General features: G+C 49.4%; 18 protein-coding genes across 22 annotated transcripts; 8 read left to right on the forward strand and 10 right to left on the reverse strand.

Annotated features, from left to right (window-relative positions):
- Positions 1–2,222: 2,222 nt before the first annotated feature.
- LOC128727408 (S-adenosylmethionine synthase) lies at positions 2,223–11,274 on the reverse strand. 3 transcript variants are annotated; one of them, XM_053821317.1, is made up of 6 exons: positions 11,199–11,274; positions 10,319–10,649; positions 8,739–8,816; positions 8,550–8,672; positions 6,998–7,110; positions 2,223–5,761 (listed from the first exon to the last, which is right to left on the reverse strand). In XM_053821317.1, the coding sequence occupies exons 2-6, from the start codon at positions 10,431–10,433 to the stop codon at positions 4,976–4,978; spliced, it is 1,215 nt and encodes a 404-aa protein (XP_053677292.1). In that variant the 5' UTR covers positions 10,434–10,649; positions 11,199–11,274; the 3' UTR covers positions 2,223–4,975. The 3 variants fall into 3 exon arrangements, with proteins under 3 accessions (XP_053677292.1, XP_053677293.1, XP_053677294.1); XM_053821318.1 differs by lacking the exon at positions 6,998–7,110 and adding an exon at positions 8,176–8,288; XM_053821319.1 differs by lacking the exon at positions 11,199–11,274 and having other exon boundaries at positions 10,319–10,754.
- Positions 11,275–12,191: 917 nt separating this feature from the next.
- Positions 12,192–15,482, forward strand: LOC128722937 (sodium/hydrogen exchanger 8). The gene is made up of 2 exons (XM_053816630.1): positions 12,192–14,273; positions 14,343–15,482. The coding sequence occupies exons 1-2, from the start codon at positions 12,381–12,383 to the stop codon at positions 14,523–14,525; spliced, it is 2,076 nt and encodes a 691-aa protein (XP_053672605.1). The 5' UTR covers positions 12,192–12,380; the 3' UTR covers positions 14,526–15,482.
- A 915-nt stretch (positions 15,483–16,397) lies between these two features.
- Positions 16,398–18,347, forward strand: LOC128725681 (transmembrane protein 115). Its single transcript, XM_053819443.1, has 4 exons — positions 16,398–16,877; positions 16,950–17,025; positions 17,087–17,443; positions 17,507–18,347. Exons 1-4 carry the CDS (start codon positions 16,442–16,444, stop codon positions 17,961–17,963), a joined length of 1,326 nt encoding a protein of 441 aa, XP_053675418.1. The 5' UTR covers positions 16,398–16,441; the 3' UTR covers positions 17,964–18,347.
- A 478-nt stretch (positions 18,348–18,825) lies between these two features.
- Positions 18,826–20,200, forward strand: LOC128725682 (chromobox protein homolog 3-like). Of its 2 annotated transcripts, none has more exons than XM_053819444.1 (2): positions 18,826–18,947; positions 19,023–20,200. In XM_053819444.1, exon 2 carries the CDS (start codon positions 19,027–19,029, stop codon positions 19,636–19,638), a length of 612 nt encoding a protein of 203 aa, XP_053675419.1. In that variant the 5' UTR covers positions 18,826–18,947; positions 19,023–19,026; the 3' UTR covers positions 19,639–20,200. The 2 variants fall into 2 exon arrangements, with proteins under 2 accessions (XP_053675419.1, XP_053675420.1); XM_053819445.1 differs by having other exon boundaries at positions 18,849–18,947; positions 19,026–20,200.
- A 12-nt stretch (positions 20,201–20,212) lies between these two features.
- LOC128725680 (excitatory amino acid transporter 3) lies at positions 20,213–37,868 on the reverse strand. The gene is made up of 10 exons (XM_053819442.1): positions 37,786–37,868; positions 23,711–23,986; positions 23,341–23,595; positions 23,230–23,272; positions 23,117–23,156; positions 22,179–22,493; positions 21,819–22,113; positions 21,603–21,737; positions 21,429–21,531; positions 20,213–21,354 (listed from the first exon to the last, which is right to left on the reverse strand). Exons 2-10 carry the CDS (start codon positions 23,908–23,910, stop codon positions 21,298–21,300), a joined length of 1,443 nt encoding a protein of 480 aa, XP_053675417.1. The 5' UTR covers positions 23,911–23,986; positions 37,786–37,868; the 3' UTR covers positions 20,213–21,297.
- Positions 37,869–42,686: 4,818 nt separating this feature from the next.
- On the reverse strand, positions 42,687–43,088 carry LOC128723636 (cyclin-dependent kinases regulatory subunit). The gene is made up of 2 exons (XM_053817397.1): positions 42,985–43,088; positions 42,687–42,855 (listed from the first exon to the last, which is right to left on the reverse strand). Exons 1-2 carry the CDS (start codon positions 43,041–43,043, stop codon positions 42,687–42,689), a joined length of 228 nt encoding a protein of 75 aa, XP_053673372.1. The 5' UTR covers positions 43,044–43,088.
- A 584-nt stretch (positions 43,089–43,672) lies between these two features.
- LOC128726161 (eukaryotic translation elongation factor 2) lies at positions 43,673–49,972 on the forward strand. Of its 2 annotated transcripts, none has more exons than XM_053819952.1 (10): positions 43,673–43,745; positions 45,005–45,219; positions 45,298–47,132; positions 47,226–47,532; positions 47,812–48,690; positions 48,757–48,806; positions 49,027–49,068; positions 49,273–49,335; positions 49,540–49,590; positions 49,788–49,972. In XM_053819952.1, the coding sequence occupies exons 1-5, from the start codon at positions 43,743–43,745 to the stop codon at positions 47,984–47,986; spliced, it is 2,535 nt and encodes an 844-aa protein (XP_053675927.1). In that variant the 5' UTR covers positions 43,673–43,742; the 3' UTR covers positions 47,987–48,690; positions 48,757–48,806; positions 49,027–49,068; positions 49,273–49,335; positions 49,540–49,590; positions 49,788–49,972. The 2 variants fall into 2 exon arrangements, with proteins under 2 accessions (XP_053675927.1, XP_053675928.1); XM_053819953.1 differs by lacking the exon at positions 43,673–43,745 and adding an exon at positions 44,198–44,385.
- Positions 49,973–50,104: 132 nt separating this feature from the next.
- Positions 50,105–51,736, reverse strand: LOC128725366 (stomatin-like protein 2, mitochondrial). Its single transcript, XM_053819107.1, has 3 exons — positions 51,605–51,736; positions 51,437–51,541; positions 50,105–51,364 (listed from the first exon to the last, which is right to left on the reverse strand). The coding sequence occupies exons 1-3, from the start codon at positions 51,677–51,679 to the stop codon at positions 50,378–50,380; spliced, it is 1,167 nt and encodes a 388-aa protein (XP_053675082.1). The 5' UTR covers positions 51,680–51,736; the 3' UTR covers positions 50,105–50,377.
- A 336-nt stretch (positions 51,737–52,072) lies between these two features.
- LOC128723288 (pre-rRNA-processing protein TSR1 homolog) lies at positions 52,073–54,834 on the forward strand. The gene is made up of 4 exons (XM_053817011.1): positions 52,073–52,237; positions 52,307–52,577; positions 52,646–53,385; positions 53,469–54,834. Exons 1-4 carry the CDS (start codon positions 52,132–52,134, stop codon positions 54,794–54,796), a joined length of 2,445 nt encoding a protein of 814 aa, XP_053672986.1. The 5' UTR covers positions 52,073–52,131; the 3' UTR covers positions 54,797–54,834.
- Positions 54,835–55,193: 359 nt separating this feature from the next.
- LOC128726095 (probable serine hydrolase) lies at positions 55,194–56,454 on the reverse strand. The gene is made up of 2 exons (XM_053819884.1): positions 56,404–56,454; positions 55,194–56,322 (listed from the first exon to the last, which is right to left on the reverse strand). Exons 1-2 carry the CDS (start codon positions 56,452–56,454, stop codon positions 55,402–55,404), a joined length of 972 nt encoding a protein of 323 aa, XP_053675859.1. The 3' UTR covers positions 55,194–55,401.
- Positions 56,455–57,014: 560 nt separating this feature from the next.
- LOC128726098 (probable serine hydrolase) lies at positions 57,015–58,175 on the reverse strand. Its single transcript, XM_053819886.1, has 2 exons — positions 58,086–58,175; positions 57,015–58,015 (listed from the first exon to the last, which is right to left on the reverse strand). The coding sequence occupies exons 1-2, from the start codon at positions 58,143–58,145 to the stop codon at positions 57,095–57,097; spliced, it is 981 nt and encodes a 326-aa protein (XP_053675861.1). The 5' UTR covers positions 58,146–58,175; the 3' UTR covers positions 57,015–57,094.
- Positions 58,176–58,579: 404 nt separating this feature from the next.
- LOC128725274 (probable serine hydrolase) lies at positions 58,580–59,779 on the reverse strand. Its single transcript, XM_053819004.1, has 2 exons — positions 59,624–59,779; positions 58,580–59,563 (listed from the first exon to the last, which is right to left on the reverse strand). Exons 1-2 carry the CDS (start codon positions 59,750–59,752, stop codon positions 58,643–58,645), a joined length of 1,050 nt encoding a protein of 349 aa, XP_053674979.1. The 5' UTR covers positions 59,753–59,779; the 3' UTR covers positions 58,580–58,642.
- Positions 59,780–60,229: 450 nt separating this feature from the next.
- Positions 60,230–61,448, reverse strand: LOC128723629 (probable serine hydrolase). Its single transcript, XM_053817388.1, has 2 exons — positions 61,260–61,448; positions 60,230–61,143 (listed from the first exon to the last, which is right to left on the reverse strand). Exons 1-2 carry the CDS (start codon positions 61,413–61,415, stop codon positions 60,235–60,237), a joined length of 1,065 nt encoding a protein of 354 aa, XP_053673363.1. The 5' UTR covers positions 61,416–61,448; the 3' UTR covers positions 60,230–60,234.
- A 1,157-nt stretch (positions 61,449–62,605) lies between these two features.
- LOC128723238 (kynurenine formamidase) lies at positions 62,606–64,312 on the forward strand. Its single transcript, XM_053816955.1, has 3 exons — positions 62,606–62,969; positions 63,049–63,364; positions 63,440–64,312. Exons 1-3 carry the CDS (start codon positions 62,606–62,608, stop codon positions 63,915–63,917), a joined length of 1,158 nt encoding a protein of 385 aa, XP_053672930.1. The 3' UTR covers positions 63,918–64,312.
- Positions 64,313–64,745: 433 nt separating this feature from the next.
- Positions 64,746–66,757, reverse strand: LOC128726659 (daxx-like protein). The gene is made up of 3 exons (XM_053820479.1): positions 66,707–66,757; positions 65,158–66,500; positions 64,746–65,094 (listed from the first exon to the last, which is right to left on the reverse strand). Exons 1-3 carry the CDS (start codon positions 66,755–66,757, stop codon positions 64,746–64,748), a joined length of 1,743 nt encoding a protein of 580 aa, XP_053676454.1.
- Positions 66,758–67,525: 768 nt separating this feature from the next.
- Positions 67,526–68,306, reverse strand: LOC128723089 (40S ribosomal protein S21). Its single transcript, XM_053816797.1, has 4 exons — positions 68,258–68,306; positions 68,118–68,176; positions 67,679–67,870; positions 67,526–67,598 (listed from the first exon to the last, which is right to left on the reverse strand). The coding sequence occupies exons 2-4, from the start codon at positions 68,165–68,167 to the stop codon at positions 67,589–67,591; spliced, it is 252 nt and encodes an 83-aa protein (XP_053672772.1). The 5' UTR covers positions 68,168–68,176; positions 68,258–68,306; the 3' UTR covers positions 67,526–67,588.
- A 27,458-nt stretch (positions 68,307–95,764) lies between these two features.
- On the forward strand, positions 95,765–217,603 carry LOC128727735 (ankyrin repeat domain-containing protein 29). The gene is made up of 6 exons (XM_053821672.1): positions 95,765–95,821; positions 209,174–209,272; positions 210,660–210,758; positions 211,471–211,569; positions 216,979–217,176; positions 217,241–217,603. The coding sequence occupies exons 1-6, from the start codon at positions 95,765–95,767 to the stop codon at positions 217,601–217,603; spliced, it is 915 nt and encodes a 304-aa protein (XP_053677647.1).
- Positions 217,604–237,680: 20,077 nt separating this feature from the next.
- Positions 237,681–239,135, forward strand: LOC128727741 (uncharacterized). Its single transcript, XM_053821679.1, has one exon. It carries the CDS (start codon positions 237,681–237,683, stop codon positions 239,133–239,135), a length of 1,455 nt encoding a protein of 484 aa, XP_053677654.1.
- The last annotated feature ends 42,474 nt before the right edge of the window (positions 239,136–281,609 follow it).

Consider the following 281,609-nt stretch of genomic DNA (forward strand, 5'->3'; position numbering starts at 1 on the left):
CACCCCGAGAAGGAGGAGATTCGTTTATCTGCACTTTCAACACCGCTCGCTAGCTCGATCGTGGCCGCCTGCGCCTTTAGTCGTTTGTCCAGTCATTGGAGGATGCTCGTAATTAGCGCACCGGCAGGGCAAGGGAAGCAAAGCTAAAGCCTCATTAGTTCACGCAACTCATCGCCATGCTCGCCATGCTAATCATGCTCGGACGCTCGGATTCTACGAAAAGCACGGCCTAGGCTTCGAACTCCTTTCATTATCTTTGCACCGGCTTATCCGTTAGTTTTCCGGTAACGGTAGGCATGAACAAAAAAAACGCCATCAATTTCCTATCGCCACCTCACCGTGGAAAGTGGCAGCTTAGTGGTCGGGATCGCACCGACGTTTATTTACCCACGGAAACGTGAGAGTGAAAACGGCCAATCGTAGCCAGTGGAGTACCATGCAATTCCGCTTTTCCGGAGCCAGAGCCGGACTTTAGATCTGCCGGAGTGGAGTGAAGCAGCTTCTCATTTCGGTGGGTTGTGTTGGATAATTCGGTATTGAGATGGAAAATTCTCGGAAAACCATTAAAACTGATTGGGAGGAAAGAAGTTATCGGCATTGGACGAGAAACTATCCGCACATCGAAAAACTTTGCATAAACGAATTGCACCATGAACAAGGACGATAAAACATTTTCACCTTGAATAAGTCCATACATTCCTCTCTCACTGCCAACGAGCTTTCACTGGGAATAATTTACAACGTGCCGAAATGATCAGAGAAACTCCGTGCTGCATTATTGATAATATCTTATTCGCTACATTCGGATTCTAATAAGCCAATTTATAAAACGAAATAAAGGCTTTCTCTTTAGCCATAATGCTAACAGCTTAACGGGCAACGGTCAGCGAGTGCGTGTGTGTAGGCATCGATGATTAGTTTTCATTTTTAATTTGACCAGGTTTTAAGGTTTGCAAAAAATGCCCACTGTTAAACATTTTACGGCATACGAAAGAAATGAATTTAAATATTTAATTGCCATAGAAGGTAGACGATGGAATCCTCGAGGATCGTACCTTGTTTTTTAAATATCTGTATAGTTGCGTGTTTATTCCTTGGATTTTTATGTTTCCAAAATGATTGCAACCGCATAACCGAAACCTTTTCATGCAATTATTGTAAACTAACCCGGTTCAGCGGCGATTGTTTCGACGGATAACACTCTCCAATCTCAATGATTCGCCAGTTGAATCAGCAAATCGATCGCTACAAACAACCCAACCCCAGTAATGGCACCTATTTTGTAACAGATGCTTCAAATTACTCACCAACCAGCGCTACCCCCAGGCAGAACCCGCCGTAACAGAACCTTCGCAAAGCCATGATGCGATGATTACGATAAAGAGCGCTCTGGGGCACTGAACTTCTCAACTGGAGGGGGGGGGGGGGAGGGGCGAGCACCGAATCACGAAGACGATGGTAATGATTAACGCAAAATTTCAGTCTAGCACCTCTAACGCGGACGTATTCAGTCGTTTCTCATGGGACCACCGTAGGGTCTGGCTTGGGCACATGAGATGCACATGCTAATCAAATCCAGCGACTGATCTTATCGTCATGCAACATAATACCGGGGCGACCCTTCTATTGTTGCGGTAAACAGATTCACACGTTGTTCTCGCACGTTGGTTAATCTGGGCATCTAAGCTGGTGTTGTGGTTGCTTGCTTCTTTTTTTAAGTACCGCAAAGTAGACAGGGGATTAAGCGAGTTGAACTCTGCTGCTCTCGTTGGGAAGAATGGTAGGATTTATGCTGGAGATGCGCGCGTCTGCTATGTTATATTGCACACCCTGCAATCATAACAAAATGCTTCTCCATGCATCCAACCAACACTGCATTTTTGCGGACTGGCAGTGAAGACAGCATCGTAGCGGTCGAACGCGTGTAACATGCACCTCAGCTACCCTTCAAGGGCAAGGTGGCCAAACAGGAAAATGCTGCATTTGAACTTGAACTTGGTTATCAATCACTAGTGTAACTCTTGCGTGGAGAGCAACGACGATCGACCAAAGAAGGCATACGTATGTGCGTGATGTGCACTTGGCCACGTATTTCCCCGTTAGCAAAATCTGGAATTTTCTGCATTTCCTGATGTGTGCTACAGGTGTTTACGGAACCGTGCTTTCGAATGCCATCCCTTGATTATTCTTTCAATTCATGCACCGAAACCACTTGAAATAGACAGAATAAGTATATTTGAGTCATCTTTCGTAAACCAGTTTCCTCGGCTCACCGAACAAGTTAAGGAGAAATCGTAAAACTCTTATGTTGTTTTATGCTGCATCTTATTTGTTTTACACTTTTTTTGTTGGACACCGCATACTCTCACGGAGCGTGCCTCGGTACTATTTTTCTTGCATTTTGGCGTGTTGCTTTAAAGAGCTTCATTTTCAAACTGGCACCACTTAAGGTGCAAAATATAGGAGTGTATTACACTGAGACGCATCTTCAAGCTACTTGCTTCAACTGGGTCGTGTTTTCAATTGAAATGGCTCTTAAATTTTGTACCTAAGATCGTTTTGTTTCATTTAATGAAGGTATGGCATTTCTTCAGAGATATCAATCATTATTCACTATAATGCAGCGTATTCCTCTCTACCGGAACAGCTGCTTCATTATGAATCCGTCCGACTGCTCTCCATTCCACTCAAGCATTTATGTTCTATATTATAATGTGTTGAGTTTTGCACACAGCATCTACAAATAGCATATAACTGTGACCATTTGGCAGCTTTTGCCAACATACTCATTTGATGTTCCGCGTTTTTCTTCGCCTCGTGATCAATTTTTCAGTTAAACATACGTCAACAAAAGCTATACAATCATTACTTGTAAGTTTCTTGCTACCTGAACTGTGATGTTACAATGTTTTTATTCTATTTTATACCCATTTTTTCTTCTTTTTTTTCTGTACCGAGATGCACCCTTCAACTATTCAGCAGACCGGAGTATTTTCGAAAATTCTCTTTTCCACAAATAAAATCCTTTTCGTAAACACAACACAAAACGTGTGCTAGACGATGAGAAAGATAAAACTATATTAAAAAATGGACCATTTCATAGTTTCTATTTCCTATACGCGGTTGTTCGTAGTTTGGCAATGCTACACGTTGGTGCATACAGGCCTATTAAAACCATGGATCATAATTGCTTTACAGTTGCCTACATTCCTCCTATTACTACTCTTAGGTTATCGTGGATGTGTAATTTAGTTCTCAGTGCTATCAATACCAGCTCTAAATAAAGCAGCAAGCAATCTGATGATTGCATGATATTTCGTACTTTTAGAATTTAAATTTATGGATTTTAAATCCTAAAACCACAAAACAACGCCAAGGTGTTGCACTTTTCCATCTTGCATAAAAAAATGCGGCAGTTACTAGAGTGAAAATATTTGTGCAAAATGTACTGAGCGTATAGTGTATACAATTTGTAATTGTAAGCGGCGGTTCGTAAGACCATATAAATATCAGTGATCTCCGTGATATACACCTGTAGTTTAAGTCATAAGAAAAATTTTGAAAACAAAGCTTTAGATTTCCTAACCAGCGTTTATAATAGATCTGGGTGTACAAAATTATACTGAGCCAGTACCATTCCCGAAACAAGCACCTTTTTGATTCTAATCTTTTAGCATTTCATATCGACACCTATCGATAACCATTTCACTCTTAAATGCTCACAAATATAACCATTGAAAAGAAGCTGAAAGGCTGAAAGGACATCGAACGATCTTTACTTAAAAGTAAAGAATTGGATGCATCTGCCATTTCTACTATATCTCGAACCTAACTATTAAGCAATCACTCAGGTCATGAGGACCCCGTTGGTATCATAGTCCATACTTTATACAGTTTTCAAATGTGCTTTTTGCTCCATGGGTAACACCATTTCATTATATCCTCTAAGTCCTTCGATTACACTCTATTATTCGGCAAAGGTAATAAAATGTCGGTAACCATGGGGCACTTTCTCTCTCTCTCTAGGAGAGCTGCAATCTTTCTCACGCCGCACAACAAGTTTTGCAGCAGGCAGCAACCACCAGGGAAGATAACCTGGCGGTGCACTGTGATCTGAAACGGTTTCCTACTGTGGCCAACTGAACAGTCTAGCTCCGCTCGAGCACTGCGGGGTAAGTCCAATATTTTTATACAATTTTATCATTTGCTTACATTTTAATGTAATGTGTATTCTCCTTGCTTACACAATAAACTGCCTTCGTCAATCCATGATGCGCTTCTTTTGCAATAAACTTTTGTGTTCTCATCTAGCCTGAATCGTAGTGTGCGATCGCATCTTCGGCTTATACGTACGCTTCGGAACCGTACCAACAACCGTGTCATTTTTTATCAAGGGATCTTATATTAACCCACTCACGAAGGACATAATTGTCGAAAATAGTTCCCAATTTACTGAAATACGTAAGCGGGTGACAGCTAAAGACGGGCTTTAATTAGGGGCTGCAGCATTGTCTTATGCAAACAAAATTATGTTAATCAATCCATGTGTTTCTAATGGTGGTCTTCAAACGACGATTTCTTTTCAGATTCTGTATACTTGTGTAGCAAAACAAAAATAGTTCCATAATACAACTTCCAAAAAGGAGGAATTCCTTACCATTAGCGGAGAATGACTAATTTTGTAAGAAAAAAAGTAACACACTTAGTTGCACAGGAGCTGCAATCATTTCGCCAAAATAAACCGTATGAAACTTTAAATGAATGTCTATCTAACACCAAATGTGGTGCACATCATGTGAAAAATATATGATTGCAACGAAGAAAACTCTTAAATATCTAATTTAGGTTTTTTGGAAGCACTCGCCTCTTGCTCTGCGGAAGCTACCTCAGACTTCGTCGACATGCTCATACAGCATCTCGGGCGGTATGCGGCATCATCGACGGCAGTCGGCGGCTCAACCGCACTCTTACTGCATCATTCGAGAACGAGTTCCTTCGGTTCCTCCCACGGGAATCCCTGTCGTCCAAAGTGGCCGTAAGTGCTAGTGCGCTGGTAGAATGGCGTACGAAGCTTAAGATCTTTAACAATTTTTCCTGGGCGCAAATCGAAGTTATTAGAGACGATCTTTAGAAGCTCCTTCTGGCTATACTTCGACGTGCCATAATCGAATACTGTGATGGAGAGCGGCTCTGCTAAACCGATGGCGTAGGCGACCTGTACCAGGCATCGCCGACAGATTCCTGCCTTGACGAGCGATTTAGCGACCCAACGGGCGGCGTATGCAGCTGAACGATCGACTTTCGTAAAGTCTTTACCGGAGAAAGCGCCACCACCGTGAGCACCCCAGCCGCCGTATGTATCGACGATAATCTTACGTCCAGTCAGGCCAGCATCCCCCTGCGGTCCACCGATGATGAACAATCCGCAAGGGTTGATGTGCACGATCGTATTCGCATCGAAGTACTTGGCTGGAATCACCTCTTTGATAACCTTGCCCATGATTTCCTTACGCAACTCCTCCAGACCAATTTTATCCGAATGTTGCAGCGAAACGACGACTGTGTGCACGCGCTGCGGAATGCATGCTCCAGACTCGAAGGTGTACTCAGCCGTGACCTGGGTTTTAGAATCGGGACGTGCCCACCAGAAGTCTCCACTGCGACGCAGTTCCGCGATCTTTTCATTCAATCTATGGGCCAACACTACCGTCAGCGGCATACATTCCTCCGTTTCATCCGTAGCATAGCCAAACATAAGCCCCTAGACAATCACAGAAAGATAGAGAGAGAAATAAATATATTATTTCTTCAGTATGAGAGTATATCTCGCACGTCAGTAGAACTATTGACATTAACTTTCTGATCTTTTGTTATAATCTACAGCTCATATTCAAGCTATGAATCTGGATGTTTCTGTAAAACAAATTTATGACATCACACGAATCTAAAATAATTATTTATAGAACTACAGGTTATTGGCACTGACGTCAAGATTAAGAAATCTCAAACATTAACGTACGCAAGAAACAATCTTCTGCAATGATCAGTGTATATCAAAAAGCATGTTTGCGTCTTCAGACGTTAAAGAACCTCCCGGAAATATGTCAATAGTTCAAACATTCGTGCGCAATAGACTGCTTATCGCTGGTTAAAGACCCAAGCCCTCACTTTTTATTTACTGCGTTACTTATTCAATGTTACATCAATGGATCGAATAAGAGAGGGTCATCATGAATGGGGCAGGAGTGTTTTGACAGGCGAGCAAAAAGTTAAAGGGCGTTCTATTGGCTGACCTTCTTAAACCTCGAATCACATCACCATTCGCAGGCAAACATTTTGGCCAAAATAACTTATTTGATAACGTCGTCTCCGCAAGCCTTACACATTATGCCTCCAAATCAGACTCCCTCCCTTTTCCGAATCATCCGATTGTTACACATACAAAACAAGCTAATACAAATAAGTAAATATTAGTAAAATATGAAAAGAAAGTTAGTAAAAAATATTGTTATACCAAAGTACCTCTGAACAAATAATACAATGTCTAAATAGCGAAATACTGATCATTTAGTTAGATTTTCACCCAATAAAATAATGCGTTAACAGCCTAAAAAGCAAAGGATTAATTGATTAATAACAAACAAAAACAAATCAAAGCACATCAACGAATTAAATTTTTTTGACAATTTGCAACGAATTATTTTTGCAATAATTTGAATGATAAATTAAACCAGTATCAATAAGAAACGTTTCGTTCTGAAATATGCAAATTTTACAACCCAAACCAAGTATGTTCAGATCAAGTTTTAAGAAACAAATACAGAATATATTATATGCGTGCGTATTATCAATATAATTTTACTAGCTAGTGAGATAGATAAATCAGGAATAGCAGATAAATTCAAAATGATACTCTACTAAATGGACACAGCTTAAACACATCGATGTGTGTCCCAGAAAAGCTGAGATTCCTGGGATGCACACTTTATAATCTAACCTGGTCACCTGCACCGACTTCTTCCTCGGGCCTGTTAACATGCACACCGGCGGCAATGTTGGGTGATTGTTGGTCCAGTGCGAGCAACACGTTGCATGTTTTATAGTCGAAACCTTTAGATGAATGGACGATTCATCGGTAACATCCCAACAGTTGAAGACGAGGCGATCGAACAGAATCGTGGTTTATTTCGGAATATTTTATTAATATTGAGAATAGCCCCGATGAAACCCATCATGCGTATGCGTAGTATAATTTTGATCGCGCATAAACACGAGACGAAAAATCGATACATGCAAAGAAAGATAACATCGTGAGAAAATATTAATTTAAATTTCATTTTCTACTATCAGCAAGTATGTCTGATCAAATGTACATGTATATTATGTTGATATAAGACTGGTATGTCAAACTCATTTCACTGACGAGATAAATTATACTTATTCAAAGACATCGCTGAAAAAGAAATTACACGCAAAGAAAAGGGAGGGATCATCCAAATGAGAAAAAACTTTTCAACACCGCCTTAGCATATGAAAAATCTAAGGAGAAATGTCTAGAATTTTTTATGTGGTCATTGACGTCAAAATCATTATGATTCATCCATAACTAGCATAGTGTACCGTGACGTTTTTGTTCTCAGTGGCCTTGACCCCAAAGTACAGCATGTTCATCCACGTGTTCAGCGCCAGGCAACAGACACTAGGAAGAGGTGACGACCAACAAATCCGTGTAGCAGACTTCTTTAATCATTCAATGTTATCAGCGAGCTCCTTCTTATCAGATTGAACTGATTATGCAGTAGTTTCGTCTCTGGTGCTGATCAGAGTTGGGATGAAGCTAACGTGTTTTGGTATAAATGTAACTTGAGATTGTTAAGTTTCTGGCTAACGATTTCCTGTATATTCGTAATTGCTCTTCGCGATACAGAAACGAACACAATGGAAAATTTGCGGAACGAAACTGTAGAATCTTAATGATAAGATGAGTGTGAAAAATGAATAAAGACAATTTCATGCTTGGCTATATATCAATGGTTCGTGTACCGTTGAACATCGACATATTCCTTTGCGCTATTTTAAATGCAAAACGGCACAACACCCAGATTCAAACCCCAGATCACGAAAAGCTTTAAAACTTTGACCAAAGGCATAGCACGCCTTGCAGACATCTCGTACCTGATCGCCAGCACCGACGCTGTCTTCATCACGGTCTACGTGTACTCCTTGGGCAATGTTCTCCGACTGCTGTTCGATCGCTACCAGCAAATTCAGCGTACGATAATCGAATCCTACGTATATGATATGGTTATAATTATCAAGATATATTCAACGTCGAATCCTCTTCAATGTACCAAGGATCACAGAGGATTCATCTTGGTAAATTATCATAAATGTCCAAATCCAAATACAATTTGTGCAATGGACAAAAACAGATAGGAGAATCCTTTCTTTGCTCATTTAATCTTCACAAGGACAAGATAACAGTGTAGCAGGACGTGTGGGAATGTTTGGTACAAAATTCATTAACTTATCTACAAATGAAAAATTACCTTTTGATGAATCATCATAGCCAATATGCTTGACAGTTTCGCGTACAACGCGCTGATAGTCGATGACTGCCTTGGAAGTGATTTCACCACAAAGTAGAATCATGCCAGTTTTAGAAATTGTTTCTATAACAGAAAGAATTTTGATGATACCTCTAAAAAACCGATAAACGAATTTACAGCAATACTCACCACATGCCACCTTGGCATTGGGATCCTGTTCCAGATGTGCATCAAGAATAGCATCGCTAATTTGATCGCACATTTTGTCTGAAATCATATTTGACAAATAAATACATCAAAAATAATTTACATCGTTGTAAGTTCATTGGAATAAACGAAAATAAAATCTGAAGCGTAATTACGTAGTAGCGAATTATTTCATATTAACAACACGTTATCTCGCTCGCTCCACGTTCGTTCTCTTCTTCTGTACGTTTGTTTTGGGTTCAAAAATATGCACGAAGAGTACAAAAGAATCAAAAGCCATAATTAAGTAACGGACTACATGATATCACCATTAAATGAGACATCAGTAATATTAGCGTCTAAAATGAAGAAAAACGTATAAAAAATATATAAACAATTCGAAACACACCATCACGCATACATCGCACCATGGGTCATGTTCTTGTGAGCAAGCAACAACATTCAAGTGGGGGATTGGTCCACCAACCCTTCATGTTTCCAAGCTTTCACCCGACTCTCCATCACAGCAAGTGGAGTCAATGTGTACGTGACGCCAAGTCCCTGAGGCTGTTAGTGGCGAGGTGCTGATAAAACGCTAACCATACCTACGGTCGAAAAAGTGAACCGGTCCGCACGCGGGACCGTTTACAGCCGGCGCAAACCTTGTGCCGGATGGCTCTAGTGTGAGTTTGTAGACAGACCGCACTGCGTATATTCCAGCACACCGAATCGCGCGATGCCGTGCGTAATTTGATCGCCACTCCACGTGTTTTGCAGATCGGCGTTCGAGTCCGGAAACAGAACGGCTTTATTCGAAGTGAATAAGAGGCAAGCGCGTTTGTTGGACGTAATTTATCGTCGAATGATGCAACGCATGGGTAATCCCATCTTAATATGCTCGATTTTATCGGGCAGCTCTGGCGAAACAGTACGAGAAAAATCAATAATGCATGTAAAACGACCAACATCCAAACCACCCTTGGTAACCAACATTTAGCCAAGCCTCATACGATGTTTTCGCAGAACGCCTTGTTATCAGGACTCATCATTCTCGATGCAATTTCAAACAACAATCCCCATCCATCGTAGTTCGGTCGTAAGAAATGCCTCTCCTATTGAAAAATTGCGTAACAAAAAAAGATCATAACACATTGCGTAGCATGAAAACGTGCCCCAAACAAAAATCTCCACCAATGGATCTGATATACTATCATCCGTAATTTATGTCTTTGGGAATTGTTTAGATATGTTTACGCTGCAGAGGGTAGGCACAATGCTAACACCTCGTTCGTCGTCTCACGCAATTTCGGCCTAACACGACAGGCAAAAGGGCCTCGTGCGCGATGCGGTCGAACCCTCTAACGCAATCCTAACCTAAAAATAAGAACCCATCTTCGCAGCGGCGGCGCATTCGCAGACGACACATGCACCCCAGCATGCTCGCCTGCTTGGATCCCCATGCATCGCAGGCCGCTGTAGTGCGGTCACAGAAATACCCTGCATCGTTGTCGGAGGCAGTCAGCATCGTGTTTTCGGCAGCTTGCTAAACATCGTTTTAATAAACTCCATAGTCTGCGACTTACCCGGATGTCCCTCACCGACCGATTCCGATGTAAAGAGGAATGAGCATCCATCCTCCATTTCGTAGCCGCTGTGTCCGTTTGAGGAGCTTGAAGCGAATCCGTTCGTCTGAGGCATTTTGTGTTGCGGGGTTTTCCTGCTTTAGTCACAATCTATTGCACTGTAGAACACTTTTCGATCACTTTTTACCAGGCACACGTTCTTCACTGCTCACAAACACGTTGTGGTGCACTTTTCTTGAATTTTCACCTTAACGCTGGCTGCTGCTGCTGCAATACTAATCGAGAGTCTGCTGCTCTCGGGAAGTTCCGTAGGGTTCGGAAAAATCAAAAACTTTAAATGGCAGAAGGCGATATTAAAGGTCTTGAAAGGCTATTTTTAGTCGTTTTAGGAAGCAAATACTCCTAATCTTGAGCAGCCCGCGTAAAACCCGTCTTTGCTTCGCGAACTTTTGTGGAAAAGAGAAAGAACACAAACGTGCTTCTAACCAAATGCTCGAACCGCCTGTCAAAATTGACTTGCGGTGCTGTCAAATGCCACGAATAAGGTACCAGTACACCACCCCTAGAATTCAAATGCATTTGGTCGCAATTTCGCAACATTGCAATGCTTGTACAAAAATGGTTTCGTGACAGACTATAATTGTATTTTAAATTATTTGAAACATACTACTATGCAGCGTGCCCTCGTAAGACTATTGTACTTAGGAGGATCATTGATCATAACTAGGCAATCCACTACGATCGTTTGATGGCAATATAGTAAAGGTCCCTTCTCAAAATCGTAGGCACATTTAAGCAGCAACACTTTGCGAAAATTCTCTTTGATAAGGTAAAAGACATAACAATATCCTTGGTATAATACACTTCACAAGAAACCAACCGTCTGCGCCAAGATGCCGCGTTCGCGAATGAATAGGAACTTCGCACTAGAGATGCACTACTCTCGACGGTTTTACCGCTTCAACTGATTGTCCCGGTAGCAGTTGCTAGCATATTTTATAATGCTTTTTTGAAATCCTCCCAGTCATCGGCGTTGCGATGTTGATAAGGATTTTCCGAGTTCAGAGGGAAAGATTCAAAATATGTGCTCTTTCTTCCCCGTCACGATCCACCAAGCCTCTAACGTATGATGTTGTTATTCTCACTGGAAAAATGCTGCTGCGAGTTGACTTGTTATTTTTGCCCATTTGAATCGTTTCAAAAACACGATTGACCTCAGCGCCGGCCGCTCGAGGAAGTCCTATTAACTACAATACCTTTCGAGTCGACCGATGGTTGATAAGCAGTGTTTCGTTTTTGAAATAACTTGCAGCAACCACTTCCAAGCGATGATCCGTTCTTCGAACACGCGACCACGAGCGTGCCATTCATGTGCTAATGCAAATCTTTTCAAAGAACCAGAAAACGCCACGTTGTGAACATAAATACATTTGAAACAAGAATAGAATACTATTTTGTACACAACATATACCAAATGTGTTTATTTAAAAATCAAAGAAAACTTTTGTTATATTTACGAATGTTATAAGTCGAATATTTGATCAAATAAAAACTACTACAATAACGTGTTCTAAACGGCCGTCTCATGCTTATTGTTTCTCACAATATTTATTAATTCATTGCATTAAACATTATTATTACACAATTTTCAGAATAATTTTAAACAATATTGAGAAATAAATGAAAAATATAATAAACAATAATGGATGTATTTTTTATATTAAACAGTTTATCTAAATAATTCAAAGCATGCTACACCCTGTGTATTACATGGCAATGTTTATCATTGTGATTTGACATTCGGATACATTCTCGTTCATTCGTTCCCCACCAACCGCTTAGACACTCTCTCCTTCTTTACCAATCACAATATCGTGCCATTCCGTTGTGCTGCCAAGTCAATCGGTGGGTCAATCGAATCAATGCTGAAAACATTCAGTTATCGATGAAATGGATCGGCTCCTGCTAACACGATACCAATCGCGAGTGAATACGTAGTTGCAGCAAACTGCGACAAGAGTCGAACATTTATTACACGCGAACTGATCCGTATAGTTGTGCTATGACTCAAACCCTCAAGGACACCATGAAGTCGGCAGCAATTTACTTTCTCGTAATTTGTGCGTTCCTGTTCACCTCGTTCTATACTGTGACCTCTGACGTGGCCGTATCTCGACCATCCGCGGTTTTACCAGGAACAGAAAACACCGTAGTGCCCGGGAACCATGTCAACACATCCTCCACCGTTCCAGCCGGTGATACAGCGTCCGCACCGTCTGCTGCACCGATTCCAGTTCTGACGACAGACGTGAAGAACGGCACCGTGATCAACAGCGCATCCACGTTGCTGGCCACTGCAACGGCAGCAACCGTCACGGGCATCAACGGCAATAGTAGCGCCAACCACACAACAGCCGCCTCGGTTACCATGTCACCGGAGAAGAGCGCTGTGGAGCAGGAGCATTACAGCTCGATGTCAATATTTTTCGTGCTTTGCGTAATTGCCCTAGGTATATTACTAATCCACATGATGCTGCAAACAGGATTCCAGTATCTACCGGAGAGTATTGTCGTCGTGTTCTTGGGTGCCCTGATTGGGCTGATTTTGAACGTTTCCTCCGTCAAGCACATCGCCAACTGGGAACGCGAAGAAGTGTTCTCTCCTACAGCGTTTTTCCTCGTGCTGCTTCCACCGATCATTTTCGAGTCCGGCTACAACTTGCACAAGGGAAACTTCTTCCAGAACATCGGCTCGATACTGGTGTTTGCCATTATCGGCACGACCATTTCGGCATTGGTAATCGGTTCTGGGGTTTATCTCCTTGGACTAGCGGAAGTCGCTTACCGGTTAAACTTTGTTGAGTCTTTCGCGTTCGGATCGCTTATTTCAGCCGTCGATCCCGTGGCTACAGTTGCGATATTTCACGCTCTGAACGTAGATCCCGTGTTAAACATGCTGGTGTTTGGCGAATCCATCCTAAACGATGCTATTTCAATTGTCCTCACAACTACGGTGATGCCGATGGTATCCGATTCAGGCACGAACGCCGGAACCGGTGAATCAATCTTCTCCGCGCTCAACACCTTCTGCATGATGTTTTTCGCATCGGCCGGCATTGGCGTCGTGTTTGCGCTCATGAGTGCGCTACTGTTGAAACACATCGACCTGAGGAAACATCCGTCGCTCGAGTTTGGCCTGATGCTGGTATTCACCTACGCCCCGTATGTGCTAGCCGAGGGGATTCATCTATCGGGCATTATGGCGATCCTGTTTTGCGGAATCGTAATGTCACACTACACGCATTTCAACCTCTCTACGGTCACGCAAATTACGATGCAGCAGACGATGCGAACGTTGGCCTTCATTGCAGAAACGTGCGTTTTCGCCTACCTTGGGCTTGCTATCTTTTCTTTCAAGCATCGCTGCGAGCTGTCGTTTGTAATTTGGGCGATTGTGCTGTGTCTGATTGGACGGGCTTGCAACATATTCCCCCTGGCCTGGCTCGTAAACAGATTCCGCGAGCATAAGATCACCAACCGCATGGCTTTCATAATGTGGTTCTCGGGGCTACGCGGGGCCATCTCGTACGCGCTTTCGCTGCACATGCAGTTTTCTACAGAAGAATCACGGCATGTCGTCATCACAACCACGCTCATTATCGTACTGTTCACGACGCTTTTCTTCGGCGGTTCAACGATGCCACTGATGAAATACCTCCAGGGAGGTAAGAAGGTAAAGCGAACGTCTCGCACAGGCCGTGTAGGACGCAAACGGAAGGAGAAGGCGCTCTCGCTGAGTAAAACTCGCGAATGGGGCCAGGCTATTGATTCCGAGCACCTTTCCGAGCTGACTGAGGAGGAAGAAGTCAGCTTTACGCAATCAAGGATCGGAGGGTTCACTCGGTGGGATCGTAAATTCTTCACGCCTTTCTTTACGCGGCGCTTCACCCATCAGGTACGTTCGCTACGAGAAATGAAATGTAGCTAATGGGCACTGATTTGGGGTTTGTTGCTTGATTTTTAGGAGCTGCATGATTGCAAGAGCCAGATGGCGGATTTGACCAACAAATGGTACCAAGCGATTCGGATATCTCCCGATGATCCGGACGAAGAGGACGAAGACGATGCGGATGCAGATGCTGTTTCTGAGCGATCGACTACAAACATAGTGTTTCCCGGTCCCAGTAGTCGAAGTGCGAAATCCTGATCCAACGATGTCCCTGGGCAAGCAATTCGCTCCCTACCGATCGCCACATCACCAACGTCGTCAGTAACGGATCCTGCTACCGACAACAATGGAACTGATTGCCTCCCGGGTAATGATGGATTGTATGATACATCTCCGCTTCATACGGTTGATTTTCTGTAGGTTGTTGTCTTGGTGCTGAACTCGTGAGTGCTGTGAAACATTATACGGTTATACCATACGTAAAAATTACAGAAAATATTAGCTAGATACAAGTAAGAAACATTGAAAAAGGAGATGCGATCCCTTTCAAATTTTAATACATGCATACACAAATTACAGGTATGTAAATTTTATGTAATGGTGATAATTCGCTAGTCATATGTAGGGGCACCAAAATGTTATTATTTAAGAAAAAAAAATCATTTGCTGGTTTACAGGACCAAATTTTACAATGCATTCGATATATGCTTCAACTAATGTCGAATTTTAGCGCACATAGCTTGGGTTGTAACAGGTATATATTGCAGCAAAGATTTGTTAATATTACTCGAATTTCTTATTGACCACGCTGAAGGCATGCGTCGTTCATTTAAACATAAAATAATCATCAAAGAATCTTTCACACTCTATCTCTAATTATTTTGAGGGCTTTTACAAAGCAGCGTACTGGTCAAACGTTTCCTCTTCTGAAAATCTGAAGCCATGTTAAAGATTTTAGTCCAATTTTGTCTTCGCCTCTATGGTATCGTTACAATAAACTTAGCTGTTTCGCAACTGAGGCAGTAACAACCGTGTTATGAGGTATTTCTCTCCAGCGTGTAATTATTCGAGCGGCGCTTTGCAAGCATTAATTGTACCTTGCTATTAAGATAAGATAAGGCTACAGGCCACGTCGTGCACCATAACACAACACCGCCCAATAGCTGCAACCGTAGGTAATTCCATGTTTACCCCCAAAGCATGTTATGAATTTTGAACTCGCAATGCATTCGTATTTAGCTACTTTATTGCAAAAGTATAGTTTTTGAAGTATTTTCTTTCAATTTATGTGTAATCATTCGTTTTAATTGTGTTTATACTTACAGAATTAAATATTATTCTAAATTAATATTGTCTGATTCAAATAACATAAAACGAATAAAAAAAAAGGAAATTGAAACAGTATCAAAAACAAGTTAAACAGTATCAAGAAAGTAAACTAAATTGCCCGTTAACAAATTGTAAGTGGTTGTAAAATTATAAATAAAGATCCTTAATTAACTTGCACCAGTGGTTCTACATGAGTGCCTGGGGTTCTCTGAGTTTAGCTCATTTCTAGCGTAGAAAATTAAATATGGTTATAAAAAAAATTTAATTTTGCTTGCCGACTCTCACTCTATAGTATTCTGCCTCAATTTAAAATTTATATTAAAGTTTTTGCAGAATTTCAAGCGAAAGTTACTTGAAATTGTTTCATGGGCAATATTTTTGCAATTACGTGCTATAATATCCATAACGAATCTGACATTCAACAATTCAACTTGACGCTGCAAACCTTAAATATGGAACTAGAACTCATAAACGAACACTCACACCACCGATACTCTATCTATTTTGACAATGTAGCAAAACAACAAAACGATCAAAAACTTACTTGTACGTACTACGAATTTATCAAACAATTTTGACTGAACAATAATATAACGTATTCATTAATGCATACTGTTTTCAGTTTTGTGTGTTCTACGCATCGTTTGTATGACAACCATTTCGATACATCGGATTTTTTCAGCCCGCTGTTACTACTGTTGCCGTTGCCTCCGTCGCTGCTGACACGGCATAAATGTAAGGATCCCGCGGGCGCATTCTGTGGTGCAAAGGAAGTAAAGCCTGCGTAAGCACCAAGGCAGAAGGATTGCGTAAAAGAGCGCATTAGTAACCGCCATAGCCTGACCATGGCTAGCAATAACGCGGTTTACATCCGGCAGCAGATGTCCGCTCTGCTGGGCAGCACATCAACGTCGATCAAGTTCATCTGCATAGCGACCTTGATCGGGTACATGATTTCATTCTCTGAGCGAATATCCGTGCTGCTGTGTGTTACCCCTGGTTACCTTATGCCACCAACGTTCTGGTTGTGGACAATTTTCACCTACTTCTTTATCGAGCAGCACTTCTGGGAGGTACTGGTTGATTTAGTAACGGTTGGTCTATGTGGCAAGTTAATCGAACCGTCCTGGGGCCAGATGGAAATGTTACACTACTTCGCCATCACCAATACTGGGGTGGCTATTCTGACAAGTTTCTACTACCTTTTCTATTCAATGATAACCAAAGATGCTGAAATTTTATTCAACGTGCGGATTTATGGGCTAGCTGGAATGAATGCAGGTATGACTACAGCGACTTCGGGTATGATCTCGTGCTGTTAACTCATTTGATCTTCTACGTTTACTATTGTAGCAATAAGCGTAGCCGTTACACAGATAATGCCAGATCATTTGATAGCCAGGACACCAATCGGTAAATTCTCCAACAGGTATGTACGGGAAATCTTACGTTATACTCTGGTATGATATTAACTGGACAAATCTTTGCAGGAATGTACCACTAACGGTTGTAATTGCGTCAATTATACTATGGGCTTGTGGACTACTCGACGGAACCTACCCGGCAATGTTTGCTTCTGGATTGTACGTTTCCTGGGTGTATCTTCGATTCTACCAGCGACACTCGAATGGCACTCGTGGTGACAGCGCGGAAAATTTTCGTTTTGCAAGCTTCTTCCCGAACGTGCTGCAACCGTTTATTGCGATCATCGCAAATCCTGTGTACCTGGGCTGTTTGCGAATAGGATTAGTGAAACGGCTAAGCCCACCGCAGTCCCATTCGTCATCGCTACAATCAGTTAGCGTACAATTACCTGGAGTAGATCCACACGACATGGAACGACGGAGGTAATGCGATGTGTGCGAAATCAACCGTGGGAATCATTCTAATGATAGTTGATTTTTTTACAGACAAATCGCACTTAAGGCACTTAGCGAAAGGCTGTCTAAAACGACCGATTCTAGTCGTCAGAATACTGTTCCCAAATCATTCCCCCAAACTACTGGAAAACATCTTCATCACGGTCATGGCCACAGTCACGGCCACGGACATCATCATCATCATCACCACCAACAGCACGGGGGATTACCGTTTCAAGGTACATTTCCCATGACAATGGACCGCCCTGCAATTCCCTTGCCTCCGCCTCCGTCGATGGTTGCACCGAGCGTTGTAACGGCGTTGCCAGCAAATCCTTTGCCGAATACTACTAGTCCGTCGTCATCAGTTATAGTGGATGGAACCTCTGTATCGACTACTACGACACTACCTTCATCCTCCTCCCTTTCATCGAACCTGATCAACTTTGACCAAATTGCCAGTGGTAGCAGTAGCGTCCCCGGTGGACCAGCTTCGCCCGCCGTTTAAGCAGAGTCAACTCTCCTACGGTCTCTAGAACGATAACAAGCCTTTGGCATAGCTTTAAGCGTTGTTTTGTTTCTTGTATTGTTTAATTTTTTCGCGCACTGTCTTCGTATTATGGTTTAAAAATCTTTTTGCCCAGTGGAACAGCTGTTCAGAGGTGGTCAGAGACCTATCTTTTTCATGTGAATAGGTTTGGTCTGTTGACTCGAAACTTCGTAGATTTAATTTGGTACAATTTTGGTTGGAATTGATTGATATCAGACGCGAAATTATTTAAAAATTCAAGGCAACGATACACAGTCAAGAATAAGCATGCGCGTTTCCTTTTCACTTGTTTCTACAGTTTTCATGCTTGGTTAAGATTATTCGAAAATAATATGGACAAGATCAGCGACAAAGGTAGAAGCGTTAATAGATGATATTACTACATTTTTCGGTTAATTACTGATTTCTGTGAACATATTTGGAACAGAAAAACGAAATAAAAACATAAATTAATCTAACGGTTATTTCGTTACTCCGTTACTACAATTGAATCTTGAATCTCCATAAGTGTTGCCAGTTGAGAGTGTTCTAACCAATGCAATAAACAAATTTGGGTGGAAAGAGGACATATCTGTCAGTCTTGTCAAGCTTGCAGCATTGTAATAGCTAAAACAGTTAAAATTTTGTGTAAATGTGCTTAAACCTCTAACTTACTCTTACAATAACTACTAGCCAGCATAATCGCTCTCACAGGAAGTACAAGCTGTACTACTAAGTGCAAAATTCCTACTTCATTAACAAAGATTAGCGCGCTAAAACCGGGAAACTAGACAGATTCGGCTGTCATTGCACATTAGCAAAATAGAACAACAAGAAGAAGAAACAGCGCGTCGCTGTGAAGTCGTGAAGCTAAAAAATTTGCCGCTTAAAGATATTGTTGTTCTCTTAACTATTGACTTGTTTTACCACTCGATTGCTCAACGTTATATACGGCATTGACAGGTAATATATCCTAATTCTCTAGAATCTATTACATCAAATAAATTGCTCATGGTCATATCAATGGGATATACGCAGAAGAATGGGACGCACGAAGTCTACAAATGACAACGGTAGCAGTGGTAATCATAGTGATACGGACGAAGAATTTGTTGTAGAGGAGGTCGTGGATCGACGCGAGAGAAAAGGGAGGGTGGAGTATTTGTTAAAGTGGAAGGGCTATGATTCCAGCAGCAATTCATGGGAACCACGCGAGAATCTCGACTGTCCGGAACTGATCAAAGCATTCGAGCAAGCTCGTACTGAGGGCAAGAAGGAGTCTGGAAAAAAACGCACTTCCAAGAAAAAGAAGGCCAGTGGAGACTCGGATGACAACGATGGGTCCGATGACGAAGGACGCGATGATAATTTGTCAGTAAAATCAAGCAAATCTAAAACAAACGACGAGGTGTCCGATGTAAAGATGTCGGATATTGACGCGGCAGATGACCAAAATGGATTCGAGAAAGGTTATATTCCAGAAAAGATACTCGGAGCCACAGAAGCGGACAATGAACTTCTTTTCCTGATCCAGTGGAAGGACAAGGACAAGGCACAGCTGGTGAAATCAAAAGTTGCCAGAGTGCACTGTCCTCAGCTCGTGATAGACTTTTACGAGGAACGTCTAATTTGGCAAGCAGCAGAACAGAGCTGAATAATTCACTAAGCGTGGCTTAATGAGCCTATATCTATATACATGTTTTTTCTTCAATTTATCATGATTGATTACTATGTTTAATACTTCTTTTTTTACGTATAATAGATAAAACATTTTCCCACGCAATTGTATTGTAAAACTCAATAAATGTAGCAATTGCCTTGATGCTGTCGGCGTTAATTTGTTCACAAGCGGAAGATGATTTCCAAGAACAGTAAAGCTATATTACACAACATTTATTTGTCTGTTTCATTTTAGACTTCGATCAGTAGTGGTTACATTAAAATTCAACCGATACATGCTCGCTTAATGCTAAACATTCAATTACGTGAGGGAAAAGAATTAACTAGGTATTACCGTTTAATGAAAGGTCCTTTTGAGTTTATTTTGTTAGACACAGGTAACTTCGCATATAGTAACAAATTGTTATTGTGGCAATCGAATGGATTTTATCAATTGATTATGTGTCAGTGAAAAAAAAACAGAAGATGGAATACATGCGATCCTAGACAGTAAAATCGTAACGAACCATTTTTGTAACGGAAAAGAAATAAAAATATGATACAAAAGGTAAACCATTAAAATATATTTGTAAGTATTTTTAAATATACAAAAACTTTTGCTCACGCGGTGTCCACCCCAAAGAGCCTTCCAAATACATTAAATTCGTACCTCCTACAGTGCTATTACTACGGATTTGATGCGCAGATGTAACCGAGAGCAAAGAAAATAATTTGTTTCAAGATAAAGTCATCATAACAACAAGTTTGATAAACTCACACAAAAAACGGGAAAATGAAGTTGGGAACCTCTTCATTAAGCACGGAACAATTCCATCATTGTTGTGCATCGAAATGGTAACGCTGCTTAATTCATTAAAGCAGGATTGACATCAAGATCGTCTAATGGGTTGTACACATCTGTATGATATGATAAATATAACATCTAGGCTGGGATGAGTCGAGAAATTTCTACACTCCTGCAACTGTATTGTTGGATCGTATCGACTCGTAACCCCGCCAAAATATCTTTCCGTATATCTGTATCCTGGCCTATGAGACCTGGTCTTTTGTCTATAATGCGTGTATGTTGGATCACGTTAGATCATCCTCATACGCACCTGTTCTGTACGCTTACATAGATACTGGTTTTGTAGCTTACTCTAACGACGAATTATGGATAAACTATCAAGAAATAATTTTCGTTCGAACGATGTGCATTTTTTCACAACATGTGTATACAACTGTTGGCTATTGTCTAGTTCAATCGTGTGATGGCAGGCTGGGACGATTCGATTCCGTTACTGGCTATGCTGAACTGGTGAGCAGGCAGTGTTCACTCGGTTTCACAAAAAAAAGACGCATGATGTTGAGCATTCCAGCCAGCCTAGCATTGAATTTATCCAGAAAGATTTTCATGGTTGTGCAAATAACCACTTCCCGGATGGAATTTAACGAAATTGCTTTTGTCCGTCGTCCGAAAACAATAAGCCGTCCATTTAGGCGACCATTACGCACAAGACTGACACACAATCGTCCACGTGCGTCGACAGCGACTTCCGGATCAACAATGAAGCACGTGTTAAAATCGATGGGTGAAGTGAAAAGGTTGATGGTATGTCGACGGTCCAAGGACGATCCATTCAAGGGAACACCTTTATTCTTTTTGATCTGGCCGTAGCTCCACTAGCTCGTGTGGTTCTGCCAGTTCCAGCTGCAAGAGAGAGTGGACATTGATTAGTATTAACTACGTGGTCATCTGGCTAATCGATTATGTTCGCATCATACATGGCCATTGGCGTCGCCGGACAAATCCTTCTTCGATAGGGAGTTCACTAGAATCGTTCCCAGTGCGTCGCACATCACGTTGATTGTCGTGCGGAATCGATCGCTAATAGGATATGCAAAAACATGCCACATTATTGGATCGTCAAAATGTCTTTGCTTGTTCTGAATACTCACAGCAACCAATCGACAGCAATAATGATGGTCACGTCCTCGGCAGGCAACCCTACGGTGTCCAGCACCATGACCATCGTAATAAGTCCAGCTTGCGGGATTCCAGCCGCACCGATGGAGGCAGCTGTTGCAGTCACACTGTGGAAAGATTCAAATCAAACAATACGGTTCAAAATTCAACTGGTACTAACAACGACGAATGTATAATTTGTATCATACCTCACAGCAACAATATGACCAAAGGTAAGATGAATATTACGAAGCTGAGCAATGAAGAGGGCAGCAACAGCCTCGTAAAGTGCAGTACCGTCCATGTTGATTGTAGCACCAACGGGAATAACGAACCGGGTCACACGTGGATCAATACCCATGTTGTCCAGGCAGCGAATAGTGATTGGCATCGTAGCCGAGCTGGATCCAGTGCCGAATGCAGTTGCCAATACCTGGCTCATTTTACCAATGTACGGGAACGCAATTTTTCGCGTGGTCAGGAAGAATATTACTGAAATTGTGCCTAAACAATCGCGCGAACAGATTAGCTTGCTATCTGATACTTTGGGTTCGGCGTGTCCATCTTACCGAAGCCATGCAGAACCAGTCCCAGCATCACAGTCATAAAGTACCAGCCCAACTGTCCCAGAACTTCGACAAACGAAGCCATCTCGAGCAGTTTGGCCGCAACCAGAAAGAGTACACCGATCGGAGAGATCCAGATAACCCACGACGTGATGATCATCATGGCTTCGCTGAGCGTTTCAAACAGCCCCAACAAGGGCTTACCCTTCTCGCGCATCTTGCCTATGCACGTCCCGAGGACGACACTGAACATGACCAAGCCTAGTACGTTGGTCCCTTCAGTAAACTCGGATGTAATTTTGTACTGCGTCAAGGGTACTGTTTTGGGAGAAAAAGTCAGCAAACATAAACGGATACCATCAGTGCCTATTCCAACCGTATTTTAATTACAGACTCCAAATGCACCAAATTCTAGTCGCATCTACATTGAAGTTGTTAATGAAGCGTTAATTCTGGTTTTGAGTTTCTTTCAAAGGTCACTATCAATTGATATTAATGGGGCCTCCCGACTGTTCCTCACGACCACACCGGCCGTAGCATCGGTGGTCCACGTTCGTGGCATGTTGTCACGCGTATATTGCCCTAAAATTGATATGACGGTACAAGTGAGCGCTTCCGCAATTTACTCACTCCCGCAGAGGTGGTGTGTAGTGATTAGAAACCCTACCCGGCTTCCATGTCGGCTTTTCGCCGCTTCGTGAGAGTTTCCTGCTGGCCGGTTCTTTTTTTTATTTTTGTCGAAGTTGATCCACCCCATCGTTGTTATTTATTCTATCCAGGGAGCGTGGAAATTGCGGCTCGCATGCGTTTCCGGTGCGAAGTCCCCGCGCTCTCCGATTGCACTTCAATTAGTATTTGAAGGGATAGCAACTACAATGCTGGATGCGGTAGGATCACCCTTCCGCTGAAATTCGATTCGCAGAAACCCAATCCATACTTACCGCCGGTAGCATTTGCTGGAGGGACAAGGATGGTTCGGAACTGTAAGAAAGAACATGAGATCGCGTTAATTACGGTAACTCCGATGATTACATTGTACTGACTGATCACTTACTTGGAACATCGTGGCTTGGATGATGTTTGGTGGGAAGAGATTTCTGTAAAGAGATGTCGAATAAAGAATACATTTGGATTCCTAACCCGCTTTCGTCTTTGAAATACGCACCTCACTAGATCCAGCAGTGTGTCAGCAGTGAGTACTTGTCGTGTGGTAGCTTTACCAACGGTGGTTACTTCACGGCCCGCTCCAGGTCGAATAGTAGTGACCAAAATAATACCAAGCACGACAGCACAAACTGTCGTAGTGAAGTAGTAGATGATCGCACGGAAGGCGATCTTTTTCGACATGCTCAAATCCAGTGAACCAATCGCACTGGTGATTGACGAAACGAGCAGCGGAACGATTAGACATTTGAGCATTCTGACGAAAAGTGGGAAAAAGACGCACGTTGGTTAATGCTTTTCTTTGCGGTCTAGAACTGGAAGCATCCTAACCGTCAACGCGTGGTTGATGGTGGATAAGATTAGAACCCTACCGTAAGAACAGATCGCCCGGATACTGGATATACATCACCTCACGCTGTGTCCAGGGTTCTTCCGAATTTTTCAGCAGGAGTCCGAGCGCAGTACCACCAAACACGCCTACCACGGTCAGGAAGGTGAGCAGATTCGATTTCACGAACCGCTTCCATCGTGACGTTGGCCGTGCACCTGCAGTCGCGTACGAGTTCGACATGGTACGTATTTGGTAACTGGCTACGGGACTCCTAGCGAGGTGCTCCTGAGGTGCTCAGTCCTTGCCGGAAGTGAATCTGCAAAGGTACGAACCAAAACGAGACAAATGCAACACAAGCATTCAAGGATATTTTCAGTTTAGGAGCTCCATTCCAAGGCGTTGCCATTTTCTGCTCGAAGCAGGGTATATCAGGTTGCATCTCTACACGTAAACATTTATGTTAACAAGCACAAAGATGTAAATCTGCCAACACCTTATTCCAAGATTTGCTCATGCCACCCTGATTTCGTTAAGGTTGCTCTTTAGAGTGCGAAATGCGCATGGAAGGGTGTCATTATGCTTCCTCTTCCGTGGACAAACAAAACCTTGAGGCTTTTTGTGGCTGAGTGTAGCAAAATAAAGATAAGTCTTGTGACCAGCCAAGATTAATTGCATCATCGCGTTGACGACCACCGGCTGGGAGAGAAAGATAAAACGACAACAATCGCGTCTATTATCGCGTGGCTCGGCAGATAGAAAAGTCCACTCTGAAAAACCTTTATAAATTATGGCAGCAAATGCTGGCACTAATGCTTAGGTGGCGCTTGGGGGATCCTATTAATAAAACAGACATCACTATTATGTCTTCTCGCAACGGCTTCCAGCCAAGATGATGTCGATTGTGGAGCTAATGCTTAGCGATGTACATAGAAGCGAGATCGGATGGAATGAGGCTTTTAAATTACATCGTTCAGTTTCGTTGATTTTCACCAGACGCATAAACAGTTTATCATTCCCATAAGCTACACCGTTATTCCATTGTAATCCGAACATTGGTTTCCTGAGGCTTGAAAAGCAAAGGGAAAAGCAACAAGAAAGTGAGGCTACAATAGTTGTCAGCAAGATAACAAGACGAGGAAAACAAAAAGCATACTTTTAAAGGAAATATCAATCGATTTTAAATGTTCAATTAGCCAAGTAAGCCTTTTCAACGGATTGAGAAAATCACGACACATACGTACTGATACCCGGTATTGTTAGAAGAACACTTAAAAGATAATACGTTTCGTTCGATACGACAGCAAACACGCGGCTCATTTCGCTCGAGATGAACCTGTTCGTTATCAACGTCCTAATTGGTGTCGCGAGGCGTGATTTCCCACTAAGTAGTACAAATTAATGGCTTCAGTGCATGAGATTTCTTCCTTTCGGGCAGGGAAATGAAAAATAAATCACTTACGAGTGATTACATCCATTGATAAGCCGTAAATCGAAAAAAACAAAATCAAACACGCTGGCCATGACCGACCGAAGACTATCACTCGCCGTTGGTATGAACTTGACCATCGCGAACTATGCACCCTCTCCGATAGACACCCCATAACCGGCCATACATCACTCAGACGGTGACCGTCGGATGTGTTAAGTGTTGTCAGTGAGTTGATTCTATCAATTATCAACATGTCGGTCCGTTCGCGGCTAAATGGCAATTTATAACCGTCTGCGAAAGTCGGTGAGAAATGTAAAAACACTGCAACAACGATGGCCCGATAGTGGCCCCAGCATGCACATCAAACCGAACAGATGTAAAAGCCGGCGCGAAATGATCTCATCTCGTACCAAGAAAGTCGACGTTTATCATCGCCGGATCGATTGCGCCTGGAAAATATGACCATTTGCCGTGACCTAGGACTCTTGGCGAGCCGCTCGTGTCGTGTTTGTTTGGTGAGCTTGTTTGTTGCAACCGCTGTTCATTTGAGCATGTGTTCGGATGCATTTCCACCCGGCTCGCACGTAGATTGATGACGCTGAAGCAAAGAAGCCATTGTTATAATGCGCACTTGACATCATTACTAAATCCAGCAGCCCAGCAGCTGCAGGCTCCGGTGAGCAGCAGTTACCATTAGGGCTTGTTACGGTTTCAAGCGATGCTTTCTGTTCTAACGCTGCAAAACAACGCACTTATAACTGGTCGCATTTTGTGTTCGTTCCCATCGTTCTCTCGCGGCACAGATCGATTGAGGATCAGCTGAAATAAACCCCTAAAGCACGTGAGTGCGATGATTCAAACAAACAAACAAAAAACGTTAAACATATAACAACGCGAACTTGTATCGCTTTTCGTACCAGTTCAGTTTCCCCATATTAGATCCTCTAGCCTTGGGTGGCATTATTTTGTTGCAGTTTCCATATGGAAAAAGTACGCGCTAAAACATGTTGAGTCAACATGTGCTCGTCCTTTCCGTTTGCTCTTTTTTTTTTATCCCGCCATGCCACGTTGAAAACGGCAAAATCTGTAACACGATACCGTGAACACGGAAAGCCACTGTTGGCGGAAGCGAGTCGGGTCGAAATCAAAGGTTTTGTCACAGGGTTTCGGGGAACAGTACGCGAGCGTCCTGTGGAACGCGTCATAATGATACGTACGTCCTTCATGCATGCATCGAACCGCACTCGGGAAAGTGTGTCCTGTGTGAGGGGATTGCGTCAGGACGTAGCGGCTGCTCTCGACCTGCTTATTTGGGCGCAACGTGCAGCTAATCCTCTTGTATCGGAGCTCACCGAGCGGAAAGCACTGAATCGTTTCACCATACTCGGTGTGGGTGGCATCGGAGCCCGTTGGTGGTCGCAAACACCAAACCACGCTTGGTCCTGTGACGAGACGATAAAGGACGAGCTCGCAAACGTCCCGACCAAAGGGGGCGGTTCGCTAGGTCTTTGTCCTTTTGTTCCCGCAGTGGGCCGATGCAGGGAGTTGGGAGCAAAATGTTGCCCACTCACAAACGGAAGTTGATCATCAGTAGCCAAGCGCGTACGGGTGCGGCCTTTTCCACTAAATAACCGTTTTTGCTTCGATTCTGGCGACCGCTCCGGTTGGTCCGAGCCGCTGAAGTCGGTAACCGTTGATTGCGTTGATCCCGATGCCACCACGTTGCCATGGCGACCCATCACCAACGGCCCTTCGGAAGGTTCACAGATTACCAAAAGAAATCATAACTCCCGCCGAGCAGCGAGCAACGAGCGGTGAAAATAAAATTAATCCCAATCCGAGGGTGTCCTGGGCCCGCGCGGGCTGGACAACGGCGGGCTCTGGAGGTGGATTCTTTTCGTCGTGAAATTATGAGCTTTCGGCGGGTCCGTCCCGGTACCGAGATTCGAAGAAAAACCCAACCCCTCATATGGCGCAGCCCGCTTGACTGATGGTTTGATGAACGCGATGCGAAGCAATGAGTAAAACAAGGACTCGAGCCAGTGTTGGTAAAAGTGGCCAGGGGGGAGGGGGGGGGGCTGGGTTGAAGTGAGGATAGCGCGCAGTCAATCTTTTTGGGAGAAAATTAGATTTACCGTCGTCGTCCTCGTCCTCGTTCTCGTCACTGCCACCACCAGGACGCGTCCTGTCGCACAATCCTTGGGAATTTCTTCCTGCTCCGGTTCCGAATTACGGTACGCACAGTCAACTTCCTATGCACACAGAGCGCGTCACAAGGCGCATAGAGCTTCCCCGTTCTACGTGCGACAGATTTGGAGTGCCCCTTTTGTGTGCGTGTATATGCCCATTTTCCTTCTTGTTCGACGTCGTTTACCGAAGAATCAGATTTTGCGCGGTAAATAAACTCCCGAAGGTGTGGTGGCAAAGGGAAGCAAGTGGTGGGGGGGGGGGTGGGGGTACGGATTCCAAAAGGAAAATATAAAGCGGCAAGTGTGGGGGCCGGCCCCCGTTTCCCTTTCATTTCCACTGCGCCCTCACCATAACCGGAGGGAAGTGACGAGAATGAATAGCTGACGGAGGGTTGAATTTTGACGGAAATGCGATTTATCCTTCATTGAATTGAAATAGCTTCCAGTGCTGGCGCGCCAAACGCAGAAACGGCAGCGGCACGTTTCGTTCGCCCTTTACGGGGAGCGATTGCGGCCACCGGGGCGGGCAAATAGCGCGCCCATCATTCGGTCGAGAAATGATAAATCCTTGAAATATGCCGAGCACACCCGTACTCCGCCCCTTTCACCCCCGCCCTGTGGTGAAGCCCAGTGAAGTTCAACCCAAGAAGGGCCGGGCCGCTCAACCCTTAGCGGAACCATCGTCATTTCGAGAGAAAGCGATCAACGAAGCAAAAAAGGGGATCAAAATTAGAAATGGGCGACACGCATTTTGTGCGGCATTTTTCACGGCCGGTTAGCGTAGGTAAGAAAGAGAGCAGACAGGGAGGGGAAAAAATTGCTTACAAAACAAGACATAATTCAAGACAAGTGGAACCGAAAGGTATGTTCGTCCTTTCCGCGGCAAACAATACGCTTTGAAGTGGTAAAATTTGAGCGACCTTTTTCTAGGGTTCTGCTCCCACGCAAATCATCCAGGATTGTCGAGCCGCACCATGGGGAGCGAAAAGATTGCGCTCGTGTGATGAAAAGTGAATTATTTGCCCGCTTTTTGATGTGCGAATGAACACGCGAACATCTAATTTCCCAAGCCGAGCGCTCTCGTGCCATGAAGTCAGCTTATGTTTGACCTACCCAAACGTCCGGGCTATTAACGCCTTCCAGCCGCATTAACGTGGCGCTAATGGAAACCACCAACTTCAAGATGCTCTTCAACGCATACCATACTTATGTCAACAAGGTGCGGCCGGTATCAATTATTTTCCTCAACAAGCGTGGAAGAATTCATTGCAGTTTCGTAGCTGCCAGGTGCAAGTGAGATCTCAAGATGGATGCTGCATGGGTGAACACGCTTCCTCTTATTCTAGCCAACAGTTTTTTCCCTCTAGCCGACTAACGAAGCAAGTAGGTTTGGCAAGCTCCGACTCTACACCGGCTCTACCAATTAAAACACCACATGGACCTTCTTTTGGCGCACGTCTAAGCGGGTCGGACTTTTCAACGAAGTGTCGTCATTTTGCGGAGCAGCTCATTCAACAGGTGGTAATCGCGCATAAACGTTTTGCTTCACCGGGGGTTTTCCCTGGGTGCACGAAACATTAGCAACTGTTGCTTGAGTGCTTATAGCGAGGTGTGCATATTAATTGTATTGAAATAGGATACATTTTGTTTTACTTGGAAACTCAAATCGTTACCCAGAGGCTGTAGCTTTCAGTCCAGCAAATAGGCATTGATAAGCGGAAAAACATTCTGAAATATTATACATTCAATAGACAAAAAAAACACGATAACAATACGGGCATTCTTCAACCTTGATTTAGGTCACATGGCGTAGTCATAGCGATGCTCGGTAGCAGAAAATGCTGCGCTTACTTCGATCCGAAGAGACTACCACCGGAAGGCAATCGCTTTTCTTCGCTCGGCTTCGATTATTGTTGATTTATTTTATTTCTAATTTGCTTTTCCGCCAGAGATGTAGTGTTTGGGGCGCATAACAACGTAATAGGAAATCGGTTTCGCAAAACCGTGCAAATGGCACCGTCGCCGGTGCAGGGAAAACGGTCGAGAATGTGCGCAATGGTATTCGGTGATAAGTAATTTGAAATTTCCAGCCACCGACAGCATTCAATTACCGCTTGATGCGATAAGATTCTCGTGTCCGGTTCATGAATGGCTCTTAAAATACCTGCTCGCTATTCTTCGTCTATTCTATATACTCTATATTCTTCGTTTCATTTATGTCGTATTGTTGTGGAGTAATAGCAAGACAAACGGAAAACTCACATAAAGCGAGAGCAAAGTTTTTAATTGATTTTTATTTGCATTCAGATTTTCGTCTTATCCCAATGTGCCGTGTGAGCTGAGCAGCAATGGCCCAATTGGCTCATTTGTTTGCTATTACCATCAAATTAAACCAAAAAGCAGTTGATGGAACTTCCGAGCAGCAAATTAAAACTCCTGCTTTAAAAATTGTTTCCCTCTATAGCTATAACATTTGAGTTTGCATGCTGTTTGTACTGTTTTCACTGAGAATTTTTCAAATACCTCTTCCCCGACGTAGAAGAATTAAAATATGTTTTCCATCATTATTTATAGAACAAATCCGTATGTTTTCCGCACAGAGACAGACCCCATGATTTGCGCGTACTGCCGATGCCAGTGAAAAGAGCTAAAAGCCCGGAAAAATCGGAAAAGAAAAATAAATTTTCCGCCATTGTGGAGGAAGACAAATCAAATTAAACCCGTCTTACTGAACTATCATTGCTCGGATCCACATTGACTGAAAAGAAAATTTTGCTCGAGACAGTAGAGAATGAACTTGCGTCGGTAAAAATAGCACAACTAGGCAGCTAGCTAGCAGGCCATGCTTTGCGGCTGGAACCTTCGGTGAAAAAGAAATGAAGCACACCGTGCGGTATTGTTTTCCCCACCCGCTCCTGTATGATCCTGGGGTTGTTATCATCGAGCGGTTATAATCATTTGTCAACGGATAGGTAACGAAGACAACGATGGTAAGCCTTCCGAAGGACGCATTATGAACAATTTATACACGGCTCGCGTGGAGCATCGCTGGTGGAAGGGTGAACCAAGAGCCGGGGGAGACACCGAACGCGATTCGTTGATTCATTTAATTTCCTTCCTTCGGACGCACCGGCTTGGACCACGGTAAAGGCCGTTGGCCGTTTCCCAAAAGCGCGCGACGAGGAACAGGAATGTCTTTGCGAAGGAAAGATGCGCTGATTTTGATGGGCCATTCGCCAATTGATGAGCAACAAAGTGCACGGGATGGAACCATCTGACGGATTACGACTGGTCCGCAAATACGCCGAGAAGCGAGCGAGAAAGAGTGTTCACGGTTGACCTCATTGTGCGCGATGAATTGGAGTTTATTCATCTCCATCCACTGGGTTGATTAAAATTTGATGCAAAAAGACGGTGAGTGCGTAATTACGTGCAATGCGAGGACAATTAATGCCCCCGGGGGGAGGACCTTGGACGGTGTGTTTATGGCCTCGATCGGCTGTCTTAAAGGCACGGAGGAAAAGGCAAGAAAGCGCACGATTACCAGCCGGAAGCAACAGGTGGACGCGCCAAAACGGGATATGGTGTGAAGCTGCCCTTTTAGAGATACGATAATGAATTAATTTAAAGTACCTTCGAATGTGCATGCAAATTTAAGCAATTCGTCAGACTGGTGGGAATGCGCCACCAAAATGGGAATGATACCTTAGAAATTCCAATCGCACGAGTTGGAATAAGAGATTACGGAAAATGTGAAAATTTGCCACACTATAATACCCAGGTATTGTGCGAATGAATCTCTCTAACGAAAATAAGCTAACGATGAAGCATTTTCAAACCCAGGGAATTACATTTTCCACGAACGAACGGGTGAAAATGGAAACTTTATCCGCCGAGGCATTAACATTGGCAAACAAATTCTTTTCATTCAGTAATTCACCTTCACAGTGAGTGGAGTGAAGGAGTACGAGAGCCCGGTAGCTTCTCATCGCAGCTTGCCAAAAATGTCCGACACCGATTTAATGGATCGCAAATAAAGTCGACGACAGCTGTGTTTAGAGTTTAGAACACGATTGTGTCACATCTAATTTCATGAGGTTTGTATGAGCTCACATTTCCACTTATCTTCGGGTGGCATATAAATAGAAAAAAAACGCCGCTTTGCAGATTTTTTTCTGAAAACCACGGTTTCCAAAAAACACATCCGTTCGCAAAAAAAAATCCTTTCGCCCCATTTGGTGAATGTTGGAAACTCTCTTGCACGTCGGAAGCATCGCATCTCTTGCCTAAAAATATCTCCCGGGTGAAGCATGACCGATGTCACCAATTTCGCACCTCCAAATCGTATGATCGACATTTTTCTGCACCCAAGATCACACGACATGACGGCGTGCGTGTGTGTATGTGCGTGTGTGTGATGCAATCTACAGCCAATCTACAAGCAGTACATTGCATAAAAAAATGCAACCGACAACGATGACGGCATCTCATATGATGGTGTCATGTTGCTCTGCTGCCGGGTGATTGATTCACTGTAACCTTTTTCATTGGCCCTGTTAGAAGCATCTCCACCCTCGTATCACTCAACCCTCGCTCGTCTTCGAGCCTCAAAACCGATGTGCGCCCCTTCCGTTCGCTATGTTGCTTCTACGAATGAATAATTGAGCGTTTAGATTTAACGCGTCTCAATAAAGCGGGAAGAGTTTTCCGCTGGGCCAATTTTATGGCCAATAAAACCACCGTTTATTTGGCAGGTCTGTCAAAAATTGTTGCTCTAACTTATGGCTTATGTGGGTGGGAATGCCCGGTGGGAAAAACATACACTACACACATTACTGGGCAAATTTGGCAATGATCCTGTTCCTGGATCGGTACAACCGAGCCGTTCAATTTTCCGCCCCATGCAGTAACTCTTTCGCGAGCGGTAGATTTTTAGCTTGGCCGGAACTTGCGAAGGTCCCATCCTCGAGGATGAACACCTATGTTCTTTGGCCTTTGCCACCGGTAGTGCTGCGGGACCATTTTGGCAAAACACAAGAGCGTGTCGGTGTTTATGACGTTCAGAAATATTACGCTACTCGTCGTTTTGTTCCATGAAATTGCATTCGCTATTTATAGCCGGTTGAATGCGCCTCGTGCAGCAAGCATAACGTTTCTTCTTCGCCCGGGTTCATCTCATGTGGTTAAATGAATTAATTTTCCTCTGATCGTTGCAACTCGGGCGGTTGCACAGATGCTCGGGGATATAAATAAAATCCCATTTCCAATCGATGTTTCGGGGCCAGTTTGAGGGCCAAAAACCGCATTCTAATCGAGGTAACGCTCCTGTGCTTCTGCTCGTCCTGTTTCGTCCAGGTCAAAGCTACGTGAAGGACCCACAAGAGATCCCGCTCCACTCGAGAAACGCAGCTTTCTGAACAAGCATCACATGCCGATGCATTTTATGCCGCTTAATGTGTGCACATTCATTAACACCATTTCACGAGTGCCGATTTGCATGTCCCCTTGTCCCCACGTGCCCACTCCCCCCCGTTGCAATAAAGTGACCGCTTGATTTGCCTGCAAACCGCACAACCGAGTGCTTTGTGAACATCGATAGACCGATCTTGGAGAGGAGACTCAAGGCTCCCAAACCTGGCAAACGTCGAAGATGGGCTGCTCAGCCACAACCAGATGCAGGATGTGGCCAATTCATCGACATGCGAGAGACGTGACGTGTGCATTCGTGGGAGGGTCCACTCGAGAAGACGCGTGCGATGATATTGCACATGGCACGTGATGACGTGTTTGGCATAATTATCGGTTCGTCCGAAAGCAGAGTGAGTAAGGGAAGATTGTGTGACAACGGAGTGAAACTCTGCTTCATTTTGTTTTTATTTTTTGCGAATCAATTTGCATCGAACTTCTCGCTCTCTACGGGCTAGCGCTTCGGGTATTCTACAAGGAAAGCTCTTGGTGCATTTTTCCTTCCCGTGGCACGTAAACACGTTGGCACGGTGGCCCGGTACGGGTGGAGGGCTAAGAGTTCCTAATCGAGAATTGATTACGAAGTAAACATTGCAAACGCCAAAGATGGGCGCCCACTTGTTGCTAGGCCGGTATCGAGAGTGTCTCGTTCGTCGTCCGTATTCGCTTGTGTCTTCAAGTGCCAGGTTACGCGCAGAAACCTGACTGGTTGGTGTAAAGTTTTCCCATCACCGAGTGTACAGATCAAACATTTTTTTCAAATAAACTGCACATTTAGTAGATAAAGAAGAAGGGAGGACTGTGTCGATGGTTAACATTTAGCACCAACAACATATAAAAATTGTTTTTTTTTACAAAATACACATTCACAGTTCCGTCTAGACGTAAGCTAAATGCGGAACTCACTGTGTTTCTAAAAACCCAGCCTAAACAAAGCCCAATTCAACAAGCGGAACGGCAACGGCGTACATCTAGATTATTGACGCACCGTGTCGAATTTGACCTATCCTTGGGGAGTGTGCTTCAATCCTAGAAACGCTCATTGAGGAAAGTGAATAAGAAAAAAATACCCGATGACTACGAAATTGATAAGGATGGCTCCTACAAATATGTAGGTCAACGTGAACGAGTAGCGAGCATATGGCAGGCGGGTTTGAATCCCAAGTTAGGTGTTGTAATGGATGGTCGGAGCGAATTTGCATTCCCATGAGAGGGTTTTGCAGCAGCGTTTCGGGGAATTGACCCAGGTCCATTGCATCCCGGATGATGGAATAACAATGTGGTGGAGCAAAACAAACGAAAAAATCACGCAAAAACCCATTATATTTCCATTTCCAGGAGAGAGTTTTCCTTTGCTTCACCGTTGTTTTGCAAAAGTTATATTTGCCTCGCTCATTTCCCTACATACAAAAGGATGGCAAAACAACGCGTGACGATTCGGTAATTTGTTTTGCCGTTGAGCCGTTTTTCAGCTAGCTGTTTTTGATCTACATTTTGACTGGCATGATTCATGCGTGTGTTTTGAAATGAGTAATATATTCAACTTTTTCTGATTACCAAATGGTTCAAAACTGTAGTATGAATCCATTTAGCACCGCAACTAATTGCAGACGATATTATAGTAATAAAATTGTCTTTTCTAAAGCTACAAAAGACAAAAAACTCATCTTGCTCGCGAATGTCCTCACACATGTTCATATTTTAAGAAATAATTCATTTTTCTTGCTCACGTACACCAAACGATGGGAACTGGGGTTATATTTAAGTTAACAACACACACGGGTGCGATGTTTAGATACTTCTACCACCGTTAGAAACAGTATGCTTATGCTCTCTATTGATGGTACACCTCACATTAAAACACCCCTTCGTAAGCTATTCCCGTTAGCACATTAAACGCTGACACTGGGAGAACAGTGGGTGGTACATTTGCATACCCATTCCCCGCCATTCGCCCACCCACTCTCCGTCCTTCCTTGCGGCGGTTAATGTGGATGATGCTTTTGTATATTTTAAACAACGATGGCGTCGTTATAGCCGCCTGTACAAAAGGCGCAGTAATGTAATACGGAAACACGATCGGATGCATCGGAAAATTTCCAACTGTCGTCGCGTGTGTCACATACTTTCGCCCCTCTCAAATGACCTCACATTGGGCTTCATAAATGGAAGCTGCATTCAATCAGTGCACACGTGTCTGTGTGTGGGAGTATGTGCACATGATGCAGTAAATTTGCAACTCGATGCGGAAGCCATGATTAATCGCCAATATGACGAGCTTCCCACAAATCGACAGTACCGGGCTTACCAAGAAATCCCACGTTCAGATTATGGAAATTATGGTAGAGACTGACGTAGGCTTGTGCCAGAAGCAAAAACCTGATCCCGGGCCAGTCTGTGACCGGAAACACGTGCAGGGTGCGTTTGATCAGCCGTTCAACCTGACCTTCCTCCGTGGACCCTGAAGTGGCGGCCAAGACGCCAGATTGCCATCAGTTCCAGCGTTGGTTGCTGGAGTTGATCTTGAATTTAGCGTAAAAACAACACCACACTTTCCGGGCTAAGGGTGATCGCCTCGAGGGGTTCATATGCGTTATTTAGGTCACACTGTGTCTCTTTTTCTTTCGCAAACTCTCGCTGTGCAAACTCTACCGTAGCGCGGATTCAACTCCACGCTTAACGAAGAGATCCTCCCCAATGGGTGCCAATGTACATTTCCTGCCCCTAGGAGCGCGAGAAACATTGGGCATGATTTATATCCCCGGCTTTGCGCCGACCGTAGAATCATCCGTAACCTCAGCGCCCGTCTAGCAGAAGACAATTTTCGGCGAAACACTCTATTTTTGTCTCTCAAGTCAAGCACGAAAAACCGCGTGCCCCCGCATGTTGACCTAAAACTCCGGCCGGCGATCGAGACGCGAAATTTCTCCCGAAAACGTCACCGTGAACCGTGGCGCGATCGTTAGAACGAATTTTATGACCTCTCAAGCGAGAGATTCGTCCCACCGTCACCAGCAGCCAGCAGCGTGAAGCTGATTACAGCTGGGAAACACGATCACACAACCCCCACAATGGGGTGCGCGATCCGGCTATTTAAATTTTTGCTTCCCCGCTTCATTCGTCGTCCGTTGCGTAACTTGATCGCGTTTCACACACACTCACAAAAATCGGGGATAAGTTTTTTTTGTCCAGCACAAGCAACGTGCCTGAGCGGCGTCAACACCAGGTTGACGGTGAAAAACGCCACCCAAGTACCCAAGAGGGACAAACAATAAGTAGCAATATTTACCCCATGTACCGCATCCGCCAGCGTGACATTGTTGCAGTCGTGTAGATCGGACGTTTCTCGTGTCCGTACCATAGCACGCGTCTCACACCGGAACGTGCGGAAATCGTGACATACCGGAATGGTGTTGCTAGGGGTTTCTGGCATACGAAACGATACGCCCCATTAAAAGGGCACCCGTGCCTTGCGATGAGTTAATGAATTAAATGTGCACCACGAAGGGGATGCAAATTCTCTGGCCAGTTGAAAGACCGGTTCCGTGCACGTGGAGTACACGCATGCGTAAATAACGCGCTTTGAAAGGTGTTCCACGGAAGGGGTCAACAAGGATCGATCGGATCCTCATTAGGTGGCTCATCAATCTGGATCTCAACTGACCCTAATCATTGTACAAACCAAGTACTGCCGTTTATCGACTGCTTTAGGCGGTCGATCAGTCACCGTTGGTAACAGGCTTATCACAGATCGCATCAAGTGCATATCTTTTCAATAACTGCAAAGCCCCGGCAGCCTAGCTTGCATTCAGTGCGATAATAATGAGAACCGTGTAGAATTCCATTATCACCACATGCTGCACCCTTTTGATAACGAGCCAACTGGCGGGAAAACACGCTGCCACCGATTCGATAAACAAAACTCGCACCATACCACCAATACGGCTAAAAACGGCTTGCGAGTCGCGACCAAACACGAGGTCGCGATCTCGTTTTCGTCATCGCCGTCAAACCGACATTCCAGAATTTTCCAATCGCGTAGCGTGGGCACGAATTGTGTACAGCACCGCGACACGAGTTGATGCAGTTTTTTTCTTCCTTCTATTCAGAGGTGGAGTTTGGTTTTATTTTTTCAAGCAATCGAAACACCATCTTCTCGGACGCGCAAACATTCGATTCTAATAAAAACCCATCAAGTGAGGAGCGAGCACGCATTCCGTATTCCTGTCTGGTACACCGCTTTTGTCCAAGCAAACATCGAAACCACCCATCCATCTGATCGTGGCGAGATGGGGTGGGGCTTTTTGGGGCGCTTGAACTCCTGCCCGACGACCATTCGAGGGGGGTTTAATTTATTCCGCTCATATGCACGGTATCGAACTATTGGGCTTTAGGCGACAGCTGAAAGCATGCTAATTTAACCGCGCGCCGGTCCAATGTGCTTCGGCGTTTTGTTGTGTTATTTTTTGTGGGTCCCCAATACTAAAACGTTCTTTTTTTTTGCGACACACATCTTCAATGTTTCGAGAAGAGAAGCAACGTCGGTTTTGGTCGTGCGAAAGTTTATGATCGTTTGTCGACCAGGCCAGGATATGTCATTTTTTTAATTCAATTGTTAATGGCCTCACTCTCCGGGGCCCGCGGTAGGACCGAGAAGCGACACATTTTGTTCTCCCAAGCCACCGTCGTGGTGTGCCGTCGTGACGCGGCGCATTTCAAACCTTCTGGTGGTGCTATTTTTAAGTAAACAATTCGGCACCCGCGGGAACTGGCGGCATCCGAGCGCGGAGATGACATCTCAAAGCGGAACATCGGCACCCGGTTTGTGTCCGTCACTGTTTGTGGTACATCGTCGTTTTTGTGCACGTTGCTACAGTTTTAATACCGGCCCGATTTCGATCGTGTGTAGTGTTCCTTCGACATGGAGCCAATACTACGCGCTGCATTGCACTTACGGACACTAAGAGTCACTGGCACGGACACTAAAGCACGCACTCTTGCCCACGAAAACAAAACACAAACGCCACCTACCACCGAGAGATCACTCGATCGAGCAGCAGTTGCAGTAGCAGCAACAGCAGCAGCAGCAGCAGCAGCAGTATTAGTAGTATGCGACAGCCGGGAACAGTGTGCACTAGCAGAGCTCGTGTGTCGGAGTGATAAGAACGCTAAGGATCGTTGATACGACCAATTCAAACCTTCGCTTTTCACGCGCGCGATTCGCGGTCTGGCCGGAGAAAGCACGTTGCTACGAGCGCCGATCGCCGACGGTCGTCCGCGGAGAGAGATGAAGCCGAACTGTGATGGGGACCGGATTTCTGCTGCCAACGACGGTGACGGATTCGAACGCGAGAACCGTCATGCTCAGCGGATGCGACCTCCCGGGTGTTGCGTTTTGCTCTTCGTCAGTTACGCCGCGCCCGCCAGCTGCAGGCCACCGGGGCCACCCTCCTCCGCGCCCTTTGGTTGTAACGCGCGCGAGCAGTTCCAACAACGGCGAGAGAGATAGAGAGAGAGAGTGAACATGACCGCGACACTCTCTGGGTGAGAGAACCACGCCGGAACACGGTCTATCGAGGGAGCGATAGAGAGAGCAGGTATGCTAAACCCACCGTGAACTGTTTCGCGCAGGGAAAATCAAGACACTTGTTACTTCATCCCGTAAAGTTAGTAGAAATCGTCCTCGGAGAGTCCTTAACATTCGGAGCTTCGTTCGGGGATAATCCAGTCCGCGGAAGTTTTTGCAAGACTCCAATCCTAACCGTCCCCTCGTATGCATCGCGAAGAGAAATCATCTCATCCTTTCGTCCGTGGGCTGTCTTCTTCTTCTTCAATATCTTCAATCTCCTTCCCGACCAGCTGACACGGGCCTCGCGGCCATCTGGATCCCTGTCACACTCCTGAAGATTATGCTAAAAAGTTCCCCCGGGATGCGAGGATAACGGGAGACTTAGAGCTTCTCGTTCGTCCTCGGGGATTGTTGTCCTTCTTCCTGGTTTCAAGACGTGCTGCCAGGAGCGGGACATTCGCACGGCGAGACGGACCACGCAACGCGGGCCGTGATAGGAGCAGGAAAGAAAGAAAGGAAGACAACACAAATCAAATCTTTCGCAGCTGGTTGGTAAGGTTAGGATTCACGTGTCAGCGATACACTTTCACTGTGCGAATAACTGGTTTGGTGTGAAACCGAACGTTTGTTTGCAGTGAAAGTGAATCCTCGTTGTGGGAAACGTACGCACGAAGGATACTTGCATTTTGCGCATTTTTTAAAATGACTTGCATCGAGCGGAACTGATGATCCCTTTACCGGCCTTTTTCCTTTTCTGGCATTGCAATTCATTCCTATTTTCGGCGTATATTTTTCAATTACGTCGCATGCTATACGGCCATACCATTGCTTGAGGACACCATTCGCCCGTAAACATGCAAACCCCTGACGTATGGGATTGCCTTCCACCCCAAGGAACTTGTGTTCCTTTTTCTCCCCACTGCATGACGGTTTTATGAATGATTCGTTTTTTTGTCACCGCTGAGAACAGGAAGGGCTGGAACGGCTAGCTCATATTGCACATTGCGGCACACTGGGACGCAGCATTCATCCCGCATGGCATTCCAGCAGACGACCGAACCATAATCAGCTGCACGGATGCAAAGGCTGTGCGAGAAAGAGCATCCTAAACGGCATGTAGCGCAATCGGAAACGAAAACTGCCACTAGCAACGGAATCGAGCGGAACAAGGAACGGTTGCAGATCGTCCGGAAAAGGGTCGATTTTTGCGAATTTGTACGCGATTATGTTTAGCTTCCTTTTGGTCTGTTCGCACGCCTGCCCATGCTTTGTAGCTGGCGAACACAGCTGCAGCTACCGAGGGTCCATTTTTCAGTGTTAATCCGACGACTTCTGCCAGGATTCTGCTTCCGTTTTCCATCCTCTGTTCCGTACGCGTTATGAACATCACAACCCAATGGCAGCAGAGACTCGTGGAAGCCCTTTTTCGGCTCAATGTCGAGCACCTAACCCATTTGTCATCGATCTAGATGATTTCAAATATTTTTTTTCCTCTTCTCAAGGATCGGTTTCCTTGAACGTGCTGATCGATCCTTACTCGTTTCCCCTTTTGCGGTGATGGAAGAGAGGATGTGGCCTGCCGGTTGGGTACCGTTTCGGACCAGCTTTTCTCCAAATATGATCCCTGAATTGGATCTATCCGGTACGAGTGCGCGTTTTGATGGGTCTCAATTGGACCCATCGCTTCATTGAATTGAAACTTAGAACAAAGTGTTGCGCGTAAAACGACTCAATCAGATGATATTTCATCCGACCTGTCCGTTCCCAACCGCGGGGGCCATCATCGCGTGTACATCACTGGGGTTCTGGGTGTGCTATGCGCCTGTATTGCACACACCGTCATCGCTGATGGCCTGATATGGCAGCATGTTTTTTGGATTCGACCCTTGTTGTGTGATGGTCATAAATCTACCAACGGCAGCGTACCATTTACAAATGATGTCAAATCATAATGAAATAATGGCTTAATGCGAGCAACCAGGAATGCATGATATCCCATCGGTCAGTGTGAAGCTTATCGCTAATCTCTTTAGAATCACTAATGGATCCATGTGAAAGAACATCCTAGGTAGATCAATGCAAAACGACAGTAGTTTTCCAATGTTGCACTTTCAATGCCCAGAGCAAGTAATGTACGGTGCGAAAAACAAATAAAGAACGGCACCAAACGGTTAACAATTACTTCGAGAGTTGATTTCCGCTGATTATGTTTCTCTGGCGTGCAGTTGTGAGAACTGCTGCACGTTGATCTCATGTGAGATTTTTCACGTTAGTGCATTGGGGAGAAACATGAGTTCACCGCCCAGCACTGACAGGCTGTGCCAGAGTTTGTCTCTAATTGGATCCGACACTTGAAATCATACTCACTTCCGAAAAGGCTTATGTAGGGCCATTCGGCTGAACTATGTTCGCACGGTGAACAATGATGGTAGCTTTTGGTGAGCTTTCTTATATAATGGACTTTTAAAAGTTTTAAAAAAAATAGTAGATTTTTAAAAGCTTGGTAAAGATGGCAACTTTCTAGTTTTTTTAACTGCAGCTAGATTGTCTCTCGTTACATAACCATATTAGATCGAACTAACAATTTGAGTCATTTTTAATCAATAAAATTACGACCAGATCTTATTTTTCTCATCCATATTGTGGTTGCTGGGTGGCCAATGTGGGTGAGGCCCACCAGAGCAGCGGTCTATCAATACAACACGAGTAGACTATTGTTTGATATCGATAATTCGGCGCACCTCGCACATGTTTTCGATACTATGTACTGCTGCGTGTGCTTGATCATATTCCAGCTGAGATTATGAGCGCCACGGCGTTATTTCATCCACGCACTAGTTTCACATTCGCATCCGTCCATTTAAATCAATTTAGGTTCCATTGAAAGCTCGCAATTCGATCACAATGTGATGAATGAGGTCGATAGAATGAGAGTTGGTCTGCGCATGAGTCTATTCAAGGATTGGTGCTGGTGTTCTCTCGCGTCGTACGTTTTAGGCGCGTATGTTTTGATTCATGCGTAGGGGGATTTTTGTTTAAGCTATTTCCACAATTTTTGCATGTCAATTATCATGCCGAAAGCCAGGCATCGTCTCATGGTAAAAGGTTAGAGCAAGCCTATTCCGCTCAATGGGTACTTTGGCAACCCATTTTCAACCTTTAAAACGATTAAAACCATTCCCCCCAATTATTGCTTATTGAACCGAAGGTTATCCCAGCTGGACTGTGTCGAGCCAGCGCATAACACACCAGAAATAGCCCACAAGACATGCGGTTCTCCGTTAGTACGATAGATCAACAATAGTTTCGAAACTAATTCAAACAATTAACATACGGTACATTCAATGGATTCACTACCGCAGAACCGCCACAGCTTGGCGTCCAAATTGGTGGAATGTGACACCCATTTCCCGGCAATTAGACGATCGTACCATTCATTTAGAAGATGAATATCAATTTCGCCATTTGTCAACTAATTGTACCGAAGCATAAACTTCGTGTTTGCTACGGATGGGAGCAGAGGATAAGAACTGTACTTAAGACCTATTCTTCCATTCCAGAAAATTGAGAAGTATTCTAGCTAAACACTTGCGGTTAGATTATCTCTGCAACAACTAATAGACCAAACATATTCAATCCATTCTGCAAAATCTCGCTCTTTCTTTCCTGAATGATACCTACAATCAGATGCTTTTTTTTTTGTTTTTAGCCATAAATATATTTGTACACTTTACCTTAAATGTAATTTCGTGATTTCATAGAAAAAGGCACACACTTCGCTATTTTTTGTAGACAAAAAACACATTCGTCAGGGGAAATCTGTACATTTAAGAACAAATAAAAAAAATGAAAGGTACATCCAGTTTGCGAGATTTGTTAGCCTTTTTCATCTATCGCGGTTCTTTTTCTTGTGAAGTAAGATCACTCACAACTTTCCCTAACGCACTGCTTGCTTCCTGCTGGAGAGTTGGCAGGGTGTACTGAATTATACGAGACTAATAATTATGGGAAAAGAACATTAGTTTATATACCGGAAAACGCAAAAGCAACCACCCATCAAAAGCCAAAAATACACGATAAAAACTTTCATCGCTCGGTGATTCCCTTGATGATGAGTACGGATTCCTGATCAACAATCATGCTGACGGTTAGCGTTCCGCGTAGCGATATGGCAGAGCAGGAGAAGTAAGGACGGACCACGACGAAAACAATGACAATGTTGTACGGAAGGACGCTTCGTTGAAAATTTCCAGAATCTTCACGACGCGCAAGGACCTTCTCAGGGCGCTAGGAGAAAGAACTCACACACTCGCACGCACTCACATTCACAAATACACATCGATCTGATTATTTTGCGATTGTTTTACTTGGTAATGGGCCGTCGAAACAGGAGAATGTGGGGTTCAGGTTGGTGGATCATGTAGTGAACCCACCCACGGGACTGTTGGACACCGATCGCTCTCCATTCGTTTTCCGTCATCAGGTGTGTTTTAGGTACCAATTTCGCTACATCCTTTGGCAACACTACGTGTCTGGAAGGGAATTGAGCAAGAAGCAACAGCGATTATTAGCGACACAAAGCAATATCTCAAGGACGCCCGGTGACGCCGGTACAGTAAAGAAGCACCGTAGTTCAAGGGCTCATGTACAACAATGCTTACCTGTACTCATATTCATCGTCATAATATTTATCCGAGTAGTATATATCTTTCACACTCATTTTGGCTTTCGATAGACACTTTTTCAAACCAAATCAAACACAATAGCTTCACAAAAGCGCAAAGTATCCTTTGATGGAATTCTCAAAGCAGGAACAAAGGTCCTGTCGCTTTATTTGGCGGTTGAATGCGCGTTTTTTTGAATGGGACCCGTCAACCGTTCACAGCATTTAACCATCCGTCATTTGCTGTCAAAGCATGCCAAGATTACCATACGATTTTGAATTTTATCAGCGAATTAATCTAACAATATCAAAAGCGAGTTTATAAATAGTAAATCGTAGGAATATGATTCAAGATATAAATAAAATTTAACAAGTAATAAATATTCTTTTTTACATGCATAACAGCATTGGTGAGTATATGGACTAATTTAAATGACTTGTTTACGAAAGTTCTCAATTTCACCATTAAAAGTGTGATTGATGAAAGGCCTACATTTAAATCCTTAGTACAAATGATCATAATATAAGACGATTTATTCCATTTCAATTTATAGTTAAATATGATATGGTGTTAACGAGTTGCTGTCAAAAAGGCTGTCTGACTAACAGCCTCCTAGCGTGGAATGTCAACGGATCTCGCAGGAAACTGACGTCCGTCCGGAAATTGACAACGTCGATCTCTTTCACTTCTGTGCACGCAATCGGCGTGTTGTTGATTTTCGTGTCGTGTAAAGATCCCGGAGAAAATCCTGCAAGATGGTAAGTTATCGGTTCCAATTACTTTCTTAAAGCATCCTAATGCGTAGTGGATCATCAATTGCATTGAATTTAATGAATAAGCAGCGCGTGTAGATGAAAAATCTAGGATCAAACTTTGCTCGGTCAATTTTGGCTGGTGGCATGCACGGGCTCGATGACATCGTCGTTTTAAGATGTCGGAAGACCAAGTGTTCGAGCGAGACAACAGTCTGTTGTACAAGCGACAATCAGATGAGCGTGAGGTGTCATCTCTTTCTTTTTCCGGCTCAACGTTGATTTCAATTCGAGTTGGTTTTTTATGTTCGGCTCATAGTCAGGGATAATTTCGAGTACCTAGCTCTGCTTGGCTGGGGCTCTCGTTCGTATGTTGGAAGTGCATTGGTGAAGGGTCGATTCGCATACCCACATTGTGTGTGCAGCAACGAAGAAAGTGCTGACAGAGTGTGCTTGTTGGCAACATCTTACAACGGAAGACATTGTGAATAACACGTTTTGCACATTGTTTCCGTCGTCGGTTTTTGTTACTAGGAGAGAAAGCATCGTTGAAAACTCGCTTGTTGCGCCGCGTGCATTGCCGACGGCGCGTAGCCAAGTTTTTCTGCATCTATATTGTTGATCGGACGAAACTCGCTTCAAAATGGTAGGTTTTGGTAAAAAGCTCAAATTTGCATTAGTATTACACTCCTTTCGCCCACCATAATGAAAGAGAGCACAGAGGTGCAATTGCTGCGATTGCTCATGGTTCTGGTACATGTGGTGTGAGAGAATACAACGTTTGGCGATAATATTGGCGGAGACCGAAACGAATAGACCTCATCGGTAGCGTTACAGCTGATTGTGAAATAGTTCTCGCTTCGATCAAAGATGGATTCGTCCTCCATCATCGCGTGAGATAACAACGTGTACCGTGTCTCTACGTGTGGGATTAGCAATGGCGGACTGAGAGAGCGTAGCGCGTGACGTGTACAAACCAGTACACTTGCGCTTACCGTGCATGCATCTGATGCACTCTCGTCCCAGGGGAGAAATGCGTCACAGACACGAGGAATCGGACCGCTTACTGCCATCAAAGCATGAATGGGTTACGACGGCTGACTGGTATGGGATCGATATCGATATTCCTTGTTTACGAGTGTATGCAATCCTGCACTGTCTTGTTTTTCATAGCGTATTTTTTTTTGCATGCTGCAGCTAACTTTAAGTTATGCTTCGATATATTGTCTTACGATTTTCGACATTCTTTTCTTCTTATTCTTTAGGTTAACTTTACCGTCGACGAAATCCGTGGCATGATGGACAAGAAGCGGAACATCCGCAACATGTCCGTCATTGCCCACGTCGATCACGGAAAATCCACCCTGACCGACTCGCTGGTGTCGAAGGCCGGTATCATCGCCGGTGCTAAGGCGGGAGAGACCCGCTTCACCGACACCCGTAAGGATGAGCAGGAGCGTTGCATTACCATCAAGTCGACGTAAGTTAACATTCGCTACAACTGCCTTGGAAATCGTAATGAATGTCAACTAATCGTGCTTCTTCCTACATTCTCTAGTGCGATCTCCATGTTCTTCGAGCTGGAAGACAAGGATCTGGTGTTCATCACGAACCCGGATCAGCGCGACAAGGACTGCAAGGGTTTCTTGATCAATTTGATCGATTCACCCGGACACGTCGATTTCTCGTCGGAAGTGACGGCTGCGCTGCGTGTGACGGACGGTGCTTTGGTGGTGGTAGATTGCGTGTCCGGTGTGTGCGTCCAGACGGAGACGGTGCTGCGTCAGGCTATCGCCGAGCGTATCAAGCCGGTCTTGTTCATGAACAAGATGGACCGTGCTCTGCTGGAGCTGCAGCTGGATCCTGAGGACTTGTACCAGACCTTCCAGCGTATCGTGGAAAACGTGAACGTCATCATTGCCACTTACAACGACGACGGTGGCCCAATGGGTGAGGTGCGCGTCGACCCGTCGCGTGGATCGGTCGGTTTCGGTTCCGGTCTGCACGGTTGGGCGTTCACGCTCAAGCAGTTCGCCGAAATGTACTCGGCCATGTTCAAGATTGACGTTGTGAAGCTAATGAACCGTCTGTGGGGAGAGAACTTCTTCAACTCGAAGACCAAGAAGTGGGCCAAGACGAAGGACGACGACAACAAGCGGTCTTTCGTCATGTACATTTTGGATCCCATCTACAAGGTGTTCGATGCGATCATGAACTACAAGGCCGACGAAATCCCGAAGCTGCTTGAGAAGATCAAGGTAACCCTGAAGCACGAGGACAAGGACAAGGATGGCAAGGGTCTGCTGAAGGTGGTGATGCGCACGTGGCTGCCGGCCGGAGAGGCGCTGCTTCAGATGATTGCCATTCATCTGCCGTCGCCAGTCGTCGCCCAGAAGTACCGTATGGAGATGTTGTACGAGGGACCGCACGATGATGAAGCCGCTGTGGCCGTAAAGAACTGCGATCCCGAGGGACCGCTGATGATGTACGTGTCGAAGATGGTCCCGACTTCGGACAAGGGTCGTTTCTACGCTTTCGGTCGTGTGTTCGCCGGTAAGGTAGCAACTGGCCAGAAGTGCCGCATCATGGGTCCGAACTTCACCCCCGGTAAGAAGGAGGATCTGTACGAGAAGGCCATCCAGCGTACGATTTTGATGATGGGCCGTTACGTCGAGGCCATCGAGGATGTACCTTGCGGTAACATTTGCGGTCTGGTTGGTGTCGATCAGTTCCTGGTTAAGACCGGTACGATCTCCACGTTCAAGGATGCGCACAACATGAAGGTGATGAAGTTCTCCGTATCGCCGGTTGTGCGCGTTGCCGTTGAACCGAAGAATCCGGCTGATCTGCCCAAGCTGGTGGAAGGTCTGAAGCGTCTGGCTAAGTCCGATCCCATGGTGCAGTGTATCATCGAGGAATCGGGTGAGCACATCATCGCTGGTGCTGGTGAGTTGCATCTGGAGATCTGTCTTAAGGATCTGGAAGAGGATCACGCCTGTATTCCTCTGAAGAAGTCCGATCCCGTCGTCTCCTACCGTGAAACGGTTTCGGAAGAGTCCGACCAGATGTGTCTGTCCAAGTCGCCGAACAAGCACAACCGTCTGTTCATGAAGGCTGTGCCGATGCCGGATGGTCTGCCCGATGACATCGACAAGGGTGATGTGAATGCTCGTGATGAGTTCAAGCAGCGCGCACGTTACTTGGCTGAAAAGTACGACTACGACGTGACAGAAGCCCGTAAGATTTGGTGCTTCGGTCCGGACGGTACTGGCCCGAACATCGTGGTTGACTGCACCAAGGGTGTGCAGTACCTGAACGAAATCAAGGACTCCGTCGTAGCCGGCTTCCAGTGGGCGTCGAAGGAGGGTGTCCTTGCTGAGGAGAACATGCGAGGTAAGAATTTGTTCAAAGAATAGAGAGCCTCAATAATCGGATTAATTTGGGAGTAATTTTATCTAAATAAAATTCATTATTTTTTTCGTACAGGTGTTCGGTTCAACATCTACGATGTGACGCTGCACGCTGACGCCATCCATCGCGGTGGTGGCCAGATCATTCCTACTGCACGTCGTGTGCTGTACGCGTCGTACATCACGGCCTCGCCGCGCATCATGGAGCCGGTCTATCTGTGCGAGATCCAGTGTCCCGAGAACGCTGTCGGAGGTATCTACGGTGTGCTGAACAGACGTCGTGGCCACGTGTTTGAGGAGTCGCAGGTCACCGGTACTCCTATGTTCGTTGTCAAGGCTTACCTGCCTGTCAATGAGTCGTTCGGCTTCACCGCTGATCTGAGGTAAGTCGATCGAAGATTGTGTTTTCATTATTACTTGCAAGATTCACTTTTCCACTTGATTTGGTTACGCTGACATTTCTCCCCAATGAGTAGCCTACGGTGGAACTTGCTAAAGCAATGAACACCCTTTTGTGTTAGTTGCCATTAAACATTGTTGTCTCCAAAAAGTGGAACTGCAATACCTGTCGTGCAATACAAAGCATACGTCCTTTTGCTTTCCACCACATGCTTTCCTTGCGATCATGTGTCGTTTCATGAAAACATTTCTTTTTCAACTAGATCCAACACTGGAGGACAGGCCTTCCCTCAGTGTGTGTTTGACCACTGGCAGATCCTGCCGGGAGACCCATGCGAAACCAGCAGCAAACCCTTCCAGATTATTCAGGACATCCGCAAGCGTAAGGGTCTGAAGGAAGGCCTGCCAGATCTGTCGCAGTATTTGGACAAATTGTAAATGCTTGCGCAGCAATAGCGGCAAGCAGCCACCAACCTTTATGATATACCAAGTACATTTATAAAGAAAACAGCAGCGACAGTGAAGTCAACCGCAGCAGAAGCAGCAACAAAACAACATTAACGTACATGCAAATTCAAATCAGACACTAACGCAAGCATAGCGGCATGATGATTTAATTTTTAAACCGAGCAGAACTAGCACTGAAACTGACATCTCGCGAAAACAGTGTGCTGATTAAATTGATGACGATTATGTGAAAAAAGTATCATGCTTCTCGATTGAAGATGGTTAAGATGGAAAAGAAACATCAAATAGAGGATTTGACGCCGCTGTGTTACAAACAGTGGAATAACGTCGCGTAAAACAATTGCTTGCTTTTACCTAATTTATATGATTACCTGGAAAAACGGGCAAACACAACGACCAGTTGACAAATTCACTATTTTGTTTGTGTTCCAGTAATGCTCATTTCATATTTTCGTTTTCTATCAATAATGAACAAAAGATAAAAAAAACAAGTTGTGTTGTTTTTCCACTCTTCGTTGTGGGACTGGGATCGAGAGAGTCCGCTTTCTAGAGGAATAGGGATGAGATGGGAGGGGGTATTTGTGCATCTTTTTCAGATCTCTGCATTTCATCATCAATAGAACAGCGTTAAAGTGTATGAAGGCTGTAACTTTTGGAGAGCAACATTATTTAAGGTAAGTTGTAACTTTTTCATTATCTTAGCGAAATATTAAATCACTGATCAAATGTGTTTTTCTCAGGTGACGTGCCAAACAATGAAGAGACAACAGTGGATTAAGCTAACTAAACGGTACGTATTATAGTATAATATATAGCGATACATTTACGACAAAAGTGACACATCATTCGATAGAAAAATAATGTGATGATAGAATATACGATGATTCGATGATTGATATAATATTCAAGCTCAACAGGACTGATAACATTATGTGCCACAACGATGCTAAAACGTAGTCTATGTTAGAAGAAATATGTAAATTAAACATGTATTGTTGTTTTGATTTCAGAATCTACCTCGGAGCTGGAATATTTCAATTAGGAATTTATTGGTAAGTATCTAAACATCAATATATGATTGGAGCATTATTGAAAAATTGGTTTTATTTGATGTGATGAAATTATATCACGGACCTGTACGTATTATTTCAGTGAACGATTTGTGAAATCTGATCAAATTGAACCAAATATTTCAAACATGCAAATGCAATTGAAAATCTTACTATATCTAACTTTTTGCTTCTTTATAATATTAGGTTTAACTGGGTTTGGCATCTATCTTTGGCATTATTGAGTAGGAAAATCCACATCAACACGTGGTAAGTTTTAATAAATTGCTAAACCTTGGCACACAAGTAACCCTATGGAATCATATGACGATAAAATCTAGAATGATAAAATGATTGGAAAAAAATTGCTCAACAGGACTGATGATGATATTTCATCACATGAGTAGTTGACAATATTCTGGTAAAAACCCCGTGTATTAATTATTATTTTTTCTTTTGTATTTTGTGCATTAGGGACCTTGTGGGGCTCACAACGGAAAGATATCTATTTTCTTGTAGATAAAGGTGAGTTGTTTTCTCTTTATGATGTATTATTCTTATGATGATATGTCACGGACCTGTTCGCATCATATCAGTGAACGATACGTGAATACTGAATCTATAGTACAACCTTTTACAAATGTATTAATTACGTTTGTAATGGGCACATTGGAGTTAGGCTCGCAACAAAAGACTAATGAGAATCCTTTTTAAATTTTCAGGCGGAATGTCGACCGATGGTCCATGGTGTCCATTGTCCAATGGTTCATGGTGTCCATTAATTTCCAACGATACGATTTGAATATTCACTTCGCAAGTTCTACTTACATATAATTTTTATTTCAGTGCATCTTTTTACTTACAATTTCTTACCGATTTATTTGTTGAAAAAAAATTCATCCCACGGAAGGAGTTTTAAATAAATACAAAAATATAAACTCTGACATTTGTCTTTGCATATACTACTACTTACGGGAACATACGTCCGAAACTTTGGGTGAGGTTCTCAAATTAAAGACCTTGCTTTAGTAGTGGATTGTACTCGCGCTAGCGTACGAGAACTTTATTTACAGTTACAATAACCGACTCATGGATTGTAGCATGCATTTCGAAGGCATGTTGTCTTCTTTTACACGTTTCCTCTTTCGGACATTTGACCTAAGCGCGGTACTAAACTGACGGCATTACAAAGTTGCAGAGGATTGCATCAAAGGATACAATTGCATTCTTTTTCCTGCTAAGTAAATGAGCGTGCCTCTTTCTCTAGCAACATGAATTTACGCGTCTGCAGGTTTAGGAAGTGTTACTTTTATTAAGCCGATGATCCCGAACGTGGAGAGCTCCCCGTGTTATCTCCTAGACTGTCCAGTGGTGGCAGTGTATCGAGCTTTAAAATGGTATCGGTTGTATCCCCTCTCTGCCTGTCGTCCACATTTGCATGCTCCGAAGAGCTTCGAGCAAGTGATGATGAATTCGAGAGATTGGTGTAGATTTGCATTGCTTGAGCTACCATGGAGGTCACATCGGAAGCGGTCGACGGCACGATTAGGGTGTTGTTCTGTTTGGCCAGCTTTTCAAACGCCACCACGTACTTCTCCGCCACGCTCAAGGAAGCCGCACTACGTCCATGCTCGTTAGAAAGCGATTCCGCCACTATTTTGAGACTTTTTGCACGGGCGGTCGCCAATGCCATAATTGCAGCGGCCTCACCATTAGCTCTATTGATTTCTTCCTGTTTTTGTGCCTCTGAGGCGAGAATCCGTGACTGTCGCTTGCCCTCAGCTACATTAATTTCTGCCGCTCTGGTACCTTCGGACTCAAGAATTGCGGCACGTTTCCTTCGTTCCGCCTCTACCTGCATCTGCATGGCCTCATGTACTCGTGTCGGCAGCTTAATGTCGCGGATTTCGTACCGAAGACAGGAGATACCCCAAGCTTCGCTGGCCTTATTGATCGATTCTACGATACTAATGTTGAGCGATTCTCGCTCCCTGAATACCTTATCGAGTGACATCTTACCCAACTCGGATCGCATAGTTGTTTGCGCGAGCTGTGTAATGGCAAACTCCGGATCTTCTACACCGTACGAGGCTAGGTAGGGATCGAGAATGCGCAGATATAACACGCCATCGATACTGAGCGTTACGTTATCGGAGGTGATAGCCGATTGCTTGGGAACGTCTATTGCTATTTCCTTCAGACTTTGTACATATTTGACACGATCTACGATGGGCAGAAGCACATTCAGTCCTGGCTCGAGCATGCGGTGGAATTTTCCCATCCTCTCAACGATCCATGCCTGTAAGAACGTAAAAGCAGGCTATCAGTAGGCGATTCAACCAAAGCACATCGTGCACGTGGGTGTCTTTACCTCTTGTTGGGGCACAAACATTATCACCGTGTTGATCGGTGTAGATCGGTAACGAACTTGTGTTGTTTGCAGTGCTGCTAAACTGGGCGAGGATTGCAACAGACCCTGAGAAAGTTACATGAGAATGTGAATACATATTGCATTACCCCGCACGAATGCAGATCTCACCCCACTGCTGTTTAACGTGGCTGCCGCAATCCCGCGCAAGGGCAATCGAGTAATAAACGTGCTGGAACGTATCATGATGGGCCGTATTTTTCCGATGCTTTCGGCTTACGGAATCAAGCAATCGAGGTTTTCCGAATTGATTATAATCATCGGCAATACTTGTGACATTTGAAGGAGTATGTCAACCGGGTGTTCAACGTCAACGGGTGAAGTGTATTTTTTTTAAAGATTTTTTTTTGTCTAAAAATGCACCAAAATAATGATTATAATTGTAATAAAATATCAAAGGCTAAGGGATTTTAACGTATCATGGGGGTATTCTAGTTATTCACTCGACGGTTTGACGGAATTAAACGATCCTTGAGTTGTCTGACGGCAGCTGTCAGCAAGCATTGCAAGAACACCTAACCTTACTCTCTTTGTTATTGTTGGTTTGTGCGGAAAACATGTGCCACGAAGTGTAGTGTCGGAATTTTCCAGTTATTCCGAAGAAAAGTGCGTATTTTCCATTTAACTAACTGTTAACGATGGCCATCGATACCATTCATCGGCCTGGTGCGTTGAAGCAGACTAACAAATTGCATAAGCATGGAAAACATGCTTCGAAACGGGAATTGGAGCGTGTGGCGAAAGGTTCGTATTCTGATGTACGGTCGTCCCACGTGCGGTATCCATTTAATGGTTCAAATTGTATATTTGCAGGAAAAGTGAGCTTGAAATCGCTCACACGTCGACCTAATCGTCAACAATCGCGAGATGAACGACGCCAACAGGCAGTTCAACTTCGCAAAAACAAACGGCAGGAAGCAATTGCATTGAAGCGAGCCATCGGCGGTGCATTGACAGCTCCATTTCTAACCTGCGTGCTGTCTCTGAATGAGATGATCGATCCTAATTCAGCCCTCGCACTCATCGAGGGTAGCGATCCAGAGGCAAGTGTTATGAAGGTTTCAGATCGCGTCCACTACATGAAGTAAGTCATTAAGTGATGATTTGAGTCCTAGCTCGGTGATAACTTCACGTTTGTTCTCATTTCACTAGTTTACCCCGATTCCGTCAACGGTTCTCATTTGTCGTTCCGGAAACCGGTCATGGACGTGAGTTGAATGCCCTGGATGCACTCAAAGTGTGCGATTCTGTAGTACTGCTGCTGACCGCCGTCTCCGGTGATTCGGACGAAGTGATAGATAAGGCAGGTGCTAAGCTGTTGAACATGGCCCTAACCCAAGGCCTACCGACGCCTATGGTCTGCCTAATGGATCTGGCTTCAATAGGTCCTAAGAAAAGAAATCAAATGAGAGCTAACGTACAGAAAGTCGTCTCGAGTGTACTACCAGATGAGAAATTGATGTTACTCGATACAGTGAGCGATGGTTTGAATCTTCTTCGTCGAATCGGAGGTCAAAAACGACGGATTCTCCATAATAGAGCCAATCGACCACATCTGTTGGGGGAAAAAGTTGAATTCTTACCAAACGCTACTGAAGCTATGGGTACACTGAAAGTTACAGGGTTTCTACGTGGTGTACCATTGTCCGTTAATCAATTGGTGCATATTCCTGGCCTGGGTGACTTCCAATTAGAGTCTGTCGCTTCGCCAGCTGACCCGTATCGAATTCGCAAGCTAGAAGATGGCGAAATGTCCAATAGCGATGAACAAAGGGCTCCATTGGTGGCTGACCCGAAACGCCAGACTAACTTGCAGCGGGAGAATATTCCTGATGAGATGGATGCCGAACAGACATGGCCAACGGAAGAGGAAATTGCAGCTTCGCGGTCGGGTGAGTGGTTTGTTTCCAAACATGCTTCAAATATCTGTCTTCGGTTCATCAATTAAAACTAGTGCTCTTATATATTTTCGCAGATAATAAAAAGAAGGTCGTGAAACGTGTACCTAAGGGAATGAGCGATTACCAAGCTACTTGGATTCCTGACATCGAGGAAGTTGACGAAGATGATGATGATGAAGATGATGAGGATGAAGACGAGGATGAACAGTACATGTCCTGTGAGTCGGACTCCGAAAGTAAGGCTGGCGAACGCGCTGGTGATAATGATCAAGAGTCTGACGAAATAAGCTTGTCAGAAGACGGCCCGATCAGTGCCGATCGTTACGACAAGGAAATGGATATGGAAGAGGAGCGAAGCACACTTGCCAAGATTCAGGCAGCGAAGGTAGACGAATATTTTCCCGATGAAATCGACACACCCGCCGATGTCACAGCACAGGAGCGTTTCCACAAATATCGTGGACTGGAATCGTTCCGTACGTCCCCGTGGGATGTAAAGGAAAATCTTCCCTTCGATTATGCCCGAGTGTATCAGTTCCAGAATTTCGATCACACAAAACGCCGCATTATTCGCGAGGCGCAGCAAAAGGAAGGAGACGACGTAGTTATGCCTGGTTGGTACATAAGATTGCATGTTAAGAATGTGTCGCAAGATCTGTGGAACGCCTACACATCCAGTGGAAACGGCGATCAAGTGATCGTATATGGTCTGCTTCCTCACGAACACCAGATGTCAGTAATGAACGTATGCCTGAAGCGTACCTCAAACTCGTCAGTTCCTATTAAATCGAAGGAACGGGTGATCGTTCAGTGCGGTTACCGGCGATTCATCGTTAACCCGATCTATAGCCAGCACACGAACGGGGACAAGCACAAATACGAACGGTTCTTCCGACCGGGCATGACAGTGGTCGCTACTTTCTTTGCTCCGATTCAATTTCCGCAGGCCCCTGTAATATGCTTCCATGAGAATCCTGACACTTCTCTCTCGATGGTTGCTTCTGGTAGCCTGATAACCTGCAACCCAGACCGTGTCGTATTGAAGCGAGTTGTGCTTAGTGGACACCCGTTCAAGATCAATCGCAAATCGGCTACAATTCGGTACATGTTCTTCAATCCGGATGATATTGCGTATTTCAAGCCATGCAAGCTCCGCACTAAGCTGGGACGTGTTGGTCACATCAAGGAATCATTGGGTACACATGGCCATATGAAATGTATTTTCGACAGCCAGCTCAAATCGCACGATACGGCACTGCTATACCTGTACAAGCGCGTCTATCCGAAGTGGACGTACGAGGATTGCATCGTAACCTGTCCGGAGACGGGTGAAGAATCGAGTGCTGCGAAGGGTGAACGCTCAGTAACCTTCAGCGCCAAGGTGGAAATGATGCAGGAGTAAACTGTACCCTATGCAGTTTGAAAAATAAGGTAATGTTATTATATTATTTGAAAATACATAGCATTTGTTCTAATATCGCGTTCCACGTTCACGATTGTTTAACGTGATTTTTTTAATGATTCGTAACATTCGAAAATATTCTAATATTCTCAAAAGAAAATCATTGACCGAAAAATATCTGTTTTCAATTAAATAACAAAAAAATTATCTTGAAATAACCAAAGTTAAACTGGGATTAGTTGTGAAAAACGGTACTTTTATGTCGTATGTTTGTAGTATGTTTCGTAAGTGCAATTGAGAAGGTTGTAGTTTCTGTTTAACTAACCTCTGTTATTATTGTCCATGCGATGTCCATACAATTTATATCGTATATTTTATTTCACTTTTTTCCTTTTTTCAAACGAGCTACCCTCGCACCAAATAAAACAATTTTACAATAAATCTTTACCTTCGCCAATGAAACAATCCGGTGACCTTGCCGGTATGTGTACTATAAATGGTGGATTTGTCCATTTCGTTAGCCTGGTATAATTTAACGAGACCATTTATTTATTGGCTATATGGTGCTTAGGATTGCAATGTGTTAGGGCACACATTCTGGCCGGTCACAATTTGCTAGCTAAGTATTTTTCCTTGGTCCAATGTTTGGTCAAAAAGCTTTGCACTAACGGAGCTACACGTTCCGGGTCAGAAAGATGCACGTGATGTTTTCCTTCCACGTTGGCATGAACGAATTGTTCGTTATGAGTCGTAAGCATATCGATCGTGTCCTGATGATACTGTGGATCCTCGAACAGTGGCGTTTCGGTGGTTTTGAGGTACAAAAATGGCACCCTGATTCGTCGTGCCATTTCCAGATTCAAATCGTGCGACCACACGAGCCCATGATTATGCCGGACACGGGGATCCGTTCGACGGCGAAACAATCCTTTCTGTTCGCTAGACGGTTCTATGGCGCGGTACAACAAAAAGTGGCAAGCTTCCCGGCTGATCGACTCATGAAATCCAGCGTGCATGTGCTGGACGTAGTCGTCGTACTTGAACAACTTTCCCTCGGATGGTGTCTCCAAGTCCGAGGTAAAGTCAAGAGTTTTCGGAAGAGAATCCGCTAGCAGGAACAGAACCATATCCGGATCGAGGATGAATGGTTTTAGTAGATCGAACGAAATTAGCAGGTCCACTCGATCAGGAAAAACACCAGCGAAAACGTAGCTCATGATTGCTCCGATCGAGTGACTCATTAGAGAAATGCGCGACCAGCCGTAGTACTGCATCAGGTGTAATAGCAACCGCAGAGTGTCGAGCGCATTATATGCCACACCCGCCGGTAGATGAGCCGACCGTCCATGTCCCGGTATGTCGATTGCGAGGAAACTCATTTCGCGTGGAAGCAGTGGAATTAGGCGATCGAATGATCCCGCGTTGTCCAGCCACCCGTGCAAACACACGATCGGTCGAATATTTCGTGGACCCCACCATTTGCAGGCCAGCTCCCCAAAAGGCAGGTGAATGCGCTCTTCAAGTACCTTAAATGATGGGAGACACAGTGACTATGCCTAAATGTTTCCTTCTGGGTATGTATGTTTCAAACTACGCAGCATACTTACATTGTGCTCTTCGTCATTCCGTTGAACCATCTGCCGTTTAAGCTCTGCCATGGTTTGTGCGGGAATGCTGCTTACACGATAAACTGCTCATGACACAGTACGGTGTCGCTTCACCGAATGGTTGACCGAGCACCGAGTTCGTCTAACGGAATGTGCGTCGAAATTCGTTGTCAAACAGGCTTTTGTGGCCCATTCAAGGCTTCACGCAGTAGGAAGGAGTACGGTATAGATCGACCGTCTTTGCAGTGACTAAGATACACGCTAGGTTTAAACGAGTAAGATCTATCATGTGGCAAAAATCCCCTCCTTACTTTTTGTTTGCGGAGTATTGGTTTTTTCGTTTTCGATCCGTTTCAAGGCATCTTATATAAGGCGTGTCGATCATCACGCAAATGTTTTCTTAGATACGTTTGATTTTCGACTCGAGCGAGCCATCCGTGCGTTTAGGGTTTCGGCATTTCGCAATTGGGAAATTTTAATCAAATTAAGTTCAAAAAAGGGACTAAATGGGCAAGAATTTACAAATTTATTACCATTTATTTAAACCATTCTATGATTCAAATGGGTTTTCGACTCCGTTTATTACGTGAAATAAAAATTGTAACCCTATGCATTATAAAAAATCACATTGCACCAGAAAGGAAGGAACGTGGGGACATAAGATGGCGTGGATGGCGGTTGGGATTTTTCGTTACAAACTACTGCTAACGTCTTCATCTTTCTGCCAGTGTTTAGTCAAAAAGTCTCTCACAAACGGAGCCACCCGTTCCGGATTGGACAAGTGTACGTGGTGTGTGCCTTCGACATACTGCAGCTCAAAGTGGGGATTATTTCGTTGTAAAATTTCGATCACTTCATCGTAGTTTTGCTTCCGCTCCCAGAAGGGCGATTCGGTAGCCTTTATGAACAGGAAAGGCATTGTCAAATTTTGCGCCAATCGTTTGTTCACTTCCTGTGACCACAGGAATCCCGCCCCATACTTAAGGCGGCTGTCCCGGGCAAAGTAGTACTTGTCGGGAAATTTGCTGGACTTGCGAATGTTGCGTTGCAGCAGAAAGGGACAGGCTTCGCGTGTGATTGAATTTACAGTACCTTCATACAACCGATCGATCGCTTCCTCGTACGTGTATGACGGAGGCTCTGACTTTAGCTGATTTCGTAAATCTGCCTTGACGAATTCGGGCGTAAGATCACTCAGCATCGACACGATCACATTTTCTGAGAGCACCTGAGGCTTCAGCGCGTCAAGAGAAATTATAAAGTCCACCCGAGTTGGAAAGACGGCTGCATACGCGTAATGCAACACCGAACCCATTGAGTGACTCATGAAGGAAATCTTCTTCCATCCGTACTCGTTAATCACAAAGTTTAGCATGTGGAAAATGTTCATCGGCTGGTAGGTCATTCCGTGCGCTATGCGGGACGAGTAGCCGTGGCCGGGAAGATCAAGTGCCAGGAAGCTGATGTTTGATGGAAGCAATGGGATCAACGTGTCGAACGTCCCGGCATTATCCTGCCAACCATGCAGACACACGATCGGTCGAATGTTTCGTGGTCCCCACCATTTGCCAGCGATCTCACCAAACGGCACTGGTATGCGAACTTCTTGCACCTGTACGAATCGGAGGAAAGGAGAATTATCGGTGAAAATCTGGCTACTATCATAGTGAAAAACAACTTACACCGTGCTCGCGATCATTCCGTTCGACGATCGTCTTCTTCGACTCAATGTCCACGTTCATTGTTTTGAGAACGTTTGCGGGATTTAACTCAACGCCGCTTGTAACTTATGCACGACCACTATCAACTGCGCATTGAATGGGCAGTGTTTCGTTCATGATAATTGAGTACTCAAATCCACTGGTTAGACTATGAACCGCACTTTATCAGCATCTTATCGCTACAGATTTTTGCACGTTCATGTGGGCAGCTTGCGTTTGCTTCACTATCGTACCGTAGTCGACTTGATATCTGACCAATCTGAACCAACTCATGAACATGACATATGTTTCTAGACATTCATATTCATTCTCTTTCTCTCTCACGATCTCTCTCTTTTACTCTCGTTAATGAGGGGTGCAATAGGTCCATAAATAAAAACGACGTTAAAGTTATCTTGAATTTCCTGTGGGATTTCTGTATTTTAACACATCCAACTAGATTAATTTTACAACCTGCGCAACCTATGTTTCCCGTTTTTTTACAAGTTCACCCAAAACCTAGGCCGACCCAAACCAGCTTAAAGTTTGCTGACTATGTCTTCCTGTTTATGCCAATGCTTCCGCAGGAAGTCCACCACCACCGGCACGACATGTTCCGGTTCCGTAAGGTGAACGTGGTGCGAACCGGGCACGATCACTACCTCATAGTTAGGGTTCGATTCCTTCAAAATGGTCACTGTTTGTTCGAAGCCCTCTTTGGATCCTGGATAAGGGGAGTCGATCGCTTTCACGGTCAGGAAGGGAGCCGTGATGCGCTTTGCTAGCTCCACATTAATACTGTCCGACCAGCCCGGGATCACGTTGTATTTCATGCGATTGTCCCGATCGAAGAAGTACTTTCCCGGGAACTTGCGCGAGGGTTTGATGTTGCGCTGCAACAGGTAAGGGCAAGTTTCCCGCGAAACGGAAGCTGCCGTGCCTTCGTACAGTCGGTCGATCATCTCTTCATACCGGTACGAAGGTGGTTCAGATTTTTCTTGATTTCGAATGTCGGCCTGGATGAATTTAAGCACCGTTTTGTTCATACGCTGCGGGAACCGATCCGGATAGTAGCTGAGCGGTTTAAGCGCGTCCAAACCGATCAGTATATCAACTTTGTCCGGAAATAGGGCCGCAAATATGAAGCATATAATCGCACCCATCGAGTGGCCCATTAGGCTCACCTTTGACCAGCCGTATTCGCGCATAATGTTGAGAATGAGTGGAATGCAATCGATCTGGTAATAGGCCATGCCATCTGGAATGCGTGATGAGTAGCCGTGCCCGGGAAGATCGATCGCTAGAAAGCTTACATTTTCCGGAAGTAGAGGAATCAAACGATCGAATGTGCCACTATTATCAAGCCATCCGTGTAAGCACAGAATCGGTCGGACGTTCTGCGGGCCGAACCACTTGCCAGCAACTACACCGTACGGAACAGGAATTTGAACCTCTGTAACCTAGCGGGATGTATGTAAAGTTACTGCCAATTCACTTCGAGCCTTGCTGTTCATACTTACATTGTTCTGTTTATCCTGCAGCTCGATGAATCTGATCATCGGATGATGTTCTACGTTGCCAACGGCTCCAAGGACGTCATTTTCCTGCGATGCAGTTCGATTAGTTTCCACAACAGTTGTCGACGACATGTTCTGCTCGACTTTTCGTTCCCGTGATTGCACTCGAACGCCGAACAACGTGCCCCGGGCGCTCTGTTGACGACTTGCGTACGTCTGCGCCTTCGCTAGTTTACTGAAACCAGCTGATGTTGTGAATGACATGAGGCACGCCTCGCGTGTGTATGTTTGCGTGTGCGCTGAATCGTAAATGGTACGTGGAAATGCTTCAGCAGTTTGTGATCAATTAGGGTTTGAATGCAAGGGGAATTAAAATAGTGTAATGCTTTTTTTCGTCTCCGTACGGCACCATTGACAGCCAGTTTACTACGAGACTTACCTGAGTCTCTTGAATGAGCTGATCTCACAAGTAAAATTCAAAAATAATCTTTCAGAAGTTTAATTGATAAATTGATTTTAGTAGTTGCAATTGGGAAATTTCAAGGAAATTAACAAAGCGGAATTATATTCCATTTTATTTAATTCTTCAATAAATTACTTCTCGTGGTGGTTTGCTATTTGTCTGTATCTTCTTTCCAATATTTTTTCAAAAACCGGTTGACTATCGGTGCAATCTTCTCGGGTTCGGTTAGATGCAGATGATGTGTGCTATCGACAAACTCCAGTTCAAACTGAGGATTGTTTTGCTTAACCACGTCGACGAATTGATCAAAATATTTTCGATCCTCGTAGTAAGGTGAATGTTTCGCCTTAATGAACAAATACGGCATAACGACACGTTTCGCAAATTCCAGATTAATGTCCTGGTCCCATCCGAGCCCTAAACTGTGCTTCAGTCGACTGTCTCGCGTGAAGTAGTACCGGTCAGGATGGATGGCGGATTTGTGCGTATTTCTGTACAATAAAAATGGGGCCGTCTCGCGGGAAACGGATTTATTCGTGCCGAGATGGAGCCTTTCGATAAGTTCCTCGAACGGGTATGACGGTGGTTCCGACTTCTCACGATTCCGCAAATCGGCCACCAGAGCTTGCGGTAGTCGCTTTTCCAAACGACCCGGAAATTTGACCGCATCCATAATATGTGGCTTCAGGGCATCTATTCCGATATAAAAGTCGACCTTATCGGGAAAGGTGGCTGTGAAGATGAAGCTCAGAATGGATCCCATCGAGTGGCCCAACAGGGACAGCTTCTTCCAGCGATACTCCTTCATGAGGTACAACAGCACGAACGTGTTGTCGAGCGAATGGTACATCATACCGTCCGGGATGCGTGACGATAGGCCATGTCCCGGTAAATCCAAGGCCAGAAAGCTCATATGCTTCGGCAGCATCGGTATGAGGCGATCGAACGTACCCGCGTTATCCTGCCAGCCGTGAAGCGCTACCACAGGTCGCACGTTTTTCGGTCCCCACCATTTCCCGGCAATTTCACCGTAAGGTACCGGAATGCGTACCTCTTCTACCTGTCGAGTGTGATACGAAACGAGGGTAATTCATATTTATGAGTAAGCTGAACTTTGTACTCTACGTTTGAAACACGCTGAACGATTTAGCAGGCGTTCTAGGGAACATTACTTACGTCATATTGTCGGTCGTGTTCCTTTACAAGGTCGTACGCTTTATGATGCGCTCTGCGTACTCCGGCGATGGGCGCCCGAAGGATCGAAGTTCCTTCCCAGGACAGCACATGTCCGAGCAACGATTTCAGTAGAGTGGGACTGGTGGCTTTTCCCATTGGATCTACCTGGCACACGCGTCCGAACGCCGCGACTTGTTAGCTAATGATAACGTGGTGAATAAGCAGTTTCCAAGCAATTTTTCAGCTCACGTTAACTCGTTATCTCATCACTTCCGCAGACGAACACATCATCGTGAGGATGGAAGTCCAAACACATTACGAAACTACCGCAGCATACTTTTCATGCACGCGTTTGTATCGAAAGCGAGTTCTTTATGAGCTCTTCGTAGCCGTAGTAGAGCGTTTGACAGCACATGCGTGTCGGGAATGTTTCCTTTGTAGGATTCAGTACTAAAATCATGCGTTCGACTGGCGCAAAGTGCGTAGATTTGACGTGTGTAGCTGACTATCTGAAGCCAGATTCATGCCGTTTGACCATGGTAAACAAATGTTGACTGTGTTAGTGCAGCAGGCCTACATATGATAGCTGGCTGATGTTACATCGATTCATGAAAAAAATGTCCACCAACGTCTAAAAATAACATTTTAAGTTAATTTTTTAAAAATATATATTAAGAAAAAAGTAAAGCAATGCTTTTGAATATGTTATGACTACACTCAGGCATTATTTTTTTGCCTGCTACCAGGCAGAAGTTTTCGAAGTATGATTATGACCACTGACGTCGACCATGCTTTCATGAGATGCGTGTTCAACGGATCAAATCATTTGAAAAATCAGCAAAATCGTTTTGTCTGTGAATATGCTTTTAAATTTAGCAAATGAATGATATTGAAACAGTTATTTAACGTTGACACTCCATTTTGGTGTCTGGTAACTTATGGAAAACTAAGTCCACTACAATGTATTTGAATACCCAATTGTTGGCCGGAGCTATGAAGATAAGAGCAATCGTTTCGTTTCACAGGCTGTGATAACATAACAATGAATCAACAAAACTTCAGCATACCTTCATTGATTCGAATCTCTCAAATGGTTTTAGTTTCCTTCCACACTCGATTTGCACGTAGTGTCGATTGATTGCTGTTCATGAACGAACTTGAACACGTTGATGATCGTGCTGAGAAGGCGCACGTAAGGCTTCCTTCCCATGCCAGGAAACGACTTGGTTCGTATGTGTTAGTCATCGCAGAAGGAAAGTAATAGGATCTACCACCCGAACGGAAATCGGGTAATATTAGCCACCGTAAGGGAGGAAAGACAAAAAACGAAATCAAACATTCCGACTATGGGTAAACAAATCGTAGCGTCTCTTGATGGGCTGATAACGCGCAGGTCGGTTGTCGTTTGGTCCGTATTTGTCCTTCATTTTGCTCTGGCTGTTAATCACCAGCAGCACCCATCGACAGTAGCTTCAGTTGCAGCTGCACGACAACTTGAACCTCCAGAAACGCTTTGGTTGCATAAGCTTTCAAAATTTCTGCGGTTCCGATCTGGGAACTCCGGTTGCGTAACAAACATGGACGGGGGTGGGATACCAACGGAGGAAGTCCTGGCCATCTGGGAGAAACAATACTCCCCTTCTGCGTGGAGCGTACGATTTCCTACAGCGTCGGAAGTAATTTCTTATCATGTGAATTTCGTGTCCAACGGTATGTTCAAAAAAGCGCTATTTCGTCAGATGAAATCATCTTCGCAAGTGAACAATTGTTTGTCGATTATTTCAAACAGAGAGTGAAAAGAACAGGGAACTTCTGGCAAATCGATTAAACGTCGAGTATGGGAGTGGCGATCGCGACAAAGTGGACATTTACGGTGAAAATCTACCAGACGATGCGCCACTGTTCGTCTACATTCACGGGGGATATTGGCAAATGCTGGAAAAGGAAACTTCTGCGTATCCTGCGAAACCACTTGTGGATCGTGGCATAAGGGTGATGATCGTGGGCTACGAGCTGTGCCCGGATGTGACGCTGGAGGAGCTGGTACGACAGATTAAGGTAGCTGGGGAATTTGTGTTGAACTATGCTACCGAAAACAACGTGAAGTGAGTAGCATTCAGGGCGAGTCGTCAAGCTTAGGAGCATCAATATATTTCATGTTATGCACGTGGTCGTTTTAGGCATGTTTCGATTGCTGGTCACTCTGCAGGAGCTCACCTGATCGCTAGTATGCTAGATGAAGAATTTAAAAATGCCGTTGGAGAGGAGTTAAAGCTGCTCAAGGATGTGTACTTCATTTCCGGCGTGTACAACGTGGAAGAACTGCGCTACACGAAGAGTGTCAACAGCAACAATCTACTCGGGATTAATGATAATAATGCAAGGCGATTATCGCCACTATTCGCGAGCTTCGATCATCTCCGATCGTCTGATGATAATGGTTTGCGATTCCATGTGTACGTTGCGCAGCACGACAGTGACGTGTTCCGTGAAATGGCGGCAAAGATGAGCACGCACCTGTCGTCTTTTGGGTTGAACAGTAACGTGAAGATTTTGCCAAATCTGGACCACTTTGATATCGTAGAGAATCTTTCCTCAGCCGATTATGAGATTACAAAAGTCATCCTTGAAGGGTTGGGGATGAGCCTTATTAAGTAGCACGTTGGAAAGCCTCTTGAGATTTCGTTAAAACGGCCAAACAATTTTAATTATGAGTACAATGCTTACTTAGACTTGTTCTTCTTATTGCTTTCCATTAAATGAGTTAACACAATTTCACACAGTACGCGTTAGACAAATTATGTTGAAAAATATTTTCCGCCACATGAATTTTATTCCGCATGTCTCTATGTACATAGAATACGCGCACAGAAACCTGGCTTCAGCCTCGTTCTCGTTACATAATATTACATTTGGAAAGCTTTTGTGTATTTCAGTCACTGACAAATATCTGTCCGCAGAAGAGAACAAAACATTTTGATTGGACATTTGATGGAAGAAGGCAAACAACTTAGCAGAAAATTTAAAACTTCAAAGCGATATTTGATATTCGATGACACATTCTGTCGTTGCTGGGTAAACAGCATCGCAATGAGATCGACCATTATGATCGGCAAACAGGCAAATCCGCGATTGAAGTTGCATTTCCCCTATTCGGTAATCGAATATATACATAAAACGTGATTAGTTTCATCAACTAAACATAGAGCGCAGATAAAGTGATCTACCATAACGCACACTAGGGTTTACATTTGGGAAATCGTTAGATGTTATATAGGATGAGGGTCTCCAGTCACGACATTCGAATGCTGCGTAGATTATGTAGCTTATGTATTAATTTACGACGCTTCCTGAGACTTGCTGAAGAACTCCAAAAGAGCGTGAAACAAAATAACTTATTTTGATAAGTTGCTTGCAGTTCTTTATCCGCCTTGTGCCGGGTTTGCCTATATGTACATTTCAATTACAAACGACTATCGACGTATGCTACGAATCTAACACCACTAGCTCGTCGTCGTCTGAAATCACAACATCTTCGAAGCTGTCCGGTTGAACATTTTCCTTAGTGGTGGATTCAAACTCGTCCTCTTCGTCCTCGTCATCATCCTCGTCATCATCATCATCGTCGGAGTCGGTAACTTCTAGGGAAATTTCATTTATCGCCTCGTCTGAGGCAGTACTAGTGGTTGCTTTTGAACTGCTTGCGCTACTAGATGGCACCGAATCGCTACTTTTAATTCCACCCTTCCTGCTTTCTTCGGTGGCTGTAGTGTCTTCGGTTTTGGATTTGTTGGCCGCAATTTCTTCACGAATCATGCTCTCTTTTGCAGCAAACCTGTAAGCATAATAAGTGAATCGATACAGCGCTGTATAGGTGGAATAAGTCCGTGGGTCTTACTTCTCGATTAGCTGGTTCACTTTGCCGTAGTGTTTTCCATTTTCTTCCAGTTTTTCGCGTAGCTTCGGATCGATGGTCGCCGGGTCTTTCTCATCGCCGGTGTGGTAGACGACCGTTTCGTAGAGATCCGTTTTCCTTCGCTTTTGCAGTAGTTTGCCGATTTTGGAAAACGCCTCGTGGGCCATTCGGTTCATTTGTTCCGTTTGAAGCCCATAGTCGTACTTTGTATTGCAGTGCAGCAAACATTTGAGCACATCACGGAAGTTAGGAAACGAATTTTTTCGATTGACGAATTGCGACAACATGCGGTTGAATTCAGTGAACGACGTTCCCTGAAATTGGATCGGCTTACGCACGAGCCGATGGGCATTTTTGCTTTCGCCCGTTATATCACACAGCTTCTCGTACACTTCGAAGGCGCGCTTCTTGTAACGCTCCGCCATTAGATAGGTGGAGTTGGATTCGTGGTTAAAATCGACCTCTGCCTCTTCCATTTGTTTGATACGCTTGTCCAGGATGTACAGCGTTCGGTTGAGTTTCCTAATCTGACGATCCTTCTTAGACGTACCGGAGTCCTCTGGCGGTGGCGCCGGATCGTCGGCCTCGATCGTGGACGGTGCTACTACTGGACGGGATTTCCTCCGAATATTTAACTCCTCCACGATGCTGGCTATCTTAAGAAAGACCAGATTCGGATGAGCTTTCACCTCGGTCGTTACTTGGACGACTGCCTTTTTAAAGCTTTTGGAATTCACGTAGTCCGGATGAACCACTTCATAGTAACGCACGAGCTTCTTTTCGATCAGAGTTTCCATGTCTTTGGAGTTGTCGGCCTTACGGCACGCGTCCAGCAGTTCTTGGAATTCCTTTCCAATTTGGTTTTTCTCTGTTAGGCTGGAGGCCTTACGTTGTGATGGCGGTTGGTTTGCCGCCAATGCCTTAACCGTACCTTCGGATGCACTAGGGTTGTTGGATTCCGACTCATCGTTCGTTGTGCTGCTTCTGGAGCTCGCAGGTGTGGTCGGAACTGCTTGCATGGAGATCGCGCGATATCGCTTTATTTCGTGTTCCCAATCTTCCGAATAGGTTATTGGCGCGAAATGGTCGCTTGAAATTGCCGGCTGGATGTTGTTGTTGTTGTGAGGCGGTGTTCCACCATCTGGCCATCGTTCCGACAAATTTGAAGCGATTGTGATTGGTTTAATACGCTTCCGTTGTGGTGGTTCTGCCGAACCCGTGACATTCGTATCTACGTTTGTACCATTCAACGGGGCGGTTTTGCTGGAGGGTGGCGTAGGAGCCTTTCGCTTTCGTGCAACCAATGAATCGTTTTCGTTAACCACCTGAAACACCAAAGCCAAACCATGAATGAATTGTTATCAAGCATTGCTCGCGCATAAAACAACCACATTGCAAACACCACGAGTGCGTAAGTGAGAGCAGTTGGTGATGGAACAACTCGAAGAGAATATGTTTCCCGCCCGTCTTTCTGATCGGAGGAGTGTAACAACAATCGAGCGTTTCACTCACTGCATGACATTCCGCTTACCCCATCATCCGAGTCAGAATCGAGAACAATTACGGACGAAGTTTCCATCATTTGCACCAATATTTACACCTCCCGAATATGGTTATCTCCACGGTGCACGCGCACACTTTATTTAAACATTTGCCCGATGCGAGCAAATTTTTTTTCCGAGACAAAAAATAGCAAAACTGCAGCATCAATGCCACCGTGCGTTCTAAATACGGCTTATTCAGCACATAACGCACATAATCGCAGGTTCAGGCACAATATGACCGTCCCAACACGCACACATGCGCCAATATGTACCTAAAATAATCACCTTTTGGATAGTAGAATACAATAAGCTTTGGATGCGCTTACTACAGCGCACGCTGTTTGGGACATGTAAATTGGATCTTCAAGGGTTAGCGCACACTAGCGCTGAATACATTGCTGTCATTCTGCTGAAAGAAGTTTCTTTGTTTATCAACAAATTCTTTTGGATGGTTAGAAACAATTTAAAAAATATTTTTGCGGATATTTTAATTATTTAATGGCCTAACCCCTAACCATGTCGTTGGAAATGATATTTTCTACTGTGTATTTCAAGGATGTGCTCATATAAGTGTAATCTTTATCTTGATTGTAGCGAAAATTGATCATTTTACAATACATTTTAATGGAATATTAATATCCAGTATTAGTTTTCGATTGACTACTCTAGCTCTGACGGAAAATATAGTCTTTTCAAACAGAAGAAAGAAGACTTATAGAATATCACGGATAACATAGTTGCTCGACGTTAATCAAGCCAAGAATAATCGCAAGAGATTTGGTAGAACAAAGAACAAATCAATAGTCTATTTAATTATACAGTTTTACGGAATTTTATTCGTATGCCCCACCAAAATACAACGAATTTTTTCAATAATTCCTGAAAGAGAAAAGGTAAATCGCTCGGTTTAGTTTGAATAGTTTTTAAAAATCAATAACAAGCGCATTTAGCTAACATACTTTGAAAGCAGGCCATCCTTCTTCGCCAGACGAACGATGCAATCGTCCGATTCTCCCATACGACGGATTTCTCCGCAGATGGCGTACACCTTGGACGTGTCCAGCATGCGACCGGTCTCCGGGTCTACATCCACGATGTTGATCTGGATGGAAGCATGATCCTTTGCATGGATGATGCGGTTGCTCGATGAGCTATGGTAGTAGGAAAGGACAATCACGAAAAGTGAGGTTAGGCACGTAAACAAAATTTATCAGAGTTGAAAGAGTTAGAGCTTAAGGTATATTGGCGTAGACGATGTAAAGAAGTTTCACACAATGCGCAGCTATAGCAAAACAAAAGTCATTATTTCCCTCATTGCGGAACATTTTTGCATTCCGCCGACACGTGTTGAAATAGAATAGGCCAATCCTAATGAGATTGTTCGATGATGACACTCACCACTTGCGGGGGCAGTACAAATCAACAAACTCTCCGCTATCGTTCTCCATTTTTGGTTGCTATGGAAAGAAAAGTACATTAGCGTTCGATCAAGGCATAGATTACATATTTACACAAGATATTTCACTAGAAAAACTCACTTTTAGTCAGAGATATTCTGGACCGACAACAAGGTTTGACAAATGGCGGATAAGAAAGAGAGAGCAGATGCTTGATGCGACATGCTTATTGACAGCCTTTGCTTTTGACGTATCGTTCACGTTGCTTGCATGCGCAAGAAAATTTTCTTGATTTTCGTAGTGGATTGAAAACATTCCATTCAGAGCTAGTGAAATCAAGTTTATGTGCATTTTCATTGTAATTTCTTTTCAAAACCAACTTATCCAACAAACTGTAACATTTGTACATTTCTCTGGTTTTTTTGTCATAATAAGAGTTCAACTACGATTTGCATGACATGTGTCGAATGTACCGTCATATATCATCGCGCAGCGTAGTGCTTAGTACTTTCGCGAAGCTCAGTTGTTCGAAATATTTCATCTACCGGCGTTTCGGTCTCATGTTCGTGAGAGCTTACGGAAGTTGACGTTTTGATCGTTGGGCAGAGCGCGAGAGAAATAAGTGGAAATCTCCGGAAAAGCATTGTGAAAGGATGCAGGAAAGTTCCGTGAGAAAGTGTTTTGCTCCAGATGCTGTGTTTACATCGGAACGTAAATAGACCAAGTGCCCAAAGCGAACTGTGAAATAGGCTGACTAATGGTGCACTGGCAGTTCGCCGCAAGGATTACAGGTATTGTTGTGCTATGATATGATAATAGTTTTAATGAAAGCATCAGTCTCCCTACGCAATGAGACGGAAGTTGCAGGAACACGTTTTCATAGATGTAAACAATGGCCACTTACTAGCGACGTGTTTCACTAGAAGATCGAGTAGACACAACCGAGCGAATATGGAATATATACAGAGGAATCTCCCTTGCCGGCGTTAACGGATTACGTAAAGGTTACCCCTTACCGGGAATGACCTTCGATATGATGCAGATATCCATCTATCTTTGCTACTAACGACACGCAATTCTTGTCGGAAACCGGCAAGGTTGGGTTTGCTACTCGGCCGGAAGTTCCCGGCTGCGTGTGCGTCAGAAGCAGCGTTGGATGAAGCACGCATCGAACACGCAAAGGAAAACCACCAGGCGTATACACCAGGAGTAGAACGACCCATGACAATGAGCTTTTACGAGCCCCTCACGTGTTTCGCTGGTGTCTTTATGGTCCTTTCCCATACGTCGAAAAGCTTTCTACGGTACCAGCGATTCCTTCCTCTGTCGGAAGTGAACGCTCGTCATCGATGATCGATTTGGATTGGGTTTTACGTTTATTATGAAATTGGCATTAACTATTCCAGATAGCCGGTACAGGATCGGAAACTAAACCACAGGTTTTCTGTTGGAAACAATGACCGTGCGACATATACGGCCGTTTTCGGTGGAGAACGTGGCCAGATTCCGGCATGATCCAGTGGCGCCGTTCGAAAGCACCGGCTGTTGACCATGCCGGGGTATGAATCGCTCGGAGAAAGTTCCCGTGCGTGATGGTGTTTCCCCGTGCTGGGTGCACGTGGGTGGCGATTCAAATTGAATCACGCACAAGGTGGTGGCCTGAACGCGATATGCCGATATGTTTTGCAGCACGTAAAGCGCCCCGTAACCTTCCGAAAGTTTGTTGTACCGTGCACTGAACTTCGCTCAGTGATCACGTCCATCGAAAACAAAACCGTACAAACAAGACGCGAACAGCATACGAACGCAAAAGGAAAAGTTTTGATGCGCTTCGTAATAGTCGACAGAAACTTTTGTTCTATGTCCCGCAATGAAAGGTTTGAAGTCACGGTTGCGAAGTAAATTGGCGACATTGAGTACCATCGATATAACCGAGTCAGCCCGGGATAAGGCTTGCAGCGAATGTGGGGAGGAAATGCCTTTCAGTCAAGAAACAATTATGCAAATCTGGATATGGCCTGGCCGTCCCTAAATAAATAACAATAATAATTGATTCAGTATCTGAAGATTAAGGGTACTTGCCCATCCGCATGTCGATCACAAGAAGATCGTGTATCGAAGAAACCTACAACTTAGTTCTTAAATGAGACTCGTTCGTTTGCTAAGAAATCGCTTCGCGTTACTACGTATCGCTCGCGATCCAGCAGGAGATGTTTCTATCTTGTGCAAAGTTCCCATTTTTCAGTTCCTTGTTCCCCTGTCACCGCCAGACGTTACTCCACATATTTTCAAAATCTAGGTGAGATGATTACCTGTTTTGGAGGGCATAATCCGACGATACCGGTTGTGGTTAGCGGTCAATATGCGAGACGTTAACACGCGCGGTTATCTAAGCCCAAGCTTGCCGAGCAGAGGATGCCAAGTATTCCAGCCGGTTTGCGGTCCGAGAGATGCCCAGATGCGAATTCTGCCCACCGTGCACGTGGACCATACGACGAATGGTGCTTCTTGCCCGTTTCATATTTCGTCCGTTCGTTCGTTTGATGTTTTGGCCACGCTTGGACTTGTTCCGTTGGCCTGGACGCCGGACAGACACCGGTGGCCGGGCAACCTGGGCTGCTGCAATCGGGCACGCTTTGCAGGAGGGTTGCATTTTAGTTCAACCCAGCCCATCCCTGGGACGGGCTTGGGCGAAGAAAATTGAAACGAAAGGCAGAAGCGCGAGTGAAGCGAATGTGTGTGGAAAGCGAACTCTTCGCGGTGGTGGGCATTGGCGTGTGCCACCCCCTCCCTCTTCATTCCCCACCCAAAGGGGAGGGCATGGCTGCGTGCACATGTGGCCAAGGGAGGAAGCTAGCGAAGCAGAGGGAAGTAAGGGGAGTGGGGCAACAATGAAAGAGGCGCGATCGCGGGTAATACGTGCGCCGTGGTGCGTTTTCCCCCCTCAACTCGCCGTCGAAGGAATCCGTCGGTGCGGTTACCGTTTGGTGCACCGGCGGAGGTGCTTGAATTGGCTTAATGATGTTTATATTTCCGATCTCAGACGCGGGCCTCAGTCTCGTGCGAATCGTGATCCACTGAGGAAGGAACACACAACACGCGTACGCCGGGGGCAGAATCGTGGAAAATCGTTCAACCGCGCACCGCACACGCGTGCGCTTGGGAACTGAGACAGAACCGATCAGCTGGTGGGTTGCGTCAGCAGAAGTAGACTGGTTTTTCCCTTCCGGTGATCATCGATCGTGGGTGTTGGGTTATCTATGGCTAGCTAGCTGGTGCGATGGGTGACTTACATTCGCGGTGGTGCAGCTTAATTTCAATATGTATCGAGTAGAAATGTACCTATAGGTGTTAGGTGTTAGGTGTGTGATTCTGGTGGACCTTTAACAATCTACGAAGGATTGACGTAATCATCGTAACACTAGGTGAGCTATGGTTGCTTCAATACTTGTGCGTTTAATTCTCTTCCAACCGTAGAACAGTAGCCAGCAGACTTCAAGTGGCGCCATACTAAGTGGCTTGATGGCTGGAAAGTTCATAACTAAATCTACCAGCTGCGCGAGCCATCGGGGGTTTAATTATTACCAAACACATTCTTTGATGGACTACTATTATCTCCTTAACAGTCCCTTCCCACCGCGTAGGGCGGGTATCATTAAACATTCCTGCAGACGATCAACAGCCAGACCAAGCACCAGCCGGCACCAGCAAAGCTTCACCTTCTCCACGACCTGCTAAAGGTTGGTCTTCCTCATCCCTCCCAGCTTTCCAACTAAGGCCATTTCGTTGGATCGATAGCATAGCCGTCTGCCCGGGAAACCCGCCACCGAGTGGCTGGAATCAATAATTAGCACTTTGAAGTTACGGACAACAGTGTTGTCGGCACACGAACCCTACACGGCCAGGCACCCGTCATCTATTAAGTCACCGTTAATGCCTTCCAATGTCAAACTTACCATTGGCTTGCTGATGACTTGGCACCGGTTCTGTCAGGGGTTTTGCTGCGTTCCGGAAGGACGAACTGGATGGATGGATGGTGCGTTGAATGGTGCTAAAATTTGCACCATATTCCCACACCTTAGCGTGGGCCACAACCACCGGGTGGGTTCTGTAATTCCGAGTCGCGTGAAAACGGAACACCGTGCAACCAGAAGCGTTATCAGTCGAAAGCGTCGCGCGAACTTTGTCGCAAAAGTTGGCGGTGGCGAATGGGAATCTATTATACCCGCCGCCATCGTTTCGACTGCAAAACCACAACCTGCAGCTCAAAGTTCGACTGGCTCCCGTTTCGTTGGTTGCCTCAGAGTGGCTTCATGAACTACCGTCCTGAAGGTCCTGAAGGTTCTCGTGCCACTGCCGTTAGTTTCCCAACCGGGGGTAGTTATTTGCATCGGTATGTGATGTCGTTCACCCAGAGTGGTTAGCTAAGTGATATCAGCAAACGATTTCTGTAGCAACGTGCGCTACTGCTCTGGCTTAGCCTTGCCCAGCTCAGGGGTGTTCAATCATTCGTGTCACGTCCGGAAAAGCTTCTCCTAGAACGCTCGCGCTTTGGCGAATTCCGTATCCGTTCCGTCGCGTCATGCTCGTGTTCTCTTACCCCTTGCCACCCACACGCGGTTGGGGTTGGTGATGGAAAGGGTGGCGTACATGTGTACATGCACTTCCGGTCTGTTCCGCGATAAATTTTCTACCACACACTGCCGCCGTCGCCACCACCGTTTGGTGTTGGGAAACTTGGCAACACTTCTTGAACTTGTGTGAATGCAAATTAGGAAATTCGAAAACAATACACCCTAACCACGCGAGGGCGCGCTTGTACGGCCGTACCACTGGCGATGGTTCGTCTGTCAGCTCTCAGGAGGCAAACTTTCACCATTTGCAGTAATTGGGAACAACCGGGACGAACCGAGGGGGACAGGGCCGTCTGGGCTCAGGGAACATTATACGCCACGCCACGGCGCCATGGATTGGGTGGCATTGGCGTCAGGTGCACGTGCTTGGCTCGCGTTTACGTTGCGAATTATCGTAATACAAAATTCTGACCCATTTCACGGTTCGCTCTTACCATTCTTGTCATTCTCCCCAGCATGGTGTTGGATTCGTGCCGAAAGTTTTCCCAAGGAGACCGGCGTGGGGCTTTTCCGTCGCGGCGTTTCTTGGCGCCGCGCGAGAAAACGGATAATAATTATCGGATGTTTGCGTCACTTTTGGGCGAAATTATTTGACAGCATTGCAGCTGACGTAGCATCCGCTTGCGCGACACTTTGGGTGGTCATGTGCGGTTGGGAATAAGTTCTGTCGACGTAGGTGGAAAACCTCTATCACTGTGAAACTACTTTTTAAGAGACAACCGATAAACGGTGGCCGCCTGCCTATAATTAACCCTCTCGTGCCATCGAACGATCGGGTTAGGTCTGTTAATCGATAGAAATAGCACACCCGCGTTATGGCTCCAATCATGCATCCAACGATAGCCCTTCTAGTTTGGGTAAAATGCGTACGTATTTATAGAGCACACACACTCACACATCAGAGCGTGCTGTGTGAAAACTTTCCCTAGCACCCTTGTGTGTGGTGTTTTCCGAGGGATGCTCCCTGGCTTCACAGTAGCGCGGGACCGGCACGTCAGCGAAACAGATATGGTGGGAAAAGTTTATGTAATTGTAGTTTGCCAGAAGTTTCGCAATATTCCTCCCCACCGAACCGACGATGGTAACGATTTCCGGCCAGGCGATTAGCCTCCGTTTCACAGGGTGGCTCGGGTCGTGCATATGAAAATCACGCATTTCTCGAACGAATTTTGCCACCGCCCTGCCGAATGGAAGTTGTTCTAACTCTTGTCCGTTGTGTTTGCAGGGTGTCTGTCAACGACAGGATCAACACGCAGGATCTGCGCATCCTGCGGACGAATCGCGACGTGCATCATTCGGCCATTCGGTTGGTTCGATTAGACCTGCAGTTGAGCGATACCGGATGTAGGAGCGGTGATTGAGAAAAGACCACAAAAGAAGGGAAATAATCAGACAATAAAAAAAAAGCAGATCGCCAATTTGCGCTCCGCTCCACAAGTAGTTGGCCGGTTCCGATGTCATCGGCTGTTGTGTGATAATTGTGATATGTAGCGCACCGTTTCCGTTGCGAGTTTTTTTTCGTGCGTCGTTGGATTTAATTACCGGTTGGAAGTAAGCGCAGTAAAAAAGTGTTTAGTGGAGGAAAAAAAGGGAAATATCTTGCCGTTCGATCGGGAGTTGTAAACGAAGTTGTGCTTGTGCGTTTAATCGTGAACGATCGATCGAACGTAGCGTAGTTAAAGTGTGCTGCTGCGATAGTTTCCTGAAGATAGTTGAATAAAGTGCGCGTGTTCGTCGTGTCGCGTTTCGAGTGTTGAAAAGGAACCGAAAAACTTGTGCTGTGTTTGGTTAAGGTCACTCTTAGCGACGACATTCCGTCAACCGGTTCGGACCGGAAGCAGGAAAAATCACCGGAAGAAGCATTCCAATCGGTACGATTGCCGGGTTGCCCTTTGGACGTGAGATTTCGTCCTTTCTGAGACCTTCGCCCTCTTCCGTCGCCGTGTGTGTGTGTGTGAAATCAGTGAAAAGTGAAGTGAGCTGGTCGGTGGTCGCGAGTGGGAGGGAAAAAAGCTCCTTGTCCCTTTGGCAGGCGGAGCGCGCTCTCCAAATCGGATCAGCGAAATTGGAATGTCATTGAAGGTAAGCGAGTGAAGGTTGACTGTAACCGGGGGTGAGAAGAAACGCTTATTTTCAGACCCTTTCCAGCTCCTCCAGCTAGTCGTCCTTCGGGAGCTTTGTGCGCGCTTCTTCGCTTCGTTTTTGCGTTATTAATTACACTATCGATTTATATAATTCCCCAGCAGGAGAGCCGCTGGGGATTATTTCCGTATTTGCCGGTTCTTTCGCTGATTGGCTTTTTCTCTTGTCCGTCCGAGAAGCGGCTTCTTAATTGAACCACCATTTGGTCTGGGCGAAGGGAAAGCGGGCTCCATTGCAACTGCCGCAGGGCTTTGGGCACGCGGATGGCCATTTATCGTGGTTGGCGCGCCCTGGACTGGCGACAAGATGTCCGGTGGTAGAAAATTAACTCATCTGAAAGATTTATTAGACCCCCGGACTTGGACTCGGACCCGGGACCTCTCCCCTTCAGCAGCCGGGGATGGATCGATCGAACGTGATGTAAATGTTTAATAACGCGCATTCAATTAATTTCTGCCTACTGCGGTGTCGGTGGCCCTTTCGAAGGGCGGACAAAACAAGGCAAAAAAAGAAGCCTTCTTGGATGACGAATTGCTGTGTGGCGTGTGCATACTGAACTGTCGAGAATTGAGCAGGACAAACTCGTTAGAACAACGCCAAGTTGAGTGGAATTTGGACCTCGAACGGTTCCATCGTTTGGTCCTGATCCCCGTGTTGCTAATTGTTCGCTTCAGAATGCAAATAACGCTGCACTTCCCGTGACGGGCGTGTTTTCCCGGCACCCCTAGAGAGACCCGGCCGTTGGTGCAGTCAAGTCGAACAAATATTGATCTGCCGATAGTATCGGGAAGCGACTCACCGTTTACTTACCTGCTGCCTTACCGTTCTTGGCGCTGGAGTGCATATTGCTGCACCGACGCTATACCGATTCTAGTCAGCTAGAACGGGGAAAGGCCGCTTGCACACGATGGTGGTTTTGCCGGCTTCGTCCGGTTCACATCATCTCATTATCGCTCCACGGATCCGCTTTATGTGGGCCGGGGCGAGAATTCCTCAACCAAAACTGGCCACCGGTCGGTTCCACGTACCGTCACGAGATCCACGGCAGCACCTGAATGGCCATGTGGCCAGTAATAGCGAGATTCTCCACCGATTCGTGCGCGTGTGTTTGTGCTCAAGGCCCCAAAGCCGAGCTAGTTCAGTTCCATGCCATTGCACACGCTCTAACTGGGTGCAGGGGGTGGTTCTTCGGTTGCCAACTGCAGCTGCTGCAGCCGGTGAGCCGAGAAAGGGAAAATAAAACGCTGCAACCTGGCGGGCTGGGGAGATGATGCGAAAGCAAATGGGGCGAAGAGAAAGAGCGGATACTTGGGAGTTTATTGCCGGTTTACGGTGCGTTTGTTCGCGATTAGCTTCCTGGAGGGCTCGCTGAAGGGTGTATGGGTGCATCGTTGAGGTGCATCGCTGGTGCATCGCGTTGGCCATTCGATCGGCTCTTTGCAGTGTTTGCCGGTGATGCAGTTTGCTTCGTTGCTACAGATGGTGCGTCGTTGGTTCGTTTTGTAGAGGGCAGGATGGAAAAAGAAGAAAAAAAACCTTCGCTTCTTCCAGGCATGCCAGCCGCCAGCTGGTTGTACTGATCGGCCGTCGCATGCCGTCGGTTGCTCCGTCCCGATAATCCGTTATGATCAGCTGGTCAGCCGGGTTTTAGATTGGACGCTTTCGGCCAATAGTTCGGTCTCCTGGGGTTGACCTATTTTTTGTCCCAATCCGGTTCGGTTTAGCGAATGTCGTCGGTCGCGATCGAAAGGGCTCACGTTGCCATCGGATTTTGCCTCGTGGCACAACCGGACGACACCATCATCGTTTGCGTCGTCTATTGATATTTGGACAGGAATTTATTAACACTTGGCCCACGCGGGAGCGCGACGATGGCAGAGATTTTGGGAGGGCTGTGTGTGTGTGTGTGTTTTTTCCCGCCCCTCCCCCCTCACCAAAACGACCGTTTAACGCTTATCGTCGGTCGATTCGGAAGGAAATCGCTTCCGGTCACGAGCGCGTCTCGGTCGCGTTCGACGAGGACGATTTGCGGACGTTTCCGCCGAGCAAACGGCATCATCCTGCGCAAATATTAGCCGTGCTGGGAGGAAGTTTGCTGTCGGGAATTAGCCCCGGTGCTAATTTACCTTTTTTGTGTGCGGGTGTGTGTGTGTGTGTTTGTGGGAGTGTGCGAGCCCGAGGGGGCGCTTTATCCTTTGTTCAAAAACGAAGATCCTCTCGTTTCGACGAGGGAAATGCGTCTTTGACGATACTGATGAATGGGGTTTTGCTTCACCGCACATAACCCGGACGGTGTCAGGCGTGCAGTGTGTTGACCAGATAATTCGTTTTAGAAGTACACCCAGCACACCAGGGAGCCTTCTTTTTGTGAAGCTGCTTCACTATAGGACGCTAGAGATAGAGAGAGTGAGAGAGAAACCCCCCTGACTCCAAACGGCATCGCCCGTAAGGAAGCCAGCCGGGAAAACTGGGGGTCCAGTCAATTAGGCTCAGATTACGCAGCTCCCAGAATACGGAGACACTCGAAACACGTTGGTCACGGTTGACGGAGTGCGTCAGCTACCTGCCAGGGTGGATCTGGTTCTGGTCTGGTCCACTCCGGTTGATGCTACCGTTCACAGGAGACGGTGTTGGGGTGCGTTTACGTGCCTGCGAAACTGTGCAAATATTGATGATGTATTTTCGTGGGCTGCCTTCTCTCTCTCACTCTCTCTCTCTCGCCTTCTTTCTTTCTCTCCGACCATCACTTGTGCGCTTCCATTAGTTTGATGATGGATTTTCGTCATCGATTTATGCCTTTTTTTGTCGCAGCATATTTCTTCCGAGCTGCTGTCAAGAGCATGTGGAGGCTGCTGTGGTTGCTGCTTCTGTTTCGATGTGTGTGCTACCGGTCATGCGTTTTTGGTTGGTTTCCCCGAGTGGGACGACAGGCAGGCAGGGATTATGGTGCCATTTTTATTATGCTCCACGAGGTGCTGGTGCTGGAGGCGCAGAGCTGCCAACTAGTGAGCCGGCACCGAGATTGATCGCTTGACGGTTGGCTTCTTTCGCTTGCATGGATTATCTTTCGTCGTAAAATTTCTCGTTGATTGCCGCTGCCAAGGATGCCTATCTGGTCAGAATGACGCACGTTACGGTGTCCGAATTGCTTCCCCGAGGGGGCGTTCGAGGTTCGATTGATTTAAGTTACAGTAAATGGTGCACATTTCAATAGGGCGTTATGTGGCCCAGAAGTGTACAACGAAACGAGTCCCATGCTTGGCGCATTAGTCGCGTTTCCGCGCAATGTTGCTACGTCTTGTTGGACAGTAATCATTCGTGGTGTGTTCTGAATTATAGATAAATTCTAGCGAGCTCGTTCAGAGGGGGATACACATTACACATGCCTGAAGCGCAATACGCTTGCCCCCGTTAGCTCGCTAATTCGGTAAATTGACATTCGGAAAATTGTCTTGCGGGGAAAGCATGCAAAATTGATGGTCGCCTCATTTGCTGGGGACGAGTTGGGTCGTAGCTTTGTATACCTAGACCGGGCGGCTATGAAACTATAATGCAGGTGTACCGGGGTTCATGTCCTTCTTGGGATTGTGGATTATTTTAAAAAAAGCCAAGCAGGACTCGGAACAGCAACAGCGAAAAGCGGAAGTGACATTTGGATGTGGCACGAAAGCAAATCAGCTTGGTACTCGGGAATAGTGGGAGGCAATAAAATATTTCAGCACTTTCCTTTCGGAACTGATCGCTCATCGCAAAACATATTGCTCCATGTTTCGACGCGCCGGCGTTTCTTTGCCAACTATTCCTTGTTGTTCTTGCATTTTTAATAAACTTCCGAGCAAGACCTCCTAACTGACAGGACAGATGTTTCGTTTCACAAAATCTTTCACCATTCGAAGCTCTTGTGCCGGTTTGTTCCGGGCGAAGACGATTCCAAACTTTTTTCCCCAGGGCTATTTGCTGCTGCTGTCGTGATGGTATCCTGTTGCTAGATGTCTTGGCTAGGAGCTGGGAGTTGTAGGCAGGAGCTGCAGCTCATTATTACATCTGTGGCACAAGGGGGTTGCAGCAAAAGTTGCGTCCTGTCCACAACACCGTCTTCACCGGGCCAGCGTCCAGTCAAAACACTCAAAAACTCCAACCGAAATGTTACGGCCATTCCACCAGCGTGCGATGCAAATAGACCGGCGGGCAGAAAAGCGAGCAAGCATGTCCTAGACCGCTCGAGTGGTGGACCTTAAGACAGACAAGAGAGACTGAGAGAGATTGGGAGAGATGAACCCCTCCACGGTAGGATGGCAGGACGAGCCGTTTTTCGTCCTTTCGGTCGTTTGGCTTCGAGTGGCGCTCGAGCGCGCTTTCGAGTTCCTTCACAGGAGAGCAGCAATAAAATGGCGAACGTGAACGTGAACCAAAGTCTCACGAAGGAGAAAAAAAAGCATAGTTCGTTGGGGCTGTGTGTTTTTTTTCCTTACATTTGGCCCCAGGCTAGCCGCGCTGGATTGGCAACACGATTGACTGACCCTGCTTTCGAACCGGCTCCATAACTCTACGCAATGGGTGCAAGAGCGAGCAACGACGAACGCGGAAAACCCGAAACGCGAGAGAAAAAAGGTGCCCAAGGGCCGGGAAAAATGGGCAAAAATTGGATTCCCTTGTAGTGTGGACCATGGCCGCCGTTACATCCATCACTGGCTTCCATCGCTTCCGCTTCGTCTGTCGCCATATCGAGCGTTGCGCATCTCGCGCGTTGCCCAATCTGCGCTATGCGTGCTGTTCCGGGTTTCGCGCTTGGGAAGAAAAATGATCAAGCATAATGAACTGTGTTTTTCAAGTGCACCGAAAACGAAGCACTCGCCTTCGTCCTGTCGCCTGAACCACCCGGCCTGTTCGGGAAAAGTGGCACTAGCCCACCGGAAAACCGAGCACGCCGCCAGTGGCCAGTGGTCGTGTAACTTTTGTTTTCCATTCAAGAGTACAATTGTTTGGAGTGTGTTTCTTTTTCGTTCCATCTCCGGGTGTTTCCTTTCGTTCTCTCTTTCTCTCTCTAAGGTCCTTGCGCCACAGACGGAAGCACTCCGTGTGTCCGTTGAAATTGGTGATTGGGTTTGAGGATGTAGCCGAAGGAGGCGAATCAAACAAAAAAAAACCGGAGAAAAAAAGGCCGCCCCTAGAGCTCCCAGACGAATACGAACCATTTCCGTCGGTGGAGGGTGTATTTGCAACGCAAACAAACCAACGACGCGCTGGGTGGCTGGAAAGCGCGTGCAGGGCTTTTCGCGTGAACTGGAAGCAAATGGATGAGGTTTTCCCTGTAACAAGCTCCCCCACCCCTCCGCTCCCCTTCTCTCCCTTCCCTCCCATTCATCGCGCCCTTCGCTCGGCGATGGTATAATTTCACGGCCCCTGGAGAGCCGGAGAACGGATATGGAGTGGTTCTGCTCCGATTTCCCTTCGGTTTGTGCGGATCGATAGGACCGGATGCAGCAGAGGGCAACGAGAGCGCAGGGAAGCTGGCGGGTTGTGAGCGTGTGTGTGTGTGTGTGCGCGCGGGAAGGAAACAAGACATTTGTGTGAGGCCGCTCGAGAAGAGAGCGTTGGGTTAAGAGGGGGGGGGAGGGGGGGGGGGTGCGTTTGGAAGGGAAGACAAGATTTATGCTCATCGCTTTTCCTACCCGTTGCTTTCGAACTCCACCTCTTAGTCGTCTCAGACTCCTCCTACCCCTCCGTATCACCCCAATAGAGTCGTATCAGACGGGTAGTCAAGGTTTCTAGGCTATGCGCGAGGCCCGGGAAAAGCGCCAACTGAACGTACACGTGTGCGTGCGTGCGTGCGTATGTGTGTGTGTGTGTAAAAGAGGAGTGGGAAATAGGGTGCACCTTCCGGAGCGGCTTGTTCCTCCGCCGGATGTCCCGGTAGCGGTAAGTTATGAGCAGATAATTCCCGTTTAATTTTAATCTGTCGGCGTTGCCAGAAAGCTAGCGCCAATGGCGCCCTTGCGTAAGGACGAAGAGTCCTCCCGCTCGCCCGCCCGGTGGATGTTTCACTTTCACTAACTCCGGGTTCGGGTTTGGGGCGATAGTTTTTGTGTGCAGTTGTGCGCGCATGTTCCTCGTTTCGTTGCCAAAAAGGGATCGAAAAAGGCGCAAAAAAAAAACGACGCCCATACGTCTTACGGCTGGCTGGAAAGGGCCATCCCTTTGGCCGAAACCGTCGGCAGGCGGCAGATTCTCTATTTTTGGCGCTCCGTGGAAGCGGTGGAAGGAATGATAAAAGTGGAGACATGATTCGATCGTTTGAATCATAAGACATCCGCCAGTAAATCACGGTCGGTTGACGGAAATGGCGGCATAAGTTGGTCGGGATGGGAGAATGGCGCGGTTTTATCCGCTTTTCCGAGAACTGGCAGCATACGCGCGCGCCCTTTTACGCCCTTTTACGGGGTTTAGTTGGTCTCGGGTGGTGTTACGATAGGTCCGGGAGGTGTTCCCCTGATGTAGCGCATAAACCCGGTGGAACTTTTGCCCGTTGGTGCTCCGGAGATGGGTTGGTTTTGTGCTAGCACAGTTTTTTTGTGAAATAAAAATAAAACCCCCATCTCTCCGGTGGCTAGAAGTGTACTGAAGCTGTGGTACTGTGTGGCGTAAAAGTTAGACTCGTGAAAGACCCATAAATCGTATGCATATGCGAAAACGGCCCAAGTTCCTCCCGCTATGCAGCATATCGGCTCGTCCGGTTCACGACGATGAGGGAATAGTTGCGAAAGGGTCTTAATGCTATAAGGCTATTGAGAGGCTCGAGCGAGTAACAATGGTGCCTGCTTGGTGGTCGGTGGTGACGCGCGAGCTCGGGAAATGAAAGTCGATCCTGCCGGACATGATGTGGCCACGCGAGCAAACGCCTCGGCACGTGGTTAGCGCACGAGCAGGAAAATGTGCCCTCGTTGGTGCTCACATTTCCCGGCGAAAACCACCACACCATGCCACGGCCTATGCTGCTGACCCAGATCTTAAGCGGACGGAATCAAGACGGCGTGTGAAAGTGTATTTGAATGGAATCCAAAGGACAGTGCGGACGACGACGGGTGACGCCGAGCGAGTGTATATTAAGGGCATCATTCAAGATTTGACCGACCGGCCGGCGAGAGGCTGAGCGCGTTGGAGGTTTTCCTCCCTTCGAAAGGGAGCCAAATGGGAAAACTTGTCCGCCTTCTGCGATGACGACAAACCGATAAACACATCGTCCTTTTGTGCGATAACGGATGGACCCGGGTCCACCCGGAGCCCGAGTGGGCCGGAATTGGTCATAAAGTGAAAGTTAACTGATAATAATACAATAAAGGGCAAGGGGAGCCGACGAACAAAACAAAAAAAAAGGAACTATGATCCTTACTTGACCAGCCCGAAAGGGCGGCTTTGAGCGCGATGTCGTGGCACGGATGTGCAAGCATGCTGCGCTGCGAACTTTATGGCTTTGTTTTTTCCCCGAGCACGCTATAAATTGTGCGGTGCAAACGATCCAACAGAGGGTGCATCGGGGGGAAAGAAAGGAACCCGCTCGGTGGGAAATGAACCATAAATTTGCGCTAAAATTTGAAGGATACCGGCGTCTTCGGTTGGAACTTCCCGCGATACGAGAGATAGTTTTATTTATTTCCGTCGAGCCATGCGCTCGTCTCCGACGGTGGGTGTCCTTTTTGTGGTGTGTGGAGGAAAGGACACTCACACCCGTGCGATCGGCCGTGCGCTTCGTTGGCTTTCGCTCAATATGCTAATGGCGCGCGATGTTCGAATTGACCGGATTCGGGTGTGTCCTGTTGCGATTTATCAGGCGCTAGCCACGTCCGGCGCTCGTTGTGACCGGTGTCATAAAGTATGCAAGGCTTAATTGGAAAATAATCAGCTGCCGATGATCGGAACGGGCGTGTGCGTTTCAATAGTTTCATTAAACAACGGCCGTTCCGAGCGACGGTTCAAAGAACGTGGATGCTGGACGATGGATCGACTGAAGAAAGTGTGTCAGTTACTGGGTCCTTCAGGGCTGACCAGATGGTGGGATGATTTAATTGTGCATATTTCCAATCAAAGTTATGTATACTCGATTAATCTTCTTTACTATATTCAGAAGACACGACGTTTAAAACATCGTTATACTGCGAAAGCCTAGCTCCTGTTACACGATAGAAACAGGCCGTTTTTGTTTACTATTTAACCATTTCTAACCTCTGTCGAATGGTACCAAAAAAAAAAACCATTCCGAAAGGTTAGCTCATTAAAAATAGAACAAACAAACATGTATGCCGTCCGGTTATGCATCGAACAGCGACCGACAGGACTGTATCTTAGGCTCTTTATGTGTAGCCGGCTCCGTATGGTGTTGCAAAACAAAAAAAGGGCCCACAAAAAACGCCCGCGGGGGCCCTATCGGTAATGCTTTCTTAATTGTGCATCTACGCCGATGCCGCCCGCAAGCTAACGGCGCGAAAACATGCGAAAGTGTGCCATGCCAGGAAAGAGGCGCGGTGCCAAACCACCCGCAGTAGTAAGGAAGTGTATTTATAACTACGTCCGCTGCTACATGCTACGCGGCCGTTCGCATGCCAAAGGTCCATGTGCCGAAAACAGCGGAAGCAGCCGCCCTACGGGGTGGAAAATAATCGGGCAACCTTGGGGGAGGAATGGGGGGGTGGGGTGGGGGGGTAGAGTGGGGTGGATCTGGGTGCTTGGGACAAACCAACAAAGCATTGAAACGTTACGCTCAAATTCACTTTCTACGAGCAGAGTAATTTTTTGCCGCTGCTGCTGCTGCTGCTATCGATCTCGAGGTTCGACGGAACTCTTCGGCACGATTTTCACGGCACTAAGTGATGGGGCGGCAAGCAACCGTGGAAAATTTCCATTTCGTCCGATTGTTCCGATTGCGGCGGCAGTTGTGTGCTGCACCATGCAACGCCGAGAATTTTCTTTCTCTCTCTATCCTTCGCTTTACCGGTGTGGTGTCTTCATTTTCACCGCGACGCTAGGTGCACGTGTGTGGGTGCATGTGACCGCAGCTGCAATTTTCTTCTGAACTTTCCGCAACCCTCTCCCTGCTTCTCCCTCATCCCGCCCCCCCTCCCCCCTCCCCGCTCTGTCCAGTGCCGATTACATACACCCAACCCGCGCCCATTTCCGCCCGCAGGAAGGGCGATATTGAAGAAAAATCGCGCGGTTCCATGCATGATTGGCCCCCTCGGGGCAATCACAAAAAAGCAAATTGCGCAAATGGCGCGAAAAAAGCGTGAAACGTTCGGAGCGAGAGAAGCAACTTAAAAGAGAGAAAAAAAACAACGTAAAATTGGAAGGGGCACAAAGGCAAAAAGTGGCCACCACACGGAACATTGGCCTGTGGCGTCTTGGATGGGGCCTCGGGAAGTGTGATGATGCCGCAGTGGCAATAGATCGTTACCGACGGATAGTGAATCGCGTACCGGTGTCGTTTTGCGTTTTGTTCGGAACTGTACTCTGCTAGCGGATGGCGTGTTTGATGTTTGGTTTTTTGGAGTTGTAGCCACATTGTATTTGCGTAATTAATAGCGAAAAAAGGCACCTCGAATATTGTGTACGTGCTTTTGTTGCTTCTATTCTTGAGGTGGATTTTTCACTCCCTTCTAATGTTCCCAACGGTACGGGATGATTATTTTTATGGCCACCACTGTATGGGGCGGTGTTTGAAATTGACTTCAAATCGCACGCCTCATTCGTTCGATTTCGATCGTTTCCCCGTACTTGGAGCGCGGTTTGCATCTGATTTGGTGGTCGTTTTTTTGGGGGCTGGGCGCAAGGGCTGCTACAGAAACAATGAGCTACCGAGGGCCTCTGTCTCTGGAACGAATGGTGGAAAAAGGCCGTGCAAGAAACGGGCCCTTCACCCGTCCCATACTGCGACAATTATCGCTCATTTATGCTCGGGATCCGGCGGGAAAAGGGCGCTAGGGCGTGAATGGAGCGGGCTGAGAGCACGATGATACTGTTGATTGTGATAATTTGCTCGAATTGAAACCGTTTAAAAGTAAAAACAAAACTATCGCGTCTGCGTTGCGCCCGGGAAAACGGCGGGAATGAGTCGAAAAGGAACGGAACACCAGCCACAGGGAAAAAAGCTGCCTTTTGGGGGGTTTAACGTGCACACAGATGGGCGGAATGAATGAATGGGTGAAAGAAAAAAGGCACAGAAAACAGCAGACAAGCTGCCGGGGAAATTGCCGTAACGAGCACCAAGAGGGAGAGAACGAGCTTCTGTGCCCGGAAGGTTTTGGGGAGGAACGTTTCGGCAGAAAAAAAAACGTTGAAATCGGAGAATTTTTACTGAAAATTTCCACTTCGTTACGCGGTGGTACGCGGCCGGCTGCAGATGGGAAATGCATGAAGCAAGCATGGAAAAGCTCGGCAAGAAAACATCAATTCATGGATGCGCTTGCTGCAGTGCGGCGCGCCCGGTGGCATTAGCATTGTCCTGAAAGTCGGCTAGATCTGGGCAGGATGTAAGGATGCAGCTCTATCTGTTGGGGTGGGTAGGAGTGAGAGTTTGGTAATTTTTTTCGCTTTCCTTCCCCAATGACGACTGGCGTAAAAAAAGAAAGAAAAAAAAACCGATAGCAGACTGCCTGCCTTACCACCGAGATGCAAGATGCTGCGAGATATGATTGGAAATGGAAAGGAAAAACAGCAAACGATTCAGCAATTTCACTTGAAGCAGCGCCCACCCTCGCGGCAGGCTCCAATGGGGCGGGAATGGCTTATCGATGGGACGCGAGAAAAGGTGAAAGTGCAAATTTTCCACCAACCGGCAAACCATCGGGCTCGAGATTGAGAAAAATTGATTCTTTTTCGTGCGGTGCTTTCGATATCGCGGAGAGATTACGACTGCAGGAAGATGGAACACCACACCGTTGACTCATTGACCGACACGACTAGGGGGTGGGCGAGAAAATGTGGAAAATGTGGATATGGTTTCGTGAAAGATGGTTGCGGCGGTGGTGGGATGATGCGATAATCATCGATGCTTACGCTAACAAATTCAAATATGGTATTGGTTTTCCTTTTCTTCGTCGTTGTTCGATCGAACGTGCTCGTGTGCGAAAGCGGTTCGGTGGGTGGGATTTTTCACCTTTCTTTCTTTGTTGCGGGCGTGCATGATGAGGTGAGCAAAGTTCATTATTTTTCAATTTTGATGAATTATTTCTCAGCCGCGTTTTTGCTCTTTCCCAAGCCACAGTCAGTGCCAATGAACGTGCCGACGGTGCCGAGAGGTGATATTTGTTCTTGCGCGTTTTCCTCCCGGTTGGCTTTAAAATGCTGCTATTGAAAGATGACAGTGAAAATTGTAGCGCAGTTGCGTGTCGCAATCGATTTGGACGACTTTTTGAATCATCAACTTTTTGCGTGTTCTTCCAGAGAATGTTTTGCCAATCGATCGATAGAATTTGTGCACGAACGCCTAATTAGTGCTCATAACTCATGCAAGCTAGATTAAAATACTAGCGGCTAAAAACGTCGTGAGCTGTATTAACACCAGGCTTAGCCGGAATGAGTGATGATTCGTGCAATTCGTTCGCTGGCGTGAAATGAAAAACTGGGCAAATCTATGCATAAGATATGCTTCGACCGTGGAAGCGCTAGTCATTACCACCGGGGGTCTGCCTTTGTCGAGAGTTTGTCATCTTGGCTAATCCTTTTTTGAGTCCTGCCTCACTCGGGATGTGCTACATTGTGCAGTGGGGTATATTTTTCATCGCACACGCTTCGCTTGGCAACCGCGAGGATGGTTGAAGAGAATTTTAAATTTTTAACGGATCATTTAACATTCATCTATCCTTCGCACAGCTCCGCTCTTTGGAGCGGTTCTCTAGCACTGGGATCGCCTAGTCTCCCCGGGGGTGGCGCGAGCTGAGTGAATAGCATATTACATCACTCACTGTGTGGGCTTAGCGAGGTAATTAATCTTCATTTCGGTGCGTCAGGCGTAATCAGCGGGACAACATTTCCCAGCCCAATTTGGGGCCCGTTTCCAGGGCTGGTGGGAGCGTCTTATCGGTCAAAAACGTATCAATCGCCTGCTGCCGGCCAACATTGCGATGCCATATCTGCTTTTTATGGTGCCACTGACCGCAACTTCGTCGACGCTTTTGGGTTGGCTTAATCGTGTGTAACAGGCCGGGAAATGCCCGACGGGATAATGATCGGCAGGAAAATTTCTTTCCTTCACAGCGTGTAAGGCCGGATGTGCGCGCTAATGTTTCTTTATTTGCTCATTTCCTTTCAAGGTCGTTGTCTCGGAGAAGCCTAGAGTTCAGTGTCTTGTGCGCGTGTGAGTGCCATATTATGCTGGTGGTGGCTCCTCTGTGTGAGCTGGTGCCTCTTCGCCTCCGCCTGCGACTTCATGCTCAATACCCTTGGCCAAGGTATCGGTTACTTTGTGCAGGAGACCTTTGAGCTCTGGCCCGTGAATAAATTCTTTCGCGAGTTCCTTCGCACTTTTCTTCAGCAGGCCAGCGGATCCATTGGATGCTGTTGTAAATAAGGCCACTTTTAGCAGAATTTTGGAAAAATGGGGAAAATTTTTGTTTCATTTACCTAGCGAAAGCACGACCAATGCTACGATAAATACAATTGTAAGCTTCATGTTGAGGACGGTGGAAGCGAACCAAAAAACACTTTTATTCTGGAGAAACCTCTTCACGGACTTGCTTTTATACGGAAAAGTTGATAGGGAGCTTGTAATCGGCCGCGATTGAAGTGCCGAAGGTTAATTGATATTTTTAACAATACTTTTGCGCATTTGCCACTCTAATTTTGTGATATATTAGCTCGATAAGCGGATAAGTATGTTTGATTTCGTTCACTTTGTCGGCATCTTAGGCTAAGTTTTCATAACATACAGCGAGTGTGTTTTAATTAGTCTCTATTCGCTATTAGTATTAGTACAGTGACCATGAAGTTCGGAGGAAAGTTAGAATTATAATTTTGTGTTTAATTTGTGTGAAATAGTGAACGAATCTAACTGAGGGAGGGTTATGACGTAATGCAAAAAAAAAACTTGCCAAAAACTTGCAAAAACAAAGCGAAGTACTCCGCTCCATGCTATCTTGCAACGGTACATCAACTCTCAGTGACAGACGCTGAAGGATGCTGCGAAATATGATAGCAACATTAGTGTGACGGTGCCTCAAGGAAAGCAGACAGTATTTCTTACGCTTCGCTGCATTCGCCTGGGGAGACAGAAGGCGCAAAAAAAAGCAAGAGCAGAGCGCACTTATTTTCGTCTAACGTTCTCTGGCGTGCATTCGGCACTTGATGCACCGCGGTAAAAGATCCGCGCACAGAACCGTGCAAGTGTTCTTCCGAGAGGGTGGAATGGCTTCTGGACGAAGAAGCGAACTCGCATCGCACGGAAGTGATGTTTGTGATGTCAATTTGAATTTGTTACCTGCTTCCGGCTGGAGGTTTGCCTTTTGCCCGGTACACACTCAAGGAGCGGTGCAAACTTTTCACATCCACTTCAACTTTAGCTTGGTGCACTCGCGCAGGGAATAGCAAATTTTGTAGGGAAGATAAAAAAAAACCCCAGGACCAACTTCCTGGGGATGTAAAGTCGACGCTGGTCGGTCGCGCGCCGGGCAGACGGAGCGAGATTATTGTGCTCATCTAGCTAATCGGCTGAGGAATGGATTTAAATGTGGATTTTCTCCGGTCGGGCGGCTTCCGACGAGATGCAGCTTTGGCTTTTGTAGTGCATTACGCTAATCGAAAAGAAGTGCATTAGGTTCGCTCTTCTCCCGCCGAGAGCGAACCGGCAAGTGCTTCCCAGACGGAGAACCCGTTGGTTGTGGCCTTGGAAGAGTTGTGTTGGCACACAGTTCCTGCTGGGATGGTTTGGGGTGTAGACAGCAGAATAATCCGCGAACAACCTTAAGCTCGGCGTGTTCTAAAGAGCAAGCGGCTTGATGAGTGGCAGCAGCCTCACATGGTGATGGGACGGCACAAAAATGATGCCTATCCGCTTCGAGTTGGGGCTGGTGGAGATTTCTTGTGACCCTTTTTCCGCGAGCACGGCTGCTGCTGTCACTGCCGGGTTCGCTGCGATGGGATTATATTTTATTTGCAATTTTTCAATCAGCATTAAAATTATGATCCCCGAGTGGATGTGGAAGCGAAGGATTGAGAAGAACCGGAGGTGGTGTGTTCTCCGTTCGTCTGTTCTTCCATGATGGGTGGCTTCGGGCGAAAAGAACGCCAAAGCCAACGGGTTTGGAAGGCGATCGAGACTCGTAGAGAGAGGCCAATGCTTCTGCTGTTGCTTCGCGTAAATGTTGTTTTTCTCCAAACGCCGAAGCGACGGTCGGTATCATGCTTTATTTATGACCATCGTAAATGAAAGCGAACGGAATTATCCTCGTAAAAGCAAATTTTCTTCAGTTATTGAAAAGCACGCCGTAAAACTGATCCACCAGCCAGAACCATTGGTTAGAACTTTTGCCTTCGGGGGTATTGTGGAACGTTTGCGTCGCCTTAAGAAGGAAGCATTTTTATCGGCCACACGGCGTCAAGGCACAATTGCAGTTCTTTAGCGCACTTTCAGTGAGGTGGATGGCGACAGTCAACAATATTTCACTCGAGGAATTTCCCTCCCGATGCATGTTTGATGGCTGTTTGATGTATTGAAGCGAAAGGTGCCATTGTTTGTGCCCTGAACCTTGCGCGAAAGCACGACATCGGGTGAAATTTACGATTGCAATCGCGCTTGTGGTGGTGCTGGTTGCATCGTGCATTAGGAGCTTTGATTGGTTTCCAGCGAATGGTGACGCCGTAAATTTTTCGTTTGAATATTATGCAAAAATGTCACATTAAATGACACTCGGTTTTAATTATGCTAAAACTCCAGCTGACGTTATAGGTGACATTTATTTGACCAAAGGCAGCTGTTTCAGTCCTCCACGAGCCACGGTCGCTGCCGGTTTTTTTTTCATAAGCGAGACATGTATTTTTGCAATGACGGCATCATCCTTAATCGCGTTCTTGAGACGGAATGGAGCTCGTTACAAACGACTACATAAAATCAATGACCAATCGGTGGCTGCCCGTTACGCGGTTTTTCCCCATCAGCTGTTACCAATTGTTGTCCGTAAAATAATCGTAAAGCACTGTCCCTGCCTCCCCTGGCGGACCGATGCCGAGTATCGATAAAATAGACATTTTTCTTTATTCATTATTAAGCACTTCTACGCGCGCCGCCATTAAACACGATGCTTAATTCCTGGTTCGGTGGCCGCACAACCATCCCCATTACGATCGGCAAAATGGATGGGCTTTGGCTGCCGGTTCAAGAGCGCGTGTGGTGCTTCTGGAAATTGGAAACCGGTGCTCAAAACAACATTATTACCACCCGAGACTGCTGGTGGCTGGTCGTGGCATGGTGGAAGAAATCAATACCCACCACCGCAAGGAGCGACACCCATAACGACATCTCACGTCTCAGTAAAGTCAGCGCGTGTGGAAGGTTCATGTTCAATCGCCGTTCAGCACATCGCGAGGTCCATGCCAGCACCAGCACCAGCTCGTCGTTAAATCTGTGGCGAACTCATGTGACAGTGCCGGCCAGGGATCTCGCCGGATTGCGAGAGACCAGGGATCGGAATGGCAATCAAATCGTGTGATTCATGGCCACAATCATTCACGGCCAACGGGCGGCCATCGGGCGGCTTCTGCTGCTTCTCGTGAGAGCTGGCTGGATGGTTGGGGCCAGATTATTAATCGGACATTAATTGGCCATAAAACTACCGGTGCAACTGGCGCGTCGTCGTCGTCGTCGTCGTCATCGCAGTGGTCAAGGGCCGTCCCGGGTTTTCTCTGGTAGCCCGCGTCCGGTGTAAATAATCGCCCATTTTATTTCGCCCCATGTCCCGGTTGTCTGTTGTCTGCGTTTTACCAAACTACTCGACGGGCACGAAGGTGGTGAGGTCTTTGGTGGTGGTGGAAAAATTATGACAACGGCTAAAATGCACTCCCCAGCGTGTGGTGCATCGGCTGCAGGGTGATTCTGTTTTTTTTTGCATCAAACACGCTAGCGCATCTGATCGCCGTTTGACAGCAGACGTGCATCAGACCAACGAAGCGTATCGGCTCTCAGTTGCAGATTGCGATCGTGTCAATTGCTTTTGTTTTCGGCAACCATTTCCACTTCCGGCCGGCGCTAATATGTGGGTGTATGTGGTATCATTTCCACTAGCGCGTTAATTAACCGGCCGATCGGGGTTCTAATTTGATGGCAGGAAAATTGCCAGCTCCATCACCCGGAAGTGGTTGGCGCAAGGATGGATGACGGCAACGGTCTGGGTGCTTTTTAATGCGGTGACGCGCTCCATTTAAGCGCCGGTGATGGGCGGAACAAAAGGAAAAGGGTTAAACAAGCCGACCGACGTTTGCTGAGCAAACAAATAATCACATATCTGCCTCGAGCTGCACAATGTGAGGCTTTTTTATTTATCACGCCGTCGAGACGCCTTCGCTTTTCTTGCTTGCCCATCGAGGGAGGCGCATAATTGGGTGTTTTGGGGCCACCGGGGAATCGTGAAGAAGGCACAGATCGCTCGCCAGGTGGACAAAGCGCGAAACCGAAACCGTTTCTTTGCTAAAGAGACCGCAAACTTTTGCACGCGGCGCGTTTAATTAGCTTCCAGGTCGTTAGTTTTATGAGCAAGCGCAAGGTGCTCACTCGGTTGCTTGCGTTTCCGGCCCTGTGGGTGGGTGTTTTTCCGTCCACCGACCATCGCAAGGGAGCTGCACGCTTTTCGCTAAACCGTCTCACGACAACGAGCGATCGCAGTGACCGTATCTCACGCGGGCAGCGACCAACACCGCTACATAAATCAAACATTCCGCCCTGAATCCCTTTCGCCGACGCTGACGACGACGCCATCACGCAGTTCCAGCTTTGTTCCGGTTGTCGGTGGCCTTGATCGGTGCGAAACTTTATTTGGTTTTAGCTTTCGTTTCCTCCTACGGAAAGGGAACACGAAACCCAACCGAAGGTGCTGCGTGATCGTGCTGCCTGCCCGGAAGTAGGGGTGGCGCCGAAGAAAAAGGGGTTGGTTTTGAAAGTTTAGTTGTGGAAGTCACCGGGAGTGGGCGCTTTTTTAGTAGTGCCTTCGAGCGACCGGAAAGCGTTAATGGTTTGTTACCTTGAGATTTGACAGCGCTTTGGCTGCGGCTCCCGCTAGCGGGCACTCTTTACTTAGTCACGGTTTTAGTCGAAGGACCAGAAAGGGTGAATAAAGAGGTGCACACGAAGGGCAGCACGTCAGGTTCGATTGGCAACCGGTAATAAGATGGCGTCGAGTAAGCGTCGCCGGGTCGCACCTTCGTGACGTATATCGTGACGGTGTGGCGTATGGCACGAGAGTTGGCCCCTCGTTTAGTCGTTGCCCTTTGGTGTGCGCTTCACGTTAGTGTGCGAATTCCAGGTCATCGAGTTCGGGGCGCGTTGCATGTCAGGCGAACTTTAGCGCGGCGAACCAGCGCGTTTCGAGAATCGGCGGAAGGAACAGGTTCTTCGCCGGTCTCAAAACCCTCCCCAACCGCGGGTCACCGTTGTTTCATCTGCTAATGGGATTTTCGAATGAGATTTGACGTTGGTTCGCCCTCTTCGTCCTGGGTTGGGAAAGGAAGCAAAAGAAAACCAGAAAAAAAGCACCAGCGTGCCCTAGTCCACCTGGAGACACGTTTTCGAGCTTGGGAAAGGGCAGAGTGCGCTGGTCATGCCTTTGGTGGAAATTGTCGATGGCGTGTCAATGGTGGCGTTGTCGTAAGTCACCTTCATTGATGGAATTCCGGTGGAAATGAATCGAACAGTTGTGTGATGCCCCCAAGATTTAAGTCCTTTTCATGGGCAGACGAGTTAACGGCAATGAAACACCAAGAGACAGAGAGAGAGAGAGAGAACTTTGATTTCATTCGAACAAGGTGATCCTCAAACGAGCTTCCAAAAAATTACTTCCAAATTACCTAAAGGAGTAAGTTTTCTGCTGGCCTCATTTTACGAAATTATGCTTTCCATCCCCAGGCTCTTGGCTGATGAATAAGTGCTTCAATTAAACATGTAAAATCCTTCTGATCGTCGCGACCGGTGGTATGCAAATGGTGTCATTTTATCCCCTTTTTTTTGTTTTCTCAACTCAACCCTTTTACCATGTGGAAAAACCTTTCTTCGGCGGCTCATGCAAAATCCAACCCAATCTGGTCGAGCTCGCCATGCGTTGACACACTAACCAGCGTGGTTGGTAGCGTGTTTCTCTAATATTTCCATTCAAGGAGCGCTTTCTTTTCCTTGGGGTCGATGGCTGGGAGAGCAAAATGTGCATCGCAGAGGGCTGTGTGTCCTCCCCAATGTACGGGCGGGTGCCTTGGCATTTTCCAATTAAGCTTAATTACGTTGTCGAATTGCTCGGTCGGTTTCTAATGTACGCTTAATTACGGCGCGACTCTCGAACGGGGCCAAACAGCAACATCAGCAACGTTCGCGAGCGCCTTCCTTGCTCTGTACTTATCTTGAACAGCGTCGCATGGGATTTCCACCTCTCTAGACTCTTCAGTGAACGCCTCACCTAACGTTGTATGTGATTCTGATGCAGCCTTCAAGCTCGACCGTCAGCTTCGTCCTTCATCTTGGCGTTCGGAGACGAAGTTCGCAAGGCGCAAATTGAATAATGAAATGATTAGTTATCCAAGAGGCTACGGAAGACGCGTGCTGTGGTGTGCGGTGAGTCCTCTGCCAAGGAACGCCCCGGCGCTGGTGCTAGCGAAGTCCTTTTCATCTTTGTCATCGTCACCGTCATCGTCCTTGCCGTCACTAGCAACAATCCTTTTTTTTCTGTCACCCGCTTCTGCCTCCTTCTGCTTGTCAATGATCAATGGGGATTTTCCTTTGTCCTTCGCGACGGGCAAGGATGCTTTAAACCATGCACCATGCAGCCGGCATCTTCGCAGGAGCTATGAGTGCCGTGATAAACGCCTGCACTTGGCCACAAAGAAGGCCCAGCTTGGTTTCCGTTGACCGTTTGTCGGCGCGTGTTAGGATGCCACAGGGATGCCAGCAACAACTCGATTCTTTTGCCTCATCAGCTTCGTCCTGGCGGTGGTTTTGCAGCACAAAAGTATATCAACCAGCTTAGCCTGGGATTAGGGTGGGATCGAACTCACCACCATCTGGCAGACACCTGACGTGCAGTCCAGGATGCTTCTGTTTGCAATAATCGAAACCCCCATCGAGCGTTTTCCCGTGTGGTTTGTTTTATTCGATTTGCTCCCTCATCGCAGATTAGCTGTTTGTTCGCTCTCTTAAGCACAGTTGCATCACGTCAGCCCATGCCGCGATCCATAATTTACTACGTCGTCCTTGTCGTGGCTCGAGCAAACTCTAGTACCTTTTTATCAGCAGACTCGCCTCGCTGCTTCCTGCTTCTTGTGCGAGTGTGTACCTGCGCTTTGTGTAAACCATCGCTAAATTATTGTTGGTTGTGTTTTCAGGGCGATATTTTTTTCTGCTCTCTCCTCCCATGGCTTCGCGTTCGCCTCCACAAGCCCTAATCCTTTCGTCGTTGTCGCCGGTCCGCGTTCGCTTTGGAGCTGGGCGCCAGCTGGCTGGGCTTTATTTTATTTTCGCTTCGCGAGTGCAAAATTTTTACATTAGTCTAGCCATGCAAACATACCCCCATCGTGCGCCACCATACGTAACTCACATAATGGACCGAGCCGAATCGTACGCCTCGCCGGTCGCCCTCTTTTTCGACCGCATCCTGACTGCGTGTGTGTGGGAGCGTTTAGGGGCTCGTAAAGGATGCCCTCGTTTGTGCACTTTGGGCGGGCGTGTGTTTACTTTCCGTCACCGCCGGTTCGCCTGTGGCTGACTGGTGGCAGGTTGGTCGCCCTCAGTGTTTGGGTTTTCCTTTCCAATGGTGCTTTTTTCCTCGCCACTCGCCTTGCGGTCCTTGGGGGCTAGTATTTTTGTTCTTTTCTCTCTCTCTCTCTCTCTCTCTCTCTCTCTCTCTCCCCATTGACTGCTCGCGTGCTTGCTGTACTTACTTAGCGTTTACTTGCAGTACTCGCTTTTCGCGGCACCCATTGTTAAAAACCGCTCTCCTTCGCACTATCACGCTTCCTTTCGCCCATTTGCTTAGAGATTCACCTGGCAGCGGGGGCTTTTCGCGCTTGGTTTCGCGCTGAAAAGTAACAGAAACCCGTACCCGTGCGCTTCCCAGTGTCGTCCCTGCTCCGTAGAACCATAATTCCATGTTATTACAAAGGTTAATTTGCTATTACAATTAAAGGTCACGCGAGGTGAATTCTTCAAGCTGAGCCGCTGCACACTTACTTCCATTTTCCTGTGTGTGCTTCTTGTGTAATGACGTGGGGTTATGGGTGGTTCTCCGTTCGGTATATTATAGCATGGAAAAGTTCCCAGTCGCGTGGAGCATTTCGACGAAGTATTTATTTAAAGGGGCTGACGTTGCGTTCGATTGTTATGAAATGAGAGCTCTCGTGTGCTATTAGCGATGGATTACTTTGACACGAGCAAGCGAACTGCCTTTAAAATTGCGCCCTAAATTCGCACCGTCAAATGAAATAAGCGTCTCTAAGTCATGATCCACCAGGCGGCTCCATCTCGTGGGCGCTTCACGTGTATCCTTTTTTTTTATGTAGTCTTTGTGCGTCCCACACAGCACCACGAAATATTAATTTTTGCATTCATTTGTCCCACGATGGGACGTTCGTGTTTCATTCGCAGAAAGAAACCCTTTCGGACGTACAGCTACACCTGGCTGCCCTGCGCGGTGACGAAATGCTGCTGAAGCGAGTATTGGACAGCGGCAAGGTGCACGTCGACTGCCGTGATGAGGTAAGTGAATCTAACCATCTGGGTGCCGTGGGTCAGAGAGGGAAAGGTAATCCCTCTTACAAACAAGCTTCCTACGCAAACCACACCTCGCGCTCCGGCTCGCGGGCATGCAAACACATTATACCGTCGGAGCGATTATCCCGCATTTAGTCCACCCGGCGCCCATCCCGGTGGGTGGGTTGGGAAATGTTTTGTTTTCGGGTGACCGTGAACGAGGACGGGACGGTGGGGGCCGAGCAAGCTGAACCGCACCGGCGATCGGAACAACGGGCCGTGCTGAGGATTAAAAATGAGTAAGAGCTAGCCTGCCGCTGCCGCGTGCGTCTGAATTGGGTGGAATGAAATTAGCAACAGACAGCAACGGCCAGCCGGTGGAAATTATGTTGGGGCTCGCGTGTGAGTGGACGAGAGAGCGAAAGAGGTAGAAAGAGGGAGTGTTTGAAGAAGGAAAAAAAGAGAGCAAAACCGGAACACGGTGGGGAAAAACAATAGCACTCCCATCCCCTTGGGCGGTTACGGTTTGTGCAATTTATAATCATTAGCGCTATCACTCACAATCACAATGTTTTTCCCGAACGCCAGACTCTCCCACCCCGCTCGGGGATTTTTCCCGTCTAGCAGAGGGTGGTCCTCCGATCCACCTGCTGGTTGCGATTGAGGGCCGTCCGGTGGATTGGGGATGAGAATGGAGTAATAAATTTTCCGAGCTGGCATTAAAATAAATGAAAAAAATACACTCTCTCACAGTACGCAACAAGAGTGGCGTGTGGAGCCAGTATCGAATGAAAAGCGGAAGGGCGGAAAAGCGCAATGATAAAGTGTTTAGTTTTTCACGGCGTGCGCGCGGATAGGCGCTGACCAAACCACTTCCGGGGGCCCGGACTGGGTGACTGTGTTTGCTTTTTAACGCGTCGGTGGGCAGGTTGGCTGGATGCAGTTTAGAAATGTTTTGTTGGGTTTCCGGATTGGGCTTTGTTTTTTTTTTGTTTCGCTCACTCACGCGCCTGCCGCGAATGGTGACAGATCACCGGGTGGCAGGTGCAGCCGTGCGCGGTGCCATGTTTGTCTATTGATTTTCGGTAGATTTATTAGTGACCGAGTGACTAGCATACACAGACAGGCGTCTGCCGCTAGTACTGGTGGTCGATTTGCAACAATGTTGCCTGGCGCCAACAGGCGAGAGATCCTCGAGAGTGTGTGGGGCGCGTGGACGTTAGTACAAATTAAACGGATTTGTATTTATAATTCCCGACGGGCGTAATTGGTGAAAAAATAGTACCCCAGCTAGACACAGCGTCTAGTGGATTATGATGATGAACAATTTCGATGTACTCGCTTATTGGTCATCCCTCTCCCGGCCCTCGTACGATCGGGAAAATAATATCGTAAATGAAATGAGTAACTGGTTGGAGTGCGCACACACACACACACATACATTGGTTGGATTGGTTTAGACTGGCGTTTAAATTGCGAGCTGCAGATTTTAGTATCCCTGCTGCGCGGCTGCTCAAGCCTGACTGGGACGTTTTGAGTCATTAATTTTTCAATATGGAAAATTTACCGTCCGCTTTGTTTTTTGTTGTTGTTGTTTTTGGGCATATCCAGTGCGTTCGTATGCACACGCTAAAAGTTTCCTAGGCCGGTGTCGTATTTTTTGGTGAATTTATTATGCACCAGTATCGAGTGCGAATGGGTTCACTTCGCCCGAGCGGGGAAGCCTGTAGTTTTGGGGTTACTTTTTATGCCTTAAACTTCAATGGAACTCTCCCTCCCCCCCTCCCCCCCTCCCCGGGACGAGTTGCATACGAGCGCTGAAGGGTGGCCGATGCACGGTTAGGAAATTATTTTGATAATTAAACAAATTGTTGAAATATGATGCAAAACTTTGGGTAGACCGCATTGTGACCGGTGCACACGGTGAGTGAGGTCATTTTGGCGCGCCTGACCGAACCATGTCCTGATAGCGTGTGTGTGTGTGTGTGTGTGCGTCTGCTTTTGTGCTCAGGGCCAGTCCTTCGGGTGAAGGATTTTGTCCTGCATTAGACACACACACACACATAGACACCTCCCGGGTAATTGGAGACGCAGCGAGTTTGGGCTGAAAATTGTGTTTCCCTTCCAATTAAACATAGTTTTTTGAACGCTACAAAGGTGTGTGTGCGTGTGTGTATGCGAGCGTTTTCCGCGCGGTGATGGAGAAAATTTCCCGCATCATGTTGCTGCCCCATTAATTGTAGCGGAGATTGATGCCTCGCAAATGTGCGGCGACCAACTCGAGAGAAATTATGAAATTCAACGAAAAAGGGCTTGTGACAGCGTCACCGACCACCACCGCCACTCACAGGGTATTTTTCGTGTACGGAAAAGTTATTAGCCTCGCTACGAAATGCAATTAAATGCACAAATTCGGTGCGCTTTCACAGCTACCGGTTGGGGACAATTTTAGCGGAACTGTGGCAATTATGTTTCGGGGGCTCGATGGTCATATGGTCCATGCTGGCACCGGCAAGAGCTCGCGTGCATGTTGATAGGTCCTTGTGCTAATTGCGCTAAAATGGAAGAGCTAGATAAATACACCTCTGGATGAAACATATCATTTTGTGGCCGGAACGTTCAAACGAAACATAGTTGAACGTGGGCTCAGGTTCGTCGGGGTTTATCCAGGGTCCGAGATTGAACATCGTTTAAATCAAGCAATTAAGGTAAAAGCCCGTGCGGATGGTTCTGCTACGCAAATACAAGCGAAGCTAAGAAAAACGACAGCTTAATTTATCTGAAATATTGCCACCCGAGTATGCAGAGAGAAGACAGTTTTCCTCGGCCCGTTTTGAACCACACTTGGCTCTTGAATCGCCAACAGGTTAGCTGACCTTAAAGGGAATGTCTTTTTCTCTCTCCCTCTCTCTGTCACACACTCGCACTCAACCAATAATCACCCTCATTTAAGCCCGGATAAGCTGTGTCTATCGCCAATAACACACGACCGTGCGAGACGCGGCAAGTCTACGCAAAACCACTGCACTACCGCTCTCGGGTGCAACTTTGGAGTGCATCAGATTGCACCCGGACCGCATTGAAGCTGAAGGCAATCACAATCAGCATATCATTGGCAGCGTCATAATAAACTGCAGCCAAGCCAGCATCCAACCCGCACGCTACTATGTGTGTTTGCATTGGCCCCGCGCGCACCTGCCAACCGTGTCGTGGGGATCGTTTTGTATTATTAGGCACGGCCAGCCGGTCAAAGAGTATTTGTCGAGCATTATTTATTAATTTAGTTGAAAATCGGCCTCATTGTTTAGGCTCGGGCGTGTTCGAGTTGTCGACGTTCTCTCGTGGTCCGACGGCCAGACGGCGTGGCGGCGCAGGATGGGTGGCTTTTTCGTTGAATTCTATCTGCATTTGGAAGCGAGACATCGCTCCGGCCGGTTTCATTGGGACATTGCGTTGCGTACGCGCTGGAAGCACATCGCTCGGAACAATTGACGCACGGAGCAAGGTGTGGTGTGGGTGAATTTCGTCCCTTCAGGCAACGAAGCAACACAATGCATTGGCCGGCGTGGGTTGCGTTTGAGGAGAAATTCGTCCTCGTGTGGGAGACAGAGTAGCCCAAACGAACCGATTGATCGCAACCAATCTCTGTCTCACTTTCGCTTCCACGTTTTGTCCCCGCAATGGCCAATGCAATGGCATGTGCGCCTGGTGGTATGCAATTGTTTTCCCGGCCGATCGATGAACGTTCCATCGAACGTGGGTGCCACCGCGAGAGCTGGGGAAAAGCCACATTCGCAGTGCAATCGAGGCACACCGGAAGTGACACATCGCCCGAGGAACCGACGTCGGTCGACCTGGTTGGCCAGGTGGTGTGCGTGAGGCTCCTGTGACACTGCAAGCGGAGGTGTCCTTTCGGAGCATCACACGTCCCGCAGTACTCGAGCGCCACCCGGTTAACCTCTACGGGATAGTCGATTCCGCTCGCTAGCTGTTGGCTGTTGGATGGGGATGCTAGAATGCGAGGGGTCGAAAGGATCACGACGTAAACCGAGCGCAACAGCGTCATCAACACCAAAGTGGGAGCCGAACGAGTTTTTCAGCCCAACCCGGGCATCCTCTGGCAACCGACAAACTCTCTGGAAACGACATTTTAATTTTAGTTATTGAAATATCGTCTCGCCTCCGCACATGTGTGTGTGTGTGTGTATGTGTGTGCCATGGGGGTTTGGAAAGGTGGCTAGCGGCCAGCTGGCCTCGACTAGATGAAGGTGTACGCTCCTGTTGCTTCCACCTGTCGCTGTTGTGCTCTCGTTCCGGTGACCAGTAATGGAACCCGTGGCGTATGGCCATGCTGTCAAGGGTGAGTGAGTGTGCGGGGAAGAGCGGAAGTGGGTGGTAGCGGGGTATCGGTCACTCCGGGGGAGGACGAAAGAAATTCATGTTGGAAGTTGGATTGATTTTTCGAAGCTGCGGTTCTAAACCACGCTTGTGGTTTTGTGTTGCCTGCGCTACGGGTTGCCTGTTTTTCCGCCTTTTCCACCCACTCCATCGCCCCACCGGGGGTGCACTCGTTCGTGTCCTGAGTGAAGTTGATTGTAGAATTCATTTGGTTTCGAGTGCCAGAACTGCATCGAGAAGGGCGGTGAGAGAGGTTGGACCGTCGAGTTCCTGGAATGGTCATAGTTTTGTCACGATTTTTTTTTTCAAACGTTTTTCTACCAACCCTACTGTGGCCTCTTTTTGCTGTTTTCCTCCTTTTGATCAGCTGAAAATCGAATTCATCGTACACGCTCGCTTCGTGGCACGCCGGAAGGTCCAGTCGTGTGTGTGTGTGTGTGTGTGTGTGTGTGCGTGGTTTATTGTTGGCCGTAAACAACAATGGGGGGTGGAAAATATCGACTGGGTACTCTCGAGAGTGGAACGTGTTTCAGATGAGGATCGTTGGGAAATGGGTTCGGCGTCGGTCAGTAAAATCACAATAAATCCTCTCGACTCGCAGGAGGGTGTTAAACGGCTAGAAAAACAGCTCGCATTCGATTTCGCATAATTTGAGCAAATAATATTTGCAATGAAACGAGTGCGGGCTCGTGCTTTCCCCAATGCAATATATAAAAGGGTTGCTTTGTTCCGCAGGGATTGTTCTGGTAGCCGGGTGTTTTTGCTTTAATCCGAATGTAATTTATGTGGCCCGGTGTGTGTGTGTGCTAGGGTTCAGCTTTTCCCAGACGTGGAGGATGGTTTTAAAGCGAATTCCTTGTTACTGGTATGTTCCTAATTGGACACACTTCGTGCATTGCATCTTTCCTAGAACCAATCCGTGCATTCTGTTAGATGAGCTTGCTTCAGCTGAACGAGAGAACGCGTCCTGGGAAAATTGAGTAGCATCTAGTGGACAAGCTTTTATCTAAACTTAATTTCTGTACACCGGCTCAGCTGCTGGCGTTCTGCCGAAGCAGTACGCCGCTGGGGAAATCGCGCTCAGGTGCTGACCTGTGGATGCATTATTCATGGCGAAAAGATGGCCTTTCTTCACCTTTTATGTGCAGCAAAGCAAGCGTGGGGAAATTACCGACGCCACTGGAAGCGGAAAGCAAAGAAATCTTCCGTACAAAAGCGTTCCGGCGGCCGCAAGCCCGGTTGTCCGGTGCCCGCCGATGATTCCGAACGTCTTGATTTTCCACCAGATGCAGATGGCACAATTTTCCCTCGCAATCGAAGAATCTCCGTCCCCGGGGAGTGGAAGAACGAAAGAAGCATCGTAAGGGCCATTTCTTTGCGACTTCCTTTTCCTACCATCGGTTTTTCTCGGCTCATTTACGAGCCACGCCATCGTCGGTGTCGTCGTTGTTGTCGTCTTTCGCACACACCAGCAGTGTGGCTGGCTAGGAAAAATCCGACTCGCCTCAGGTGCATCCTTACACACCTAGTTCCAGGGGAAGATCTTGGGTAGAAAAAAGAGAGAAGAGAGAAAGAGAAGGAGAATGAGTCCCTTTCTTCGACCGTTGAAAAGAATTCCCGATGCACCTGCAGATTTTCTGCATCAATAATAAAAGACCAGCCTTCCCACCATCACGTGGGTAGTGGGGTCAGAAGCGAGAAGTGTACGTGCGTGTTCCATCCTTAGCCCTTTCCTCTCTCCTCTCTCTCTCTCTCTCTCTCCACCCACTCACTCCTCCTTCGAGCAGGACAAGCCAACACCCCCCGGTGGTGCGTTCATTTTAATCTTGAACACCGCTCACACTTGAATGTGCCATGAATCGGGCTCAATGGAAGCATCTTAAAAAAATAATTAAGGAAACAAGACCCCTCTGGGCCTCGTTCGCCTTCCGCCTGCTCCTTCCTGTGTGTGTGAGAGGCTCTTTTCCTCCCATTCGTGGCGTCTCAGCACATGGTGTCCTTTGAAAATCGTGTCGAGTCCGAAAGGGAGCGGTAGATTGGGCTGAAGATTGTCGTAAACGCGTATCGTCTCCGCACATCCGGCTCACCGAGCCCGAGCCCGGATGTTGCCGTAGGTAAGTGCGTAACCGAGCTGCAGTGTGTGTTAGCTGTGGGTGTGGCGGCTTTCCTTACCGTGGCCCACTCGGTACGCGTATCGTGTCGTTGGATCGCGTTTTGCTGAAGTTGCATTCAACGATGCTCGGCGTCGGACGATGGGGTGGTCGGGAAAAGGACCCCACCCGAAGGATGCTGCTGCTGCTGCAGCTTCGCAGGGATATGGGCATTTCACGCAATGTGCTGCACGTCGTGTGTTTCTCGAGTGTTGGCCAGAAAGGAGCGAAAACCCAACGAAAGCAGCGACCCGGGTTGAGGATAGTAGTCAGCATTTGTTGCGGCCTCCGGATCGATGGGAAGCCGAGAGTGAGAGAGAGAGAGAGAGCGAATGTGTTGTTTGCTGTACGAGCTCGAGGTCTCGGTGCTCCGTGCGGGAGTTTGTTCTTGGGTGTTCCTTTTTTGCCTTTTTCCGGTCTCAATTTGCTGAAAAACGGATGTAAGTCCGGAGCACAGCGAATGCGTCTACGAGAGCGCTTACAGGGCTGCTGCAGGGAGGCTAATGTGCGAGTGAATTAGTAAGACAGGCATTCAGGACGATGGAGCTGCCAGGGTTGCACTGAGTACGGGTTGTGTGCGCTCGAGTGCGTAACTCGAGAAAATGCTGTTTAATAATTATGCCAAAACAACCGAAACCAACGGCCCTCGCGATGATGGTCTTAGTGAAACGCAAACCACGCAATCAGTGTACATCGTCTGGGCGAAGCACGTTGTCGTTTTGCATTCAGATTGGATGCGTTGGAGGATAAATTTCCCGAGCCAAGAACGGCTTGTGGGTGGCTGGTTTTGATCGAGTTTCAAGCAAACGCCACACATCCTACGCTGCTGTTGCTCCTTTTCCCAGCGCCCTCGCAACAACAAACAATCTCGTTCATTATGACATGGCAATTCAATTTGGCCCAAAAACCCCATTAAACATGACCTACACCTCTCGGAACGTGTGACGTGAGCTCGAGTGGGTGGGTTTTTTTTTTCTTTTTCGATTGCTCTCTCCCGCAGCGCAATTTAGGCTGTGCCCAAAAGAATCCTTCCGCGCGTACGGATCCTTCTGAGGCGCGTCCCGTATCCGGCGTCACCATGACGATTGCGACAAACAACCCCACAAACTGCTGGGCTCGGTTTCGCGCGGTTGTGTGCGCTCTCGACGCGCGAAAAGATGCCGTTTATTGCTTCCAATCGGCGGTGTGTCTTGAGCTGGCTTCCTGCGAGGGTTGCACCTTTATCCTTGCGGCGCCTCGGACGAACGACGGCACCGAAAGAGGACAGATTGCGTGCTCATGCGTCCGCGGCGTGACGTTCGCCCTGCGACGATCAAAGCAAGAAGCGAAGCTTTTGAAGTGCCGTCGAAACTTTTCGTCGATAACGAGCTTATCAACTTGAAGGAAAACGAACTGGGTGGGTGAGTGTGGAGGCGCGAATTCGCTTTGCTGCATGAATTGTGCCGGTTTGAGGGTGCCGAGTGAAGCCCCAGACCCTTGGCGCGGAAGTGCATGTGCGCGCGCGTATTTGGGCGCTCGCGCTTCTTAACCGTGCACCGAGGATCTCGCATCGTCGTCCTTTTATTGTGGTGGCATGTCTGTGGGTGGTGGGCTTTATTTCTTTCAACTTATCGCTCGAGTGGACCAGGGTGGGGATGGCAATGGGTAGGGTGGGTTTCTCATTTGCGGGCATGAGCATTATGCGGTACGGTGCGTACCTTTTTATTTGATGCGTATGATTTGATGATGTTCATTGCGTGGAAGGATATTTCCGCAGCCGGCGTTTTCCTGCTCAAGTGCCGAGGTTGTTTTCCACGAGTGCCCACGTTGCGTACGGGGAAAAACGCTTTCCTAGTGTGTCGTTAGGAAATGGAAGCGACTCGCGGGCCTGGCTTTGCAAATCGCGGATGTATTTGTGCCATCTGGAGTCGATTCGACAGTGTGCTCTTGCTGTAAGGTTTACTTCAGGTGCAGGTAAACTCGAGCAGCAGCACAATTTAAACGACATTAAATGGGAGGATTTTATTACAGGCAAGATTTGTGACTGCTGCCTGTATCCGGGACGAGCGGATATAAATCGCTTTGCACCACCAGAAACGCCTTGCATCCTTCCTTATTGGATTGATGGCCAACGCTTGGCGGAAGCAGGAAGCCGTTGCACACGCAGGAAGCGAATCGAGGGCTACATCCTGTCTATTCGGCCTGCATTCACGACACTCCTTTGCCACGTCCCGAAGTGCATCCTGCACCAGACTGCACTTTCGTTGCGCGTGCATGTGTGCATGCAACGTGTTGTCCCTAGGTCCCTGAGCCACGAACGCAGTGGAAAGCTAAAAAGGTGTGAGGTTCGATGACCTAATAAGATGACTTTTACGCCTATTTTAACCCACACTCTTGCAGGCCTTTGTTTTGCTCCCGTTGGTGGGGTTTCCGTGTCACCGCCGGAAGGTGATGGTTTTTTGGTGTGTATGTGTTCGCTGCGCGACCGGTTCGTCCCCGTTGGGAAGGGTGCCAAAATTGTTTGGTGCGAAAAAACGTTCATCTTCAGCTGCTAAATCACATGCTTCGAAAGAGGGTTACGCAGCGTACGCAGGGAGGGTAGGGGGACAAAAAATAAACAAAACTGCTGCCATGAATGTATAACGAAGCGAAGGACCTTTTGCGTTAGGATTAACTTTTCAAGAGCCCCGGATTGAGTGGAAGCACTTCAGCACGTTGGTTGAGGCGCGGAAATATAAATTTGCTTAATTCGTTTTCTCCGGGTTTTTGTTGGTTCCGTTTCATTAAATGTTTTTTTTTTGATAAATGGGTTTTTATGCCTTCGCAGACGAACCGGGTCCGAAGTGGTGTCGATCGTCGAGAACATTGACGAAAAGCAAATGGGAAAATATCTCTCAGGGGGTCTGCCGATGAGTGGCAAGAAAAGAAAATCAAAACCCCTTAGCAGCTTCTAATTTGTTGTGAGAATACCCAGCGCTCGATGCGGAGAAACTGCAACTGCCCTTCGGTGCAACGGCAGGACGATTGTTTGCGTCATGCTCGAGCACAGATTTAACACACAAAAAATAAAACCTCCATCATGACCTTTTCGTGTACTTGGAGCTGAGCTTCGAAGTCGAAAGGGCTCGGACGGATGCGAATCGAAACGTGCGCACGTGTTGTTGTCCGTTGCAACTGCAACTGCAACTGCATTGTTCTTTGGTCCAGTCGTATCAAACGAGCGTGGGCAAACGGGCTTGATGGATGTTGCCGTGAGCTCTGCTTTCCCACCTTCGGTGCACTCGAAATCCTAGTGGCTTAGTTGTTCGGCTCTGGCGCGCGCTCGTTTGTGTTTTACTTTGCGAAATGCACGAGCGCACCAACCGGTCCGGTTTCTTTAGGGAAACTGGGCATTTTCTTTCAGTCGCACCCTGGCGGTATAAAGGTGGCAAGGGTTTTTCGTGCGAAGCTTTACCGATGATGGGTTGCCGGAACCGTTCCGTCTAGGAGCAGCACACCGAGGATGAAATGGACCGAGGGAAGCGTTTTCAGGATTTTAGAGTTTAGATGCTCTCGATTCCATTGATTTGCACAATCCCGGGAAAACTTTTCCACATGCTCTTGCACCGGGGGGTTGTCGGCGAGAAGGCGTCGCAGCAACGAACATCCCGCCTCCGCTTGAGCTGGACGGTCCGAGTTTGTTTCAATGTACTTTCATTGTTTCTAAGTTCAACAGAGAGAATTTACTTTCAATAGAAAGCCGAGAGCATTTGTTCCCGGCATTCCCTGGCAAAATCCGGGTGAATTCAATTTTGAATTTGCCTATCGGATCATTGGGCTGCAGTTTTTGCTGAATCTCCTCGAAAGGTGGGACTTTCTAGAGAGAGTAAACTTTTGATAACGTTTCAGAGTGGCTATCACAGAATTCACCATGCTATAATGTTGGGTTTTCCGGAGGTGGGATTTTAGATTCGGTGATTTTTTTTCGGCATGTCGGATTACAAGCATAGATAATATATCGTTGCGATGCAAATTGTTTTATATAGCTAGCCAAAAGTTATCCATAACGTGTTATTGATATTTTTTTTGAATCGTCGATAATTGGATTTCCATGGCTAATGCCCTAAAATCTGGTATCGACTGGCTTGTATTGGCGAGGCAGAATCAATTGTTTGGCATTCGGTTCCTGTCCTGGGCTGGATGAAAATAAATAAAAAATAGCCACAGAAAAACGACCTTACGGCAACCATTAACCAGTGTAAGTGGTTTCGGTTTGTAATTATGCGGCAAACCACCAACGGTAGCAGTGTGAAATTTATGATTATTATTTTTTCCATCCATTCCCGTCAAACGTTAACCGCGTCGGGGTAGGTTTTTTTTATGTCCGCGTGCTTTTATCATCGTCGAAAATAATGTATTCAACCTTAATCCGCCGTGTGGTCAGGTCAGATTATCAATCACATTCTGCCTCTGTACGTGCGTGTCTGCGTTGTTGAGTGTGTCCCGACTGCCTCTAAAGGGGCAGAGTGATGTGTAATCCAAACATATTAATTTGCAGGATTATTGAACATTTGTGTTCGTCTGGTTTTTTATTCGCTTTTTAGCGCAATAGTACCCATCGAATGCGTAAGACACGTGGCGATACGGCGTGGTAGGCTCGTTGCAGAGCCCGTTATCAGCCGCTCTGGTTCAATAATTGAAACGATTGTTTAGTTTTAAATTGTCATGTATGCAAACGAGCGATGAAAGGCGGTTTGATTACATTTCGTATCACAAGATAAGCCCGCAATAATTGTGGCGAACGCAGGTGAGGTTAGAGTTTGTGTAGCACTTTACTATACAATTAAAATTTTTATTGTACTTCAGTTGATCCAAACGTGGTAGTTTTTCGCGGTTGGTCTGATTTTGTGCGAGGATGCGAGGAAGCGTACATGAGTTTGATATAAACTGTTCTGTTGTGAAAAAACGAACCGTAATAATAGTAGACATTCGGGTAATATAGCGCACCTTTGCCCTGCTCGCTCTGGTGCTTGTAATTGGCAACCGGTAATTAAATGCTACACCGGAGCGGGCTACCGGATTAGAGGCTGTCGTCGTGGAAGCTTGAAGTGCTTGACTGTAATTTACGTTGGTCTCCTTTAAAACGGAAAGTGCCTGCGGTGACCGTCTTGGAGGGTAGAATTGAAAGGATCATGGCGAGCCGTAAGCACGAAACACGCAGCGCTCTTGCTTCTGTAGGGAGGTTTGTGGCGAAACAAAAGAAGTGCAATCGTACTTACGCACATTACGCGTACATGCGTCCCGGGGAGCTCTTTGTGGAACGAATGTGCAAAGGAAAAAAATAAGAGAAGTGTTTTCCTCGACCGACACTCGATCTTTCTCGGGCTCAGCTCGAGGATGTGTACGGATATATGGGTTCGCTGGTAAAGAAAAGGCTTCCTTCGCGCGCCACCTTCAACGTGCTCCACGGACCCCGATCCGCCGTTAACCGATCCAAAGGGGCCCCGGGGAAGCATTGCCCAAGCGTCTGGCAGAACGCGCTCGAGAAACTATCCGGCCATTGTGTAAAAATTGCGCGCAGAAAATCCCGCCAGTGGGGGGTCTCCCTTTTTTTTGTGCGTAACTGCACGCGTTTTCCATGTGCGTGAACGTGCGTTGGCTTCCTGCGTGTGGCCCGAACGGTGAGAAGGAGGGGGAGGAGGGGGAGGGGGAGAAAATGAGAAAGATGATGAAAATGTGATTGCTTTAAGGATTCGCCTTGAAGGATTCGATTGAACGGCGACAAACGGCGTGAGGGCAAGCGAGAAAACGCGATACGCCAGCGAGTACCGAGGAAAAATTAATAATCATCACCCCGATCGAGGAAGGAAATGTGTGAAAAGGCTTCACTTTGGGGAAGTGTTAAAATTAACAGCTGCAGCATAATGTGTGGCGATGGTGGCCTCTGTGCATGCAAATGTCGCTCGAATGACGAACGAAACTAGACAGACCGCGGGAAGGACGCTCGCCCGGGAGGAGTCCGTGTAATTGAAGCAGGTAACTGAAGAGAATGATAATGGAAAAAAAGTACCAGTTTTCTATAGCACCAGTGCTGGGCCCTTGCCCTCTCGGCCGGTGGTGGTGGTGGTGGTGGTGGTGCGGTTTAGGGATGAGAAGGTGCGGGAAAATCCCTCCGAGGACTGGCGGATCGGGCGGAAATAAGACACCAGCAGACTGCACCGGGCCATATCGAGTTCCTGGTGGAAGCCGGGAACTCAGGCCCAGGGAGGATGGTTGCATATATATTTTCTTTTTTTTTTTTTTGCTTCATAATTCCCTGCTCACATTCGTCATACATCCTGCCGATATATGCACGTATATAACGTATGTAATGGCGTGAATGAGGCGTGATGCGGGGTTAGCAACCGAGTTGGTGGAAAGGTGCCAACGATGACGCATCTGATCCGATGTCCTCTCTCGAGTGCGTGCGTGAATAATGATGATTGATTGAAGTGCGTACGAAATGAATGAAGGTAGGCGCGAGTGCGCGAGTGCGCGCGTGCGAATGGAGAACGTCCCATTGTATGCCGCGGATGGTGACGCTGGAAAAGTGACGCCCGGGAATTGAAACGTAAAACAATGCCACTTTCATCAACACACATCGGGCCACCACCTCCAGCAGCGCCCGTTTTGCTTATCATTTCTGGTGCCCTCGCACGGTAATGCTGCTGGCCTGTCGCGATTTACACTCTATCATTATGCGATGCTCTCCGACGTCGCTTTTGATGCCGTCTGTAGGAATAATTTGATGGCAACTTTATGGCTGCAGCACCTCTTATATACGCGGACGAATGCAAATATGATTCCACCGGCGGTGAGTGTTCATTTAAATTTTTTTTTGTCACCCTCTGTTTGATAAGGGCCGCGCATTAATGATTATCGAAATGAACAATGTTGGATGCGTTTGCGCTTGCTGTGATTGCGCTAATGAGATTCTTTTGGTATTGTGTTCTAAGTTTTTTATTTGCGTTATCGAACGATGTGTCACAGACGAAAGAGAGTTTGCATAAATGTGTACAAGATCAGCGCAGTCTGTGGATGGAAAATATGTTAAATTATGGCACGGGGTGCATTAGCCATCGTTGCAAGGATTTATAGGCGAAAGCAAAGCGCAAGAGAACATCACCCTAAAGGAGCTATCGTTTTGGTTAATGTCCAAGAACTTTGCTACCGATCGTTTCCTTTTCGATGGGTCTTTTTTGTGATCTTTCCTCTCTCTCTCTCTCTCTCTCTCTCTCTCTCTCTCTCTCTCAGCTTCTCGCACCGCGATGAGTTGCGCTAAATGTATAACGATTTTGTTTTCCAATTTAAATCATACACCACTTGCTACCGCCCTGGCTTCACCCCTTTGCTCAGGCCCTTTTGTCAGCGATTCCCATGCGTGCGTTTCGCTTATACGCCATCGGCACTTTTGCTCCGTTCACACTGCTGGTTTTTGGTTTGGAGCAGATTTTCCAATTTAAAAATCAATCAAACTTTTCACACATCTCAAACACGCTTCCCCCCCTCCCACCCATTGTGGCGTAACCGCAACCCCAGCGCCATCGCGAACGACGATCGCTTAAACGGTGTGTGTGTGTGTGTGTGTGTGGACCTTTTTCTTTCAGCATCATTGCGCCACCGCGCGCGCTGTCACTCCCCAGGGCCCGAGAAGGGGTTGACGGTTAACACTGATAGCATCTGATGCGAGCACGTTCTTCTTCTTATTTAGAGAATGTAATCATCAGGTAATAACCACTTAATCTCATTATTTGCGGTTCTTGCGAGCGAACGTGGCAAAAAAGCATGGCCCGGATAGGGACCGGCCAAGCGATCCGGGACGGAACCGAGGCGAACATTGCTTAACCGCGCTTCTCGATGCCAATCTCTCGTCGGACGCGTTTCTTCTTTCCGGCACCAAATCATTCCGCCCTTCGAGGGCCGCGTGGATTTTCGCTTCCTTCGTCCCTTGTCCGTCTACTGGGCTGTGGCATCATCGCCATCGTCCGTCCGTCCGTCGTTTGACCGGACGGGTTTCAAATATATTTTATTAAATACACATAAATTCTGAGTCCGCCGAACGGCTGTGGGAGGTTCCGAGACTGGAGCTGAAGACAAAAAAGGGCGAATCTGTGAGGTGACAGGTTCTCCGACGCTTCCTTTTTGCTGTGCAACCGAACGCTTATAAGGAGGCTGCAAGCCAATGTGCGAAATTCGTACCACACGGGTGGATTCATGCATTCGAGATGGAAATCACCCGAAAAGGAAGTGATAGGAGGACGATAAAGGAGTGAGCGATAAATGGCAAGAGCATAGGTGTGTGTGTGTGTGTGGCGATGGCGTGGTGGTTAAGCTTGTTATTATGTTTCATAGCGATGAAGAATGGACGAAGTGACGGCCAAAAAAAAGCCAGTCGCGTTAATCGCCCTTGATGCAACGGGAAATGGCGGTCAAAGGGCACAAATCGTGACAAGAAGCTCGGCACACAAGACGCGTTTAGCTCTCGCTTTGGGTTAGCTGTGGTCGGTATGCATGCAGCACTGCAGCACGGCTCGTTTTCTGTTGCTTCGAACACCAGAAGCCGATCGAGAGGCGCATTTACGGGGGCCTGATACACGTCGTTAACGTCTTGAAGCGGCATCTGAGAAGAGATGCCAAAGAAACGACGGAGTGCTTTGTGGATCGCAATTCGTCAGCGGGTTTCTGGCTACTGGAGGAGCAGATTGATATTCGATTTCGCTGCAGTGTATATTGCAACACGGAGGTCCCAGAAGCCGATGAAACTCGATGCTGGGATTTAGAGTTCGCCAAAGTGAACGTCCACTGTGGGCTTACATTGGGGGCTATTCGGAAAGGTGATAAACGAGAGATGGGGTTAAGACATGATTAATTTGTATACCCTTAGGTCGACTTTATGGCCGTGAGAGAAGGCATCAAAAAAAAACAGCTAATAGCTTCCCTCCCAAGCAGCGTTTAGAGTACGAGGTGCCAAAACTGGAACGCGACGGGATATGGAAATCCGGCAGATTGGCATACCAGGGTGACGAGGGCAACAAAACGGGAGACATCATTTACAACACCGGTAGCTCGGCGGCGTGACAAACCGCAAGAAAAGAAGTCAAACAAGGTGTGTATGGCACCGTTTTAATCCCCGTCGGGACTTAGAAACATTTTCGTTTGCTGTGCGAGTCGGGGCTTTTTGAGGTACCCCCGGTTATGGCTGTCAGGGTTTTAACAGGGGCTAAGCCTTGCTTTGAGTTGTGGTCTCGTGTTTTCGGAGTGTCAATACGTCGAAGAATGAAACGAGCGCCATCAAACGATCCTCCGCCCTGCTGGAGGAATGCGTACCGAGGCTATTGGAAATCTTCAACCCAGCCAGCCGGCAGAATCGTCCTTCGGAAAAAGCTAGCTCACCAGGTGGCGCTGTTCAGGGACAAGTTTGAAGCACGGTGCACGTTTAGGACCGGTACGACAAATCGTGGAAGTGAAATTTCTGCAACGATAACCGCCCCGACGTGCCGTGCTGAAAAGCTTTTATATTTGGCAGAAGTGAAACTATCCTTCCACGTCCTCTCCCAGTGCATGCTTGCTACCAGATGCGATCTCGGTGCAAAAGGGTCAAAGGGCGTTGTGGTTCGCTCGCGGCAGACGACACCGGTGTTGCGATTGTATAACCTGCTGGCAGGTATCGCGGGAGTTTTCGAATCTCCAAGCCAACGGCGGCCGTTTGTGGCCACCGTTACGAATGACAGCGGCTTGTGACAGCTTCCGTTACGCGAAGGGCTGGCGTGGGATGATGGAATGCAGTGTCATAATTTCGTAAAATGCAATTTGGCCGCTCGCAGCGTCGGAACGTGCGGAATAGGTGTTGTGTAGCTCTATTTGTTGGATCGAACGATCGCAACAAATTCGTGCCTCCGGCCCTGTGGATGTGTGCATGCCGATTTTTGTGCCACTGATGGGCCTGAGTATGGGTGTGTGTGGGTCTAAATGGCACCTTGGATGTGGCAAGAAGCCGTCGGTCACGACACGGCACACGATTCCGATAGAATCTGAGAGATATGGGCGATACCCAAAGCCGTCAACGAAACGCAACCTCGGGATGTGGTCTTATGTTTCACTCGAGCATTTGTGTGTTTGTATGTGTTGGGAACACAGCAACGAACCCGTAAAGGTGGAGAAATAGTCCCCTGGGGGGGTGGTAAGAGCTGTGATGGTGGTGTATGCCGAGGTCACATTTTTGCGGTTTATTTCTGGTCCTTATGCAATCCAACCACCCAAACGAGCCACCCTTTGGGTTATCCACAGCCCTGCTTTCGAAGTGTCTTTCCTCACATTGGTGACAGTGTGATTTGTTTTTTTTGTTCTCATTTTTCTCTTGCTGCTGTTAGTTTATGTGTCATTTTCCCTCATTTTCACACACCAGGGCGGTCTTTGGAACGGCAGGGACGCGAGGCGGAAAGAGGAAAGACGTACGATGTAACGAGTTTGGAATGGGACCGAAATCTCGTGTGTTTATTTCGGTATGTTTCGGGTGGCTCAGGTTTATGCCACTGGACTCACACTGCAACCGTGCTACGCAGGGTAGGTTGTCGTTTAGGGTTAGCTGCTGCTGCACTCGATCGAAAGCGGAAACCCCTGGATGTAGGCAACCGGTCGAGCATTTCTTGGGGTGGCTGGGTGATTGGGTACACCAGTGTTATGTAAGCAGGTACAGTGTGCTGCAGTAATGAAAACGAAAAATGAGAAGGGGAAAGATCATTTCAATCACATCGATCCGAAGGGACGGGGATAGATTCGATAGGATTGGTAAAATTGAAAAGCATAGCCTGCTAAGCTGGAGTAAATGAATTTTGAAGGCTTCATTAATTCGGCATGCAGCGGAGACGTGTCCTTTTTGCTTGTCTGATAACTTCTGTCAACAACATGCTACAGTACGAGGTTTGTCCTTATTCGAATCATTAATATCCTTTCGGTAAACACCGTAATGGTATGAGTAGTTTTCGTGTAACTGTAATGGGCTTTGGTCATTTACGAGCATGTTTTTGCAACAACCCACGTTGCAATGTTTGCTGCCAGTTGATTGCACATTTGTTTTAGACGTACAGTTGCTGTTGCTGACTGTGCAAAACTGGCTGCTGATGGCGAATCGCATCGCGCACATAATCGAGTGTAAACTCAATTTTGCAACTATTAAATCCAATTCGCATGAATCAATCAAACGTTCCGTAATTCGAATAATCCATCGTGTGCCTGGAGTAGGCCCTGCTTTGTATGAAGGACCAAACCAGAGGAGCCCGTAAATGGTGGGCGTTTGGTGGTACTGCGTGCCGGTTCGATAAATGCTGCCGAGATTGTGCACCTATGATAAGCGACGCAATGGGCGGCCTTTGATTAGCAACATCAAACGATATGTTCCTGTTTGAGTGACAGACCGTTACGTGCTCGCAAGCGTGATGCAGGGAAAAGGGGTTTTATTTAATCTGCTGCTGATAGGCACCCTTTGGCCAGGCACAGCTGTCCCCGTCGGACTACGATTCGGAAGTAAGCGAGATCCAGCAAAATGAATCAATTAGGTAAGTAAATGGGTGTCTGCGGTGGTGCTCTGCCAGGAGGTTATCTGTAACTTTATTCGATAGAGCTGTATTAGATTGTGTTAAGTTTTGTGTCACAATAGTGCTCTACCGCATCAGGTTGGCAGTGGATTGTTCACGGGTGGAATGTTTGTGCTTATATTTGGAAATTGTGATTAGGAACATTTTTGATCGTATCGAAATTTGAGGTTTAATCAACGTAATTGAATATGTGAGCCTTTGTTCGCCCGACGAGTCTTCGTTGAATGGTGACATTTGTGCTCGTATTTGTATATCGTTCTAATAATCGAACACGGCACTATCGAAACTCTGTAAAGCGCAACAAAAGCATTATTTTTACTGTCGTTCGTTCCGTAAGCAACCATCCTTGCGGTAAAACGCAACATTGTATTCAAGCTCAAAGTCGCTTTGTTTCCGTGCGCGGAACATAAAAATACGAGGACCCATTTAGTGTACTTTGTTTTGCCTCATCTCCTTGAGCGAACCTGTGCAGTTTATGGCTTTTGCTAAGCGCTGCTGCTGATGAAGTGGAACTGTTTTGCTCATTTCTCTCTGCTCTTCCTATCGTGATTTTATGCCAAAGCCAAATAAGATTCCGTTTTTTTATTGACAGTGCATGATTTCCTTTTTTCCAGCGATGGGGATTTCAACATACCGAGCGCTTTCCGAAAAGTGCATCGTGAACATCCTTGCTACCTCACCAGGGATGCGTTTTAAAAATCAGTCGTTTTTGTGTCGCTTCTGTGAGACTTAAAGCCGTGGAATCTGGACGTATGGGTACATTTGATACTTTCGCACGAATGCTACCGAACGTGCGATAACGAACGTGGAAGCATACGGGATAAATCATCTACTTTTTTGCTTGTTACTTTCATTCCCGAGCAACCAAAGGGTTTCTTCTTTTCGCTTTGTTGCATAATGACGGATGGCTCGCGGATGTTCGTAATTAAAAGCGAAATTTTAGGCCAGGCAGGCTCTGCGCTTCCACACGAAACAGGCCCAACCTGTACCGCTGGGTCGTGATGCGCGGTGTATGTGTCACATTTCGTGATTACAGCTCTGTGGCCCTTGTCGTTGTTGTACTCTTATCGGTAGCTCTCATCATTTGCTAAGCATTCGCTTGTGGTGGCTGCGTCGAATCTCTACCCTTCACGAGATTGTGCAATCCAAAAGCCCGAAAAATAAAACCACCGGAAGGTTGATAAATCTAAATAAATCCATTAGAGTGGAAGAGTGATTGCAAAATCGGCATGATTCCGACGCGCATCATTTGTGCAACTTTTTGGGGCGCCAGACTGCGGCGAACACTCGCTTCAAGAGTGGTTGAAATGCGACCCCAATGGAGTATGGCGAGTCCCTGTCCCAGTCTCTTCTCTTTATCCCTTTACTCCCTTGCCTTGCCTTCGAGTGCTCCTGGTCCGGTTTAATTTTGGGTACGGGAATCGTACGCATCTCACGGTGCGACAGGTGAACGCGCGATGCTGATAATGACGCCGCCCTGGTGTGCAACTGCTCGATGCAACCGTTGGGCATTGCACTGTTTTCCGAATGGCGCCACCGGGAGTTGGGAATGGTGGTGAGGATCTCGATTTTCGGCGAATAAATCATCGCTCGTTCTAGCCAACCGAATCGGTGAAGTGCAGTTCGAAATGGCATGCACGGTTGAGTTTTGCAAGATGCACTCCATAATGAGGAGAAAGCCTTTTTTTCTCCCGTCCGTGGCTCTGGCGAGGTTAATGTTGTATTCCGTACCGATGGAGGGAAATGGAATGCAGAATGCAGATGGCTTGGTGGTGGGGCTTGAGTATGCAAAGCAGCGAATTTCGCAGCCAAAAGTATCATCTCTGTCATTAAATATGGATGCGCGCCTCATATCTCTGGGCAATATGTGTGCGATGGTTTGCCATTGTGATAACGCAAATTTTGCCATGCTTTGTTCGTCCTGGAGAATTGCAGTTTTTACCCCCGAACCGTACACCATTCGATGAAGGTTTGAGTCGTCGGTTCGGTGATTGTGAGGCATTTGCTTTTTGTGTCATCCTCTGAAAGCTCTCCAGGGTAAACATATAATGTCCTAATAGCGCCAGTACCTCGCTTGTAGACCACTTTATGCGAACGTCCTTAGTCACGGTTCTTTTTCCGGGGCGGTAAGAGAAAATTAAATCCCAAACGGTTCATCAAGATGTCACCATTAGCGTCACGGAGCTTGATGGGTTTGTTTGCAGTGCGTTAAAAACACAACCGAGCCATCCGGGGAATCGTAAAGTCGCGGCATAAATACGTGCGGCCGCGTGCATTTGACGAAGCGCAAAAACTGGCACCTGAAGTGCTCCCGGACTAATTTGCGCTCGGGAAATGCCAGAACCGCCTGGATGCGGCGATGTTACGCGTTCCACTCCAGAACGGGTTTACAAGCGGGTTCGGTGTAATTGTAGTAATAAAGTACTACCAATAAAATAAAGTGCATCGTTTCTCGCGTTTCTCCGTTGCGTAGCTGTCAGCGTTTTTCAGCGCTTAAGGGGAGAGCTTGCTCATTAGAAGAATCACCGGTTTCACGCTGTTCTATCGAAAGCTTTCTTAGCTAGCTAGCTAAAGTAGATGCACGATTCGGTGAACTGCAAAATCGCCGGATGGACGCGAGATATCCGCGAGCATGGAATCGAAGGATCGAGCGATAATGCGAACCACCACCACACCATCACCTGGCGAGCAGAAGTTCAAGCACTCTTCGAAGCTCCCAACAGCGTTCGGTTGCGTGTCAAGCTCATCAATCGGTCATCGAGTTGGTTGTGGCCAACGTCTACTGCCCTACGGCGGCTCTTCGAGGTTATGGATAATTTTTATCGCGTTTCGTTTGGCCATTTTTATTCGCTCGCTGTTGCTGATGCGAGTTTTAATTGCTGATTTGCTCGGACATATTTCTTGAGCTTGTTAGAACTCGCTGCAGCAAGGTGTGCGAGTGGGAAAAAAACGCGCGAAAAGAAATACGTCCAAGGTGAAGAAAGCTCGCCCGGTTCGCGGGTTTGATGGAGAAGTTGAGAGGCATCAATTAATCTGTTCCAACCGCGCGCGCGGCTCAACTTGGGTCGTTCGGGGTGGAATTTTTCCGCACCCTCATACCCCCTCTCCCTTCCTACCTTCCTCCCTCCCTCCCTTCACAGTCGTTTCCGTTTCCACTTCCTCGGGCTGGGTTTCTACGTTTCTCGATTTCGCGACAGTGCGAGATCAAAACCGCGAGTGTTTGATCGTTTGATTTTTCAACTTAATTAAAAACGAAGAATTTATTACGATTCTTTATCTCACGATCGTACCCAGTCTACCGCCAGAGGCGAACCTTGCCGTGGCTCCAATTTTCACACTCTACTTCTCGCCGGTCCTACTTACGGCGGGCATAAAATGAGGTGATTATTTCTTTCTTTCGTCGCCGATGCCGCCGTCGTCGTGGTCATCGCCGGCGGCGGCCCGTTTTTTTTATGTCCCGTGTTCGAGGGGCATTTTTCACGAAACCGGCGGTGAATGCATCACCCCACCGGTCGCCGCCGGTTCGGGCGGGCATATTTGTCGAAATTTTGGAGCATCCCCTTACAGCCATGCGCGCGATTTCGGATGTACCGGCGAATGGCGGCGTTATCACCTGGACGGAATCGCACGAAGGAAGCGGTATAAAATTACAACCCCGGCAACCGGTTCGATAACTTATGATTACCAACTTCTCACCCGTTGCTGGCTCGTCATCGGTCGGGGGCCGTTTCACACCGCCCCGTGTGGTGTTCCGAGGTTCAAAAGCGCTAGTTGAACTTAAAACGATGCCCGGCACTGTACGCAGCCGTGGACATGATTGTAAATTAAGCGGCTGCGGCGTATGTGTATGATTTAAATTTTTGGATTTTCCTTCACATTTTCCCGCTCGCGTTTTCGCCAAGGTGCATCATTTTCGTTTCGACGGCTTAAGTGATACGGTGTGGCAGCCGTGGCGCGCGGTTGTGGGCTTTCTCGATAATTATGATCCCAATGTGGGAAGATTAATCGATTGCGATTTGTAAAACGGCGGACTGCGTCGGGTTACCATTTGCCACCGGTCGTGCTGGTCGTCCTGGAGTCCCTGGCGTATTGACGGACCGACCTGCTTGCGCTTGCCTACATTGTACGGCATGAAATATGTTTTGGTGTACGTGCGTCGTTCACCGCCCGCATGGTCCCGCGAGATTCTCCTGCAGTGGCTTTATTGCCTTCCTCGGTGGGAGCAACGAAACAAAAAAAAAACATAATCGGGAGACGAAAAATGCCCCAAATGAGGACATGATGACCGAACGGAGCGCCCTTAGCTACCGGCCCGCATCTTTAGCCGGACGATCTCGGCGAATGAAACCAGTTTTGTGGTCGAGGATGCCACCGAGAATAGCGGGAGGGGTAGGAGGGGAGCGCCCCACATGGGAGTGACCGGCGTCCCTCGGATCGAGCCCTCTTTCGTCCAGGAAATCGGTTTCCTCGTCGCGCGGCATTTAAGTAATCATTTTCGCAAATCGTCAAGTGAATGGTTTTTCGTGGGTTTTTTTCGTCTCACTCGCTCCTTGGTGAAAGAGGATTTTCCGACCGTCTCCTCACGCCCGTTCCTCGGGATGGGGATCAAAAGCGGACATTTACTGAAGGATCTTGTACGCTGCGTGGTCGATTGGATGGTGTCGTCTCATCCGGATCTACCGCGGGCTCGTTCTATTTCCACAACGGAAAAAGAAGGAAACTTAGCAACATCAAATCAACCACTTGCCAGTCCCATCCCACCGCCCTGCCCACCGGGCATGAAATGGTGTTTTTCTTTTTGATCGAACCACCGAAGGGGAGGAATGGAACCGTTTATGTCCTTTGATTAATATCCTTCAATTATTATCATCATCATCATCCTCGGCGGCATCCGTCCAATCCCGGCTTTTATCCGCCACTAAGCCTGAGGAGCGCGGCTTCGGGAAGGATGTCCTTTTTAGTGTTTCTGTCATTGAAAACGTAAACGTACCCGAGCCCTCGACATCAATCCTCGGAAAAAGGTTGAAATTACCGAAAGTGCTATTGCTTTTCCGGGGGACAAATTTCCTCGTTTTTGTCTCTGCTTACGAGATCTCTCTCGCTCTCTTTCCCGTTTGTTCGCTTTCTCGCTTCGTCCCAGTGGTTTGTCGAGCTTAAAATCGCTCATTTAGATTCGTTTGGATTCCGGGCCGGTTTTGTGGTGTGGCAATTTGGTCGAGCTTCTTGTCCCACCCCGTGGACGTGACCGTGTTCGCTTGTGGTCGAAAACCGGAGCCGGAAAAGGGATCCGGCTCCCCGGTGGTAGCTCAAAGGACCAAACCGTGGGTTGATGGCTCGGGAAGCAGGAAAAACACCCCCAATTCCAAGGAGAAGCCGAACGAAAATCAGGATGATTAATTAATTAAAAACGTGGCGCGTGGAATGGCGAAGGTTGCTGCGACGGAGCAAAGGCTAGAGTGATGAGTTTCGCTTTCTAAGGATGATAGCTCGACCTCGACCACTAATGTACAGCTCCAGGTCGGGTGAAGTACGATTTTGTTAAGATATATATATATATATTTCGTTAGGATGAAACTGCTCTCCTATCGTCGGGAGCCTCGTTCGTGCGGAAAGACGTCCAGTATTTGGGTGATTTTCGGTTGCGCTTTGATTTCACCGGAGCCCTTTTCAGAACGCTAACGAGAATGAGCAAATCCTCATCTCTCGTTCGGTCTACGGCGCGCGTAAAGATATTGTAATTGCTTGATGTGATATCGATCGATGCGGAAATCCAATCGGGAAAGCCGACCCGGTGTTGGAAGAAAGAAATCACTCGCCATTTAGCAAGGTGAGCTCTGCGGAAAACGACCGGGAGCGTCAGTGCGGCGTGAAACCCAAACCGGCTGATATCACTGGGGTATGATGAAGCGTGTATTGAGTAAAAGTAATATCGTAATAATTCCACTCCCCTTCCCGAAGGTCGACGTAATAGCGAAAGCCTGTTTCCGGAGGAGGTTATCATTGGCAAAATATGAAATATGCTAGGAAATTGTATAATTTAAATATTAATTTATAACGACGAAACAGGAGGCGACCGAGTAGCGGTCCGGGACGGGAAACTTTATCAAGATTACTGCATCAACAACAACAACAGAGATTTATCAACTGTTAAGGGTGCCGAGGACCGGTCGTCCCGATGCGCGAGTGGTTGCCACTGACCATCCGAGCGAGTCACAGACGGGTGCCGAGGGATGTAAAATATCTTTCTCGATAATCAAAGACAACATTATAAATTGAAAAATTAAAGAATCGCCAAGCGGATCTAGGATTTTGCCGGCCGTCAGTCGTTGCTGGCGAATAACGCTCGGTGGTGTTTCCCCTGGAGAAGAGTTCATTGTTTGCATAGAGAAAAACAGCCTGTGTGGTGTAGTTATGTTGCTGCTGGAGCTTCGCGAGAAGAGCAACTGAACAGCAGGTTCTTGTGGTATTTATGTGCAGATATGTGTAATAGTATCCTCGGCCGTGCGATAACATCGCACAATAATTCTTCGGCCAGCGATGCACACTGATGGAATTAATTTAGTTGTCTTTCAAGACAAAGCGCGTTGCATGAATATTATGATGAAGCATGAGTAGGAATGTTTGCTCTATGCGAATGTAGCTTCGCGCTTATAGTAACGATGTCGTATAAAATATGCAAATATAATGTAGTTGGTGGTGCTACTGTTGGCCGGTTAATCCGAGTGCTACGATGGATTTATAATCATCAATTTATGGATTTATTTGTAATCCCTAGCAACTGAACGCGTGCCTACTACCTGCAGGCCCGTTTTCTTATACTAACTGCGTGGCAGCCTGGCTGGAGCATTTGCATCAAATTAATTAGTGAATTTCTCACCAAAGTAAAGCGCGGCGGTTGCTGGCAAAGGACTGTTGGATAAAGCTGGGAAAACATAAAAATTCCCAATACGGACCGCGCCATCCTTTTTCCCATGGTGGGCAGAAGAACTAACTTCATGTCAGGCGAAGCTACCCAGCCGCGAGCTGGTTGCGCGTGAAGCGCAAATTGACGCGCGTAAGAGTGCGTCATTAAAATTTTATAATTAAATCTTCCAACCGCCAGGCGGGTAAAGTTTATGTATTATTCCGTTCTCCGCCTGAGCGCTTTAGTCGAGCAGGAAGCCAGTGCTTTTTTAGCGCTAGCAAACCCTTCGTTCAGAAGGCATCCCTCAGAATGGGGTTTGTTTCGGGAAGAAAAAAAGGTTGAACAAGTGGCCGCTGCGTGGGTCTTGTTTCGGGAAGGATTAAGGTTGGCTAATTCGTTCAAGATGGTTGCTAGAAGGTTCGAAGGTTTTTTTTATTGCCAACCTTTTGTGAAGGGTTTTTTTAATCACTTAATTCATTGCCACCTACAAAACGCTGTTTGAACGTTGATTTTGGTTCAGTGGTTTTTCCTACTGTTCCTACTGTTCGAAAGCGTGACCGATGTGATGGTACAGCGTACAATACCGACATGGGTTGTTTAGAAAACTATGCAACATCAACTAGGTGCAGCTGAACGTGCATCGCAAAGCATTGCGTGAGGGAAAAATCGATAAAAATGGCTGACGGTTACAAAACAAAGATGGCCGCCTAAGATCTCCATCGCACTCCCTCCCGGTTCGCTGAAAAAAAAAGTGCGTACACTCGAAGGGGGTGCATCTTTTTCATGCCAACCCGTTCCATTTAGCAAAAACCATTCCCTCACGATGATTCGTCCGCCAATTGCTTGCACAATTTGCCGCTGCAACCCGTCAGGCTTGGAGGGAGTTTCCATTCTCACCCTCATTAAAATCGTGCACACAACGTGCAAACACACACATACACACTCACACATGCGAGCCTTCTAATGATGGCAGTGTGCCGAGTTGGGCCGGGTCGAGAACGCGCGTCGAGTCCTTCCTTTTTTGCTGCTCGTCACAAACGCCCGAGCCCAAGGAGTGCGCCATCATTTTTCTCGTCCGCCCTTGCGACGCAGTCACGGTGCCATACTTGATTTTTCCGCCCATGTGTGCCCAAGGGGCCGCCAGCTTTCTGGTTTTCCTTTCGTTTACCGCTCCACCACGAAGGGATGCAATTTTCCTATGCACTTTTATGCAAGTGCATGCACACAAACACGTAGGGCGAACGCGCACGCATGACATCGTGTGCCGTCGTCCCGTGATGATGCAAAGGGCCGTTAATCGCCCTCCCGTTCTAGGGAGCAACCCTTTTTTCCATCGCATGTGCTTTTCGATCGGGGTACCGAGGCGTTTCTGTGGCGTTCACCGTGTGGCCGTTAATGTCATCGGTGTTGTTTTAGCTATTATTCTTGCACCGCGTTCGTTGTGTTCGTTGTGTCTCGCTTTCTCGGTCGGGCGGCCTCGAAAGAAGGTGGTCTTATGGATTTTCCTGGGCGGACGGTTTCTTTACTTTTCCAAGGATTCCTTCGGTTTGGGGGAACATTTTCCCATCACCGCACTGTGTCTCTTTTGCGCACCCCTACGCGATCGTACCGAGGACAGCTCCCCCTAGTTCGCATTTTGCGACGAATGTGTTTATTCGTTTGGGAGAATCGCCGTTTTTGCCTGCTCAGTAGGCGGGGATCAGCAGAAAAGCGCCTGCAAAAAGTGCTAAGAAACGGAGCACTCGAGAGGGCCGCTTGAGGGCTCTCGTGCGGCTCAATTGCATCTCGTACGCATCTACCTTGCTGCACACGCATGCATCCAAGTGTGGCAGCAAACGACCCTTTTTCCAAGCCAACGGAAGTGCGAAAGGGTGCCAAGAAATGGCTCGAGGCCACAAAAGAGGCTCGGATGAGTGGTTGCGTAGAAGAAAAAAGAGACAGAGAGCGAGAAGAAAACCCCACGCATACGTGTTAATCGGACCGTGATGATGGAATGACAATGAAGCGAGAATTTACGCATAAAAATTTTCTACCTTCTCTTTGCAGCCTCATTCAGTTGCATCCTTCTTTTTTGCGTGTGTGTTGCTGCTGTGAGCCTGGATGGATGGCTGGATGGATGAAGTTGTAACTAGGCGAACAAAGGCAGGAATCACGGGAGGAACACTTCGCCGCACACATGTGCTCTATTCTCTTTGGTTTTCCTCCATTTTGCTTTGTTTCATGCATTTGTTGAAAAGCAGGCGAATGTTTCCTGAGGCGGCTCCTCTGGCTCCACCGGTGGTGGAGCGTCAGGATGCACCAGCGGTGCATTGCCGGAAAATGCATCCTGGGCTCACTGGCCAGAATTAACGGAACGTGAAGTAGGACGAGCGAAGATGCTTTTATTTTTCTTCTTCTTCACACCCCAACCTCCGCCATAGCATATCCTCGCTCATTGGGGTGAGTGGGGAGTTGGTGGGGGATGGCGCATGTATGAGGGTCGGTGATCGAGAGACGGAAGAAGGTGTCGAGGACGGCTATAAGAGAGTGTAAGTGAGTGCTTGAAACTCGTGTTTACACGACCACCGCTCGTTTGGATGAAAGCAGTTAAGAAAGGCTCACGGGCGTCTGCGAGAAGCACGACGAAGAAAGAAATCCTGGCAACGAGACACACACACACATGTGCGGCTGTGTGTGTGATGAAATGGCGAGCACAAAGGGCATCGAAGCAGGGTGGAAATGGATGCACTTTTTCCCTCCTGTTTCGGTGCATCTGGGATGAAGCTTAGTGCGTGTGTAATGTCCAGGAATTATGCGGCTAGGACGAGGGATTGTTGCTGAAGTGAGAAAAAAATGAAATGCATCACCAGGAGGCCGCATCGTGGTAGGTGGCCTGATTCTGGGCCGGTTTAGGGAGCACGAAACGAAGGACGAGTGGCAGTTGAAAAGGGAGGAAATAAAGCATGAAGAAACGCTTGCGAGTGGTGGTGACGGAGGCTTGAGAACAAAACTGCCCCCTTTCAGGTTGGAAGCTTGAAGGGATGATGATGCATCGGATGCAACGCGTGAAACGGTATGCGCCAGGACCTGCACGCTCAGAAGTGTTGACAGAGGATCCTGGCGGCTTGTTGGCTGGGTGGATGGAAGAGGGGTAATAGATGGTTCGTGGGGGGGGGGGGGGGGGTGGGAGGTCCTGTAGCAAACACCCACACAAAGTCCAGCCACACACTTTTTCACCCAATGCCACACCCGGAGGAAAGCCTGCAAAATCTTGCCACCTTTTCCATTCCATGGTTCCCTTAAGTCTCTGGCTTGCTATCCTCCACTTTGACTCCTCGTTTTGCTCCCCAAGTTTCCGCGTGCAGTTATGAAGGGCAGTAGATCCACTCCACATGTCACCCTCCCGCTTGGACGTCCTAGAAACTTTTCGCACCCTAGAAACGGGCGTTGGAAAACGTGCGGTGCGCTGACTTACATAAGAACGGAACACCATCATGTCTGTGTGTGCGTGAGTGTTGTGTGGTGCTGGTGGGTGGCGAGGAGACGCACAGGAGCGGCCAATGCAAGGGATTATGAGCACAGGAGTACATAGATGTGGGCTGGTAGGGCTTCCCCTTTTTACCCTCTTGGCCAGGGCGCGTATGCACAGCATGCACATATTTGCCGTGAAGTGTAATGATATTTGATATGTGTGTCTTCGGTGGAAAAGAGTGGAGGGTTTTTCCATGGGCACGAGGTGATGGGGGTGGGAGGGGGGGGGTGTGGAGGGAACAGTGAAGCAGCTCCTTCGAGATTACAACTTTTGGTGTGGAAAACGGCAGTTGGTGTGTGGCGCTGGAGTGGAATGTGCGTAATTATGTGTGTCCCCAGGCCGCATCGACACATTCGTGGCCGCACACACACAAACAACTGACCGTACACTACAGGTTTTCCGTAGCGATAAAGAGAAGGGTTCACTCAAAAGGCTCCCCGTTAAGCCCCGGTTTGAGCCTACTGCATATGGTGAGTTTGCGCTGGTGTTGGTGTTCCAGCCAGCATGTGTGGAATGGTTTAGTTCTCGGCCGTGTGAGAAGGTCATTTGGCGATGCAACGAGCAAGGACGGATCGAGTGTGGTGCGCCCAAGGCGCAAGGGCTCGTGTGCGGTGGAAAACTGCATCCGAGCGAAAACAATTCCTTCGACGGATGAATGCGACGGACGGCCCTTCCGGGGCTGCGGCCCGAGCCCGTTTTGCAGCAAGGGCTTATGAGTTTCTTTTCGCGTTGCGGCGAGTTTTCTTGAGTGGGTGGACGAAAAGTGAGAAGGACGAAAAAAAAAAATCAATCGAATCCCGCCGGAACTCGGTCGAACCTTGAAAAACCGAATACCTTCGGAATCCCGGTGCTGTGCGTCGTTGTAAGCCGGAAAGGCTTCACACACTAATGAAGCCCCCCGAGGCCCGCCTGGTGAGGCCCGCCACCCGTTTGCTCCTTGTTGCATTAGGGAGCCAACGCTGGAGCCGGAATGTACACACATACACACACACACAACATGCTCCCCGGGGCTAATTGGCGTAGGTAATGGTCGTCGATTGGGATTTCTGGGGTTTCCTGCATTTTTTTTGCCATACCCTCGCGAACCGGGTCCTGGGCATAGGAAATGAAATATCGCTCGGTTGCCGCCGGTGTTCGAGTGTGGTGTGGTGGGCAATCGGTTGGAAATGGCCTTTTTGGTCCTCTTGGTTCCATTCCGCCCGGGCGGATCCGCGCGCAAGTCAATTCGCCGGAAAAACGGATAACCAATCGCGAGGAAAAAGTATATCGGGGTGCGGGTTAATATTGATTTCAGCTGTGAAAACATACACCACCTCGTTTCGCCGAGATGTGGAGCTGGTTTGTTGGCGGTTTTCGGAAATCAATTTTCTCAGTGAAGCTTTTTTTGTTGTTGATTTTATTTTTTTATTCATCACCGCTACGAGAGTGGGTTTTCCTTTCTTAACTCACGTGCTTCGTGATGTGTTTTGTTGTGGTCTTTGTGTGTGTATTTTTTATATCTTTTGTTGTGCATGTTTGTTATTAATGTGCTCTATTCGTGCTCGTTCATTACATTAACGTTTTTTGTGTTCTTGTTTGGTCTTTGCAGGTAAGCCAAGGGGATGAATTGTACACTCGACTGATTGGAGAAGTTTTGCAGCGCATTTGGCATCTTTTCATTCTTATTTCCCACGCTTAAAGCTAGTGAGTATTTTTTATCCTTGCAATCAACATTATTCTCGATACCAAATCAACGTTGCTTCATGCAATATTAGCCTTATTTGGGGACTGAATTCACAAATGGAGCCCGGAATGTATCAATTTCCGCCAGCTACATCACTACACGGTTCGAAAATGGTTGATAAATGTGCAGTGTAAGTGCGCTCGTTGCCGCCTGCCAACACGATCGTTTTAATGCCAGGATGCATGCGGTTGTCTGCGATTGTGATGCATTTGATTCGACTAACAGCCGTTGGGCTTGGAAATCGCGCCGACCGACGACCACCAGCTTGAGAGGATTTATCACCAGCGGCCATGCAAAGCCGTCATGTGGTGATGCACAAGGGCGAGAAAGGGAATAAAAACGCCGTAAAGAATTGCTCCTCATTCATCGGCACAACGCCGCTAGGGGCAGTGGCAATCGGGAAACATACCATGTAGGTGTACAAATGAAGTGCTAAAGAGGAGTCCCAGCATCACGGGCGTGTGTCGCTTGGGTTGAACAAATCTGCGCCCACCCCGTTCGGTGGTGGTAATAAAAGAGGGAAAAACGTGATACCCCCACACACCTCCTCCTTCATCACATCTGTCGTCGGCCTTCGCACGTCGGTTTTCACACTTTCCGGCAGCTAAAGTCGCCCGTAGCCGCGGGGCCCTCGAGTTTGCGTCTAATGAGAAGAAACTGGCTCGATCTTGTTGGCGCCACGGTTGGTGAGCGTTTCTACAGTAGTGGACGGAAAAATAGCATCATGTCCTTTGCACACCTTGCTTGCAAATTCCACGCAAACGGGTAGCTTGAAGATAACTTACTGGAGCGTTCCTTTCGGTTGAGGTTTTTCATCCAATGAGCATTCCATGACCGATTGTAGCTCTTCTACCAAGCGTTCACTGTACTTAGAATAGCCTACCATTGCTACTGGTTGGTACGGTACGGTGTGGACTCTTTTTTGCTCATTTTATTTCTACGACTCCCGCTGAGGCACAGCTACGACGATGGCTTCTACGCGCATACGAATGCGTTATTCACGCGTAGCGTCGCACCAAAACGCCAAACCTACACGCGTGCACGCGTGCGATGACAATAACACTTCTGGCTGTGTTGGGCGGGGGAGAATGGTGATGCGTTTACTCGCTGACAGCAGGAGCCCGTCCATTTCGGTCCTTTTTTCCCGCGGTCGCTAAGGGATTGCGCCCGGTTTTGGGTGGAGGTTATTTACACACCTTGGCACGTTGCGAGGATTAAAAATTGGCCCTGACGGTGCGACCCGGGAGCGAGAAAAAGGGGTCTTCGGAGTTTCGAGGCCCGCGGGGACTTGCACACCTCTGGGCCCTCGCCCCAACCGACACCCAGAACTCCTATCCATGTGGTAGTTGTGTCGGCGTTTGGCCAACATGCGTGTGTTTTTCCGCCCCCGGGAAAAGCGGAACACTCGCTTCCCGACGGGGAGTAGCTCATTCGGCAGCGTATGTCATCGATAAACGGGTGGCTCCCTTGCCTGAAGGCCGATAACTCGTGGGCATGACATGCATACGCCGGCACGTACTGGCGCCGTTGACCTGAATCGGTGGGTCGTATCGATGAATATTAACTTTACGCATCGCTGGCGCAAATGTCAAATGTGCTTCTGCACATTGGAAGGGAGCGAGAGCGCCCTTATTGCACACGATAAAACCATCGATCCGGGCGTTTATGCTGTGTGTGTGTGTGTGTTTCGTCGTGTGTCGAAAGGGTAGGGGATTTTCCACGGGTAATTTATGTCTCCGCCGCTTGTTGCCCCCGGTGTCGATGATAAGCCCGCCTCGAAGTGGTTTGATTTCATTTAATTATGAGCGGAGACGCCACAAAAGGGTCTTAGCAGCGAAAGACGGATAAACTGGCGACTTATCGAAGGGGATGGAATAAACGCCTTCCCCCACAATCGTACACACACACACATACGCAAACGTACACGCATATGGCAACAGATAGAGGGTGGATTATCGCGATCAGCATAGCGTAAAGTGTGAGGCTTAGCGCGAGCGCGTCCCTAATATCTCTCCACGCAATTGTTCATCGATGAAGGGCGATAGGGCGTCGTTTTGTGGGATCCATCCGCTGTCGTGTGTTCGTTATCGAAAGCAGCGTACATTAGTGCATCAGAGGGCTAGGGTTGTTAACCTTTTACTCCCCAGTCTTTTTCGCTTTCGTTGGGTGTTTATGAGGTGCGTTTCATTAACAGCTCGCATCAGTGACGATGCGTACGATGCAAAAGGGCAATCAATAAGGCACTTTATTCGATAGGATAAAAGCTATTCGACTGCATGTTTCGGATATGATTCGATTTGGCTTAAACGATCCACCGGGGGTCTATCTATTTGATTTGAGTTTTAATCGCCAACATGGTTTCCAGGTCGTTTTCCATTACTTTTCTTCGATACGGAATCGAATTTCAATTGTTTTGATTGAATCCAATCGAACGGACCGAAATAGTTCGTGGTTTCCGGTGGCACGCCATGTGCACCATCACGAGTTTGACAGGTGCGTTTGGACAAAAAATAAATAAATCAAAGCGCAAATTGAAATCCAATCGTTCGGTACACGGCGACGGACCGACCTCGATGGCGTGTCGGAATCGGAAGCCACCCGATGCGCCCACGCTAGCCGGCCACCGCACAAAGCTGCACACGATAATTGCGCACTGACTAGGGAGAATAAATAACAAAAAAATACGGCAAGCAGATCCGATCCGTTATGGAGTAAAAGTAAAATAAATAAATGCAAAAGCGCTAGCCCCACGAGACGAGAGGCGTGAAAAAGGGCACGGCCAAAGCCACCCGAAAGGCCAATAAATCATCGCCAGGCTAGGGCACAGGCAGTGGTGGTGGACACGATACACCTCCAATTCCCCCCCCCTCCCCCCATCCCATTGCATCATCATCGTCATCGAATGCACCAGCGCACTCACTCCCACGGAACGCCCAAGGAGGAAGTTTGCGAGATGGAAATCCTTCCGAACCGGCTACTTAGCGATCGAAGGGCCCGTCGTTCGTCGTCGCTCCAGCTCTCTCCGTCCCTCGTTCACGTGTGTGTGTGTGTGTGTGTGTTGGTGTTTTGCTCCCGGTGCGGCTACTGTCTATGGGGGGCTTCTGTGTTGCAAATTGCATGCATTAGCTGCAACTGAACCGCGGGCTGGACGGAACTGCACGGGTGCAATGGGGCAAGAATTCCAGTCTAGCCAGAATCCGGTTCGTACGACTTGGCCAGCGTGCTACTGGACCGATTTTCAACACGATCGGCACACACACACACACACGCGCGCGTCCTTCCTTGCGCCTGATCTTTCTTTCGCAGTTTGGCGCGAGCAGAACCGCGAATGTGGCGCTGCACGGGCCAGTTCGGGACCAGCGCGCGGACGATATTTATGCGCATACATGAATAACCTACTTAATATTCCGGTTAAATTTATACACCTTCGGTTTGTGAAATATTTATCATCCCATTCAGCCGGTAGAGAGATAAAGCGCGCGAGGGTGGCAGAACAACGTTGCGGGCACAAGTTGCAGCGGAGTGAATCAGCCTGTTGGAAGAGCCCGCTTCCCTTTTTTTCTGCTCGCTCTTCTGGTGGCCATTTGATTTTCCCGCTTATTTTCTATTTTATTTTATCTTATTTTGCTCCACTCTGTATGCGCTGGCTCGCGAGCGCAGTGTCGATGCTGCTGTTGCGGTGTGGATTCCATTATTGACCCTTGCCACTTAGCCCGAAGGCTACCGGGTGACTTGGGAGTGTTTGGGGGTGGTTGAGGTGGTCCGTTTCCTCGCGCCTAAACTCGCATACGAATCACACCAAAAGTGCACTGCATCGCGCGCGCATTATGCACTGTGCACTCTTTTTTTTGTGTGCCATCGCTTCCTCATCCGATGACGATGACGATGACGATGCCACCGATGATGACGGTGTGTTGCATGTTGTGGGAAGATGGCAGTTTTGCTTGGTCGCTGTGGATGATCCACACGAGCACACATACAGCAGCGTCCGGCGAATGGTGCGACCTTTTTGCAAGGCTCAAGTGTGACCAACACTCGCTGACCATTGTTTTCGTGTGTGCCCCTTACACCCTCCCATCCAGTACCCTTTTTTTATTGTTGCTGCTTTTGCTGGAAAACTGTAAATGGAGAATGAGAAGAATAAAACGGCCCGACCGACGGTTGCCGAATAAACAAATTCCTATTGGATGGTGGTGAGTCTGGGGTTTGCATCCCTCACGGCCTGTTGTCTTAGCATTATCCTTATGCAAACGTGCCCGAGGGTGGGATGTGAGTGGACAGTGGTGGTGGTGGTGGTGGATTCTTTCCTGCCACCTCCCAGTGCAAGGGACATGGAACAATGTGAGCGAGCCTACCCAGGACTTTCCAGCCCAGCCGAAGAAGCACATCTCGGGGTGGACAATTTTCCTGCAGCATCATCCTTCGCCGTCCTGTAGGAAGTCGTTCGAAGGAAGGGCTCGAACGGCGAAGACGAAAGAAATGATCCATCCTTTTGTCAAGTCGTCCCGACTGATGATGCTCGCTGGCTGGCTGGCTGGCTGGCTAGCTGGCTGCCTTTGGGTCTCTGTTGGCCACATTTACATTTCCTCCGAGGCTTCCCGAGACTGCACCGGGTGGTTGCATTGGTGCAATCCGCACGGTGGTGCAGCTGGTGGCAATCGGCTGGTTTATTAGGCGACTGCTTGCAAAAGACAAGAATTGGCAATTTTCTGCCGCTTGCGCCCGTGGCCCGCCCTTAAAGGGTTTCGGGCATTGTTGTGTGCCGTGGCAAGGATGACAAGCGCAATTTGCAGGCCGCCTTTCGTCGCCCGGCCGCTTTATAGTTGCACATGTACATTGTGGCAATTTGTGGTTTTTGGTGCCCTTTTTTGGTATTGCGGTGAAATTGGCGCTCTGTTTCCTGCATGGTCGGGTGACTTTTTTTGTTGTTGCACGTTAAACGACACGTTTAGTCTGTGGTTTTTCGGGGGTGAGGCGTGCTACCGTTGTTGTGGAGTTGTATAAATTTGTTTTTATGCTGACAACACCACGCCAAACATCAGCCAGAGGGAGCGTGTCGTGGCAATTGTGCTCAAAAAACACTGCTGACATTGCGGTAGGCCGAATAGGGCCATCATTGGAGCTCTCAGAATGCGCCAAGCTTTCCTAGTTGTTCCTTCATAGGTCCTTAAGGGGCGCGATCACGTCAGCACATAAATTAAGCAGATTTTCATAACAAAGCCACCCTTCGCCAGCTCATTGATTTCTTTCCAAACGATCCTCCATCCTCCACGGGATGATCGTAAGAAGCCAGAAAGCACAAAGAACACTGCGAACGGCCATCGAAAAGGGAGCGAATGATCGTGAAGCTTTTTTCGCCGACCGACAGATGGCGCGTGGAGTCGCGATCTCGCGCAGGAGGCACAATAAAGGGTGGTTCGGTAGGGGCAAGTAGGTGGTTGACATATTTAAGCCAACTTGTTTAAGCTGTTGTAAGACACATTCCAACACGACGGACGACAAACAACCATCCCCGGGGTACGTCGTCCTCTGTTCTCGCTTTTTCTCGCTTTTACTCGCTTCTTCGTCGCTTCGTCAGGATTAAGTCTCACCCACCCTGGTGGGGTGAGTTTAGCCCGCAGCTCGGGGGTGGATTCTTTAGGAAGGTCTTTGCGGAATGAAGCGAAAGCGACGCAACTCTCGCACTTTGAGGCTACCGGATGGCCAAATCTTTTACGCGCACCTTAAAAGCGGACTCTCCCACGCAATCTGTGAACTGGTGGATAAATGGTGTACGCACCCTCCAAAAATGAGCCTCGCTTCCCACTGGCTGCGATCAAGGCGCTCACCTTCTGTGTGTCGTTTTTTTTGTTGGGGTAGCAGATAATCACCATAAATCCAACCACGAACGACGATCCCCAAAACAGAAGAACGTCCGGCAGAGAGCGAAAGCGCGAGAACGGTGCCAAAAGTTGTTCGCCAAGCAGCTTCTCCCGAGCAAAGTGACGGAGGCTGCAGAAAGGCCCACGATACGGAGCATTCCAGCAAAAGCGAGCGGATGCAACACCTTTGCCACTCGGGTGGTGTTGGAAAAAGTGGAGCAAACCCGCTCACTCCACTGGCGCTCTCGGTTCGATGGTGTGGTTCGTGAGGATGCCGCTTGAGGTTTTTTTTTCTTTCTTTCGTTGGTTTCGCGCAACAACGCGATACGCAGCAACACCAGTGTGGCCGCGGAAAATGCTGTTCCCATCGCGCGGTCTACCAGATATGCGCTGTTTGGCGCGTGATACACCAACACACAACCGCAGCACACAGACACACGCGCACGCGGACACCTTTCGCTGGAAGATGTTACCGCACGGGACCGGGGCTTGTTAGACAGATAATTGGTTGCCGCTTCCTTCGGCCTGAGCTGCGCGAGATCGATATCGTGTCGGGTCTCGTGTTTTTTGGGAAGGTTTTGCGCTCCACCGGGCGGGCGGTTAGTTAGTTAGTCGGGTTTTTGGTGGGTTAGTTAGCGAGCCTTCGCGAGGACCGGTGGCGATGGAAGCGAGATAGCGCCCTCGGTGTGAATGGGACGGCGGTGGTTCTCGTGAGGGTGCGACTGGAAAACACTGGGCTGGTGATGGTGGGAAACTGGAGAGCTCGGATCGTTGGCGACCGCAGCATAAAACTCGCGCGAGCGAGAAAACCCACCGAGAGAAGGTGCGATAATCATCACGCTTTTTGTTTTTATGCATCTTTTTTCCCGCGTCTCTCGCGGTGGCCAACGGTGGTGGTGTACGAAACCCGAGAGAAGGTGTTTTTGGGTGTGTTATGTCGAAACAGGACTAACAACAGGACGGCGTGGCGTTCTTGGGCGCTTCGGACGCTGGTCTTGATAAAAGTTCCCGGCACAAAATAAGGGTGTGTTATTTGTGGGCTATCAGTTTGGCAGAGTTATGAGAGTCGGGAGTTGAAACCCGTTCATTTTTCTTTTGTTTTTGCGCATCATTTCCGGAGACGTGCCCCCAATTTATGGCTTCATATTTTGGGTTAATTAAAACGGGCTGGTAAACCCGTTTACTTCCTCGTGTTTCCTGTTTCAGGGTGTCCCGAAACTTGCAAGGCCATGTATGATAACACCTATTAGGGTACAAGTGGGTATTCTCCAATGACTACTGCATCTTCTGGTCGTGTCTATGTCGTGGAACCAAAGCACAAAATTAGAACCATCTCTCGAAAGCGATTGCCTCCGCCGTATTGTGAGACGATCGCTGCAACCGAGGCATTCGTTTGTGGTTTGTTTCGTCCCTGGAAAAGCCTCGTACGGTTGCAAAATCGCTTGTGGGTTAGGAAAACTCGAGAAAACACGTAGCACCTGTGTCATCGCTACCTGGCTAGTTTTCGCAAAAGAGTAACAAAAAATCCTCCCCCAACATAGGTCTGGGTATTAAGGAGCCACCTACCGGATAAGGCTCGACTACAATCGTGTGTACATATCCCTGGTGGAGGTACGCAAATGATGCGTTTCGTGAACGAGACTCCAGCGAGAACCGAGAGCTGATTGCTCTGGCACACAAGGGAACTTTGCGAGGAGTTCTCTTTGTTATTACGGTCGCGGCATTACGAGCACCTTAGCATTGGCGGCTTAATGATTATAATTTTATTAGAACGGCAAAACTGTTAAGAGCCGTTGTACCATCGGTGGCGACGTGCAGACGCTCGGGAGGAGATGTAACGTCGGTTGTTTATGGCCGCGTTGGGGTGTCATATAAGCAACAGGCTTTTTCGCACGCCGTTGTGCTCTGGGGGAAGCTTTGCGCTTGATTCTGTAGTCGCGATGATGACGTCGATGATGTTAACGAGGACGTGCGAATAATGAGTGAACGAGCTAAACAACCTCCGTGACCGTGGTGAGGCTTTTCGCGATCGATTGGGGCACTACGAAATGATCATCTTTTGCTCGAGGTGTTGCTATCCCGAGTAGACTCATATTTGCATCTCGTACGCCTGGAACGTTTAAATAAAATACCACACGAAGGTTATATTTCATCAATTACGTACAATTTACACGCCTGGTTGTGTTTCGAAAGATTTATGCGCCAACTGATTGCGGCCCAAAGCCTAACCCGCGCGTACACTAATCATGGTTTGATCGTGAGTTGTTAAGCGATCTTTTATGCTTGCTGCGATGGCTTTTGTTTCCTTCAAACCTGAACGGCTCAAAGCACCACATCCCGCACTGTAATAATCGAACGGAAAAGTGCCTATTTAGGCGTCAGTCATCCATCTTTGTTCGTCGCTCCCATCCATGGCGGGGTGTGCATTTGTGCTGTGGATATATATTTTATTCCTTCCGCCTATCATTCCGATCCGGCGAAGATGCAAAAGCAAGAGTTCACCCTTTGTCGCGAGTTTCCCGGACCACGCCGGTCCAGAATCTCACCGAACGATGAGGATGCGAGTTGTACGCGAAGGGTTAGAACCTCCCGTCACGTTCGGTCGGTCTAAACAATGTGGCGAAAAAGAGCTTAAAAGCACACCGACCGACGGACCGATCGTCGAACGGCGCGATTCGGTTGATAGAGATGCAAAAATGGCCAACACTGAGCCGCAAACGACGAAAGATTGGAACTCACCGATAGGCGGCAGCATATTCCTGGACTCCACGCGGGGAAGGAGACAAAGGAAGAAGAAGAAGAAGCATTTGCTCGTTTTTGTGTTCCTAAATGTTTACCAAACAAAACGGCTCCCCCGCTCGTACCAGCTTCCATCACCCCCCCCCCCCCTTTGCACACCGATTAGAATCCCTTTCAACTCCATTAGGGAATTCCGAAAAGAGGAAACACCAGAGAGCCGATAGATGACACCAGCAGCTGTGTGTGTGTGTGTGTGTGTGTGTGTGTCTGAATTGAGCCTGTGGAGCCAGCCCTGGCAGAGCAGAGAGTTTAGCGCCTCCCCACCCCTTTGGCCATCTCAACGAGGGAGCTTTTTGACAGCCGCGAATGGTGGTGGTTATTAGCCGGGGCAACCTAGCAAAAAAAAACCACCACGACAACGGCTCAGGCACTCTAGCACAGGAACACCGACCTTCGGGGAACCCTTCGAGGGGTGGGCAGTGAAGTGGGGGTGAGACCAGACGAGGCACCGCTCAGGGACACGATTGGCGATTTGTAGCTTCAGTCTGCAAACAAGCGACATAAAACGTTGAAATGTGCAAAAATGTGTGTTAGACTTCGATTTCCCCACCAAGCTTCCCGAGTTGGTTGGAGTTTGCCGCCGGCGTTTCGATCTTGATTCGAACGGGGCGGGTCGCGCTTTTTTCGCTTGGTTTTTCTTCTTCTCGGTCTCTCTTTCGCCAACCCGGCCGGAACTCCTTCGACGGTGGAAGCTGCAAATGACCGACAAACGATGCTCTATCGTGTTGTGGCCGCTGGCTGATAAAATTGTTTGCCAAAGTTAGTAGACGGGCTGATGTGGCGGAAGGGAAGAGTGAGGAGGGTCACGGAAGAAGGGCGAACCGGTGATGGAAGAATTTTTCAGGCGGGATAAAATCTGGGAATGTTGTCACGTAAAAATGGCGGAATTGGGCCCGCTTTTCCCAAAATTGCTCTTTATTTCGGCCAAACCCAGGCTCCGTCTCGCTTTCCGTTTGGTTTTCCTTTTCGTCGGTTGTTTTTTTTATCCTCCTGTGCTGTATCTTATAAATTTCACACACTGTTTTTGCCGCCTCGTTATCTCTTTATCGGTCGCCTGTTTTCCTGTTCGTCCTTTTCGGGCACTTCTCCCGAGCTGTCGGGCGCGTAAAAAAGAAGGCTTCGGAGGATTTATTCCCGTGTTCCCGCTGCCATGAAGGTTGGTTTAGTTTTCGGCTTAGTTTGGTCACTTTGCTCGTTCACGAGGCTCATTCTTCCCCAATGCGCCTAGTGCTCCGACAACGATGCGCCCTTGTCTGTGTGTGAGGAATGTTGACAAAAGTTTGAAGGTTACCTCACCCGAGCCTCACTGGCCGCTTCGAATCTGAATCCTTAATGCTGCTGTGTGAACGTGTTTATCGTTCGGTGGCATTTTGTACAACTTTCGAGACCTCTCGAACCGAGGCAGACTCGCAGCAGCATATGTTTCAACACCCGGCGGGGGAGATTTAATCTCTAGGCAAGCAAAACATAACAAACAAATTTAAAGCCGAAAGCGATCTGTTGATGTCCCGTCAACGCCGCTTTTATTTTTGCGAACGTCCGCGCAATAGTTGATGATGATTCCTTGGGCAAATTGAGAACTCTGGCTAGCGATGAGGATGATTTTTGTCGCCGTTATCGTCTCTCCCCATTAAATGAGGGTCCGTTTGAGCATATTCTCGCGGTTGCGGGTCTTTTATGCTAACGAAATAATTTTCTCCCCACAAGGGGCGCTAAAAAATTGCGTGTAATAATCGCATGATGCTACCGAAGCCGTTCCTCAGTCAGTTTTAATCAACGAATGCACATAAAATGCGGCAAACATGTTATGGTGTGCCTAGTTAATCAGTATTTTAATGACATAATTACACTCATCTAATGGAACCACGATAAGTAGGTTTATCGTGCGATGGTCTTAATCAAAAAATATGATCATGTTCCACCACTTATTGATGTGCTTTTTTGCATGATACGCGAACGCGGGCTTCACATAAAATGTGCCTTTAAGCATTAATTGCTTAAATTGATATCAACAGCCGCGGTGCGTTTTTCTTTTGCTCCAGCCATATGCTCGGCGTGGCAGAGCTGCAGCTGGCAGAATTGCGCGAAACGAACGCTTTTTTGGAGTGTCAAAGAATTATGTTTGGTTGTCAAGGGGGATGGCACTTTTTGCGGGTACACCACTATTTTCTGTCGTCAATTACAGTCCCATTGGCCGTCGGAGGTGGTGAAATGGAGCGTGAAAGGGCGCGGGAAAAAATCGAACTATGTGCGAGACGCATTTTAAAATTAAATGCAAGTGACCTCATGGAAACCCTCGCTCGAACAACGCCCAGAGGATGCTTAGGGCGTGGAAAAGCGGGCTGTAATTGCATTATCAATTCACTTCCCCTGCCAAGAATCCCATTAGTGGCATTCTTCTTGACCAGCTCGGGCACTCGACGGCTGAGTTCTGGATGCGTGTTTGTAGTGCAATTAAAATTGCTATTGTCAGTGCGCGTTTCCGTGCGGCCGCATGAAAAACCGAGCACGTGAGCTTCGCACACGTCGCAACGCTGAGGCCTAATTAATAGAATGTCCATTTTTGCATCGCACCGCGAGATGTGTCAACTGCGATTGCGGACGATGCGCTCGATTGTGGGTCATATTTTGATGTACTTTATGAATGTGAATTTTTGCATCGATCGGGGTGTGCTCGTCTACTGTTCCAGCTTGCGTTGTGGTCAGACGGGCTCTTGAAATGGCCTCGTGTGCGTCATCTGTACGTGGGGTTGCGTGAAACGGCGAAAATCAGTAATCAGTGCCGAATGTTGATTTAATTAGCTGCTACGTTTTACATTGTGACTTCACCAGGTGGGGTAGTCCATTTGTTCGGCAAAGTGAAAATGTGAATCAACACAAAAAAATAACCGAACGTTACCGGGCCTTTCTTCCCCGCACCTAGCTCGGTCGATTTTCCCAACACACGTGAGCAATATGGCAATAAGTTTGCGGTCGACACAATATATGTACCGGCGAAAGGTTCGATTGAAAATGGAACGTTCGTGTTTTCCTTCCCAGCAGCCGGTGCCGCCGGGTGGAGGCGTGAAAAACTGTCCGCCAGGCTGCCCGTTGGTAGCATCGTTGGTGTTTAATTCCTGTCTGGCAGATCTTTGCCACCTGTGTTGGCGTTTGCTTCCGTGTGTTTGTTTCTCCCTTTTCATCCCCAAACGTGTAGAGGGAGACCAACAAATGGGGGATGCATAGCATTCGATTGCGGTATGAAAAACCAACCCCAACTCTTCGCGTGTTTTCCAACCGATGTTTTTGCTCACCGGCTTTTGCTAGGGTTTGTCGCGCCCAGTCAGCGTTTCGGGTAGGTGTGAAAGGGTTTTTATGGTTCGTGCTCTTCCTGCTTCGATGGGCAATAAAGTAAACCTTGACCTCGCGTATGCAATGCAGCACTGCAGCAGGCTCCACTGGCACGAAAGGTGCATTCCGTTCGCGGTTTCAATCTTGTCGTATTTGCATGTCGGCCCAAATGGCCAACACACACACCGAACTCAAACATACACGCTGAGTCCTGGTTCGACGGCGTACATGAAACATCATCCCCCATTTGGGATTCCTCGGACATCGGCGCACATCTCACAAGTGTTCACAACTTCATTAGTGTTGGGAAAAGCGAGAAAGCTAGTGCGAAATCTCTCGCGCACAGAACGCGTGCAAATAAGCGCACATTTTTCATCCCATCGAAACCAGAGAAAAGCGTCCTGAAGCGTGCGCGTGTGCGGGTCCGGTGGATGGGTGAAAAATTAGCATAATTATGCGCGAGCGTAAAAACGCTTCAATTCCATTAAGGAACACGGCACGGTTCGGGGAGGATAGAGAAAAAGTGGGTATGTTTCGGTAAGTGCTTTTCGGATTGCACATTTTTCCCAACCCAAATGAGATCGCGATCGGTCGATCGCCTGCCTGAGCAAGCGAGCGAGAAGATCTATCGACCGGTGGATGGCGTGTTGACTTTTCCGGCCGCTTGGTCACTGGGGCACTATTTCTCTCGCAGCTCCGACAGGGTGTGAGGTTTCCATTATTTACAGGTGGAGCACAGAGCGCCATTATCTGATGGCGCGTTGATTTCATTGCCGGCTTAACGCATCACGCTTGCCTGCCAATTGTGGATTTTTGTTTGCATTTACGCTTAAACGGTGGCATAATGTGCCGCTGGTTCGTTGGTGTATTCTTGCTGCTTAATGCGATAATTGAAATGAAAAACCACCCCCAACCCGGCTCATAGCTGGGAATTAATGCTCTCCGTTCAATGCGAACGTGAAGAAAAACGGGAAAATTATGAGCGACGAGCAATCGCTTCTCGAAATCGCAGCCCCATCGGGAGAATGCAGTTCTTGCGCCGTGTCTAGGAATGTTCACACACTTTTAAAACATTTCGAGCTGCTCATAACCGGGTCGCGAGGAAGCGAACCACGGCGGAGATGAATGACGTTAAACCACTGTTAAAAATTGCAAACCATCACTCCGTCCTTGCGCGCCCTTTTTCGTCGTCATCCCTACGAAAGGGTGTGCGCATGATAGTCTTCTAAATGAACGGGCCTCCAGTGTGATGGGAGAGTCCGATCTCCTGCCCCGGGGTTTACGGTTCGAGTTGCAAATGTCATCGCATCTGAAGTGCATCGCGCTTCGTGCTCGAGGAAAGGAAACCCGGGTGGTGGCTTGGTGTGCGGGGTTGCAATCCGAAATGGGAAAATGCATTAAATCGTCCAAAACGACAATCTTTCGTGGCTCTGTGTGTTTCTTTATCGGTGTAGCTCCGCCATCGTTCGTCGCTGCCCTCCCGTGGCAGGGTTGCTTTTGAAAGCTTTTGCCACGTTTTTTTTGCTCTGCTTTCGTTTCATCCACTTTGCACGCCACTTCTTGGGTTCCATCCTTTTTGCTGGTCTCTCGCTCGCGTGGGGCTCTGTCTCGTTGGATCGCTCGCTAGACGAGTCCAAGTTGAGTCTAGTCTAGTTGTAATAACATCCCGGGTATATTCGCTGATGTTTTCTGACAGCAGCACAGTGTGCGTTCGTTTCAGAAATCGGTGGCCAAACACACAGCGCCAGAACTTACTAGTTTGGGGGGCCGTTGGCCGTTCACTCTCAACTCCGTGCTTGATGTTTGGGGATTTTTTTCGACGAGCTCAAATGCATCGTTCTTTGATCCTTAAAACGCCAAAAAGGCGGTTCCCAGGTTCGCTGGTTTAAATATCGTTTTCCATACGATGTGTGGATGTGCGCACGTGTGTGTGTGTCGATGTTTTTCCAAAAAGTCCCTAATCGGTGGGAAGTGATGGGCCGTGATTTCATTCAGATCAGTGTGCAGTGAACCTCTTCCGTTTGCTTCGCGATCTCCATCCGTGGGCGAAATCGCACCGTCACTACCAGTTTCGGGTGATAGCGAACGTAAATTGCATTCTGCAATCTGAAAATACACAAAGTGCACCAAACGGACCGGCGTCCGTCGTCATCCCCTGCAGAGAGAGAGAGAGGGCATCAGCATTTGCGAAACGACCCCGATCTCGACTCCCAATGTCCTGGAGAAACCGGTAGCCCATGACCATCGCGCGTAGGGATGATAAATGAACGGCGTTTCAAACCTTCCCATCCCATCCCAAGGGCGGGTGAGCTTTCGCGGTATGATGTCTCTATTAATTCCTTCTGCCTATCCGCGTTGTCGTCATCGTCATCTGGGCTTCGCCGTTCTCGTTAGCCGTCGCTTGGGGTGGAGATACTCGGGATCGCAATCCGGTGCACGTCTAATGAATTTATCCCCGCATCCCTATAGGCTCTCTGTCTCTCTCTTTTTCTTTCCTGCATCACCCCATCAAGGTGCCGAGAGAAACTGTACTGTGATCGTTCATCGTTGGGCGATGTGTCATGGGGGCGCGCGAGCGCTGGATGGCCATGATTTCGCAGGATTCACCACGGAAGGCCTCTCGGTTGAGCTCTAAAGTAATACATCATCTCCAACCGGCCGACGACGACCGGTGGCACACTCCGCACGGTGGAGTCGATTGCTGCACCAGCACCAGGGCACCGATTCTTCCTTGCACCGAGGTGTCCTTGCAGCAGCGTGTGGCTGTGGCTTGGGAACGATCCGATGTCACGATAACGACACCGTTAACGTTACCGCACGCGCTGCCGTTTCCATGTTTATGCTCCGTGTCACCCATGTTTTTCGATGACGATAACAGGTTTGTTAGGCGTGCAAAAGGCGCGTCACTCGTTCGCGGCTAAATGGGCGCGCGCGCGCGAGTGCTCGAGCTTCTCGCGTGTGCAGTTTGCGATGGAAATTTCCATAATTTTCAATTTCTTCCAAACAGAAACCTGTGGCTAGAGCGGGGGGGGGGGCTAACCTCTCGATGGAAAACTCGCTTCGTCTGGCGACTCGTCTCAGGCAAGTCTCGATGCGAGAATGCATGTTTCCTTTTCCGCTGTCATAAATTTACATCAAATCCCGTCCTGTGGCGATGGTGGCTTTGCCCTCGGGCAGGATGGCTCCCGGTTTGATCTTGATTGGCTTTCGTGAAGAGAAGTTCACTTAAAATGGAGCGGTTCACAGCGCCAGCAGCGCATTTTGTGGTTGCCTCGAAGACGTCTGGCGAAGCCCTCCGTTCCCGCGATCGTAATGATTGATCTAGTCTTGCAGTTTTTTTTTTTTTGCTTTCAATTTGCATTCCCATTCTTCGGCACATATATGGTAGGGTCGCTGTAGGCAGCCTGACCTGAATTTACGAAGCGAAAACTGCTGACAGGCCGCTTGACGACGTATAATGATGGTTTCGTTCTGTGCAAACGAAGGGCGGTAGAATTTATGCATTCGTTTTTCCCCCCATGCGCAGAATGCATTTCCTGCTGGCCCCAATTTTTTGACACCTTTCCGCAGTCGGGCACACGTTTCGCATTAGTCAGCAAACACCGATGCCTCGGCGGTGCTGCATCTAATTAGCGATTGATGACGATTATTCGACACGTGCTGTTGTTTTTTAAGCGTTTTATGTGCGTCGAAGTTAATGCTTTCGACGCATGTTTTGTCGCCTAGTGATCGCCTTCGCTAAATGGTGGCATACCGCAAACACGGCGCTACCCATACGAAACCACGGACAATGCCACCGAGACGCCGAAGTCCTTACACTCACCTCCACGTGGTGATGCATTTTTCATCCTGCATGCAAACGCGCTTGCCTTTCAACAAATACGTCAATCAGCGCCACAAACCAGCCCCTCGATGGGAAGTCTTTGTGTGGGGTGCGCAATAACACGCGCACAGAATGGGTCGCATGATTGAAAGATTTCCCTTGCGCCGCTCTCGTCCTTTCCACGAGCCTCCACCCCACCAAACGAGCGCGGTACTATTTTGTCAGGTTATTATTATGAGCATTGCCGGGTGATTTTCGTCGACCGCGTTCAACCGGGCGTTTATTATGGATTCCCAATTCGTTCAACCATCTCTCGCCGGCGTCCTCCAGCGTCTGGGGCACGTTCCCCTCACCCTCCTCCTGTCGTCGTCTGTCGCTTTTTCCGTTGTTGATATGTCAATTTTGTCAGCCCGCGCTTTCCGACGATCCGCGCCGGATGCTTCAGTGCACGCCGGTTTCTCGCGCAACTTGTGGCGAGAAAGGTGAACGATCCCTCTGTGGGCAGGATACTCCGTCGGAGACGTGGTTGTGGTACGCGAAATAATAATAACGGACGATAAAAAACATACCAGAAAACGGAAAACATTCAAATCATTCTGGTGAGGGCTGGCGGCGTCTGGCGTCATTGGTTTCGGGGCGCGATTCGGACAGCCCCGGATGAAAGGTGGTTCGCCGCCGCAATCCGATAAGGTTCCGGCACGGTCCGTGACCATGACGGTCCATCATTCTCATCATCATCATCATCAGCGCATGATCGCCCGGCACTGGCTCCTCGCCCTCGTTAATCCACCGGGGTATGGAAACTCGCCCCGGTTCGCCCTTTGTCGCCAGTCATCGCACTCGAGTGGCCGGGCTCGCGGTGGATAACGATGATGTGTTCGATATGAGGATTCGCTGAGAATGGTGCGAGGTCCCGTCCGCCGTCCCTTTGCAGACGGGAGGATGAGAATTAAAATGTAAAAATGCGCACTTCATGACGTGCGACTGGCGAGCTCCAGTGGTGGGGGCGATTGAGGAACCATTAGCCCTGGCGCGAGTAATGCTGGGAATGCTTGTGGTAATGTTCCGATTTTATTAATGTACGCGCCATCGAAAGCTTGCTCATGTCCATCGCGCGTTTTACGTGGCGCGCAGCGCAATAAGAAGAGGTTCGTTTCCTGAAGGGCATTTGAGTCGCCGTACGACGCCAAACTGCGCGTTTGCGCGATGGATTGTGGATGTAAATTATGATGGATGATCATGGGCATGGGTGCATTCCAAGCGCACTGCCCTGCCGGCCGTGTATCTGTGTGTGTGTGTGTGTGCGCTGCTGAAAGCGGTCGACGGGAAAGGACACACATTCTCGTCACGAAGCGAAGGTGCTCGCGAGGCGTCCGACGGAAGTTAATAAAGGAACTGATCGATCGGTGTCGGTGGCCGAACGTAGCCAGTCCGGTTGGTTTGGTGTTCCGGGAAGGCTCGTTGTGAAATTGACTAATTGTCTACGGGAGAGGTCCTCGAGGGAGGTATCGCTGAAGCACACGGCCAGAAACTTGGCTACCGGTTTTTGGCCTTGAATAGCGACGGCGGCAACAGAGCCCGCAGGAGGAAACGAAGCAGACACGCGAAGGCAGAAGGCGAAACATAAACCGACCGAAAAACTCATTCAGCCGACGCCGCCATCACCGTGGCTGGCGTATTGGATTTCTTTCGTTGCGACTGCGGCGCGCCATGGCGATAATTTCTCACTTCTTGGTGGCGCAACCACCAGACGCGGCGATCGGTCAGAAACCCTTCCGGGGCCGGTCCGTTTTCGAATGCAGCAGCAGCCATAGCGCCTGTGTCCCTCTCGCAGCAGGGTTTTGCGTGGTCCTGCGAGTGATCTAACCTCCAGAGAAACGAACCTACTCCAAGACTTGAATTAGACAGGCCAGGTCCACTTGGTGGGCTCCCGAAATGGCTGGGGAGCGGCACGGATCCGGGGAACCCATTTGATACCGCCGGAGGTTCGAACTCGGATAGCTGGCTGTTGAGAAGGGAAGGCACAAAAAATTAAGAAATTTCATATCCGTTTTGCGGCGGCTCCGTTCTGTCACCTTTTGCGCGCCGAACGGCCGAAACAAAGCGGACGAAGCGAGCGCATCGAATTAAAATGGCAACGGAAAAAGGAAAACGAAACAGCCTCCCGACAAGCGAACAGCCTCCCGACAAGCGAACAGCCTCCCGACAAACTCACCGACAAGAATATTAGCATACTTTAATCTGCCCGGATGGTGTCATTCTTGAGGGCGCGAGACTGAGGTCTGTGGAGGTGGCTCGACATCTTCTGAGAATCGGCAAACTCCGGCTGCGGATTTTGGCTGCTCGTAGGTCACGTCATGCCGCTGTACGATGTCCTTTTTTTGCGGGCGCTCGGGCTGCGAGATGGTGTTTTTTTTGTCACCACTAAGCGATGTTTTCTAAGGGCTACCATTCGGGAGGAAGTTATTTTGAAGGGACAAATGTTTACACACTCCTCGAGGAGGTTTTTTTTGCTTTTTCTTTTGCAAGTGATTGTTCTTCAAGTTTAGTTTTTTTCGCATTTTTTCATAGCAAAAAAAAACTCCAATATGGAGGTTAATGTATTTGTAATTTTGGCGCAGTCTTTTGTTTCATCATTTTCATATTGATCAGAAGAGTATCATTTCCTTCATGGTTGTCCAAGTGATTTTGGGTAACGCTATGCCGAACAGAATAAAATCAATCTCTTTTGAAAGCCTCAGTTAACCGAGTCAGCCCGGGATAAGGCTATCTGCGGCTGTTGGGAGGAAATGCCTTTCAGTTTACATAAAGTTATCCAAACCAAATACGGCCAGGCCGTTCTTAAATAAATAACAATAACAAAGCTCGAGTATTTTCGCCTCCATTTCTATTATGATTCTTTTTTTGCGATTAAAATATCCGTGATTATCCGCAAACGAGTACAGATCCAACGCAGCTGAGCAATGGAGAAATGGATCTCCAAAAAAGTCCATAAATAAGACTTGGCGCACCCCCCGAAAATTAGGTTCTCGCGTTAATATGTACCCACGTTGCTAATGGATTTGGCGAGGATTAGCTCGCACTGCAGATAACTTTAACAAGCTTTGCGTTCGGTTGCGAACCTCAGACGACCATTTCTAATGTGCGCTTGCACCACATCCCATAATCCCGCACCCAAGTCAAGCCCAACGCACCGTGGCTTATCGAGACAACCAAAAGCTTTTCGGGCTCGCTTATCGGTCAGTTCCTCGCCCTCAACGCTAAAAAAAAAAAACAAGTGACCGCTAATGCAGCCCGCAACAAGCGCGACGCGAAGTGTGAAAGATAACGGAAGCCAAGCCCAACGAAAAATCCCCGGCTGCCATTGGCATCACCTTCAGGCGGCCATTGTAACCGTGAGCCACGGGCTAGGCTTTCGGTGTCGGTGTGCAGTTTTGTGTGCATTCGCGTGATGTGCATTTGCAAAACGGCCGGTCCAAATTCCGGCCGCCGCATTCTGAAGAATGAATGGAACGGCGAACAACTGCGTGTGTGTGTGTGTGTGCGTTGCGGTCTTACCTGTTGTCTCTGACTCTGCTTTTGCCGCAGTAGAATTCGACCTGTGCATTCCATGCATGCGCCTGGTGCCGCCAGTCGAATCAGGCAGCAAGGCGAAAACGTTCAAACGGCACGGTGCAAGAAGCCGAAAACATGAATCTGGCAACCGGCGAAGACACGAAGTGGAGTGAAGCGATGCCAGAAAAGAACAAGACACCCGCGTGCGTGAACGAGCGAGAGAGAGCGGGAGGATGAGAGAAATAAAATATTGCCCCAAACAGTACCGAAGAAAACGAAAAACAACATTCATCAGCAAATTATAGGTTGCTCCACGGGTTTGATAAAGCCGGCAAGGATAATGCGTCGCCGTTTGCAGGATAAGGCAAAGAAGCGCTGGCGGAATGGGGATGAGGCTGAGGTTGCTGGGCATTTGAAGGTGGGTAGGCTTAAGAAAACGGCGAAAGCAGAGGCGGCAAAAAATGCATCTGCAGGCGCATCAGCTTGGGAGTGCATCAGGAGGAAGTCAGGCAGAGTGCAGTCGTTCTCGCTCCGGACACAGATGGTTTCGTATTTTTCAAATAAATCCATCCTTTCCGTCGGTGCGTCCTTCTCCCGATCGGTTGGCGGAATCCCTCAGCTCCACTACAAGCTGCCCCTTTCGGGAGGGTTTTTGCGCTTGTCATGCAGTGTGTCTTTTGGCATTTTTTTGCTTGTTTTTTTTTTTTCGGGGAGGATCACTTGAGGAGTCGTCATTTGGGGTCTCGTTTGTCCGTGTCCTTTCGGTGGGTACCGGACGCGCTGATATGCCTTCCCGCGCGTCCTCGTTCCTTGCGAAACATCCCTAATGGATCGGAGTGAGGTCCAAATGGGGAGAGTGATTCATCATCACGGCGACAGGATCAAATTAAGGCGAATGAAATCTGTCTAACTGTCGCAGAGTGTAAAACGAGAGCCCGTCGCGAAAGGAAGCAGGAAACCACTTTGGATGAATGGGGTGGTTTGGTCGAGGTTAGGGTAGTTACGGACCTACATGCACAGGATGGAGCGGCAAGAGAGATCCTTTTTAGGGGGACGATGGACGATGAGGCATAAAAAATAAGAGAAATGATAAAGCAAAAGCAGCACGCACGAGCGGAATAAGAACGGGTTACGAAAAATAAAAACTGATATACTGGATGTGCAAAAAAAAAACAGAATCGCAAAGGAATACGAATCTCAGCCCCAACCAATGAGAAGGCGATGGCAATGTACCGTGCGCCGAAAATAATTTAGTGGCGCGTGAATACGCTAACACATTTGTGCCGCCGCCCATCGTTCGTGCGCCGGGCAGGAAAGGACGTGCGGTCACAGGACGCGGGTCGCAAATGCTCATAAATGGAACTTTAAACATGTGTCAGTATCAATTAATCATTCGCGCACAGCCTTAAACTGTCACACACGTTGCTCGCAGATAGTCGATGGCGGTGTGGGGGTTTTTGCTTGAATAAATTATTCCCCGACACCGACGACGTCGATGACACATAGGCGCAGGTTGCAGCAGCAGCAGTAGTGGGATGGTGGGGCGAAAGATTGCGACAGCATTGGTGGGGTAGGTACATTGTGCGAAGGAAATCGGGACCACCGAAAGGACGGATGCGCCCGGATGCGGCGCTCAGAGTCGGAGATAAATGTGTCAACGGTTGGCAGCTGTAGGTAGGACCCATCGTTTCGGACGGCTGCCTGGATCACCTTTTTGGTGATCTCACCGACGGGTAGCGAGCGAGCGAGTGAGGTTATGTGACAAGTTTGTTTGCGCTCCAAAATCGTCCTTACAGCGTGCCGGCGAATCTCCCGGACGTGTGGAACAAAGCTCGAACGTCACAAAAAACACCTCCACCTAGATCGCTTGATATTTGCATTGATGGTGGTCCGAGAGATTTGGGTTGTCTAGTTTTCTAGGGGCTTCGAAATATTCCTCTTTTTTTTTGTGTGTCGCTTGACAATGTTCAAACTTTTTCGCCCACTTTGTCCAAGCTTCCAAAGAAGTGCCCCGCACGATGTTCACTGAATATTCGATCGGTGTAGCTTTTTTTTTGTTGTTTGTTTGACCGTGTCAGGCTCTTCGTCCGACATAGTTCACTGAAGCTCTAGAGCCAGTAGCGCCCGCAGCAAGCTCCAGCAACCCGGCTGGGGAAAAGTTTATTCATGGGTTCTCTAGTTTCGACGATAATTGACAGCTGGTGTGAGCTAGGAACGGTCGGACTAGCGCTAGTTTTAGATCAAGTTTGACGGTACATTGGGAGGGCTTCACCGGGTTGGTTCTAAGATTTTATAACCCGAGTCACTCCCGAATCAGAAGTGACTGGAAACACCAAATATTTGTGTACCGCGTGTGGACGGGAGGGATATTTTTGAAGGACTTGTCGGAGAATTTTTTTTTGCCAGCACAAACCAGATTGCATTAGCAAACGGTGTTTTGTGTGCGCTGGAAACATCAATCTCGTGACGGTAACGGCACATTGAAGGGTAAACATGTGGTTTCCGTGCATAGATTGTGCGTTCTCAGGTTTCAGATTATGGGCAAAAAGTGCTTATGTGCTTTGAGCAACATAGAATCACTTCCATGAGATCGATTAGGGATGCTCTTTCAATAGATCGATTGAGCAGAAACTAGAATGTTACCTTCCCAGTGTGCTATTTATAACATATTCATGTGAAGCGACTTGTCGAGTTAAAACATGACACATAATCATTAAATTGTCATCCACACGGTATCGAAAGTGGGTTATTTTGTCATCCTCACACCAACAGCGCACGCTCGTTTGTAAAAGAATGCTTCGATTTGGCCGTAATTTTTCCCTTTCACGGCGGGATATTGCTGACGGGTCGGCTAGTTCTAAAATGTACCACAATTACAGTGGCTTCTGACATGGCGTTTGCTGGCTTTTCTCTTCCCCACACCACTCTCCGAGCCATCCCTTCATTGGTGTACGCGGAAAACCGCTGTGAACATTCCCGTCGGTTGGTCATCGCCTCGTTGCGATTGCGCTCGGATACGCAGAAGACCACACGTGCATGGTACAGCGGACATTGACATGTTCATTTTTCCCTCCATTTTCCGAGCCTCCCCACACACACACACACGCGTGTGTGTGTAGGGGGTGGCTCGCGGGAGTGGTGTAATGGCCGCACTAACAATGTTGTTGTCCGATGCACCGGCGATGCATCAATAGTGCATCAGCAGCGGGTCTGCGATAAAAGCGATGCTCTCGCGCTGATACTCGCAGTAGCGGGTCCGCGGTAGCCGGTGCACTAGTGATGATTTAATTAGCAAACACTTTGTCAGTGGCAAAGCGGGCAAAAATAAATTCCCATTAACGACCTCATCAAACCCAAAGGTTTTCCGTCCTGCAGCTGCCCGCTACTTTCCCGGATGGGATACCCCGAGTAATATCGCCAACGCGAAGGGAACGAAGGGCTCGGCTCGACTGGACTGGAGGGCTCCATGGACCTTTTTCCCCCCTCTGTCAAGCGGGGGTAGTTGGGAAAGCCTTTCGACGTTCGGAAATGGTTTTTAATTTATTCGGCTCCGCCGTGTAATTGAGTTTGCGCCTTTTCGCGATCAAATCTCTTTTGCGCGCGTGTGTACGCCCGGCTCTCGGTGTTGGCCGGTGGCTCGGTTTCATTATCTCTCTTTCTCTCGGTTTGCAAATGCGGTCCACATTGGCCGCGGAATCAGCGGACCCGGGTGTGCATTACATTGTTCTTGTGCGGCTTGGCTTCGAGCAAATCGGGGGTGGTTTGGTTGCACTAGCAATTTGTCCGCCGGTAGGCTATTTCACTAAAAACCTCTGAATCGAGTGAGGGAAGAGATAGAGAGCGCGAAAACAAGAGTGGAAGGACCTTTGGTTGGGGAAATGAAGCGATGATGGTGGAGTTCTGCGGTGCGATTTATAGTAATTTTCAACTTAACATCATTAGCATACAATTTATTCAATTTCCAATTTTGCTTTCGTTTATTGGTTTTTAAATCCATACGGTTGGCTGTGTGTGCTCGAGTATGAAGGGGTTGGTTTTCCCGGTGGCGTGTTGGTCACACCAGCCACAGCAGGCTGGTTGAAGCGAGTGTTGATGCCCTTGGGCCGACGTACATGCTCGGTCATTAATAATATTCGCCAAATGGTGATTTCATTCAGCGCTCTGGACGCATTTGATTGAGGTTTGAAGTGGATGGCGGAGCGTTGTTAGAAAAGGGTCCAAATGGGCGGGTGTTGAACTGAAAAAGGGTTGCCAGGAGGAGGCGTATGTGCTTCATCCTGCCCAACAGCTAGTGCAGAAGCATAAAGGGATAGTTTAGCACGTTCGTTGGGCAAGAAATGCAATTTTAAAATCACTTTTAGTGCTGCTTTTCCAGCTGCCGTTTTGCGAGCGAGTTAATTGATGTTTTAAAGCGATAGACGCCATGTTGGTTTTTCCGAATGAATCTGCAAATGCCCTCGCTACAAAAACCCATTGTGTGTCAGAGGAGGGAAGTAATGGATTGTTTTCCAATGCCCGAAAGTGAGTGCCCGATGTAAGCGTGAAAGGGCCGACGTCTTCGTGGAAAACGATCCCTCCAAACACTCAAATGCCGGCCCGCTGGAACGTGGTGCTATCAGTTGATGTGTCAGTTACTTTTGCTGACTGCCGGTACACGGGTTCCGTCTGGATCCCGTCCCCCCCCCCCTCACCCAGCTCCCTGGCCGGCCACAAACCGAGACCCAAGGACCCGGAGACCGATGGATAAACTTGTCTGGTGTAACACGGGAAAGCTCTCTCCCGGACTGGCAGGAACAGAGGGTCGTTTGACGTACAGAAGGCTGCACACGTCCAGCATCGCACAATGCGCAATGTGTGTACGTGGCGGCATCATACCTGGCCTCCCCCAGCTCAACACCTGCCTGTGGGTGGAGTCAAAATGCTGTCCGTTGGGAGGCAGAACGACGGCAATAGCTGACCAGCTCAACGTAGCCCAGGTCCGCAGTGGACCGTGAAGCGAATGGAGACCACCACTGTGGTGCTCGGAGTAATCCTGGACGACCGGCCAGGCAATGTCGCCAGACTGTCTGCACACGAGCCTGGCAAGTGCACCCGTCGGAGAATTTACCGTCGTTTGCCATGGAAACGTCATAAAGCATATTACACTACCAGGTTCAGTAATTACCGAAAGCAGCGGGGCTAGGCTAGGCACATATTAATATTCATTCACAAGCACCCATAATGCATCATGTCCGATTTCGCGTTGTACGCGATAATAACAACAATCGAGAGGCTGCCTGGTAGGCGCGCTTTTCCGGGAAATGGAAAATGGCATCGGTCGCCGGAGTTGGGTGGGGGAAAAATTTTGCACGATTTCGAAAATTACCTCGACAACTCTTTCTCACAAACAACGCGCTCAAAACGGTCAGGAGCAAACTTTTACACTCGATTATCGTAAATTCAATTCCCGGGAAAAAGGGTGGTCCGGGTGGTTGCTTCCGGTTTAAAGCGCTTGGCTTTAAGCGCAAATCTTGCTCATTTTTTGCGACGTTTCTCGCCCGGCACTGGGTGTTTCGGTTGAGGTTTTCCGTTTGCCAAACTTCTCGCTAACATTTAGCAAATGGCTCAACTTTGTGGTGTGCAGGTTTCGGGTGGTCAGCGGAAGGGATAATTTCGTCCTGGCTCGTCGCGCAGGTGCGCCCCGTGGGTCGGTCCGTCCACCGTGTTTGTGGGTCCGCCCTTTTGAAGTAAAGGTAAAATTAAGGAACCGTGGCTAGCAAAAAACGCCCTATCGCCCAAACTGAGCGGATTGAGCGGAAGCAAAGGGCCAAGGGCCAGCACAAAAAAAAAAAAGCACCCGCCAGGGATGTCCATCTAGCTTTTCCCCACTTAGCGCCGGAGCGATTGGGCGTTAGGAGGGTTAGTGAACGGTGAGAAGCGTGAGTGCCGTATAATAACGACGTGAAACATGCACCATATTTAGAAGTTCGCCAAGCCAATTTGGATGCCTTTAGCGCAGAATGGAAGGTCCCGCTGTCTAGGGTGAAAGAGGGCAGATGCAGCCCGGCGCGCTCACTCTACCTCGGGCGGAATCTTTCACTTAATCTCCATCGTGAGCGAACCCTTTTCATTTTTTTCACCCTCACCATCTCAGCCACCGGCTAGTGCTGCCCTTCCAGAAGGACCGCTTTAATCCGTTGTAAATGTGACTCAACGCTCATTTGCCGCAAAAAAAGTGGCCCACTATAGGGTGGGAGGAATTGTTGACGATGCCGTCCGGCGGACCAAAACGGGCCGTGGATTTCGTAATGGCTTACTTAGGCTAGGGAGGCTGAGCCTTTGGATCGGATCGTCTCGACCCGGAAGAGTGGTAGTTTTTGGGGCGAAAGTTCCCAGCTTTCCTCGCCGGGGGATGCTGTGCGTGTGTGAGTGAGAGAGAATGCGTGGCCTGTCTCCGACCGGCAGCATTCCGATCCCAAATGGAGAGAGCAGGGATCAATGGCTTCGTTCCATTATTCATTGACACTTGCTCCTGGTATGTTGGGTGCGGAAACGGATGACGAGGTTCCGTTTTTGGGCTGGTTGATGGGGGTTGGGGTGCCATTGATTATGCTTGCGGGTCTAATTCCACATCCTCCAAAAATTGGTAACGTAGCACGACGAATTCGGGCACACACTTCCAGCAGGTCGTCTGGCTGACGTTGGGTCAAAGAGGCTACTGCGAAACGGGAGTCATCTCAGTTCCCAGGGTGTTCGACTGGGAGTCCTAATTCGGTGGTGGGTTGTGCCCAAAACTGGTCGGAAAGTTAAGTGGCTCGTACGTCCGTCCGGCCGGTCCGATCTCGGGCTACGTCGAACGGCATTAGCTTCCTTGTACCCGGTTTGTTTGAGCAACTCGGGGTTCTTTAGTGCGAAAATTGGGAAATACTCACCTCCACCGAAGTCACCGACCGAATTTACCTCGGATTTTCTGCCCCAAACTCGCTGCTCCCGTGGGTGGGTCGGATTTTCAGCGCGCCTGGCTGGTGTAAATCGCATTTTCCAATCTTCGGCGCAAGCACGGGAAAAGGCACGAAAGCTTTTAACTGGTGGTGGAAAACCCCACCCAAGAGGAGGGCTCGGTGAATCGCGGGCGAAGGCACGAACCAGGAATTAGTTGCCAGTCATAAATGGCTTTGCGTCAAAACAGGAACTTTCCTACCGAGTCATGGTTTTACAATCAATTTTGCTCAGCGCGGCCGTCGTCCTTGGTTTCCGTTTTGCCGGTTGCAAACGCGAGCGAGTGGGGCACCGAAGGGCCCAGAAGGGGGCTTGGGAAAATTGCCTACCGCTGTCAATAATTTCTCGACCGGAAGCGATGCTTCACAAACCGGACGGAACGAGGAAGCGCACCACCGAACGCGTTTGTAAGGCGTTGTGGGCGTTGAGATGGCCTTCTTTCCGGCATAAAGGACCTTCACGTACCTGGGACGGACGTTGAATGGACACGGTCACGGGTGTACCATCCATTGGCACGCTGTTTAAAAATATGCTTCTACCTTATCGCTGATTTTCCGCCCATTCGGTGGTGTTAAAAAAAGAACACCCACGTTGGAAGGCGGCTTTGGATACAGATGGGGCCGAAATTGAATAAAATTTGCTTATACCTTGGGCCTTCTGCTCGGGACCGGAAAATGACTATCATTTCCGTTACTTTCCAAGGGGCAGGAATCAATCGATAATTTATTAGATTACACTCGAATTAGGAGCGAAATTATGAATAACATATTCGCCCGAGCTTCTCCTTTCACCGTGTCGGAACGCGTGGGTGGTTTCGCAAGATAGACAACCTCGCATTCCATCGAAGGATACGATCCCCACCATTTGCTCCCACCATGGCGCTTGTTTCCGAAACACAATGGAGCCGGGCATCTCCTCCTGACAGAAGACCCTGCGTTGTGCGTGAAAAGGGTCCGGAAGCCGAAACGAAACCTCGCGTTTTCTTTCTCTTTCTCTCTCGCTTTTGGAGCCTTTCTTCCGACCGTTGCGCTCGTTTGTGGCTTCTCGGTTTGGGCTCGGCGGCTGGAAGCAGTTAAATCTCGTCCTTTGGTGGGGGTTGCGAGGCTCCATCTTGGCACCAGATCGGTCCCGAAATGCTGGGTTGGCGCGTGAAGAAGCCGTGACCCGTGCGAGATGGGCGCAATCCTTGAGACGTGACGGACAGATCCTTCCCCGGCTCCTACCGGGCCAGGTAAGAAGCCGGCCGAGACCGAGTGTATCGTCGTCACGGTAACAACAAGCCTGACTCGCGGGAAATTTAACCATTTTCTGGGAATCGATTTTTATTCCAACCTGCCTTCCATCACCACACCCTCCCCCCCTGGGTATCCTTGCTCAGGACGAAGCGTTCCTTCCGTCGCGTGTGATGCCACACGCGAAAGGAAAGTTTTTGTCAGTTTTTCCGGCCCAGATTTGGCGAGCGGCCTCACACCCACACATACACGCTCGCGCGAAGGAAGAAGCACACACGCTCGAGCCGGAGAATCCCGCGGTCTGTCGTTTTGCTCGGTGGGAGTCGATTTTCCACCACCCCGTTGCCCGCCGGCGTCACCGAAGTTATTTTTTCCTCTTCCGGAAAATTGTACGATAATGGGATTTAGATGATGCGTGCCGAGGTTTGGAAAAAGGGCCCAGCGGCAGAGGGTGGTTCGCGCGAGGGTGAAATTCTCCTTCATCGTGTTCCCGCGCGCGCGTGGCTGTCGTACGCAATGCACAGGACGACCCCTTCGCGCGCGCCGAGTACGATTTATCGGTGTGCAATCATCATCATCATCGCCGAAGGGCGGGGTGGGAGGGAGGTGGGGGGGAGGTGGTAGTGGATGTGGGGAAGGAAGAAGAAGGCAGGTTGTTGCGATGGCAACTTTTATGTCCTGCCAGATACACGCGCGCAACGCTCGAACCGGCATGCTGCGGTATGCTATCGAACGCCATCTTTCATGAGCGAGTTGCTTCCCTTCCTTGCACGCGTGTATTTATGTGTGTGTGTGTTTGTGTTGTTTTCTTTTCACCTCTCCGCCCTTTGCTCATTGCCGGTTCTCGTTAGAGGCAGAGCTCCCAAAAATAGAGCGCCCCGACCACCCGGCCGTCTCTTGGTCGGTTGGCTAGAAGAATTCCCGGTTTTAATGAACGGCTCTGGAGACATCTTCCAGCTGCGTGTGGCGTGGTTCGCCTACTTTTACCCTACGGCTCCCCTGGGGTGCGCCCTTCAGCCCAAGCCGTGGACGCGCAACAACGTGATTAATTTTCCGTCCGGGCACTTTTGCGCGCGGCTTCCGTACAAGGCGACACCGCCGATTCCTCGCCACGCGTTAAAGGGCGCACCATATATTTTTTTTTGCCGTTCGCTCGTCCTACGCAGCAGCGCCTTTTCGAGGTGAGCCGTACGTGAGGTTCACACCATAACTTCGTTTCCTTGGTTGGCGTTAAATTGAATGCCGTGGGGTGAGGCAGAGGCTGGAGGATCGCAGGAAAATTGAGAATCTCAGCTGGGCCCAGGATCGGTATTGTTTGATGAAGGATTCATGTGCCGGTTTCACGCAAGTTGCCATCGTCGTCGTCATCGGCAACATCTGGTGGTTGTTGGTGGAGAAGGCACCGTGGGGGAGAGGGTATTGCGCAACAGTTCCAATTTGCCTATTTTAAATTTATAGATTTTTGTACGCAATTCTTTTTTCCTTTCCTAATGGTGTTTCTCAACATTATTGCTTTTCTTCTTCTCGTTGCAGGTGCGTTTTGTTCGATGATGAGCCATCTCCCTTTTCGGTTCGACTCACAAATGGCTTCCCAAATGGAAATAGAAATTCTGGGAACTGCAAAGTGAGCATCACTCGCAAGTGATTCTTCCAATGATGAGGAAGAAAACCAAAGAAAAAAACCAATCCAAAGAACCATCTACAACCAATCGCGCGTTCGTCGAATGAGGCATATGCTTAGGTTTGATTATTTCTCTTTAGAAGAACAACTACGTCATATATGATTGGAAGGAATAAGACATACTTAGCTGTGGTGTCGATTTCCATCCCTTTCAACATGTTACTTTGGTGGAAGAAACGATATTGGGCGTTGTGATTCTTAGACTACTGAGCACACCTTTGGGCGTCAAGCGCTCAAAGTAAAGATTCAGTTTACTACATTTTTGAACTAATTTTCTCTTGCCTCTATGTCACTTTCTCTAAATTTAGAAACACTTTGTGCGTTCGTTCTGAAAAACAAACTCAAATGAATTGTGACTGGAGCTGTATTAATTTGTTCTCGGTATAACTCCGGACCTAATTATACGCAAAATGTTTTCAGGTTCCCTTTCATATATAAAAAAACAACGAACCGTCGATAAGGTACGACGGGGGAATAATTTATTTCGAATGAATTCGGTTGCGCGATAAATATTTCCCCGTAGCCGCGTCTTCGGAGACATCGGTGTAACTCGTTCGATTAATATTTTCGTCCGCCATATCTCCGCACGCGGTATTTCTCCATAAATTATCGATTTTTGTCCGTGAAGAAGAGCCTTTTTTTTGCTTCGTGTATTAGTCGAAGAACGGATGGAATTTTATGCAGAGCTTATCGGCTGGCGGTGCACTTATGTCGCGTTTCCGATGCTCCGAAATCCGTACAGCCGAGTGGTCCATTTCACACCTTCGCGTGGAATCATTATCTATATCGGATTTATATTACGCTTCTCCCCAGGAGGCCTGGCATTGAAGTCCTTCCCAATGGCCTAATGCAAAGCGAAGTGTCATCCCACGCGGTGTTGGAATTTCCGCGGGATGATGCCAACTCGGAACGCAGGTGAAACCATGCGCTCCATCCGTCCGGTCATCGATCTGGCATCCATCGATCGAACATCGTTGGTGATGACGATGGCGACGTCGCTTGGGACGCGCTTCAAGAGTCCACTTAAAGGCGAGGCGACAGCATTATCTGCAGCCCCAAACGGAGCGACCTTTGCGCGATCAAGCCGCCCCATTAGCGCCCGGATCGCGTCATCACCGAGCGTGAAGTGCGAAAACATGCACCGGTCCGATAAAAAGTGCATTAAGAAAGTGCCATTAAATTATCGCCACTTGGCAAACCCGCGCGACTCGTCGACGAACGTGGCCGCGACCGCCACTGACGCTCAGCTGACGCAATCGCTGGCAGAAGACAACCGTCCATCGGTCCATCCACCCATCCGTGGGGTGATTCTTGATCCTGCGCTCGAAAGGGGTTGCGATTTGCGTGAGTGTACGTCATTAGCATTTTTGCGCCGCTCGGCGTTTGTGTCTCCGTTCGTAGACGTACGCGCGAGCTCTCACTGATGGATCGCGATCATCCGTTCCGTCGATCGCAATTACCACACGCGGCTATCAACACGGGTCCATGGCGTGCTAACGTAGAGTCGTGCTAGCGTAAATCATCTAGCCAGCCTCCCGTGTGCCGGTTCCCATTTAGGTGGGATATTACCTTACCGGTCGGGCGTGTTGCTTCTGAATGCTGGAACGTTGATGGGCTGGGATTTTTATGCTTCCTTTGCGGTCTCAGTCTCATGGCGTGTGTGTGTGGGGGATGAACTTGTACACACCCGCGGCACGCACAGTTCGACATGAAATGAGTGGAATCAGGCTGTTTTATTGGGTGTTATAATAAGCTCTTTCGTAATTAATTCACTTCTGTCTTAAGTGCTGGGTGCTGTCTCAAACGGACGACAATGGATAGGTACTTGGCGATGTCTTCGGTTTTCATGTGAGCGTTTGTTTCGAGCAGCTAACTGACATCAGCATGGCGTGCTGCCCGTTCGTTGGGCACTGTGTCGATGGTCGGTTTAAATATTCATCGGCCATCTCTTCCCGCCGGTTTGTGATGGGCCTAGCCTCCGATGTCGTGACAGAGTGACCGGCGTCACCTACGCAGATGGCAAACATCCCGCATCACGCTCGTGAAGCTTGCCTTGCCGGTCGTCCTGCAACCGACCCTGTGTGGCGATCATCTTGGCAAGATGGTCGCCGGGCCATAAAAATATACTACCACGATATCACGAGCGCATGATCGCACCAAAACCGGCGATCACCCCGCGCGAAAGGTTGCGGACGTGGCAGCAGAAAGGTTGCGCGCGCGCTGCAGAGTTCCGCCGGGGCCCTGTTATTTTAATCCGGCTATAAAAGTGTTACTTCCAACACCTCACGCGCGCAGGATGCACCTCGAGCCGTTACGATCCGTCGGACGGCTTAGGCGCAACGAGCGCGATGGTCATTTTTCAAAGATAACAACACGCCAAAGCCTCCCTGACCAAGGGGGATGGAACCTCGGAATGGGGTTGAAGAAGTTGAAGGAAGACAGGAGAAAAAAAAACCCGCAGCACACTGATCTGAATGCTCCCCACTCGATCCATCTCGGTCGTGGCCGCAGCAACAGAGGATAAGCCAGCTGCCAGATGCATCACCCTTTAGCGCACTCGGCCTTTGCAGGCTCTGCAGTTTGTTTGAGCCTTGGTCGAGGGAAAATCACATCTCAACGTTTGGCTCTTCGGTGGTTCACCGAAAGTGGCGGCGAGTTCTCTGCCTCGCCAATATCCATCCGAACGTCCGAGGCGCTTCTAGGGCTGCTGCGGCCGGCGCGATAAATGGTGTTGATGTTGATGTGTAATAATACCTTTTTTCCCTCCGGATCCTCGGATCCCGGCCGGCGATCGTCGCGCTTGCCGTCGTGGCGGCCCCTTTTTTCCGCTGCAACGAAAAACCGGCACTGTACGAAGGCGAGCGCGAGGAAAAATGCTGATGAGTCAAAAGGTGATACGGACTCGCGATCAGTCCCGGTCCGTGGCTCCCTGGGAAGCGATCGTTTCATGACCGGGCCGCCGAGTGAAGCTGGCGTGCATGTACAACACCCGACCGAGAGAGGGCATGTGTGTGAACCCGCGGGCTTGGTAGGGTGGCGTATGGCGAACGTACCCTTGATGCATTCCTCCCTTCGCGGTGGTGGAAAAATGGCGGCCCGAGCCCAAAACCCGCCCAACCGGCGAAGGGTGTCGAACGCAAGAACGGTTGTTAAGAGATAATGCTCTCGCAAAACGCGGTCATGCAAACCGGAAGGATCAACGCAAGGGGGGGTGGTGTGCGGCGTGGCGGGGGTGAGATGGGAAAGATTTACACACCGATCTGGTGGTCGAGGTTTGGTTCGCGATCGTGGTCGAGCAAGTTGAAGCGAGGCGAAGAAAAAGCGAGACAACGAAATGCGCCTTAGCGGCTGGCAAATATTCATATCCATCGCGATCGAAGGGCCGCAGGCTTTGAGAGGGCTTTCGTAAGGGTTGAACCGCCTGAGTATGCAGGAGGTGCGCACCCTGGCGTGTCTCGTTAGATTGCGCTCATAATGCAGCGGGCCCGCAGGGCAGCAAAGAAAACGCGAAAAGGAAAACCGAACCCTTTAAGAACACAGCGCGAGCCCGCGTTCGCATTGATTATGATGAACTCCGGTGATGCAGCGAGCCAATTTATGCAACATCTTTCCTGGCGCGCACAAACGAAGGGCCTAGGTGTCGCGATGGATCCTTCGCCACCCGCCTGTTTCTTCTAGTTTCGGTTTTTCCTCGCACATTCACCGGCGCTGTGGGAGACTCACGCGGGTTAATGCGTTTCCGTCGCGGTCTGGAATTTTCCGCCAAGCTCGGGCGCACACACCTTGACGTGATGGATCCGAGTGGAAGGTGTAAATTAAATTTACTGCACTCTCGCGCCCGGCGAGAGCGAGTGCATTCGTCATTGGGTTGAACTCTCGAGTGCCAGGGGCGGTTTCCACCCCATTGACCATAAATCTAAACTCACCCCCAGCCCATTTTAACTGCCCTCTGGTTGGCTGATCGATTCGCACCGGAATGTGGCTCTGCGGGTTTATGGCGTATGGTAATAACGGCCTGCTGTGGCCGTTTTATGGCGACCGAATTTCACGCCATCGCGGCCACGAACGGGAGGTTTTCGAATCGATTTTCGGGTGCACCGGTCGTGGCGCGAGATGCCCCATAAACTAACCCTAGAGAAGTGGCCTTGTCTCGTTGCCTTTGCCGAGGCTCAAGCTGATGGATGGCGCGATTTGTTCTAACACACACGCACCACCCGAAAGGATACGGCTGCAGTTTTATGGTGCGGCCGTAAATGTGTTTGGATTTCGTTTCAATGACCGATATTTGGCGCGCGCGGAGATTTTTCTTCGCCTTTGAAGCCCTCAGAAGCCTCCCAAACTGCGTCGTCGTGCCGTGGCACTTGTTCTTGACCTTTTTGGTGGCCTTCCACTAGGGGGGATTCGCACGTGACGATGCGGAGGATATGCAAATTACTCAACATATGCACATATGCAACCTGTGGCGAGCCTCCAGGATCTTGTCCTCGGAAGAGGGCTGGTTTTTGCTTAAAATATGTTGCGGCAAATCTGTGGCTCTGTACCAAGCATAATCGAGGGTAGGCTCAAGTGTGTGTGTGTGTGTAATCCACCCCCAGCACCCCCACGAGACACAGGGTGTTGCAAAAAATAAGATAAATCGTAACCTTTAGCACCTTTTTGGGCCCGATCTCCGGGAAGCCGGCAGGCCGGAGAAACGGACCAATTTGAGTACACGCTCGTAAACATGGCATAGAACAACTTCGCCAAACATCTCCAAGGGTCTCTCTTTTCCCATCGTGCATCACGATCTGTGAGAAAGAGAGGGCAAGCCCCATCTCGTTACTCCGATCCGACCCGGTTTAGGGGATGATTTCGAGGCGGGATAATCAGAGGTCGAGAACCATATGGTTGGCTTCTCTTCGGGGTCGGTTGCTCGTTGCACGCTGCATAATTTCCACCCGCTGATGCTGTGTGCAGGCGAGATGCACATTTTTTTTTGCTTTCGCCGCCATGCTCCCTTCCTAGCCAAAGGTGATAATCACAATGTGAAATATTAACTGCATGCATTTCGCTCTCCGCCCCGGCATCGACGCGGTTGTTCGTGATCGATCTTGAACCGGGTGGAGAACGGCGTCGTGTTCGAGGCGGCCTTCATTTTTCGATACCGGGCTTTATTTATTTCCAACGGCCGAAGGAGCAAATTCAGCAAATTTCCTGTGAACCACCCTTGGGTTCTTGGGCCGTCTCCGTCTCCGATCGCGGTGTGTTTGGCGCGATTATTCATCATCTTATAAATTGCATAACACGAGCTGAACTTATTATAAAGGAACATGTTAAATTTTCTCACATCATAATTTAAAGGCAGCGCGCGAGGCCAACGCCAGACACCCCATAGCCACACGCAGTTGTGGCCGGGGTTGCATCTTTTGAGGATCGTGCCCTCTTTCGTAGGGCGCTGGAGCTGGCGTTCGTGTGCGGATGATAAAGATGATGGGCGCGAGATGATGATACCGCTGATGATGGGGTGGCGATGGAGAAAGAAACCGTTTAAGCAACTCGTTTCACTCTACTTTTGCCTTTTCGGTTCCTGCTCTCGCTCGATTCTCGCATTCATTATGGAATTTTGACTTGTGAAACGGTTCCCGTGAGTAGTGAAACGTGAATTCCAGCGTTTCGGTTGGCGTCGATCCTGGGGTTTGTGTGTGTGTGTGTGTGAGTGCTTGTACGAAAATGAGGATGCGTTTTCTCCTCGCGATGGCTTATCCTTGCGAAAACCACAAACTGCTCGAAAATGGCTGACGAGAGTTCTCCGATTGGTTGTGTGTAATGTAGGGGCTTCGCAGGAGAGCTGTTGGCACTGCAGGAGAATGAAACAGGCAGGCGAGAAAGGCGAAAGGACTTTTATATGGTTTCATTTCATAATTTACCATCAGCGGTTGAACCTCCTCTGGGGTCTTTTTTTGCATACCTTGCGCTTCTTTGTTCGCTCCATAGCTTTCAACTAACTCGTACAGGAGCCAGGAGCAGAGACTTGTCGTAAAATAGAATGGCTTCCTTTTCTCTTCAGTCATGGTGGAGCGTATTTCGTTATGTTTATTGTCCAGCAATCCACAATATGACGAATGATTTATACAAAATTTAGCAATCGCTCAAAATGACCGATTTTACATGATTTTCCGATCAAGCAAGCCGAGCGCTTTAATTCACGAATCGAAAGGGCGGAAACCATCGCAACGTTTCCCATTTTCCCGCCACACCGAGTGCGTAAAGCGGACAGGTAAAGTGAAGGCAAGATTTAAACCGTTTAATTCGCATCGCGCGCTTCCATTGGAACGGACCCGAGCTGGGTTGAAGAATTCGCTAATTAGAGCGCAAATTAAACATGGCTCACTTTGCACTTCCTTCGGTTTTCGCGCACGAATCACGTCGCGGACGTCCCTAACGATGGCGTAGGGCGCGTCTCCTTACCAGTGCCCTTTCCTGATCGCGTTCCGGGTTTCGAACCATTTTTCGCATTTTCGGGTGGAAACGAAAATGGCTTGTCAAGACTGACACATCAAGGCTGCGGGCAAACTCGAAGGGTGGTTTTTCATGCCACGGAGCCCTTCGAATCCTTCTTCCCGCTAGCTAGCCCCCCAAAGGGTGACAGGAAGTACTCTTTCTCTCTCTCCTAAAGGACGACAAGACACAAGACGAAAACGCACACCGGGCCGGAGGTGAAGAAATGGCTAAACGAAGGCCATTTTGTTTCATTTTCATTCCTTTTGGAGCTCAGCCGCGCCCGGGTGCCGCCTCTCTCTCTCTCTGGGCCAGGTTTCACCATTTCGGTTGTGTCCGCTTTTCCCTCTCCGCCCTCTTTGCGAGGCGGAAAGCCATCGGAATCGGTTTTAATTGGGTAATGAAGATACCCCTTCAAACTTCGTCGGCCAGGTGGAGCTGTGGCCGGAACTGGCACACGAAAGGGGGCTTACATCCTAACAGCAGCATTACGTGTGGTACTGACTCGTAAGTTGATGCCAATTGTGCATTGCACCAACCGCGCCCAAAGGCAAGGGTAGAAGGTCTTTTTTTTCGGCGGAAGAGGAAGTCCGACAGGTGTTTGCCAATGTGCTTCCAGGGCTCGCCCTTCTAGCTATGTACAGGTGTTGGATTTCCGGCTCGATCACGATTGGGTGCACAGCCGAATCGTTGGTCGTTGGTGCGCCATTCGTAAAAATGGCGCACCGTGTGTGAGTGAGTGTGTTTTTGGATGTTTTCTTTTGGCAGTGGTGTTTTTCGCCGCTCGCTGTGCCGCCATTTACAGCCATTACACTTCCTTCGATTGTTTTCGCCCAGGCTTTCGAGCTCGCACACGGACGGAATGCGTGTAATTGGAGTGAGCTTTTTCTCGCTCCACTCGCTCATTGTCCAATTTTCGGCTTGTTTGGTTGGAAAAAGGTACTCTCGATTGCAGTCGCATTGTTCATGGTTGCCCCGCTTTCGGGTTTATTGACGAGAGTGTTTGCTGTCCGCAGTTCCGGTGTGTGGTGTATTGCTTCCGCTGCTCAACAAGCGGAGTAATATTTTTCAACTCACTCAAACGCTGGTGGTGCGACTTTAATGAGAAGAGAGGATAAAGGATAAATTTTTAACTCGTTCGTCGCGCGGGTTTTTCCGTAATGAAATGTTTTTCTAGCCATGCTCCGGAGCGCGTGCTGATACCATTTATAATATCCCTTTACCGTCGTCGTCGTCGTCGTCGTCTAGGTGCAAAAAAGGTGCGATGGCTTTGTTTTGCTGTTTTCCTTCGCCGCCAAGACACCGAGCCCGCGAGCATAAGGAAACGCCATAAAAACATAAGTAAAATTCATCATTCAAGAAATTAAACCTGCCCAACCGTGTCGCGTTACATTCCTCCGGCTGGTTAAGCGATGTCGGTGAGTTTATATTTTTTTTGCTTCCATTTTGGGCTGACCTTTGGCTGTACGCGAAACCCGTACAACACCTTCCTTTTGAGCTTATTTTTTTGCCATTTCTTACCGATGTTTTTGTAGTTCAGATGTTTGTCCGGGTGTGTGTGTGTTTGTGCGTAAAGCGCCGAGAGAAAATGCAGTCTTGCAAAAAGGAAAGAGGAAATCATATCGCGCCACTTTCCTGGTCCGAAACGACCGGATTGAGGGTGGTGGGCGAGAATTCCCTGCGGAATGGATTTATTTGTTATGACCAACGAGATGCCGATGGCGAGTTTTACCGGTTTCGTGTATTTTTTTTATTCGTGTCGTCCTCCTGCCCCGAGAGTTGACCCTACGGCCCTCAGCCGCCAGCTCTTGCGCTTCACCTTGCCTGGAATCTAGGATCGAACGCTCTGGTGGTAAATAAAACAAATCTCTCTTGTTCTCTCTCTCTTTCTCGCTCTTGCTGGATGAGAAGAAAAAGAGCAACTTAAAGAACGAATCACAATAATCATAAATCCCGGCTGCGTTTATCTTGCGTTTTTCCCTGGTCACTCGGAATGGAACTGGCCAGCGAGCGAGAGTCATGGTTCGCCCGTTCGCTGATTCCCCATTCAATGCAACCGACATGACAAAGCAGCGAGCTGGGCAGCATTTCTTCCTTTTGCTTTGGAGCCCTTTTCTAGCCGCCATCGATGCTGATAGTGGTGGTGTTGGAGAGTGTACGATTTCCTTCCGCCTGAAGTGCGCTGGTGCTCGGGATTTCCCGCGTGGAGGAGATAATTCTTATTCAGCTCGATCCTTCGTCCTGGCGCCCCATCACCGGGGGACCGCTGGTCAGTTCTCTGCGGGTGCACTTTCGCAAGATTGTTATTGATTTTTCTCCGCCCGTTTATTCTGAAGAATATGCCCGCCAACCCCCCTACGGTAGCTTCTGAGAGCGCTTTTTGCCGTTTGTGTCAGCTGCCTTGGGCCATTCTTTTCAAGCGCTGCCCTCCGGGAAAGGTGTAATTTTTCATCACCCCGCACGCATCAACGCACGAGGCTCTGCAACGCTGGTCGCGATGACCGGTGCCCGGGGTGGAGGGATGAATGAAAATTACTCCACGCGCGGATGGAAAACTCACCCCCTTTGGTCTGAGAGATGGTCTTTGTTTGCTAGACGCATCGGGCGGGAAAAGCGTTACGCAACGGAACACAATCTTTGACTCCTTCTCTCGGATCAGGATGTTTGCTTACGTCGTGGGTGTGGATTTCGCTTTTCCTTTTTTTATGCAATCATTTGTCGGGGTGCGTTTCGTAGAAGGATGCAATTACGACCGGGTGCGTTCTCTCTTTGACCTGTTTGGTAAAGGAACGATGAAAGGATCGCCGCCTTCTCTCGTATTAGAACTGCGGCAACCCTTCCCGGAAATGTGTTTCCGATTTTCCGCACCCTTCTGCACCACCTGTACCTACGCTCCCTGCTCGACCGCGGTCATCGGTGGACACATGACGTTCGAACAATTTGTCGGCGATGAGAAAACGAACCAGTCCCATGAAGGAATTGGCACCGGCGAGAAAAGGGATATCAGACAGCCGGAGTACATGCGTGTGCGTGTGTGTGTGTGCATTTACGGCCACCAGGCGGCGGCACGCAACGCACCCTCTTTTGCACATGTTGTGCGTCCGATAAAACTGCCCAGATAAGAACCCGCTCGCCCGTCCGCCCGCCCGTGTCCCCCCTCCCCCCACGATCGTGGATGCAGTTTTCCATCCACCCAAGCGCGTGGAAAAGGCGTACGTCTTTGGCGCGTATGACAGCATTGCGTGACTGCGTTCGTGTTGCGCCAGTCGCGACGGGACCTGACACAAAACGTGCCAAACGTGCCAAACGCGCGAAACGCAACTGTCTTGTAGTAATGGAAACATTCACTCCCTTTATCCTCGCTTTCCCTCCATGCGCCCGTTCGGATGGTGTGTCCGATAATGAGTAATAAATCGTTCGAATGGCGAATCGTTAGCGGAGTCGCTCGTTCGCGGTGTTTTTTACTGTCCTTAAGTGTCGGTGGCGGTGATGTCTTCATGCCTGCGACTTGCATTACCTTCCCCTACGCGTCCGTACAAGCGCACGCGTGTGTGTGTGTGTGTGTGTGTGCGTGTATGTTTTAGCGGTTGTTGAGTTTGAATAAATAAATAATTCAATTTCAAGCCGTCGGTTTGAAGCACCGAAGGAACAACCGGCGCGGCGTAAAACCACGTTGGCAGCAGCACAAGGCTTTACGCTAATGAGAAGCGTTATTTGAGGTTAGCTGGGAGAAAAGCCCGTACCGTTTCGAAGGGCCTGTTTATTGGGCTGTCGTGGACATATTTGCGCAAGGTATGCCTTGAAGTGATTTTATTTCATTTTGTTAACAAACAACGCACATCTGCATATATGCGTGCTGTTTATTTTTTTCTTCTCTCGAGTGCAAAAGGCTTCACTCTCTCCCTCTCTCTCTCTCTCTATCTCTGTGTTCGGTTGGTTCCTGTCGTGATCCAGCTGCCAGGGAAGATAGCAGGACGTACTCGTCTTACTCGTGGTTCTGGGTGCACCACTACGCTCCACATCCTTGCACGGGGCGTCCGGCTTTCTTAATATAATTTTTTTTTCTTCCGTGTGCTTCGTTTCGGCTTTGCCTGCAGCGAAATACGAGACAAAGGAATTAAGCAAATTTGATCAGCATTGAACGCATGATCGACACGAACGAAGCGTAAACCAAAACCCTTTCGAACCCTTTCCCTTACCGTGCATGTGTGTGTGGGTATGAATTTCCTTTTTTTTTCGCATAGCACGGGCTAAAAAGCAGCATTTAAATAAAGCTAGCGCTCAAGAGCATTGACCTCTGGCCGGTGATGGCGAATGGTGTCGCTATTTGTACCGTCGCACCGTGTGTCCCAGAAGTCCGAAGGCTTCCGATGGACGGCTGCTGATAGTGTCAATCCGGGTGGCACCGGGTGCTGATCGGCTTGATCGACGTGAGGTGTGTTGCCTCCATCGTTGTTGCGAGCTCCACCACCGGTTGGCGACTCCTCTGGCGTAAAGGTGCGTCTTCCAATTCGGAAACACCGATGGAGGGCCTGGAATAATACCGCTGCCTGGGGTTTGGATCATGCACGATCGGGTGCGGGTCAGGTGTCGGGGCATTCGGTAGAAAAATTCTAATGAATCTCAGAAACGAGACCGGTGCGTATCTAGCGGTTGTTAGCTCCGGTGAAATTCCGTTCCTCTAGCCGTCGTGGAGGCGGACTGAGTGTGGAATGAGTTTATTAAGGGACGCGAGCGTCGTATCGGTATCTCGCGGTTAATTTGTCGTCGTCGATAAATTCTTAACGCTGGTAATCTGATACTGTCTCTCTATTAGGGGCGACGAGAACGCCCCATCGCTGTACGCCTGATGCCTGGAATGCCGGTGGAAGATGCTGAATATTATTCGAGATCTGTCATCGCTGGAAAACCAGTGGCCGTTAGGTGCCGTTTAATTAAATTTTTATAACCAACGAAATTCATACCTCAATCCAGCTAGGGAGGCTTGTTGGAAATTCGGTGCTCGCCTCGAAATAACGCTCAACAAACCTCGTGCTTTGGTCCATTTTCGCACCGGGGAATGAAACATGATCCGTTCTGGCTTTGGGGCTTTTCGCTTCGTCTTCCCGGGGATCTGGCAAGCTATGCGATTGATCGAACCCCCGTCCTTTAGCGCGGCTTGTTGTGGGTTCTTCCTGACGATGAGCTCCGTTTTCGCGCATGATTGGTATTAATGGGACGCTTCTGTTATGGCCAGCCGCAGCGACACAGTGCTAACCGGAGCGTGGAGTTTTTCTGCCCCTTTTTTGCTGGCTTTCCTCTTCTCTATATCGCCTCTATAAACGCGTTCCTGGGTCGCGCAATCGCTGAAACAAGCCCAGCATTTGACATGGTGACGATGCTTGCTGCTGATCCGTAATCAGGATTATGTGTATTCTTTTCTTCTCCATTCGTTCGCTTTTCTTCCATTCGTTCCTCAACGGGCAGCCTCTTGCACGGGACGCAGATGGAGTACGAAATCGGCAGCGATGTTTATCGTGAGATGTTTCGAAAAATTAATTTTACGGTCACCCTAAAGTAACAACATCCTTCAGTACCTGTGGCTGTGGCGACGAAACGACGGATTGCGCCAGGCAGAGGTCGAATCGGGAGTAACGAGGATCTCGCGATCTCACAACCAGCTCCTTTCGCCCATCTCGCGCATCGTTCGAACCAATCCACGGTGTGTCAACCGATCGTCAAAAGGAAAGGAACGCAAACCTCTGGAGCTGACTCGGCTCGCGATCTTTTTCGCCTTACATGCGCGTGTGCGTGAAGCGTGAAGAAGAAGCGTAACATGTAAATTTATCTCGTTACAACTTTCGTTGCCTTCCTGCCGTTGATGCGCAGGAATCAGGCCAGGGCAGGGAGAAACACTTCGAACCGGGGATGACAGGATCAGATATTGTGTCGATGTCCATCTGCGTCCATTGCTTGGAGCCCTTCTGCAGCCTGGTGGGATGGTGCGTGCCTGTTGGGTGCGCGCGCTTGATGGATTGGAAAGGGTAAAAGTCCCTTTCAACCTTCTCCTTCGGCCTTCAGGATAATGTTCATCGAGAGGCCGACGGTGGGCGAAACCCTTATGAGCCGCGGATCCAGAATGGGAAGATTTCGCTCATCAACGCTCCCATCGTCCATCGACACGCTGGCAGGCCCGCGGGAAAAGAGGCTAAGATCGGTTTCGAAAGATTTCATCAAATTAATTAGTGGTTTGTTATGAAATATTTATTTCGCTGGCATTTCCTTCTCGTTTTTTTTTTCCATTCGTTTCGCTTTCCGATTCCACCGAGGGGTCCCGGGTGATTTTGGTTCTGTTTCCGTGGGCATTCGTCTTAGTTATTTTCTCTCTCCCTCTCTCTCTCTTTTGCGCGTGCTTATCCTCGTCGACTGCCGCCTTTCGCGGGTTGTTTAGCCCGTTTCCATTGGCGTGCCTTTCCCACCCAGTGACGGTCATGGCCGTTGCCATTCACAGACCGGTGCTGGTCGGAAGGTTTCAAAGTTGAAATGAAAGATCGCTCATTTCATTGCCGGATGGATTCTCCCCCCATCGGGTGTCTTCACCAACCCACCTCCGCGCGCGCCTCACCGTAGACAACTTATTTTAAATGATGCAATTTTCGGAGCGACGGGTGAATGGACGCGAGCATTTCGGCGATGCGGCAAGCCCAATTGGCATGGGGCATGGGTTTTACATTTTTCCTCACTTTATTTTTAGCGCGATGGAGGCCCGCTGATGGCGGCGGCGACGGCAGGACACTCCGCGCCAAATGTTGAAAGGTTGAAGAGTTATCCTCCCGGCGAGATCTTGATTCCAACGGGCAGCGGCGGTAGTAGTGGTAATAATAATAATACTAACACGCGAGAAGCGAAAAAAAGCGTATAACTCGGACCGATGAAAGGGAGCAGCATGAGTTATGCATGGCCGTATGGTGATTTGTGGGGTCACCTCGGTTGCGGAACCGGATGGTGGCGAACGGAACGCACCAGCATAACAAAAAAAAAGGAGCCGGCTGAATCGCTCCAGCCAGCTTTGGGAGCGCATCAGGATCATCACATGGAATGGGCCGAGGAATGGCCGTCGGTGCAAGGATAGCCGTGCGGGCTTGCGAACCCGGCTCGGAATATGGAGATTTATTAGAGTTAACTTGAAGAGTGCGCTCGCCAAAAGTATTTCGCCCGGGCTCGGGTGTTGAAATTCTTTATTTTACATTTAGCGTTCTGCTGGGAGTATCCGAGTGGCCCAAAAACTACCTGCGGCCAAGGATTCCAGTGCGGCGAGAGGCTGTTTTACCGGATTTGCCGTGGATGGTTTTGCTTGTTTGTTTGTTTGATGGCAAGCCCGGCCGAGTATGCTGCATTTCGCGGACGATTTAATGGACGAGATTTATCAAGGCGGCGTGATCGCTTCGCCGGACAGTTGGGCCCGTTTTTTGGGGCCGTTGTTACGCCTCTTAGATCGGTTCGTGTGTGTGTCGAGCTGATTTTAGGGATTTACATGTTGAAAGGTTCACTGCTCGCTAGGATGACGTATGGCTGCCTGGGCACGCCGAAAAGGAGCCCATTTATTTTGCTCTTAAAACAGGCTTGTCTGAAAGGTGCCGAGAAGGAAGAGCTACATGAGGCTGATCCGGCGAACCTTCGAAAGGCGAGTGGGAATGGGATTCAGGAGAAGAGATTATTTTATTTATTATTTATTTATCGCTGGTGGAGATTTGAAGCAAGAGACTCGGCGTGGTGTGTCGTGCCGCATGGGAAACTTGAGACGTTTGCCTTTTCTGATGCAGAGTTTCGTTTTTCGCCGAATCGAGAAACGCGACTGAGAGGCGCAAATCACTTGCCTGCTGCGTCGAGCCGGGTCGTCGTTGTTGAACATGAAGTTATCGTTCTTTATCGCGAGACACGTCTTTCGACGACAAGTGCAGGGATGAAATTACATGCAGAAATCATGTTCTCCAAAAAAAAAAGGAATTAACTGTTATTTTTTTGTGTGCCTCCAATACAATGTGTGCCGTGTGAAGGTATGCACAGGGAAGGTCCTTTTTCAACCGCAGTGCCTAGCGAGCCAATTAAAATCGAAATTATTGAGGCCACGAGAGAGGTGGCTCACCGGTATCGATGGTGATCTCTGGCCTCGCCAGAGGTGGCTTCTGGCGCATGGAGCGAAAAAGTTAATCTACATTTGATGCCTCCTCGTGAATCCTGCAGCCCACGTCATGTGACGTAAGGCACACCGTTGGAGAGAATTTCACAGAATGCCTGATGGTGGGACTTTCGGGCGGCCACGTCACGTTGTGTCGTCCTGCAACCCGGGTCAGAGTGTGAGGTTGGCCAGCAGGAGAGAAGAGTTATGAGTGTGTTATCAAGATGTTCCGGCAATCGGGAACGAGATCGAGAACTTCATGCGCCTGTAAGAGAGCGAGCGAGCAAGCACTTTCGTTGGCCTTTACCGGAGTGCGTTGGATTGTGTTCACCCAAGCTGAAAGACCGAAAGGAGGCGAGATGTTGCACTGGGCGACGTTAACACGATGCCGAACATGCAGCAACGAGGGTGGCCATCATTCCGGTCAGACCCGCGTTGGTGCGATGCATTCGCATGTTGTTTGTGTGCCTTGTTTGCAATCGTCCCAAGTGCCCGATCCGCTGTGGGTGCAGCTGTGGCATTAATTTCTTTCCCATTTTACATCCGATAGCGAACCGCCGCTTTCACCTCACGCTCGCATCCGTGCCGGCGATCCGATATAGCGTTACAAATATTACGCCCTTGCGATTCATCCTCCATCGCGCGCCACGTACGTTTGTCAATATATTTATATGCTTCCCGATGGGGGGAAAGGTTTTGTTTGCGCAAGGCCACCCGGCCCGAGGAAAAGCACCGAGAACCGGTGTCGCCCGGGTGTAAGCCGGGTAAGTTGATTGGAAGTAATGGGTCCCGCCAGGTCGAACGCTCTCCCCGGTTCACAACAAGCGAGAGAACACGCCGGAATCTAATCTTCCCGACAGCGAAAAGCAATCTGTCGGGGAAAAGAACTCGTCCTGCCGTGCCGCGTCCATTCCGGTGGCAATCGTAGAGGCTCATCAGGAGTCTCGCCTTCGCCTTCGCCTTCGTAAAGGCGCATCGCTTCAATATCTCAATCGCATACTCGCTTTCCGAGGGCGCCCGTGTACCGTACTGGCTGGCGGGAAAGTGCCCGGGAAAATGTACACACCACAGCACAGTCAGTGCTCCGCATTCTGCCCATCCTGCCCGCAGCGAGTACCATCTCAGCCTCAGCAGCATCAATCCGTACATGCATCAATTAGAAATTCTATATCTTTATAAACGCCATCTATCTTCTTACCACCTTTGCCAATGTATCTTTGCCCCGCGGTCCCGACCAGCCTGCTTTCCCGTCGGCCGCGACCTCGAACACGGTGAGGTTTCTGCTGCTTTTTGCGATATCTTCCCCAAGATATCCTTTTTTGCCCCGCTGCTCGTGCCTTGTTGTCGTCTCCCACTGCCACTGCCTTGTCAAGGTCTCATGGAGCGGCGGTCGTCGGTGGAGCCTCCGGGCCGGGAAAGTGAGTAGGGTTTATCTTTATTTCTGCCCCAACTCCCCCGGAGTCGGTGTCGTGGAGGGTTTTTTAAACGCTAGCGCACACCATTTGCTTTTCCACTGATGCTGCTGCTGCTGCTGCTGCTGGAAAGCGGAACAAGCGCACACGAACATCGCACGCCTTCTGCGCGCTAGATTGTGCGGCGAAACGCTCGTGTGCGCTCATCAATCGTTGGTTGGTGGTGGGGGGGTTGAAGGAACGAGGGCACATCTTTCACCCCTCGGGGACGCCTTACCAGGGTAGATAAGGATGAGCTTTGTGAGAACGGGTTTCGAAATCCCCCAAAATAAGGTGCGAAGTTGTAAGCTGATTGCTATCGAACGCACGGTCGATTCGTGCTCTAATTGCTCTTAGCGGTGTATAATTGAGTGAAAGGGTTGAATTTGTGTAACGCTTGCGAGAAACAATCCCACCCACGACGGTTGCACGTATTTTGGGTGGAAAATTAATCAACGCCACACCAATACCTTTTCTTTGGTGACGTGACAAAAAAGGTAGCACTTCGCATTCGGTAAGGATATGGCACTTGCTTTGGTATCGAGAAGAAATCGACACATCCTCCCACCGTTCCGAGTCCGGGCTTCTCGGGATGCTCGAGATAAGCTAAAACAAATAATGTACATTTGCGGTTGTCTGCGAGGATGCATCGTTTCGTCGTGGCTCTCGGTATCGAGCTCGAAGGCGGAGAGATGTTGCCTTTCTTCTGCCGGAAGCAGTACTGGAAGTCGACGGATGAAAGGACGGTGGAAATCAATCGCTTCACCCATCGCCACCCCCTATAGCATATCCTTTTAAAAGCTTTTCTGAAACTGTGAGCCCGTGCGGGTTGGGCGACCGACGCATTAATTTGGATTTTATTTTTGTGTCACGCCATCGCGCTCGCGCTCGAAGCCCGGTGTTCCGGTGGGGGCCAACCGATCGATATCGTTGAGCGTTTTTCCGGATGTCAATTTCTCCGGCCTCCCGTTCCATGAAATGTATCACTTTTCTCGGACCTGAACAAGGACGCCTCCGAGAGTGGCTCTTTGGCTTTGGCTATCATTGTTGTGTCTGCTGCGCCTCTTTGCTGGTGGAGGTGGCCGTTTTCCGTGTGCATTTAATCTCAAGTTTCGACCGAACGATTCATCGGCTCTTGATGGGGGAGTGCTCTACCGGAACTCGCGTTCGTTTTTCCATTTCCCAACGATCGGCCCTTCGCTAAACGGTTGGAAAGCGTGCATGTACATCTAATTTATCAAGATAAACACTTAGCTCGTCTCGCCCCGAGTGACTTGTCCGGCGGCACTATTTTCCCGACCACCCCTCGAAGCCGCGAGGAAACCAATCAAGATCGATCGATCGACTTTCCGTCGATGCTGGCGCTGGACAGACGAGTGAAGTCCTCTCAGCGAAGGAAGCGTCCATTTTCGCCGTGGGGCCCTTTGTTCGCTCCACGGCCCGTACCGGATTTTCCACCTTTTTTCCCCCAGAGGAAGCTGTCCGTTTCCTTTCCGGGACACGCTCGCACATATCGCCGTGCGGTCACCGCATAGCCGTAACGACTCGCTCACGATGTGGAAATCTCACGCCATCCATTTTTGGATGCCAGCAGTGGCGGAGTGAGTAGAGAGTGAGCAAAAAAAATCACACACACGAGGAAAGAATAGGAACAGCGACACCATCATCGGGTTGGGGAAGGCACACACAATAAAAAAATCCGCCCATTCGCGCTACCGAGTAGCGGAAGATGAGAATGCACGCCCGGGTGCTGCTGACCGGCTTACTTAACGGTCATGAAAGCGACGCCGAGGGTTCGCAATGATGGAGCATCTTCTCGGCTCTGTGTGGCCCTTTTTTTCCGGTAGCACTTGGCACATGCAACCGCACCAAGACGAGTGAAAAGAGAGCGACAAAAAAAAACGAAGCCTAGTGTGATGTGTGAAATGGATACGGTTTCCACGCTGCGGTAGTCCCCGTGTTCGGGATTCGGCATTGGGTTACGCTTCGTCCACCCGCAAGGCAAGGCAAGGCAAGGGCAATGATGCACATGCAATTAATTGCACTCTCCTTTCTATCAATCGCGTGATTGGAACGAGGTTTTCAACTTATCTTGCCAGTGCCTCTGAGGGGCGAAATCGTCGTTGCTCGAGCCGTGGCACAAAAGGCGTCTGGTCACGCCTGTGAGTGGCCTGCACTTGCAACTTTGGAGGGAGGGAGGGAGCCGAGTGGTGCATCGGGGGGAGGGAAAGATGCACCACCCCATTCGCATGCCGATACGATCGTTTTGTGGCTGCAAACGAATCGTGTGTTGTGTTGCGTTTCACTCGAAAGTGTCTGTTTTTTGCTCTTCGAGTCATCGAAAAGCCTCGTGCTGTGGGGAGTTTGGGAAAAGGGGTTGGGCGAAATTTTTGCCACGCGAAAAGCCCCTCACGTCCCCGTCACCCTTCCATCGATGAATCGGTTAGTGAAATTTTAATTAGAGGAACTGAGCGGCCGCGTTCGCTTCTGGCTTGACCGGAGAACTTTTGCAAGAAGTCGAGCACGCTGTAAAGTCAACCACGACGCCGATGTCATGGAGAAGCGAGTCACGAGTTTATTTCGCGAGTCAATCCAGGGGTTTTTCCTTTCCTCAACCTACTCGAGGTCGCGTCCTGTTCTGTCCCGCGGAAGGACAGGTTGAAATCCGGAAGCAATGCAAAACCTCAACGCGCCAAGCTCTTCTCGTGGCTGATTCGCCTGGTCGCGGGAGCCATCAATGCCAGGTGAAAATTCGCCCCCGTAGCTGAGGAAGAACTTTTCCCTACAACTTTCGGCGCACTAGTTTCCATTTGTCGTGGCAGTGCTGCGAGATGGCGAGAACGCTCTGTCGACCTGCTCAATTTTATTCTATGTTGCTATTTCGTGTTCCTTTTTTTTTCGCTCCTCCGGCTCCGTGACCTTTGTTCGGAAAAGGCCATTTTGAGGGGTTTGGTGGGGAGGGGGGGGGGGGAGGGAAGAAGAGGGAGCTGGCTGGTTGCTGCCGCCTTCGCGTCCTTCGGTGCCATTTTTGAGCCGAGTTTGGAGCAAGTTTCGAATGTTCATGCTCCAGAAGCGCACCTTTTGTCGTGGCGAGGGTGAGTTTTTCCCACCGACGAGCGGACGAAGGGTGGTTCTGGCGGCCATTTTTCCCGGCTTACCGTTATCCTCGCGATCTCGCACTTAGAACGAATCGGTCCGCCCGCCCGCCCTCCCGCCGGTAGCATATTTCGGCGAAAGAAAGTTTCGCTCGCAATTTGAATTGGCGCTGGCTGCCGTTGCGGCGTTTTGTTTGGTGTATTTTTCGCGCTACGCGTTTTAAGCTCGCGCTTTTCTCTTTTTCCTTCTCTGCAGACCCTCTGCTTTCCCGATGGCGCGCGCGCTCAGATGGGCGGCGATGTTTGTTTCCTCTTCTTCGGGCTTTTTCCACCTCCTGGAGTTTATTTGATTTCCGCGAATGCACTTGGGCCCGCACTTTTCCGAGCCTCTCGCCCAAAAGTTCACTCCACCTTTCGGAGGTTCGGTTCAGGTTCCGGGGGAGAAAAAATGTTGCTCGCTTAAGTAGTTTGTTCTTTTCCAGATCCCATCGCTGCCGGTAGTAGTTACCGACCTTTCCGTTTGTTTTGTTGCCACCGATCCTTCATACCGCGGGGCTCGGCTGCATCCTTTTATTCGCGCTTCGAGCACCCCACCCGCTGCTTTATATTTTTATTACGAGCAGGATAATAAAATATGGGTAATTTCGGCTGTGCCATCATTGCTGCTTTTGGAGGCAGTATTTCCACGTTCCACCTTCGCGATGGGGGTGGTGGTTGAATTATGGTGCCCGATTGTAAGCCACCGGTTTACGGGGAGAAAATAAGCAGATGAACTCTTGGCGTGTGGCGCCGAAGGAGGAAAGATTTACCGTAACTTTACCCCCGTGGTAGGATGATAATTTGCGCGCCGGTTTGGAGTGTCGTAATCAAATATAATGATTTACTTTGGCTCTGATTCAGCTTCACGGTTGAGCCAGTTCGCTTGCCAGCGGTGAACAAAGTGCCTCGAAAAGGAAACGGATTAGCGCTAATAGCAAACAAACAAAAAATCGATTCGCATTCTTGTTTCCGAAAAGAATTGAAAAAAAATACAGGGAGATAAAATCCCTGTTTAACCCGCCGCAGAAAAACGGTACAGGGAATTAATAAAGCCAACCGACACGCAGCCAACATTTCGCACGTGCAAAAGCTTTCAAACACCGCGCGACATCGACGAATGCCTTTCGCGCGGGAAAGGTGTTAAGAGCGGTTTATTTTCGTGCCCTCTGCGGCTGGTTGGTAGCCCCCGAGGCCATAAAAAGTGACAAATAACTGCTGAAGGCGTCCAAATCTTCCAGCAGCGATGTTCGTTTTGCTTCCCGCGCCAGCTTCCACGACGCACGAAGCGAAGTGGGAGCGAAAATGTATGTGAACCGCGGGCGACACAGGACGGCACAGTCACGCATCACGCAATGTCCGGCTAATTAAAATTTATAATGTACACCAAAAACGCGAGAACGCCTCGCGCGAGAAGCCAAACCAAACGCACCACAGGCTTGATCGCGACCTCCCACGAGCGTGGCACAGGCGAAGCAGCAAGAGAACGAAAAAAAAGGCACCCAGCCAGCAAAGGCTGGTGGGAAGATGTTTGCATATTGTGGAGGTGTGTGTGCGTGCGTGTGGGTGTGTGTGGGACAACACGCGAAATTCGCTTTTCAAAATGTTTTCGATATCAGTGGCACAAAGAGGCTCTAATATATCAGCCCAACATCGATCGATAAATTAGTGGCTGGGACTTGGTTTCTCGCTGTGGGCGGATCGTGTGGTGCGGGCGAAATGAAAAAGCGAGGAAAATAAAAGCAACCTTCAAGGGGGTGTTTCGGGTGGGGCGGGTGATTGAAGATGGCTCCCGTTGTTTGTCCCTGCCGGTCAGGCCCGAGTAATTGAACAATCATCGATGGTATCGGGTGCCTTCTTGGTTCAGGAATTTAGATTAACTTGCATAGATTTTAAGGCATTCGTGTCCGAGAAGTGCATCGCTCCGAGTTCCGTGGATGTAAGTGCATCCAGCGCTCGGTGCATGCAGTTTCCTGCACCCGTAATGCACACATACGGTCGTCTGGGAAGCGAACCAAGCGAACTGTGGATAAATTCCCTACATTGTAGCGATTGCTGCGTCGACGATGCGTTGGTTCGCCCTCACGCAAAGGGTCGATCTGTGGACTGGACTTTCATCCCACGCAGGGCCACGGAAGAGACAGTCGATTTTCCCTTTGTTACGCGCGCGCGTGTTTTCTATTTAATCTCATGAAATCTTTGCCTTCCGCTCGGCCCGTTTGGTTTAGAGCCAGATTTCAACCGCGTACCCAGTTTGGGTGGCTCCCGAAGAATGCTCGTCGTGGCCATTCGCAATCCAATTTCTCCCATAAATGGTTGCAGCGCCACACAAGGACACATCAGCCCGATAGCCAGATGGTGGTGGTGCCCTTTAAATCTGCGAATAACCCCACACGGTAGCGACGGCTCGGAACAGCAGCATCATCGAGCCACCGTTTTAGCCTTGCTGTGCTGTTGTTGATGGAACTCGTGGAACGGCTAGTTAAGGGCCATCTCGAGCTGTTGGGGCCCTCAAAGAGTTTCTCTGTCCGCAAGAGCACCACGCGAAGATCTTCGTCCATCCGTGGGAGTCTGGGCTTTTTTAGCTTCCGCAACATAGTGGCTTGCTCGAGCAGCGATTCGATCGAACGATCGTGAGCACATGCGAGCCAGAAACGACCCGGGCTGTGGAATGGGTATTTATAGAAAACATTCCATTCGCTTATTGTTCCCAACCGGTGGGGCGAGAAGCCACCCCTAATGTTTATTTCCCTTCGTGCTTCTTAATTGTTCTCCAAATATTTCGGATCGTCAAGATCGCTCGCCAACTCGTCGGAGGAAATAATAAAGAAATGCTCATTGTCAGCTCGTAATGGTAGCTCGTAATGGACCACGGGCCAAAAGGATTAGCTTCATCACATTTCCGTGGGGTGGCATTGGATTGGTCTTCCACCCACTAAAGGGCAATTTCCGTGTCCCTCGCGATTCCTCGCTGCCAATAAAGCCCCATTCGATGGTCAACGTCGTCGGTGTCCAAACGGTTCACACCTTGCCTTCGGATTCTGGTTTTTCTTGGTTCTGTTCTTCGCCGTCGTCGTCGTCTTCGACGACGTTTCCTTCCACATCCGATGGTTCCACACTACAATGTAAGTGTCCGAGGGCGTCCCGCGAGCGGTCAGGGTCAGTTTTAGTTTTAAGCTGGCTTTCTCATTCTGCTGATCGTGCGGAAACTGATAACCTTGCGCCGCGCATGCACAACGAACCTCGCACGGGGCCACGGAAAAACCGGACGTACCGGACGGTGGCGTGACGGACGAGTGTATGTGTGTGTGTGTACGTGTGGGACGTCTGCCGGAGTCTGCGGTGGCCGTGGGGCGATGGTGGTGTAATCTTTCTTCCTTAATCCGACATTTTATTCTTTTCATAAATTTTAAATATTGAATCAGCATCATCTCTTCGCGCGCCCTGAGCCGGTGAACGGCGACTGGTCGGCGACTTCTGGACACCTCCGCCCGGTGGAGATGCTGGAAGTTGTCCAGTTTCTTGAGAAGGTGTGTGTATGTGTGTGTGTGTGTGAGTGTTCTTCTCCCTCCACCCAAGCTTCTTCTCTCCGGTGGAGCTTTTAGCGGAAGAGAGTCGGTGAGCCGCGTGAAGAAGGCGGCCAAGTCCGGCAAGTTTTACGCGCGCGCGCCGTGCTGTTGTTGTTTCCCCGATGAAGATAAGGCTTACAAGGGGGGTGGTTAGGGGGGGGGGGTGGAATAGGGGTTGGTGATGTAGGGGATAAAACGGAAGGGAGAACGGGTGCGCCGCAAGACCTCGGCATGCCCCCAAAATGGAAGAGGCTTCGCTGCTTATCGTACGGCAGCTTTTACTTCCTCTCGTCATGGATCTCTCTCTCTCTCTCTCTCTCTCTCTCTCTCTCTCTCTCTCTCTCTCTCTCTCTCTCTCCCTCCCTTTTCCATTCCACCCCACGGGGTAAGTCCCACCCTTACCCTTTCACCCACTACTGACCCTCCCCATCTTCTCCGGAGGGGCGGGATGTTTGTACCGCACGAATCTCGATGCTAATTCTTACTATTCTCGTTTATCGTCTTTCTCTCGTTTGGGAAACGATTTTTTTTGCATAAATCCTTATACGGGCACGAGCACAGGGTGTGCGTGTGTGTGTGTGCACGGTTCTGCATTATTTCACAGGCCTTCCGCGCGAAACTCAGAGCCTCCGAGATGGCGTCGCATTATTTCGGCGTTCGTCTCATCATCCGCTCGTTGCGTTCCCGTTAGTAGAACCACGGAGCCTGCGATAATGCGCCGCCAGGAAGGATGCCTCCCATCCCATTTCACTCCCCCCCTCACCCCTCTCCCCTCCACTACTCTTGGGGGTGGCTAAGAAAACCAACCTGTTGGTTGGGTGGAGTGGACGCGGAGGGAGGGATTGTGTTGCTTTGGCTGCGTCTCGCACGCCTGGATTCAAATCAGCTGCAGAATGCTAATCCGTTCGGTTCGTTTAGCTTAGCCACCCTTGTCGATGGGGTGGGTTTTCTGGTGGAAGGGCGACAGACACAGAGTGTTTTGATTTTGGGCAAGCACGCACTGCCCACCATGAGACCGCGTCCGGAACCCTGATGAGAGTGAGAAGTGCGCGAGACCTTCGAAGACCGTGCAGAGGAGATTTGCGAACGATTGGCTCCATCGGCGTGATGTTGCCAACATCGACTTCGACCACGACCACGACGACCACGACGACGACGATGACGATGATGATGATGGTGCACGTACCGAAAAAAGAAGGCAGAAACCTGATTTACAAATAAATATAATCAACCTCATCTGTATGTAAAGCCTCCGTCTCTCCGGCGGTGAATCGAGCCAAGGACGGAGTTAAACAAATGTTACCGGCACACGATCCGGCGAAACAAACCGGACGGACGTTCTACACATTGTTCGCGTCCATCCTTCGATCGAACTGTCATTGTCGGCGGAGGATGGCACTCTGGCCTGTTGGCCCTTGTGAACGGAAGCGCTCAAGGGCCGCGTAAGGGCTCGTGGATCGCTCTCATTGACCGCTCGATCGCGCTCGATCAGTTGTCGATCGAGTCCTGGGAGATGAACCCACGGGATTGGCCAGCTCCTGTGGCCCTCTTCACCACCTGTCGAGGTTTGCCACCGTACGTGGATGCCGAAGACGGCTGGTTTTGTTTATTCGCATAATAAATAATTCCCACTTTGCATTCGACCATTTCCCGTGACGTGATCGCGCAAAAGAGGAGCCATTCGATCGGGCTTGTTTTAGCTACTTGTAGCTCGAGCACCGCGTCTTTGTTGATATTTTCTCACGCGTCTCCCGGCGAGATTGATGCGAGCTGATGCGTCTGCAAGACCGATGAGAAGCTTTTATTTGGATTCGAGCATTTCATGGTTTCCACTTGAGGTGAAACGGTGTGAAGAAGCAATGTTTCTGTAGCTCGTACAGATAGCTGAAGATGGAGATTGTTGTTCGAAGCGGAAGAACCACAGATCGGGCACTTTTTGGGGAGCTACGAAAGCCATCTTTTAACGTGAGGTAAATTTATCCAAACGTCCAGCAGCAGCTATCGGACGTGCAGTTAGTTTTCTCAAGATTATTACTCGAGCTGACAAATTGTGCGCTGAAGTTGTATTCTTGCCGTTTGCTGGAGGAGATAAAATCGGCACCTTTGTCACCGCCGCCAACATAAGAGCCGAAAGCTCAACTCATCAGCGAGCTCGCCGTTTTACCTTTATCGCTCCATAACCCATCCTCGAATCGTGGTCGCGGCGAAAACAAAAAGGGCATTTGCTCCTGGCAGCCTTCCCGAACGGGCTTAACGCTGTCCAATTAGTGCATCGAAAATGCATCCTGTTCGGGTCGTTGCAGCAGCCGGCGTTCGTTTTTTTTGCTCGTCTTTTCTCGACGTGGAACGAAACGCACAGGCTCTGGCGGTTAATGGCAAGAAATAAACCGACCACCAGGGGCCACTCTGGTACGTGCGTTGTTTCACCGGCCTTTGTCGATGTGTAATTTGATTAACGCGCGTTGGGCAGAGACTTTCGCAAAAGGGCTTCACTCGGGCGGGCGATCGGTTATTTTTCGCCCAAATGATGCCCACATTGTGTGTGCGTACGCTTTCCTTCCGGGGGTTGTTTTTTTTCTTCGCTGGGGATTCTCATTCTTTCGGCACTTGCAATCGAGAACACTGGCGCTGTTGCAGGCGTGTTTCTTTCTCTGTTTGTTGCTGTTTCATCCCTTATCCAGCGTCTTCTTGCTTCCACTTCAGCCCTTAATCAGAACAAATGAATCGTTCGACACCGCGAGTCGCGAATGAGTTCGGATCCCGCGGATGCTTCCGGCGACTTCGATGCCGCCCTCCGATCGCACGTTTCCTTCTCTTCCTAACGAGCCGAGCGTCTCGGTTAATGTATGCACATGCACAGAAGGGCAAAAGAGCGCTGCAAACGGTGGATGCAACGGCGGTGCAACCCGGGAATGCGATCCGAGCAGCAGATCGCATCATACGCGCCCGGACCGAGCCGGTTCCATATGTGAGCGTTGAAGGAATTTTCCATTTTTTTCCTTCTCTTCTGTGTCTCCTTCTCCGTCTGCTTAACCCTTCGGTGCGTGTTGTTTCTCTCTCTCTCTCTCTCTCTCTCTCTCTTTCTCTCTCTCTAGCTGCTCTTCTCGCGATCCGTTCACGCCATTCTGGAAGCGAATACAGGAACGACCGATCCGACCGGTGTGATTGTGGTGGAGAAGAACAAACGAATGCGAAGTCCCCTCTTTTCCCGGGTGGTGCATATATAAATCATACCCACAAACTCAACTCCAAGGCTTGCTTGGCTTTGCCGTGAAGGAGTCCTCCCGATTCGTGTCCTCCTCCATCGTTGGTTCTCGTTTCAAACTCCGTGGCCCTGGAAGAAATAGCCTTCGTTCGTGCGTTTCGTTGAGTTAGGCCCTTTATCTCGATGGCCAAATTGTGGAAGCGCGCCTGTGGAATGCAGCGAAGGAGTTTCCTTGGCAAAAACGGAACCGGTAAACGAAACCTGCATTTTCCCATTGTGTGCCGCGTTTGGCCACTCGCATTTTGGGCCACTCGAGAAGGTCGCTTTGGCCAGAAAATTATCAACCTTGGGGTGCTTGAGCCGAGAAGGTTGGGTTGGGTTATTTTTTGTGAAACAATCGCGGCACAGCTAAGCCTCCTCGTGAAAGGAGTCTTGAACTAGACCTTTTTGGTGGGCGAAATTATGCTGCCGCGGGAGCTAATGCGCTTGGTGGGCGATTTATCTGTTCTTCTGCAACCAAAAGTACCACATTGCAGCAGGTGTTTCGCTAATCCCGCAGTGCAGTTTTCCAGCTTGCTGCCGTTACTCGCTGGATACGCACACGCCTTTCTGTTCGATGAAGGAGGTCGGAATGTTCGTTAGCTTCTAAAACCCCCTCTAAGCCGCGCTGGGCTTCATTCTTCTCCAAACCCGGCTGCCGGTGACCTTTTCACACCATCTCTCCTCATGGCTCTCTTTTCGCCCGCCCGGCCCAACAACACACGATCACGCGAATCGAAAGAAAATTGCAAGAAATAAACTTGGACGACGTAAAAAAAGGGACGGAAAAACACCCGCACACCAGTCCCGTTTCCCTAACCAGCGTGCGTACACCATTGGCGCGGTGGAAGATGAGAGATGGCTGATATGCATTGCGCAAACCGTAATCATCAATTACAGCGCGTTGGAGGTACGCGAACGTGGCCGCGCGAAACCTCACCGTCGCATCAAGTTATGTGGCGAGATGCCGTGGCGATATTTTCCCGACTGCTGGGGCCCGCTTTTCGTTCCCGGTGGCGGTAGCAGTGTGCTTTTTTTTGTGTGTATGCGCGGGCGATCCTCCCGTGGGCCATATGCGTAAGGGCTGGCGACGCGACACATACGGCGAATTCCTTGCCGGTGGAAACCGATGGTGCTGGTGAGATTTCCATCCACCACCGCGTACAGCAGGCGAATGGAGCGTGCGCACTCGGCAGTGTGTGGCCTCCTTAACGGAACACCGTGTGCACGGGAAGTTCATTTTGGTTGAACTCGCGAAAGGGCCGGAATGCAACGTGCCGATGAGTGGCTTGAAGTTGGAGTATTGGCAGCATATGCAATCGATACGAGCAGACCCCTTCTTGCGCTAAACGCGGTTCACAATAGTTGGTTTGCTGATCCGTTCCACCTAGAGCTCAGGTGGTGAATTGGCTGTAAAATGATCAGTGATCGATGGTTGAGACAGTCATCTTCTGGAGGAGCTTCCATTACTGATGTAGAAATACCCAACAAAGTAATATCCTTGCGTATCCTGGCCTAGTGTTTGCTGTTAGTTTTTGCAACAAGCCTTCAGTAAGACTATCGTAATGCCCCATCCAGTTGAGCCTGCATAAAGTAAGCCTTTGCTGCCCTTATCCCTTTCTATCGTTCGCTCGTTCGTTCTCATCGCGCTACGCAAAATGGCAAATGCCGCTAGCGATCGCGCACTCTCGAGACCGCGCGCAGTGCTTAGCATTCTTACGTCTCAACTGCAGGACTCGCACGGGCTTCGGTCATGAGAAATGCCGCATTTCAATGGGTACAGAAGGAAAGCGATCCGACCTAAAGGGCCTCGGAAGAGTCGAGCTCGCGCGCGCGCGCGCGCGCACTCGCGCTAATCAGATCGATTTCTGGTGAATTCTTTAATTAGATTTTCATCTCGTTGTAATGCGCTTCGCGTACTGGAGGCCTTTTTTTCCTTTCTCTCTCCCCAGCCCGCCCGTTGTTGTGGTTTCCTCTCTCTCCATTTCGCTGCTCGTGCGTGTTTTGTTCTCTTCCCCGTTGGAGTTTGCATTTCCGCGTGAGCCCTTGCATTGCGTGTGCCGGTGCCACGTTTGCGTTTGCGCCAAGGGCAAATCCTCGTCTCACAGCAAGTGAATGTGCCGGTGTTCTGGAAGGGCAGCGAAATATAACTTATGCGATTGTGTGCGCGATCGTATCCCGCCAAGAAGCGAGACAGCGTGAGGGTGTCCCATGTCGTCGTGGTTAGCCGCTGGCCCTTGAGCTGATACGAGCCAAACAAGCGAGTGTGAGAGAGAGAGAGAGAGAGAGAGAGAGAGAGAGAGAGAGAGAGAGAAAGCACGACCCCTAAGACCACCGATCAGAGGATGGACGACTTTCACGGGAGGCCCGGTTCCCAGGTTTTTGGCGCATCGAGCAGAAGAGAATCGGCTTGTTCGGATAGGGATCTACACCGGGCCCTTTCGGGAGATTGGCAGAAACAACGCCACGCGGTTAGGCATCTTGGGGTGAAATTGGGCCGAACGAAGGGCACGAAGGGCCGTACGCAAAGCGCGCAATCGCCGTTCACTTTGTGCGAATGTGGAGGGTGCAAAAAAAGGGACCTCCTTCGCTCCACCCAAGGGCTCCAGGCGTCCGTAGGTCATTTCCGGTCGTCCGATCCAAACGGGAAAGTTGCGCACGCGCGTTGTCGGTAAATCGGTGGATTGTCCAGGCCCTTGGCCAGCTGGTAAGCCCTTCGCTTGGGTCCCTCCCACAACTCCGCTTCCCAACCAGCCCGGGATCAAGATGCTGTCGGAAGAATCATGTTCTTTTCATGCTGCAGTCGCTTCGCGCGCATCGGGCGGAGAGATTTGTAATTTGATTTCTTGTTTTGCCGTTTTGCGCTTCCCCTTGCTCGGTGTTCCCGCGTTCGTTTACACCTTTGGGGCAGAAACGCATATTAAGCGGTGACCATCAACCCATCTGCACGGCATTACACCGGGTCCGAACATCGTGTTAACGAAAAACAAAAAAGTGCCAAGGGCTCGTTCTCGGTCCCCCGCGTGCGTGTTTGGGGAACGAAAGCTCAGGAAGGGGCTCGTAAAAAGATGCAAAATATGTTGCTGCGGATGGGAAAAATCGTTCTCAGATCCGGCGGTGGCGGTGATGGGAAAAATAGTTTGCGTTCAGATGAAATATGGCGATTCGTAATGCTCTGCCTTTTTTCTCTCTTTCTCGCTCTTTCTCTCTCTCTCTCTCTCCGACGCGGGAACGTTGGTGGTGGGTAGTTTTTATTTTTGCATTAAATCGTAAAAACATTGAACGATGCAACATGAAACCGACCGGCGAAACCTATAGCAGTTCCGCAAGATTGATGGAAATTTTAATGAATTTCCACGACTGAATGGGCACCGGTTAAATGCGATTTGTTTTTTGAGGGACCAACCGGATGGGTCGGAAAGGGATGCGGGACGATGGCGCCATTCGAAGGGATCCTCCCTTTTTCCTGACCGATGGGACAGATGATGAAGTGTGCGAATTACGAGCGTGCTTAACATTTTGCTTCAAGTATGTGTGTGTGTGTGTGTAGAACTCGTTAAAAAAATATACGACGTGCGTGTTTCGAGAAGATGTCGATGACCATCAGGTCAGGTCCTGGCAATCGATGTTTAGAACGAGACGCGAAACGGAGGAATACGATTTATGGATGGTTGGTGTTGTTTTTCTTCGCGTTGTTTTTTTTTCTTCTTCACACCCCAGGCAACATAATTTGCATCGATTGATTTGTAAAGTTCGCCCATAATCCGATCGGTTCTCTATGACGCGCGTTGCGCCTGGAAAAGCTCCCCCGGGGGAAGCTATAAAATATGAATCATTAAGCGAGGGGCGATTAAAAGTGGAATCGAAAATTTTCCCAAAGAATTGCACCAATAAATTTTCCCGGATTGATAAATTATGGAACATTTGAATCTCTCTCTCTCTCTCTCACTAGCTCTTTTTTGCATTTTTCCTCGTTGGACGCCATTTTGACCTTCAAGGCGATAAAAACCGTAAACCCGACAGCTGCGAACCGGAACCGGAACCGGAATCCCCACCGGTCGGAGAGGCGTGGTTGGGTGAAAGTTTTGGTCTCGTACCAGGCTGAGACAATGGTGTGCCGGCAATAAAGTGGATGTGGGTTTCTCGGGCGATTAAATACAACCTCCGCTAAGGCGCGGGCATGGGACCGAAAAGGATGAGTTTCGGAGGTTCCGTATCAATTTATGTTACGCATGAAATATGCACGAGTCCAGGCGGTGGAGCTAGTTCCTGCCTGGTTTGCTCCTGTTTCTATTCAACCCGTCGTCCTGGTTGGGCTGCGTGCATCGAAAATATGTTTAATGCTTCATTAGCGTCTACATAAATTAGTTGGATCGATGAAAATTGTATTATATAGGTGCGCGTACGGTGCGCTGGCTCCCCGAAACTGTTGATAGGAAATTCGATCAACTTCAAATGGAATTTGGTGGTCGTTGTGAGCCGCCGCCTCGTGTTCGTGTGTGCAACGACGAACCCGATGCAGGCAAATGCCCGCCGAGTCCTTGCCGGTCTAACATGGGCGCACGGCAACTTTCCGACCGAACGGACGGAGGACGAGGACGACTTCGTGGAGCAGGAAACGCGGCGAAACTGTCAAGGTTTCCCACCACCCACCGGTGAATTAAACGCTGCCAGTTGCACTGGAGGGCTTCCGAAGGACCTTCGCCGGAAAAGCCGGAACATTTCCGTGCCGTGTTAAACTTCCGTCTGCTCGCTCACCATTTTTGATGTTCACCTTTCACGAAGCCGAGGTTGGGGTTGTGAGGGTTTTGGTAGGGGCAGGAAGTGGTAGCGTGTTTCTCACCCACGCCACTCATCACCACCACCCCCCCGTTCACGCGGGGGCTCCGTTTCCATGGGGAAATAGTGAAAGGAAGGATCTTCCTGGAACGAAGTGGAAACCGCGTCGCGTTGTAGCCGCATGGTTCAGCCAAGTGTGAAAATGCGTTTTCCTGCGGCCGAAGCGCGCAAGGACGAAGTCGATGGTACCGGGACGGTACTTGGGCCCCCGCTTTACCTTAATGACGTAGCCATACAGAGGACCAAGGTTCGTGTAAGACAGTTTTTCGAGCAGCGAAAGTGAGCGAATAAGCAAGCGAGGAAAAGCGACGAGGTTGACGACGGTGGCTTGGGCTGCTTTCCGTGTTACCGTTCCGGCAAGGAGCGAGCTTCTTGAAAATAGTTCCTCGACACGCCACCCAAGGGAACTGAACTGAACCTCCAGGGCCGCCTGGTCGAGCGAGGGCGCCTGGCAACGGACAGCAGGAACATGGCGTCAGAAATCGGATCACATTGGATAGAGCATGTTTTCACGGTAAACTTAACACGCACCAGCTTTCCGATGGCCGTTGGGTGGTGAAGAAAGACGAACGCTTGGACTGGGAGCTGTGGGTGGTGGGCGGTGGGCTGGTGGGCTGGTCCGGGCACTGGGATGGAATTCTTTCAAGCGAGAACTTTCATTAAGTAGACTGTATGACTGCGGAATTGTGACTCTTAACTACGGTTCTCCTCGGGGTTGCCCGGGCATGTGCTGATGTGATCCGGATCCTTGGCAATGGCGGCGTAGTTCTCGATTCGAGAGCACCCAGTGGGGTAGACGCGTTACGTAACGTCATAACGAGTCGATTGCCCGTGGAGATGGGCCAGAGAAGTGCAGCCGGTTGAAGAAGTCGTAGCATCCATCGCCATGGGAACTGTAATACGATATCGGATTGTGATAAATGTAATTAAAGTTGGAGAGCATGTTGGATGTTGGGTGTTCTTTTTTTTCCTGGTGTTCCTCTGCGTCGCATGTTCCACCACTCGGACAATGGCACATGGGTCTTCTCGCTCTCTTGGTGTCTTTTGGGGAAGGTATTTCCATTGGGAGAACCCAACAGACACCATTCGACGATCGCCAGGTGTTCGACAGGGGGGTCGAAAGTGTTACCAATGCGCTTACATGCGAGAGAGTGGCCCCCGGAAGGTCATAAATGAACACGAACAATAATCGTACACGCTCCGGGTTGGCATTCCACCCGGGTTCAAAGGGTCAACGTGAGCGAAATGTTTGCTAGGGCTTTAGTCAGCTGGACCTTAGCTACCTTCCTAGTGTGCTAGCTTTCCTGTTTGGGGACCTTTTTTGTGTGTGTTCTTTTGAAGTTACCTGAAATCGAGTAGCGCGTGGAGTGAAAGATGAATGAGATCGCTTTTAGCTCTAGTCTGACACTGGAATGGATATTAAAGGTGCAGCTTGGTCTTAGATGTGTCGATCTATCGAAGAATGCAAGAGCTTTAACAAACGACCAAGGGTTACCAAAGCGGATAGAATCGCGTCTCCGATCATCGCCTCGAAATCAATTGCCGAAGGTGTAGTAAATTAATTAAATGAATGCTCTATAATGGTTATTACCTCGCAAACTCACCAATGCCTCTTCTGGGTCGAGTGGATCGCTCTCAGAACAAGACCGAGTCTTATACGTGTCATTCTGGGTCAGCACAGTTTCTCATCCTGGCTGCATCCGGCTGAGGGCGAACGTGAGCTTCTTTTCTTTGCCTTTTGTAGAAGAGTGGGTGTCTTGGAAAAACCCGTACCGTGTCGGTGTTTGAACCCGATGGAAAGTGCAGCAGAGAGAAGCAACGCTTAATGGCTCCATCGGATGGGACCCACTCGAACTCGTGGAGGGCGATTGGCTTTTGCGCAAAGCGATCGCAATTAAGTTAATTGATTAGTATAAACATCTCGCCCCTCGTGTGGGTCTTCTTTACCCTGGGTTGCCGCCGAGAAGGACACACGTCGTCGAACCAGCAGGCGCACCTTTGTGGACGTGCATCCCTTGGAAAACCAACGGCTAGTCAGTGGGGGCTCCAGCTGCTACTACTGCGGCAAGTGTTGTAAGCGTTTATAGTGGTGGGTTCGTGTTGGCCCCGGCTTAATTGAGAGTGCGAGGGAATATCCCGAATGTCCACGGCGCTCCTGGTGCAAAGCGGGTTGTCTCGATTGGCTCGATCATTTGGCCCCCTTCAGATGGGAGACCAAGCTTGGCAAATATCCGCTTTGAAGGAAGCGATGTGAAGGACGACCGTCAACGAGGACGACGGCGATCCAGTGGGCAGGGTACGCTAATGAACCGTGAAAGCAAATCCACACTAGTGTAGACGGTAGTGCCGCTTTAGAGTTTGAAATTTTCCACACTTTGGCTCGGAGTGGACCAAAGCCGGGTGTTCCTTCATTTGCTCACCAGTTTTCGGAAACACGTTGGCGAAAGTGGAACGCAAAGGGCCAGCTCGTTCATGGTGAAACTCGTGCGCGCCCTGCAAAGGACGGCAGCGAACTCCCCGCGAGTTTCCGTAATGCGTTGTCCAGCGTCATTTTGGGTGGAAACCCCGGAAGTTGATACAATAACCTAATAACTAATTGCATTTTCGTTGGCCCTAGACCGGTCCATCGGGCGACGTCCTTGTCCACTCAGCGTGGTTTCAACTCTCAAGGCTCTGACTCCACGGTGGGTTCCTTTGTTCGCTAGCGTCAGGCAAAGCTGTAACCGGAACAGGCTACGAGTGTGTGTGGTGCGCGATTGAGGTACTCATTCGAATGACCGTTTCATCATCGAGACGGTTGACGTTTGACTTTTGGACCAACGCAGGACGAAACCGAGCGAGTGAGCGAACGAGAGAGAGAGAGAAGCACGCACACAACAAAGCGACCTTTTCCCATCGTCGACTTCCGCTGTGTTTGCTCTTCGGTGCGGTTGCAGAAGTTTTCCCTTTGATGTCGCGCTGGCGCTTTCCCTCCCGGCCATCCGTCGTAACCAACCACTACGGCGCGGGAGTGACGTCCAGGCACGCACACGTCCGCAAAATCACGACCCGTTTGGCTGCAAGTGCAAGTAAACGGTACGGGAAAAGTCACATCCTTATTAGTCTCATGACGTCCAACGCCCGTCAATCGCTCCGGAAGGACGTTCTTTTTTCGTTCGTATTTTCCACGCTGCTTTTATTCCGCTCCCTTACTGGAAGGGTTGTCGCGTGGTGGATGGTAACATGGTATCAAGGCCAAACGAGAGCCACCCTAACCCGGTGAGAGTTACGTCTTTATATTTGATCCGAGTGTGAGTTTTTTTTGTTCTGTTCCGTCACTGATGGTGTAACCATTTCCACAATGGCAACACACGAACGGGTCAATTTGACGTTCGTCAGCAGGTCCTCACGGGATCGGGAGTTATGGTTCATGACGTTCCAGGAAGAAAAACACACACGTGACACGATTGTTCAACTGTACATTGTCCATCATCCTTGTTTTCTCTGAACATGGAGTCCTTCTTCAATAGCATTAGTTGCGCCAGCGTGGCCAGAGCGTCTATTTTAAGAAGGCATTAAATTTATAATGAAATTGTCCTGCTGTTGGCTCAAAACTTCGCCCGCTGCATCGTTCGCACGTTGCCGTTCATACAGTGAGATAAAGCGCTCGATGTATTTTGAACCGGTGTAGGTCAGTTCGATTGACTTCGATAGGTAATGTGTCTCGAGTTGGTAGGACCAACTTTTCCCAAAGTTTGGCCAATAACGTTGATTTATGTTGCTGCTATTGCGACACGGTAAAAGAAGCAGTTTGTCCAGTTCTGATCTCCACCGGGTACAGCTTTCTTTCGAAGCAAAAGAAAACAGCACAACTCGCTGCTTTCGCTGGTCAGTTGTTTCAAAAAGACACAACCGCTCGAATTCCGGGGACTAAAAATGCTTGGCTACAAATACGTGTCGAGGATTGTCGCTCCTACCAAAGAACACGATCTGAGGCATGTTCTATCTCACTCACTCGCCAATCAGATCATGCCCGAAAAAATCTCCAGCTCGTGACACTCGTGATTAGATTCTCGCGATACCACAGCTTTGACATTAAATGAACACAATCTGCATGCTGATGAATATTAAAGGTGACACGAGGCTAGACCGCGACCCGCAACGGGTGGGATCAACAACACCAGCAACTACTTCGGCAACAAAAAGAGCCTCATCTATTCTAGTCCAATCCAAACAACACCCACCCATTCACGCTCTCTTCCTCTCTCTAATCCGTTTTCTCTTGTTCGAGGTGCCTGCGCGAGACGCGGAAAATGGCGCGGCATGAAAATGGAGCCACACACTCACAAACACGCAGTCACTTCACACACAAAAAACGAACCAGGGCGCATAAATCGACACGTCACGCGGCAACAAACATCCTTTCTCCGCTATTCTATTCAAATTTCCATCCAGTTTCCCGCCGAGTTGCGCCCCATCTTCTGATGCCATCTCCACCCTTTCCCTTTGACACCCCACGCGGATGTGCTTTGTTGTGAAAATTCTATTTGCTCTATCTCTCTCTCTCTCTCGACCCGTCACTTTGGGGCTGTCCTCAGCCACATTCCCCGCAATAGGGCCACGAGTTTTTGATCGGCACGAATAGTAACCAGCTTGCGAGGTTGAAAAAAAAAATGCGACACAGAATGAGATAAAAAATCTCCCCGCCGTGTTTCCTCTCTCTCCCTCCCCCTCATCCACTAAATGGGGATGTTCTAAACCCACCAAAAGGGGGGCGAGTTCGATGGCTAAAATGTTTTCAATTACTCATCAATTGATCACCAGCGGAGGTCGCGGAGGCTCTAAATATCGAAAAATTCCCACCCGTGGGGAGGTGTTTTTTTTTCTTCATGAATGCTTCGTCTCACCCGCGTGTGATGCTTTTATAATGGTGTCCTGGTGCGGCTGTCGTGACGTGGTTTTAAGTGGGGGGAAAAATCGCTCTCTTTTTTTTTGCCCTATTCTAGCGCACTCGCTTAATGCGCCGAACGCGGCGGGAGTGATATTTTAAAAAGTTTAATCGTCTCCGACAAGGTTAAAGTGAAATCGAATCAAACTAACCCCCTCGTACTCCCGTCGGTTCTTCCCATTTCCGTCCTGCAGAAGGGCATTCCCTTTGGTGGCTTTGGCTTTGGTGCCCTTCGGTATGATGTTGGTCGATACTGTCCGATAGTGAAACCACGGTCCATCGAGTAACCGATCGCGCAGCATGGACTAAAGTTAAATAAATTTAAATAATACACCCATGCGTCCGGCAGTAGGGGTTGATGGAGGGAGCGATTCTTCTCGCTGCGTCGCTCCCATGTTCCTGTTTCTTTCCCGGTTCCGTCATCCACCCTCATGGCTACTGTTTTATTTTTCAATTTTTCCCTTTTTTCGCTGGTCGCCTTTTTTTCCTCTCATTTCATTGTTTCGTCCGCCGTCCGCACCACCGGGGGTCCTTCTCTTGGGGTCCTGCGTTTCACCCTTACCCTTTCCACCCACCACTCCGGCTCGAAGTGGACGTGCGCCATGCTGTCGTTGCCTGTCGCTACTGTTGCGTTGTCATCCATCAAATGGAATGATGTCGGAGCTCGTGCAGGGTGGCGGGCGAAAGGTGGACGAGAATCGATAGAATTTCGCCTCGAGTGTGTGTGTGTGTGTGCACGCGAACTCCCTTTCTGCTGGTTGAGCCGGCTGGCCGTGTTTATTCCGGTAGCCAGCCACAACCTCGTACGGAAACGGAACACGGCGTGTGAGGGCTCGAGCATCCGCGATAAATGCGCCACGCTTCGATGATGCCGCGAGAATGATCAGTAGTGAGAGAGGGAGAAGGAGAGAGAGAGTGAGAAAACAGCTTCAAACGAAAAATCCTCCGTCACCGCCTGCGTCCCAGAGGCAGAGAAGACAAGGTGTGGCTTCTCGAAAGGGGATTCGTTGCGTTGGTAGGCCAAGGCTCGAAAGATTGGAATTCATCTTCATCATTCGGCATCATCACACACGGTTGCCGGATCCCGGAGGATGCTGGGACTCGATCGGTTGAGCGCGCGATCGCTCGAGCGTCACGAGGTCGCACTGGAAATATGTGATAATTTATCAAATTCGACAGAATGAATCAAATTTTCCCGCGCACCAGGCGAACTCCCAGCGTCGCCTGTGAAAGGAGCGAGAAAAAAAAACGATACCCTTAAAAATACATTCACAAAATGCACACCATCCTTCAAAGGGCGGGAAAGAGAGAGAGAGAAAGAAAGCCAGCAAGAGAGTGGGTCCCAACGGGAAGAATGCGCGTGTCGCGGTGTCGTGTCCTTGTCAGCAGCGTCTTTGTGAGGCTACTGTATTTTTTGTTCCCACTGCCAGGTCGCGTTTGAAAATCTCGATCGAGCTCCGTGTATTTTTTTTTTGCTCGCTTTCGCTCCACTCACGAGCGATTGTTTAGCTTTCAAAAGTGACGATGAGAGGACGAACCCGCGATGCCGGTGGTCGGGAGCATGTTTGGGGCGGAAGCTATTATCGTTTTTTGAATGTGTTTCTCCGGCAAAACATGCCATTGATGCTGCTCCCGGGCTGACGCCCCTTTTGTCGGTGTTGACTGGCGAAAAGCCATTACGGGAATGTTTCCGATTGCCTTCCCGTGCGGACGAGTTGAACATTCTAAATCATTCCCCAATCGCGCCCTTGCGAAAGGCGATGGCATATTTGCATGCATGTTGCTCGAGGTGGCTGACGCGATGCGAGGGCGTTTATTTGATTTCGGATGCGTTGCCATGTGCCTGTCCTTTTTTGGCACCACCGTAATGGTCCCGCGTAAGCCGAGGCTAATTATTTCCTTGGAAAAATACGCCAATCAATATACCCGGGTGCTTCGGTGAAGCCAGCACCAAGCTGTTTATTTATGTGCTTCACAAATTCATGCATGTAAAAATAGCAACCGAAGCCCGGCCCTGGAATGGGAGTAAAACATATCGCAAAACGAATCGCCTCCGACACACCGTGGGATAATCTTGGCCCCCACATCGGCATCATCCGTAAACAAACATTCCCCAACATTGTAGCGGCCCTTTATGAATAGACCGCGCGAGTTGACTATTGCCGAAGAAGCATTTCTTCACGCTTCATGCAGCAAACGTGGCCCCAAGCCCGGCAGCTCGAGCTGGGTGTATAATGCGGGCCGCGGTTGGCCTTGGCGATACTCATCTGGCCCGAAGGTTCACCCGGGGCTTGGAGGCTGTAAGGCCTCCTGCGGTCGATGACAATCGCGGCAGTCCTCGCGGGGCACGATTTCAATTAGCTTTCCACCGTCGGAAGCTCGAGGGAATTGCGGATAAGACCTGATGTTGGGGAACCTTCTAACGACTTCTTTTTGTGCCTTAAGGAGCGCACATTCAATCGACGCCGTATCCAACCTGGCGCGCTGCAGCTATGTTGCATTAGCTATGCTTCTCTCTTTCCTGTTTTTTTTTGGGTTGAGTAAACTTGCCGCACTAATTATTTGACTTGCCCCGTGGATGTGGATGAAGCAATTCATGAGGGTTGTATTTTTTTTGCACCAAAATTCGAACCTCGATATCCGCGCCTCCGACAGCATATTGTTGCCCTTTTGCACAACAATGGTTTGCTATCAACCAAAAAAAAATGCTCTCTCTCTCCCAAGAATAGGCATTTTCGGCACGACATCTCGCACCAAACGTGGTCGTGGTCAGCCACGAGACCAAGGCATTCAAATGTGGTCGCGTCTTTTCACGATCACGACACATGGCCAAGCGCATCGGCACACCGGGGGTCACATCAACGCGGGTGAAGGGTTGATTATTATTTTGCCAGCACGGCCGGACGGCGGGAAATTCCTCGCATCTCCCTCCTCACGGCTCCTCTGGACCTTTTGGAGTGAGCACACTTAAGCGTTTCGGGAAGGCTTTTGTTTGCGCCGCTGAGTTATGCGCGAGCGAACAAAGGGATCGCGCACGGTTCCACCACCAACAGAGGACGACGCGTCCGTCGTCCGGGTGTGAATTCCCACCTTTGGCCAACCTCCAGCCCACCTTCGAGGTCCAGGTCCTCGACAGCGCCAAATAAGGACCGCAGCGGAGCCACAAGGGACGAGCGATATTCGCGCTCGCTTTGCATTCATTTCCCTGCGCGTTTTCGCCCTTAATCAGATGCCGAAAACTTCCTGCGATCGCGAACCCGCGATTGCATTGTGTGTGTGAATGGAGCGGCGGGTGCGGGTCTCCTGCCCCCGTTCGTCGAAGTGATCACTCCTGCGTCCCTGCACTCGAGCGCGCCTGGCTTTGGCACACAATAAATTATTGATTGGTTTCTGCATGTTTTCTGATTTGGTTTCGTTTCGCGGTCGGTCCTCAATGGCGGCGACGTCGTCGTCGTCGTTGGCGTCGCGGTGGTTATCGGCTATTTGAGCTCGCTTCTCTCTTCCTGCGCTCCTTCAAGGAGTTTGATGTATGGCCTTCCCGTGTGTCCCGTCAGCTACGCCGAGCTACGCTCGAGTGGTCATTCAGTCGCGTGTTTCAAGCGAAAAGGGCCAGTTCGAAGGGGAACCCTCAACGGCCGTACAGGGCTCCATTTCTGATAGCGATCAGGCAGGCAGGGGTGCGATTTTGGGGCCAAAGCGCGATGACGCGAAGGGGAAACGTGCGCTAGTTATCATTTGCTGCTTTGCGAGGACGCTAGCCGCGCGCAAGATTTGGCACGATAGCAGCGCGAAATGCCGGCCTCGGGAATGATAATAATACGCGAAAGAAAGCTGGTTCCGTGGGTCCCTTCGCGGGTACTTTCACGTCCGCTCGTCGGTCAGTTTTCGAGCGCCATCGAACCGTCTTGGAGTCCAATATGTTTGATCGATAGTGCGGTTCCCTTGGGGAGACGGGGCCTTGTTGGGTGATAGTTAAGGGCTAGTGGTTTGTTGCTCCGACCCGACCGGAGGCCGATGGTTCCCGCACGAGCGCAACCCGGTGGGTCAACGAAATTGATCCCGATGCCCGCGAATGGAAGGGAAATTATGCCTCCAATGCTCCAATCGTGGCTCCAATCCTGGCTGGAAGCGGCTCGTTAGCAGCACCGGGCAGTGATTGAATATGTGGGTCAAGAACTGTTTGGATAATGGGGCCTCGCTGGCGATGCTGTGCTCGATTGGAAAACGTTTAATAATTAGATTACACCCGCGGGCCCGCGAGTTTGGGTTTTCGTGGTGGTGGTTTCCGGGTTGAGATTTGCATTGAAATCAATTGAAATCCCTCCGGGGCAGTGGCAGTATGCCGTTGCGTGGTTTGGTTTGTGGGGATAGATTTCTCGCTATCACCCTTAAGACGAGTTGAAAAATAAATAAAGTCATGTCGCGAACTAGCCGGCCCTTAGTCGGTGCCATATTGGGGTGGTGATAAATTTAAATAAAATTGCTCCACTCACAGGACATCGCTCGCTAGCTGGCTCAATCCCCAACGCAATTGAACCCCCAGTAACGCATAGTTGGCACGATTCTACTCGCAAAGGAGATATCCGAGCTCTAAACAACCGTTCGAGCGTTCTTTTTTTCCAAAACGAAAACCTGTGAGGTGGGGAAAATCAAGTTCATAAATAGAGCTATGATTCATGGCAATCTTTTGTGATGGTTCCCTTCGGCACTCACATACATACAGCTAGAGCCCATCGTGCGAGTGTTGTTTTATTATTTTGTGGATTTTTTTTTCGCTCTCAACCCCATCTTCGCCTTCGAACCGTTCGATATGCTTCATAGATCAAAGCATAACAACGATCACGATGCGTTTTCTTGATGCTTTTATTTATGTGCCTTTTTTCTACCTACCGCTCGGACCGGCTCCATTCAACTCCATTATGCACGGCCGCGGCATCTGGTGGGAATAGATGTTCGTCTCGCAGTCCCCCTAATATGGGTCCATCAGCGATGGGAGATGGCTTAAGGTGCGAGCTAAACGAGCCAAACGAGCAGAATAGAACGCAACATCAGGTTCAGGCGCGTACCGCAGCACTCTCGTGGTCGTGAATGTCCAAAAATGAAGCCACGAACCCTTCTTTGACCTGGTGGTGGAAAATCCTGGAGGAGAACTGGCAGAGACAGGCGTGGAAATTATGTTGATTTGTAAACGTGGCAATAAGCCCCGGGCGCGGTGAACTGGCAGCAAAGGGCGAAACTGTATCGTCCCGAATGATTAGAGGCTAGTGGCATTTACATTTATTTACTCTCGATCATCATCGACAAGTCCGGGTTGGCTGAAAACCCCCGCTTGTGAGGGTGCCTCAAATGCGGCGTTTGCTCGGTTTGAGATGATTATACTTTGAGAAAAATTGCTCCTCCATCGGCCTTCTCGCTCGATGCTTCGGTCGACCTCTTCTTACACAGTAGAATCATTGCAGACCGTTCTATATGCTTTGTGTCTTTGAAACTCACTCGATCTCGATCTCGATCTCGGAACTGATCCGTCCAGGTTTCGGAGGGCTGCGCCAAAAGCGTCAACTCATCCATTTTGGATTCCACTCCATCTCCGTTGCCAGCCAGCGCTAAAGATAATATTTATTCGTATCGAATCGATCGTTTTGGGGGATTCGTGAAAACTGACCGACCGATCGTTTTTCTGCATTTTTGGAGGTGATTGCATGGTTATGGTGGTCGGTTGAGAGAGGACGGAAAAGGAGCACTTTTCTGGCATCCTTGTGATTGTCATCACGCCAACATATCGGTCTATTATTATTCCTTGAAAAGAGAGTGGCTCGCAGCACGATCGAGTGGAACAGTTTGTCATGTTGGCTTAGTGTGCGATACAAAGATATTTATTTTCATTATTCAAATTGCTTTTTTCTCACTCTCTTTAATCTTGTGTGCTTATAAGGAAAACGTGATGGAAAGCCATTTGCCCTAATCAAAGACGTTGAAATCTGAAGGCAGAATGAAGATTTACGATTCGATGTTTGATTCGACCTGCGGGTTAGAGATCTTCCTGCGCTGATCAATTTGTGCGATTTATTTCTGTCTAAAATGGTTAATCTTTGAATTTTGAACTCCATTGTCGGGTTGAATTGACCACCATTGTGTGGGATGGTTTTCTTCTGATCGTCTCAATTTCGATAGCGTTGTTGGAATTACGAGATGTGAGTTGAGCTCAGTAGTTGTCACTACGAGATATGAGTCGAGTAGTTCTTCGTCCAACGTTCTCATTCAAAAATGTTAATCCTGTTAAATAATTTCCCTAACCATGAAGAATGCTTTTTTGATATCCAAAACCATTCAATGATTATTACGAATAATTTAATACTGAAAACACAATTGTACATCGCGATGTCGAAACCCAACTCAGAGAGACGGTCGGTAGAACGAATTTCGCTTTGAAAACATCATGTGAAAGGATCATGCTCCCCGCAGGTAATCGAATGCATTCGAATGCATTTTTTGTCAGTGTTCGATTATTCAACGATGCCGTTGAGTTCGACACAGTGGAATTTCGATCTCGCGATGACAAGCCCTTTGGCAGTGGATGAACTGATCTTGAGCCTTGGATTGATCGATCGATGAACCACGCGCGATCGCAAATGAATGCACGCGCGATCTCGCGATTCATCCGGCGGGAATTTGTATCGCCATACGATGGAAAGCGAACCCAAAACGAACCGGGCAGGGAAGGAAACATCGCCTATCGCCATAAAAAGGTGTTGCGTGTGCCGCCACCACCATCGGGCGCTTTCCGGCGGTAACTAACACACCGAAAATTTGTCGTGATCAGCGGAAACGGGGCGCAAACGGCGGTGTAAAGGCGGGAATGAGAAGTTGAAAGGAAAGGCCGACTCGCGCCGATCAATCGGAGCTCGTAGGCTTCGTGGGAACCACGGGCTGGGTGTGGGGTGGCTGTTAATCCAAACGAGCCATCATAAATAATGAAATTTATTATGATGATCCGCGCGAGACGGCGATCGAAAGGCGTCGCAAAGGGAGTGATAAAGAGGCTTGCTTGTGCGAGCGAGAGCACCGAGAGAAAGGTACGACCAAATAAAAATGAACGGAACGGACCGGGGAGGAAAATCGTATCAAATGGAACCGAACGGGTGGAATGGAAATAAGCTAACGGAATAAACCCGCCAGGATCGAAAGAACCGGCCAGACCGAGATGGCTAAGCTTGCAGAAAGCACATAAACCAACACTATCGTTTGAAGAAAAAGCGCACGATCGAAAGCCGAGCGAGAGCTTTGGCCACTTGTCAAAAAGCGTGTACCCCGCGAGGACATTCGCAATTATTAAAGAAAAAGCTTTAGGTCTTGTCCGATCACCGGATAGCCTCGATTAATAGCTCTAGCCCACGGGAAAGAAAGCCGTTCCGGATTTCTCTCTGTTTGCAAACGAAGCACGAGCCTCACGATCCGGAAACCTCGACCAGCGGACGTGTTGGCCCGTGGCGTGGTGGGTTCGATTCTAAACGAAATAATCCCGCGGAAGGTTTCCACCCACCCAACGTCACACTCGCACACACCCACACGCGGCTCCCATGCCGAGCCAATTGATAATTATCTCGTCAAGGTATGTGTCAAAATTATCGACATTTCTCCTTCACCCAAGCTCGGGCTCGTGATGGTACGGTCCGAGGCCTCACAGGAGCTAGGAATGGGATTGGTGCTGGAATGGAAAAAGGGGTTTTGGACGGCGGTTTCGGATTACCAACCCCCACGGAAAAGGGGGTGAACCCTGGACCTGGCCGGGATGTGATCACGATTTCCGCTCCGTTGTTGCCCGCGAAAGACCAAACGAGATCTCGCAACGCGATGTTGGCTACGATCGCGCGGACTCATCCAGGCAAGACCGTGACTTCACTCCATATTTGGTGTTGGCTATTTCTCGACGATATCGACGATACACCGATGGTGACCTCCGGCCTCAGAATTCCCCACGGGCGTGTTTGGTTCCTTGGGGGTGCGTCACCAAGCTTTCTCTTTCCAGCCAGGCTCCGCGCGAACAACGCCACGAATTTCACTAAACGGATTAACGAGCTGCCAAGCTGCCGGTGGTCGGGGATCGAATTTCCGACACGTCTTTAAACGGCGTAGAAACACGAGAAGAATGCGCACAAACGCGACAAAATACCCGCGGATCGGGTAGCCTTCTGGGTGTCAACCTGTTCCGTTTTTGCGTAAATAGTTTCCTGACCCGAATCGAGGGCGACGCGTTTCACATTCATTATATCTTAAGCCCCCCGTTCGCGGGATGACGAGATCTAGCTTTTTGGGAGTGTCGCTCGATGAAAGTGCGACTCTGCGAGTGACAATATTAGCATTGTTACCGACGTTACTCTCGCGAGCTCTACCCGCCTTTAGTGCGGATATTTGAATTGCTGATGAAGTCGTCATGCAAAAGGTATCTCGATGCGTCTCAAACTACTCCCGACGGGAACGAGTATTCGCCCTGAATTTGCCAGCTCGCTGCTACTAATCTTTATTGACATGTTGAGATTTCCTATCCCCCAAAAAAGCTATATCTCTCGCACGTTTTCGGCAAATGGACAAACGGATACCGAGCTCGCAAATAACTGGAGCACGACTCGTTCGGTGCGGCTTTCAAAAGAGATATGTTTCCTTTGGTCGTGGTCTTGCCCGAAAAGTCCTAGCACCGTGGGCAAAACACCCAGGCCCAGCACGCCCCGAAAGCCAGCACGCGGATGATGTGCTGCCAAGAAAGAGGTGCCCACTGTTGGAGGCTGTGCCGTGGCCTAATTAAGCCTCGGGCCACAACTCGCGGCCTCACGCCACGTCGACGGTTCGCCGCACGCCGCCAGCACACGCCAGCTCTCGCTTATTAATGATAATTTTATGCTCACGAAGAGGTAGTTCCGCTGCGAGTGTTTCTATTAATTTGCGTCTAATTTAACAGCTTGTTTAACATATTAATTTCGGTATCTATTTACGGGGCCTCCTGCTTTCTGACGCTGAGCCAGAGCAGGACAGCGAAGAAGCTGAATGAATGCATGTCGTGGCATACCCGGCGAATGTCACCCGCCGGTTTCGCGTCCACACACACAAACACACACACATACACACTCACATTCCGGTGGTGGAGGGTTCCTTTCTTTTCCTTTCCGAGCGCCCGCAGGAAAAGACTTTTACGAGATCAACCCACGGGCTTTCGGAGCGCACCTTTCGGCGTATTCGCTTTAGTTTATGCCTTGTGCCTGACGCGGTTGCTGCTGCTGGTGATGGTGCTGATGCTGCTGGGGGTGCGTCTCATGCGGAGGGTTGTTTTTTCACCCTCCCCAAAGCCCCCGTCACGGGTGGTGCTCCATCATCCGTTTTACGAGGCCACTCTCACTCGGTGTCTCGCGGGCTTTCAACACCGATTTAGTGGACGATTTGACATGTGTTTTCTATCCATTTTATCACCCCGTGCTTTAGTTTTTGTTTCATTTTAATGCCACCCCATTGTGGCGGGGTTGCCGCCTCGATCGCTATTCGTCCTGTCCCCTCCCTGGGGCATGTTCGTTTTGTTTCTGCTGGGTGCGTATATTTTTATTTTTCTCTCTCCCTTTTTGAGCGGGAGGTGATTTAGTCCACTTTTCTATTCCTTCTACTGCGATACTTTAGTCGCGACATAGATTAAGAGTTGTTTTCTGGTTTTTCCCCCCTCGGCGTTCTCGGGTTGTTGCCTTTTATCTGCCACCCTTTTCGTCCTCCACATGCTCCTCGCCACTATTCTTCCCCGTTGAATCGTCCGATCAGTTCAGACCTGATTGAGAGGCGCAAAAGCTCGTCAAGCCGTTGGTTCACCTGAGGGTGGTTCGCCTTCGACACGTCGTGTCACGTAGGGGCAGGGGCTGTCGGGAGGCCACGGGGGTCAGATTGGGGGTTAAAAAATTATGATCGTTTCCACGCCACGCTTATGGCTTAATTGTGGTTCCAATTTTGTTGCTTCATTTCGCTTTATCTGCCTCTCGCTTTTCCCGCACCGCATCGACGAAGATGGCCGTCAAAACCAGAACCATAGCTAACCACATCATACATACCAACACGCGTCATTAACTTTCCGCTCGTGGGACTGCGGAGGGGTGAGGTGCTCCGAGTGCGGGCGAGATTCGTGTGGGTGTCACACGCCGTCCGAGGGTTTGATGTTTTAATTAAAGAAAAAATGCGCGTCCTGGTACGCCTCCGACGCAAACGATCGCGCCCCGCAAGCAGGCGGAGAAGAAAAATATTTAAAAACCACCTTTTTGCCGACGGGATGGATGGAAGGACGGATGGACGAATGGATGGATGAATGTACGGATCGATGGGAGCCTGCTGGCCCTCGGGCTGGTCCCACCTTCCTCGAAGCCTTTACAAACATTGATGTTTGCGGCTAGCGAGCTTCTCAGGGGCTGGCTCTTGGCGCTGCTTCTGCTGTTGCCAGCGAGAGTAACCCGAATCCTCCCTCAACGAAGGTTCGCCTCTGGGTTCCGTTGATTGATGTTTCAAATTGCCGATACAAAACGATGAGCGTTTGCTTGCGGGTGCGCGCTCGCGATACGTTGGGATGTGCTTTGCTGTGGGCCTTTTTGCCTTCTTCTCGTAGAAGGGTTGGAATTTTAATTCTTTTTTTCTGTTGTTTGACGCCAACTGGCGTGGCAGCGCTATTTGAACCAAGGCGACGAAGGCCGTTAGCGGGAAATCAGCAGCTCATAATTGCTGGCAATTTGTCAATGAGGAAGTCCACTCCCTCCCATCAGCCACCCGGGCGCGGAGGCTTATCACGCAACGCGGTTGAACCGATGCAGATTCATTTTTCAATCGCCGCGAGTCGTGCCGGCTCGATGAGGATCGATTTGTCAGGCGATTATTTGATGGCCGATCGACGACCCGTGAGGCTGTGGTGAGGCTTTGCATAATCCATGCGCTCAACAACGGCTTTAGGCCTCTAGACCGAGGTTTCGATCTAGCGGAAGGTTGCTAGAGAAGCGAACAATGGATCCGCCGGAATTCCCAGCGTGTGCGCATTCCGTGTTTCAGGACTGCCGGGGCCCGGTTCCCATGGCATTCCCGGGCACACGGGATATACTCGCGTTGCCAATTTCGAAGTAAATCATCAAACATATACACCCGCCAAATGCGACAACCGGTTGCGAGGATGAGGTTTCGGGTGTGATTTTTGACGCGAATGAGCAGAAAATTGGCATCACATTAGCGAGCGAATCGAGATACGGGACGCTCATCGGGCTCGAATTAGGCTTAGACGGAGCATCAAAATGGAAATCGAATGGCATGCGGGATGATAAATTAATCGATATTATCACCCTCGTTATTGGATGGCGATGGCATTTTTTGGACCCATTCCTACGAATCGTCGCCTGCGACGGCTCAATCAGGAGGTAATCGTTCCAGTGTGCAAACATTAATTTTAATCAGCAAGACGTGAGAAAGGAATGTCTCGTCTCGAGTGGTGTAGTTTCGGATTTGGAAGTAATTTGTTAAAAATCATTCCATTGAGGACTGACTTCCATCGTACGTGACATATGAGCTGAGCGTATCCTTGCCGGGTTTGTGGTCCATTATCCGAAGTGCCCAAGTGGAACCGGAAAAGGGACAAATGTGTACCTTTCGGATCATTTCGAGGACCTACGTAAAGCGCGAAACTTCGATGGAGACCGCTCAGAAAGGGTTGATTTTTCCACCGAGCAATAATCCTAAATCCCGTTTTAATGGAGCCCGCCATCGCTTTCCGAAAAGCTTCCCCATTCCTGCAGGACGGCGAGCTAATCCGGTTTCGCGTTGACAGAATCAATTAAAAGATAAGTTTAGTTGCTCAGGATCGGTTTCGGTAAACTCAAACAACGGTTCGTAACCCCTTTTTTGAACCCCCGTTCCCGGAAGCGGCAGGATGTGATCCGGAACCGGAAGCTTAGCCGTTCCCGTCGCGCGTCCCATCGGTGGAAAAAAGGCAACGAACCATTCACATACACACAAAACCCTTTCAACGGACACACACGCACGCCCACCTCCGACCGCTTGTGTGTACCTTTGGTGGAGGGGTTTTTGGTGAAATTGGAAAACCTTTTTCCTAATAAAGTCATCAATGCGCCAGGCGGCTTCCCATCGCTGGTAGGGCACTTGGTGTGGGGAAAATTTAATGGCACTCGGTGACAAGGTGATAAGGAAAAACGGCCACTACGTTGGTGGCGCGCATGTCAAGCGCTTTGATGCCCAACCATGACATGAGGCTACGGAACGCCATTTTCGTGTATCTGCTCTCTCTCTTTCTCTTTCTCTCTGTACGCTACATACATCCATTAGCGATTAGCGAGTGGGAACGAAAAAAAAATCTCCGTTCGCGAAAACGTCAACCGCTGCTAAATGATTATGATAAGAAAATTCAGCAGGAGCAGGGCGTTGCTGTTTTAATTTACCTTCAGGATTTCTTTTTTCGCTTTCATTCCAAATCTCGCCCCCACCAAACGGTTGGGCAGATAAAAAAGTGTCGCAATTCACTGAAGATTAGATCAACCGATAGCCCGAAACGAGCAGCAGAAGAAAGCCATCAGGCAGGGCTTTTCCGAGCGAAATGGGTATGGGTGGCCACACGAACCGAGCATACTGCGATGGAAAATTGCGCCCGGCTCGGAAGGATCGGATTTGCTGGGTTGTGTTGGTTTCTGGGTTTTTTTTTGCGTCGTCATGTTTGGGGCTAATTTTTAAATTAAGCAAAAAGCTTACTCGAGGCAGCGTTTAATCGCCCTTCGCCTCGTTCGTGTCGGTCTCCCCGGGGAGCGATGGAAACTACGGATGAAAATCGCACAACCTCACTTCCATGCTACTCAGCATTTTGCTCAGCTCAGGAAAGTGAGTTGGTGTGAGCAAGAGAGACGTTTTTTTTATTCCTTGCCCTTACCCAGAGCTGGCAACGAAATGAGCACCAAATATTCGACCGAAATTCAAATTTCACCTGCTGCTGCTGCTGCCTGCTGATCCTCTGCCAGTTTTTCCGACTTTCCCGCCGTTATATCCCGACGTTGGGGGATCAGATTTGAGTTCGGATTCAGTTACGGACAGAGATTTTATCCACCCTGAAGCCGCCCAAATTCCCGCCAGTTCCCGATGTCCAAACAATCCCCGAAATGAGCGTCGTTCGCCCCTACATGTGTGCGTGGCCCTACATGTGAAAGGGCCGCCGGCAAAACGAGGTAAGGGGGATCGCCTTTATTTGATATGGTAATTGAAAATAATGGATAATGTGATAGTCCATTTCTATCACTCGTTGCGCACTCGCTGCCACTGCTCTTCTTGCTCGAGGACGGACGCGCCCGTAGAAAGGGCTCGGATTATCAAAACGGAGCACGATCTTCGGCCCTTACGCACGCCCGACCGCTGGCCACGGATGGACACATCATCGAGCTATCAGTTTCATCATCATCATCATCATCATCGTCAGACCGACGAGCCCACGAACGCCATGTGAGGCCTCGGTGTCGATTCGCGCATCGCACACACGAGACGGATTCGGTGGGATTTTCTCCCGCCTGGGTGAATTTTCGCGAGTTCAGGTGAGGTGGCGCTGTGGCAAGGTTTGGTGTGCGGAAAATGGATCACTTCTAAATGCCCGTTGCGCACTCATCCCCAATGGTAGGAGGGTGCGCGTTTCGTGTGCGAAGGCATGTTTGCATGCGCTTATCAAGATATGATGATTGTATAATAAGATACTGTCCGCCTCAATGCTCGCATAAACGATCCGTGGGATTTGACCGGTTGAGTTGCTGGATAGGTCTAGAACATCGTTGGTTAGATCCATTGTGGCAGCCAGCTCCATGCCGAGCGCCAAGCTTAGTTAGGTGGCAGCGTTTAATGGGGGTTTTTGGGAACCCACAATGCATCTCGTGCTGCTCGTTTGTTTTAAAATACGAATTCGTTCCGTAACTTGCCCCCTAACAGCTGACATAATTGTGTTCAATGTTTGCCGGATTTAACACTTTTACCCAACCGGGGAGAGGTTTCTGTTGAGAAATTAACTCGCTTTGCCAAAACACACAGACACAGAGCCCTAGTCGGGGGTTTTTTTTTGTTGGGTCTCCTGCAGACACTACGGAACCCGGACTGGAATCCGGATGGCCTGGCAAGCCGACACACCAGCTCTAGTTTTCCTCGGTCAGGGTGCCTTGACTTTTTGGGTGCAGCATATGTGGCATGATTATCATAACTCGTTTAGTGCTCCAAATGCGCCACGGTTCCCGGGAACCAGCAGAGCCCAGCCAACTGGGTCCGATTCTTGACGGATTCGCTTCCGCCGTCTCTGTCTCTCGCTCGTCCGCTGTCTAAGCCGTCCACGGGGAAGGACTGGCCGATGGGAGGAAAGGGCACCTAAACACAATGGACCCGCACATAGCGAGCGCCATGATACCACGGCGTTAAGGTCGGGAATGGACACGAAAATGCGAGATTGAAGTGAAGAGATAAAACAAAGGCAAACATAATCAAATGAAAATCAAATATAATTAAATTGATATGTTTCCACCGACCTCCGGGGTACGCCCCTTCCCCACCTTCTCCACCTACGTGGTTCTGGAATAGTGGTGGCAAGTGAAGTGAGCCCAGGATGGGTTCGAGTGGATTAGAGATTTAGCGTTTGGCGAGAGCATTCGGACAGCGCTCAGTGGCCACCGAGAGTACCTCGAACGAGAAAACTTTCCCGCCATTGATCGTATCGCATTGCGGGCGTGGGGGATTACACCCTCCCCCCCCCCCATCCTCCATACATTCACCCGCCTCTTTTAGACCTTCCAGGGATGGTGGAGTACATCACCCATCACAGCTGGCTGGAGAAAAATGCCGCGTGGCTCGTGACGGGAAGCGCGTGGGGATTCGTGATGGAATCAGGGAAATTATGAGCTGTAATCGAGAAAACTGATGTGGAGTAATTAGGAGTGCCGCCACCGCCGCATGGATTTGAAGTGGATTGACCACGGCTAATGCAGGTCCGGTCGAGAGCCGCGCTGAAAAGGCCGTCGGATCACGTCGCGATTGAAAACCCGCCATCGTTGCAATGAAAACACTTTTCCGCGCATATGCGCCATCATCATCATCATCATCGTTTCCGTGTGGTTCGACACTCCTCTAAAATACCCCACCCAATGACAATTCAATGATTGTGGAACCGGAGTACGCTATCATACTCTATTATTCGTTGTTTTCAACAGCCTTTTTGAATGCGGAAAACGCTTCCCACCGATAGCGCTTTGAATGTAAACAATCGAACTTTACTTCATGGTTTCGAGATCTAAATTAATTGCTTAGCATACGATTAGCGTGGGGCAAAATTTGTTGTGCTGAACAAAAGAAAGAACAGCCCCCACTCAACTCAGAAAGGGCGCGAAAATTAGAATCATCGACACGAAAAAAGGGGATCCTTCGGCGATCGCAGGATCAGCAAAGCCTGTCCGTTTTGTTCGAGTGGTTTCGACGGTGGCTGAAGTTCCTGGAATACCCCGATCCGTTTCCATCGGGCACATAAAAACATAATCCCACCATGGCACCTTGCTCTCAGCGTCGAGAGGTGAAAGTTCTTACCGCCAAACTTCTGCTCAAGAGTGATTAGACAATCCCATTTCACTCCCTCGGTTCCTTTCTTCCCTACGGCCTACCAGAGCCTCATCGGAAAAATGATAATATAGCAGCCGTGAAGCAAGGGCGCGGTTCAACGCGCGATTCCTTCCGCAGCAAGCGTCGCGCGGAAAATTGGGGAAAAATTTCAATCATCTGAAAATCGCCAAATTTATTCACTTCGCCAACGCAACGCAACTCCGCCGTTCGTTCGCCGTTCGTCGTTACGTAAACTTGCCGTTGGTGTTACATCGGTGGGGAAAAGGGCGATGTAACGTTTTCTTTTTTCCCGTTTCATCGGCCGTCTCTTTCTCGGGCACTTTCTTCGATTCGCTATCAAAACGGGAAGGAACCTCCAGCGTTCCTTGGGGTTTGAGAAAGATTTGATTTTTCGCACACCAGTCCGACGACGGCTGGGTTTTAATTTATTCCACACAGTGACACACACAACACAAGCTCGAGAAGGCTCGAGCCAGAGCAACGATTTTCGCGAAGTCCAGTTCTTGCGAGTAGATTTCGAGTGTTCGAGCCTCGATGCGGCGATGATGGATCTGTGTGGCTTGCCGGGGGACGGAAGGATGGAAGTGTAATGAAAAGTGCTCTCGGGAAGATTTAGGGACATAATTAAATTAGTGCTGGAACGCAGGAAGGGAGGATGGCTCGCTCTGGCATGGGCGCGAACGGATGAGAATGTTATGAGCGCGCGAAGGCGGAAACATCGTAAAAACCAGTTAGGATAACCGCTTTTCTTTCCTTCCTTCCTTCCTTCCTTCCTTCTTGCCTTCCTTTTCCGCCCGGCTTTTCCTTCCGTCGTTCGCGCTGTCCGGCATCCTGAAGGAGTGCTGTCAAATTTCCTTCAACCGCGCAACTGTCGCCGCCGCCGAGCCATCGCGCCGACTTTTTTAGTGCCACTTTCTCCTTGACGAGATGCCTTGAAAGTCCTTGAGATGGAGCTCGGTTTTAGTGTACAGTTCGGGTCGTGAAATAGGCACGCGCGGGGCCCATGTGTCATGTTCCGTTTGCGAAAGCCTCCCGGTTTGTTTGGAGTTAATTGCATTACTCGGTTTCGCATTGTATTCAAAAGTTAAACCCAACTCTCGCTCTCGAGGGCCAACTTTATCGCCCATTTGGGACACAATTTCGTCCGGCAGTGTAACCACCGAAAAATGGAGTTTCCCTCAGGAAGCGGGATAAAAAACACCCAGTCTCCAAGGACCTCTCAGCCCTCTAGGTCGATGGAACACGGCGTAGCTGCGCAAACGACGATGATTATGAGGACATGCCGTCGGTCGGTAGCGTCGTGTCGGTGAGGACACTTGAGTTATTATTGCGATTTTGGGCTACCGCCTCGGAAAAACCCTCCGGTGTCCACTTGGTTGCGCGCCGCCCTTCGGGGACTCGTGCCACATTTTACGCCGCGCTTAAAGAGTTGCTTCCTGCGGTGTTGTCGGCCGTTTGCCGCTGCTTCTGTTAACGAGGCTTCCGCATTGGCGCCTTGGCACACATTTATTCACTTGTCTAAAAATACACCAACGAGCTGATTACATTTTTTAAATGCTTAATGCTGAAGTGATTTTCGAGCCCTCGCTCCTGGTGAACGAGTTTTCGAAGGCATGAGCATGGAAGAGGGTGGAAAATCATCATCCCCCAAAATGGCGGAAACGGAACCACAGCGAGGCAAAGGTTCCTGTCCTTACATATTCGGCGAGTTTCATCGCTAAACCATGTACGACCGATGGCGAATTGGGCTCGCGGGATGGAAAATCACGGTAAAGGTAATAAGATTCGCGTTTTTTTCTTCGTCCTGACACAGTTAGTTCCATCCCCGTGGTGGCGCAGTGGCCACCAAAGGGAGGAAAAGTGAAGCAATATTCACCCAACCGGTGGACATAATTTCATTTAGGCAGCGAAGGCCTTTCGCGTAGGAGCTTTCGCGTGTCGAAAGAGGAAAATGAAAAAAAGTCTCCACCACTGATCTCCACGTAAATCCGGTGGTCTTTCAGTATGTCCTTCCCCACGAAGGAACCGATCCAGTGTGGAGGGAAATCTGCCGTCAGGATGGGTTTATTTATAAGTGTGAACGGAAATTGAAAACGCCATAATAAATAGTTTGCCACTCGCGTCGGCAGTGGCCGGGGAAATTTCGCCGTGGGTCTTTTTCACGCTTCAAGGGACTGTGCATTTCTTCTGCTTATTTCCTGCCTTTCAGGAGAAGCGTTTAAGCAGCGACGGTTGGGGTGACGATTCGGCTAGAACCCGCGCGCTAGATGGTGTAATAATTTTCCCGTCCTCGCATTCCTCATCACAAGCGTCTGTGCGTTTTCATTGGTTTGTTAATTTTTCGCCTCCTTTTCTTTCTCGGTCCGTTCTTCGCCCGGGTGCGTTTGCAGGACTACACGACACCGTTAATCCTGGCGGCTGCCGGAGGACACACCGCTTGCGTCATTGAGCTGCTGGAGCAAGGCGCCGATCCAAATGCCCGTCGAGTGGTAAGTAGTGTGAGATGGAGGAGCCGGGAAATGGAGCCTGGTGGAAAGGGGGCAACAAATTATAATATTCGTTAGCACGAGAACGGTCACCCTCGGGACGAGGCAATCGATGTGCTGGCGGGAAAACCAACCAATGCGTACCCGAGTGCTCCACATTTGACCGGGAACCGGGAAAATGTAATGGAAAATTCCCAAACGAACCGCTTGTACGCTAAGTGGGAAATTTGGAAGAAAAAAATATGCCGAATCAAGCTTTGGTTTGGTCTAGCGTCCATTTGCTGCCTCGTGCTCAGTGGAGGAAAACTGTTTGGCTTCCTTCCGGTGGTGTCCGTGTGGTCGGTTAATTCCGAGCAGGAAACCGAAAAGCTTTTCCATTCGAATCCGTGCCGGTGTTTTATGGGTACGGTCACATGGAAACATTTCCCTGTTTTTCCTGCCCGGTCGCTCGACCTCAACGCACGTGGAATTTGTGAAAAATCAATGAACAAATTCAGCTTTCGTGCTGCCACCCAGCACTTTGTCTCGCCCTTTGTTACGCCATGACGGACAAAAAACGTCGATAAATGTGCCAGCATTAAGATGATGTTTAATGCTCGTCCCCCCGACTTGAAACGGCTCGTTTCGTCTCGTGACAAGCTGTAAAAATCTCATCCCACTACCACTTTTCGTATGCGGTGGGTGTAATCATCTGCGCGCGTTCCCTTTCATGTCCCGCCGACAGCACAAAGCTGACGAAAGTTGTAACGTTAATGAAATATTTCAACCCTCTTGGAGCCGCCACTCTTCCCCGTGAGCTTCTCCACATTCCGATTGCTAATATGCAAAGCAAGTAAACATATCAAACCAATTTCGGACGAAGGATAGAGGAGCTTTTACGAGTGTATGTGTGCGGTACACAAGCGTCAAGAGCAAACTAGTGTCGCTTGGCGAGGCGGCGCTGTCCATCAAATGGTAGTTTTCAGTCGTTTCGAGATGACAAAGAACACGCCCGGGTCGCCATGGGAAAAATGAAAATGATTTTTCACATTGACCCGTTCGTTCGAGTATCGTTCGGGTGGGGTTATGCCAGCTGCGCCCAGTGATGAGGACAATGGGTGGACTTCTTTTGCCATCAGAGACCCGTCCAGACCGTGTGAGACGCCTCGTATGGATGGGAAAACCCGGCTCAGGAGGGTGTTGCCATGGTTTTCGGGCGCTAAATTGGACCTGTTTGCATCTGTGCGCTTGTGTGCACTCCTTGTCTCGCTCTGTGGTGCGAATGTCCTGCCGAGATGTGCCGAGATCATCACCGGCGGTGGGAAACAGATCCACCTTTCTGCTTCGATCTTTCGACGTATCTAACCACGCGCGCTTTTCCGTGTTTTCTCTCTTTCGTTTTCTCTTCCAGACCGGCACGACGGCATTATTCTTCGCAGCACAGGGCGGTTTCGTCGACGTTGCCAGGATACTGCTGAAAGCGGGAGCACCGGTCGATTGCTCGTCCGTGGTAAGCATCTGTTTTCTCTCGCGTCCCTTGGTGACGGGTTTATTAATTTTATTTTATATACACTATACACCCTTCCCGGTATGAGGAGCGCTGGAACTAGTTTTTTATAGTCGAAAGCGAGAAAAGAGTAATAAAAAGCCACCCAGGAATCGGAAGCCATCCCAGTGCCGCCGATGTAGCTCAAAAGAATACATTTTAAATCAGCCCGAGCGTAAGCGGCGAACGTCATATTACATTCTGAGCACGCCAGGCACCACTGGGGAAGGATCAATCGTGGCCATGTCCGTGTCCGAGTCCTGTAGCGTTGGGCGGTTGGAGGCCAGCAATTTGTATTTGACGACGTGGCAAACATTTCAGCACAATCTTCGGCACACAACAGAGAGCACATCTTGAACGGGTGGCGTGAACAATAAGTGAAAAGCATTGTCAACGCTGTCGAAGCAAATTAAAATACAGCATGTTATGCACAGAATGCACACCGCTGCTCGCTGTCCTTGGATCCTGGATCCGATCGGGCGCTTATGGCAGGCGTCCGTTAAGGCCACAATTTTGCCTTTCGGAAGAAATTTTTATTTTAATTAAATCCTTTTCTCACCTGCACGCTCGGTGGAGTTTATGTGCGCTTCGAATCCGTGGATCCCGTGTTCGCGTTTCTCGGTGATGTCCTGGCGTGTGATGTTGTTTAATTTTTCTCTTCCCGTTTTTCCCACAGGACGGCGGAACGCCCCTGTTCGTCGCCTGCCAGGGTGGCCACGAAGCCATGGTAAGCGAGCTGCTAAGCCACGGTGCCAACGTGCACGCCTGCATGAAGGTGAGTTTGGTTCGTAATTAGTTTTCATTATTTCACTTCGGATTACTTCCACCTGTCCGCCGCGCTTCCGTGTAATAACTTTCAACGCCGCGAACACCGCTCGGCAGGAGGTCGTCGTCTTGGTCGTCCTTTCGTTGGTGCTTTTTTTTGTCGGCCTTTTCTGCCCCATTCTGACCGCTCGTTTGAATTTCCATCGCCATCGAAACGGATCGAGCCCAAGCCCAGGACCGAAGCCCGAGAAATGGCTGGTTTTGATGGGGCTAGAAATTTGCTCGCCTGTTCGCATCCTGCGGTCACCGTGGTAGACGGGCGCGCGGCAAATTGAATCAAGGATTTTCCTCGTCAAAAAACCGGCCGCACACCGGTTTTGGTTGTGGGTCGGGCTAGAGGGTTGGGCACACCATGATTGGTGTTTAATTTACTCCTTTTTTCGGCTCGAGCTCCCTTTTTCGCCCACCGGCGATGGAAACCGTCCATGGGTGAAAGTGTTCGCGGTCACACGGACGAAGGACGAGAAGGACGATCATAAAAACTGATGTTCAGCGTCTTAAGTCGAACGAGGGTCGTGGGTTGATGGAAGCCGACCGGAGACGTGCTGCTTTCGATTCCCGCAGGCGACCGAGCGTTTAAGTATTGGTTTGATAAAGATTTCGATTTTCCCTTAAGCCAGCGAACGAGGCGCGAGCACGCTAAAGCGAAACGAACCGCGGCAGAGGAGAAAAACACGCTAAATTCTGCTCTCTTCGTCGGAAAAGTTCCGATAACGATGTCGAAGATTATGTATCAGCTTTTGATGCGCGGCTCGTTCGCTTCCTGCTCCGGGCGCTGCTTTGGCGGGTTCACGATCGAACCATCGATCCTTACAATCTTGTGTGTGTGTGTGTGTGTGTGTGTGTAAGAGTGATTGCCGCCAATGCTTGAAGGGCATTGCCAGCCGGTTGCTTCGTGTCGACGATGCGGGAGAGTGTATTAAAAATTAACGTTCTACTTCATTAAAGTCCTCCTAATGGGCAAAAATTGCTTTTGCACGTCGTGTAGCCTTCGTCTTGTTGCACTCTCCCGCTCTTTGCGTCTCATTACGCCTCCTTATCGTACGCTTGCCTTCACGTTGCGCCTCGTTTTCCCTTCAACCGGAACGAAGACATCACATGAACCGATAAGGATGGCAGAGGGTTCTGAAGATTAAATCCAACCCGAGGAAAATAAAATATGCTACCATATTTCCTCGAGCCAGTGTGCCAGCGTCACCGTCGAGGACATCCAACCATCCTTTGGTGGCAACGATCTTGGGAAAATCCGGAGTGCCGGATGATGGTGATGATGATTTTCGCGGGACACCAGGGCTCTCGGTGCAGTTCTCTTGTGACCGGGTGCGCTTACACACACGCGCTTGGGAAGTGGCGCATGTGGCCACGGAAACCTCGGTTCCCAACGACGGGGGCTACTTTCTCCGCAGCAACAACCCCCCCACTAACGGCAGGGAGTTTTCCACCATCCATAAATTAATCATCGGCAAACGAGTTGGCGGCGCAAGCCAGTCCTGTCCGGGAGGGTTGGAAAACGGGTTCGCCTTCCGAGACGCCGGCAAAATGGTAGCGAATAATTAACATGTCACGAACCACGGGGAAGCATTACAAGCAGGATTACACGCGGTTCCGGTGCGTTTGAAAGGAAAATTCCCCTTGATAAATGGCACGGAACTTATCGCTCGGTAGTTTTCCGGATTGAAAATTCGTTTTTGAAGTTTGGGTCTATCTTACAAGTACCCTTTTTGGGGGGCGTGGGTTTTTGGGAGATTTTTGGAAATTCTGAACGCTCGTGTTGCTCATCAAACGCGCTAGTATTCGTCTGAAGATGCTTCACTGGATTCTAGAACGAAAGAAGATCTAATCTACTGAGCGTGCCAAATGCTGTTTCCAGCTGGGTTGTCCGTTTTTATCGTCAAAGGGACAACTCACATGCGGGCGCTATTTACATTAAAGACCACATAAATAGTTCGCTTCATCGCTCAATGCATCTTAGTCCCGAATCGCTAGCAGCTATGAGTCACGTCTCTACGACAGATGCATTGATTGAAACGTCATAAAATGCATTTATGGTGCGTGCCAATTCGCGCATGTCGCCGTATCCAATCAATCTCGGCCATTCGCCATAAAAGTACAGAGAAATGAATTCTTCCGCCCGTTTCCATCAACTGCGGTCTTCAATTAGCCGTTCTGGTGGAAAAGGGCCCACCGATAGAACCAAAAACTACAAAACCGTTAACGACATGCCCCGGCGCGACGCCGATGTTCACAAATCATAAAAATTTCCACCATAATCCAAATGGCGAGCGATTGCCCGGCATGGCGGGTTGTGAATAGTTTCGTACCTTCCCGTTTCGTTTCCTTTTTTGTGTTTGTGTGTATTGCGTTTGCTTTTTGAGCTTCGTCACACTCACCCCTTCACGGTGGATGGCATAATCGAAAATATCAGCCTCGCGGCCACGATCGCTCTCTCGTTAGAGGGTTGCGATAGTTTTCCTTGCAACCCAGCCGAGCTGGCTCGGGTCGGGCCGTTTCTTAGCAACGATGTTTATGAGTTTATTACGTGATTAAGACGCTCTCGCTAGCACCGGGCGTGTTTTTGGAAGGTTCCTTGGGCACCCTTCGGGTTTGCGGGATTTATTCCCGGTCGTGCCGCTGTTCGTGTAGGGATAGCTTTGGGTTTGGCCACCGTCTGCCGCAGGCATCCGAAGGCATCATTTGCCTGGCCGCGTGCGTCCCAGCCTGCGAAGCCCTTGTTAAACCGGTGAACATTGTAATCAACGATGACTTTTGAACGACGGCCAGCGCAAGCAAAAATGCCCACAGTCTGAAAAGGACCACGGCGCTCGGCGAAGTTCGAAAACTCGGTGTTCTAGGCAACGCCGGGTCGGATCTCGTTTTGGGTTGGCTGACCTGGCTGCAGGAGGGAAAACTCGGATTGGATTTCATTTCCGATGGCCGCTACTCCCGGACGCACCACCATGTCCGAAAATCGCTCTTCCCAGGCCGGACCGAAATTAGTTTGCCAGGCGTTGTCCTGCTCTTCCCGCAGATGACTGCGTCGTTTTTGAGGGAACAACGCGGAGGAAATAAAATAATTCCATCCCAAATTTCGTTCGCAAGCTGAGACGCAATCCGATCCGCGCAAAAGTGGCAGGCGCACGGCGAAACGGCGGCGTGCACCTTATACAATTCTAATGAAACGAAGATAAATGATGCATGCGGACAATTTAGATTTTAATGGAACTGCTGCTTAATAGAACGTAAAACGGGTCGGGCCTTTCGGTGGGCGCATCATGAACGCTTCGAAATGCGTAGAGAGGCTGGAAAGTGTACCGTTCAAGCCGGCTCCCTTTCGATGGAAAATTCCCCCCAGACTTCCGGGAATGGCTCCCCGAAGGGCGAAACGACACGTGCAATACAAGAGGACGCAGCTGCAGGAGGCAATATATTCCGCGGAAAATACCCAGCGTATGGAATAGTTTTTCCACGGATATAAAATTGCGTATTCTTAGTCGACTTTCTCCAAGCTATCGGTGTAAATCATCCCCTTAAGGGAAAGTCACTCTTATGCCAAAAAAAAAAACCTTCTTTTTACCCTTTCAACCCTATGAGAAAGGTGTAAATATTTATGGAGCTTAGCATGGACATTTATTTAGTCGTACTTCTTTCTTCGTCTAAGCTCGCTGCCTACTCTCACGTCGAACGGCATGTTGTATCGTCACGCGTTCAATTTGCCATTTGCCCATGAATGTCTATCATCCTGCCGAAGCGGTAGTAAAACATGAACGACCGTTTTATTGCCCTGCGTATGCTGTTTTGCATGTATCGATGTTTACATGAATAAAAAAATACACCCCGATGCAACACTACGTGCCTAGAGGTGGCGTGTTGCATACCAGCTCAGCTTCTTAAAGGATTTATTCGAGGATCGAGCGTGCCACGAAGACGTCGTCGTTACTCACGGAAGGGAGGTTTTGAAAATTCAATTCAATATTTTTTTTTCGCATCATCCTGCGACCAGATGGGGTGCTTGCAGAAAGTAGGTCGACCGCCTGGGTAAGGCTTCGGGGAAGGAATGTAAATGTATGGGAGGAAAAAAATTGAAAACCCTTCACGATTAGCGAACGGCAACGGCCTTCTCGGAAGGTAGATAGGTTAGAAAGCCACCGGAACGAGCGTAAAGGATTCACCCGGGAAACCCACACCACTAGTACGGCGTTTGTTGATGAAAGCGATAACAAAAAAAATACCAACCCACCAAAGCAAACGATTAAAAAGATGCTCCAATCGACCGTGGGGACGTCTTTTCGGATTTGTCTCGCAAAAATCTTACCCAAGCGAGTCCATCTTGCCTCAAATGCCTGTGGCTCTCGGGGGTGGCAAAAAAATGGTAAAAAAAGTCATCCAGAATTATGAAAAGGTTGAGGTGTGCGCCATTTTTCGCGACCACTCAGCCTTAGCATTCCGTTCCGTGCCATCCGTCATCGGCCTGCGGGATTAATTTGGTTGCGGTCTGCTTCGCCCTTAAGGCTACTCGAGAGCCTCAAGAACCGGCAAAAGAGAAGTAGTTCACGCCAGCCCCCGAGGACCGGCTTCCACATCGGTTGCGGTTTCGCTATTGGCGCTTTTTGGCGCACCACGGATGCGAACGCTTCTTCTCTTTTCCGTCGTTGTTGGCCCCTTCGGGTTTCGGTTCGGGGTCGGTAATTTATAGAAGTTCTCCGGGAAGGGATTTAGGTCAGACCCGTAACTGTAAATTGGTTGATTTACTGCCAAACGCCGTGGCCAAGCTGGGTGGTAACTGGTAGGGGCGTTTTTTTGTGTGTGTCTGCAATTTCCGCTAGAATGTTGCAATGGTGGAATCGCAACGCTAAAACCACCCCCAAAGAAGTCACCACCCCCTCGGAGGTCCCCGTTTTTCCACGTGCATAAATAACCACAAAAATCCGTCCGTCAGTGTTGGCCCGCCTAATGATCTTTTTCGCTTGCGCTGATTGCTCGCCTCGCCGCACTGAATGCTGGTGGTTTGACTGATGCGCCTGTGGTGTGGCCATAGGAACCAACGTTTTCTTTTAGCCACAAGAACCACGACGTGCGAAACGGAGGCATATCGTCATGGTGTGAATCCGTGGGAGCCAAGCCTTACCGCCGAGTAGTGAGAACTTTCACGGGCTAATTCGTGTCGTTCGCGAAAAGCCCTCCCAAGACGCTTAAATAGAGCCTCGGAAGGCAATTGTTACAGAGTGTGATCGTGCTTTAGTTTACGACGGCCAAGCGATCATTCTAACGAGCACGTCGAGCTGCTCTCTAAAGCGAGCCAATTCCGAAATTGCACACCATTTCACCGCTCTAATGCCATTTTCGTGATTTTTCCGCACAGGACCGAGCCACGCCACTGTTCATCACGGCCCAGAACGGACACAGTATGGTGTTGAAGTTATTGTTGGCTGCCGGTGCCAATCCGGACGCACCTCGGAATGATGGAGCCACTCCATTGTGGATAGCGGCTCAGATGGGACATGATCACGTCGTCAAGATACTGCTCCACAATGGCGCCCTGGTGGATGCTGTGCGTTGCGTAAGTATCTGCTCTCTCGTGCGCTCGAAACGGCTGCCCCAACTAAGATTCTCTCATCTGGCAGGATGGCGCAACGGCCCTGTTCAAGGCGGCCCACAAAGGACACAGTGCGGTGGTACATGAGTTGCTCAAGTTCCGACCAAACCTGGGACCTCTGGCCAACGGTGAAACGGCTCTTCACGCGGCAGTCATGTTTGGTCACTTACCGATCGTGAAGCAGCTCGTTGCGGCCGGTTCTGACTGTGGCATCCCTAACCAAGACGGTTACACACCGGTGCAGATCGCACGCCAGCAGAAGTTCGCCACCATTCACCAGTATCTGAAAGAGCGTGAGCAACAGAACGCTGGTGGATTCACCAAAAGGACCCAAGAGGGCAGTGCTTCGGGGGCTTCAAAAGGCTCTCCTTCGGTGGCTATTACCGGTTAAATTACCGGTTAACAACCCTTAGACTTCTTGCCTGGCCAAACGATTCCTTCCAGTGTCTTGTTGTTATCTTAGTGTTTTTATCAAGCCCAACTTAGATAGGTTTAGAAGGTAGTTTCGTTATTTTTTGCTCATTAGGGTTGTGTCTTCCAACGACCGTAGTTCCGACCAGGGGAAAAAAGTCACCCAATTTTTCCCATTTGTCGTTGCCCCTTTAACAGAAAGTGTTATTTCGCTCAAAGTAAAGATAATCAATATGCTCAAAAACATACGTAACGTAGGCAGAGAGGATTAAAATTAAAAACTAATCACATAGCAAGCTCTTCCCGCGCAGAGAGCGTACTTATCGTAATAGTTTTAAAAGCCCAATCTGCTGCACAAATATTATCCCTGCTGCCTGTGCTGTTCCATTTTCGGTAACTGTTTTCCGTCCCCCCACAAAATGTACGAACGATTTTGAACGTGACACATGGACACGGATGTCGCTGGAGCTTTTTCCGACCGTGTTCCATTCGGTCCCGGCGTACAATCACTTGCGGTTCCGGTGGCTGTAACGATTGTCGTCGTCGTTATCGTTATTATTGCTGTTATTACGGCTGGAGACAAAATATTATTGGCCTGGCCTGCGGAAAATGGCAGAAGAAACTTTTCCCGCAACGGATGGCGGATGGATTGCAGCGGACGGATAGCGCGAGCGAGTGAAGCGCAGATAGGTATAAAGATCAGGATAAGAGGACGGCAGGATCAAAGCCCGCGTTCGACGTCGTACCCCGGAAGTTAGTGCACTCTGTTATTGACACGCGCGTCTCCCGCTTTCCGTTTTCCACGCCCGGGAATGCCCCTGTCCCGTTCGTCCTGTGGCGCCGGATTTTCCGACCGCAAATCGCGAATCCTTTCGCGCGGCCCTATACGTTCGCCATCCGTCGTTCCGGACTCCCGCTGTGAGCGAGATTGAAATCGAACATCACAACGGCCGGGAACCACTTCAATGGCCACCGGGAGCCTTCGCTTTACGCGGGTTGAGTACACGCTCGCGGGAAAATGGTGTGACGGTGGGCGTAAAGCAGTTATTGCTATCCCGGGCCACCGGTGCCGACCACCAGCAGTGCTGTGAAAATGGAAAACTTCCACCAGGGTTGCCTCCGGTTCACCGTCCACGACGGATATTGCGCATGGCTAACGCCGGGACGCAACAGAAAAAACGTACGGTTCCACCTGGGCTTCGCTCCAGGGATGCGCATCGATTTCCGATCGCACTCTTCACCCTGAAGAACTTCTGCACCGTTCTGGTAGCGGCATTCCGCGTGAACTATGGGAAGTGTTACAGCGGATGGTCGCCCCATTGTAGACCCATTTCCCGAAGTACACCTGGGCGGATGCTCGAGTCGTTTTCCGTGTGATCCGTGGCATAAGCAATCGCATACAAAAGAAGAAAAAATTCTCTCTTCCTGCCCAAAGACTTGTTGCTTGTTGCAAATATTAAATGTGAATAAACATGTGCATGACAGGCATCGTGTGTGTGTGTGCCGTTCGCCGATCAGATCGTTCGAGAACCGATGAAATATTGAGAACACCGTCGTTGCGTTGAGTCGCCGAATCACCGAGGTAGGTCGGTTTTGTGTCGTCCGTTGTCCCCTAAAATAAATCTTGTTATTCGAATCACCGCAAAATGGATCTGTATTAATCGACGTCTCTTTCATTTCTGTATGATTTTGTCTACAAACAGTGCCGAAAATCGAGAGCAGCTACATCCGAATACAAGGTACTTGATTCTCGTCATTACACTAACCACCGGTGGAAGTATGTGTTTTTGTGTCGTCCTTTCTGCGTTGCGCTCTATATGATACATCTGTCTGTGACACAATTTGCTATCGTTGCTTTGGGAAAGCGTAGAACCCGGGAACGGGAATGTCGTTATGATGGCAGACCCATCAATGTCTCGGGAGTGATTTATGATCGAATCGAAAGTTTGATGGCGAGCGTTGGGAAAACTATCGTTAGCGTCGATTGACGATTCTATTACGGGTAAGCCGGAGAGACCCAACCTGTCCAGTGGTACGTTAAATGCGATATTAAGAACCATTTCATTGACAACTTGCATCATAAAACCCTTGGCGGAACGCATCGGCACAGGTCCTCCGACCGGATGGGATGCGCCTGTGGGTTTCTTGCGAGCAAATCTTTCTCCCCGACGACTGACCGGTCCACGGTCCAGAGCGTAAAAGAAATGCAATCAAGCGTCAACAATGTTAACCGAACTTAGCACATGCCCACCCGATCCAGTGCACGGCCGGGCGAGAACAATGTGTTGCACTGAGCGAAGGGCCACCACAGGATCAAAGGATGTGCCGGGAGCGACAAACCGAGAAACGACCGACCAAGGCGAGGGACGGAACTCATATTTCACCCCAATGACAGGCGTTTCGCTCTACCCGCGCCAGTTACCCCTACCCAGCAAAGGGCTTGCTGTTGCCCTCCAGAAGGGCACCGTACGGTTGTCAATTTTCTTTTGCACCTCCCGAGTGCGGGAATTCTTTCCCATGGCGCACAGCACCTCCGTGAGTGTGAAAATGCAACGCGCGCGGTCATCGCTTGCGGCTATGCCACGAAAACCCGGCCACCGAGGACCGAGGGACAAATTGAGGTCCTGCCAACGTGAGGGTGTGTGGGTAAGGCATGCGTTAACGCAGCATGGCCTCGAATCAGTGCCTCAAGTCCGGTGACACCGGGACCGATGGCGTGCGGCCTTCATTTGCGTTTTTCGTTCGCGAAAGCGTGAATCCTTTCGGGATTCTTCTGCTTCTGGGACGGGAAGAAACCCTCGGGGGTTCCCAACCGGCCGTGTTGGCAAGTAATTGAATAACGAGACCCGAAGCGCGAAACGAGAAGATATCAAATGTCGATTTTCTCTCCTAAATTATTTCGTCCTCACGCTGCCCCCCCTTGCGGTCTCCTCCGTCCAGTTAAAGCGTCATGCAATCGCCGTGGCCCTCCCGGGGGCCTCGTTTGGTCGCATACCGGCTTCTCTGCACGGTTAAACGAGCCGGTTCTTGGAGGCTTCCTTCCATCCCGTTCTGATGGGCTTTCGGACTTTCGGGGAGGGATGGGAGGCGGGTTGGGCCTAAAAGTACTCACTTTTTGACCGCGACCCTTTCGCAGCGAGGGCACAAGACTACGCAAACGAGATGCAGCAGCGCGGGCACACGGAGCATTAAAAAGAAACAAAACTCCCGAAGAGGTGGTTAACGCTGATTATGTTACCTTCGGTTCTTTTCGCCATCGATCATCGCGTCCAATCGAGTCGATGCTCGCGGAAAACGAGGGGGTGGGGAGTGGAGGGGGAGAGTGCGTGAGGGGAGCAAATTGGCCCGCCTTGGGTGAAGATGGAAGGGAAAAGCGCTAAGGCTAAGGGAGGCCCCCAACAGTGCCGGCCAGGCAAAAAGCCGCATCGTACCGAATTTGAGAGCCTCCAAACGTCACTTTCATGCATCGATGGAAGGTGGTGTGCGTGAGGATTGAATTGGCATGAAATAGGGGTTGAATTGCTTCCGGGGGTAGTTACCTAATCATCACCCCCCTCCAAAGCACTCGAAGCTTTTTCTTTATCAAACGGACGCGCTGAGACAAATGCAACCGGCACTGTTTTGTGAGTGAGGGCATTTTTTTTTCTTCTCAAACTCATACGCATGCCCTTTTCGTCTACCCGACCGAAAGCGATGGGGGCCTAACAAGGTACCCTTCCGTGTGTTCCCTTCTTCAACCCCGATGGTCCATCTGCCTCTTTCCTCTCCACCTTTCCCCCTCGCCAACCCTGTTTACGTGCAAAAAAGGGCAGGCGGCAAATGCGCCAGCCGACAAACGAGCTCCGGCCACGATCGCGCCTACCGAAAGACGGTTCCGCATTTCGCACCTTCCACCGGCGCCCTGGCCAAGGTGCCTTGGACCTCCTCTGACTCTCCTAACCCCCTACCCCTAAGCCCCACCCTCCCCACCAGCCAATGCAACCAGCGTCTCGAATGACACCCCGAAAGGAAACGCCGAAAAAGCGCAATTTGTAATTATGCGCGCTTGTTCTTCCAAAAAACGAGCCCTCGACGATCGGCTCGGTTGGGCGAATGGACAGGCCCCTCTTGGACCCTTCAGGCCGAAGGGATGGGATCCGCTTGGTTTTACGCGGGCTGCGGGCAGCCCATGGTTTGCCGTATTGGTAATTTAATTAAAGGGAGCGAACCATTGTTGACACGAAAAGGGTCCGAAAATTGGCGGCATTGGGCCGCACAAAACTACATCCCTGCGGTGTGGTGTGATCGTCTGCCTATGTGCGTGCGTGTGTGACACTTTGTGAGCCACGAATCGTCTTATTTTCTCACGTCACTATCGCTCACTCAAGGTCCGTTGCGTTTTTTTTTCTTTCATTACAACCGCCTCCCTTTTCGTTTTATCAGCCCGATCAGTTATCGAGGCTTGAAAGCAAACGAACCGATCTTAACTGATCGCGCGGCGGCAATGTGTATTCGGTGCTAATTATTGTGAATAATGGCAAAATTAAGCGTCGTGGCCGGGTCACCAATCAGAAGAAGCCTCCCTGGTCCTGTGGTCCTTAACGAAGGGAAAACGGATGCGTGCCTTCGGAAGTTGCGGCCCCGTGCGCACGAACACCGGGGGCTTGTTTGAGAATTAAGGAAAATAGAAGAAAGTTAATCAAGTAACAACATCAGCGGGACATTAACACCGGGCGAACGGGACGACGCGGGATCGGCGCAGAAAAGTCCTTCTCTGAGCCCGAAATTGATGGTGCAAAAATGTTTTCTCACATTTTTCCCCTCCTTTGCAGGATCGCAGGCTCATTTACGGGTTTCTTTCTTCTTTTTTTTTTTTATTTTGCTCCCCGGTACTTCCACAGCTTTGCTAACATTAACACTTACAGTTTTTTTTTGTTTTCACATGCGCCTGCGCCGGTTCCAATTCTCGTGTTGTGCGTGTGCGCAGCGTGCTTAAATGTGGTCGGTCGGCTGGGGTTTCGTTTTCTTCCTCATCTTCGTTCGCTCCCTTAATCTTCCCTTTTCCACTCCCATGCGCAACCGAACGAAGTGCCATCATTCATTTGCTGCACTTCCCCGTCGCGTCGACCAAGCCAGAACGAAACGGAAGGATCTTCACGGACGTCATGCGCCGCGGGCGACTCGGGCTGGGGATTGCGTGCGAAAGGAAATATTTCACAATTAGCAAAACTGACAAATTCAAGCCACCCTACGTCGCAAAAGCACACAAACGAATCGACACACGGCGGCGCTGCTAATGTGTGCAGAGGGCGCGATCCTCCAACCGATGGATGGAGCTCATTTTGGTGATGAAGTTTTTACACGTTTCCCCCCACGTACGCAGAGAAAAACAGGCAAACTTTTGCCATTCCTCGGGTTGTAGTTTGTTTTTTTTTTGTTTTAATTCTCGCCCCCTGTCTGTCACCCTCGGCGCACACCGTCGTTAGGGATTCCGGGGTGAAAAAAGAAACGAAAAGGAAAAGGAAAAACGGAACGCACACCGGCAAGATTATTCGAATTACAACAACCCGGTGGAAGGCAATCAATTTGAAGTTTTGGTATTCTTAATTTAAAGTGTGTGTAATTTTCCCGGCCACCCCTAAGGCTTCGCCCCGCTCGGGGAATGATAGTTTCCGTGCAACTTTACCACACCGATGATTAGGAAAGTTGCGGTCCGTTTCGCCCTTTCGCAGGGCTTTCATAGTACCGCCTGAAGGCTGATTGGCCAAAGGGTGGCGTAAAGGCAGGCGACGGTCGGGTCCTTTCGGCTTCTCGACTGTTTTCGCACCGCACTCTGATGAAGAACTTTACGACGAATGGTACGCTGACGAGCGACCAGGTTGGTCGTAAACTTTGATGACATTATCGCAAATCAATCAAAGGTGGCCCAACGAACGGGGGTCCATGAAGTTTCTGCGAGGCCGCCATTTCGAGCGCAAGGGCAATAATTCTTTTATTCGGAAGCATTTCGCTGCCGGGAGCTTAAGAGTTTGATTAATACCGGGAAGAAAGTAAGCTGCTGCTGCTGCTGCTGCTGCTGCGTTTGCAATAAAAGTCGACACCACTCCAATGTGCCGGAATAGTGCTACCTGAATTGACGAAGGGCTTCCGGAAAAATTCCAATCGCCTAAAATCGCCTACTCCGAGCTCGCGTTATCAATAAAGCCAATTTGGAGAAGCCTACCTATGGGTGCGTTTTTTCCCTCCCCCAGCAGGCGGTAAATTAATTGCCATCGCTGGGGCTTTCTCGGGAGGATGAAAAGAGCCATTTCTCAATTCCACTCAATGCAAAGCACAGTTTCCAGTGACAGTTCCGAGCGACGGAACGACTATTTCCGGTCCGCTGCTGACCCGGATCGAAATCCTAGGCGTTTCCAGCGAATCCGTTGGAGGGTTTTGCATGATCTCGGGAAATATGGGCTTGTGGGTTTTCCAACCCCACGTGCGCGCGCTGACTTCAACCATCACGCGCGCAATGCACGGCACAAATTAGTGTCCACGGATTGACACATCCCGGGTTTTGGGATGGGTTGATTGACATTTTGGACCGCTTCGGTGGGTTTTGCTGCCATTGTAACCGCTCAAAGCTGGCTCTGGTTGTCGGTGTCCGATTCGACCGACTCGCAGACGTGACATTCCGGTGACGAGCTCGAACGCGCGCGCGCTCGAGACAGTTTTCGGGTTTTGGTTCGCGGTTTTTGGCGGAAGAGACCATCCGAAAAATGCGTTAGTCCGCAGTTCGATCACGAGTATGCTGCCCTAATTATCGGTCAGGGGAGGGTTGTTTGCCAGGATCCCGCAGCCAGGATGCCAATTAGACCAATTTTGGTGCGCAACCTACACCACCGGAGACCGAGAACTTCTGCTCAAAAACCCTGTCAGTTTTTGGAAGCACAAACGCGGTAAATCCTTCCCCGGGTGGTAGACCCTCTGTAGGGTTGTAAATATTTGATACTATTTCTGCAATGGTGGCAATGGTCGCCGCCCGGGAGCGTGATAGAAATAATTGGCGCATTCCGTGTGCCGGCTGTCGGTGGAAAAATGCGGAACGACGATCCGCGCGACGGTAACAGAATGCGGCCCGTGGATGTTTTCTTTCCGAAAGAGAAGATGGCCGATCGCAGCAGCAAGACAGCGGCTTTTTTTCCCCCTAAACGGAAGGAACGTTGCCCGAGAAGGCGACGGCACTCGCATTAAACCCGGTAATGGAAAGTGTTGCACTTAATTTTCGACTTCATCTTGCATCGTTTCCGTCAAGTTCCATCTGTGCAAACCGTAAGCCCCGAACGGGTGTGGTGCGAATGAAGGCGATAATCGTTTTGACAGTGGCGGTCTCCATTGTCGAGGCGTTGTCTCTTGGCGGGTGGCGTGATTTAGCTTCCATCTACCGTCTCGAGGGTCTTCTTTCGACACGGTGAGAGATCGAACTGGTACCGAGAGAGGGTCAAGTGCAGGCCGATGGCGAACCAAATACAGCGCGCATTCCGGAATGCGGCGCGCAATTCGGACGGTTTTCGGGAAAGGAACGCATTCCCGAGGCGTACGCACTTGCCAGAAAACGTCAGACAGCCAGGGACAAAACTATGCCCGCCCAGGTTGTGTGTCCAGTTCCTTAAGCCTTGTGTGTTAAGGCCTTTGTGTGGTGGGATCGCTCGAAGATGCAATTTTCCTGGAGGAGTCGTTTGCTTGTGGCGACAATTTCGCACACAAGTGTTACTGAAGCTGGACGACATTGCGGTGGGCGAAATGATCGCAAAATAAAAAGAAAAATCAAAACCGCGCAAAAGTCCTCGCTCACCACGGCGCGGGCACACAATGCCACGGAAGTCCTTTTACGGATTTCGGTTCGCCTAACGAACGACTGGCCGGCCAGTAGAGAGAATGCAAAAAGGGTAGAACAGACAAAAAAAACAGTAAAGAAGCGCGAGCGAAGGTTTTTGATTATTTTTTCATTTCATATTTCCACGGTTCACTCTCTCGCTCTCTCTCTCAGCGCTTGTGCCGGGAATTGGTGCAATTTTTCTCATCCCACCATCGGATGGACGCCAAAAAGGACCCTTCAATGAGGGGGAGGCAACGATTCCGAACCGTTTCGGAAAGCGACCCTGGGCATCGTGCGTTGAAATTGTCCTTGCGGTTCAATCAATGCTACGATGGATTGAGCGCCCCGTGAACAAGCAGGCGAAATGTTTGATTCGTTTGTAGTTCCATCAAAATCGGGTTTTTTTTCCAGCCCCACGAGCGATTGTCCACGCGATCCCTCGCCCGGACCGGCTAAGTATGGCCGGATGGTGGATATTGTGTGCAAATCAGCCGCCCATCCATCTTTCCGGAGCGAATTCGAGCTTTAGGCCTCCGGGCTTCCCGAGAACCATTGGGCTCAATAGGTTTGCATTGTTCCGAACCCAATATCCATTGCGGCTTTGTCGTGGATGCTGGGAGGGCTGGATTTTTTGTCAATTTTTATCGAAGAATTTTGTTCGCGTTTGGAGGTTAGTTTTAAGCGCGTTACCCTTAGCATTGAAGGGCGTTTTTGTTGCTGATAAAATTCCGTTAGAAATTTCCAGTTTGTTGCCTTCGCTGCTGTTGTGCCGTTTAGACGCCTCTTTGGGACCTCCTTCTTCAATACATGGCATCGAGCCATGCAAACGAGCCCGAGGAAGTGATGAAATATAATATCTTAAATTGGAGCCCTGCCGGTGGGGACGTTTTCGGAGCCACACAGTCACACAAAAAAAAAAGAAACGAGGCCCAACAGAGGCCCACCTTCAATCACGCAAAAATCGCACTACCGACGTACGCATTTCGCATTCTCGGGCCCCTTTTTTCGGGTTGTGGCGGTGCAAAGTGCAAAATGTAAAGTGAGGAAGCGGCGAAAGAAGATTAAGCCTCCCTTCGTTCCTTCCAACCCCATTTGCCCGTTGCACATGCAACCCCTCATTCATCCCCTTGATGCGAGGCTTGAACCTATGAAACTCATTTTCACTCGTAACGCGAGCGAGCGAGAGAAAGAGCAAGCGAAAAAGAAGTGCAGATAAACTGCACACGAGAGGATCGAATTACAGACCCTCGATCCGTACGGCGAACTTCGGGAGCCCTTTACCCACCCCCCTACCAGTTCCCATTTACCATCCCTACCGCAACGATCTATGCTCTAGCGATGGATCTTTTGTTTTATGCTGCACTGCCTGCCTGCCTGCCTGCGTTTTTTTTTGCGTTTCGCAGCTCCTCTTCTTCGCTTCCGTCGGTCTTCTTCGCTCTCTAACACGCGGCTCCGCCCACACACATACGCACTCGCGGCGGGGAGTGTCCTTCCTCGCCCTCGCGCCTAATTGCGGGTGCAGTACCGAAGCTGGCGCGAAACGCATTTGGCGCACTTGGCAGAGAGCAAAAAAACACACTCACAAAGGGAAAAAACGCATAATATGGAGGAACTTCGTCCGTCTGACTCTCGCAGCCGCCCCTTTTCCGTACGCTCGGTGGGTGCATCGTTCTACTCCCGTCACAGTCACGGTTGATCGGTTGTGGGTCTCTCCTCCCTTGACCCTTCAACGGGCCCAGGGAGCGAAAGAGCGAGAGAGAGAGAGAGAGAGAAAGAGAGTCAGAAAGGTGCATGAAGGAGCCTTGTACCGTGCTTCGAAAAAGGGTTCACTGCTAGGGGAATTTTGTGTGTATGTGTGTGTGCCTCGTTCTCCATATCGGATTTCTTTGCCAGGCTCAGGTCCCCGTCCCCTGTTCTGCATCCGCTCCATCTCATGCCACCGCGGGAGCTGTCACTTGCGTGTGCACGTCGGACCAAAAAACGCTGGCCCTCGGAACGGAAGGAATGGCCTGGCCTGTTTTCTGTTTTCGTTTTTGAAGCGAGCGAAAAGTACCTTTTCACACCTTTTTTACGCTCGAACTTGCAACCCCCTTCGTTGCATCCCCCCCCCCTACCACCACCACCACCACCACTAGGGAAGGGAGGATTCGCTTTCCGTTTGGTGTGCTTCTTTTTTTTTTGCTTCCCTCGCTCCTTCATTTCGTTGGTTTTCCGCCATCAAACACACATGCAAATGGGGCACTGGTGTGTGACGAGCACCGCCCCGTTCCCTGTGCGTTCCCAGCACGGCTGAAGACGACCCCCCACTGGGTGTGTGCTGTGCACGGAATGGCGTCCGAGGAGCAATAGGGACACGCACACCACCATCCGGGAAGGGAAATGGAGCCACCGAAATGGAAGAGATAAAGTGCGCGAAACAATGACGGAGTGACAAATGGCAAAACAAACAGCAATCGATGCAAATGCACTGCACCCCGTGGGCGGCAAAGTGCATCGAGTCGGGATGCACCAACACCAACGACCGTGGTCACATCCGGTTGTACAAGATGTGTGTTAATCGTGTGTTTTTCTTTTTTCGCATCGAACGCGCGCGCGTAGAGAAATTAGCTTTGGGAGATTTCAACGCCCAAAGCGATGAACCCGTGTGGGGCGAATGGATGTGGAGCTAATGTTGGCCATATTTTGTTGTTCAGTGCCACATTACACGCGCCGGTGTTTATTGAATTTCAAACAGCCCTTCACACCTCAGTGGGAAAACGGGTGCCATCCCAAACATTAATGCTGCACGTGTTGGGCTGCTGTAAATGTAAAACTCTCGAGCTCCTAGCTGCAGTGAGGTCGCAAAATTGCACGCTATAGTGGCACAGGGAGTGAACAGGAACCGGGCGAGAAAAGGGCCCAAACAAGCCCCTGCGCAAACGGAGCATCCTACCAAGTGCATCGGCTGACGTAGTTGACGTCGACCGGACCGAGTATGGAAAGCCCCTCTTTTTTCCGTGGCTTTTTTGTTTGTTCCACGAAACTCCCGTCCACCGGGTGAAAACGGACAGAAGGGAATGCTTTCGTTTCCTGGCGCGAAACAAACAACAGCCGAGCAGCCGAGTAGGGCGAAAAAAAAATGAAACTCGACAACCCACAATCATCCTTGGCACGGTGCGGGTGTTCGAATCACCTTCGTAAATGTGTGGGTGGGTGTGCGTGTGCATGATTCTCGAATGTTGCGCTCACCCGCGCTGTGGTTTTCCCTACCAATTTGTCAACTTTTCCGGTACGGGTTTTTCCGTGCATGCGAAGGCGAACTGAAGGATCTCTCCCTGCTGCTTTCGTGGCGTGTGTTTTATTGCGTTTTTTTTTTATTCATACCTTCCACAATTCATTTCAGCTTCAACTGCACCGTGGAGCCTCGCAACTTCGCTGCATGCAATAATTACCCGAGGCTCTGACGCGCTCTCTCGCGTGTATATGTGTGTGTGTGTGTGGGTGGGTTTTTAGTGATGAAAAACGTGGAAAAATTATCAACGCCACCCGAAAGAAGTGCGTGTTGTGTGTGGGAGGTTGTGGAGTTTTTTTTGTCTTCTCTCCCTTTTCTTTGTTGCACCATTTCCATTCCACTCTTACACACATACACACACCTATGCCTCTCCAAAAGGACGACGTAGTTGACTTTTCTCAGGCACACTTACACCCCAACGCGACACGTGGCTTCCGTGCGTCAGCCCGGAAAAGGAAAGGACCGCAAGGCCAGGGATTGGAAGCCGCTCCAGCAACGCGATATCCAGCTCGTTTGCGTAACGCGGGTGGAACGGAAATAATTACATGACGTTCCTTTGCAACTTTCCCCCCCGGCCGTCAGCGGCAGGGAGCCAGGAAAATATTGCTTTTCATTTTTTTTATAACTACGCACAATCGCCCTCCTCTAGGACGCGATCTCCAGAGTGTGCGGTTTTTTTGTTTGTCCATTCGCCTTCGAACGCGATACTTTGTGCGGTAGTAAAAATTCCCAATGGATGCATTTGCGTGGAATGAGATTGCGCTCGGAGTTGGGACGCGACAAGCCGTGCTTTTTCCGGCGTTAATAAATCCGCAACTTTGGATCGAATTTTCGCAGCTCATAAAACACCTTCCGAATGGGGGAGTTATGACGAAATCGGTGCTGGCTATATGGTCAGGGATTGTTTTTGCCTTGTCTATGCCTTAACGCACTAGCACGGGGAAAATGAAGGATGAAAAACTCTCCGAACGACTGGTGCTGCTGCCCGGTTAATGGGTCTGTTTTGCTCGCCAAAACAAAACCACCGCCCCGAGCCTGATGGGAGCTGGAAATACGAATTAAAACTTTGCAGCCAGTACGCGCGCCCATTTGGCGGATGATTTTCCATGGCGAGAGAGTTTTGGTAAAAAACGTTCGCCTCCTCTCTTCAGGCTGCTTTCCAGCACCATCACAGCAGGCTAACCGTCGTCACGGCAACGCACACGAATAGTTTCGGATCGTGATGTGCGCCATTTTTTTTCGCAAACAAACCTCAAACACTCGCACACTACCGGATGATGGTGATGATGATGATGATGATGACGGTGATTGTACGCGGCGAAAGGTTTCTCCTCTAGCAGTTGTAGTATGCAAATTACATTTACTGCGTTAATATCTGAGGACGAGTATTTTTTTTTGTTCTTCCTTCACGGCACTGTGTTACGTTTCGCACATCCGCTCATTTTCCCCACTCGTTGGCGGAATCGGGTGAAGCGGTACGCGGGTAAATTGTAAGGAAATCGGTTGGATTTTCCTACCACTTCACTCGCGACGCACGGCGGCAACCAGCGCAAATGGTAGAACGTGAGGGGAATGAATGAGATCCCTAACGCCGGTTGGAAGAGGAACGCCAACCGGTTGGTGGAGTGCGAGGAAAAATGGCTCAAATTATCATCAATGACCCCAGGACCTCGTGGGCCTACTGCTTGGCTCGAACCAGCCGGGACTGGATGGTCTCGGTGTAATTTAATTTAATCATCAACATCGCATGATTTATGATAGTTTGCATCCTTAATCACTTTCTTCGTCAACAAAAAAAACGCAAAGTTCGCGAAGTTCCCGTCCCGGACGACTGCCTGGACGAACAACACACAACCACTGTGGGGGTCTGTGTACGACATACACACAAACATACACGCGCTCGTGGAAAACTCACCGCGCTGGCGAGTATTGATTTTCGGTAATTACGTTACACCGTTCGCTACCGGTCCTGCCGGTTTGGCCAAGGAAGTGGCCGTCGCCGGCGTGCCGTGAATCAAATCCACCTCGAAACCCGGAAGACGGTGCGTGAAGTGGGAGGGGGCGTAGAGCCAGGAAATGTGCCTCTTCCTGTATTCGATTATTTGTGCCCGACCTTTCTCGTGTGGTTTTTCTCGTGCAAGTTTTGGCCTCTAGTTTCAGCACAAAGTGTGGCGCATTCGCTGTGATTGTAGCGTGATTTTGATTGACATTTGATGGACCTCCGCAAAAGAGAGGCATCTCACGCGAACGCAGTCCAGTTTCTTTATCATATTAGCCCTTCAGCGCGGCCGAGAAAACCGCTGGCTCTTGGTGGATATAAATTTCCATTAAAGGGCAAGATTAATCGAACGCGCCCTTCCCGACGTCTTGCGAATGATTTACGTAAGCAAGTAAGCAGCGCCCAGTTTACGGTTCCTCCCGGGATGGGTTTTTTCCTTTTCAAACCGAAGACGAGCAAGAGAAAAACGAACGCCCGTGGAGGGGTGGGGGAGGGAGTGGGGGTAAGGGCATTTTGATTCCTAATGGCCAAGCCAGGCTTGAGCCCTTCACGGACCTTCACGAGCTTCGAGCGGCGGTGTATAAATTGATGTAATTGACTGGAAAGGATCTTTCCTAGTATGGGTGGGTGGTCCACGGTTGGGAGGGTGGTTGTTTTTCTTTCCTGTGGCTCCCTTCGAGATCCCTGAGCTCCTGCGATGAATCGGATAATAAAGCTGGAGAAAAAGAAAAAGAAAAAAAAACCATCCCCCCAGTCGGGAAAAGAAGAGTCCGTGCAAAAATTGATGTTTCATCGCCGCACCGACGCAGGATGGGGCGGGATTTCGTAATGGCCAGTGGCCACTCGACAAAAAGGACCTCCGCATACATATATATGAGCCCCGAAGCCCGTGAGTGGCTCGTAAACCATTTAAGAAAGAAGCCCGTAATCACACGAGCCTGATGATGCCTGGCTAAACCTGACCGCGCGCTTCCAGGAGCTGTCCTGAAATCGATACTTCCTGCTTCCTGGGTCTATCCTGGCCTTACCAACCTTTGGTGGTGGGTCCCGATTTAGTGAAATGTGTAATGTCTATAATCAACGTGAACGATCCGACCACGATGCGATGGGGGTCCCCATTTTCCCGAGGAAACTCACCAGAAACTGCAGACCGGCACAGGGAAACACGGGGCATGCCTTAGCCGAACCCGATATCGAGGTTCGGGGGCTAATTTTATTTCTTCGACAAACAGCGCACACGGCGCGGCTTTCCTGTCTGGGGCTAAATTGCAACATTACACGGCACGGAAAAGCGCGGCCGGGCAGTAAACGGATGCAACGAGCCGCCGGTGGCGCTGAAGGGAGAAAAAGGCCCTTTTCCGACAACGCAGGAGCATAAATTAATCAGAAAATCGATTCCGACCGTCCTAAGACCTCGCACCCCGGTACGAGGACATTTGGCTGCCGCCGGTGGGTAATTTTCCCCGACGGCGAGGACGACGTCCGTGCGAAAGGCGGCAACCCGACGGCGAGGTGATCCGTTGCGAGCGATAAAGACTTTAATTATTACGGCAAATAGTGAAGGATTTTTCCAGAGCCGCACCCTTTACTTAGCCGCCTATCCCGACCGGTGGCCCCCGACCGGTTTGCTCTTTCCCTTCGGTCGTTTCGGGCGCGCCAAGGCTTTCGGCTTAATTTCGGGGCACGCGGGGCACTTCCGGGCCGGAAGTGGGACGCCGCTTTTATGAGGCACGGGGCGTAGGGGAGACGCGGCGAGTGGTGGCAGCAATCAGCGCCAAAATCAACGCCGGACGTGGCGAAGGGACGCCCGAATCTGTCAAGGATAAAATCGTTAAAACGATCAACGACACTTTGGGGCTTTTTTACGACAAAATCGTTTCGAACCGGGTGTCTGGAAACAGATGGGTTTTGGTGGTGAACTGAGGGGGAAGGGGGAGACACGGTGAACGCGATTGTGACAGGGACACGGCGTTTTATGAAGCAATTTGGATGGGCCCGTGATTGGTTGCGTTACGTTACGCCAAAACGGGGATTTCACTTTTATTTCCAGGAGCCCTTTTTTCGTCCTCACGCCACAAAACAATAAACGGCTCGTAGGATTTGTGCGATTTGTGTGCGCGCGTGAGTGCGTGATCATATCGCGCGGTGTTCTGAGTTATTATGATTACTCATTTCCTGACCAGATCGTGTCACCACACCTTGGCGTAGGTTTTATTCGTCACCTGTAAGGTGTGTTGTAAAAGTTGACGCATCGCAGGAGCAGTTGAGGACGCATCAGAGAGTGATTTAGAGCCGTTTGTACCTGCCAGCCGTGCACTTGAGATTCCTGTTTCGGATCTGCATGGTGCACCTTGGAATACTCGATCGTGCATGCATAACCCGACGGGACATGTTTTATGATCGCCGGTGGGTCGTTTTGCATTTTTTTCCCGTCGGCGGAAGCCCAAACGCAACCAGCAGGCAATGATTCATCCAACAACACGGCGCGAGTGAGCGCGAAAGAGCCTCTCGTGCAAGTGAGACAGAACTAGAGTGCGCGATGATGACGTGAGTGCAGAAAGGGCAATCTCACATTGCGTGAGAGCGTGTGAGGCACTCATCAAATCATGAAAACATCGCACGCTCGCACACAAATGCAGCACAATGTACACAGGAATGGTATGCGTAAAGAGAAACCTACCATTTGTTTGAAATTGTTCGATGAAAGTGCTCTTTCCATGTTAACGCAATGGCATATCCGGATAGAATGCATGATTTTTTGACCATCATCAAAAGGCGAATGTCGTCAAAGAACCCATCAATGTTGGACAGCAGACGTATTTCCCCTAAATGTGGTGAGTTAGTGTGCGTGCAAGCAAGCGCGGAATCGAATTTTACGCTCGTAAAACTCTGACACCCGGAAGCTTGTGCACTTCCGGAAACGTTTGTGCAGTTTGTATTGTTTAAGCGGAAATATTGTAATGCAGCCCTTTCAGTAGAATCTTTTGAATTAGCGTTGTTAGCCATCTATTGTTTTCGTTCTCGTACGCGAGAAAACCCGCACGCACAACCTTTCCGCGCGACGTTTTCAATGAGAGTAACTGTGAGTGCCGTGCGATGCGAGCAGCCAACCCACGGCTCACCACTGAGCTCCCGTTTTGCGAGAGAACGTGAGAGAGCTGTGGTTCGTTCTCACGTTATTTTTTGTGGCATCTCACTCTGGCGTTTGTGAGTAGCTCTCTTTCTTCTTCAGAGCCACCTCTCTCCTTTTCTTCCCTTTCATTCCCCGATTGTCTATCTTTCACAACTATTCTCGCTTGTAAACCGGCCTTCTCTGTCTCTTTTCCTCGCGTTCTGATGGTCCATCACCCTCTCGCTCTGACGGTGGTCTGGCGTTCCGGCTTCTTCACAACAAAATGTTCCGAATGCGATCGTTTCTGGCACGTCTCTCCGTTCTTCTGCGGTTGGGAATATCGTTTTCGTTACCAAACTATGGAGTAAAAAAGGCACTGTACTGATGGTGCCATCAATTACACATCTCTTAGAGCGATTGTTTTTTCGCTCATCTAGCTCTACTCGAGGGAAACACAATTCGGTATTTGAACATTGTTTTGGCCAATTTGAAATACATATTATTGTTACTTCAAGCTAGTCATACCTTCAAGCCAATTGACTTGAACCATATCTCGAAATGTGCGATGTATGCGCTGTGGGATACAATCTAATTGTACGTGCTGACAAAATGATTAATGGTACTCCTGTGATTTTATATGTTCGGTTATGTGAAATTTGGTATACTAAGAGACATATCGAATACATCATTTTATTGTATCATCTTTCCTCATCATCTCGCAAATATCAAACCAATCATTCATTTTATTACTTATTATTATTAAAACGATATATATAAAATAAATTTATCGATAAACTCAGGGCATCAAATGAAGTGTCTCGTCTTTTGTATACGCAACTTATATAGGTAACTAACTTACCAACCATGAATTTGATTTACTTTAGTAATAATAGTCCAGGAAACCATCAAGAAGCATATTTTGTTGATAGAATGTACTCCATTTTATCAAATCCATGACGCCGCACCAGCAGCAACCAGAATTTGGTTGCAAGTTTGGTAACGAAAACGATATTCCCAACCGCAGAAGAACGGAGAGACGTGCCACAAACGATCGCACTCGTAACGTTTTGTTGTGAAGAAGCCGGAACGCCAGACCACCGTCAGAGCGAGAGAGTGATGGACCATCAGTACGCGAGGAAGAGAGACAGAGAAGGCCGGTTTACAAGCGAGAATAGTTGTGAAAGATAGACAAACGGGGAATGAAAGGAACGAAAAGGCGAGAGGTAGCTCTGAAGAAGAAAGAGAGCTACTCACAAGCGCCAGAGTGAGATGCCACAAAAAATAACGTGAGAACGAATCACAGCTCTCTCACGTTCTCTCGCAAAACGGGAGCTCAGTGGTGAGCCGTGGGTTGGCTGCTCGCATCGCACGGCACTCACAGTTACTCTCATTGAAAACGTCGCGCGGAAAGGTTGTGCGTGCGGGTTTTCTCGCGTACGGGAACGAAAACAATAGGTGGAAAGCAACATTAAAAGGCTCATACTCTGGCTGCGAGCCATCGAGTCCAACAATCGCGCCGGTAAAGTTCACTTCTCCACACGTTCCGTGCAAGTGTCGAGTGCGTACGTGCGTGCGTGTATCGTAAAAAATCGTTAATTGACAGTGAAATCGCGCTAAAAGGAACCAAGTTAGGCAAAAGCCTACACACGACAGGCCTATTGCGCGTGCAGAAAGCACAGACGCTCGCGCCAGAAGCCGTCGGTGAACCGCGAGGTGACATTCCCAGACGGGCTTTTTTTGGGTTTTGGAAGGTACTGGTTTTTCAAGTTGAACTTGAACCGGTAGCGTCGTCGTCGTGGTTGTGGAGATGCTGGTTAAGGTGGAGCATCAGAAGTAGCACCGTGCGGCTGCCGCCGACAAGCAGGAATTTTCCCAACACACGGCCGGCCCGTTTTCCCCCCTGCCTGTGGGTGCGTGTTCGTGCGTTCGTGCGTGCGTGCCCGGTAAGAAGTCGGTGAGATTAGCAGGCGTGAAAAGCATCTCGAAGCAACTCTCGAAGGGTGCAAAGAAGTGTTGGCGGTGGTGTCCTTCGCCCCTCTTTCCCCTTCTCTGTTTCTCTTTATCTGTGTTTCGTTCGCTTTTCCGCCGGTTGCGTCGTTTCACGCCACAACACAAGACCCGGCGGCATTTCTCGGTGGCGTGAGAAACACGAATCGCGTGATAAATCGGATTTTTTTCGGCGCGAGTTCATCCTCCCGTTCGTTCGCGCGATCGTCTGCGAGCCCTCGATCGAGACGCGTGTTTTGTGTGCGTGTATGTGTGCCCCCTGTGCGTCGTTGTTTGAAGAAAGAAAGTCAAAGCTGCGAACGGAGCGAAGATTGAACGCCCTTGTGGCACATGTTGTGTAAACGAGGTGTAAATGATTTATGCGCCATAAGCGGCCATAAGGAGCAGCCTGTTTCAGTGGGGAAAAGCATCTCGCGAGCCCGTGTGTGTGTGTGCGTGTGGATCCTGGCTCGATCTTGAATTTATTGCGCCCACCCCTTTTATCGACTCACCGGCTGTTGTTTGGTCGCTGCGGTCAAGGAAGAAGCTGCCATCATAGGTCGAAGTAGGCTGTCCATTTCTACTTCCCTCTACGCAAACAGGCTGGTCTGCCAGAGTCAAAGAAGGGCCTCGCGAAGCCAAAGGCTAAATTAAAACACGGAAAGGCTCGAGCCTAAAACCCGCCGCGTACCGCGTGGCTGCGAAAGCGAGAGCGCACATCCCGGTTTTCCTCGTTCGTTCGGTCGTCGTGTGCGTGTGCGTATGTGTGTGTGTGCACGTCCGTGTGAGCCAGAGCGAGAAAGCACAAACACCCCGGCGTCCGTGGGTGAGTGAGCGAGAGCGAGAAAGCGCACAAGTGGTCGCCTGAAGGAAGCGAAAAAGCAAGAATAATAATAATCTATGCGTGCGCGCACGCTCGTACATGTGTGTGGGTGGCAGTGTGCGTGTGTGTGCACATGATTGTGCGTGAATGAGCACGCGCGTGCGTGTGTGTGCGGGTACGTGCGTGGGTCTGCTTCTTCTTGTTTTCTTCGTCCTTCCGCGTGCTGCCTTCACCTGCCGCACCGGTGTGCGTGTGCGTGCGTGCGTGTGTGTAGGTCGCGTGAAGGGCTGAGCGAGCGGAGCGGAGGGTGTTGTGACGGCGACGTTGCCGGTGACGGCACGTGAGAGAGGGCGTGTAGGGTCGTAAAAGAAAAGAAAATGGTCGAAAAATTTGTCTGATTGTGTTCAGCTTCCTTATAATTTTTTTTTTGCACGACCAACAGCAGGATGCAGCAGCAGTGAGTGCGTGTTTTTTTTTAAAAAACGACCCTCCTACAGGCGTGTGATTGTGATAAAACACCGCTAAACGTGCGTGCGTGCGAGCGTGCGTGAAAGTGTGCGTACCACACCGTATGTGTGACCCCAAGAAAGGAGCCTTCTCAAACTGGTACGAAAGTGAGCGAAGTGAAAAAAGAAACCCCATGCGAACGTGTCGCGAATCGGCTGCGATTCTGAACAGCGGAAAGCACTAACCATAAATCTCCGCTGCTGACCCGTGAGAACATCCGAACACACGCCTTGAAACGGCTGTGGAAAAGGAAACTCACCCCCGGTGGCGAGTGATCGTTGTGGAAAATGTGCACCTCAGCCGCAACGCAAGCGGCTGGTGTTGGTGAGCCGCGTTGTTCCGTCAGATAAGCGCGCTTTGCAACAGCGAAGGTGTTAAAAGAGACTCGACAGACTCGAGTGCAAGAGAAAGCGAGCGAGAGAGATTGAAGGCGCGTAGTGCAGTGTGGCGATCGAGCCATCGACGAGGATAATCACGCACGAAGCAGCAGATTGTGCGTGTGCGGGAAATGCTGAAAGGATGAAAGTCCGAAACCACAGTCACCATCAACAGCACAGCAGTAGTAGGAGCACGAGAGCAGCCATGTCCATGGGTGGACCGAAGAGTGACCGAGGTGGACAGCAAACCGTCCGGAGCAGAACGACAAGTGGGCGAAGGTGGCGAACGGTGTTGTCCAACAGCAACAGCAACAGCTGGTGGAGAAGCAGCAGTAGTGCTGTGCCTCGACAGAATGACAGCAACACACTGACGACGAAGCGACGTCGGTACAGAGACGTGAATGCGCGACTAAAGTGTTGCTTGCCCGGGTTGAGCAGCAGTTCAGCCCTCACGATCGCGTTGTTGATCGCGCTGCAACTGGTCGCACTGCAACCGACCGTGCTGCACTGTGCCAAAACGTTCTACATGCACTGGAACACGACGAACAGCATCTTTCGGATCGACAACACGGACCACATCATCGACGTGAACAAGGGCAACTCACAGTTCGAGTACGATCAGGTGCATATCATCTGCCCGGTGTACGAGCCGGGCACGTTCGACAACGAAACGGAGAAGTACATCATCTACAACGTGTCGAAGGTGGAGTACGAAACGTGCCGTATCACGAACCACGATCCACGCATCATCGCGATCTGTGACAAACCGAACAAGCTGATGTTCTTCACGATCACGTTTCGCCCGTTCACACCGCAACCGGGCGGCCTCGAGTTCCTACCGGGCAATGACTACTACTTCATCTCGACCTCGTCAAAGGACGATCTGCACCGGCGGATAGGCGGTCGCTGTACCACCGACAACATGAAGGTCGTCTTCAAGGTGTGCTGTGCTGATGATCAGCAACAGCAGCAACAACACCACGGCCATCTTCCCTCCAATGGGACGGTGCTGGGTGGCGGCCATGATGGTGTTGGTGGTAGTGGTGGTGCCAACAACACCATCTCGATCGATGCGTTCGATCCGAACTCGCGGTTGTTGCCACCGGCCATCAACACGAGCCAGGGTAACATCGTGCAGAACACGGTGAACTGGCCGGTGTGGAACGATGGTCAGCAACATCAGCAACCGCCGCATCTACCACCACACGTGCGTCCACCACCCGCAACACCTGCGATCGGTGCGAATGGGCGGCACAATCATCACTACACCGCGTCGCCACCGCGCACCTCCATCAACAGTGGCACGGGGCTGGGTGCCGGAACCGGATACGGAAACGGTAACACTAATAACCATAACTACAACATCAACAGCCCACCGTCCAATGCGCATCCGGGCCAGAGCAAGCCGACCAAGAAGACGAAGGAGTACGACAAACACCCGAACGAGGTGGTGAAGAACGAAGAGCTGACGTACAACAACGGGGCGGGTGGGATCGTGGCCCGGCGCGGGGCTCACGTGGAGGTCCTGGCCGTTGCGTTGCTGCTGGTGGCGCTAGGGTTGCGCAGTCCCACCACTAGAGGGCGCTGCTGGAGCTGAGAGTCACCACGATCATCGTCGTCGTCGTCGTCGTCGTCGTCATCGTCATCGTTGCTGTAGTGCTGCTAACATGCGGCACCAGGACCTTGAATCCGTTTTTTATGTTGGGTCGGATGCTCGCGATCCTGATCCCTGTGCGAGTGCGAGAAAAAAAACCCACCCACCCCAAAACCGTATGTGTGTGCGTCGCGTGTGTGGGTGGGTTTGGGGTGTCGTGATCGAATGTTTGTCCCTTACGTCCCGTCTCACGAGAGCGGGACGTGGAAATAGTCACAAGAGAAACAAGCAACTGTCGTCCTGCCCTTCCCCAATATCCACCTTCCCTTGCCCACTAGCAACTAGAAGGTCCTTAAGGAGTAAGATATAGAGAGCGTTTTATGTTTAGTAGAATGCACGCGACCGCGATCGGGTGAGAAAAGGGCTGACGAATCTCGGGACGTGTGCGTATGTGTGTTTGGAGTGATGGTCGCGATCGAATGACCTGCTCCGCGCACACCTCCCACCGGCCCCCGTTCACGCTCCTTCCGCCCATCTCCCACGACACACCCCCTTGTAGTTCTGTAGTAGTTGAGCGAGTGATATTAATTTAAAGCGAAACACGAAAACGTGCGTGAAATTAAGTAGGCTGAGCGAGCGAGCGAAAAGTGACGCGTTTTTATGGGGACGGGGAAATGAAACGAAACTAAAAGGAAGAAGACGAAGAAAATAGAGGGATGGAGAGGGGGGTGGAGAGAAAAAAAGCCGCTTCCCCTGCCGCTAAGCGATCACACGAGAGAATTGGAAAACACACTGTACAAAAAGCGAGAAACGCGTGAAAACTCTCCAGTCACCAAAATTCGACTCTCAATTCGGCCCAAAAGGTTAGACAGACGAACCGGGACAAAACGGTTCGGGACCGTCACGGGCGGGCGAGAGGGAAAACCGCGAGGAAAAACCGGATGTCATTTCCAATCCCAATTGCAAAAAGAAAAACACCGTAATCGATCGTCGAATTTAGCCTAATTAAGTCGAGGGTTCGGGAATGATCAATGGACCCACACACACACACACACGCAAACACAGACTTTTAATTTTCGTGCCGTGCCTCGCCGCGAGAAGGCGTTGCTAAGGAAAACAAAAGAGGAAGAAAAAAGCAAGGAAAAAGAAACACAAGACTGACCGATTTCCACCCCAGCATCATCGCTCTATCTGGCAGCGTTCAACACATTCGTTTGCCTTCGTTTTCCCCCCGCGTGTGAGTGTGTGTACAAGGTTTATTTTTGTTTATTATCACAAACAGACGACTGTTCCCGGTTGAATAGGCTACTTTTACTAGACAAGAGTGCGAGCGAGATCGAGAGCCAACAGCACCGTAGAGGAGGCTGCATTAAGTTATTTTATTTTATCCTAATCCATTACCATCCAATAGTCACAGCGGCGCGATAGGCGAAAGGGCGAAGGTAGCGCGCCGTAGGTAGAGAGTAAGTTGCACTTAGATGAAGATTCGTGTGTGTGTGTATTTCCTTTTCTGCTTTCGCGGCAGCTCTTGCTTTGCTTGGGCTTGCATATCAGTATTCCGTGCGTGGGGCACGTGACCGAAGGGATCTCCCCCTTTTGGAGCGCCGTTTTCCCCCGACAACTTTATGCCCTTTTTTTACCCGTACCATATCTCCCAGCAAACGAAAACCACAAGCGGCGAGTCTTTTGTTTGCTGTGGATGTGTTTTGAGGCTCGATCGAGCGATGTGCGTACAATTTCCATCCTTCATTGGGTTTTTTTTTTGAGAGCAAAGTCGAATGGTCACAAGACAGATCCTTGTGGGTGGTGTGCATACAAAAACACACACACACCCACACGAGCACCGAGTGGCCGAGTGCTGATATTTTCCTCTAGCGATTAGTGAATGTAGAGCCGCGGAGAAAAGAAAAAAAAACCATGCAAAGAAACGCGATCACACGTTGTGTATAAATATTGTCCAAAAGATGCGCGAAATGCGACCACAAAAATTAGAGAAAAAAAGAGAGATGAGTCGAAACCGAGCGAGGCGAATGTTATTGGGTGGAACCTATTTCGAGTTAAGCAAAACCATAATTTAATTTAATGTCGATTTTTAGTCGTACTGATGATGGATGGTAATCCAAAAACCCAGCCCTCTTCTTTAATTCTTTTTTTGTAAATACAGTGAATATTTTCGAAAAACTGAAACACCACCATTGCTGCGTCCCAGTCTTTTGCCATCTGAGAACTACGCTAAGAAAGATTCCCCTTTATTTTTTGTTTCCATCGGTAGGTAGGTTTCGCCGTCTTGTCACACTCCGTTCGCTTTCCCTCGGGTCACTTTCCCTCTAATTTCCACCCTACCAAGCAGGCGGGAATTACGTACGCGGTAGTAATCGCACCGATTGCCGGCCAGCCATCGGTCTTTCAATTTCCACCCGGAAGATGTTGGATTTGTTCGTTTCTTTTTTTGTGTGTGTGTCTTTGCTCCGGTTGCTGGCAACCGGAAATTATTTATCAGCTCGACAGCCAGGCAACTTCCCACCCCCGAAGCAGGAATTAGCAATGGCCGCTCAGGCTCTGGATGTGTCAGGCAAATTGACGTGCAATTGATGGAAACGCCGCAAATGTGTCACCGGTGTATAGCGCTCATTCAACTTTCATGGCACCCCGATTTCGCCCGAATCGGTTACGAGGTAGGTAGGATCGGTGGCGGTGGGTTAGCTTTCAAGATTCGCGTGTAGTCGAGACCTCACACTCGTTAAGGATTCGCCTCTGGCGGCCTCCGTGTTTCGAGATCGTAATGGAGATGGTGTTTCGTTTTCGCCCTCCAAGGACGCGTGGTTTATTCCGCAGCTTCCGGTCTAATGACAAAATAAGAGCACCTTCTTGTTTTGTTAGTGCGCGCCTTATCGGCGGATGTTGCTGCCGTGTGTTCGGGATAAATTGGGCAACTCCTCCTGTTTGGTGGTATAGGTGGTGGTGGGTGAAACCATTATCCACGGCAAACAAACAACGCCAACAAAAAGACATTAACGTCAGCAGCCGGTCGGTTGGGTGTCGGTTGTCGCATGAATATTTTACGAGATCGAGCCGATCTTTGTGCAATTTTGTGTTGCGCCACCCCATCCCCTCCCCCTCCCCCCCTTGCGGGATATGCGGGTGGTGTTCGATTTTGGTCCTAGCTGGGAAAAGCAACCGAACCGCCAGGTATCGGCTTGGAAAATGGCTCACATGGCGCCCATTTGGCCCCAAACGCAAAGGATAAGTGAATTCATCTTGTTTTTTGTCGGTTGTTGGCTCTCCCACCGCCCCCACCCAAGCAGGGGGATTTTACGATCACCGAACCCCGGGATTCCGGGAATGAAGATGAAAATGCCACCAAAACCCGTCCACGTGTCCGGGGGGAATTCTTCTGGAAGGTTTTCTTTTGTACGTGCTCCTTGCGAGTGGCGAATTGTGGGGAAGGGGGGGGGGGAGGGATAGCCATGAGTAGGGGTGGCTCGGTGACGCAGGAAATGGGAAAATGTCAGCAAAAGTGACAACGGTGGCGCAACCGGCGCGCACCAGTGTGTGAGTGTGTGACATAGGCCTGTGGAAAGCAAACCAACAATCCACCGGTCTGGCGCTGGCTTTTCCTTCGCTTTTCACGTCAAGGTTTTTCTCCACATTCTCTGCTTCACTGCACGGTGGTTGCGGAATGGAAAGGGAGGGGGGAGGGGGAGGGAGAGGGATGGGAAGCTGGTGGGAGAGGTGGAAAACATAATTTCTTCTCCCGTGTAATGTGTAAGCGGCGTAAGAGCGAGGGTGACCCGGCGCCTGCAGGCGGGGCGCGTATGGGACGGTGTGATTATCGGAAAATGCGCTCCTCCATTTCATGTGGCCATGTAAGTGTGTGTGTGTGTTCAGGAAGGAGCGCACGCGGAAGGACACCCACTTTACTGCCAATGTGAGGCTCAACACTGGCTCGACCAAAGCGACGGCAAAAACTTCGACCGACCGGCGACGGCGGAAATTACGTGATAACGAAAACTCTCCCGAGCCCATTCCCCATGGTCGGTCGGGAAAATCGCACGGGCTCGCACGCGCCACTGGGTGTTTGTGTGCGTACGCGTGTATGTATGTGTGCTCACACATGCTGCTGCACCGACGTCGACTGGGCGCTGGTGCAAGTGCGCCTCGGTGAGGTGGGAATTGTGATGAAAAGCGGAGGCTTTTCCGCGAATGGGCCTTTCAGCGCGCGCGCTCGGTTGCGTGTGTTAGTGGTGTGTGTCCTCGCACGGGAAACTGGGTGCATACACATGGGTAGAGCCCGATCGCGCCTACAACTGGCCAAACCCATAATGGTGCATCCATGCGTGCGCGCGTGCCTGCTGCATTCGTGCTCATGTGTGTGTGTGTGTGTGTGTAGGTGGGTGGCGTATGTGCACCACCCTCGCACGCGCCCAACAAGAAGGTGTTTTTCCGACCCCCTTGTGTGTGTGTGTGTTTCGAGAGCAAAGTGGAAAAACGATGAGCGAGTGTTCCGCCGCCTGCGGCTGCTGCTAGCTCACCTCGGTCATGTGCGATTTTTCTCCATGGCAACATGAGTGAGCGAGCGACAGAGAGAGAAAGAGAAGGAGCTAGATGAAAGAGGTGAGCCGTCGGTGGAAAGGTGAGAAATCGCAAAAGCAAATCATAGCAAACCGTGCTGGTGCTGCTGCTGCTGCTGCTGCAACTCCCGTTCGAGCGAGACAGAACGAACGTGTACGAGCAAGCAAGCGAGAAAGCGAGAGAGAGAGAGAGAGAGAGAAAGAGCGCACGCGAAATAGAGCGCATGTTGTTTTCCACCGGGAAAATCAAACAGCACGGGTCTAGGGGAGTAACCCCTTCCGGTAGGCGGTTTGGGTCGTGCGCCTGGCTCTATCTCTGTCTCTGTTTCACCACCGATGCAGTTCACGCTGCGCCGCAGAACGTGTGGTGCATCCGCAATGCAAAAAGCCGCCCTGCTGCAGCCAAAACCCAAACCAGCCAGCCAGCCAGCGCTATTGCCGGTGGTAATTTACATGGTGAAGTTATGCCTTTTTTGTGCTGCTCGCGCGCGCCACACACACGCACACACATGTTGGGCCCTTGATGATGCCGCCCGTGTTTGGCCGCGGATCTGGCATCTTGTATTTGTGGCAGCATACACACACGAGGGTGTTTTTTCCGGCGTTGCACCAGAGAGGGTGCTTTATTGCCGAGCGCGCGCTCGAGGAAACGCAGCCTCCGAACGCAAATCGAGTAGACACGCATTCGCCGCACCGTGGGTTTGGGGCGTGAAAAAGGAAAGTGACGAGGTCAGGCGGAAATGTCACCAACGACACCGACGACGACGAGTGGTGATGGTGGGCCCGTTTTGGTGCAGAGTTGCAGGCATTCCACAATGCAAACCGCCACGTCGAAGAAGGGCTCGTCGTACGAGTTGGATGGTTGGTTTGTGCACACACACACACACACACACGCACGGTCGACATCGGCATCGGGGAAATGAAAAGCGACGAGGAACGGATGCCCGGAAAACGCAGTCAAGCTTGAGTCTCAAGATAGCGCTGGCCACGTCCCAGGGACGGGAAATGTCTTTTACGGCTCCCGACGGTCCTGTTTTTTTTGCTTCTCTGCCATCTCTCTGTCTCTCACTCTCTGTCTCACTCACGCTATCATCCCGTTCCGTTGGATGTATTCAAATATACGCCAGCCGTGGTGGCCTGCATGCGCAATGGAAACCTGCACGCCAACGCGAACGATAGGTTTCGTCGAACGCATCAGCCCGAGTAAGCCGCCGGAATCGAATCAATTATCTTCTACTTCTTTCGTCCTTTGCGCGCGTGTACCATAAAGGATCCGTGATTTTCCCGGTGCCGCCATCCCCGAGGGAACAGCAATGTCCTGGCGATGTCCTTCTTCGTCTAGCGCGACGAGCGGACGTGGTTTATCAGGACGACGCGCGTGCTTTCGACTTCACGCTGGTGGGTGGCGCTTTTCCCACCTTTATCGGGTCGCTTTTCCCGCGCTATTCCCGGATTTACTGGGTTAAGTAAATCGACTTTTGAGCCGACGCGAGTCATGCACAACGGCGTTCCTTCAATCCAGGTCATCCTGGTGGAGCTTCTTCCCGGGATTGGCTTGCCTCTTCTCAAAGTCGCTTGCAAAGATGCCGGAAAATGCTTTCCATGAAGACATCGCTCGGTCTGCCACCGAAAAGAAAACTCAACCCAACCCGCCCCAGCAGGTGCACGTGTGGAAGTTTTTCTCGCCTCGCCACTGGGGAGAAAAAAAAAGTAACGATTTCAGGGTACGTGCTCTTAATTTGATTAACTTCAAGTTCGGTTTGCTTCTGCGGTCTGTCACCGTCCAAAGCGAACGGAACCAACCGAAACCGAGCCGTCTGCTGGCGATTCGGAATTTCCGGACGCTTTGCTTGTTCTGCGCGCGCTCTCTGGTGAAGCAAAGCTAAATGAATTCTGCCGAGCTCTTCGTCGGCGCACAAACAATTTGCCACTGCAGATGCTTCTTCAAATGAAGCTGGCCTCGCTTTTCATAGCCCTCTCTGCTCGGGGTGGATTTTTATTTCACCGAATGAATATTCAAATTAGTTATTTTCGATATTGCATCCCCCCCTCCCTCTCACTCTCTCTCTCTCTTTCGTCCTTCTCCCTTGGGGGAAAACTCCACCGAGACAAAGGAAAAGTACCAAACTTGCATTTTCGATTTCGCTTCCGGCTGCCTGGTCTGGCTGGTTCGGTGCGTTATCTACATTATCTCACTCCCGGAGGCTCATTACGGGCAGGAGACCACCGGCCCGACAAATGTCTCTGCAGTGCCATATTTCTTGCTCTGGCGCGACCACCAGTGGCCGAAAGGTGGCGGTTGGATTTTTCCGCCTCTCGGTCCGTCGATGGCGTGGAAATTGAATTTCGCTCCTGCGGCCCCGAACCTGGAACGACGAAGAGTGCGCAGGCAAAGTTGGGCGTGTTTCCCACAAAAGTAATTTCGTGGTTTCGAGAGTTCTTTTTTATTGCATCTCGTCGGTGTGCTGATGAATTGATTGCACAGCTACGGCCTCCTGGGCAAAGCGAGTTTCGGGCAGCTTTTCCGAGGTAGAAGTGTGCGGTTGTTTGCGCTTTTCATTTCCACCCGCTGAAAATGCTGGACAGGGCGGCCTCGGACGTCTCGGCGAATGACTCGGCGAAGCCGCTAATCCGTCGGGTTTGTGCTCAACCGGGCGAGGGAAATTGACGTGTTAAAATCGTCTCTTATACGTTCGGTGTTTAAACAACCATTTATCGTACGGACGACCGCAGCAGCAGCCGCTCGATGGTTGTTGCGATGAAACTTAACACGTACGTGTGATGAATTCCCAATGAAACACAAACAGCGGCCCTATCAATGTCCCGAACGGTGGGCTGCGAGGAGGATTGCTTCCAACCGCTTAGGTTTTTTTGCCTCTAGCTCTCACTCTCTTACTGTCCTTCTTATCACGCTTCTCGATGCGATTGAGCGACGCTTTGTCGTTCGTTTGTAGCCCGGTTCCGTTTCTCTGCCAGCGGGATTAGGGATTCCACCGGCAGCGAACGAGCGACATCTCCAGCACAGCGAACAACTGTCCACGAAAGGGGCAACAATCACCCGGCACAAACCCAGCACGGCTCCGAAAAGCACATCATCGTCTTGGCCGTTGCGGTTCTTCGGGAGCTCGGCAGTGCCATGCGCCACAAGCATTTACATATTGTGTTGTCATTTCGTTTCCGGTTCAATTTCCCTGCAACCGAAAGTGCATTTTCCCGGACTGACCGGGGCTTTGTTCTGACAAACTGACATCCTCAGTTTGGCCGGATGCTGCCCGTCGTTTGGGTCGGGAAAACCGAAATAAGACGTTGTCCTGGAAAAGAATATTTGCATACTATGGTGCGGGTTTTCACCAGCGCCCTCGTCCGCTCCTGGTGGAATGTTTGCGAAGGGCAAGAGCTCGGTAGACAAAAAAAAAAACACCCACACGTAAACCTTCTCCTTCAGCTCAAGCAAACGATGACGAATCACGTTTTTCTCCCAACCGACCGATCGACCGACCGGCTGGTGGCCGTGGAATAATTAATGAATCGAAGCCGATCCCGGGCGCGCCGTTTGTTTATCGGACGATTTGCCGGACGTGATAAGGTTTCCCGAGTAGGGCCACCTGGGCCGCGATGATGATGCACTAACCCTTCCAAAAAAAAAAAACCCTTCGAAAAACAGTACGGACGTCCTAAAAAGAGGCTTTACATGTTAATTTAACTCTTCCTATTACACTCGAGTGCGCCTTCGCCAGAGAAGGGCAGTTACTTGATTTTTAATGCTGATAATCAGACCTTCCAGCCTAAGTATTGTGTAGGTGTGTGGAGGGATGTTCGGAGGAGGTGGGTGGCACCCGTAAACATATTTTCGGTATTTGCATAATGAGCCAAAGCAAGCCCCCCGTCTGTCTCTCTCTCTCTCTCTCTCTCTCTCTCTCTCTCTCTCTGATGATTGGCATTGTGAAATGTCTTCATCGCTAGCGAACTAGCCGGCTAAGAGTCGCTGCCGACCACTCAACTCGGTGTCGGCGCGTCATGCTAATCATGATTTGTTTGTTTTATTTTCATTAGCCCCTTTCCCCCTCCTCCCCGCCCCTCCATCTACCCTTGCCCAAGGGGTAGAGAAGCAATTAATGTCATGTCACTATTTTTAATCGCTGTCATTGTTTTCCGGCTCGAGCCCGCGAGAAGTTAGAAAATTCAATTCATGCAATGAAAAGCGAATGAAGAAAACAGCCAGGGGTGGGTGGGTCTCTGATGGGTGGTAATGGTTGGCGCGTTGAAGAAGGCGCAAACAAAAGGGTCCCCATCTTGAGATGCCCCCAGAGTTGTCCGGTGAGGTTCGTTCTTTCAGTTGTCGTTGACGTCGTCGCGGTCACGGCAGATAGCGACCTCCTTTTTTCTCGGAACTCGCCCTCTGAAGCCATCCCGGTACGGTCCCAGGCGTGTCCGTGTGTTGGTGGTGGTTGGAAAATTCTGCCGCGCCTACCGACCGTGCGCCCTGGCGGGTTTGTTCGTTGTGCTTTTTTTTTCTCTCTCCCAAGGCTCGAGAAGATGGCAGAAGGTGGGCTCCAGACAGCCACCAAAGGCACACCGGGCGAACCGGGTGTGTGTGTATGCTTTTTTTTCTCGTTTCCGTTGTGTGCGTGTGTTCTGGCGTGGGGAACGAAAAAGAACACACCGCAAAAACCGGTTCTCCTCTGCCGCTCGCTCCGTAGGCTTCGTTTCAGAGCCCACGGAATCGATAGGTGCTGGTCATTTGCTGGTCGGAAAAAGGGTTACCATCGGGTTACCGTGACGCAGGGTGGGTCAGTGGGGATAGAAGGGGGACGGCTTTTGGGCTTATGCTTCTTTTCGGCGCGCCCCGGCGGTGTGGTAACACAGACATAAATTAAGTGGTGCTATGTTGTGAAGCGCGCGCGACTTCCAAAGCCGCAACTGCGATGGAGCTGGAATGAATGGGGGCTTTTGGGCCTTTGCGGAAGGCACCCTCGTTTGTGTGCGTGCATGCATGTGTGTGTGTGTGTGTGTGTGTGCATGCGCCCACTAAAAAGCGAAAGAAAGAGAACGAGAAGAGCCCACGGAGTCCTTCTGGTCCGCTGTTTTTTTTTCGGTACCTTTTCGGTGAGTTTCGCTTACGAGCCGGAATTTATGGGAAAGCATAAACGGGTGTTCTTTTTTTTTTTTGGGTGCTGCTTTTTTATTCTTCACTTCATTCTCTGCATCAACCCTCAACATCAGGAAACCAGACCAGACCCCTGGAAGCATGGATACGATCAGCTGAATTTCGAAGGGGCCAATGCACGTGCAAGGGAGCCGCAACAAAGTCACCCTTGTACGGTGCGTGTGCGTGTGCGTGTGTGTGTGGGTTGGTTGGTGAGTTTTCCTTCGCCCAAGATGAACCGACGAAGCTTGAGCGAGTGTTCCAACCATGGCTTGTTCGATGATTTATTTCTTGTTTAATTTCTCGCCACAGTAGGTGCACGGAGAAATATGGCGACCGTGTGGGTTTATGCCGCCGGGTTGGAAGTGCTTCATCCCTCCCGTGGGGCGCGTTTTAAACGAGCGCCCGTAAAAGATGATCGCCGCAATTAACGACGACTGACAAAAGATCACTCGAGTGTGGTGTCGTTTGTCGAGCTGACGGAAGCTCCGGTACCGGTTTTGGGCGCTCGGTACGTACACCTTACCCTGGGCTTTCGCAAGGAACACGGTACGTCACACGACGTGAGCGATGTGAAAGAAGACACTGGCGTGCGAAAGAGGCCTCATTTGTTCGCGAGTCTGCAAACGCAAAGGCGACGACCACTCAGACGCAGAAACAACCCCCTGAGAGGATGCATTCTCCGAGAGGAACATTGCATAAACCAGTCCCTTTTGGTTGGCGGAATGCCTTCTTTTCAGCGCAACATTGTTGACTTAACCTGGCGGGGAGAGGGCAGAACGAGCGACCGGAAAACACTGGGGAAATGCGCTTGCGAGCGAATTAGCGATTTCATATGCATATGACGTGCTGCAGCGAGTGGCGTGATTTACGATTTGCTTAAATTCCACCCTTACTCGGTAGGGCGGTCGCATCGGCAAGGGAAGAAGGATTGTGGGCTGGTAAAAGCCCCGAGAGGGAGAGTGGGATTCAAAACCAGCCAAGGGTGTGGAAAAACTCATTAATATAAGTTAGCAGCGTGCGCCGTGGAAACGACATTACGCCCTTAACTTGTATTTTCAAACAAGCCAAATTGGGCCGGCACGGTAGGAGGGAAAAAGTTCTCAGCCCACCACACTGTTCAAGGTGAAAAGTGGGCTCCACCATCCGTTTTCGTGTTCATTTTCGGCAGCTCCCGCAAGCCGGAAAACCGGAAAATACCCAACAGCATGGCGGGCTGAAGGGAGCTGACATAAAAATGGAGCGACAAAAAAAAAGGACCAAAAAGGTCGGAATGATGAAGAAACGCCTCCACTATGACACCTGTCATGGGGACACACCAGGATCTCACTCTTCTCTCTCTCTCTCTCTCTCTCTCTCTCTCTCTCTCTCTCTCTCTTGGTGACACCTTCCCAGGTAGGCTCATTGGCATTGGCCATGAATTATTGATGGCACTTCCATAAACAATCTCATCTTTTCAACCCGACAAGTCCTCCGGTCCGTCCACTTGGTCCGCCTGTGCGTGGCCTCATTTTCGGTTCCACATCACTGTATGTGTGTGTGTGTGTGTGTTTTTTTTAGGGCCATTCGATCGATAAAAAAAGCAGCCATATCTCAAATTCCCACCGGAAGGGAAATTCGGCTCGGCGGGCAGCAGCGTAGCGAGGACGAGAAAGGGATCCTTTTTTCGCATTCGTCAGACACTAATTGTGTTCATGCTGGTGGCCCACCGTCGCTCCACCATCTCTCCCCTCTCTCCTCTCTCGCCCACCACCCCCCTCCCCTCCCCCTGGGAACCATTCACCCGAAACGAGGACGATTGAAAACTTTCATCGAAAACACTTTCCCCAAAAAGCGAACCCGCTCCGGTTTGGTGCGTAACCGAAAACGCTCGCCTGTTGTCACGGTATTTTTTGGGGATTTTCCCTCACGCTTGAGCCTTCGTTTTCTCCCGTTTTCGGCTTTTCCCAAGCCCCACTCACCCGACAGGACGGTGCCAGGCGGCGGGTTGACATTTAATCGATGTTTCAAACCGGCACAGGCGAACACAGGCTATTGACGAAGGACGCGATTTGTTGAAGCGAGTCCTGCTGCCAGGGTGGAGGTAAAAGGGAGTCGGTCGATCGGTCGCAGGGATGTGGGTCACATAGAGGTGAAATTGAAAAGAAAAAGCACGAAAAGGGACACATTTTTAACGTTGTCATACACTGATTGGGAGAAGTAATATGCAAAGCGCTTGGGCGCGCGTTTTTATGCAAGCCAGAGATATCCTTCTCACGGAAATCCCAACGAGTGACGCGTGTATCCTTCGTGGCGTGCGTGTAGGTGGGTGGATGGGTGGGACTGGTGCATGATTAATCATCGACTCTTTCCTGAGCCTCAACGTGCCCGTGTGTCCGTGTTTCCGCTCCAATTGACAATGGTAGTCACAAAAGGGCCCCGTTCGGTTCTGCTCGCACACGGAGACATTTTCCCATAAATCTTGCCCTGACCCTGCCTGTCGTCGATCGTTGAACTCCGCGCGGTCTCGTTATCAGTGTGTGGAGTCTTTTCCCAGTCCCGGGGATCCTTTTGACAGCGGAACAAAACCGACCGGAGCCGCCGGTTATTATTTAATGCCAAATATGTGCGAGCACCCGCTCGCCACAGGAAAAGCAGACGGCGCCATTCGTTCTCGCTAAGTGAAAAGCCTGCGACTTATCTCCGGCCCACGGGGACACGGGGCGCCAGGCGCACTTATTGGGCTTCGACGTTCGCCAATTTTCCTCACGCGCCATTTTTTTTGTTGCCATTTTCTTCGCCTGCGTTTGTTTGCTCGCGCACGCTGCGTCGATGGCTTGATTTGGTCCCTTTCGGTCCCATAATCAATCTTTTGTTTGGCCTTAGAAATTCACTTTCCATATTTCTTCCGCACCTGCAGCCCACCGACCGAGGTGGGAGGTCCGGAGGCGTAGGGTCTGTTTGCGCGGGTAAGAGAAAAGACTGACAAAGATTGAAATGCAAACAATACATATTACATCCGAATCCTTATTGTGTGTGCGCTTGGTGCTCGCGCGCGCTCTGATAAAGGGCCGGAAAGCCTTCTTTTCCACGGATTCGGCCACCTCCCTGCATCCGTCACCCGCACGCGCTGTTTGCGGAGACACCGAACCGCACATTTTTGTCCCTCGGTTTGTCTCAAAATTTTCCGCCCATTTGTGGGGTGAGATGGGAAACCCCTGATTTTTCCTGCCCGTCGTTTCCCGGCGCGTGGAACGACGCAATGATATGCATGCCTGATGGTTGCGGTGCGTTACTTCCTTTTTCTCTTGTGGGAGAGATTTATTTTTCCACCCCGAATCCTAACGACGACGCTGACGCGAGGTGGGCGAGGATTTCGTTTTTCAGGGGGGTGCCGAAGAAAAAACCAACGGCCACCAACAGAGAGAGAGAGAGAGAGATAAAAAAAACCCAACGAAACGCAACCAAAGTTTCACTTTGGCAGCGAAGTTTGACAGGCGGTTCAGGATGGGAATTTATTTTATTTTGCCCAAACTTTTCCCTTCATCACTTCTCGAGGGTTTGCTTCGTCGTTTCGCTCTCGAGGCGCAGAAAGTGCGCTGCGGTTCGGGGTTTTTTTTTCCGCCCGCAGGACGCAAGCAACATGATTAGGTGGTGGCCGGGAGAAAAAAAATCCGCCAGCCTGAGAGTTCCTGTTGCCGAGGTTTTCTTCAACGGGGAGCAGTTTTTCGTCGTACTGTTCCTTTTTTTTTTTTGGGCTTCTTTAAATTCAATCCCCACACCACACCGCACGATGGAGAAATCGAATTTCCCGGAATCGCTGCTCCCGATGCCCTGCCCTGCGATGATGGTGGTGGCTTGCATGTGTTGGTTCACGCCACGTCGCTTTGCTTTCCCGGCACGCGGATCCTGCAATCGTGTAAGCGATTTGTAACTTTTCGCGCTAAACACATACACGTGGTGTGCTCGAGGAAAAGTTGAACCCTCCTGCCGGGCTTTTCTTTTCGCTTCTGCCTTTTTCGCATCTTCTTCCTTTGCCACTTTCGCGGTCCTTTCTGCTGTTTAGAATTCTGATGGCGCTGCTGGTTTTAACCTTACCCCACCGCTAAGCACCCGCTTTTTGCTATCTTTTCGTCAGATATAATGCTCGACGCCCGTTGTTAATGGGAACGATTGAGTTTTTTAAGTGAACCCCGCACTTCCCACGCGGCTATGCAAACAGAGAGATAGAGAGAGAGAGAGAGGGAGTGAGTGTGGGCGTATGAAGGGTGAAGAGGTTTGTATTTTATTACCTCACTTCCGGTGGCAGGCAGAGAGCTGGTTTTTTTAATGGCTCTGGAATGAGGAAATGATTGGCGACATTTTTCTTCTCGCGCGCGCGCGCGATCACGATGCGTAGATTTCCACGCGCATTAGTCTGTTCGCGGTGGGGAGCGGAGAAAGTGCGCGCAAAACCGGCCTCCGATTGATGTTGCGCCTGGTGCGCCTGGTCTGAAGGGCCGTTAATTCACGCTCACCACCCCACCACCTTTCCACCATGTGCCGTGAATTAGCTCGCAAAAGTTGAAGCCAATCTTCGTCGCCGGCGTCGTCGTCGTCGTCGTCGTTAGCGTTTGATTTATGCGCTCGCATAATGAATTCCTTCCTTCCCCAAAAAAGGCATCGTCACGGGGCTGCGTGAAGGAGGACTGTAAGAGAAAAAAAAGGCAGTAATAATATGCCTCTATGACCTTTTTCGGGGGGGCCGTTTCGTTATTGTTGCCGCTTGATCTACGATCTCGTGGAAAACTGTCACACTGCTGTCACATGGTTTGAGTGCGGTTGATTGGAGGGAGTCTCTCGCGTTCTGCCACCACCTCTTGCACAGGAAGGACGATAAAATGTCATTCTAAAGCGTGCGCCCACACCCCCACCAGCACCATCGGTGGCTAATAGTCGTCGTTAGTGCGCACGCCACGTCGACGAGTGTGTTCTCTCGCACGGACGGTTCCAAAATGGCCTAGCCAAAGGGCTGGCCTCGCGGACGAATTCATTTCCCAACCATCCCGTGGTGATGGAGGCGCATGGCCTTTTTCACGGCAAGCGCAGTGAAAGGGCTGTTTGCCGTGGGGGAGGGGGGGGGTGGTTGGTAGGTGGGTGACAGCAGCGTCAGCCCCGTGTGTCGGGCTGTCTGTCAAAAGCGAACAAACAGCGACAACCGGCGGTGACAGCGTTCCTGAGCGGGCGATTCTCTGCAACCATCGCTCGAACCAAATGGTCGATCAGAAGCTCGTGTGTGAGCGCTTGTCTGTGTGTGTGTGTGTGCTACTTATGATTCTGGAGCACCGGAAGTAGTCGGGATGTTCACGTACCAAACAATGTTCGTATAGTGATCGACGTTCGTTGTAGGTGAGATTCGAGCAAGGATCACCATAGCTCCTTTGGGTGTCGCTTCAGTCGAGCGTTTTTTTTTGGCTGTTTACTGTTATCGGTCGTAAATAGTGTGGCCTCTGCTGTATTCAAGTAAAAAGGCTAGGTTGAGCTTTTGTTTTGATAAGGACTGTAAAATTGCAACATTCTTTTTTAGACTTCGCGTAAAAGAAATGAAGCTCGAACCAAGAGGCACCATAAATTCCCTATTTCCCACGATTGAACACATCTCTGCACATCGTTCCATGCACATTTTGAACGTCACCGTTCACCGAGCGCTTTGGTGTGTTGCCGTTTTTTGACATGCACTGTGCGGCTGCTTTTGGTTGACATGTGTACCGCGATTGTTGGTGGCGAACGACGCGCCATCATTTGTGGCCGTTCGCGCCACGTTGACAGCTGAGAAAACGGTGTTCGATTCCGGCACACCTGACCGAACTGGGCGTGAAGGGTGCCTCGGGGGTGCCCTGGGGGCGAACTCTCGCCGGCCAAAGATGGATGATGATAAAAACACACAAACGCACACGTACAGGTACAGCAACGCGTCCGTCACATCGCGCAATTTTCCAGCCTACTTCGCTAGGCGGTTTCCCAAAAAAGGGATGTGTGAAAAAGTGAGACAGCTATAGAGAAGCGGCACACGCAGTGTCGCTGTTTTTCCTGCGGGTGCGAGTTTTCCCTCGACAGGGGCGACATCTCGCCAGGGGGCAACGCTAGGGTGTCACCGGTGTCAACTAATCTTCCACACACGTGTGAGTGTGTGCACACACAGGCTCGCTTGCGTGTGTCAACCCGCTCGCGCGATCGGGATTGATTGATGTCTGTATGGAGCAGCCCGGACAGGGATGGATGGCGGTGCTGTGGTGGGGTCTTTCGAGGGAAAAAGAAACGAGAAAAGCATGGCTGCATAAAAAACTACTCCCCGCCTGCTGGCACTAGGTTTTCACGCGCGCGCCCGAGCACTCGGTGGCAAAAAATGTGCATCAAACCTTCTCCCAACGCCAAGCGACACCTATCGAGCCTATTAGTGCCTCCGGTGGGGAGTTGGTTGGGTGGCATCGGAGTGAGGTGGTGAATGAATAACAAATAAGGAACGGGCTCGACGCCTGTCCCCATCGCACAGGAGATGATGATGGAGATGAAGCCTTCCGCGAATGAAGGTCTACGACACACGCACACACACGACCAAGCAGAGAGGCTGCTGCTTGTTTCAATTACCGTATTCTTGTCACCTTCCAGCACGGTTTTCCTTGGTTCGCGTTCTGCCCTTTCTGTGGCCGAGTTCCCTGATGACGCCATAACGGGCACATACCGACCGTTGCATGCTGACGAGGACTCCTACACGCGAAGACGATGGTGACGGGACGTTTGGTACGCTCCTTTTTTGGAGTGGCCACCGCTCGCGACACCAATCGCTCGCGATTTATACCTCGCAGTCCCTTTGGAAGGGCCCTCTCCCGGGTGTCTTTTCTGTGAAGGCGTTCCGTTTGATTTGCTGCCGTCGTCGTCGTCGTCGTCGTCGTCATCGTCGCCTCACGGCATTAGCAGTCGAGCTTCGTCTAGCCGAGAGAAAGGGCTCATGCGTGTGCGCGCGCGTGTGTAATTGTATCCCTTCGCGCGTCGTCGTCGTTGGTGGGTGGTTGGGAGACATCTTTTCCTTTTGTCCGTCTGCTTCTTCATTGCACTCCGCAATTTCCCGCTTGTTTTGTCAACCGTTGGCTTCCTTGCATTGGGCGCTAAACGGGGTTGACAAGATGCCCGGGAAAGGTGCCCCGAAATCCTCTTGCCCTTTGGGATGGGGGAAAAAACCGGGAAAAAGGATAAAGCAAATGGGGACATGTACGACGTGGTGGTGTGCGTGAATGCACCCACCATCGAGTCTCGTGCATGTGCATTCAGTTGTCAGCGCACGAAACAAGCGCACAAGTGCAACGTGCATCCTGAGGCTTCGAAGGTGCATCGCCCGCGCTCGGTAGACATGTGTGTGTGTGTGTGCGAATGATTTTTTGCTCTTTTTTTTCTACCAAAAATGGAAACCTCCATTTGTCGTCGATTTTTGTTCATTTCGTGCACCGAACCGCCGAAAGGTGCTTTCTTTTCGACGAACGCAAACAAAACTCACAAAAATTCGATTTTAATCTTGCGCCCGTGCGATTTGTACGTGCAGCAGTGTAATGCATGCACTTAGCGGCGTGCATCGGCGATGTCGACGCCGTGGTAGACATGCATGTAACAGAATGCAACTCTTTTAATGCGCCTTTCCGTGGGTGAGGACTTGCGCTTGCGGGTGGGTGGCAAAAGGACGCACCATTCGCTTCCCTTCCACACTGTCCACCCACTTGAAATGGGCCGGTCCCCGGGCTGCCAAGAAGTCGAACAAAATGCTGAAAGGATGTGTGCAGAAGCTAGGACAAAAAAGAATCCCCCACATGCATACGCGCGCGCCTTGTGGAATGGGGGGTTATGCACTTGTATGCGCTCTTCACACGTCGCTGCATTTTTGCCCCCCCCCCCCCCCTCGTCGTCTCTGATAACCTACCTCTCCACCCTCCTCACATCTGCCCGTGCGTACGTGTGTGTGGGTGTGTGTGTGTGTGTGTGCTCAAGAGTCGCCGCCGTTTTAGTCCCATTTCCTTCTTGTTCACACCAGCCAATAACGAGGGCGTCTGGAGGAAAATGCAGGAGCCGTGCTTTTGAAAAACTCGTCCACCCGTCGGACAGCAGCTGTCTGTCTGCTGCGTGCTGTCGATGTATGTGTGTGTGTGTGTGGGGGGGGGGGGGGTTTGTAGGGCTGGAACATCCTGGTGGTGTTCCGGATGTGTGTGCGAGTGACGCGGGAGCGTTTATAGCGTCGGGTTTGCGTGGTGGAAACAAGGCCTACTGTTCTTTTTCCCAACGTGGCTCCGTCTCACAGGTAAAGCAGGCAGTGTTGCCAGCACCAAGAATGAGGGGAGCAGAAAATATGACCCTGGCTGCCGTTTTAGGGATGTGTTTTTCTTGCCTGGCTTTTTTTCTGTCTTCATCGCTGTCCTACCTGTCCGATGGTCGTGGTGGTGACTTGGCTAAGCGGTCGGGAGTAGCTGCAGTTACATGAAAGTTTACACCTTTTTCGGGACAATGTACAAATTTGGGCTAATCCTCACCAGCTTCGTGCCCTCTCCCGGGGATCCGACCGTCGGAGGCGCGTTTCCGTGGCGAAGGGTTATTTCAGCACCTTTTAAGGGTGAATATTTGGCATTATTTTTCAATTTTACGACCTTCCCCCGGTGAGGCTCCTTCGCTTTCGGAGAGGGTGCCTTGTGAACCAGCGCCAAAGCACGCTGCTTGCTGCTGTGCTTTTTCCTTTCGACGCTCCGTTGGCCGGTGTGGTTCTATTTTTTCCTCGACGCCTAGCCGCCTAATGGAGCCGCTTGTCTCTCTTACCTGGGCATGTCTCATCGGCTTCGGGGTGGCTTTTACCCCCGCCTGAGCGGCACCAAAATGCCGGCACACACATTTGTAACTGACTTTATGACGTTCTCACCTCCACGGGCTTTTATGGTGATGATGGGGGGAAGAAGGAAGAGTAGAAGTGTCCCAGGCAAGGCGGTGAGGAACACACGCACCGAAATCGATCGATAATTTTATGCCCTCGAACTCGCACCGCCGCGGTGGCTCCAACTTATGCTGCCCCAAGGCGCTTGCGGGAAATGGCGCGACCGTTTTAAGGGTTATTTGGTGCCATTTTTATTACTTTCCTAGGGCAGTTTTTTGGTGCGTTTGCCACGTGAAAACCACGCCGGAAAAGTGGCGAAGAAGTTTCCACCCACGGTTAGGAAAATACCACTGGGTTTCCTTTTTCAAATCGATGCCATCGTACCGTGACTGTTGTAACACGTGTTCGCTTGCGTGTGAGGCGTGTTGCTGGGGTGCGTTGTGTTACAGCGAATGTGTGCCCGCGTTTTGAGAGGAAAAAGAGATGTATTTTTAATCGCACTTTCCTTTCGCCGGGTTTGTTTGTTCGTTTGCGCTTTCCACCGCCAGAGATGGCCAGGGATGGGGGGACCGAGAGTGGCAAATTTTAATTAGAGACCTAACGCGTTAGGATCGCCCAACGTGGCTGCCAAATGGGAATGACTCGTCGTCGTGTACGAGCGAATTTCTCATTTTACACCAACCGCGACATCCGCCGGGTGCTCTCGCCGACCCGAGTGCGACGTGTGCAAACCAGGCGGAAACTTATTACGACACACATCTGGTGCCGGAACGCAGCACCCGATCGTATAAAATAAACATTAAACAAATAATTAAATAGTAGCTCCTGGTGGGGCGTTTGGCTTGACTCGCAGGGAGGCAACTTTCGTATGCGCACTTCGTAGTAAAGACCGTCGTAGTGCGCCCATTCGACGTTTGGAAGCAGTCCAAGCGACGCATTTCGGACTGTTTATGCAGGGCTTTTCGGGGGTCCCGGGGATCAGCAGCGCGGGATTGCAATAAAACCGATAAAAATACGGAAAAGCCCACGTTGCCCTATGGCCGGGAGAACGAGAAAGGCAGCCGGCGCGACGGAAGTAGCGAAAGAGAAAGACGTTTCCTGCTTCCGTCGCTTCGTGGTCAAGGAAAGAGATCAATGGGGAAGGAAAGCGGGAATCAATAATCACCCGAAAAGTTCCTCCCAACGGCTCCGAAGGGGCTTCACGGGGGATTGGGCTTTAATTTCGACGTAAATTCGAGAACGAGGACAACCGCCTCTTCCCACTCGGTGGCGCAACAACTGAGGGGAGAGAGAGGGAGCCTTAAATCCTCCTTTCCGGAAAAAAAACCCGGGGCGCTGGGGCGAAAGGTGATGAGAAATGGACTCGAGCTTAAATGTCGTCATTATTATTGCTTTTGCTACGTGCTTGCCTCCTCTACACGAGCGTGCTGGCTGGAACCGATTGCCAAAAAACTCTCGAATAATTCGGAACCGAAACCCCCTGGGGGAAGGAAAACAGGGAGGTCGCTTGCATAACCCAGAAATGTCCTTTTTAGGCTGTGCTGTGGAAAACGCGCGAGAGAGAGAGAGACGCAAGTCGCACTCGATTGGGCCGATCTGATCAGATCGTTGGTCCTGTCAAGCGGCCAGGACACAGGTGCCTTCCGGAGGAACGGACGAACGAACACACACACACACAGACACAGACACACATCGACGGAAGGAGGTCGAGAAAATACGAATAAGCAACAACGTTCGTCTGATAATTAATTTTCCATCGATCTGTCCTTCCGCTCGACTGCACGAAGGCGGCTGCTAAGGAAAAGTATCAATTTTCCTTCCGGCCTCGTGGCCGACTGGGGTGAGGAAACGAGATACGCGCGGAGGGCGTATTACGAAACGGGAAATCGAGAAAAGCCCTTCCTGTCCTTCGCCCCCGCACGGGTGGTCGCTCTTCAGCGCTTCGTTCAGCGGCTTGACTGGGCGAGTAATTGGTCTGGATTTTTTCGGAAGGGCTAGGAAGGGCACAATCCCCTCGGGGTGTGGGTCGGTGACGGCGAGGGGAAAGAAAACGGAAGCTGAACTACATTTTCTATGCAAACGGTACGGATTTTTTGACAAACCATCGCCGAAGCGCGTGTAGCACGTGTATTTTGTTCCCCTCGACGAAAAGGAGGCCATTCGGAATAATAGCCGGCAAATCCTGTGAATCAATTGAAATCATCCGAAAAGGACGAAAAGGATGGTGGGACGAAAAGGGGGAGAGAGAGAGGAAGATTTTCCCTCCAGCGGGCGTGCCTTTTTTCCTTCGACAAGCGCCGGAACAAAACAGCGCCTCCACTTGTGCTGTGTCCTTGTGACAAAAGGAGCGCTGCCTAAATAAAAATCGCCTCCAACAACAAAAAAAGAAAAGAAAAGAAGAATAGGCAAGTAGGGGATCTGAATGCATCTTTTCGGGAGGTCTTTTTTATGTCTTCTCTCGTGTTTTTTTTTTTTGCTTCATCTTCTTCTCATGCCCTGCCGTGGAAATTTGTAACCGTTTGGATTCTTTCATGTTTTCCAACCCACCTTCGCGCGGGGGGAGGAATCCAAAATTATCGGCGCACGTTCCGTGCGAGAAGTGCCATTTTCCGGAAGTTCTTTCAATCATCAAACCCACCGGTAGATAGGGCCCGCTCCATCGCCTCCATTCGCCACCATTCGCCCACATTCGATTGTGTCTCGATTTTCCGGCATCAACGCCGCGTACAAACCGAGGGAGCGTTCAAGCTTCGATTCCGGCAGTATTCGTTCGTGATTTGTGCTGTAATGAGGCCCTGTCAAGGCGTACGAAACGATGGAAACCCCCGTGAAGGTGCTAATTTCGGGTGGAAAATCAGCTTGGGCCGCGTGGGAAGGACGAACCCACACCGAGAGCGATTTTTCACCGGAGGCTGCTTTGATGGAAAAATCATTGGCAGCGCGCGAGCACGCCGAGAGGTAACAATGGCAATCGATACACCGGCATCGAACATCGTCATTGTCGTCGCATGCTTCGATTTGATTCGAAACGGGCCTCCGTTGCTTCGTTATCGCCAATACTGGCGCTTTGTTTGTTGCTTCCCGCGTTCCCGAGTCCCGTTATGTTTCTCCCTTCCTTGTTTCGACCGGCAGTCCCTTCGGTGGGACATCGAAATGTAAATGCGCCCGTTCCGGCAAACGATTGGGCACGCCAGATAAGCTCCCAAACTGCGCCTTACGTTCGCGTTCCCACCCCCAGCGAATGGGCGAGAGACAAATGGGCCTCGAAGAATCTCTACGCCAGCTCAACGTTGTTTGTGTCGGTTGTGCTTATGCTTTCGCGTGTTCCGACTCCAGAACCTGGCGGCTGCTTTGCATAACAATGGCTACTGGATTGCCCGGTCGGGGGATCGATTCGGGAAAGCCACCCTTTTAAAGCCACCGGTACTACCGATCCTGGGTTCGTCAAACTCCCGGAACTCCACACGATCGGGAGCGTCCATCAGCGAAATGTCACCCGAGGGTCGTTGTGAGTAGCCACGAGTCGGCGTATCTGGCTGAGTCCGATCGCGGGCTCACCATTTCACTGGGTGAGATGTCCTCTCCACGCCCGCGGAAGCCTTTTGATTGGTATGAAAACCACCCTCCAGCGTCCAGAGCGAGTCCAGAGTCGCGGCCGTTGGGTCGTTAAAAATTTAAATGAAAGATGATAGATTGGTTTTCGCTTGCAGCAGCGAGACTCGTGCGTGTGCGAACGCTACCAGAGCGGCTGCTAATCTTGATCTCGTTGCCTCGGTCTCTGCTCATTATTCTCCGAGGCCCCGGGGTTTCGCACCTACTGCGAGGAAACCCCAACCAGGACAGGTCTCAGGCTCCCGGTTTCCATCACAGAGTGTGTGTGTTGGTCCGCACAATGCTGTTAGCTAATGTTGACAGACACATACACGTCTATTCAATTTACATTTCGCAATCCAGGCTCGCCATTCACGCAGGAGTCGGCGTGGGCTCAATTACTTCGCCTTATCTTACGCCGTTGTGACCCTCCCTGGCTGCAAGCGGATGATGGCCAACGGCTTCGTTCGCCTACGCGTCGCGTGGTTTGACGCCTTGCGTTCATTACTCGCCCCACGGCATCGGTGATCCGGTCACCTCCCTTTATCCCCTTTTCCCGGGGAGGGAAAACCGGCCACAGAAGCACCTCTATTCATGCTAAACACCGACCCGACCCGTAAGCCCGTAAACGAAAGGGGGACCGCCTGAAAAGATGAATAGATTATTTATTATTAATTTTAATTAAATGTTTATCGCAAAATGGAGATTCCGGCGTGTGTGCGTGCACAAGGAAGCTCCTTACTTGCGTGCGTGCTTGTGTGTATGCGTGTGTGTGTGTGTGTCTCATATGCTCTTAATCTCGGACCTCGCAGGCCAAAGCGACCGGAAAGGTGGCAAACGAAAGAAGGAAGGGGCTTTTTGGCGCTTCTCTCGGGCTCTACTCGCTACTTGTTGGTGTCCCTGCCCGAGTGGCATCATAATCCTGGCCCCACCCCAAGCTCTGGAGCGAATGGTTTATGTTGGGATGAATTTTATTGCCGCCTTGCCTGGCCGTGTGCTGGCCTGTCTGTGCTTGCAGCGGAAGTCTTTCGACGACCAGGCTTTCGGCGCATCTCAGGTGTGTGGAATGGACCCGGAATGGTCTCGTTTACCTTCCGGTGTAAGCCCACGTTGATGAAGATGCCGCTGTTTGCCACCGACGTTGCTGCTGTTGCACCGGCCGATGATGAAGCTTCGTGTCGGGAAAAACGACCAAACGGCTGCTGCAAAAGTGCAATTAATTGCCGGCAGTTTATGGCAGCTGGATGCACCAGGTCTCAAGGTAGGCAAGCGCATTAAACCGACCGCCACGGTTGTGACCTTTTTGTGTGTGGGTCTGAAGCCGAACCGTGTGCGCCAGGTTCCCCTTTTTGGTTGGTGCGCTAAATTAGGTCATCACTGTGTTGGTGGTGTCGTTGGCGCACAATTGTTTTCTTAAATGTGTATCAATTAATGCAGGCCATTACCGCAGCAAAAGGAAGGCACGGTCGATGCAACTGCACTCCAGTCACTTGGCGACAAATGGGACCACAAAAGCCACCCTGGGGAGGCTGGCCACTGTCGCATCAATTTGTCTTCATTGCGCAGAGATTCGCTCGTCCTTTTTTACGACCGGCGCTATTTAGTTGTGTGTGTGTGTGTGTGCTGACGTAGTTGTGTCTCGCGCTGGCAAATGAATGTGCCCTTGACCGTCGGGGGACCGATGGGGAAGAACCACCGGAAATGAAATCAAACCTTGGCGTGACCGGTGGGTGGCGGTTCCGAAGAGTTTGATCGATCGGGCTCCAGACGGCTGGATGGGTTTTGCGTAACGTCTTGACCGGCGTCACGTTGGCGGCAACGATGAGTTGTTCCGAATGGGCACACGGCACAGAAATCGGCACGCAAAATGCGACCCGAGCTGGCTGGTTGGCGGGGCGTTTGTGTGTTTCGTTTATCAATCAATCGAGCGGCTTGTTTGCGTTCGTTCAGCGTCCCACTCCTGGAGCCGTTGGTTTCTGGTATGCGTTAAGTGATTTTAATTTATGCCCGCTCCGGGTCCGAGTGCATCGTGCGCTGGACTGCGTAATGAAGACGGATTAAGGGCCCCAAAAGCGGGAATCAATATTCAGCGCGCGTTTCGCGCACCCGGCCGGCTCCGATTTCGGTGGAATTCAATTCTCCTCGCTCGATCGCTTGCTGGCGAAATCAATTTGTTTGATTAAAAAATTAATTAAAACAAAGCCCCCTCTTGCCATGGGCCGTGCGATGCGCAATCGGACGCGCTTAAGTACGATCCGAGTGGCCAATAAAACAGTTATCCTCGGAGTCGACCGCTTCGGAGGCTGTGGTTCGAGAAGGAAAAAAAAAGCTCGAGAGCGAAAACGCGTCCCCGTCTTGACTTTTCTTTTTGGGGGGGTCCGTGTACACGCTTGTATTTTTTTTGCCTTCCACAAAACACATTAAAGCTAAATGAAGCGTATCGCGATAGGAAATGGAAAAAAGGGGCGAGCAGGAAATATTCTAGGCCCCTTTTTTTTCGCTCTCGTTTCGCTTTTATCTCGCGGTCGTTCGTACCTGGTGGCATGAGAGAGAGAGAGAGAGAGAGAGAGAGAGAGAGAGAGAGCGAGAGAGAAAGAGAGAACAAAAATCTGCCGGTCGATTTGTCGAATCCTGGGAAATTATTTCCAAGCGGGAGAGCAAAAAAAAAAAAAAAGAAACGCGACTAAACTATTTGGCGACCCCTGCGTGCGTTGAGATTCGAAATTAGGTTTTCCGACCGGGTGACTCTACTAATCGACCTGTGTCCTGGTCCCCGCCCAATACTCTCATATCCCACGGCCCGTCGAGCCGTATCATAATTAACTTGCAACATATTTTCCAGCGTTCCGCGTGCGCTCGCCTGTTGAATTCGAGCTAGAATTTCACGGCTAAGGGGGAAAAAATCGGCAAAATGCCGTGAATGCAATTCCTGTTTTCTGTGGCGGCTTCCGTGCCGGTGGCTCCCGTTTCACGGTGCACCATTACCGTTCCGGGGATTGCGAACGGAAAGAGACGGAGCCCTTTTTTTAAAGGGGATGGTGCTCGGATGCCACGATCATCGCACCCGGGACCCTTGAAGCGAAGAACATGAAGAAGAAACACGAACCGGATGGAACGGACAGCAAAAGGTGCCTCTTGAAAATTGATCACCATTTCTCGAGTGTGTGTAAAGATGCTGGTGGGCCGCAGCCACACAAAAGGGACTTTCACGCACACGCACGAAAACACACATAAATAATCGGTGGAAAAGGGAAAAAGGGAAACGGGGGAGAGAAAAAAAGAAAAAGGTTTCAAGTACCCGAGGGTCGGTCTAATCGCGCACCGAAAGTCCCGAAAGACGGGGATGATTCGTCCGCGGTTGCGTACGGAGATGATCGACCCCGTGGCTGGGGATTAGAAAAAAAAAGCCCAAGTGGAACGAGTAAACGAGAGCAAGACGACGTTTCAATGGGCCGGTGGCCAGAACGAGATGTCTGCCGAAACTGGCTGGATTTAGGGTGTCTCGCGAGGGCTGCGGGCTTGTTTTACACCATTATATGCGGTGCTATTGGAAGTCGCTTAGCATTCACTCGTCTGCATTTGCAGTCCATCGACTCGACGCGATCGCGTCTTGGGAGCTTTACGTAGGGCCTAAGGAGAACTGGAAAACCACACGAGAATAAAAAAACGCACGCACACAAACGGCGCTGGTCGAAACGGTGTTAGAATTCGGTCCGCTGCCAGAAAAGGGCATGGCAACCATTAGCCCAGGTAGCGAGCTTTCGTTCTTTCTTCTCGTCTTGGGTTTGGTGATCATTTCAGCTTGAATGAGGGAGGAATTGGAATGGAATTGAAGGCTGTTCGTGGTCCGAGAAAGATCATTCATCCAGCGATCGTACGCCACAGGTCTCAGCCGTGCAGTCTCCGGCTGGCAGTCTTCTGGCAATAGAGCCCTCTCCAAGGGGCTTTTTCTTTTTTTCCGGGAAGGTGAAGAATGTGTTACCTTTTGTGCGTTAGTGTGTTGTGCGGTGCATAAACCCCGCCGTTTGTTACCTGTGTTCCGAAGGGTTCCGTTTTGTGCGAAAAAGATCCTCCTGGGCTTCTTCTGGCGAGCAGCTGCATAACCTCGGTTGAAGTGGCCGCCGCATGCCGCCGTCAGGAGATTCCCGGTTGGTGACGGAACGCCACAGGACATCTCGACCGATCGAGAGGCGCTTTGGTGAAGAAACGCCCGCTCCGACGGCGTAGAGTGCCTTCGAGGGCTCCGGATGCGTCCCCAAGGATCTCTAAAGCTTTCATTCAGAATAAGGCCCGTGGCAGCTGCCAACCTCGGACTGACGACCGATCGGTTTTTGATCGACATCCTTCAAGAGGATCATAATGAGCTTCGAATAGCAGAGGGCGTTTCACAATTCGTTTCGGGGCGAACGAAGCACCATTTTCGACGCGTCATCGCTTCGCGATCGCACCGTGCGGTGGTTGGGATTTTCACGAATGAAATATGCACCCAATTGGGACGGTCCGGTGAAATGAAGCCGCTTCTGGAAATCTGAATTTCACCCGGGCGCAGAAAACCCCCACATTAAGTGGGACTCATTAGGGCGCATTCACCGGAGGGAAATTGGGCCCCATCTCGGTCGATTCGAAGGGTGGTTTTGGTGGCCGCACGAGGCCGAAAGAGTTGATTGGCGGGTTGCGCAAGATTGGTGGAAAGTTCAGTCCCACTTGATACTGAGCGCGCGACCTTCCGAGAAGGACGCTGCACTGAATGGGGGATGAATTTTTGCAATCAAAACTCGTTCTCGGTGTTCCCCACGAGCCCAGAAGTCCTTAGTTTGCGTGATTGCTGGGATTAGCGGAAAATTTGAATACCTGGCTCGCGAGATGCACTGCACCGCGCGAGGATACCCTTCAAAAGGTCATGCTTACTCGAGCCATCCTTAGAACATTACCCTTCCCAACTCCCCCGTTCCCACGTTCCGTGCCCCATCGGATGCTGCACTCTGGCCCTCGTCTTGTAAATAGTAGATTGTAGCTATTAATAAATTAATTTAACCGTATTCGACCACGAGGCGGCGGCAAACGGTGGTGACGACGAAAAGAAGCTTTTCGCGCGCGATTCGACGACACTTCATTCGAGGCACACACCTTCTCCCACACCAATCACTTTTCGCGTTCATTTGCAAGCGCAGGAATTCGTTCTTTTCATTACGACGATGGTGACGCGACTTTTGGCGCTTTCTCCTTTGGCCTGTAGAGATGAATCCGAGATGCAAAAGCATTATTACGAGGTCGGTCACGTAAATTTAGACGACACGAAGACTCGATGACGCCCGAGCGCTCGAAATGGACGCGATCATTCCTTTTGTGTAGGGAAAAATGTTGTAAAAAAGAGTAGGAGAGAGAGAGAGAGAAAAAGCATACCGGCTATGCAAAAGAAACGCTTGACTCTTAGATGCCTGTGCAATGTGACGGAGGGAGGAGTTGCGCATTTGGCCCGAACGGCTGATGGGGGTTGTTGAACGTATCATTAATGATATTTATGTAATAACACTACCAGAACGATAAAAAAAAAACAAACCAAACACACAGACACACGATAAAAGAGAGAATGAGACTCGAAAGATGTGGTGCAGCGTTGAAGGAGATGCTTGATGGGATAAGAAAATGGAGAAGAATGTCACGCTGTTACTACTAGAAGCAAGAAGCTCCGAAAGTAGGCACTCGCTCGGGCTAAGGATTCGCTCTCTCATTGTGATCCCCGCTGGGAGGACGAATTAGCGCGACCGTCGCAAAGTTCGAACCGGATTCGAAGCAAAACAAATTACCCAACCAGCAACCGGCAAGCATAGATCATGGATCCAAATTTTGCAAGCATTTAGTGTCTAGTTGAAGGTGTAGGTGAACGCCACCAAGCGAGTGGGAGGCTTTAATGGGGTGGAAAAGCGAACCTAGCGGCAAAAGGGCCGCCGGCCGCGCGTGACGGGCGTGAGAGAGATGAGAGATTTTACTGAAATGCCTTCAAATTTTACTACGGCCTGATTTGGCGCGAACCCTGAGTGTGAATGCATTGAAAACCGTACACATACCCACGTACACACACACAAACACACACACACACGACATACACGTGCATACAAGTATATTTAAACGTATTAAGATGTAACGAGTGGCGCAATGACGCTGCACACAGGCACACGGGAAACCTGTGGGAAGGTAACCGCAAAGCGCCGGAAAAGCCAGACGAGCGAGTGGCCAGGCTGGCGGATGCGAGCCGTTTGGTGTTGTAAAAAAATACGAAAACAAAATCTAAACAGTAGTAAAACGTAAAAGCAAACACAACTTAAGAAAGTAAAAACAAAGCACAGGATAAACGCATGCCGAATGTGCGATAAACAACGCCGGCACACTAACGCAAACAGCCGTAAAGCGACCGCCGGTGGGTGGTTGGGAGGCACCAGGGAGACGTTTCACAAACAAACATGAAACTAATGATGGATGTGGAATGTTGTGTTTCGTGTTGTCTTTTGCTTCTTTTTCGCATTCGGTACGCCGTGACGGTGTGTGGTGTCGTTCCATCCGTTGGGAGTTTTCCCGCCGGGTTTTCCGAGACGAGCCCGCGTGTACGGTGTGCATGTGGGTGTGAAGTTGGAAAAGTGGGTGGCCCGTGGTGGAGAAGAGGGCCGTGGTAACAGTAAAACTTAAATGTGTATAAAGAGTTAAGCCCGTTAGACGTGTAAGCCGCGACGAAGCCACGCCGCGCCGCGCGGTGGTGTAGGTGAGTAAGTCATGCTGTCATAACTTTGATTCCCGGGCCCAGGCCCAGGCCCAGGCCCGGGCGAAGGATCAGTAATTTATAGTGGTAGTCGGTAGAGCGTGAGAGTGGCACGAAACCTACGAGGAATACGAGCAACCAGCGGAGCAAGAAGTGTCCACTCGCCGGGAAAACGGGCGAGAATGGGCGTCGTTTACATACATAAGTAGCGGAAAGCGATGAGGTGGGCGAACAGAACTAAACTAAATTGTATCGAAACCAGAAATTAAACGGTAGATAAGCGGAAACCGGTGGGCGAGAGCGCGCGTGTGTGTGTGTGTGTAGCCATGAGAGAAGAAGGAAGTAGAACACAGATGAATCAGAAATCTCCAGTCCGTCGTGATTTTCCGCCTAGGCGCGGAAACAACATATGAATTATATATATATATACATGATTGTACGGCCGATAGGATGCGAATGTGCGTGTGTGCATGTGTGATAAAGTACGAACGCGAAATGAGCCAGATTGTGTTATGTGTCGAGTGTGCGTGTACGAAAACCCACGCGAAAATGGAGCGAGAGTAAGAAAATGTGGATAATGGGGAAGGAGAGATGAGCAAAAAAAAAAAACGAAACATGTTGTATAAAGCTAAACCAGAAGGAAGGTGGGAGAAAAAAATGAAATAGAAAGTAAAGAAATGGAGAAACAAAAAAAACACACGATAAAAATAACTAGTAGACGAAAACAGAACATAAAAACACTAAACTAAGAAAACGAATGTGCAGGATGGGACGATGGCCGCGGGAAAGACCGTGTTAGGGAATGGTGCGGCGGGGAAGGGAAAAGGAAAGGGAAGGGCTACCACAGCAGAACACAAATCCGATGCAATAGATGCAAATGAAGCATGGAAGCAAACAGGAAAAAAAAAACAGTCGAGATCCCAAAACTGGACCCTTTTCCCGGCCTAACAACAAATACAAATGCAAATATAAACTCGAAATTCGGGCCGACAGCGGGACGGGCCTAGATGAAGGTTTTGATGCGATAGCAAACAGTGAGCAGCATATTTAGCCATACAATTCCCTCATCCCCACAGTAAGCAAACCACAGTGGCGGGCGCCACAATACACATAAGACATAAAAATGCAATAGTTACAGCGAACGGAGCGAGCTCCGAGCAAATAAACAGCGGCAGAATGAATCGATTCTTACAAAACAATAGTACAGGAATATACGACCCCTACCCCACTCCTCCACCCTCTCCTCTCCCACACAAACAAAACACCGATTGCAAATGCAAGCGCCACAACCACACACCACCCTCATTTTCCATTTCTTTTTCCTCCCTGCAATCACGTCCCCCAGCAAACACTCTCACTTGCCGATTGTTGTAAAGAGAAAATAGATATAACAAAAAACCAAAAAGTAAAGCGACGAAACGAAACGTCTCGAGCAGCCGAAAAGGCCGAAAAGGGGCAGTGAAAATAAACCTCGAAACCTGGCCACCAAGGCCGTGCAGTGCGGTTGCAATTGCAGTTGCAATTGCAATTGCATTTGCACGAGCACTCCGCCATAAGGTGGAGGCTCATCTGCTGCATCTCTCCTTTTGCTGCATTGTAGCATAAACAGATAATTATCGAACAAGCGAAAACACAACAAACGAAACACTCATAAAAGCAACGTGAAATAGAAAGGAAAATGAAAACACAAACCACACCCACACAGATTGATAGCAGCACAGCACAGACAGGAGCAATGGGGCATGGCCGCTGCTGGCGAAAAGGAGAAATCCCACCCACCAAAAGCTCCCGGGTGAGGCGTAGGAGGGACAGCCAGACAGACAGAGAGAGAGAAAGAGAAAGAGAGAAAGAGAGAGTGAAATAAAATGGACAACCGATCCGCATCGTCCCCATCATTATATTCCAAACAGAACAAAACAAAACCAACCCTTGTGAGATGACAAAACCTGCAGAAATAAACAGTTTTATCGTAAAAAAAACGTCAAATAAAAAATTAAATCCCCGGTGCGTTTTCTTTTTCCACCTTTCCTTTCGAGCCCTCGCACATAATTCGTCCACTTCCGGGGCCACCATTCGAGCCCTCCCGAAGCGCGATGATGAGTTCGCGGAAAAATCCGTCCACTTTTCACTGCTGGTGTGGTGGCTCGAGGGGGAGAGTAGTCCATGTTTATGGTGTCCTCTTGTGTTGTCCCGTGTTGGCTGTTGGTTTTGTTTCGATGCTCGTCTTCCTCCTTCGGTGTTCGTCTGTGTGTATGTGTAGGTCGGTTTGTGTTCAGGTTTATCTGGTGTCTTGTATCGCGGTGCGGTTATGGGCTTTTGCTGTCGCTTTCTCCACCCGGTTGGGCGTTCTATCCGAAGTCAATCGATCGCCCAGGGTGGCTCCCTTGGGTAAAGGTCCGTTTGGCCCGGGCGATCGGTAAAACCGGCAATCGATAAGACGATGTTACGGTGTCCAAGGGCGAACGGCAAGACTAAGGCAGGTAAGCATCATATTTATTAACCTTTTGTAGCTGCTAACTTTCTGCTATTAGCGTTGCCGGTTGCGATGGTATCTTCGGTGCTGGTGTTGGATCATTTAGTCTCCGCGGACTGATTGCGATTGCCAGTGTGTTCCATGTTCCATGTGCGTGTGTGTGTGTGTGTGCGTGCTCGTTTTCTTGTGCCCGTGTTTATTGGTGCCGTTTTCTTTATTTGTTTTCCTGGCCTACTTTTCCCGCTGATTAATCCCAAATTGCATTTTATTTCACTAATCCCCGAGCCATGGCATACTTGGCCATCTGGGCGCTCTCTTGGCGACCGTTGCATACTTTTGTGTGGTAAATATTTAAAACACCATTACGCCGCGGTCGAATGCGCCTCGCCGGTAATTTGTCCCGCTCGAGAGCCCGCGAAAGTGGACGTTTCCTTTGATCGGCCTATCCGCCGGTCGATGGTTCGAAAGTTGACACTCGAGAGACACGTGACCCTAGTGGAAGTGAAAGAGAACCGATCTAACGGTGATGCTGGTGTGTTTGGTGGGAATATGCTACTCGAGGACACGACCCAACCGAGGACCATCTCTTAACCTCGTGGCCTCGTAACCGAACCACAAACGCTTCGCGCTTCTGGCCACTGAAGGGCTTTCGTGCTCATCGCTTATTAAAGCGACCACCGACCGCGGATATGGGTTTCACACGAGTGGCTCGAAGTTCGGCGTGATCTGTGCTGTTGAGGGAAAATCAGACCACACGTGGGCTTCCCGTTGCATCGAGCGATGAAGGAAAATTCTCTCGCATTGAGTCATAAGCCCCGGAGCTCGGTAATTTTTTGATTCACCAGCATTCCCACGAGCTCACAGGACATTCGCCGGAGGCACTCGGACATTCCAGAATGCCGAAAAAAACCGACCGGGAATATCTCCGATTGTTTCGACTCATCGCACGCCGACAAGCCGAGCCTTGCGACAGGAAATGCATGTTTGCATCAATCACCATCACTCATCGGGGAACGAAATCTTGACGAAAAACAAAAAAACAAATACCAACCTTTTGATGTATCATCGCCGGTAAGCCCGCGGGCGCGTGGAGCATGAGTTGGCCGGATTTTTGGGAACCGTACGCCTCCGGTTCTTCCGACGCTTGTTAAATGGTCGTTTGATGATGTGCATGTGATAACGCGTGAGTCATCGAAACCGCCGGTGGCGTGATTGATTGTGATCGGGCGAAGAGTGATGACCATCGCGATCGATATGGGCCGAGACCGTCGTCGTGTGGGACGACGCTAGAATTCGGGGAATGTACCCTCTCGGGGGGATGTAAATGATAAAAAAACGACGGAACCACGGACTATCGAGCCCACATGATGTAAGTGTGCGAGGGAAGAAGGTTAATAAGGGCAGATGGGATGCATACATGCGGGCCCTTTCCCGATGTACTGGATCGTGTGTTGGCGTGGAAATAAGCTCGCTTTTCCGAATGCGCTTATTTTATCATTTACTCTCTCGCTCGCGACGCAAAGAAGCTGGCCTAAATTAAATTGGAATTTGCTGTCCTAGCGAAATGCCAAACGCTCTGCAAACACACTTAAGTTTGCCACCTGCCGGATCGGTGAATCGGATGTATTTACTGTTTTTCCCCCGTGCACGCCCGTGCACAAGATGGTCGGAAAAGTTACGCGAATTAGTGACACGGAGCGATTACTCTCGAGCCGGGCTGGTTTGTTTGAAGTGTGTACCTGCGCCGGGGGTTGGGTGGTGTTTTGGGGAAAGAAAAACACCGCCAGCAAACACCCTGCTCCGGAAGCACCGGAAAAACGTGCCCAGGGAAAACTTCCCGCCAGCCGCCCCGATCGGTTTAGCTTAAGTCTTTCGGCACGATTAAACGTGGGTGGAGATTCTGATCGCTCATTAGAAGTGGTGCCATTCGTCAGTCTCAGGCTCAAGGCTGGCCGCAAGTCTACGGGGGGCTCTGTTTGGTCACACTTTCGCATGATTTTCCGAGCGTTTATGGCAGTGGGAGGTCCGGAATATTTTGGGCACGGAATTAGCATCGCTTCGTCGGGCACTCGGGATTGGGACGCTTCCCGGAAACCCATTCGCTCGATTGGGCTTATGTCGACTCGCGGATCAGGCTCCTCCAGAGAAGCCAAGCCATTTGCCAGCTGCCACCTATGTGCGCGCGTGTGTGTGTGTTTGGTTGCCGCGATTACGATTCCGGTGGGCGTGCAAAGGTGATTAAAATTAGAGCCATTTCGCGGCTGCCTAGAGATGAAACGCCCCACCAGAACCGTGGTTCCCGCATGGTTGGCTTCCCGTACGGTGGGTCTCCGTGGATTCGGAAAATTTAGGAAATCCTCTTTCCCACCCCCTTGCGCAACACATCGACCAAGGCCACCGCTGCTAAGCGCCAGACCGAAATCGCTTTAAGGATTTCGCGCTTTCGCTAATCGGCCAAAAACATTCCACTCGACGCGCCTAACCACCGGAAGTTGCTGGTAAGGGGATGTAGGTAGTGGCGAGGGGCCTCGATCACCTCATGGCGCCATTCACCGCAGTTCAGTGCTCGGAAAAGTGGTATTAATTAGGTTAAAATAGGGTATTAGGGTAGGTACGCCGTTTCAACGACACAACAAGCATCGCCCGTTCTCAACCGACTGTATCTTGTCCTTGTGTTCTTTCTCTCTCTCTCTCTCTCGCTCTCTCTGTGGCCCTTGCCTTGCCTTTAAGCCCCCCTTTTAGGTGACTTTGTGTGGTCGCGTGGATGCACGCATGTCCCCTCCCCGAAGGGCGTGTATGTGTGTAAAAGGGCCTCGTGAAAGAAACACACTCCCGGATGGGCAATGTGACACGGACACCTCGCAGGTGCCTTTCCACACACACACACACACACACACGCAGGTAGGCACATGCACACACGAACCCGATACGTCCATACGGACCCGCAGCATGGTTGGCACGGCTTGGAGCTTGATTTAATTAAATTAATTTTCCGTTTCCAGGCCAGCGTAAAACCCTGCCGAACGAAGCCGAAGCGAAAGCGTGAGCTTAGTGGTTAAAAGTGAGGTTAGAATTTCAACTACCTCACCGTGCTCTAGCCGCTACCCTTCTTCTTACCAGGCCCACAGTGGCACGGAACGCGTGAGCAAAATCACATTAAACACGGCGCCCTCGGTTTCCTTTCTCGGCTAGGGCTCTGAGCCACAGCAGGGTCTCCTGGGCGGGTGTATGTGTGCCAGCAGCAGTGTGTACGTGAACCCGGTGGGAGGCAATCGGACACGGCAAAGAACGTGAACCGGAAACGGGCAAACCCCAAACCAAACACCAAACCCGCGTGCCGCGTTTCGAACCATTTTCCGGTTCCGGAACCGAGCCCTTCCGCGTACGCAGCTGCTCTCTTTTTTTATGGGCGATAATTATATATAATTTTCTAATAATCTCACCGTTACACCGTTTCTTCTCCGATGGCACGGCTAGCCAGCAGCAGCGTGTATGTGTGTTCCCGGGAGGAGAACGCGCAAGAACGAGCGAAAATGCCGCCCCGACCCAGCTCAAGGAAAAGCGAACCACGGGACACACATACGAGAGTGGTTCCTTATTATCCATCCCTGTTCGGGTCGGTGGGAGTTGTTCTATCTTTCATTCGATCCCTGATGCGATTAGGGTCACTCCCGGGCCCTATAATTGCACCCTACGGCCGGCCAAGCCGACTAGTCGAAAATAGGCCCGTAATGCCAGCACAAAGTAGACACACCTTTGCATAATGCAGCCCATCGGCATGGGATTGGGAAATTGGTCGCAAGCTTGGCCAAATGCACCTCCTCGGTCTGGCAGGCGCCAACGTTTCACGTCTCCACCGAGCCGCGTGAAGACACCTGTCGTCGTTTCCAAAGGTGTCCCTTTCGTCGAAGGACCTTCCGAAAGGCGCAAGGATGGCTTCGACGGGCGCCCGAAGGATGCCAACGGCACGTCAATCATGCGCACGCCGGAAAGCCGCTTCGATCTGCCGTTTCCTTACCGGGAGCGTACGAAATCGAATCGCTCAAGGTGCCGCCTGGCGCGCCGGTGGACGTCCTTTTGCGAGTGGAAATTCAATTTCCCACCCAAAAACCTTCGAGCCGGCTCGAAGGATGTCTTCTTTTGAAGCTTGTTCCGGCGTCGTTTTTTTTTTTGTTGTGTCAGTTGCTATTTGTGGAAACGAAAATCTCCACACGCTCCCGGGGTGGCTGTGGGTTCGGTTGAGTGTGTTGCCCTGCGGTGGCCTACTTTCGCCCATCCGAGCCCTTTTTCCAAACCAAAAAAAAAAAATTGGTGACAAGTCCACGAAGGCGCCATGGCACCGAGACACCACCGAGTGCGAGACAGGAAAGGAAGGATGATGCTTTCTGTTTTTCCGAGGCATTTTTTTTACTTTTCGCTCCTCTTCCTCTCTCAGCTGGAGTCTGATCTTTTGCAGCCTGCGAAAACGCTGGTCTCGGGTTTGGGAAAGCGGAAATCGACGGCACACGTGTGGGCACATGGAGGCGGTGGTGTTTGTGCAATGCATCCGAAGGGAAAACAGCTTCCGGTGGGGAATACATAAAACATCGAATTTCGTCAACGCACCCATCGCAGCACCCACTCGTCGATTCGGGCTATTTATTTTTTGTTTCCCGGGGCCACCAGAAATGGCGTTCTCTTGTTCTTTTGACGCTGCGTGTGTCCGTGTGTGGTGTGAGACATGGGTGGCCCTTCCGGAAGACTGATCGTCCGATTGACAGCGGCATCTAAAAGCCACGACCTCTTCGACCGACCGGCTTCGGGCTCCGACAGTTTAACCTCCCGTACGTAGGGTGGTTTTTCGCACAGGGTGCAAAGGCGGAAAAGCTCTTGCCCTCCCACTCGTTCGTCCGTGCGCTCAGGACGAGCGCGCAAACCAACAACCAATCCGAATTCCTCGACCCGGCACTCGGATCTGTTCGCTTTTCTCCGGAACGTTTTATTTTCCTTTCCGGGACTCGCCTTTCGGTGCTTTTGGGGGACTTTTTTGTCCACTCCTTTCTTATCGTTTTTTTTGTTGTTGTTCGGATGTCCATCGAAGCAGTGTCTTCGAAATCCCGTCGTCCTGATTCACGTCATCCTCCCCACCGTACGCGGCCTGTTGCCCGAGTGGTGTGCTTTTTATTGGCCTCTTTTTTATGGTATGTTAATATTATTTTATTCCTTGTGCTGCTGCTGGCCACCCGCTCGAAGGGCCTGTGTCGCGTGCGCGCACACTGTGGCGTTGGCAGGGCCGGATTGCGTCACAAATAAGCATCCCCTGACACACACACACACAGACACACACGAAACACGAAAATCCGCAAATTCCTCCCCACATTCCGGCACATTCGTTGGCGAAGGGAGAGCTGAGCCCAAAGCTGCTGGAGCTCATTTCGGTGGCTTAACGATTTATCTTCCCTTCTCACCGGGCGCCCGGCTTTTGCGTCCGCACGCACGTGGCCTGCCCGTGTCTCTGCCACCCCTAAGTGGGTGTGTACATCACCTGGAAATTATCCGAGCGACCTTACGACTGCAAATCCGGGCGTGTGGTGGGACGCAAAAAAGCGCAGAACAGACCGTTTAAAGATTATTACGCTCTCCCGCCGCACGCTAAGAACTTTCCCGCGAGGACACAAAGGCGAGACGCTCTTCGCTCGCTTCGACAGGCTTTTTTCCTCACGCTTTTGTGTGCTTTTTCGTGCGAGCTTTTTGCGCGTTTCCTTGCGGACCGGCTGCAGGATGATGATAGCTGCCTTTCCGACGTCTGCCGGCCGGACTGCCATGGCTTCTTCGGCGGGTTAATTTACGACACTTCACCTTCGCTTGAAGCGGAGGCCGCTTTTTTTGTTTGGCCCACGTTGCCGGAATTTTCCCCAATCCGAATCCCGGTGCGCCGGTACCGGAATGGGCCGAAAAACGCCAGATCGTTAAAGGATTGAGTGTGATTTATTTGGCTCCCTTTTTTTTGCTTTGTTTCGGATTGCTGCTGCTCGGGCAGGACTGTTTTTTGATGGACATACTTAAGCGTTCTTGCCATCCCGGGGCCAGTGCAGGGCAAGGCTAATAGCTACATTGTTGCGGGGTTCAACTCGAGGCCCTTTTGCCTTTTGCAACATCTGAACACGCTCGATGGTGTCTTTTTGGGACGCCAGCATCAAAGCGTAAAACTCTCAGCCCGGTGTCCGTCAAAGTCAAACGCGTCCGACGTGTCCCTGTTCGGTGGCGTACTTCATGAAGATGGCAATCTGCGCTCGTTAGCGGTCTATTTCGAGAGGCACATGCCGAACGGTCACCACACCGGTCGCATGCACCGGAAATGGCCGATAATCGTCGCGCTGGCAGCACTTTAAAGCGGTCCATTCCCGCCATATCGCTGTCGTCGTTTTTCACCTTTCACAGCCTGCTGGCTGCATTAGGGAGATCTCGCGTTGGGACTGGGGACTTTGTTTTTTGCTCGGGTCGTTCGAAATTTCGTCATTATTTACTGCTGTCAATCCCGTGCGGATTGGCCTTGTGGCACATCACAAATATTTCGCTGATTAATGGACTCGCCCGGTTCGAGCTCGAACCATTTGGGAGTGGATTTGAGCCGACTCCCGGTCGCACGCCAGTTTCCCTTTCACACCCTGATAAGGGCCCTGATGAGTCGGCGAGTGTTTATTTTAATCAGAAGCTGGGCGGTCCACGGAGCAAAAACTACATCCTAATCGGTGTTTTTTTCCGCTCTATTTTAAGAACGCCGACCCGCTGTCTGGCGCAATTGTGAAGCTGGCTTGGATGGTCCGCTCCTAATGGCTCGTGATTGATGCGATGCGTGTTATGACAGCGTGCGTGTTTTTTCCCCCTGAATCGCTCTCAAGCTTATCATTTTATGCGAACGTTTATGTCAATGGCTCGCTTCTTAGCGGGCTATTTATTTTGTGCGATTTTTGCTCTATCAAACCGCGGAAGATCATCGTCAGGGTGTTCGTTTTTTTTTGTTCCTGCAATCCTTGTCCCCGCTGGGTGCAAGGAATTTTGTCCTTTCCGCTCACCACTCAAGGCACACTGTTCGCCGTGGTCATCCTGGAGCAGCGTGTAAGGTGAAACCGCTCTACCGAATGGCAGTAAATGGCCAATCGATATCGCCACCATCTTGCCGGCGGAACTGGACAAAGGAAAAACACCACCCCCACTTAACGACATGATCCGACCGCTCCGTTTGGGGTGGCCATTCCACCGACGTGATTCCTCCCGGAAGGCAACCCGTCGTCATCGCTGGCTTATGCTGCCTCTTTCCACATTTTTCCCAACCCCATCGCGGCCGGCACGGGGAAATTTATTAATATTAGTTCGAACAAAACACATTCCTCGACGTGGCATGGGCCGGCCACTTTCCCGGGGGTGGAGGGTTTTTCCTCGCCAACCGAGAACGAAGGGGTTGGGCGAGATTGGCCGGTAAGGAATTTTCGACGCCCGGCGTGATTTCAATTTTTCTTGAATTTTCTTACCCTTTTGCGTTCACCGTCGTTGGCCGTTGGTTTCGTTGGGACCTTCCGGTTGGGCTGCAGATTATGGTGATGATGGGGTTACCGGAATGCCACCGGTTCCGGGGATGGCTTTCAGATTTCGGTATTTTCGAGGATACCCCGGTGGCGTGCCATTCGGCCAAGCAGCGCAACAACAAGCAATAACAAAACAATTGTGCTTCGCCTATTGTTCGCGGTACACACGAGGGTACATGGCCGCAGTGGCAGTTTCACTTACCAAAATGCCGAACCTGTGCCCGCGGGCAGGTTTGGATTACAAAGGTTAGAATCACCGCCAGTTTCTACGGGGTCCTTTTTTCGCTCGCTCAGAAATCCAACGCTTGGAGGTCGGTTTTGGCTCGTTTATGGCACGAACAGCGCGGGGCGAGTGCAACAGTGCGGTGTACATAATAGGGTGGGTGAATTAATTTTCGCAGATGACCATTCGGATGCAAATGTTGTAAAATATTTCTGAATCTACCCCCGGGTGCTGGCAGGGGCGCACCTGAAGAACTGAGCTTTTGTTGAGTTTTAGCAGGCCATGGAATGCAAAACGGCTCCGAACAAGCACCAAGATCGAAGAATGCCTTGGCAGGGCGGTGGCTCACGACGAAAAGCGTCGGTCACTGTGGTGCAAACACACGGTCCAAGTGCAGCGAAGGAATGGCCGCGAATCAGCCGCGAGAAGGCGAACGAACAAACGAACGAGCCGCCGCGAACGTTCTTCGCATGTTTTGATGCAATTGAAGCAATAATAAGGTAGAAATATGTTTCTATCGAACCATGGCCGCTCGAGGGCACCATTGTGCCGAATACGAGCCTCCTCGCTCCTTCCACAACTCCGGTAGCATTATGAGCGTGTGTTTATGATTTGTGGTAACGAGCGTTCGCTCCCCAAGCCGCCCTTTGCCCGAGTCCTGCCAGTCCGTGAGCCCGGGAAAGAATTCATCGCACCATTCGTGATCGTGATTGGAATGTAAGTCATCGTAATACGGCCCGCCCTTCGCGCTCGCACGACGCTACGGGTGCCTTTCTTTTTTTAATTTTTCCTTCTCTCCGAGCAGCCCTACACCCTAAGGTGCATTGGTGCGCCCTTTGCTGGGGGAAAGCATTTAGAACCCATGGGGCCCCCATGCCCAAAACCGAAACCATTAGGCTTCCCGGCCTGGATCGAGCCGAAAAGCGATGCAAAAGCGGCCACGCACGGACGCTTTCTTAGAAGGGCCGCCGCCAACGTTGCCACCCTGGAAAAACCACCCAGTCCAACCCAGTCCGACCGGCCATGGCGATTGCATTCAAATGAGGAAAAGTTCTTTCGCCGCCCGGGTGTAATGGAACTTCCGGGATTTGTTCCATTGCGCCGCTGATCGTTCGCCGCTGATTTCCATTTCATCCGTGGTGGTGCGAGAAGGAATCCGTGCTTCGTTAGCCTGCCAAAACAACACGTTCGCGTCCGTCTTGGCCGGGGAGGACAGGATTTCCATACAATTCGAGCTCGTTTCCATCGGCCTCGTGCTACTGGTCGTGGGAAATGGCATTTTGGGGGACGTGGGAGCCGGGAATCGAAAATCGGGAAACCGAAAATGAAATTCAATCAAGCCAGCTCACGCACGCACGCACCAGCACCGTCCAACAGCGGCGTAAAGGGTTATTTAAGGGCCACCGAACTTGCTTTTGCGCGGCATGGCTTTGAGTCGCCGCGAGGTCACATAATGGTGGCGATTAGTATGCAATCGTCGAGCCGTAGGAGTGATGATTAGATATGTTGTCGTTCCCCCTGAGCCACAAGCGTTCCCCCTGCGGCCAGGACCTGCGGCTTGACTTGGGCCCATGGATTAGGCCAAGATTCCATCGTGGAAGGGCTGCGAGGTTCGAAGACCCCATCGTTTGGGCTTTATGGCCACAGAAGGCACCATGCTCCGGGGTTGATGGCATAACTTACACTCGAATCGGGCACTAGGAATGTCCGCCTAAGAGCTGCCTGATTGGAGAATGAAGAGAGAACTTAGCCGGCCCAAAACCAAAGTGCGAAACAATTGGTAGGATTAAGAGATTAACACGAATAACTTCCAGCTAGAGGCTCGTTCTGGGGGCATCTAATGGGCGTATTACGCAGCGCTGGTGATCCAACGATTTATGGCGTATTTGTTTGCACTTCACCATTAAACGACCTTCCCGCCCAATCACACGTTTCTTTCGCTATCAATCACACCCAGTGGGTGGGAAATCAATGCCCATTTGGTGGTCATTTCCACGACCCAACAGCTGGAAGTGGATTTTCTCGGAAGTTGTAAAAATGGAGCGCCAAATAAAGTGGCTGCAGCGCGCTCGATCGGCGAAAGCGCATTCCGCTATAAATTGCATAACTTACCTTCGCAAACAGTCGCAACTATTCGCGGAAAAAGCGAACCAAAACGGCAAGTAGCACTCTCACCCGGCCGGAAACGGAAACCGTTCATTCCGGTTGGCACGCCGAGCGTGCCGTTTTTATCACGAGCGCCCGTTCTACGATTCCGCACGAACAGGTTAATTTTGAGTCATTTGGAAACTTTTCTGCCAGTAACTTTTGGCTGGCACGGAACCCGGGCCCAGCTTCCTGCGAGGACGGTGGCGTGGGGAGAGATAAAGCGTCCTGATCAGCGAAAAATTGGAGCAACATTTCCGGCTCACCGGGCACTTCCGAGGCCGAGGCGAGCAAACACAGGGGAGATAAAGTTTTGTTGCAAAATTCCTTCTGCTCCCTTCGGTTGTGAAGGTCCGTCCCTTGCGCACGTGTCCGTGTGTTCGGGGGATCGGAACAAGCGAAACAACGCCGAAATGTGGGTGCAAAAAATAAAATATTACGTCGTTGCCATCGAGAAAGAAGAGCAAGAGAGTGCGAACGCAGCTCGATTGTTTTTCCTGCGAACCAATACACATTTCTTCTTCGTTTGCCTCCCGACTCGGTCGAGTTTTTCGATTGTGTGGAAGGTGTTGGGTGATGCATTTTTCAATCGAAACCGAGGTCCTTGCACCAAGTTGGTGCTCTAGTGGGAAGAGTCCTGTGGACGTGGAGGTCCTTGTTGCGGTGCTGGCAAGAGTGCATAAAACTTTTCCTATTTATAAATCGTTAACATCATATTTCAAAATAGATCGACTGCCGGGCGGCAAATCGGTATCGTTTCTGTCTTATTTCCTTGTTTTTTTTGCACCCCTCCCATTTCCCACCCATTTTCCCACCAGAAAGTCATCCTGCTGCTCTTGCGTGGGAATCGGTTTTTGCATCATCGTAATCGTTTGCGAATTGCAACTTTTAATTATGTTGTGTAAAGTTTTTCTACACCATCTTGCTCTCTCTCTCTTTCTATCTCACTCGCACTCTCTCTCTCTCTCTCTTTCGCACCATCCGGTGATGATTCGGTGCGGTTTCATCATCGTTCCCGGGGCGGACACAAAGCGTTGTCGACTTTTTCCGTATCCTGTTTGGCTGTAAAAACTTTTGCCTCGTATTGTGTCCGCCCGTAGCGTCCCCACCACGACTGTCTGTGTGTATGTGCGTGTTTTCCCGCAC

Source organism: Anopheles nili, chromosome 3 (assembly GCF_943737925.1).
Source record: "Anopheles nili chromosome 3, idAnoNiliSN_F5_01, whole genome shotgun sequence".
Lineage (NCBI taxonomy): Eukaryota > Metazoa > Arthropoda > Insecta > Diptera > Culicidae > Anopheles > Anopheles nili.

Coding starts and splice junctions, on each gene's coding strand:
- LOC128722937 (XM_053816630.1), top strand. CDS start 12,381: ATGACTCAAACCCTCAAGGACACCATGAAGTCGGCAGCAATTTACTTT. Junction 14,274..14,342: donor CGCGGCGCTTCACCCATCAG/GTACGTTCGCTA, acceptor CTTGATTTTTAG/GAGCTGCATGATTGCAAGAG.
- LOC128725681 (XM_053819443.1), top strand. CDS start 16,442: ATGGCTAGCAATAACGCGGTTTACATCCGGCAGCAGATGTCCGCTCTG. Junction 16,878..16,949: donor GCTAGCTGGAATGAATGCAG/GTATGACTACAG, acceptor TTACTATTGTAG/CAATAAGCGTAGCCGTTACA. Junction 17,026..17,086: donor ATCGGTAAATTCTCCAACAG/GTATGTACGGGA, acceptor AAATCTTTGCAG/GAATGTACCACTAACGGTTG.
- LOC128726095 (XM_053819884.1), bottom strand. CDS start 56,454: ATGGCAGAGCTTAAACGGCAGATGGTTCAACGGAATGACGAAGAGCAC. Junction 56,323..56,403: donor GGAATGACGAAGAGCACAAT/GTAAGTATGCTG, acceptor CCATCATTTAAG/GTACTTGAAGAGCGCATTCA.
- LOC128723089 (XM_053816797.1), bottom strand. CDS start 68,167: ATGGAGAACGATAGCGGAGAGTTTGTTGATTTGTACTGCCCCCGCAAG. Junction 67,871..68,117: donor TTGTACTGCCCCCGCAAGTG/GTGAGTGTCATC, acceptor CTACTACCATAG/CTCATCGAGCAACCGCATCA.
- LOC128727735 (XM_053821672.1), top strand. CDS start 95,765: ATGCTGCTGAAGCGAGTATTGGACAGCGGCAAGGTGCACGTCGACTGC. Junction 95,822..209,173: donor ACGTCGACTGCCGTGATGAG/GTAAGTGAATCT, acceptor GTGCGTTTGCAG/GACTACACGACACCGTTAAT. Junction 209,273..210,659: donor ATCCAAATGCCCGTCGAGTG/GTAAGTAGTGTG, acceptor TTTCTCTTCCAG/ACCGGCACGACGGCATTATT.
- LOC128723238 (XM_053816955.1), top strand. CDS start 62,606: ATGGGTAAACAAATCGTAGCGTCTCTTGATGGGCTGATAACGCGCAGG. Junction 62,970..63,048: donor TGTGAATTTCGTGTCCAACG/GTATGTTCAAAA, acceptor TATTTCAAACAG/AGAGTGAAAAGAACAGGGAA. Junction 63,365..63,439: donor GCTACCGAAAACAACGTGAA/GTGAGTAGCATT, acceptor TGGTCGTTTTAG/GCATGTTTCGATTGCTGGTC.
- LOC128725680 (XM_053819442.1), bottom strand. CDS start 23,910: ATGTCGAACTCGTACGCGACTGCAGGTGCACGGCCAACGTCACGATGG. Junction 23,596..23,710: donor CCGGGCGATCTGTTCTTACG/GTAGGGTTCTAA, acceptor ACTTTTCGTCAG/AATGCTCAAATGTCTAATCG. Junction 21,738..21,818: donor GGTCATATTGTTGCTGTGAG/GTATGATACAAA, acceptor ATCTTTCCACAG/TGTGACTGCAACAGCTGCCT.
- LOC128726098 (XM_053819886.1), bottom strand. CDS start 58,145: ATGAACGTGGACATTGAGTCGAAGAAGACGATCGTCGAACGGAATGAT. Junction 58,016..58,085: donor GGAATGATCGCGAGCACGGT/GTAAGTTGTTTT, acceptor CGATTCGTACAG/GTGCAAGAAGTTCGCATACC.
- LOC128725274 (XM_053819004.1), bottom strand. CDS start 59,752: ATGTCGTCGACAACTGTTGTGGAAACTAATCGAACTGCATCGCAGGAA. Junction 59,564..59,623: donor TGCAGGATAAACAGAACAAT/GTAAGTATGAAC, acceptor ACATCCCGCTAG/GTTACAGAGGTTCAAATTCC.
- LOC128725682 (XM_053819444.1), top strand. CDS start 19,027: ATGGGACGCACGAAGTCTACAAATGACAACGGTAGCAGTGGTAATCAT.
- LOC128723288 (XM_053817011.1), top strand. CDS start 52,132: ATGGCCATCGATACCATTCATCGGCCTGGTGCGTTGAAGCAGACTAAC. Junction 52,238..52,306: donor ATTGGAGCGTGTGGCGAAAG/GTTCGTATTCTG, acceptor GTATATTTGCAG/GAAAAGTGAGCTTGAAATCG. Junction 53,386..53,468: donor AATTGCAGCTTCGCGGTCGG/GTGAGTGGTTTG, acceptor ATATTTTCGCAG/ATAATAAAAAGAAGGTCGTG.
- LOC128727408 (XM_053821317.1), bottom strand. CDS start 10,433: ATGCCTCAGACGAACGGATTCGCTTCAAGCTCCTCAAACGGACACAGC. Junction 7,111..8,549: donor CTATGATGATTCATCAAAAG/GTAATTTTTCAT, acceptor ATTCATCTAAAG/GTTTCGACTATAAAACATGC. Junction 5,762..6,997: donor AAGTCGGTGCAGGTGACCAG/GTTAGATTATAA, acceptor GTGATTGTCTAG/GGGCTTATGTTTGGCTATGC.
- LOC128723636 (XM_053817397.1), bottom strand. CDS start 43,043: ATGAGTGTGAAAGATATATACTACTCGGATAAATATTATGACGATGAA. Junction 42,856..42,984: donor GACGATGAATATGAGTACAG/GTAAGCATTGTT, acceptor ATTCCCTTCCAG/ACACGTAGTGTTGCCAAAGG.
- LOC128727741 (XM_053821679.1), top strand. CDS start 237,681: ATGAAAGTCCGAAACCACAGTCACCATCAACAGCACAGCAGTAGTAGG.
- LOC128726659 (XM_053820479.1), bottom strand. CDS start 66,757: ATGATGGAAACTTCGTCCGTAATTGTTCTCGATTCTGACTCGGATGAT. Junction 66,501..66,706: donor ATTCTGACTCGGATGATGGG/GTAAGCGGAATG, acceptor TTGGTGTTTCAG/GTGGTTAACGAAAACGATTC. Junction 65,095..65,157: donor GTGAACCAGCTAATCGAGAA/GTAAGACCCACG, acceptor TTATGCTTACAG/GTTTGCTGCAAAAGAGAGCA.
- LOC128725366 (XM_053819107.1), bottom strand. CDS start 51,679: ATGATACGTTCCAGCACGTTTATTACTCGATTGCCCTTGCGCGGGATT. Junction 51,542..51,604: donor CCACGTTAAACAGCAGTGGG/GTGAGATCTGCA, acceptor TAACTTTCTCAG/GGTCTGTTGCAATCCTCGCC. Junction 51,365..51,436: donor TGTTTGTGCCCCAACAAGAG/GTAAAGACACCC, acceptor ACGTTCTTACAG/GCATGGATCGTTGAGAGGAT.
- LOC128723629 (XM_053817388.1), bottom strand. CDS start 61,415: ATGGGAAAAGCCACCAGTCCCACTCTACTGAAATCGTTGCTCGGACAT. Junction 61,144..61,259: donor AACACGACCGACAATATGAC/GTAAGTAATGTT, acceptor CACACTCGACAG/GTAGAAGAGGTACGCATTCC.
- LOC128726161 (XM_053819952.1), top strand. Junction 45,220..45,297: donor TGCATTACCATCAAGTCGAC/GTAAGTTAACAT, acceptor TACATTCTCTAG/TGCGATCTCCATGTTCTTCG. Junction 47,133..47,225: donor TGCTGAGGAGAACATGCGAG/GTAAGAATTTGT, acceptor TTTTTCGTACAG/GTGTTCGGTTCAACATCTAC.